At 40.4% G+C, this 288358-nt stretch overlaps 5 protein-coding genes and 1 long non-coding RNA gene across 11 annotated transcripts; 5 read left to right on the forward strand and 1 right to left on the reverse strand.

Annotated features, from left to right (window-relative positions):
• Positions 1–7273: 7273 nt before the first annotated feature.
• LOC124277585 (uncharacterized protein DDB_G0271670-like) lies at positions 7274–16540 on the forward strand (the record flags this gene model as incomplete). Its single annotated transcript, XM_046713303.1, has 2 exons — positions 7274–7763; positions 16437–16540. Coding segments are annotated over 2 exons (594 nt in total), but the record flags the coding sequence as incomplete, so codon positions are not given.
• Positions 16541–52369: 35829 nt separating this feature from the next.
• LOC124277595 (ecdysone receptor-like) lies at positions 52370–161883 on the forward strand. Of its 6 annotated transcripts, XM_046713318.1 has the most exons (9): positions 90051–90528; positions 115996–116171; positions 120250–120287; positions 136998–137270; positions 137877–138017; positions 140603–140895; positions 142232–142387; positions 155241–155463; positions 156998–161883. In XM_046713318.1, coding segments are annotated over exons 3-9 (1335 nt in total). In that variant the 5' UTR covers positions 90051–90528; positions 115996–116171; positions 120250–120286; the 3' UTR covers positions 157246–161883. The 6 variants fall into 6 exon arrangements, with proteins under 6 accessions (XP_046569272.1, XP_046569273.1, XP_046569274.1 ...); XM_046713316.1 differs by lacking the exons at positions 90051–90528; positions 120250–120287 and adding an exon at positions 52370–52472; XM_046713317.1 differs by lacking the exons at positions 90051–90528; positions 120250–120287 and adding an exon at positions 88096–88115.
• A 26326-nt stretch (positions 161884–188209) lies between these two features.
• On the reverse strand, positions 188210–243105 carry LOC124277596 (serine/threonine-protein phosphatase 6 regulatory ankyrin repeat subunit A-like). Its single transcript, XM_046713319.1, is given in 30 exon segments — positions 188210–189430; positions 189925–190068; positions 190418–190509; positions 191007–191089; positions 198049–198128; positions 201959–202104; positions 202613–202696; positions 203320–203407; positions 203725–203791; positions 204095–204235; positions 204803–204920; positions 205131–205218; positions 205776–205901; positions 206028–206103; positions 206566–206631; positions 207098–207209; positions 207430–207570; positions 207725–207793; positions 210640–210792; positions 211826–211940; positions 214210–214288; positions 219576–219662; positions 228976–229179; positions 229556–229660; positions 229662–229709; positions 230662–230705; positions 230708–230861; positions 231694–231843; positions 232518–232601; positions 242963–243105. Coding segments are annotated over 30 exon segments (3105 nt in total). The 5' UTR covers positions 243005–243105; the 3' UTR covers positions 188210–189311.
• On the forward strand, positions 218910–226207 carry LOC124277597. The gene is made up of 3 exons (XR_006898867.1): positions 218910–218921; positions 224867–224871; positions 226044–226207. It is a non-coding gene; the product is annotated as an uncharacterized LOC124277597 (long non-coding RNA).
• A 4093-nt stretch (positions 243106–247198) lies between the features above and the next one.
• LOC124277598 (serine/threonine-protein kinase OSR1-like) lies at positions 247199–268652 on the forward strand. Its single transcript, XM_046713320.1, has 18 exons — positions 247199–247299; positions 248887–248999; positions 252035–252143; positions 252358–252499; positions 253023–253078; positions 253992–254101; positions 255796–255897; positions 259079–259212; positions 259792–259840; positions 260266–260325; positions 261372–261494; positions 261747–261776; positions 262593–262742; positions 264889–264932; positions 265506–265558; positions 266428–266496; positions 267424–267485; positions 268359–268652. The coding sequence occupies exons 1-18, from the start codon at positions 247230–247232 to the stop codon at positions 268446–268448; spliced, it is 1566 nt and encodes a 521-aa protein (XP_046569276.1). The 5' UTR covers positions 247199–247229; the 3' UTR covers positions 268449–268652.
• Positions 268653–278471: 9819 nt separating this feature from the next.
• On the forward strand, positions 278472–286681 carry LOC124277600 (ganglioside GM2 activator-like). The gene is made up of 4 exons (XM_046713321.1): positions 278472–278628; positions 281362–281557; positions 283639–283846; positions 286399–286681. The coding sequence occupies exons 1-4, from the start codon at positions 278538–278540 to the stop codon at positions 286543–286545; spliced, it is 642 nt and encodes a 213-aa protein (XP_046569277.1). The 5' UTR covers positions 278472–278537; the 3' UTR covers positions 286546–286681.
• The last annotated feature ends 1677 nt before the right edge of the window (positions 286682–288358 follow it).

Raw genomic sequence — 288358 nt, forward strand, 5'->3', positions numbered from 1 at the left:
AGCCCCACCCACTCATAATCCTTAACATCACCCACCCCCCTCCAGCCACAAGCCTCACCCACTCATAATCCTTTACATCACCCACTTCCTTCTAGCCACAAGCCCCACCCACTCACAATCCTTAACATCGCCCACGCCCCTCCAGCCACAAGCCTCACCCACTCACAATCCTTAACATCAAACACTTCCTTCCCAACCCTCACTCACTCACAATCACAATCCTTAACATCACCCACTTCCTCACCCTCCAGCCACAAGCCCTCACCCCACTCACAATCCTTAACATCACCCACGCCCTCCAGCCACAAGCCTCACCCACTCACAACCCTTAACATCACCCACTTCCTTCCAGCCACAAGCCTCACCTACTCACAACCCTTAACATCACCCACTTCCTTCCAGCCACAAGCCCCACCCACTCATAATCCTTAACATCACCCATCCCTCCAGCCACAAGCCTCACCCACCTCATAATCCTTAACATCACCCACTTCCTTCCAGCCACAAGCACTCTACTCACAATCCTAACATCAAACACTTCCTTCCAGCCACAAGCCTCACCCACTCTCACAATCCATATAACATCAAACACTTCCTTCCAGCCACAAAGCTCTCACCCACTCACAATCCTCAACATCACCCACTTCCTTCCCAGCCACAAGCCTCACCCACTAACAATCTTAACCACCCACTTCCTTCCAGCCACAAGCCTCACCCACTCACAATCCATAACATCGCCCACGCCCCTCCAGCCACAAGCCTCAGCCACTCACAATCCTTCCACTTCCTGCCAGCCACAAGCCTCACCTCACAATCCTTAACATCAAACACTTCCTTCCAGCCACAAGCCTCACCTGCTCACAATCCTAACATCACCCACTTCCTTCCAGCCATAAGCCCCACCCACTCACAATCCTTAACATCACTCCACTTCCTTCCAGCCACAAGCCTCACTACTCACAATCCTCCCTCCAGCCACAAGCCTCACCCACTCACAACTCTTAACATCACCCACGCCTATCCAGCCACAAGCCTCACCCACTCACAATCCTTAACATCACCCACGCCCCCTCCAGCCACAAGCCTCTCCTCCTGCTCACAACTTAACATCACCCACGCCCTCCAGCCACATCAAACCTAACATCACCCACTTCCTACCAGCCACAAGCCTCACCTGCTCACCCTTAACATCGTCCACCCCTCCAACAAGCCCTTACCCACATCATCACCCACTTCCCTCCAGCCACAAGCCACAATCCTAAGCCTCCACCCACAAGCCTCACCTGCTCACAATCCTTACTTACAATCCTTCAACATCACCCGCCCCTCCACTTCCTTCCACCCACAAGCCTCACCACTCACAATCTTAACATCACCCACTTCCTTCCAGCCACAAGCCTCACCCACTCACAATCCTTAACATCACCCACTTCCTTCCAGCCACAAGCCTCACCCACTCATAATCCTTAACATCACCCACTTCCTTCCAGCCACAAGCCCCACCAACTCACAATCCTTAACATCACCCACGCCCCTCCAGCCACAAGCCTCAGCCACTCACAATCCTTAACATCAAACACTTCCTTCCAGCCACAAGCCTCACACACTCACAATCCTTAACATCAAACACTTCCTTCCAGCCACAAGCCTCACCCACTCATAATCCTTAACATCACCCACTTCATGCCAGCCACAAGCCTCACCTACTCACAATCTTTAACATCACCCACGCCCCTCCAGCCACAAGCCTCACCCACTCACAATCCTTAACATCACCCACGCCCTCCAGCCACAAGCCTCACCCTTAACTCACAATCCCTTAACATCACCCACTTCCTTCCAGCCACAAGCCTCACCCACACCAACATCACCCACTTCCCTGCCATCCTTCCCAACATCACCCACGCCCCTCCAGCCACAAGCCTCACCTACTCACAATCCTTAACATCACCCACTTCCTTCCAGCCACAAGCCTCACACACTCACAATCCTTAACATCAAACACTTCCTTCCAGCCACAAGCCTCACCCACTCATAATCCTTAACATCACCCACTTCATGCCAGCCACAAGCCTCACCCGCTCACAATCGTCAACATCACCCGCGCCCTTCCAGCCTCACCCATTCACAATGCCAAACATCACCAACGAACCTTACGCCACGAGCCTCACCCGCTCACCATCTTTAACGTCAGCAACGCTCTCCTTCCATCTTGCCATTACACTCACGTACTCTCATCAGGTTCCATACCTTGTCCTCACCACTCAAAGTATTTTCCCCTATGCCAGGTTTATATCGATTATATTGTTAAATGAGCGTGTTGTTAAATCTCACGTAATATCCAAGAACGATACGCGATATAATGCATAATTTTTAAGTCGTCATGCTTAAATATTTATGTCTTCCTGCGCCACTGATATCCAAATCCAATGAAGACCAAAGCAGACAAGACAAATATCGTTTACCGATAATCCACCCACTTCCATGTAAATGTCGGTATGACATTATAACAGGATGTCTCAGTGCAGAACGGAATTAGTCTTGATCTCTCACTGTCTCAATCACGTATCAGATCATGTTCTTGCAGTACAGTTGCTTGCGTGAATACAGCTTCACTTAGTTTAGTTCAAAATCATGTATCATCATTTTGAACTGTGGGAACATTCACCTGTGTGGATGTTTACTATATGACCCACGGAGACCCGGGTTAGAATTGGTGATCAGTAACCCATGCTTGTCGTAAGGGGCGACTAACGGGATCAGATGATCAGGGTCGCTGACTTGGTTGACACATGTCATCGTATCCCAGTTGCGTAGATCGATGCTCATGCTGATCACTGGATTGCCTGGTCCAGACTCGATTATTTACAGACCTCACTCACTCACTCATAAGGACGTGTGTATTTCAATTAAATCACCAGCGACATAGTTTTGCACATACTGACATATACTACTCAAACACAATTAAAGGCCATCAGATTCCTTCAATACTACTTCATTAATATGAAAGAATCTAGTACTTAGATTATTTTGAGTAGTATAATTGCTTTTCCCTGATATGGCTATTTGTCCTTTGTTGGCGATGTGGAGCTGCAGCGAAGGAATGGTTTAGACAACCTTCGAGAAAGGATTGCATTAAGCCGCTTTGCAGTTGAGAATGGTGTGTTCTGCGCAGTTTAGATCATCAGATTACCTTCCTCGTCTGCCGCTTAAGTAAAGCTGGACATGCTGAGATTTATTTCTGATGCACTCAAGGTTGTAAAGCTTCACAAAAGTCCAAATCAGTGTTCAACAAATAGATTCAAGATGGCGTATTGGTGTAGCCGGGGCTTTTTAGGCTCCTCGGGAAGCTTTTGTCTTTGGTCTCTTTGTATATGATACTGATGAAATTATATTATCCCTTTCTATACGTTTTGGGACGTAGCATTTAGTACCTAGAGAAGTCGAGATACAGTGGCATCGAAACAATCCATCTCAAATATGACATGGCGTCCCACAGCGATGAGGACCCGATGCATGTTTGTTGCAGTTATTCCTCGGGGTCAAAGTACCAATCCAATCTACATGAAGCTCAAGCGACACAGGAAAACCTCAGAGCACTGATAAATCCTCTTAAGATACCGAGTTGGGTCAAGCATGTTGTAAATCGACCGAAGACAGAACTCACAGCAGAATTTCAGCAATGGAAATAAATCTGGCAAATAAGAGAACGGAGAGAACAGAGATGAGGTGAAACTGGGTTAAATTGGGTTCGTATTGTCAAAGAGATTATAAAGAACAGAGGAGGAGAAGAAACATACAATAACCCTTGTGGGATTGGTTCAATACTACGTCACACATTACTGGGCGAACAAGGTGCAACAGACCATGGCAGAGATTGCGAGGTCGGAGGAGTTGGTGACATGTTGAGCTGGAGAACACACACCACAAAACTCCGTGATGATGATGATGATGATGATGATGATGTTGGCTACTGTGAATTTGACTCCACAATTGGCAAATAGACAGGTGGATGAAAATTACAATCTGAAAATATGTTACTAGATATGCAATGTTAGCAAAAGGAGTGAAATAGCCCGTTGTTTACTGGTGTGACAGGGAGTGAGGTTGAGGATGTAGAGTTAATGGCGGGGTAACTTATAGAGAACAGTTAAAAATGAACAGTAACACAGAGAAGACAAACAGACCAGGAACGGTAAATAGGATAGACTGGAAACAGTATATGGATGAATTAGAACTAGCCCCATGAAATCAACAGAGGACTCACTATTTTGACAGAAGACTGAAAACAGACTGAAACCTGGATACAAGCAAAGGAACACTTGTGCTTTCATGTGATCCCTTACTTTTTTCCCTCAGTATATGTGCGTTTTATGTGCAGGTTAAGTGATCCTGACCAAATACATTTGCTCAGCTCTCCTAACACATCCCTACTTGCTGAAACTAAACTTTAATGCCTCCATACGGAACAGAAACACACAAAAAAACAGATCTAATTATGTACTCATCCGTGTTTTAAACACTTATGTGAAAGATGTCTACAAAATGTAATCAATATATTCTATGTCATCAGTAGGGATACCACAAGATTAAGACTGCTTTCCGTTAGAATTTAGGAAGAAAACGTCATTTAAGTATAGCAACAGCCATATATATGCTTCCTGAAACTATATTTTCATCCTTTTGAGACAGTGACACAAAGATGCTTTGGACAGTTCGCTGCTACCCCCTTTTTTGATTGTTTTTAGAAAGATTGATGAGTGAGTATGTTTATGTTTACCCCTATAATCTGTGTGATTGCCCTTTGACCGTTTCACTGTAAAATTCACCAATGACCGTAATACCTAACAAGACATGTAGTTGCTTTGAATAACAAAGGAAATATAGCTGAAATGATTAGACGAAGTGAAAAGGGAAAGGAGATTGTCATCACATAAATTTCATGAGTTACGTAAGCAAATTATTCACTAGTATATTAAAATTTAAGAATTCAAAATTTGTCTGAATTATGTTTCAGAACTGATTATTGACTGAAAGTATCTAATCGTGTTTGGTGAGTCGGCCTGGGGAATACATTACTAAATGTTTCCGCATAATAAAATTGATGTTTTAAATCGTATGAATCTGTAATTGGAATGAACTTAAAACTGATTTCATTTCGCCGCTGGTGTTCGGCAAGGAGTAAACCTGTCGCCTGTTGTATTTATAATGATGATGAATTATATTTTTCAGAACATAATTGACTTGGTTTACTACAGCTTCCATCTCTTTAACCTTACTTACCCCTTATGGACAGACTGTTATTACGTATATTACAAACTGTGAGTGGAGGCATGTGTTTTTTGTTGGTTTGAGAAGGAGGGGGGTTAGTTTTTATTCATTCACGTTATCGTGTGTCTGGGCTGTCATCTGAGGCGCTGCAGTTTACTGTTGCTTCCTTGGACACATCCGATTTTCTATCTTGTCAGCACCATATTATACCCGTGCACAAAGTTTTCACTAAATTACACAACCCATCTCCCTCGCCTACTGTGAGTCCCTCAAATGACATGCTGGGGTGAATAAACTTCTGACATTTGCCATGCTAGTCTTTGGCTAGTTATGTAGCCATCAAGAAACCAATTACATATGATATCATTACCGAAGGATTTCAAAGAAAAACACCGACCAAAGATACATGTTGAGCTGCAGACTGAAAAGACTGTAAAACCCTACTAAGTATATAACATTATTTATGGATCAAATAGGTTTAGCACAAAACTGTTATATTCTACCTGCAATACTGGATCTGTTTTCATCAAACGCATCAAGGCAGGAGAACAGAGTTCTATCAACCAGTAAAGTTGCATTCAGCTCTGAGAATCACAAAGACCAAAGTCGTGAGCCGTAAAGTCGTAAACGTAGGTTTTCTTTAAACTATGGTATCAATATTAAAAGTCGTAGAACTTTCGGGCGGAACTCTTGACTATATTAACGATAAGTGCCTGGTTCAATTGTACCTTGGGGACGGGCACCCTACTGCCACCGTACAGGTCAAAGGCGCCACAACGTGATGTGCAGACCTAGATATGAGTCCCTTACCTGCCATGACTGGCTGTTCAAAGATACTAACAGCACATCCGCACTACATGTGATACCATTGATCTGCAGCTCTATGACAAGTGATAAATGCCTCCCGGATGCGTCAGTGCCCTGACATTAAATACATCAAACATCATTCACCATTGTGAACCAGTGGAAAATATTGATGTAACCTACACGTACTGTTTACTATTTCCTGATCCACTTCACTTACTGCTCTATGCTCTACTAAATATTCTACTTAATGTTCCACTAAATGTTCTGTTTCATGTTCTACTTCTTGTTCCACTTTACGTACCACTTCATGTTCTACTAAATATTCTACTTAATATTCCTCTAAATGTTCTGTTTCATGTTCTACTTCTTGTTCCACTTTACGCACCACTTCATGTTCTACTAAATATTCTACTTAATATTCCTCTAAATGTTCTGTTTCATGTTCTACTTCTTGTTCCACTTTACGTACCATTTCATGTTCTACTAAATATTCTACTTAATATTCCTCTAAATGTTCTATTTCATGTTCTACTTCTTGTTCTACTTTACATATTGCTACATCATGTTCGACTAAATGCTCTCCTAAATGTTCTATTTCGCGTTCAACTTCATGGTCTACTTCGTGATGTTGCTGAAGTATTGTTAAAAGCAGTATTGTTTAAACCATACTCACTCACTCACCCAACTTCATGTTCCACTTTAAGTACTATTTCATGTCCCACTACATGTTCTGCTTCATGTTCTACTTCATGTTCCACTTTACATATTACATCATTTTCAACTAAGTAAAATTTTTCGTGTTCTACTAAGTGTTCTCATATCTTCTACTAAATGTTCTACTTTATGTTCTGCTGAATGTTCTACTTCATGTACTTCTTCATCTTCTACTAAATGTTCTACTTCGTGAAATACTTCTTCATCTTCTACTAAATGTTCTACTTCGTGAAATACTTCTTCATCTTCTACTAAATGTTCTACTTCGTGAAATACTTCTTCATCTTCTGCTAAATGTTCTACTTCGTGTAATACTTCTTCATCTTCTGCTAAATGTTCTACTTCGTGTAATACTTCTTCATCTTCTACTAAATGTCCTACTTTATGTTCTGCTAAATGTTCTACTTCACGTACTTCTTCATCTTCCACTAAATGTTCCACTTCGTGTAATACTTCTTCATCTTCTACTAAATGTTCTACTTCGTGTAATACTTCTTCATCTTCTACTAAATGTCCTACTTCATGTTCTGCTAAATGTTCTACTTCATGTACTTCTTCATCTTCTGCTAAATGTTCTACTTCACGTACTTCTTCATCTTCCACTAAATGTTCCACTTCCTGTAATACTTCTTCATCTTCTACTAAATGTTCTACTTCGTGTAATACTTCTTCATCTTCTACTAAATGTTCTACTTCGTGTAATACTTCTTCATCTTCTACTAAATGTCCTACTTTATGTTCTGCTAAATGTTCTACTTCATGTACTTCTTCATCTTCTACTAAACGTCCTACTTCACGTACTTCTTCATCTTCTACTAAATGTTCTACTTCGTGTAATACTTTTTCATCTTCTACTAAATGTTCTACTTCGTGTAATACTTCTTCATCTTCTACTAAATGTCCTACTTTATGTTCTGCTAAATGTTCTACTTCACGTACTTCTTCATCTTCCACTAAATGTCCTACTTCACGTACTTCTTCATCTTCCACTAAATGTTCCACTTCGTGTAATACTTCTTCATCTTCTACTAAATGTTCTACTTCGTGTAATACTTCTTCATCTTCTACTAAATGTCCTACTTCATGTTCTGCTAAATGTTCTACTTCATGTACTTCTTCATGTTCTGCTAAATGTTCTACTTCACGTACTTCTTCATCTTCCACTAAATGTTCCACTTCCTGTAATACTTCTTCATCTTCTACTAAATGTTCTAAATGTCTTCTACTCTTCATCTTCTACTAAATGTTCTACTTCGTGTAATACTTCTTCATCTTCTACTAAATGTTCTACTTTATGTTCTGCTAAATGTTCTACTTCATGTACTTCTTCATCTTCTACTAAATGTCCTACTTCACGTACTTCTTCATCTTCCACTAAATGTTCCACTTCCTGTAATACTTTTTCATCTTCTACTAAATGTTCTACTTCGTGTAATACTTCTTCATCTTCTACTAAATGTTCTACTTCGTGTAATACTTCTTCATCTTCTACTAAATGTTCTACTTCGTGTAATACTTCTTCATCTTCTACTAAATGTCCTACTTTATGTTCTGCTAAATGTTCTACTTCATGTACTTCTTCATCTTCTACTAAATATTCTGCTTTGTGTAATACTTCTTCATCTGCTACTAAATGTCCTACTTCATCTTCTACTAAATGTTCTATTTCACGTACTTCTTCATCTTCGACTAAATGTTCTACTTCGTGTAATACTTCTTCATCTTCTACTAAATGTTCTACATCTTCATGTACTTGTACCCGGAACCATATTAAAGTGTTCCTTTTAAGACCATGTTACGATGTCGTCACGAAGCATTCAACACTACTGGCCCAAACATTAGCCATGCAGCGAAAATATTTCATAAGATCAATCCTATTTACAAAGGCTATTCGTAGACAGCTATATAGCACCTTGATAAATGAGATATAATGGCGTAATAAACCTATTCTCGAACCCTGATTTCTTCATTACTCTCATGTCCAACCACCTGCATGTTCCCAGTGTCATGGCAACCATTGCTCACCCTCCTACACTGTTACGTTCATGTCCACTCGATAACAACCCTTGCCCCATCGGTCAGTGCACTCTTTCTCCTTCAATGCCATGTGAATATTGATGACGGAGCAAGAAGATATTTGTGTCTCGCCTAACGATTTCCTGAATACGCTGATAAAACACAGACGATAATCAATCAGTGTGTCCATGTTGGAATAACACCCACGAGGACAATAGCCGCTGGTTAATGCACGTACTCATCCCATTAGTGCAGTATCTGCATTGCATTCCTGTTTTCATACGCGTACAGATATAGGGTCAAGTTGCAAATTTTGTTTGAAATGCTTAATCAGTCCGAATACGTTCATATACCATCCCTGACAGTATGGCCATTAATCCCCATCGCGTTGGTATGGCCACTCCCGTTACAATGCAGACACGTCTTCCGGGATAGGCTATAGATAATGAAACGTCTTTTCTTGGTGGATTTATATTCCCACTTCTTGCCTGCCCAACCCACACAACTGGGGGTTCCAGGGTACGTACATGCGTAACTTTAGATTTTAAAACGCTCACTCTCATGATCGTAAGTTCTCTGGGTGAGATTGCAGAGACTGCTTGTGCAGAGATCTGAGGTTTGGTAAGTACGGATGGGCTTGCTCATTTGTAGAACTGTAAAATAAGATGAATTAATCTTGATCGTTATAAAAAATATTTCATAATTAATTGAGTGAAGATTCATGCTATCATGCATTCACCTGGTAAACGTCCGGCAGGGGAACAGAGGCATCAAATCCTCATTGTGGGTGGGTGTGCAAGACTGATGGACTGACAAAGTTCCAAACATTATGTTCTGTAACAGTTGCGATGAGTATTTTTTTTTAAATGAACTGAAATATTTACACTTTGTTACTAGTATCTGTTAGAATCAGTCTAGTGTCAGTGTTGTGAAATGTGTTTAAAGAAATGGTTTTTGAAATGGACCAACTGATTTGTATTGATTCATGTTTGAAAGCAAATGGAAACTGAAACCATCTTGACACAAATGGGTTCAGAACACGAAACACAGACTGAAATATATTATTTCAAGTTTAACAGAAACATCAGGGACCGACTGTTAACAGATTACCAGCCTTGGAACACATCATCCTTTCACAACTCCATGTCCCGCAAAAACACACGCTACAGCCCAGCATATAGACTTGCACAAGTCTCTAAGGTAATACTTCATAGTTTAAAATGAAAAATTTCTAAAAAATATATACACAACAGACTGGCATTATTAGGCTTGTACTGTCCGCTTGTCTAGACTTGCCTCTTTAAAGGATGGAATTACTGCACATCGATGGACTGAGCATTCAACCCAGCCTTGGAGCGATCTGGAAAACGCTGGAAAACGCTACGCGATCATGTATTCCACATCTTGATATAATAATTGGTGGTACGAAAACGAACCGTCGCGGTAATGAATGTTCAATGTCGCAGGAGAGCGTTTGGGGTTGATTGGTTTGTTGTTTAACGCCTCACTCAGCAATATTCCATCTATATGGCGGTGATCTGTAAATAATCGAGTCTGGACGAGACTATCCAGTGATCAACAGTATGAGCATCGTTCTACGCAATCGGGGTACGATGACATGTGTCAACCAAGTCAGAGAGCCTGACCACCCGATCCCGTTAGTCGCCTCTTACGACAAATATGGGTCAATGAAAATCAATTCTAACCCGGATCTTCACGGGTCAGGAGAGCATTTTGGTTGGAGCTGTTGTAATCCTCGGTTAAATCCATTATCGCAGTATACATGTTATAGAAATCAAACATGATAACATCATAAGAGATCAGTTATTCTATACAGTGTTTCCTATTTTATTTGCCATACGTAGTTGGTATCCACCTATCACTAATAGTTACACTGTAGCCTTCTCTGAGGAGTATTATCTACACTGGTATTTCAGGGGATACCCGTCATCGTATCGACGTGTACACAGTTTAAAATTGAACACACTTTATGGACAAGAACATCTTTTATTTCGTATCGCAACTTCGCACTCACGAAATAAAAGAAGCTGTTTGGTAAGTACGGATGGGCTTGCTCATTTGTAGAACTGCAAAATAAGATGAATTAATATTGATTGTTATAAAGAATATTTCATAATTAATTGAGTGATGATTCATGCTATCATGCATTCACCTGGTAAACGTCCGGCAGGGGAACAGAGGCATCAAATCCTCATTGTGGGTGGGTGTGCAAGACATGGAATCGACGTGTACACAGTTTAAAATTGAACACACTTTATGGACAAGAACATCTTGTATTTCGTATCGCAACTTCGCACTCACGAAATAAAAGAAGCTGTTTGGTAAGTACGGATGGGCTTGCTCATTTGTAGAACTGTAAAATAAGATGAATTAATATTGATTGTTATAAAGAATATTTCATAATTAATTGAGTGATGATTCATGCTATCATGCATTCACCTGGTAAACGTCCGGCAGGGGAACAGAGGCATCAAATCCTCATTGTGGGTGGGTGTGCAAGACATGGAATCGACGTGTACACAGTTTAAAAGTGAACACACTTTATGGACACCAACATCTTGTATTTCGTATCGCAACTTCGCACTCACGAAATAAAAGAAGCTGTTATCCAAAGAGTTTGTTCAGCATTGTTCCTTCCAATTTCTAGCATGCCACTCAAAGAATTCATACCCGGTTTGTTTCTAGAACTTGAAGAATTGTTTAACTCTCCGTTCACCGAAGACGACGGAAGAGCAAAGTATTACACATTTCCCATGAAACATAGACTATAAGATGGCTATGATGTCTTAGATCTTGTTTCAAAGCATATAATTGATATCCCTTTCTTGTGGCCAGGGATAAGGTGATTCTATGGCCAACAGTGACAATAAACTTCACTTACAGACAGACTTTCAGTGAGTGAGTATGGTTTTACGCTGCTTTTAGCAATATTCCTGCAATATCACGGCGAGGGACACCAGAAGTGGGCTTCACATATTGTACCCATGTGGGGAATCGAACCCGGATCTTTGGCTTGCCGAGCGAACGCTTCAACCACTAGGCTACCCCACCGCCCCATCAGACTTTCAGAACACCCATCTTAAGAAAACGTTTCGTTCGTAAGGATCTATAAAACACATATAACTTCACTGAAGCCAAGATACTAATGCTAGGCGAAACAGGTGTACATAGTTACTATTTGTTATTAAAATGTTATTTGGCTGAAAACATTTTCCAAAACACTGCAAACCTGAAGGCGAGTACAAAACTGTGATCAAACACACCCGTAACAAACAAAACACCATGGAATGGCCATTTCTTGGCTGGTAGTTACAATAAAGATCGTAACAATATGGTACTTGTGTAGTGCACAACGCGTAGTTACGCCATGAGTCGACAACATGGATTCGTCAGCTGAAGAAGAGACGCTAGCGTTAATGTTAGTGATGTCAGAATATATGTGTGTGTGGGTGTGTGTGTGGGTGTGTGTGTGTGAGAGAGAGTTCTTGCTGAAATATTGCTAAAAGTGACGTAAAACTAAACTCACTCGCTCTTCATGATGTCAATACTGACAAAGTGGCGTTACACTGACACAGACGTAAGTGATTTCATTGGTACTGCGACTTTGACGGTGACTTGTAAGGAGGACAGGTTCCATGTATTATAGCTCGGCTGCAACATGTTGTGTGCTGCTTACAATCGTGACGATCCTGCTGCTCCGACGTTGCATTCTGGAGGATGCTACTGAAGGCTCACCGTGAGAACGCGCCTTTACCAATGTCCGCTTTGATACGTCATTATACATTCATACCCATAATTATAAAGCACTACCACATGTACTTAAGACCACCATGATAACGATTAACCAGCTATATATATTTCTTTCTGGTGTGTTCTACTTGTTTTATCTGCGTGTTGCCTTAGTTAATGATTCCTTAATGAAATACCTCTTCCATATTCTATTTCCATTTTGAGAATCGTGAAGTTTAAAGATATGAGTATTTATGAAACCAAACCACACGTCCAACTAATCTATTAGCAGCACATGTTCATACATTCATAAATTGAATCATGGTATCTTAATAAACTCCATGTACAGTTAAGTGAGAGTTACAATGTTACCAGATTGTGTTATCGTAAGATTGGCATTTTGCACAGGCATTCTGGGTAGGAAATGAGGATTGTATCAACGGGCGTGTGTCAAGCGGAAGATTAGAAGCAGAAATGTTTCTTGTCGATTGAAAAATATGATTTGGGGTTTGGTTATTATTACATCACGTAATTATGATAACCTAATTCTTCTGTCCTGGTGTTTTTTTGGTGTCAATCTTGTTCAAAAGCGGGACCCTGTTACAATGGCATTCATTCATTCATTCATTCATTCATTCATTCATTCATTCATTCATTCATTCAAAAGCAGGACCCTGTTACAATTCATTCATTCATTCAAAGGTGGGACCCTGTTACAATGGCATTCATTCATTCATTCATTCATTCAAAAGCAGGACCCTGTTACAATTCATTCATTCATTCAAAAGCGGGACCCTGTTACAATGGCATTCATTCATTCATTCATTCAAAAGCAGGACCCTGTTACAATTCATTCATTCATTCACTCAAGAGCGCGACCCTGTTACAATTCATTCATTCACTCAGTAACCCATGCTTGTCGTAAGAGGCCACTAAGGGGATCGGGTGGTCAGGCTTGCTGACTGGGTTGACCACATGTCATCGTATCCCAATTGCGTAGATCGATGCTCATGTCGTTGATCCCTGGATTGTCTGGTCCAGACTTGATTATTTACTGACCACCGCCATAGCTGGAATATTGCTGAGTGCGGCGAAAACTCAACTCACTCACTCACTCACTCACTCACTCACTCACTCATTCACTCATTCACTCATTCACTCATTCATTTATTCATTCATTCATTCATTCATTCATTCATTGGATGAGTGTCGTCTAAGGCTCCATTGAGCACGCCTCAAGCCTATGATCTTGCGTTGGAATCCCTGGTCGCCCAGGTTATGGTTCTATGTTTGCCAGCATAGCTCCCGGCATTTACCTGCACCGCTACGGATTTTCTACACACATTAATCTCACACGCCGTTATTTGGAATACTTCCCAAAAGGTAAATCCTCTTCTTTTGGGGGATCACAAGGAAGCTGGCAAAGCAAATTAATCGTCGATTATGTATTCCACTAACGATCAACATTGTTGGCAATAACTGAACCCAACGTACACATTCACCGTGGACAAGATCACTCTGCACAGCGTCCAAGTGAACAGTAAACCGTTGCAAGCGGCCTTGATTAAAAATTTGGCCAATTTCTCAGCAGTTCACGCCGTCATTTCAAGGATCACCGGTTCACGTCTAATAAAGTATTACGTACCCGTCTGTTTCAGTGATAGTTAACGACAACGGGTTATATAAGAGTTTACACAATCCACATGTTCACTGGAATATCACATGATTATATAGCTCAGTAATAAGGAAAACATTTTCAAAATGGCTGTCATTGCAGCTTGATCAACATCGCCCTGATATGGTAACGTTGTAGCCGCACATCAGCCGGCTTCAAACAAAATATATTACCCATGAAAATCTGCTGTTTATGGCAAATGTAGCAAAAACTGATGACCGAATATAAGTTTCGATAGTACCAAAATGCATGATAATTTGGCGTCAAGGTCAATATGGCTGCCGTGTCAGAAGTTGAGTCGAGACTGAGGCTGTTGGGTAGTCCAGTGGTTAAATCGCCCGCTTTTTCAGTGGTGTAGTGACAGGGATTATGCAGTTACTGGAACCTTGATTTCACAACCTAACATTTGCTTGATTGGCATTTTAGAAGATGCTATTTGATGAACTTAGAGATTTTTCTGGGTTACATCTTCTTTTTATTCTTATAAAATATTAAGAATAAAAAGAAGATGTAACCCAGAAAAATCTCTATGTTCAACCTAACATTTATTGACATTTGATGACACGCTCATATTATTTAAACTAATTCGCAGTTTACACGTTTCCGTAGAAATAATGGCTTAGAAAAAAGTACTTTCTATGAATAATTCTTTCTAACTGCTGAAACAGTTTTTTTAGTCTCAAAACTGCTTCATCGAGCTCCTACATTTCAATGACAAATATGTTCTCGTCCCGATATGGCTGAAATATTGCCGATGTGACGTTAAACATTTACTCACTCACTCACCCATTGCTCCCACCACTTCTACTACACCGACCAACAACAACAGCAGAGTGCACACGTCCACATAGTCTCTCTACCGCTAACCTTCATAACTTCAACCACTGCCGCGAAAACCACACCATGACACGACTACTACAACCACAACGGCAGAATCAATTGATATAAAATATTCAGAGTCGATTGTACGATTCCGACTATATCATCAGCTTTTGTTTATGAATCGGTATCAAGTAGTGACGATACAGTGTCTTTGCGAACAGGTTTGCGTATCCTGCCGACATTTTGTACACGTCACAAACACATGAAAAGGCAAGTCAATTTGTCACCAGAAAAAACTGTGAACATATGGTATAAGTGAAAATAGGGAAATCTACATGACAATATTGTTAGTCACAGATGGGTATGGGGCGGTGAGGTAGCCTTGTGGTTAAAGCGTTCGCTCGTCACGCAGAAGACCCGGGTTCGATTCCCCACATGGGTAACAATGTTTGAAGCCCATTTCCAGTGTCCCCGCCTTGATATTGCTGGAATATTGCTAAAGCGGCGTAAAACTAAACTCACTCACTCACTGATGGGTCCAATTAAAAATGTCTTCGGCATGCATACCATAAAACGTTTTGAAAGCGTTCTTCTAAACCATGGCACACAACACGATTAACAAGTACCGACATCACAGTAACTGCTTAAATGTCAAGAAATAAAATAATAAACTGTCTGTGCATCGATACAGTTACAGAAGTGGTGCTTTACACAACAACCTACACCAACATACATTGATACATTGTTAGTTCCTGAATCAAAAGTGTGTTTCATAATAAATGTGTCACTGTTTGTATTTCTGTAAGGGGACCCGTTTGCCGTGTGTGACTTGTGCCCCCTGGCGCTGTGAAAAGCTGTCATCTTGTTGGGCGTACTTGGATTAAGTCGCGATCACGTTTTGTCTGATTGCCCTCTGGTTCTGAATTTTTCACATTTCTTTTTTTTTCAAATGTGCTGTTTATTTTCTGACATCATAAAAAAACATTTCAACATCCTTTCAATGTGATCTTATTATCCATTCTACAGCTAGGTGTTGGAGGAAGCAGACTGGTGCGTGGGCTGGGAGTTATTGCATTAAGTGTTCAAAGATTTCCCCTCGTTCAGTAACTTTTAGATTTCTTTGTATTCGGCTTAACATATAAGTTACTTCCTCTCCTTGTTCATGATCTATGTGGTGAATACATTCGTCTGAGTTCGATCAACAAACCCACTACGACTACACCCAAAAAGGATTATTTGTGGGAATCAGATTTCAACCTAGAACGATCCAGTGAAGCTGTAGGTAGGTAAGGTTAAATGTCGCCCAAGTGGTCATCTATATCGTGGTCATCGTACATAAACTCTCCTCTAAACCATTCAAAATTTTATTTTGCATTTTCAGCCTCTCGAAGTAAGTGCAACGTCATCTCGACAAGAACCGTTGGTTGTTTACCAGGATCATTGATCCTTCAAGAAGATGACAGCTGTGAAGCGGCATGCAAGTGAGTCAGACATTTACCACTTACTTCGTATATCAGTGATGTTGCCATTTGCTCCGTATAATACGGAGGTTGATATTTCCTTCATATAACAGTGATGTTACCATTTACCTCATATAACAGTGATGTTGCCATTTACCTCATATAACAGTGATATTGCCATTTACCTCATATAACAGTGATGTTACCATTTACCTCATATAACAGTGATGTTGCCATTTACTTCATATAACAGTGATGTTGCCATTTACCTCATATAATAGTGATGTTGCCATTTACCTCATATAACCTGAATGTCATGTAACTTCATATAACAGTGATGTTACCATTTACCTCTTCATATAACAGTGATGTTACCATTTACCATTTTACCTCATATAACAATGATGTTGCCATTTACTTCATATAACAGTGATATTGCCATTTACTTCATATAACAGTGATGTTGCCATTTACTTCATATAACAGTGATGTTCCCATTTACTTTATAAAACAGTGATATTGCCATTTACTTCATATAACAGTGATGTTGCCATTTACTTCATATAACAGTGATGTTGCCATTTACTTCATATAACAGTGATGTTGCCATTACCTTATATAATAGTGATGTTGCTATTTACTTCATATAACAGTGATGTTCCCATTTACTTCATAAAACAGTGATATTGCCATTTACTTCATATAACAGTGATGTTGCCATTTACTTCATATAATAGTGATGTTGCCATTTACTGCATATAACAGTGATGTTGCCATTTACTTCATATAACAGTGATATTGCCATTTACTGCATATAACAGTGATGTTGCCATTTACTTCATATAACAGTGATGTTGCCATTTACTTCATATAACAGTGATGTTGCCATTACTTCATATAATAGTGATGTTGCTATTTACTTCATATAACAGTGATATTGCCATTTACTTCATATAACAGTGATGTTGCCATTTACCTCATATAACAGTGATGTTGCCATTTAATTCATATAACAGTGATGTTGCCATTTACCTCATTTAACAGTGATGTTGCCATTTACTTCATATAACAGTGATGTTGCCATTTAATTCATATAACATTTATGTTGCCATTTGCTTCGTATAATACGGAGGTTGATATTTCCTTCATGTATCCTTTGCTTCGTATAATACGGAAGTTGATATGTCCTTCATATAACAGTGATGTTGCCATTTACTTCATATAACAGTGATGTTGCCATTTACTTCATATAACAGTGATGTTGCCATTTGCTTCATTTAATACGGAGGTTGATATTTCCTTCATGTAACAGTGATGTTGCCATTTACGTCTTATAATAGTGATGTTGCCATTTACTTCATATAACCCAGTGATGTTGCCATTTACTTCATATAACAGTGATGTTGCCATTTAATTCATATAACAGTGATGTTCCCATTTGCTTCGTATAATACGGAGGTTGATATTTCCTTCATGTAACAGTGAAGTTAACATTTACATGGTGTCACAGTTCGTTTAACTGTGGAGGTGCTCATAAACAAATGACACCAAAAGGGAGCCAGAATACTTCACGATTACACGGGAGGGGCACGAAAAATGACACGTCTCTTTTTTTGAAATATAAAATAAAACATTGAAGATTATTAATGGTCTTGTAAATTATCTTGCTGGGAGAGGACAGGAGTGATGTATGCACTTGGAGGTAGTTGGTGGAACGGGGGTCGGATTATCACTAGTTTCCTGACTGTACTTCATTGGCAGGTTCTTGGTGCTTCAGTCGAATTCGCCGTCGCCTGTGTTGGAAAATCGTGGTTTGATTATGTTTAATTACTTTTCTTTGATGATATTTGGTTTTCACAAGTAAGTGCCTTAACAATCAACTGATATGGTTGAAACTGGAGGAACACTCAAGGTATGGGCAGAAAACCGGTACGTCACGTGTCATGGCTGTGTGCGGCGGTGCGGTAGCCTAGTGGTTAAGGCGTTGGCTCGTCACGCCGTAGACCCGGGTTCGATTCCCCACATGGGCACAACGTGTGAAGCCCATTTCTGGTGTCCCCCGCCGTGATATTGCCGGAGTATTGCTAAAAGCGACGTAAAATTAGACTCACTCACTCATGGCTGTGTGAATAGACACAATCTGTATTGATTTCATTCTCAAATACTGACTTTACTCACGTCTGTGATATATCATCTATCACACATCTCGTTGTTTCAGAACATATCTACTAGGTGTTCGTTTGTTAGATAGTGTTTGAAGTATCTCGTAAGATAAATGACCCGTAAAGTAATCTCTAGTCAGTTTCTCTTTGATGTGCGGGTTACGCTCTCGGGATGCCCCATGTTGATAAAAGTTGGGAGCGTAACTTTTTTAATTATATAAAGTATACCGATTTAGATAATACACGGTCAGGGTACATTCACCCACGCCACATGATCTCATCAGATGGCGCTATTCATCTTTTCATGACCAGAATGATAATTTTCGATTTTAGTGACGCTCCTACAATAGAGTTAGTGAGATGATTACAAGAAATCTCAGTTTATCTACATACATTAGTACCAAGTAACCAGAGGAATCATGGGTCCCTTAGTCACGCTCACAATTTATGAAAAGGGGGTTAGTGAGGGGTGATGTTGGTTTTAAGGGGAACCCATTTTGTTCTGGGAGGTAGGGGTCATTAATTTTGTGCATATATATAATTTTAAAATATGCTTTAAAAGGATGAGGGGGGGGGGGGGCTCATTCATTTTGTACATGACATGCAGGGGCATCCCTTACTTTGTAAATACACTTTAGGGGGTATAATTAGTTATATAATAGTTACATAAATGTATAAGTAATAATTGTCCGCAAGATCAGGGAGGTCGGGTACAGATATAATGGAGGCTAACAGACATTGATATCTCATTATTCACCGACCCCTGTGCGTGGTCTGGTGGGGTAACCCAGCGGTTAAAGCGTTCGCTCGTCACGCCAAAGGTAAGAAATCCTGTTTGTAACACATGGAAGTACATGGTACTCGAATTAAGTGAGTGAGTGAGTTTAGTTTCACGCCGCTTTTAGCAATATTCCAGCAATATCACGGTGGGGGCCACCGGAAATGGGCTTCACACATTGTACCCATGTGGGCAATCGAACCCGTGACGCGTGAACGCTTTAACCACTAGGCTACCCCAACGCCCCTGCACTTCAAGAAACACCATGGTTTACATTTCTATATAGCTTCTATCCAATCTGAACAATACGACCTGGGTAACCCCACCTGACTTTGATGCACATCATTCCCAGTGGAGATTGTTTGCGAACATATAATGTCTAGAAAATCGAGATCCTGGAAAATGCTTCTAACAAGATTTACAAAGTTCTTGGTGTCGACAAGATAATCGTGTGTCTGTCTCGATTTGAAAGAGAAGCTTGAAACTGTTTATACTCGACATTAGAGACGCACGACTTTCTGAAAATACTCTTTGGTCTCTATTCAGTGGCTTTCTGCGCAATATATAAACAAAGTAATTTATCATAGGACACTGCTTCTTAAATGTTTAAACACACTTCGACGACGAGATTGGAAATGTGAAAACAGAGCAGACAAGTGATTATTTTATTTTTCACTTTCTCACTCTATCTTGCACGATATGGTGACAGAGTTGTTTGTTGAAACTGGGGAATCAGTGTTTGATCAGTTTTTTCTTTAAGCTAGGGTTATTATTTAATGGAAATTTCTCCTTTGATTAACAAATATAAAACACCTCCAGATAGCGTGCTTGCAAGTGAGATAAGGCTTCACGGTAATGGATGGTGTTCCTGAGAGTAAACATTACGCAAAATCGCGATACCGATTTCCACTGTTGGGATTTCACGGGTTTTGATGTTTTAAATGTCAGAAGATACATGTGTTGAATCCAGATCAGGAGATACGAGGTTGTTCTCACCCCTTATCTGAGGACAGTTGTCAGTGCGGCAGGTGTGTGGGGGTGGGGTGGGGAGGTTGTTCTGACCCCTTATCTGAGGACAGTTGTCAGTGCGGCAGGGGTGTGAGGGTGGGGTGGGAAGGTTGTTCTGACCCCTTATCTGAGGACAGTTGTCAGTGCGGCAGGTGTGTGGGGGTGGGGGGGTTGTTCTGACCCCTTATCTGAGGACAGTTGTCAGTGCGGCAGGGGTGTGGGGGTGGGGTGGGAGGTTGTTCTGACCCCTTATCTGAGGACAGTTGTCAGTGCGGCAGGTGTGTGGGGTGGGGTGGGGAGGTTGTTCTGACCCCTTATCTGAGGACAGTTGTCAGTGCGGCAGGTGTGTGGGGGTGGGGTGGGGTGGGTTGTTCTGACCCCTTATCTGAGGACAGTTGTCAGTGCGGCAGGGGTGTGAGGGTGGGGTGGGAAGGTTGTTCTGACCCCTTATCTGAGGACAGTTGTCAGTGCGGCAGGTGTGTGGGGGTGGGGTGGGAGGGTTGTTCTGACCCCTTATCTGAGGACAGTTGTCAGTGCGGCAGGGGTGTGGGGTGGGGTGGGAGGTTGTTCTGACCCCTTATCTGAGGACAGTTGTCAGTGCGGCAGGTGTGTGGGGGTGGGGTGGGGAGGTTGTTCTGACCCCTTATCTGAGGACAGTTGTCAGTGCGGCAGGTGTGTGAGGGTGGGGTGGGGAGGTTGTTCTGACCCCTTATCTTAGGACAGTTGTCAGTGCGGCAGGGGTGTTGGGGTGGGGTGGGAGGTTGTTCTGACCCCTTATCTGAGGACAGTTGTCAGTGCGGCAGGTGTGTGGGGTGGGGTGGGGTGGGGAGGTTGTTCTGACCCCTTATCTGAGGACAGTTGTCAGTGCGGCAGGGGTGTTGGGGTGGGGTGGGAAGGTTGTTCTGACCTCTCATCTGACTACAGTTGTCAGGTGTGTGCGTGGGTTTGGACCGGATTGGGAGAGAGAGGGGCAACAGTTGACCCGTCGTCTGAGGCACCCGAGCTCGAGTTGATTCGTATTCAAGTTGGTCTTCAGCAACCTTTTCTAACGGGATCCGGTGGTCAGTCTCGCTGACTTGGTTGACACAAGTCATCGTATCGCAATTGTGTAGGTTGTGAGTGCGTGAGTATGTGTGATACGCCATGCATGGGGTACTTAACAACTGTTAGGTCCTTTCAGTCCTTTGCTTTTTTTGTCCTTTGAGCTTTCTGCTGAGGAGGGAGGAGGGTTACCATCCCGGATCTCCTCAGCACAGATCCCCAACACCGCTTACTCATCTTCTTTACTTCTTTTCTTCTGGATGACATCGAGCTCCTTGCCAAAGGAGATACATGTACCAATTTGAAAGAGCAGGTTCTCCTTGTCATGTCCTTGTCTAGTGATATTGGCTTGACTTTTGGACTCGACAAATGTAACACTCTTCATTTGAAACGTGGCAAGGTGATAAGTCAAGTTACGGGGGGGAGTTATTGGGCATCTTGTGGAAGATCAGGCCTACACCTATCTTGGAATGCATGTTCGAGACAAGCTCCAGAATGTCCAGATTCAAGACAAACCTCGGGCCGAGTATAAATCTCTCCTGAAGAAAATCAGAGCTAAATGCTCGAAACAAGGTCAAAGCCACCAATACTTTTGCTTTGCCAGTCCTTTCCTATTGATTGGACAAAACAAGACATCCAGAGTCTTGACCGCCTGACCAGAGGAATCATGTCTGATAACAGAGCCCACCACCCTCGTTCCTCTCTCAATCGTTTATATATGCATGCCAATCAATTCTGAAGGTCGGGGTTTGATTGAGGCCCTTCATGATAGACTTTTATTGTGTACTATTGCACATATTTATTTATCCGATGATCTTCTGGTGATGCATGTCAAGACTCATGATGAAAGCAAGGAATTCCACAGCGTGCCAAGGTTGTTGGGCAAAATCTGAAATTTGAGGTTGATTTTGTTGACGGTGATGTACTGCTGGACGGTACAGCGACGGGAGTGAACCAGGTTAAGTCCTTCACAAAGTCTGGCAGAGTCGATCATTTGTTGAGAAGCTTTCTGAGAAGCCACTGCATCATGTGTACATGCAGTGTGTGGAACAGAATAGCAATCAAACCGACCCCTTCGCCTGTATGAAGTCAGCTTGTCTTAAATGTGAAACTGAGGGCTTCCTTTTTGCTGCTCAGGACCAGTCACTTCCCATTCGCAATCGCCTAAATGTGATTCTTAAACATAATATCAATATCAAATTTAGACTGTGCAATGAATTTACAGAGAATGTCCAACACCTTGTTAGTGGATGACCTTCCTTGGCACAAACAGCATATCTTAAACGACACGATGTCATGGCTTGCTGCTTCTACTACCGTCTTTGCCATGCTTGTGGCTTTGAACATGTCCAGGGCGTCATGGAAAATTTCTTTGGAACAGGCCCATAAACAGCCTCAGAAGAATTCCTGCCAACAAACCTGATCTTGTCCGTTTTGATAGAGCAACGAATGTATGTATACCATTGAATTTTCTGTCCCTTTTTTACAGCAATGTGATTGGCAAGTGAGAACAACACAGGGCCCAGAACAGAACCCTGCAGAACTCCACAAGACATTGATTTAATAGCTGATTTCTTGTTGTTGATGTTGATTTGCATTGTCCTTCTAGTGAGATATTATAAGCCGGTAGTCGAGGGATAACAGTGCTACAAAGATGAGTACATCTGACCGTATTACCCGAGGGAGAAGTTTACCGTATTTATCTAAACACCATGTTAAATGTATAAAACATTTTATTTATTTTGAAGTTCGATAAGATCGCTACCGACTATAGGACATGTAAACAAATGACGTCTGCCTCTCGACTGGATTTTTGATGTCAGTGAAACATATTCTGACAAGCTTAAAACGGTTTTCGAACTCCGTGCATTGCATGCGTCATAATATGACGTCATACGATTGTTAGCGATACAGCTTCATGGCGGGGAGTTCGTTACCGTGGCAGTGGGTAATATTTTTTCCAGTTGTCATCCTTCTGGGAGAGAGTGACACAGAAACTTGTTAAAGCGTCATTGACCAATGAAATAAAACATTTTGCATGAAGGTAAGATAAGATCTGATCTACTGAAGAGGAACACCCTTTATTCCAAGTGTATGCTCAAGACGGGTGAGAAGAATATCATGGTCAACGGTATCAAATGCCGTGGAGAGGTCCAGAAGGATCAGTAGGACGACTTCTTCCTTGTCCATAGATCCCGGTATGTCATTATGCACTTTCACCAGGGCTGTTTCAGTACTATGCTTTGATTTGTTGGACTGAAACTCTTCTGATAACTGGTTCACTGTCAGATGGTGTTGGAGGTGACTGAGCACCACCTTCTCAAGAACCTTAGACGGGAATGGAAGATCACAGATTGGGCGGAAGTTCTTTAATACTTTGATATCTAAGGAAGCCTTCTTTAGACCAGGAATGGCGAGTGCCTGTTTAAAGACAGACGGCACATGTCCAGTCTCCAATGGGGAGTGGATAGCGTCCATGATAGGATTTGCCAAAGATAGGAGACATTTTTTGACAATCCATGTAGGAATAGGGTTCGAAAGATTTTCATGGAGAATGTTTATTAACAGAAATACCTTCAGCTACATCTGGGAGCCTAAGGTATGTCATTGTTTTCTCACTCAAAACTTTCTGGACTCGCTGTCTGACAACTCCAGATGCCAGCTGTAGCTTAGACACTGTTAATTTCTTTGTAATGGCAATGAGTTGTCTGGTATTGTTCTTGCTATCAGCAACAGCCTGTTTGATATGTGAGTGTGACTTTGTGTACTAGTTTTGTCACCTTGTACCTTGCGTACTGGAATATCTGTCGATGTACTTCAACTTTTGTCTTTCGTCATAGCCCTTCTGCGTTGCGACGTTCATGTTTAGCAGCAAGTACATCGTCCGTAATCCAGTCGCTGCATGCCCGCAAGACAATATTCTTTGTCTTTAAAGGTGCATATTATAGGTGTCAAGAATACTTCCAAGGCTGTTGTAACTATCAACCTGAGCATTGACTTAATCTTCAAGTTTTACAGCCATTTACAAACAAAATTATTCTGTATAATCAAAGAAGTCACTCCAACAAACCCAAGCTGTTGAGTGGAGCCATTAAGTGCTGATATCATCATCATCATCATCATCATCATCATCATCATCATCATCATCATCATCATCATCATCATCATCATCATCATCATAACACATTTGTAATGCGCTGGTATCCATGCAGTCCATGTTCAAAGCGCAGATAGAATGTAACAAATTACACAGTTATAATTGAAAAGGCTGTCCTGAACAAATGTGTTTTTAACTGGGATTTGAAAGTGACAAAGTCTGTACAGTCCCTGAGATTCTGTGGGAGTTTGTTCCAGGCCACTGGTGCTGCATAGGCAAAGGATCTGTTTCCATACTGCACTGTCCTAGTTTTAGGGACAAGAAGAAGACTTTTATCTTGTGACCGGAGCGAACGAGAAGGCTTGTACAGAGAAAGAAGACTGGATAAATATGTAGGGGCAGTTCCAGACAGACAGCGAAAGACAAGGCAGAGAAGTTTAAACTCAATTCTGAAATCCACGGGCAGCCAGTGTAGAAAGTATAGAAGAGGAGTGATATGATCATTCTTCCTGGATCTTGTCACAATGCGGGCTGCTACATTCTGGACTCTTTGTAGCTTTCGTATCTGAGACTTGGTTGCACCGGTCAACAGACAGTTGCAATAGTCAAGTCTGCTCATGACAAGGGATAGAACAAGAGTTGTTGCTGTTTCAGTTGTCAGGTATTGACGAATATTGCCAATGTTCCGGAGTGAGATGAAGCAGGTCTTAACTAGATTAGAGACATGATTGTCAATTGACAAATTTGAATCTAGGATTACACCAAGATCTCTGACTTGATCTGCGAAAGGAATATGTGAGTTGTCGAACTCGAAGGAATCAATAGCACACAGATCCCTCCGTTTCAATGGACCCAGGAGAATAGATTCGGTCTTGGTGATATTCAATTTTAGTTTATTTACTAGCATCCAGGATTTGATACTGACACAGCATTGGGACATGTCGCTCGAGGCAATATCTGTTTGGTCCTGTGTATCATCTGCATAGTGATGACGATTCATACGGTGCTCATCAATTACGCTTCCGAGCTCTGTTATGTACAATGTGAACAGGACTGGTCCTAGGACCGACCCCTGTGGAACACCATACTTGATGCTGGCCTAGTCAGAGTAACGATCCATGATGACGGTCTGAACACGACCCGACAGATACGACTGGAACCAAGTAAGAGCCGTTCTGTCAATGGAGAAATCACCCCTGAGACGATGGATGAGTTTGTCATGGTCGATGGTATCAAAGGCACTGCTTAAATCGAGAAGGGTTAATATACCAACTTTGTGTTCATCAACACCACGCCTCAGATCATCGAGGACCTTGACTAGTGCCGTCTCAGTGCTGTGATGACCACGATATGCAGACTGGAGATTGTCATACATATCGTGTTGTTGGAGATGTTCTGGCAGTCTAACACACACGGCACGTACACAGATGCTAATGCGAAATGAAAACAGGAACATTATTTCCTGTAAAACCAGACCAATATTGTATCAGCTAAATCACTGTCAATATCCGATTGAAAAGAGTTTATATCGATGCATCGTGTCTTCTTGAAAAATAATGCTTTTTCTAATTTGGCTTATAAATATCACAAATAGCACAGAACACTAATGAGTGGTCCGACAGTCCAGAATCAACAACTGCTATATTTCATCAGGATGTAAAATATGTACGAACTAGGGCCACCTGATACATTTTCAAATTAGATACATGAACAAAAAAACTAACGCCACTTCGTACTTAATATTGTAACAGTTAATAAACAAGTCATCTACACCTGTTATGGATGATACATATGCATGGAAATACGATTATTGTCCCCCAAGTTTTACATGTAGACGCTGCTTTGCCATGGCAGAAATGACAGCGATATATTTGTATTATAAGTTTATATAACGTACTATTTGTAGTAGTAGTAGTAGTAGTAGTAGTAGTAGTGGAGGAAGAGGTGAAACTAGTCGTCGAAGTCGTAGTCGTAGTGGAGTCGTAGTCGAGTAGTGACTCTTAAGATGAGATTTAAAACTTGAGAGAGGCGTAGAGGTACGACAGTCGTTGCACTACGATAGCTTTGTGAAACGGAGTGCGATTGTAGCGCTACTACAGTCGTAATTCTATGTTATAGTATGGGAGTTACGATCACCTTAGCGCTACGATCGTTTTGTTGAACGGGGCCCAGGTCCTCTATTTAAAAAGTGATCCTAGTCGTAGGATGATCGTAAATATCATACATACACTTACGACTGTTACTAACTTCGCATTTTAGAATGAGGCCGCGGGCTCCGTTCCACAAAACCGCCGCAGCACTAACTTGATCGTAGGTCCTTCACTTTTACATACGACTGTCCTTGCGCTACGACTAGTTCGCATCACGGGGGCCTCAACAACGTGCATTTACGTATTAAGTATCCTCAGTGCAGCACTAAGTTGATCGCAACTCCTATACTCCATAGACTTACGGCTGTCCTTACGCTACGGCTGTTTCGCATCGCGGCATCCTTAACAACGTGCGTTTGCGCATTAATCATCCGCAATGCAGCACTAAGTTGATCGTAACTCCTACACTTTTACGAGGACTTACGACTGCCCTTGCCCTACGACTGAATAGGGCCCTTTACGTATTAGCGTATGTTTACGCATTAATCATCCCAGTGAAGCTCTCGGTACTCTGGAGCAAGAGAAGAACTCAAGTAAAATGATACATACATTAGCGTGATTCTTTGAGAAGTTCACTTTTCATCTGAGACCTCAGTCAATTAGGCCGTAGGCTTTGAAAATATTTGTCGTGCGGAGATAATCTTACCGAGGTGCAATAGTGCAAACTGAAATTTTAAAAATCACTGTAATACCGATTCACCATTTATTTCTTAGATTAATGTTCAAAGGTAATGTCTTTGGAGAGAATGAAAACACGAGATGTTCCCAAAGTATTTTATTTTCATTCTTAAAGATCGTAAATATTAGAGTGAGTGGGAATGGTTTAACGCCGCTTTAAGCAATATTCCAGCAATATCACGACGGATATGGGCTTCACACATTGTACTCATGTGGGGAATTGAACCCGGGTGTTCAGCGTGACGAGCGGACGCTTTAACCATTAGGCTACCCCACTGTCCCCGTAAATATTAGAAATTTAATAATTAGGTAAGTGTTATGTTTATGATCAAATCCGTACCAACCTTGGCAAACAAATAAATCTTATGATAGCTTTATGATAGCAATGCATCCACATGGCAGCGTCCTATTTTGAGCTTACAATTACTGTATCCCGAAACAGCGGACCTGTAATGTCACAATATATATACACTTATGTTCGTGGCCTATCGAACTATGGGCAGAAAAAGGGTCACGGGTGCCGCGTGGTCAATGACGTCAAAACCTCTCGGCAGTACCAGGATCCGCTGGTTGTCGGTTCGAATGACCTTAGATCTGATTATAACCCTTGCTTTGCACGGCACACGACTTTCTCGTACAAGGTGTATCACTGCGTATTGACGTAAACTCTCCGAACGTAGCAATACGTGTAAGTCGAACTGCTACACTGATTGGTCAATTCCACATTTGAAATATCATTTTCTGGCAGTGTTTAGTTTTGAAGATAAACTGACAGTTCAAACTTGTGAAACGTCGATGATTTCCCAACTAACAATTTCACGTTGTCACAACTTTATGGTGTCGTTGTTACAACGTTATTCTGTGGAGTCCCATTTGCGTTGTCACAACGTTGTGGCCTGACGTCGTGATACGTCATTGTCATGTGGCCACAAAGTTAAAGTTATTTGTTGCTAACGTATTACGTTGTCTTAACGTTCTATTCAACGTTAATAGTTGAATACTTTTCCCAGTTGTGAACAGAACACATGAAACAAAGCAGAATGTTCAATGTTTATTCGTCAATTTACATGTTGTTTTTAGTCGTGTGTTTTCTGAAGCTGTAGCTGAATAGTGAAGAAAGAATCTCAAAGTGAAAAGTTTTACAGAAAACTCCATCGTGACACCAAGTTATAACAAACGTTGTGAGGAGCCCAGAGCATAACATTTCCTCAACGTAAATTTGCAACGTTGTTATTGCGTTGTGACATAACGACATAAAATGGCGTAATACTAACGTTGTGACAACGTTGTGTCATGACGTTACCAATCTACAACCTGCCCGCAATACAACGCTGCGAAAACGTTGTGTGTTAGCTGGGTTACGTGCAACTTGGGATAGTGATTTTACTACGCTTGTCTCAATTTCAACACGCCATTACTCCTGATCAAATTGTCAGCGTTCCCGTTGTAAATTCAAGCATCCTATATCGTTCTGTCGTTGGCCTGTATGGAGACTTCTGCTGCCATGCTTACAACACGGCCATTACGTAGTATTACTTGTACATGTTTACACTAAGCATAAAAGGCGGTGACCCAAACAAAACAACCCTGTCTGTGGCGTAATGTAAATGTTTCAGTTCATTTTTCATAAATGATCTGCTTTGCATTTGTGCTCGACAACAAGAACCAGGTTAATGTCTGACGGAGCTCGTCAATAGGAAGAGAATCATAAAACATAAAACATAAAACACGGGATACGCTTTAAGGGTTATTTCCTCGGGCGGTGTTCAACGAAATGTCATGTTGTACGTGCTGGTTGCAACTGATCCCTGGGATGGATATCGACGGATACATGCTCACAGTCTGTGATAACCCCAAACCCCCAAAACTCCAAACCCCCAAGCCCCAAACCAAGATTTTTCTAGATAGGTCTCTAAATCACTCCTCGCTTTTGTATCTGAACACCTTTACAGTCTTTCGGCCTTGGTGGCATTAGATACCTGTGAAGATCCGGGTTAGAATTGATCTTCAGTAACCCCTGCTTAAGAGGCGACTTAAGAGTCATCTTAACCCATGCTTAAGAGTCGTAAGAGGCGACTAACGGTGGTCAAGATTGCTGAGTTGGTTGACACATCGTATCCCAACTGCATAGATCGATGCTCATGCTGTTGATGACTGGATTGTCTGTTGCAGACTCGATTATTTACAGACCGCCGCCATATACCTGGAATATTGCTGAGTGCGGCGTAAAACTAAACTCACTCACTCATTAGAACGCTGGCTTGAGGCAAATGTATAGCAGAGTAAATGGTGTGCATGTGTTTCGGGGCACGTGTGTATCTCCAGCGTTATGCAGCAGTACATAACACACTGGTGATGACACATGGTGATCGTTGTTCAACTAATGACTCGTGCAGCTGTTTCTGCCTGCGTTGTTGTGGGAAGTCGAGGTGAGAGTTTGGCTGGGGTTTTAGTGTTTCGCCATACACTTTTGACAGCATTGATAGAATCTCCACGAACTGTTTAATCTCAATATGATGCGTACGTGTGTACACACACGCACACGCACGCACATTGACATACATACACACAGACACACACACACACATACATACATACATACATACATACATACATACATACATACATACATACATACATACATACATACATACATACATACATACATACATACATACATACATACATACACACACACACATACATACACACACACACACACACACACACACACACACACACACACACACACACACATACATACATACATACATACATACATACATACATACATACATACATACATACATACATACATACATACATACATACATACATACATACATACATACATACATACATACATACATACATGAGATCTTACTTCAGGCTAAGATGAATTGTGTCTGGTGAATGCAAGTATCTTTAGGTAAACGAATGTGACAAAATGTGACAACATTTATATATATATATATTAATAGTGGTATAGTGGAGCACTTTGCAATAATATTAAATTCTGAGCCCCGCCTTTGTTACTGGAACAGGTATATGTAACCTGCTCACGTCCTGGACAAGCGATTGCTCTGTTAAATAATAACATCACGGCATGACACTATGTCACGGCGACCATTGGGATCACACATCAAGCGGTTATGCAGTACTGAAACATAGACTAATCGATCGATATACGTATATTTATGACCTGAGACATATATTTGTGTTAAATCAACAGTTTTGTATTGCTTTTAATGCGTATGTATGAACTACGCGTTTGAATATTTGACTGTGTATTTTTGACATATCGCTGGGTTATGAGGTGATGCATTGTTACAGTGTTTTCGACAATACAGACCTACAACCAAATGTATCTCACATAACGACTTTAAACATGGGAAAACTTTACTGAGTTTCATAAATAAAATAATAAAAGTTTCAAATCATTTTTAAAGTTTTGACGTTTGTCGGTTTAAGGATCGATTGATTCAACACGAATGTGACTTACGGAGGCGGCCGTCTCAATGAAGAGAATTCAGCTATGCAGGTCATGTCAGTTTAACGCATGTGTATATTTTAACGTTGATCAGCTTCATGAAATTAACGTGCTCAGGCATGTTTCTGGCAGTTACCGGACCTGCAATCCTATCCTCGAGGCGAATCTTGGACTGGACTGACTTACTGAGTTTAGTTTTACGCCGCTTTTAGCAATATTCCAGCAATATCAGGGCGGGGGACACCAGAAATGGGCTTCATCGAGGCGAATCTTGGACTGGAACCTATTTCCAAAGGATCCTTGCACGTTAAAGGTACGCAACTCTGTGGGTTCACAGGGGGTCAGGGCGCTGAACACCTTTGGGTTACTTTGGCGCTCCGTTTGATATGAACAATTAATGTCCATATCATTCGACATGGCTCAACCTACAAGACAAAAGCTAACTTGCTGGAATGTCACCGCGGTCCTTCTAAATGCATGTTGACTAGCCCGTATGGTGGTCAGGATTTCAGTTCAGCTACAGCTTTAATTAAGTGTGTTCGGTTCTGTCAGTGTGCTTGCATATGAGAGCATTAAGTATTAAGCGGGTCTGCATTCCAGTTACTAAGACAACCTCCCTTGGTGAGATTTACAAGGAGACCTCGACCTTGACGTCTAAATGTAGAACAGAATGGTGCAGCATGGCATGGCGATAGGCCATTGTCGTCTGAGGAATTTTAGTTATGCCAACCTTCAATGATTTGTTGCAAAATGTACACAAATTCCAACCTTGAGATACAGCTATCGCGCCTGTGACTAATACCGCAAGTAAAGGGATTTGTAACATAGCAACACGGCTGTTGCATCTGCGACTGCTCCGAACACCCACAACGACCCAAACACATCAACCCTACCTCAGCATCACAATAAACAGCCCCACCCCCACACCCAACTCACCATCACCCCCGCGCCTTCCACTCTCATGAAAACGAGGATGGAGTATAGAAAATCATCTGTATCTTCCGGCGGCAGCTTCGTGATGCTACATATATCCACTCATTACAAGACGATGGCAATAGATAATGTTCAACAACGTGGAGTAAAGCGATGAGGATGTTTCGCTGTTTTCACACAATATCGTCAATGGTCGATCAAGATATATAAACAATTACATTACATTAGTTTCCATATGTACATTAGTACGTATCGATTTCTCAAGAGTCACAAAAGGAACAGAACATCGACAACCAAGGCAACATCAAACTAACATAATTCAATACGAGAGTGAGTAGACAAGGAGCTGTCATTAGGCCCCGGTTATTTGTTTAAACACACCCTAGGATCGTTATAAACGAATTCAAGCAAATCGAAACAGTATTAGATGCTGTTGCTGATCACTATGTGGACAGACAACCATATTTCCAGCACAAACAGATAACGCGCTACCACCCACGTAGTAAAAACCATAGTGGTGGGGTACAGATATTGATTTTTATGTATGATAACAATCTACAATTGATTTGGTGATTTCAGATGTGAATTTCCATAATATAACCTATTCATTGAAGTGTATATGAGTCATACCTATTTCTGTGTGGAATACAATAACATATTTGTACGGCCTTTACTACTGTACACATTAAAAGGTAGAATAAAATATCGAATTAAATCCCGAATTTAATAAATGCGAATCTTATTTTTTCTCATTTTTTAAAAACTCGATGTCTAATTACATCTGTTATTTTCAATAGTATAAAGTGTCATACTTCACGGTATCCGATCAGATACATCTATGAACAAAGAATTTTGTTAAGCAACTCCTGACATATCTCATGATTGAATGAGCCCCGATCTTAACCCTTTGGAGCATATCTGGGACATGACTGGTTGGCGTGTGCAACAAAGGGATCGTCCTGTACAAAACCTGGTCCAATTAAAAGTTGCTTTACACGTGGAATGGCGTAGACTTCCCTTCAGAGGATCAGGAGGCTGACAGGGGGTATGAGGAGGAGCGTGCTGGCTGTCATACAGTCACATGGAGGTTACATTCTGTGTTGACCTTGAATCGAGTAAGACACGCAAAATGACATTTTGAATGGTCACATTCACCAATAAATTCAACATTAAACATTCCATAAAGGTCAGAAAAAAATCATGTTTTCCCATCGTCGTCACCACTAGAAGTTTTGTGTACGCGTTGAAACCTATCATTGCAAAAATACAGGGGGTGGCTTAATTAAGAACTTTGTGTATATTTGAAAACATATTCCTCATGTTGTTTGGTGCAGTATCCTAGCGAATCTTTCATTCAAAAAAACAAGCATAACACTCACTGAACCCATGCAGCAAGTACAGCACAAATCAGATTCTTTGATTATTGCGATATCTCCACGCTGTTTTTGTAGCTCTAAACGTGTATGTACTCCAGAACTAAGTTTCTCTTTGTCCTGGGATCTGACGTTTATACAGTTTGGCCATCACTCTGTGAAGGTTCATACTCCAATGAACTCACTCCAAGCAAAAGTCAAAGTGTTTACATCAGTAGTTTTTAGACGTAGATCTATACACAGTTATATTTGAACGGTTGACGTCACGTTGACTCAGGCAAACACAATAACCAGTGTGTAGCGGAAAGAGACATGTACTTTAGCAGTGCTCATCAGTCATGTATTCTGTACTTGGTAGCTTGTTCACAAGAAACCCATGTACATTGTTATCATTAGATGAGAAAGGTTCGTCAAGAACTACCACAATACGTCAGTCACAGTGACTACGTCAACATGGCGGACACGATCAACATGAATACATCTGACAGTTTCTAAGGAAAACATCTTTTATTCTATGAAACTAAGTTTCAGGGCTATCCCTTCTTAAAGTGAATTATTTGTGACGTGACAGTGATTTATCAATTTGGCGGATTATAAACAAGATGAACTAAAGGTCGTAAAGTAAGGAAAACATAATTATTCATGAAACTAAGTTTCAGGGATCACGACGTGATTTATGAATTTGTTATAAACATGAGGCGTAAAGGCGATTCATCATCAGATCGGCCATCAAGAGGCGATTATAAGGGCAAGAATTCAACTAATTTTAGGTATCCAAATTGATCCCATTTCTGTGTTTTTACCTCGATATTTAATCATGTCATGTAAAAAATCTGTTTGTATTCTCAAAACAGTGTCGGCCCATAAGTTTTCACATGCAATACAGCAATTAATACTCCTTTGTTGTAACCCGTGTTAGGTGGTATAAACCTACACATGTTGTTTGTCATCATTCACTTTGATGGTCAGTTAATGAATTTATAACAGGTATAATTAGTGGTAACACACTTAGATTACTCCGACAAAGGTTCCCATTTGGCATTTCTTGTGTCTGGAGTAAATATTCAACATTATGAACATCGATCAAAGGATTAACCGATAACACGCTGATTGATTAATTACTTTTATCTTACACAGCGGAATTGTCAAAAGGTAGTGTTTATGTATGTAGATTTACTAATCTATACTGAATACACTCTGCCGTGTCGGTGTCTGCGTAAAACAACGTCCTTCTTTCAAAGGATTAACCGGCAATACATTGATTGATTGCCCATTATTGGCTAACTAAATTACTGTTTTTAATGAAAGGCGGACATTATGCAATTAGTTGCCAGGTGTGCTATCTTGGGTGACCAATGAGACTTTACACCAATACCTGAAAAGATTTATCACTTTTTCGTATATTAAACTGTTAAAAGACACATCATTTGGAACAGTTTTGTGGATATTGATGGATACATTCCTCAAACAAGGTAATGGCCTGATATTGTTCCTATAACTTTAATCTGTTTTAATTTTAATATTTGCATTTTGTATTTTAATCATTTGTCGTAGCATTCAACAGAATCATTGTTTTCGCCGTGAAGTGTAATGAGACAGAAAACATACACTAGGGTGTGTGTGCGAATTATGATTCACATTGGCAAACTATAAAATGTCTAGATATTACAGTTCTGTTATAAATTCACTATAAGTATCAGCAGATCGTCAGCTTTTTATTTAGTTTCAAAATGCATAAAAGTATGATAATGAACTAATTAGGATTATAAGACCAAATATAAAGACGCACATTGACTAGTATCTACATACTGGTGAGTGGACATTAACCATGTGAATGTAGCAAGAAATTTATCGCGCAGTATTGTGACTTCGACCCCCACCTCGCTTCCGTGGAAGAAATCGTTATGTTATAAGTTGTGTCATGCAAAATCCTTTTGGTTATGATTCCAATACATATTTAACTACGAGTAGAAAGTAGTTTTGATTTTCTAACTTGATGAAAACAAACTATAATCTCATTAATTCTAACAGACTTTACGATTTTCAAAATGGCGGCGCCTCTGTCGGGAACATCCGCCGGTCTGTGGATAAATGCTATTTAGGTTTGTTTTCACTGAGTTACAAAATCAAAACTACTTTCTACTGGTAGTAAAATATGTATTTTATTGATGGCCAATAGGATTTTGCATGACATAGCGTATAACATAACAATTTCTCCCTGGCAGCGAGGTGGGTGTCAATATAAATACTACTTACAATATTATTGTTAGGTAAATGCCTAGATTTCTGTAGGCTGTTACTCTCAGTCTGGTATCCTCTGCACAAACCGAGGTCTGGAGGTCTGTGAGCTTGAGGTCTCAAGAACCTCCTACCATGGCAATACTCCAGTGTTATGCTGCCCCCAAAAGTATATGACAAAATTATCCTGTAACAGCGGGACGTTACGTTTCTTCATTTGGGTAAAATATTCTCTCAGTCGATCTCTCACCGCCATAAGTCAAGAAGAGTGTGTTCTCCCGCGAGAAACTCATATGAATTCTTTTCGTTAGTATGTAAGCAACCTTGCTAAAGCAAGACCACTGACTACACAATAGTTCCTTAATCACAGATTTCGTGGTTTATATACTCACAGTTAATAGACATGTAACCGCAATTCTACATTACAGTAGATGTGTCTGCTTGGGTAAACAATATGAGCAGAAATATCAATCAACTATTGACTATTGTACCAGAAGTCACAGGAAATTATATGTCCACATGTCGCATCAATCACTCCTATTGTAAACACATAAATTTAACATGTATTTTTAGTATATCTCGTAGTCGTCTCCGTGACAACTCCTAACGCTGCAATGGTAAACACATTACAAAATTGTTATTAATACACCAACCGTCTATAGTCTGTTTGCAGTGAAAACGTACCGATGAATTTCACTTTAAACAAAAAGTATAAATCAAATAAAGTGAAATTAAGATTGCGAGTCTTCATAATTTTACCTTGCCAATTAAACATTTAAATCTCAGAATTTTATTCATGTTAGGATAAAAGTTGCTTAACAAACGAGTAACGAGTAAACCAGTAATAGCGATTTGAAACTACGATAATTTTATCCTAAGTTGAATAAAATTATGAGTTTTAAATGTTCAAATGGCAAGATACAATTATGAGGATTCGCAATCTTAATTTCACTTTATTTGATTTACATTTTTGTTGAAAGTGAAATTCATCAGTACATTTTCACTGCAAACAGACTATAGAAGTAGTCAAACAAAGATGACTCGATATTAAAACAAACAGGTGTACTCGGAACTCCCTCAGATGCCACCTGCTCAGTTTGATGGTCAACATAAAAAGGGAATTGGAACATTCTGCCAAATATTTTATGGAGGCATATGTGGTTTCTTTCAATGCCGATTACAGATGTTCAAATGTAAATGAATACGAGAGATCTTTGGGGTATCATGTCATTTTGTACCAGAACTTCAATCTTGGTGAGTAGTTCACGGTGTTTACTTCACTGTAGAGCCACGTGATGCACATCATCCAAAGCCATACAATACACATCATCCAAAGCCATATAATACATATTGGTTATTGCGTATTTTGGCTTTGCGTGTATATATACTGAACCGCAAAAGAAACGTCACACCGATAGTACCCGTGAAGATCTGGTGTAGAATAGGTCTTCAGAAACCCATGCTTTCCACAAAGGCGACTATGCTTGTAGTAAGAGGCGACTAACGGGATCGGGTGGTCAGGCTCGCTGACTTGGTTGACACATGTTATCGGTTCCCAATTGTGCAGATCGATGCTCATGCTGTTGATCACTGGATTGTCTGTTCCAGACTAGAATATTTACAGACCGCCGCCATATAGCTGGAATATTGCTGAGTGCGGCGTAAACCTAAACTCACTCACACACTCACTCACACCGATAGAGGTTTCGTTAAGCACACACTTTAATTCACTCTAATTAACAATCAAAACGAAGGATTGAGTTCAACCTTGACAATTATGGTTAACACATTTTCGGGAATCACATTTCGAGTTCACACAAACAAAATCACTAAAAATGGTACCATTAAGATATCCCAAAGTCAGTATAGTGTGTGGCCTCCATGCGCATCGTCTGTACATGGAATGAGTTAGCCGGTTGATGAAGGCCATAGGCACTTGGGTCCATACTCTTCGAAATGCCTGATCGAGTCCAGCCGCAGTTTTGTCCTTGGTTGGAGGTCATTCAATCTTCTTTGAATATCGCCCCAAAGGTGTTCTATTGGACTTAATTCCGGACTGAGTGCAGGCGATTGTGGGGTTTGGATGCCATGTTGTCTTAGGACGTCCAATGTTGCTCTGGCAGTGTGGGCACGAGCGTTGTCTTGCTGGAAGATGTGATTTCTGTGACGTCCAAAATGTGGTACAACGTGGGGTCTTATGACTCGGTCAATATAGCGAGCAGCTGTCACGCCACTTCCTCATCCTGGACCGAGATTCTGGAACACCACGGTGCCAAATTTCTGGTTCAGACCGATTGCACCCAACACAATGATGCGTGGACCATCCCATGAGTCTCTTTCAACAATACACTCATAGGAAAACAGTTCTCCACGCCTTCGCCAACACAATGTCGGTTTTCATTAGAAAATAGCACAGTTCTCCATTGTCGATAACGCCAATTTCGATGTTGCAGATGGTTGCGCACAATCTGCCGGTCTTGACGTTGTGATGTTACTGATGGTATGAGTGGCCTGATACCGCTCCTGCAGTCGGTAGATTGTCCTAACATGAACATTAAAATGACTGGCTACCCTCCGTGAAGTCTGGTCAATTTGCAATCGTCCCAAGGCTTAGTTCCTTTGATCTGTCGTAAGTCGTGGCATGGCGATTATGTCAAAACAAAATTGATTTCAGGCGAGTTTAGGACTCGCTTTCATTGGTAGTGTTCTCACGATATGCACGTGCATTTTCATTTTCACGAATGTCATAGGGAACCTTTTACCAAGTCTGTCTTTTAAGGTGCGTTTAGTCGATATTCATTTTTCGTCAGAAAATGCACTGATGTTGGTAATAACTGTCAATTTGAATTAAAAAACATGTTAACAAAACGGTACAATCATAATAGAAACACCACCTTGTAAAAACAAAATTTGCATTTGGTTTTGAAAGGCGACGTTTCGTTTGCGGTTCAGTATATATGGTGCCTAAACGCAGTCCTGGGTACAGGCCACAGATTGTGGACGTTAAGCAAGGTTGGTGGCGGGTAGAGGAGTTGGATGGGTGGCCATGTATCTTTGATCCTACTCCACACTGAAACACACTGGTAAAACACAGAGGCTGTTCGTCTCTTGTGGGTTGCAGCAGGTGTGTTAGGAAGGTTAGCCAGGTGTGCAGTTTGTTATACGAGAATAATACATACTAATGTATGAAAACACTCGAATGTTTAATGTGCGACCGATTTCGCCCATGCATTTTAGGCGCCATATATATTTGAACTTCATTATGACTTTATTATAGTACACCCTAGACAATCTCTAATTATAGTTTGGGGACGTAATGCAACGGTTTTATTTATTAATAAAGGTTATCAAATAGACACCAGAACGTACCAAAGTTTGTTCCTGCAAGGTCATTGTTTTCACCATCAGACTGGCTTATCAATTACAAAGTAGGCAATACCAGTAAGGGTTCTTCAACATGGAGTTTTACCTGTGATTATTGATCCAAATATATCTATTTATATGCCAAATGCTGTCGTTCCGTAGTTGCCCCCAAGGCGTTTCTGTACAAATAATCTTAACTGCCATGTTTGAAAGATCACTCGGAATGACGTGACTGTTTGCAGAATGTGTTACTCGTGCTGAAATACATATAAATAGTTATCTAGTCATTACAAACAAACAACAGAAGGTCTAAAACATGCTGGACAATTATATTGTAATATATACGGTATCTAACAGACATATTTCACAACAAGTGGAACGGAGGAAGTCATCTTTCACTTAAACTTTGCATATTATCCAAATGTAATTCTATAAAACGTCAGAAGCGTATGAGAACAGCACTATAAGTTGATGATCCGACGTCTTTTTACTCAAGGGGCAACCTGATGCTCATGATGTTGATCACTGGTTTGTCTGTTCCACACTCGATTATTAACAGATAGGATTATAGCTGGATTATTGCTGAGTGCGACTTTAAACAACAACAAACCAAAACCAACACCTAATCAGAGGCGATATGGGTAATGTAATAATAACGTTTACGGACACACAGTTCCTTTAACGTGATCACTGACGAGTGACTCCGTAATTCAAATCATAAACTACATTAGATACTTAGTTTATATTATGAGTTGGTGATATTGGGAAGGTCATCTGTGGACCATGCGTCAGAAGACATATACAAGTTTCAGACTTAATACTGCAATAAAATCAGTGCAAGCTGAGTTAAATAAGTTTTACCTATTCAACACATTCTCTACACTTTTCAAAAAGAGAAACGCAAAAGCCATTTTTAGAAGGATTTATTGCGTTAGTTTAAAAGCAATTATTTCATGTAATTGCAATGGTAAAAAGGTGAAAATTCACACGTCTATAGACAAAGAGTTCGCCCACACAATTGTGTCTTATTGTTGTGTTTCAGTTTACTTGAGTCCACAAGATGGCGTCAAGTCAGTACTTTGTATAGCCACCATTAGCAGCAATTACTGCTCGGCACCGTTTCGGCACAGACTGGATAAGTCGACGAAGTCCCTCTTGCGGAATTCTTCCCAACTCTTTCTGCAATGCGATGTCCAGGTGTGGAAGTGTCCGAGGCGTGTTTTGACGTTGACGTACACGTAGATCGAGTTCATCCCATAGGTGTTCTATCGGGTTTAGATCTTGTGATGGGGAAGGCCATGGCAAGACATTGATGTTAGAATTGGCAAGGTAGCGGAACGTGACGCGTGCTGTATGTGAAGTAGCGTTGTCATGCTGGAACCACTCCCTCTGTCGGTCCATAATCGGAAGCATGTGACGCTCAAGGACTTCGTTGATGTACCGATTTGTTGTCAAATTCCCCTTAACCACCACTAAATCAGATCTTTGTGTGCTGAATATCTCATCCTAAACCATGACACTCTCTCCACCGAATCTGTCGACCTGTCGATTGTAATTAGGGGCAAAACGTTCAATTCTCCGACGGTAAACACGGTGAAGAAGAAATCGTGATTCATCAATGAACCAGACTCGCCTCTCAGTTTCTAAAGTTCCTGTTCCCGACTCTACGACACCACCGCTAGCGATGGAGGTCTCTCAAAACAGGGACGACAACTGGCCTTCTTGGTCGAATCTCCACTTCATGTAGTCGATTCCTGACAGTATGGTCGGAAATTCTTCTCAAACCAGGGATGCGTTGTGCAGTCTCCACGGCTGTGGCAAGACGGTGATGCAAGTGAGCAGCCCTGATGTAGCGGTCCTGGGCTTGGGTGGTAACTCTTGGACGGCCGCTTGGTTCAACAAATATGGTGTTCTGTTGATCGTTGAAATGTCCCAAAACGGCCGAATGCGACTCCCCAACTTCAAGACGGTCCATGGCGATGTCTCGATTGGCGGCACTCAGTCGTGGCATGATGATTTCCTCTTTTCTTGGCAAAACTGACAAAATTAAACACAACGTTGCCTTTTTATAGTGAGCGATACTGCATGCTTTTTCCACTTATTTGCACGTGCATTTTGCTTTGCATGTTTTCTTGTTGACGTTTTGGCGAATATTTCTTCAAACGCTTCTAAAACAAGTTAAAACATTACCGTGTTTTACAATCACACAAAGATGACGTTTTGGAAAAAAATAGTATATTTGTATTGTTTTTCCGCAGCTACATGAGTCCAATATTTTCACAATCACCTATGTTACAGTTATATGACGGTGGTCTGTAGACAGTAATGTTACAGTTATATGACGGTGGTCTGTAGCCAGTAATGTTACAGTTATATGACGGTGGCCTGTAGACAGTAATGTTACAGTTATATGACGGTGGTCTGTAGCCAGTAATGTTACAGTTATATGACGGTGGTCTGTAGCCAGTAATGTTACAGTTATATGACGGTGGTCTGTAGCCAGTAATGTTACAGTTATATGACGGTGGTCTGTAGCCAGTAATGTTACAGTTATATGACGGTGGTCTGTAGCCAGTAATGTTACAGTTATATGACGGTGGTCTGTAGCCAGTAATGTTACAGTTATATGACGGTGGTCTGTAGCCAGTAATGTTACAGTTATATGACGGTGGCCTGTAGAACCAGTAATGTTACAGTTATATGACGGTGGTCTGTAGCCAGTAATGTTACAGTTATATGACGGTGGTCTGTAGCCAGTAATGTTACAGTTATATGACGGTGGTCTGTAGCCAGTAATGTTACAGTTATATGACGGTGGTCTGTAGCCAGTAATGTTACAGTTATATGACGGTGGTCTGTAGCCAGTAATGTTACAGTTATATGACGGTGGTCTGTAGCCAGTAATGTTACAGTTATATGACTGTGGTCTGTAGCCAGTAATGTTACAGTTATATGACGGTGGTCTGTAGCCAGTAATGTTACAGTTATATGACGGTGGCCTGTAGACAGTAATGTTACAGTTATATGACGGTGGTCTGTAGCCAGTAATGTTACAGTTATATGACGGTGGTCTGTAGCCAGTAATGTTACAGTTATATGACGGTGGTCTGTAGCCAGTAATGTTACAGTTATATGACGGTGGTCTGTAGCCAGTAATGTTACAGTTATATGACGGTGGTCTGTAGCCAGTAATGTTACAGTTATATGACGGTGGTCTGTAGCCAGTAATGTAATGTTATAGTTATATGACGGTGGTCTGTAGCCAGTAATGTTACAGTTATATGACTGTGGTCTGTAGCCAGTAATGTTACAGTTATATGACGGTGGTCTGTAGCCAGTAATGTTACAGTTATATGACGGTGGTCTGTAGCCAGTAATATTACAGTTATATGACGGTGGTCTGTAGCCAGTAATATTACAGTTATATGACGGTGGTCTGTAGCCAGTAATGTTACAGTTATATGACTGTGGTCTGTAGCCAGTAATGTTACAGTTATATGACGGTGGTCTGTAGCCAGTAATGTTATAGTTATATGACGGTGGTCTGTAGCCAGTAATGTTACAGTTATATGACGGTGGTCTGTAGCCAGTAATATTACAGTTATATGACGGTGGTCTGTAGCCAGTAATATTACAGTTATATGACGGTGGTCTGTAGCCAGTAATGTTACAGTTATATGACGGTGGTCTGTAGCCAGTAATGTTACAGTTATATGACGGTGGTCTGTAGCCAGTAATGTTATAGTTATATGACGGTGGTCTGTAGCCAGTAATATTATAGTTATATGACGGTGGTCTGTAGCCAGTAATATTACAGTTATATGACGGTGGTCTGTAGCCAGTAATGTTACAGTTATATGACGGTGGTCTGTAGCCAGTAATGTTACAGTTATATGACGGTGGTCTGTAGCCAGTAATGTTACAGTTATATGACGGTGGTCTGTAGCCAGTAATGTTATAGTTATATGACGGTGGTCTGTAGCCAGTAATGTTATAGTTATATGACGGTGGTCTGTAGCCAGTAATATTACAGTTATATGACGGTGGTCTGTAGCCAGTAATATTACAGTTATATGACGGTGGTCTGTAGCCAGTAATGTTACAGTTATATGACGGTGGTCTGTAGCCAGTAATGTTACAGTTATATGACGGTGGTCTGTAGCCAGTAATGTTATAGTTATATGACGGTGGTCTGTAGCCAGTAATGTTACAGTTATATGACGGTGGTCTGTAGCCAGTAATATTACAGTTATATGACGGTGGTCTGTAGCCAGTAATGTTACAGTTATATGACGGTGGTCTGTAGCCAGTAATGTTACAGTTATATGACGGTGGTCTGTAGCCAGTAATGTTACAGTGCTATGACGGTGGTCTGTAGCCAGTAATGTTATAGTTATATGACGGTGGTCTGTAGCCAGTAATATTATAGTTATATGACGGTGGTCTGTAGCCAGTAATATTACAGTTATATGACGGTGGTCTGCAGCCAGTAATGTTATAGTTATATGACGGTGGTCTGTAGCCAGTAATGTTACAGTTATATGACGGTGGTCTGTAGCCAGTAATGTTACAGTTATATGACGGTGGTCTGTAGCCAGTAATGTTATAGTTATATGACGGTGGTCTGTAGCCAGTAATATTATAGTTATATGACGGTGGTCTGTAGCCAGTAATGTTACAGTTATATGACGGTGGTCTGTAGCCAGTAATGTTACAATTATATGACGGTGGTCTGCAGCCAGTAATGTTACAGTTATATGACGGTGGTCTGTAGCCAGTAATATTATAGTTATATGACGGTGGTCTGTAGACAGTAATGTTACAGTTATATGACGGCGGTCTGTAGCCAGTAATGTTACAATTATATGACGGTGGTCTGCAGCCAGTAATGTTACAGTTATATGACGGCGGTCTGTAGCCAGTAATATTATAGTTATATGACGGTGGTCTGTAGCCAGTAATAAGTTATATGACAGTTATATGACTATATGTCGGTGCTGTAGCCAGTAATGTTACAGTTATATGACGGCGGTCTGTAGCCAGTAATGTTACAGTTATATGACGGTGGTCTGTAGCCAGTAATGTTACAGTTATATGACGGTGGTCTGTAGCCAGTAATGTTATAGTTATATGACGGTGGTCTGTAGCCAGTAATGTTACAGTTATATGACGGTGGTCTGTAGCCAGTAATGTTACAGTTATATGACGGTGGTCTGTAGCCAGTAATGTTACAATTATATGACGGTGGTCTGCAGCCAGTAATGTTACAGTTATATGACGGCGGTCTGTAGCCAGTAATATTACAGTTATATGACGGCGGTCTGTAGCCAGTAATATTACAGTTATATGACGGTGGTCTGTAGCCAGTAATGTTACAGTTATATGACGGTGGTCTGTAGCCAGTAATGTTACAGTTATATGACGGCGGTCTGTAGCCAGTAATGTTACAGTTATATGACGGCGGTCTGTAGCCAGTAATATTATAGTTATATGACGGTGGTCTGTAAATAATCGAGTCTGGACCAGACATTACAGAATGTCATAGAAGTGCGCCATTCAAGACATTTTGATCAAATCTTTGTCGTCTTGCAGACGTTGACATCACACACGTACACGCACACGCACACGCGCACGGGCACGCACATACACACACTTTTTTCGATGCTACAGTTGCCCTAGTAACCGAGTGAAAGCGACACCCGTACCATTGTAGAGCCAGTAAAGAGGGACAACATACTTGGAGATACAAATTCCATATTAAATCAATCGAGGCCGCCATTCCAATCAATGAGACCGCTTGATGTTATCGAGAACAATGACCCCTTCTATTGACGTCACAGATAAATGTGTAAATCGAGCCTAGTATCTCACACCGAAATGTTGCTTACACAAGGCATGGTCTTCATGTTGGAAGCTCTCCATACTGACATAAGACACGAGGGTAGCACGGCCTGCATGCTATCGGGAGACGTCCAGATGGGGTTGGTTACTTGATGGGGTTGGGTAACTTTCGTCATTTGTGGATGACTGGATATATATCCGATCTGATTCACCTTGGTTTAGCGTCACTCATGGTTCACCTTCTCGACACTGCCCCTCATAGTTCACCTTCTCGACACTGCCGCTCATGGTTTACCTTCTTGACACTCTCACTCATGGTTCACCTTCTCGACACTGCCACTCATAGTTCACCTTCTCGACACTGCTGCTCATGGTTCACCTTCTCACATTACCACTCATAATTTACGTTCTCGACACTGTTGCTCATGCTTCACCTTCTCGACACTGCCACTCGTAGTTAACCTTCTCGACACTGCCACTCATAGTTCACCTTCTCGACACTGCCACTCATAGTTCACCTTCTTGACACTGTCACTTGTAGTTCACCTTCTCGACACTGCTGCTCACGGTTCACCTTCGAGATACTGCCACTTATGGTTCACCTTGGCGACACTGCCACTCATAGTTCACCTTGTCGACACTGCCACTCATAGTTAACCTTCTCGACATTACCGCTCATGGTTCACCTTCTCGGCACTGCCACTCATAGTTCACCTTCTCGACACTGCCGCTCATAGTTCACCTTGTCGACACTGCCACTCATAGTTCACCTTGCCGACACTGCCGCTCATAGTTCACCTTGTCGACACTGCCACTCATGGTTCACCTTGTCGACACTGCCACTCATAGTTCACCTTGTCAACACTGCCACTCATAGTTCACCTTGTCAACACAGCCACTCATTGTTCACCTTCTCGACACTGCCACTCATAGTTCACCTTCTCGACACTGCCACTCATAGTTCACCTTCTCGACACTGCCACTCATGGTTCACCTTCTTGACACTGCCGGTCATGGTTCACCTTCTCGACACTGCCACTCATAGTTCACCTTCTCGACATTGCCGCTCATGGTTCACCTTCTCGACACTGCCACTCATAGTTCACCTTCTCGACACTGCCACTCATGGTTCACCTTCTCGACACTGCCACTCATGGTTCACCTTCTCGACACTGCCGATAGTTCACCTTCTCGACACTGCCACTCATAGTTCACCTTCTCGACACTGCCACTCATAGTTCACCTTGTCGACACTGCCACTCATTGTTCACCTTGTCTACACTGCCACTCATGGTTCACCTTGTCTACACTGCCACTCATTGTTCACCTTGTCAACACTGCCGGTTATGGTTCACCTTCTCGGCACTGTCACTCATGGTTCACCTTCTCGACACTGCCACTCATTGTTCACCTTCTCGACACTGCCACGCATAGTTCACCTTGTCAACACTGCTGCTCATAGTTCACCTTCTCGACACTGCCGGTCATGGTTTACCTTCTCGACACTGCGACTCATAATTCACCTTCTCGACATTACCGCTCATGGTTCACCTTCTCGACACTGCCACTCATAGTTCTCCTTCTCGACATTACCGCTCATGGTTCAGCTTCTCGACACTGCCATTCATGGTTCATCTACATATTTCGCCACCACCATTAAAGAAATCTGTGTGTACAATGAAGATGAAGATATCCGACATCGAGAATTTCCAGGATGAGTGTATGTCAGGGGATGGGAAGGAGGGGATGAGGGAGGGGTTTAAACCAGGTTTTCATTTTTCCGATTTTAAATTCGTCACTGTCAGATTGGTGTCATATCAACTATTTGTATCTCAGACAACTACTTACAGACTTGAGTTGTGTTGTTGTGCCTCAATAACGTTTGCATTTGTGTGTAAATCCAGAGTTACTAGACAAATCCAGAGTTACTAGACAAATCCAGAGTATTTTGGCGTGAGGGCACTTCAGTTTTATAAATTGCTGTTACGGTGGGTTACAACACTTCCTACCAATATGCATTGTTGTTTCAAAAAGAAATGCAATGGATACAATTCCAGCGGATGCCCATTGATTTAAAGCCAATAACGTTCCGTTTAATTCAGGAATTCCAAACTGAATGTTTCCATCACAGGCAACAGGGTACCCTTGCTCTCTAGAATGAGTTAGAATGTCATTTGAATTTGAGAAAACCATACGTGAAATGTTGGACGTATTCTTGTATGTACATGTTGGGGGTAGAGCAATCAGACAAGAAGTGGGCATCCCCATGGGCACCAATATTTTTTCTGCTCCCCTCCTTGAGGATCTGTTTCTTTATGCAGATGAATCACATTTTTTTTCTCGGGTTATACCCCTTTCACACTTGAGGCGGAATGAGCAGAAATGCCGTCGGAATGAAAATTCCTGGAGATTCCTGGCTGGAAATTCGAACTGCATTCTAAAACTTCTTACTCCATTCCGAATGCACTCAAACTATTCGTGTCAATCCTTGTAACTTTCAAAACTTTCGAGGTACATTCGAAGTGGAAAAATATCAAACAACATTTGAAGTGTATTCTAACTGCATTCTAAGTATTCTGAACGTATTCAAAGGAGAATCGAAAAGGCAAGCCACTTCAAATCCCGTAAGAATGTCCCGAATGCGCCTCGAATGCATTTCGATTGCTTGTGGAATTTAAGTGGAATATTCTTCAAATGTATCGTTATGTTTCGATTGCACTTGGAATACAGCACGAATGTACATCGAATACACCTCCAATACAGTCAGAAAATCTCTAATGCTCTTCAAATGAGCCCTGACGTCATCAGAACACCGCCGAATCGCATAAAAACGTAGCCACCTGTCTTTGAAACTTCAGATATCATTCACATCTTCAAGCTGTGCAAGTTGTCTCCAGCCTCCTGGCACCACGTTGTGCTGCTCATCTTCCTCATCCACCATACCATTGTGGAGATTAGGATAAGGATTCCTCATCATGTTGTGCAAGCAGACACAGCATTGAGTGATGTCCTTCACAGCGGAAGACCTTGGAAGCATGTGGGTGAGGAGGATTTGCCAACTCTGAGACATGATTCCAAATGCAATTTGCACTACCCGTCGGCCCCTGCTGATCCTGTAGTTGTTGATTCTCTCGTCTCTCTGGAGAGTCCTATGACCTTATACGGTTTCATCAAGAAGGCCCTTATTCCAAAGGCATCATCTCCAAGAATAAAGCATGGCATACGCTCGTCATCTTGGGGTAAGGGGAACGGATCAGGAAATCCCATGCTCCCGTCTTCAAGGCAATCCTTGAGCTCGCACTCGTTGAAGATCTGAGCATCAGACAAACTTCCGTAAGCACAAACGTCCACCCACATGAACTTGTAATTTCCGTCCACAAGGGCCATGAGGACCACAGAGAAGAAGCCCTTGTAGTTGTTGTACAATGAGCCGCTCTTGACAGGTTTCCTAACGGCCACATGTTTGCTGTCTAATTATAAACTCCTACGGCATGAGGAATATTCCACCTATTTCTGAATACCTCTTCAATGGGTGTCCATTCTTCTGGAGTGGTAGGGCAGATGATAACCCCATCCTTGTATTCCTCCACAATGACCTTACATACTTCTGAGATGATCAGGCTGATTGTGTTCCTTGCCACACGGAAACTGTACATGATGCTGGGGTACCTATCATGTGAAGCCAGGAACCGAAGGCTAGCTTCAAGCCTGGAGGTAGCGCCTTTCTCATGTATGTATCCTGCTTCTGTATTCTTGGTCCAACTTTCTGCACCAACTCATCAAACATGGCAGGTTCCATCCTATGGTAGTTGAAGAATGACTGTGTGTCCTCAACTCTGAGCTCCTCCAACAGTCTTGTAATGTCCATACAGTCCTCCTTTCCTCTGTCAGCCATGGTCTGGTCTGGAATCCCCTGGGTTTTCTCCTGGGTCTTCTTCTGTTTCTTCTCCTGGTCTCCTCCACATCTCTTTCAATCAGGGCTTTCTGGAGGACAGCAATCTGGAGCAACGCAACATGGTCCAGCTGGTCAATACTCTATGAGAGTTGGGCAGTCACTGATAGTCCAAATTCAACAGGTTATTATACCCCATCGTGGAACATTCCGGTAGCATTCTTGATGCATTTCGGACATTCGTGTTACATTCTAAGTGCATTTGAAGGACATTTGAAATATTCGGGCTGCATTCTGGTTTAATTCTATAACATTCGACCCATATTTGGGGGTGATTCCAAGAGGGTTCTGAATGCATTCTACGTAAATTCGTACAGCATTAATTATACCGGTCCCTATAGTCCGTTTGGCTCAAAAGTGGACCGGTGAATTGCGATCTAACTCGAAAACTGATAAACATAATAATACTCAATGAAACGCTGATCATAATAAAAACATCAGACCAACTCTGTGAGATTTTTGGAGAATTTATGTCCTAAAATATAAAAGTTGTTGAACAAACTATCATCAAAATATTTACACAGTTCACTATTTGGTACGAGGGAGGAGTGCAGAGAAAGGGACAGCCAGGTGTGCGAGAAAGGGTGGATACTGCACAGCTCAGGTACATGAATCAATAGCTTTGTCGACACTTGTGCACGTGCTCCGCGTACACCTGGCTGTTCCTCTCTTTGCACTCCTCCCTCGTTAGAAATAGGAACTGTGTTCAAATTTCATCGGTCCGCTTTTGAGCCAAACGGTATATATAATCTAGGGCGGGCGATGATTTACAAATATCATCAAACACTTCCGGCTACATATCGATAATGGCGACAAACGGTAATGGGCGAGCTTGGCTCTAACTTTACATCTCATAAGTTGTTGCAGCGCAAGTTGATTTGGAAACCAGGCCAGAAGCGAGAAATCATATCAAAAGGAGAGTTATCGTCTTTGCAATAAGACCACCAATTCAAGGTGAGGTGAATTTGGGTTTAACGTCGTGCTTGACAATGTTTCGCTCATATGACGACGTGCATGCGTGTGGGGACACTAGAAATTGGCTTCACACAGTATAACCATGTGGCGAATCGAACCCGGGTCTTCGTCATGACAAGCGGATGTATCAACCACTCGGCTACAACTCGCCCCGACTACAGCGGAATAGTTCTACTACGCTACCAAATAATCTTTGACATAGACTGACATTTAGTCCCTGAAATAAGATCTTATTTAAGAATGTATATCTCAAGTAAAAAAGCAAGAAAAACTAGAAAATCAAATTATTCTAGACTTCAGCCTGAATCCCTTCCTATATTTTGTTCTTTCTTTTAGGTCAGGTAGACAGACTGTCTTTGACAGTGGAACCGGATTGAACATACAATTAAAAAACTAGATGGTCGGGTCGATTGTTGGGGACGGTCGGTGAAGGAGAAGAACCAGTGTGACCTTACTCCACGTACTGTCGGCGGCGACTGTGGCCACCAGCGCAGCTTGCCATACCACCTTTCAGTCATTGACTGTATCTCGAGCGGCGAGGTTCCCTAGTGCACAACGCTTAAGGTCTAGCGTGGTTCGCGGTCAGGCTGCGTGAAGCCCAAGCAGTCATGTTGTCCCCCGCTGTTACGTAATCGTTTTGTTGGTTAAAGCAGCGGAAAACGCACTTCAAGTTCTATTTACACAGGTAGAAATTCGCACGAAACCCACTAAATGGGCTTTGAATGTTCACTCATCTGTGAACTCAAGCCAAGATTGATCTCTTGTTCATTGTGACTTGAGACCATAGACCGATACAAGTTTAATATTTCAAACAGTCACAATCACATTAGTTTTAAAAATATGTTTGCAGATTCGAAGAAAAAAAAATAATTGTTCACGATTTTGATGTAAAATACCACTCGCGCCAATCCACCCTCAGACACTCCTTGTTCAAGTTATCCCCAACGATTGCAGTGAGTGATTCTGCTCGGTGGCAGTCAAATCAGTGGAACAGAAACCAAAGTGATTCCACACGTTTGGACAAAACTTGCCAATGTATTGGGGACCGTTCATAATTTAAGGTTCAGTGTGTGCGTGTGTGTGTATGTGCGTGTGTGTGTGTGATATGTGATGATGATGATGATGTTGTTGCTGCTGCTGATGATGATGGGGTGGGGGGTGTCACCCATTTTTTCTGAGGAGGTGTGGGCCATCAATCAGTTTTGTTCACATGTACCAGGGCGGGGTGTCATTGATTTTGTTCACTTACTTTGTACATAAATTTTAGGGGGGTCATTCACATAGTACATGCTTCTCCATAACATCATCATCATCATCATCATCATCATCATCATCACATACACATACACACCTCCTCCAACAACAACCCCAATTGCGTAGATCGATGCTCATGCTGTTGATCACTGGACTGCCTGGTCCAGACTGGATTATTTACAGATGACCACCATATAGCTGGAATATTGTTGAGTGCGGCGTTAAGAACAAATATACAAGCTCTTACCTTTATTGTATGTTGTAGTTTATAAATATATCGATATAATTGATTGCAATAGATGTTAGGTATACTTCTTGAGAAGTGTATATTGTTTGCGCTACCAATCCCACACATCCACCACCGCTTCTCCCCCTGGCCCAGTCCGGTGTGCAAATACCCTACAACAACATAGCCGGTGGCATTCCTACATTGCTTGTATACTAGTAGACAAAGATCGTATCTCCCTCTCTTACTGATACCAGCGTTCCCCCAGGCCCAATCACCAGCTACAACAGCTCATTCGTGTCTGGCGACGAGTCGAGGCAAGAACAAATATTCAGCGTCGGTTCATTATTCTTTCCCCTTCAAAGAACAAAATACACGGTCAACCGCTTAAACGCCATTGGGCAATATTACGTCACGGTAGCGAAAGTTACGTCATGTGACCCGAGCACGTATTGTTGACCGACAATAGCTCACGACTGTGCGATAATAACAGTACTGGTCAGTAATGACGTCACAATCTGAGGCCGCCACAGGTACTCTGTCATACCGTAAATAGTATTGTTAAATTTACTGTTACGATCAAGAATATTATCTGCTAACATGTTCAATGTACGAGTACTGACGACCAAGCTTACCTATACTCCCGCCTCGTGGGCGAGTTTCTTTGCTTCATAATGATGCATAAACAATGATAATTAAAATTAGTTCTATAATTAAAAGTACATTCAAGAATGATATGATGAATATGTTTCTTGGATAAATTTATGTATGACATAATGGTAATGTATGGGTTTTGGCTGAGGTTTTCTTACAAATAATACCCAAGTAAGCAATGTGCTGCTTTATACATGACATTCCGAGTGACAACTATATAGCCCGTTATTAAAATGAAATTATCATATTATGCCCATCTATAAGCAGTCCAGACAATTTGTGTGTACAGTTCAATATGCTCTTCAGTTAGTTTTAAATTATAGATTGAAAAATGAATGTTTAAAATACCCAAATGGTTACCGGAAAATTACAAGAAAATCGGTTGCCAATGATGAACTGATGCACACATGGAATATGTCTATATTATCTTACTGATTTAAACTGACTGTATTATTCATGATAGAATGAATAATGTGTAACTGTAACCACTGTAAGTAACTCCTGAAGAGAAGTAGAATTGTTTAGTACAACATTTGTATAAAAAGCCCGTGTCGTTTACTGTAATATTTCACACAGTAAATACGGTACTGGCGAAGCTTAGCGGTACCATGTGACTAAGGTGAGCCAGCGGGCAGGGTGAAGGTCGAACAGCGCCATCTGCAATGGAGTCTGGAATGTTGTGATCAACAAACTGGTCAACTTTATAGCTGGATATACCTTTAAATTTCAACTTTTGCGATTCGGGTATGTATTATTCTTTTACACAATGGTCTTGAGATATATAAAACTGCAGTACATTTATACAATATGCCTTGATTTTTGATGACACTTCAAATATGGTTGACGACTGAGTGAGAATTGGTTACTCACTTCACGACGTTAGTGACCGAAATTTGTATAGGCAATATTCTCAACAGCTGCTGGATTTGTAGTTTTGACACAGACGGTGTACATGATAGTTCAGGGTCGACATTTTTTCAACAAGACAGCTAGATAGTGTTTGACGAGACGACCTACTTGGCACGATTCCGCTGATAACATGGAAACACTGTAGCATGTTTCAAACATGCAAGAAAGCTATGACCTTACCATAGCCAATTTTGAACAAAACATATCGTTTTATTTTGTAAGTGTAACACAAGAGTTGTACTGTGCACGTATATTGTAGGCTATTGATGTATTTTGCAAATAATACCTGTTTTATATCCTCTTGCCAGCATTGTTACAATCGCGTTTGTTCTTAGTGTGTTGCCACAGTGTAGGGTCTTTGACAAGTGCGACAGCACTATTGTTGTAAAGTTAGTTTACCGGTACCTTTCTTTCAAATACAATTTTTTTCTTAGGTCTCCATTTCTAGAATGTGTGTAAACTGTTGGAATCATAGGCTACAAATCCAGTCTACTATGATAGTGTACAAACCTTTAACAGTTTCATAATAGCTGATAAATAACAACAATAGAAAATAACATATCTAAATCACAATATTTTTACTTATGTATGTAGAAGCAGTTTTACTCTGAAGTGTTTTTCATTACTGTTTGTAAACCTCTGCTTCTTGCTTTTCACCTCATTACTGAAAAAAATGTGGTGGTACTGATTTCTGATCTGTCATCCATAAAACTGGTGAAAAGTTCTGCTGATGCAGTTGTCAAACATATTTTGTAAGAAGGCCCTGTGATGTCACTTCCAACTGCAGAATATCAGTTTTATCTTTCAAAATCAAATCATATACAGTATTACACATTGAATGGGAGGTTACTCAACAAACAGGGTCATGGTGTCCTTAAAGTTGTGATTTGAAACACAACAAAGACGTCAACCATGATGTTTGCTACAGTATAGATCTGTTACTTGGAGCGAAATTCAGTTTGTATAGTCCTGGTATCCTTACATATGTACACAATTGGTAGAGATTTCTTATTTTCAGTCCGTAGGTACTGTCAGTGGATTAATTGTTTTGACTACATGCTAATATGTCGACTGAACAGACTCAGTAGTTTATACAGAAATCTGTTTATTTCTGTTTATTTCTGTTTTATTATTATATTGTCTGACATGTTAATTTGCATGTGAGCCCATAAGAATAAGGAGGGTTGCATATTTGTTTTCTTATAATGTTGTATAATTGTCATCAAGGTACTCACTATTATTTAATTTTGCTCTTAGAATTTCACGCTTCCCATGACGTCAAGTCTAATTTCAGATACTGAACGGTTGTATTATGTCAGGTGTGTCATGAAGATCTACATACACACACTTACATGCACAAGTAAATTTATGACCATATTAATTTGAGATGTAATTAGCTTGATTACAGCATAAGTGTTAATTTCCTCTGCACCACTGTAAAGTACAGTTGGGTCATCTTATTACATGATGTAAGGAGACATGTACCACCCTCGTTGGACTGACTGGGACACAGGTGGCTTAGCCGAGGGGATCACAGGGATATGTCAGGGCCATCTCACAGTTACCAATTTTCTGGAAATCATTTGATTGTAAGAATATATATCACACTGTTAGTTTTGATGACTTCTTAGATCTCAGTACAGTCACATCTGATGCTAAAGATACATTATATAAAATATTAAATGTGTAATTGTGATAGAAACATACAACATGTTAATAATGAACTGATGGATCTAACAAACATTTTTTTGCTCCTCAATTACCTGTATATTTTAGTGGAAAATGCATATGACAGAATAAACTTATTGGTCCTCTGAGTTCATTATAACCATAGTTTATTGTATAATTGAATTTAAAAAGAGCCCCAATGAGATGGGATTTCCTATAACCCTGTGGAATAGCTTGCTTTATTTAGGACTAATGTATCACGGTAAGGGTTGGGCTGTAGGAGAATTATATGGTTGTGCTTCTGTCTATCCTATCCCAAAATCAAGACAACATGAAATGTGTTAACAGTGATTTGCCAATGGTAATTCAACCACTGAATAAGAGTAGCATTGTAATGAAAAAAACAAGTCAAGTTTTCTTCAAGTCAGATTCAGTATGTTCAGTAGAATATGGCATAAAAGGAAGAATGTTCTACTTGTGATGTATTTTGTTTTGTATTTGGATTCCATTTGGGAGTATGTCTGATTTTCCTTTTCAACAATGTTTATGAATAGGAAAATATATTTGGGGAATCTGTTGTGATAAAAAAACAAAGATAATATGAAGAACCTCATTTTCACAGTGTGAGAAGGATTGTTTTATCCAAAAGTAACAAGGAGGGTAGGCTTTTTAGTTTTGTTAGGAAAAGGATGGGTTTGGGGACCCCCAATATTACTTTAACAGTCTTATTGAAAAATATGGCTGTCCTTAATTCCAAGGTTACTACATAATAGCATGTCAGACAATTTATTCTTAGATACAACATGGTTGGACTTAAGTCATAATAATTCATGATAATATACGTAATATTATTTGCTGCCTAGTGTTCTCTAACCTTCACCCTTCAGAATTTCTTGTACGCTTCTAATCCCAGCCTTCAGGATTTTCCGTCAGCGTAAGTGACGAGGTTGAGTTACATTGAGGCAACATTAAGCAAGGGTTTAATGGATCAACATTTTGCATGATTATTGTTGATAGAAAAAATACAAATTGTTTAGAAAAATGTCGTAAACATACAGATGTTAACACAAAATCGAACATTTGATTGAAAATTTCGTGACTGAAATTACCTAGATTACAAGTTTGACAGTGGAATGTTTTCAGTAACCACATCTCCGATATCTCCTTTCTTATCTCGTCACGCCGAAGACCCGGATTCGAATCCCCACATGGGTACATTGTGTGAAGCCCATTTCTGGTGTCCCCCGACGTGATGTTGCTGGAATATTGCTAAAATCGGCGTAAAACCAAACTCAGTCAGTCAGTCTTTTTATCTGCCAAACAACACAGTGGTAAATTATTCATCATTTTTAGTACATTTAGCATGCAACCATTACACAGAGGAGACTCAATTTTTAAGTCATCATATCGATTGCTGAAATGATAGTATGAGATTTTCTCTGACATGTCATGCTAAACAAACTTCAGGTGCGAAAATGACATACTTATTCGAAAATCTAAATTTCAAGTGTAATAGTTGAATGGTTCCGATATGCGCACCTACAGTACAAATACCATGCAGTGAACGGTGGAAAATGCTGCATAATTAATTTCATGTAAAATATTACACATCTCGTGTACCTCTGGTATCTTGTTTTGGCTGTCAGGATCATTAGGATGCAGTATGTGTTACCTGAATTTAAACTACATGCATTTCTGCATATTTACCATGAAGTACATGGATATCATGTATAGTAGATTGATGGCTTGAAAGTCATCCGTGGAATGTGTTGAAACTTCATGTAGGATAATCTGTAAGATTTCTGCAACAGTGAATATTGCTTTCATATCAGGCAAGCTGGCATGGCAAAACTATTTTATTGTAATATATATTGTATTGTAATATGTTACGAAGGAGGTATCCGTATTGCAATACATATGGGGACATTAATCTAGGGCCGTATATAAGTGATCCTTACTTTCAGTGTTCACGAATGGTGTTTCAAAGTAACAGGACATTGGGTCCTGTAAGTTTCAGATGTCTGTCTGACCCATTGAAAATTCACAGGACCCACAGAATAAAATTAAACTCGCATTTCAGATTTAACATTTCTTATAATTGGCATTGAAATTATTAACAAACATAAGATTTATTAACAGCAAACAAGTGCCACATGTCACATATAACGACTTCAGTCAAAGTCATTGTGAAATACAGTCGCACCGGGGCCGGCGGGTTGTACAGTTCTATCAGACCGTTGGCAAATCTGCTGGATTTGTCAGAGGGTCAGACGCTATTCGTGAACACTGTTACTGTCTTTTTTTCTGGAATAAATGGTATGCATTTTGTGAATTAATTATGGCGTTAGTCGTGAATGAAAGTCTGGGAAGATGTTAACTTAAATCATTTTTGTGCCGAATATACCAGTTCTCAGAAAAATATTGCATTATGTATCATTTGAAAAACCATTTGCAGTTAAGCGGTAATTCGATAATAACAGGCAGTCTAGTATTTTGTGCTTGTAACTATTCCACTAGTTGCGAACTTGTAAGTTACATTGAGAGAATGGGCTGCGGGGTAGCCTAGTGTTTAAAGTGTTCGCCCGTCACTCCGAAGACCCGGGTTCTATTCCTTACATGGGTACAGTGTGTGAGGCCCATTTCTGGTGTCCCCCCACCGTGATATTCCTGGAATATTGCTAAAAGCGGTGTAAAACTAAACTCACTCACTACATACATTATTATTTTGTTGTAAATGTTTAATGTTGAGACTGTATCGAAACAGACAAATATCGAAACTAAAAAGATAATTCAGCGCTGCAGAAATATGTTAACTTTAGCCCAGTTGTTGGAGTTGGCAAGAAGGTAAAACATTCAATTTTAAACATTTAATGAATCTGCTCACTTTATATTTACCGATGCATTAATTGCATTTCAGCATGGGTAATGTTTATCAATGCGCATACAGAATATTATGTTTTATTAATGGTTGATGTACATGTCAAGACTCATTATACTTTTAAGTTAATAATAATGCTTAAATATGCAATCAATGACGTATATAATGCCAAGACTAAACTAAATATTTGATCATGGCAATAGCCCATTTCTGGTGTCCCCTGTCGGGATATTGCTGGAATATTGCTACAAGCGGCATAAAACCCTACTCACTCACACACTCACTCACTCACTCTCTCCCTATCAACTTATGATATTAGTTAAGCTTATTAGACTGAAGAAATTATACAAGACTCCAGGGTTGGACAAGCGGCTGAACTCTGGAACATGGTTGACCCCAATACAAGGGTCCACCCTAACCTATGGGTCATTTTCCATATGATGTATAATTAGTCTTCAGAATTACCTTGACCTTGTAGAGTTCGGGTCACAGAGTTATCGTGAGATGGTCTTTCGCCTTGGTCATCTGAGAAATGTAAGTTGACAAATTGCTTGGGGCAGTGTTTCAGCTGGTCATAGCCTCACGGTCATCTAGGTAAAAGTCATCTATGTTTAATCGTGATGAATAGGCGTGTTTTTACAAGTGTTGCAGGTCATCTCCTGGTTAATGGCATGCACTGGACTTTGATGGAAGTGGTCATAGTTTCAGATTTAATCCCAGACTGTTCGTAAAGTACATTTTGTAAGCTGGTGACCTGACTGAAGGTAGACTTTGGGTAGGTTACAAGTTCAAGGACTTATCATGTCGAAACATTTACAGTCGTAACATGGGTCTTCTTCTAACGTTTCAAAAGTAATTCCATAATGATCTTATCTCAGGGTTGTTTTTGGTCATGATAACCCATGTAACAGCCAAATATACAATGTTCACTCAGAACATCAAACATACTTTACATGTCGTGACTTTTTCAATCTACAATTACTGACTGTTGTATATTATGATATCTGCACATGAGTTACTTTATACATTTTAGACATATATCTTGAGTTACTTGTCTACCTCGTTTGTTCCCATGGTTACAGACAAGATAATCAGGTGATTTTTTATTTAGGTTCAGCTGTACCCTGTTGACTGCAGACGAAATATGTATGTCTACTGCCACTTGTCTGTTCCAAAGCTATTTGATAAAAGTCATTTTCAGCCATGTGTACAACTTGAGCTGTAGTAAGAGAAACATCTTGAACAACACAAGTTACCATTTGTCATGTCAGTATTCAATTTTAGGGCTGTTCAGGAATGAATTTTCATTGGAATGTCATATACTTAATGTGAAAATATAGTTTTGAAAGAGCGTCTTTTCCCGTCGGTGGTCATTCCCATGCTTCTTATGATTTTATGTTTTTCAATCCAATCTGTCTTGTTGTCTGTATATGAAATGGATTTCCACACGCCACGGAATGACTTCATTGCTGGAGTCTGGTCATAATGTACTACGGATCAGTCGTGATCAGTAATGGAGATTTCAGGCAATATGGATTCATCACTTACTGACTGAGCTTGAAGTAATTGTTTGAATAAACGTGGGACTTCTTTTACTCTGATTTTATATAAGGCTTTAAATTTCCTCTCACCGGCACTGTTCAGCAGTGTGATTTCTCAGAAACATTATTGGCATATTGGCAATCAGTGGAAAGGGGAATGCTCAGACTTCCATTATTGTGGAAGGTGCGATGGCTGAATGGGTTGGGCGGCTGACTCTGTGTGCTGGCGATCAGGTGCCTGACTCTGAGAACATGGGTTTCAAATCCCAGATGGCAGTCAACCGAACAAAAGTAATAAAATCTGTTCTTTACTGAGGAAGTATAATCCCAAATATGTTACATTTGACAAGTTTCTAAAGGCAGTGTATTTTCAGATATCCGGTTTGAATACTTTTTGTGTCATTGTTTCTCTGTCCCAAAGTTTTAAATCTGTCATTCAACTTTGTGTCCTAAAATCATACTTATTATACTCTATGTTTCTGACGAACATTTTATAGTTTTAAATCATCAGCTTATGGTGTTGGTCCCAAATATAAGAGTCAAGCAATGAATGACTCCGACAAATTAACGTGAGAATCAACATGTATGTACTGTAGGAATGGGATGGACATCCTGTGACGTGACCTTCCACACCTCGCCTGTCTGACCTCAGTGTGTCTCACTATCAATATGTTTATAAGGAGCCGAGGACCACGTGGTCCTAGTTACCTGTAACGGTGTGATGCAATAGCTCCAGCAACAGGCTTCATGTCCTGGGGAGGAGGTGCGTGCCACAACACTGTCACTAAGTGACATGATTTATAGCATTCATTTCTCAACAGGATGTTTGTTCACTATGTTGATGGGGAAGAAAACTAGTTTATGACATCAGCAGTTGTTTGTTTGAGTAAGGATAGGATGAAGGCAGGCCATGTTTAAGTGGCGTGATCATTTCCTTATCCCCAATTAGGATGTGTTTTGCAGCACCTTATATCAACAATGTTCACAATGCAATATCACAAACTCAATAATTAAAACTGAAATGGTTCACTTGAATAGAAACCTTTTTAAATGTAGGGTTCAGACAGGTTCATATTCTTGGACATTGACTTAAAATGATTAAAAACACTTAAATTCTGTTAAAAATCGGCACTGATATCTAGGAATGTCACCAAAGTTAAAAGGATCTGTAATGTAAAACTGCCATCGAAGCACTGAGAGACAAACAAGACCACTACCATCTATTCTGTTTAAATATTTATGTATATAGACATTTTGTTGTATTTTAGACAAATTATAACTTGTCCATGAACAACTTCCATACAGAAATCTACTTATCCCTGCGTCAAACGTATAAGTCAAGAATGCTGTTTCCTTTTTTCTGTGTAGGACTAAAGTTAACCGTAGATAACAAGTCTCGGGTCAAGTGTGAAGTACTTGATTCTACCTCTGATTCCGGCTTACTGTGTTACAAGGGCTTGTACAGGGTTTTACCAGATATATTGTGAACGTGTATTGTGTCCTATAAGCATAAATGACTGTTATAATATATATCCCAGTTGCTTTGATAGATCTTCATGATGTCAGTCACTTATCTGGACAGACTTAACTATTTAACTATCGTCATATGGATGGAATATTGCTGAGTGTGCACTTAACAACAAACAAACAATACGAATATCAATGGATGCAAGTAGTAGCAAGTTCAATCTGACACCAAGTAGTATGGATGTTGGAATGATAAATGAAAGTTCCAAAACTTAAACTGAAGCATGTTGAAGATTGACATGATCTTCCACTTCTGTAATTGCAGCAATGTGTTGACAGTTCATGTAAGATTTTCTTTGTTTCAGTTAAAACATAAAGCATAAAGCATTCCACGTACTGTTTCTATATTTGCTGTTGATACATTAGACACTTTGGGTCACCATTTTTAATGCCTTGCACTGAGTAAGCATGTTAGGTGAGTGAATATGGTTTTTACGCTGCTTTCAGCAATATTCCAGCAATATCATGCCGTGGTTACACCAGAAATGGGATTCACACATTGTACCCATATGGGGAATCGACCCCAGGTCTTCTGCGCGATGAGCAAATGCTATAACCACTAGGCTACCCCAACACCCCACCCTGCACCTAGAGTCCTATAAACAAATAAGAGGGTCAAGGTCTCCACAGACTCTCACTATGAAACACGACATAGTCTACTGACCAATTTGACTTTCCAGAGACTTTGCTCATGCCTTTCAGTGTTGAGTTGAATGGGAATACGATGGTGTTTAACATACAAACCTACCAGATTTTTAATGGTCAGACCAACTACTCGTTATGAGAACATTACTTAGGATCTCTACCCCATGACACCTTCGCTACTCTTTGGGATAAATCTAAGTTATATGCACCATAAATTATGCATAAAATTTGCAGTTGACACGTAACAATCTCTAACCCCACAGACAGCGGTAGATGTTATTAATCACACATGTTTTTACCAGGTAGATGTTATTAATCACACATGTTTTTACCCTGAAACGTAGGCTGGACGAGTTTCTACACTACCTCCATGGAGCTGTACGTCAATCTTATCACATCTGTGTACACCGTGATGCTTGGTCTCCATAATGAGAGTTGGTTCTGGTGAAACACAAGTCAGAAAACTGATAACTTGAATGTGCCCACTTGTGCTGTCTGGATTGAGTGAAGGTGTGTTTTAAAGTGGAATGTCTTGTTAGCCTTGCCAGCTTGTGGAACAAGGTCTTCTGTTGTCATTCCTTGAACTCACTTGAGTATTTACTATTTGTTTCGTGTCTTTACATTGCATGGGAATTGTCCCGGCATTGCCATGTTTCTGTATGGTTGCTGTGCAGACATCTTGAATGTTCACTACTGACTCTATCAGGTTGTATAAGATGTAACATGAGAATGGAATGTGGTAAGGTTTCACTGATCTGAAACTATCAGGTTATGTAAGATATAACGAGTATGGTATGAATTCACTGATCTGAAACTATCAGGTTGTAAGATATAACGAGTATGGTGTGAATTCACTGATCTGAAACTATCAGGTTGTATGATGTAAAATAATGTTGTTTGTATTCACTTTATGACCCACGGAGGGTATTGAAGTTGATTCATTATGTCCAACCCTGTCCGTGCAAGAAGCTGATTCCGGAACAGATCCTGACGACCATACAGTATTTCTTCGCCAGATTTAGCACATAGATGGGTCTTGTGGTGATCTCTTTCCTTCCTTTTTTTACAAAATTATTTTTCCATGATAAGTTTCCATGATAACAAGTTTGATTTATTTATTTACATCAAATATTTACCATTGCAGGGGATACTGATGTCTTGATATCATGATGTCCTCTGATTTGTAATTACCACTGAATGGTACAGTGAATATTGAAAACTTCTAATGATTTGTTCAGACATTTTCAATTTTGATCATGGAAAATATTTTCCTTGTGATAAAGTACAGAGTGTGCCATCCAAGCCATCTTTGCGAGGCGACATGTTTCTAAGTGTTTTCCAAGTAGAATGAAGACAAGCAGTAAGTGTCGGGATGACTACGTGGTTTGTCTTCCAGCTAATTAGTTTGACTTACATACAAAGATAACCACTATGGTGTAAGTGCAAATAACGAAACTATTTTCAGCCGCCCGATGGCAGATTGTGTTTGCTGGGAGATAAATCATACGACAGCTGTGGAGGGAGTGTGTCAAAACTCTCACGTCCATATATTATATATACTTTGGAACGAATTATTTAGTTACACGATATCCTCAAACATGAACAAGACAAAACACTATGCAATAATATAACACCCTAGCCTCTTCTGATCGCTGCTTCTGCAGGTAGGAGCTGTTCAACATGGAAGTTATGTAATCCTCCCTGGCAGCCATGTTTGTCGGTGGTACGTGTGATCTTAGGTGCAGTGGGAGTAAGCTGACTGGGTTCAATGTCCTCCAGTGAAAACATTCCACACACACGCATAACTTCCTCACGTCACAGCACAACACACTGGACACCAGCTGGACATCTCCTTCTGTAATTGTTATATCTTAAATATACTCATTGGAAACAAATTAAATGAATCAGGTTTCCGTTAGAGTTTTTATCCTATTGACAGTTTTAATGTCAATAGTGTTTGCAGTGTTTGGGATTGAGCAGAGTCCAGAGATCCTTGAGACCTGCGGCATTTGAATATTTGACATTCAACATTAGAGTTCTGACACAGACTGCCTGACATTCATAAATAAATTTGAACAATGGTTTAGTATATACATGCTTAAGAATTCTATGCACACAAGTTTGATGTCATTGGTTAGGGCAGAGGTTTAAGATCACCATCGCCTGCACTTGTGTGCTCAGGTTTTCAAGGTCAGTCAAGTTCGTTCATCACTGGTATTTGACCATGATGCAGGAATATGTGCATGTAGATAAATCATGCAAACATGGATTCCACTGAAATAAAAAAACAACATTTTTTAATTACCATAGAAATCTTTTGATGATTCTGTTCGCTGAATACTTTGTTGTCTCAGAATTAAAGTCTTATAGAGACAAAATGGTAAATAAGCTATATATTTTTTCTAAATGAAATTAAATAATACAGTGTATGTCTCACATTTTTCAATGATTTTTTCATTATTTATGCAGATAATATTTAGATATCAATTCCTACTGCAACCGTTAAGTTGACATTTAAAACTGCTTACTACATTTCAAGGTGAGCTAAAATACTGAGGCACTTTTTAGACTGAGGCCAAGTGAGTATAATAATGGATGCCCGAAAGTCAATTTTCTTTTATCAGGCACACTTACTGAGCTTAAATACCACACTAGGAACTAAATCATAAAATTTCTGCTCCTTTCACCCACACATTCTTGAATACCCTTTAAATTATTTACACTTCTGAATTTTTCAACAAATTGTATTATCTAGTGTGAACCTTTATTGGTCTCAACAATTTGCTGAACTTTCTGCAAGTGTGGCACATCAGTGGCTTTTCCCATCTTGAAGAGGCAGCACTCAGTCAGAGGTATAGTTCCTGATTTTCCTGGGGCCATTACTTAAATCACTTCTTGGCACCAACTTACGTCACTGTGGTGAGACAGGAATATCTCAAACAGTAACTTCAGTTTTCAGCCATTTTCTGATTTTTACATTGAGTCTGTTGAGAGTCGGTTGATGAAACACCAACTTGCATCCAGGCTTAAACTGAACTACTTATGCATTGCTTGTACGAGCAATATACGTTTAAATTCAATATTGGTTTAACAATATTTTGGATGTCAAACCGTATGCATAGTTGAAACCATGTGGGGAGTTAAACCTAGGACTTTCATGCAACAAGCTAGCACTTCAAACACTTGCCCACCCTTACACCCCTTTATTATCTCTAAGGTGTGGGATGAATGCTGAAACTATATAATGTGTTCATTTCAACGCTTAATGGTTAATGTTGAGCACTGGCGTAGTAGGGTGTGGGATTTGTACTGCCAGTTATTGCCCTGGGCCTAGATTTTCGAAGCTTTCTTAGCGCTAATTATAAGATAGTCGTAAGTGCCATACAATAACATCAACTTACGACTATCTTAGCGCTAAAAGAGCTTCGAAAAATCTAAGCCCTGAATCTTCATATTGATGCTCATAAATCAATATTCATCATTTGTATTGACAGTTTTCTCTCATAATAACATACAACACTATCAGCAAGATGGTCACCAAGGTACTTTCAGCTCATGGGAGGAAACAGGACAAAGCTTATTATTTTTAAGTTTTACCTCTAATAAAAGAATAAGGTTGTATTTAATATATTTTAATCACCTCTTGTCTCACAACCAAACATCCTGCTTTGTACATCCAACTGAAAATTGATTCTGCGATTGTATATCTACTGCATGTGTGTTATCTGACAACAAGTGTACCATTTACATAGTCTTCTGCAAACATCCGTAATTTGTCTACTGGTAAACGTGATCAATACACTTACACTCAGTCTCTTAAGATATACAATATATATGGAAACAAATTGCTCTATTTATACTGAACCCGTGAAGGTCCGGGTAAGAATTGTTCTTCAGTAATCCATGCTTGTCGTAAGAGCGACTAATGGGACCGGGTGGTCAGGTTCGCTGACTTGGTTGACACATGTCATCAGTTCCCAATTGCGCAGATCGATGCTCATGTTGTTGATCACTGGATTGTCTGGTCCAGACTCGATTATTTACAGAGCTGGAATATTGTGTAAAACTACACTCACTCAATCACTATTTATACTGATATTGATAAGAGCCTGAGTGAGATAGGAGATGCAGAACCTTCAGATTTGGCTAGGTGGAAGGGAAAACACAATGGTTCATGGTCTGAGACACTGTCATGATCAAATATCATAATTAATCTGTCATGTTTTAACTAAATGAGATCAAACACCAATGACTGTAATACATGACCTGCAACAAGCAGCATGGTATTTTTGTAATGTGGAGGATTAGAGTATCATTGTATCATTAATCTTCAGTTACCCTACTTGAAATACAAATGTTAACAGTTGGTATTCTCTGTCAATTATATTCAGTTCAATTCTGTATCAAAATTGAGCCTTTGGAAACTGTTTCAAGTATTTTTCTGCCTATTTTTACAAGTCAATGAGGAATAGAGGATACTATACGACCATTTTATCAAACGAGTTTCGTTTTCGCTCCTTTGATACCAAATCTTTCACGATTTTAATAAAAATGGTATTTCACGGAAGCAAGTTTAGTTTCTGTTTATTACTCTCCAACTGCCGACAGTGTGATGACTCTCGGCTTTCCGCCAGTCAAGCATGGTATAATGCAATTGTGACAGAGGTATTAGCGTTGTAACATCATAACTGTAAACTATTATCTGCAGTATCTTCCACGGTCGAGTAATAACCATTATTATTTGATTCTTACCTACCCTCAGTGTGATTTGGTAGTCTCAGGCTTCGGCCTAGCATGAATTTAGGAATGGGCATATTTAAAAAATCATAAATCTTTGTATAGTTAATGATACTTTTGATTATTATCCCCCACAACACGTTTTGCAGGGGGGTATTAAAATGGACTCCGTCCGTGCGTCCGTCCGTGCACATTTGTCTTTTCCGGAGCAGAACTCTAAAACCTTTCAATATTTCTTCACAAAACTTGCCACATAGATAGATCTGATGGTGTACTGGTGCCTTTTGGTAGTTTTGGAATTCTGAATAAAATATTTTTTGCGTTTCCGTGGCAACAAGTTTGACTTAGCCTGAAATTGGTGGTAGTGCTCTTTTCCGGAGCAGAACTCTAAAACCGTTCACTATTTCTTCACCAAACTTGGCACATAGATAGATCTGGTGGTGTACTGGTGCCTGTTGGTAGTTTTGGAATTCTGAATAAAATATTTTTGGCTTTTCTGTGGCAACAAGTTTTACTTAGCCTGAAATTGGTGATAGTGCTCTTTTCCGGAGCTGAACTCTAAAACCGTTCACTATTTCTTCGACAAACTTGGCACATAGATTGGTGTGGTGGTGTACTGGTTCCTTTTTGGTAGTTTTGGAATTCTGAATAAAATATTTTTGGCATTTCCATGGCAACAAGTTTGACTAAAACAGAAATTAGTGGTAGTGCACTTTTCGAGCAAAACTCTAAAACCGTTCTATGTTTCTTCACCAAACTTGGCACATACATAGATTTGGTGGTGTACTGGTGCCTTTTGGTAGTTTTGATTTCTGAATAAATTATTTTTGGTATTTCCATGGCAACAAGTTTGACATAGACTGAAATTAGTGATAGTGCTCCTTTCTGGAGCAGAACTTTAAAAACCTTTCAATACTCTCCTTCCACTTTTCTATATACACACCTAAATATTTGACATAATCATAACTCGTAGACATAATCATGAAGAGTATTTTGCCATTGCGGGGGATATTGATGACTTTGTCCTCTTGTTATTCTTGAAATCTTTCCATGCCCTTTAACTATTTTCATGGTGAATAATAGCACAGATTTACATTCTGCTGGCACTAGTGGCACGGCTGTCATAGATGGAATTACCTTCGAATGATGCAATATGGATAATATACTGCGACAATTCATACAATTTGCCTTTCAAAACCAGTACTGAATAAACCAGACACTTAACAGATGCTTCATACATCGGTGCGTTTAATCTTCAGACTGATCCTGTCAAGTAACTGAGAGCCACGCTAACCTGTTGCTGCTTCATCTCAGATAGATATCAAACAACCCAAGAAAATAACAAACTCGGGAGAATCTAATATTTTTATTAAGGACAAATGTTTCTCGACAGACTGGCTTTTTCCCACACCAGGCGCGTAGCAAGCCATTTTTTTTTTCATGTAAGCCCGATAGGTTGCAAAGCTTTATATTTAAATAGTGTTTAGGGCTTGCCCAACCTTTTTAGCAAAATCATGTATAAGCCCAGGCTTTTTATTCCCCGCCACGCGTTTAGTATTAGGATATAGTATTAGTCTCCATCCGTCCGTCCGTACGAATTAGAATATCTTAAGAACCGTTTACTAGATTCTTTTCATATTTGGTACCTAGGTTCATCACAGTGTAAGAAAGGTCCCAGTCATGTTTGGTGACCTTGACCTTCATTTCAAAGTCACAAAGGGACTTTAACGTTTTACTCTTGTCAGCGAGATATCTCAAGATTCGCTCACTAGATTTTCTTCATATTCAACACTAAGCTTTATCTAGGGGAAGATGCAGGGCCCAATCGATTTGGGTGACCTTCATGTAATTTTCAAGGTCACAGGGACACTTTGAAGATTTCAGTATGTTAACCTGCATGTTAAGCTACCTTAAGATCCGTTCACTGGATTTTCTTCATATTCAACAAATTGGCCATCTTCTTTTTACTCTTTGCAGCTTTCTGAACTGCTTGTCAGATAATTAATGTGATGGTGTCACATATTGGTTCATATTTACGTTATTATGTAAAGGGTGCACCAGGTGTTTGATCAAATCTGCAAACAATGGGAAGATCAGTTGTCTAGTGTGGTAATTAAGACCTGTGTAACATATGGAAAAGTCTGACTGACACGCAGAATCCAACAATGGGATTGCATATATACATGCAACAGACATCATACAATATACATGGTATGAGTGAGTTATTATTTAACGTCACATCGGCAATATTTCAGCCATATCGTGATCATGGTATGAAGATAGAGACATACAGACAACAGACTTATCATGGATACATGAGTGAGTTTAGTTTTACGCCACACTCAGCAATATTCCAGCTATGTGGTGGCAGTCTGTAAATAATAGGGTCTGGACCAGACAATCCAGTGATCAACAACATGAGCATCGATCAACACAATTGGGATCTGGTGACATGTGTCCACCAAGTCAGCGAGCCTGACCACCCGGTCCCATTAGTCGCTTCTCACGACAAGTATGGGTTACTGAAGAACAATTCTAACCCGGATCTTCACAGGTGCATGGATACATGAATCTAAACACACACAATATACATGGTGTTAAGTTAAGACATACAGACAGCAGATTTATCATGGATACATGAATCTAAACACACACAATATACATGGTGTTAAGTTAAGACATACAGACAGCAGATTTATCATGGATGCATGAATCTAAACACACACAATATACATGGTGTTAAGTTAAGACATACAGACAGCAGATTTATCATGGATGCATGAATCTAAACACACACAATATACATGGTGTTAAGTTAAGACATACAGACAGCAGATTTATCATGGATGCATGAATCTAAACACACACAATATACATGGTGTTAAGTTAAGACATACAGACAGCAGATTTATCATGGATGCATGAATCTAAACACACACAATATACATGGTGTTAAGTTAAGACATACAGACAGCAGATTTATCATGGATGCATGAATCTAAACACACACAATATACATGGTGTTAAGTTAAGACATACAGACAGCAGATTTATCATGGATGCATGAATCTAAACACACACAATATACATGGTGTTAAGTTAAGACATACAGACAGCAGATTTATCATGGATGCATGAATCTAAACACACACAATATACATGGTGTTAAGTTAAGACATACAGACAGCAGATTTATCATGGATGCATGAATCTAAACACACACAATACACATGGTGTTAAGTTAAGACATACAGACAGCAGATTTATCATGGATGCATGAATCTAAACACACACAATATACATGGTGTTAAGTTAAGACATACATGACAGACAGCAGATTTATCATGGATGCATGAATCTAAACACACACAATATACATGGTGTTAAGTTAAGACATACAGACAGCAGATTTATCATGGATGCATGAATCTAAACACACACAATAATATACATGGTGTTAAGTTAAGACATACAGACAGCAGATTTATCATGGATGCATGAATCTAAACACACACAATATACATGGTGTTAAGTTAAGACATACAGACAGCAGATTTATCATGGATGCATGAATCTAAACACACACAATATACATGGTGTTAAGTTAAGACATACAGACAGCAGATTTATCATGGATGCATGAATCTAAACACACACAATATACATGGTGTTAAGTTAAGACATACACAATATACATGGTGTTAGACAAGAGATTTATACAGACAAACAGATTTATCATGGATGCATGAATCTAAACACACATGAATAAACACACACAATGGTGTTAAGTTAAGACATACAGACAGCAGATTTATCATGGATGCATGAATCTAAACACACACAATATACATGGTGTTACATGGTGTTAAGTTAAGACATACAGACAGCAGATTTATCATGGATGCATGAATCTAAACACACACAATATACATGGTGTTAAGTTAAGACATACAGACAGCAGATTTATCATGGATGCATGAATCTAAACACACACAATACACATGGTGTTAAGTTAAGACATACAGACAGCAGATTTATCATGGATGCATGAATCTAAACACACACAATATACATGGTGTTAAGTTAAGACATACAGACAGCAGATTTATCATGGATGCATGAATCTAAACACACACAATATACATGGTGTTAAGTTAAGACATACAGACAGCAGATTTATCATGGATGCATGAATCTAAACACACACAATATACATGGTGTTAAGTTAAGACATACAGACAGCAGATTTATCATGGATGCATGAATCTAAACACACACAATATACATGGTGTTAAGTTAAGACATACAGACAGCAGATTTATCATGGATGCATGAATCTAAACACACACAATATATACATGGTGTTAAGTTAAGACATACAGACAGCAGATTTATCATGGATGCATGAATCTAAACACACACAATATACATGGTGTTAAGTTAAGACATACAGACAGCAGATTTATCATGGATGCATGAATCTAAACACACACAATATACATGGTGTTAAGTTAAGACATACAGACAGCAGATTTATCATGGATGCATGAATCTAAACACACACAATATACATGGTGTTAAGTTAAGACATACAGACAGCAGATTTATCAGGATGCAGATTTATCATGGATTACACATACAGCATGAATCTAAACACACACAATATACATGGTGTTAAGTTAAGACATACAGACAGCAGATTTATCATGGATGCATGAATCTAAACACACACAATATACATGGTGTTAAGTTAAGACATACAGACAGCAGATTTATCATGGATGCATGAATCTAAACACACACAATATACATGGTGTTAAGTTAAGACATACAGACAGCAGATTTATCATGGATGCATGAATCTAAACACACACAATACACATGGTGTTAAGTTAAGACATACAGACAGCAGATTTATCATGGATGCATGAATCTAAACACACACAATATACATGGTGTTAAGTTAAGACATACAGACAGCAGATTTATCATGGATGCATGAATCTAAACACACACAATACACATGGTGTTAAGTTAAGACATACAGACAGCAGATTTATCATGGATGCATGAATCTAAACACACACAATATACATGGTGTTAAGTTAAGACATACAGACAGCAGATTTATCATGGATGCATGAATCTAAACACACACAATATACATGGTGTTAAGTTAAGACATACAGACAGCAGATTTATCATGGATGCATGAATCTAAACACACACAATACACATGGTGTTAAGTTAAGACATACAGACAGCAGATTTATCATGGATGCATGAATCTAAACACACACAATATACATGGTGTTAAGTTAAGACATACAGACAGCAGATTTATCATGGATGCATGAATCTAAACACACACAATATACATGGTGTTAAGTTAAGACATACAGACAGCAGATTTATCATGGATGCATGAATCTAAACACACACAATATACATGGTGTTAAGTTAAGACATACAGACAGCAGATTTATCATGGATGCATGAATCTAAACACACACAATATACATGGTGTTAAGTTAAGACATACAGACAGCAGATTTATCATGGATGCATGAATCTACAACATACACAATATACATGGTGTTAAGTTAAGACATACAGACAGCAGATTTATCATGGATGCATGAATCTAAACACACACAATATACATGGTGTTAAGTTAAGACATACAGACAGCAGATTTATCATGGATGCATGAATCTAAACACAAGACAATATACATGGTGTTAAGTTAAGACATACAGACAGCAGATTTATCATGGATGCATGAATCTAAACACACACAATAATACATGGTGTTAAGTTAAGACATACAGACAGCAGATTTATCATGGATGCATGAATCTAAACACACACAATAATACATGGTGTTAAGTTAAGACATACAGACAGCAGATTTATCATGGATGCATGTTAAGAAGACATCAGACAGCAGATTTATCATGGATGCATGAATCTAAACACACACAATACACATGGTGTTAAGTTAAGACATACAGACAGCAGATTTATCATGGATGCATGAATCTAAACACACACAATACACATGGTGTTAAGTTAAGACATACAGACAGCAGATTTATCATGGATGCATGAATCTAAACACACACAATATACATGGTGTTAAGTTAAGACATACAGACAGCAGATTTATCATGGATGCATGAATCTAAACACACACAATATACATGGTGTTAAGTTAAGACATACAGACAGCAGATTTATCATGGATGCATGAATCTAAACACACACAATATACATGGTGTTAAGTTAAGACATACAGACAGCAGATTTATCATGGATGCATGAATCTAAACACACACAATATACATGGTGTTAAGTTAAGACATACAGACAGCAGATTTATCATGGATGCATGAATCTAAACACACACAATATACATGGTGTTAAGTTAAGACATACAGACAGCAGATTTATCATGGATGCATGAATCTAAACACACACAATATACATGGTGTTAAGTTAAGACATACAGACAGCAGATTTATCATGGATGCATGAATCTAAACACACACAATATACATGGTGTTAAGTTAAGACATACAGACACAGATTTAGATTTATCATGGATGCATGAATCTAAACACACACAATATACATGGTGTTAAGTTAAGACATACAGACATTTAAGACATACAGACAGCAGAATCTCATGGATGCATGAATCTAAACACACACAATATACATGGTGTTAAGTTAAGACATACAGACAGCAGATTTATCATGGATGCATGAATCTAAACACACACAATATACATGGTGTTAAGTTAAGACATACAGACAGCAGATTTATCATGGATGCATGAATCTAAACACACACAATACACATGGTGTTAAGTTAAGACATACAGACAGCAGATTTATCATGGATGCATGAATCTAAACACACACAATATACATGGTGTTAAGTTAAGACATACAGACAGCAGATTTATCATGGATGCATGAATCTAAACATACAGACTGTGAGATTTAGGCAACAGACTTAAAACAGATACAGACATGCTCGTATACATAGACTCATAGACAGACAAAAGTTGACAGTCTAAACACGGATAGATATGTTTGTACACAGACTCAAGACATTAGTAACAAACGAAAGGTAACTAAAACAGATACAGACATATGGATAAACAAACATACATATTTCCTTAGGCATTAGATAAGATGACCAAAATAACTCATACAGACAAGAGGCTACTACATTTATGCAGGATTTCTGCATTTCTGTTATCACTGAAGTATTCAAATTAAATGCCTTTAGGACATATCGTTACCCACACATTGCCTTATCAGTTGGCATAACAAGCTTGATTCAGAAAGGTAGCTTCAGTCAAAACATTCACATAAGCTATTGAAAATGAGGCTTTCGAAATCTCTCAGCATTGCATGTGAACTATTATACAATCATACAGGCCTGATGGGTCTGTTTATTTATGATCAATGTTTTGAGTTTCTTTGCAATTGGGATAATCACAGGCCCCGGGAAGAAGTAGCTGCTTGTTCAGTATTTGATCACCACATCATGGACGTGATCTAACTGGGATTTGTTTGGGGTTTGGGTTTTTGGGGGAGAGGACAGTGTTTAATGGTACTGCGTAGCGAACAGTTATCGCCGCGTAACAGTTATTGCCAATACATCTGTATCACACTTGCGCAGTTCTGGTCAATTACAATTCCATTATTATTATTTTTTAACTTAGTTGGGGGGGGGGGGAAATGTCCCACAACCTATATAATAGCAAGTTCAAGTTCACAAGTCATTAATTCTTTCATTCCCTATCAATCTACTGTAACAGAAACACTCAAATAGTCACACAATCAATTATTCAAGGTTTCTTTATGATATAAATATGAATTATTTCACGATTTGCATGAGAAATTCCGAATGGCGATAACTGTTACAGTTAGTTGTCACTGTCAGAACACATCTATTTATACTGCCATGATTCCTTCCGCCGCATTATATTAAAACATGGTCGGCGGCAGTGAACGGGCTGGACACATCGGTGAAAAGCTAATTAAGTATCATAATTAATTCTGTTTAATTAATTTAACGAACGGCGAAGTAACTTTGTAAATACCGCTAAAATATGGCGATAACTGTTTGGTAGTTTTGGGCACGGTTATATTATTTTTATCACTACAGGCATCAGATGAGGTGAATTTGGTACAAAATAGTCATGGAATATTCAGTTGTGCCTCAGTGTTTTCCAGATTCTTTTTCATTTTTATGGAATCCAGACTAGATGTTGGAGGCAAGTAATACATGTATAGTGTGAAGGAAGTATGTGTACAAACTTAAATTTAAAGTAAATACCGCATGATATTGAATGATTCATGTAGCTTGTATGTGACATATATGAAACAGTGAGTGAGTTTTAGTTTTACACTGCCTTTAGCAATATTCCAGCAATATCACAATGGGCTTCACACATTGTACCCATGTGGGGAATCGAATCTGGGTCTTCGGCATGACGGGCGCCGCTTTAACCACTAGGCTATCCCACTGCCCTCTATATGAAACAGACATTGTACACAGAGACAGACACACACACACACATGCAGACTTATGGTGACCAACAAGAAATTGTCAGACATTACAAGGATGCTGACTCACAAAATGCAAACATGAGGCGTTTCCATTGTTTCTTTTTTGTAACTGCACACACTCTTGGTGTATTTAGTGATAAACAATTCCTATTTAACACATCTACATTTTGTTGTTATTTTAAGATCATTTGACAATGGGTTGTTTTTTTCAGATCTGTTGATCATATTAAAATATATTTTTATTCCCTGCAACGTTTTTGCGGGGGCTATTAAAATGGACACCATCCGTCCATTCAAATTCGTCTTTTCAGAACATAATAACCGTTCAATATTTCTTCACGAAACTTATCACATAGATAGGTCTGGTGGTGAACTGACGTCTTTTGATACTTTTGGATTCCTGAATAAAATATTTTTTGCGTTTCTATGGCAACAAGTTTAACTTCAACTGAAATTGATGTTGGTGCTCTTTTCCGGCAATCTTTTTGTCACCAAACTTGGCACATGGATAGGTCTGGTGGTGAACTGGGTTTTTTTTTTATAGTTTTGGATTTCTGAATAAAATAATTTTTACATTTTCATGGCAACAAGTTTGACTTTGACTGAAATTGGTGGTAGAGCTCCTTTCCAGAACGGGCCGGCGGGGTAGCCAAGTGGTTAAAGCGTTGGCTCGTCACGCCGAAGACCCGGGTTCGATTCCCCACATGGGCACAATGTGTGAAGCCTATTTCTGGTGTCCCCCGCCGTGATATTGCTGGAATATTGCTAAAAGCGGCGTAAAACTAAACTCAGTCAGTCAGCCTTTCCAGAACAGAACTTTAAAACCTTTCAGTACTCTCCTTCCACTTTGTGGGTATCCAAGAACCTAATGATGTAAATCACAGTACCACTCTACATCAGCATTACTTAGTATTTTACAATTGTGGGGATATTGATGATTTTGTTTTCTTGATCAATTTTGGCAATGTAGAAAAATGTGCTACAGATCAAAACATGACAAAAGCTGAAAATGTTTATTTGTCCGGGAAAGATAAACTTTTTAAGGAAAAAATTTCTTTTGGCCCTGGGGGAATCAAAGTCATGAGTAAACCTCTGCTCGAGATACAACACCTTGTCTTTTTTGGTTGTCAAGCCGTTTATGTCATTAACTTCCGGGTTAGTCTTCAGTAACCCATGCTCGGTCGTAAAAGGTGACTAACAGGATCAGACTCACCGACTTGGTTGACACATGTCATTGTATCCCTGTTACGTAGAACGATGCTCATGCTGTTGATCACTGGATTGTCTGGTCCAGACTCAGTTATTTAGAGACATACAACTGGCATATTAGTGAGTGCGGTGTTAAACAACAATCAATCAATCACTAACTAGATGATGATGTCATTGGAAACAACAGTAAACTTTGGTTATAACCAACTGAAACATACCACTAATGTTTTTTAAACGTAATTGTAGTTTGTTATATGCTGCATTTTGACAAAACATATACAGCAAGTGACTGGTACTTTAAAATTATGTTCTATCTGTCATCTTCCTTATAGACATAGTTTACTGTAATTGTTTATGCACATATTTGTGTTAATATTTGATGCTTGATTCTGTTGCTTCTGTCTGCTCTTACTCGTAAACACAATTCTAAATGGGAAGTAAGTAACAGATGCATGCTAACAGACTTTTAAAAATGGGAGTCATGGTGACTCACAATATTTATTTTGGAGTCATTTTCAATATTTGGGAGTCATGAAATTTTAATATTTCTTTGTGTTAATCATTCTCAGTATGGAACTATGTATGTCACACCACCAAATTAAACTACAGCATTGTTCAATTCAAACAGCCAGGATTACTGTCTCCTCTGAGTTCTCTGGAACAATCTGACAGCTCTTCAAAATCTCAAACTATCATCGAACAATAGAATTTTTTGCTTATCAAATCATTTCTATTGAACCGAATTGTGAGGGCCACCTATAAAACTTGCGTCAAGCTTGACTTGTATGACAGTATTTTGAGAGTCATTAACAAAATTGTTGCATCAAATACGCAGGAATCAGGCGTCATGTAAAACCCTGCTTTATTCAATATTTTGCCCAATGAGCCAGTAATTTGGTTAGTTCAAAGACAGAATTGTAGTTGTATCTCTGCCTACAGCATGAAGAGTGGTGATATGGTAGCCTGTTGGTTAAAGCATTCGCTCGTCACACAAAGAGCAGGATTTGGTTCCTCACAATGTGTCCCCTGTCATGATATTGCTGGAATATTGCTGAAAGCGGCATAAAACCTTACTCACTCACTACTCACTGCAGATGCTTTAACCATTAGGCTACCCCACTGCCCCTCTCACAGCAGGAGTGAGTGAGTATAGTTTTATGCCGCACTCAGCAGTATTCCAGCTATATGGCGGTAGTCAGTAAATAATCGAGTCTGGACCAGACAATTGATGGTCCAGTCAGATATCATTGATGCATGTCATCATATCTCAGTTGCTTAGATTGATGCTCATGATGTGATGGTTGAGCTCATGGCGGCTCCCAGCAGGTAATAAGGGTGTTAGTATTTATTAATGGAAAGGAATGGTCTACAGGAGATGTGCTGTCACTGACAAGTGGCACCACCTGTGCAAGTAGCGGTGTACCTGTAACATTTCTGTAATCAGATTACAGACTCATAATAATCAGAACAGTAGCGAGAATTTCATGCATACTCTTTCATAGATGCACTTTCCGCAGCTGTGTAAGTATGTTTGTGTTGCATGGACAGACATGCTGTCTGATGAGCATGCTTGTGCATATTTTAAACAGTTAAATTTGCATATGGAAGATTAAGTTGTAATCATGCATGTTGTGAGTAGATTCGGCTGCATTACATGTGGAGACATATTTCAGCTTATTCATTGCAGGCACGCAGTAGGTTGGAATGAATATGAAAGAATAGTTTAAGTGGGTGAATATTTCATCAATATGGCAAGACAGCATATTCATACAGTGGTATACAAAGCAGTAACAAGGAATTTTAATATATACTGAAGGAAACAAATAAGGGAACACCACTTCATTGCAGTGTTAATTCATCTATCTCCAAATTTTCACCCACAGCGCAATACTAGGCTTGCACTGAGACCTGGAAAAGGATATGGGAACACTTGTACTTTTATGTGTTCCCTTATTTGTTTCCCTCAGTATATCTAATTTTAAACACCATGTGTAATCCAAAAAAAATCTGTCTTTTCAGGTAACCATGGTAGCATGTAATTTTCACAGCATTTGGAAAAAAGGATTTTATTTCCTTATGTTTTTTCCATTATTCCTTCATATATTCTTGGGATTGAAGACTGTAAATAAATCTGTCAAATTACATTATTAAACCAATGTTTTGCAGTAACACTGCTTCAAATCTCTGCTTTAATCTCATTGTGTAATACAAGTCTCGATGTGAATTTACTTAGTCAAATTGTACTATTTCATGTTTTTAAGGATATTTCTTTCACAGACTAACAGGTGCTTGTTAGTTAAGGCTTCAGATTCAGTTCTACCCTCCAGGACACATCTGTATGTAACCTGAAGACTGACAGGTGCTTGTTAGTCAAGGGTTCAGATTCAGTAACCTGAAGACTGACAGGTGCTGGTCAGTCAAGGGTTCAGATTCATTTGTACCCTCCAGGACCCATCTGTATGTAACCTGAAGACTGACAGGTGCTTGTTAGTCAAAGGTTCAGATTCAGTTCTACCCTCCAGGACACATCTGTATGTAACCTGAAGACTGACAGGTGCTTGTTAGTCAAGGGTTCAGATTCAGTAACCTGAAGACTGACAGGTGCTGGTCAGTCAAGGGTTCAGATTCATTTCTACCCTCCAGGACACATCTGTATGTAACCTGAAGACTGACAGGTGCTTGTTAGTCAAGGGTTCAGATTCATTTTTACCCTCCAGGACACATCTGTATGTAACCTGAAGACTGAAAGGTGCTTGTTAGTCAAGGGTTCAGATTCAGTTCTACCCTCCCGGACACATCTGTATGTAACCTGAAGACTGACAGGTGCTTGTTAGTCAAGGGTTCAGATTCAGTTCTACCCTCCCGGACACATCTGTATGTAACCTGAAGACTGACAGGTGCTTGTTAGTTAAGGGTTCAGATTCATTTCTACCCTCTAGGGCACATCTGTATGTAATCTGAAGACTGACAGGTGCTGGTCAGTCAAGGGTTCAGATTCATTTGTACCCTCCAGGACACATCTGTATGTAACCTGAAGGCTGACAGGTGCTGATCAGTCAACATGGTCAAGGGTTCAGATTCATTTGTACCCTCCAGGACCCATCTGTATGTAACCTGAAAACTGACAGGTGCTTGTTAGTCAAAGGTTCAGATTCATTTTTACCCTCCAAGACATATCTGTATGTAACCTGAAGACTGACATGTGCTTGTTAGTCAAAGGTTCAGATTCATTTGTACCCTCTAGGATCCATCTGTATGTAACCTGAAGACTGACAGGTGCTTGTTAGTTAAGGGTTCAGATTCATTTCTACCCTCTAGGGCACATCTGTATGTAATCTGAAGACTGAGAGGTGCTTGTTAGTCAAGGGTTCCGATTCAGTTCTACCCTCCAGGACACATCTGTATGTAACCTGAAGACTGACAGGTGCTGATCAGTCAACATGGTCAAGGGTTCAGATTCAGTTCTACCCTCCCGGACAGTGTCACCTATATGTAACCTGAAGACTGAGGAGTGCTCGTCTATAAAGGCATAATGTATGAGCCATGTTTGTGTTGCATATTCCAGCTGCTTGTTTCTGAGGAAGAGTAGATTGATATGTTGGAGGTTAGGACAGGAATTATTTTGTGTTTGTCCAGTTGTCAACGTAACATCAGGGAGTGTTACAACTGTCATTAACTGACTTGTCATCTGAAGCTCTCACCTTACAGTAACTAGTCACAGGCTGTATCAGGTAGGAAGGTGTTGAACAAATGACATATATCAGGCTTCTTAGTGTCAATAACAATGTTCTTCCTTTGTGGACACAGCATTGATTAATGCCAGGATCATAATGAACACTGTCCACAACAATATGTATGAATAATACCACAGGCATTGATCCTTTGACACTCCCAGGAAACACTGGTCATATTGGTAGTAAAATATCGGTAAAGCTCTTGAAAGGAAATGGTCATGATAAGATAATCTTTACAACTTCGGGATCTTGATATTGAACTACACTCTTCTAATATTTGTGTCTTGTCAATAGAATCGAAATTCTCTCAAGAAATGGACCACAGACACAAAGATTAATGACGAAATGTTGTGTTTCTAAATGAATAGATTTATGAACCATTGATTGGTCATATTTCTTTTGATAACTGAAAACTTGACACCAAATGAAGTCTACGTTCTGTAGATGTGTCCATCCAGGAGAGAATATTGGGAGCCATTATGATTTTCTGAACGGTTGACACTTCTGATCACAGGTTATTCTTCCTTTAGGACAAGCCAACAGTATCTTATGTTCACTGGCCAACAATATCTTATGCTCCCTGGACAACAATATCTTATGTTCACTGGCAAACAGTGGCCAACAGTATCTTATTTTCACTGACCAACAGTATCTTATTTTCACTGACCAACAGTATCTTATGTTCACTGGCCAACAGTATCTTATTTTCACTGACCAACAGTATCTTATGTTCACTGGCCAACAGTATCTTATGTTCGCTGGCCAACAATATCCTATGCTCCCTGGCCAACAGTATCTTATGTTCACTGGCCAACAGTGGCCAACAGTATCTTATTTTCACTGGCCAACAGTGGCCAACAGTATCTTATTTTCACTGGCCAACAGTATCTTATGTTCACTGGCCAACAGTGGCCAACAGTATCTTATTATCACTGGCCAACAGTATCTTATGCTCCCTGGCCAACAATATCTTATGTTCACTGGCCAACAATGGCCAACAGTATCTTATTTTCACTGGCCAACAGTGGCCAACAGTATCTTATGTTCACTGGCCAACAATATCTTATGCTCACTGGCCAACAGTGGCCAACAGTATCTTATGTTCACTGGCCAACAGTGGCCAACAGTATCTTATGTTCACTGGCCAACAATATCTTATGCTCACTGGCCAACAGTGGCCAACAGTATCTTATGCTCACTGGCCAACAATATCTTATGTTCACTGGCCAACAGTATCTTATGCTCCCTGGCCAACAATATCTTATGTTCACTGGCCAACAATGGCCAAAAGTATTTTATTTTCACTGGCCAACAGTGGCCAACAGTATCTTATGTTCACTGGCCAACAGTGGCCAACAGTATCTTATGTTCACTGGCCAACAGTATCTTATGCTCCCTGGCCAACAATATATTATGTTCACTGGCCAACAATGGCCAACAGTATCTTATTTTCACTGGCCAACAGTGGCCAACAGTATCTTATGTTCACTGGCCAACAGTGGCCAACAGTATCTTATGTTCACTGGCCAACAGTGGCCAACAATATCTTATGTTCACTGGCCAACAGTATCTTATGCTCCCTGGCCAACAATATCTTATGTTCAATGGCCAACAATGGCCAACAGTATTTTATTTTCACTGGCCAACAGTGGCCAACAGTATCTTATTTTCACTGGCCAACAGTGGCCAACAGTATCTTATGTTCACTGGCCAACAGTATCTTATGCTCCCTGGCCAACAATATATTATGTTCACTGGCCAACAATGGCCAACAGTATCTTATTTTCACTGGCCAACAGTGGCCAACAGTATCTTATGTTCACTGGCCAACAGTGGCCAACAGTATCTTATGTTCACTGGCCAACAATATCTTATGCTCACTGGCCAACAGTGGCCAACAGTATCTTATTTTCACTGGCCAACAGTATCTTATGTTCACTGGCCAACAATATCTTATGCTCACTGGCCAACAGTGGCCAACAGTATCTTATGCTCACTGGCCAACAGTGGCCAACAGTATCTTATGTTCACTGGCCAACAGTATCTTATGTTCACTGGCCAACAATATCTTATGTTCACTGGCCAAAGTATCTTATGCTTCACTGGCCAACAATATCTTATGTTCACTGGCCAAAAGTATCTTATGCTCACTGGCCAACAATATCTTATGTTCACTGGCCAACAGTATCTTATTTGGTTATTTACTGCATGTTATTTACTAAGTCTTCTCACTTACACTTCACAACAAAATCAAACCAAGGCCAAAGTATGTGTAGCATTACCACAGTTGTCCATGTTGTATGAATGAATGAGTTAGTTTAGTTTGAGTTAGCAATATTCCAGCAATATTATGGCAGGGGACACCAGAAATGGGCTTCACACATTGTACCCATGTGGGGAATTGAACCTTGGCCGTTAGCCTGATGAGTGAATGATTTTCCCAAGGGAAAATTTGGCCTATGGAAGAAATGGCCTGCTACACTGGGTCTTCGTTGCGATAACGCTTTAACCACTAGGCTACCCCACCGCCCGTTCTTTTTAGTGATAGAGATAAGTAATACTATGAGATCTCTGTAGAGGAAGAGTTTTGTCTATTGTCCCACAAGTTTCTGTTTTTAAGTCTGGCACGTCCAGCTGTCATATAATTGAAATTACTTTCATGTATTATTTCACTTTAATTATTTACGAAAGTATTTTCATGTAAAACAATCCTCAGTTTTTCAGTATTGAAAACTTAAGCATCATTATAGTCTGTTTGCAGTGAAAACATACAGATGGATTTCACTATGAAACTATGATCGTTTGTTAAACAACTTTTATCCTAACTTGAATTTAATTCTGGGACTTAAATGTTCAATTGGCAAGGTAAAATTATGAGGAATCGCAATCTTAATTTCATTCACTTTATTTGATTTACTTTTTTGTTTAAAGTAAAATTCATCGGTACGATTTCACTGCAAACAGACTATAGTAACAAAATTATTTACAGTGAAAAGATTTTGAGCACTACATCAAATTTGCAGATAGAATTGAAAGAAGATTTTGCTGGAATTTTGATTGAAACATGATAGACATGATAATTACCGTGTCAGATGTGTCACGCTCTGTATCTGACAACGTTAAATATGTCAGAATCTCATCAACAGAGACATATGTATATAAAATACAGTATAGGAAGAACATGTTTTTTATTGTGTTTGTTCAATTATTCAACAATGCAAATAAAAAAAGCCTATCTTAAGGACATAATTACATGTTGATCAGAATTGTGTTGGCACGTTTTCAACGCATTTTTATGTTATTCTTTTAGGTTTTTGTGGAAGAAAAAGTCATGGCTGTCTGCGTTAAACTAAACACAGATATTGTCCAACCATTCGAGTCTGATCATGGTGCTATTGACACTGTTCAACATTATTATGTTTGAATCTAAATTATGTGGTCACACAATATACAGCACTATCTTTCAACAAACCATGAACAATTATGACTGGATGGTTTATCAACATGCTTTAAAATTGCTAGTGTACTCCGATACAGTGGCACATGTAAAATCACTTGCCCTGATAATTTTTCCACTATACCGGCCATTTTCTTGTTGATTTTTAAATAAACAACATAATTAACATTGGAATATCAACTGGACATAGAAAAAAACACTGGACTCGGGCGGCGGGCAATGGGTTATTTCCAGCCATGATGCACAATATATAGTATATTCACTGTTTTATGCCATAACAAATTATAAAGCTTGGACATTGGTTAAGTGTACTTACATTCAAAGCTTGAGGAATGAGATACCTTTCAGTCAGTCTGGACATGTTGTGTTTTGTTTGCATGAGAACAGACGTCACAGATGTGTTGATGAATTTTTGTTTAAATCTGTAAAATAATATTGAAGAATTGTCTTAGTTGGTGGGGTTTTTTTTGTTCTTGGGGGTTTTTTTTGTTTGTTTTTTTCCTTTTTTTAATGGTGACGGTCAGTAAATAATCAAGTTTGGAACAGACAATCCAGTGAGTGACATTATGATCATCCATCATAAATACTTCAGCAGCTTACACAAAGGACTCTAATAACCGTTCAATTTGGAACACTGTCAGTGCTACTGCATTAAGTGTCTCATTTCACCCTGACTAAGGGGGTGGGTGGGGTAGCTTAGTGGTGAACGCGTCCGCTCTTCATGCTGAAGACACGGGTTCGATTCCCCACATGGGTACAATGTGAAGCCCATTTCTGGTACTATAACCCCGCTATTGCTGAAATATTGCTAAAAGCAGTGTAAAACCATACTCACTTTCTCACTTGGTCACTCACTCACTGATGGATAGAAACTGTAGAACAAGATGCTGTTATGTAGCAGTGTAAAAGGTTTGCTTTGTCTCTAATCAACAATTTCACAATCATTTTGTTACCTTGAATTCAACACATACACTGAGCAACAACTACTATTTCTGACTAAACAGAACATATGAATATTGATTTCATTGCCAGACATAGGAAATATTTGCCAAACTTTGGATAACCCTTATCAAAGATATTTTGTTCTTTGAAATCTTGTCTCTATGGTAACAATGAAAGATTTATCTTATATATTGCAGTCAGTATATCAATAATGAACTGTCAGTTCCGTGAGATGCATCCTCATCAGAAAGCGTTAGCATTGCGGTGTATGATAAACCAACTCTGTGTGTGTCTGTGTGTGCGTGCGTGCATGCATGTGCATGTATGTTTTCATGCATTGCTAAAACCGTGAAGGTCCGGGTTAGAATGTAGATCGATGCTTATGCTGTTGATCACTGGATTGTCTGGTCCAGACCGATTATTTACAGACCGCCACCATATAGCTGGAATATTGCTGAGTGTGGTGTAAAACTTAACTCACTCACTCACTCATGCAGTGCTAGAAGTTTTGACAAATCAATGAAGGTCCTTTAATGAAGCAAATTTATTGCTTTATACAGGACTGACTATATTTTCCACTTTCCTTTTCACAGTAGCACAAAACCTCCTTGACTCTAAGTGTTATATTCAAGTCCTGTCAGGAAATTCTACAGTTTAGACATTCTGTGTGCTTTTGAAGGTCACAATAAGTGGTATATTTTGCTGACAGATATTTGTAACCCAGGATGCATGTAGGTGGAGTCTTTTGTTTCGGAAGCTCGAGCAGTCGTCGGCAGCAATGGGCGTGATCTGTGTAGGGAACAGCCGTAGTGTCAAGTATAAAGCACACGGATGTCAGGATGCTCCCAGAATAGGGCATTGTCTGAATTTTCATATTTACCGTCAGTGAGTCTAAATCGACTTCATTACGTGTAATGAATGGACATTGTTGTAATCTGTATTTTGTACACTGTCACATTTACGTATATTGTCTGTGATAATTATGTTGATTGCCCATACGCTGCATGAGATAATTTTGATTCACTCAGAGTGCAGCAAGCATCAGAAGATACAAGATATGTTGTATTGAGGGTTTCTCTACACATCAGTACCAGACACTGGAACAGGCTACCTTGATAATTGTTGCAAAAAATATGGATGGACATGAACCTTTCAATGTTTTTTACAAATTTTGATTAAGACAATTCTCTCCCCTGAAGATCTGGGTTAGAATTGGTCTTCATTAACTAATGCTTTTCATAAGAGGCAACTAACAGGATCGGGTGGTCAGGCTCGCTGACGGATCGGGTGGTCAGGTTCGCTGACTTGGTTGACACGTCATCGCAGTGTATGAAATAAGCCAAAAACCCAGGACAACATCAGGGTTGGTATCTTCAAAATATTATTAGCCCAAAATGGATTTAACCAGACCAGACACCAAGATATGCCGAATTTACTCAGATGTATGAAACATCTACAAGTTTTACCAGACCATCGGGCTGGCTAGCTGTAAATTTAGACCGTCTGTCAGAAATCTAGCCCATCTCGGGAGTGGGATGGGCCTTATTTCATACACTGGTCATTGTATCCCATTTGCATAGATTGAAGCTCATGATGTTGATCACTGGATTTTCTGGTCCAGTCTAGATTATTTACAGACCACCGTCCTATTGCTGGAAAACAACAAGCAAACAAAAAAGATAATTCTATAGTATTTCACAGATTTTGAACAATTTGTCAACCCTTCCAGTAACTATCAGTCACCATGATAAACAATAACCGAGCAGTTTGTCTAGGGATTTTTTGTTATAAGTTCAGAAAAAGTGACCAGAAATCTCTTAATGTATGTCATATTCTGTGTTGTCACCATGAGTCAGTTGAAAGTCTGTAGGAGGTGGACATATGAATCATACATGGGTGTATTATCGACAACAGGAATATCTCTCAAGGACGGAACTAGATATGAATCTGATGCAAGCAATAAAGTTGAAACTTTAATTCATGATATTTTATGACCTCCATTTCACTGGAATCTAGACATAATATGATACAGTGTATGAGTATGACTGAGATATCAACATGATAAACAGTGTCTGGAAACATGGTAAACTGTCATCGATATTCTAATCAGTTGTTTAACTCTTGTTACGTTGCTTGGATATACAAAGTCGTGCTACTTTCACGGAGCAAAGGGAAGTCAATTTCAGTAAAAGACACTGTGACACTTGGATTTAACTTCATAAACCATAGCATTTAGACATCACTTTAACATGAATATAGTAAGCTATGAGTCATGAAAGTGTTACCATGGATATATGAAATAGTAAGAGGTAAGGCCAGACCAATTTTATTTCTTGTTTTACTGATCCATCGGTCATATTTTTTCAAGAATAAGAAAATTTTCCCTGCTCAAAAAATAAAATCCTAATGTTTTCATTGGCCAAAAATGTAAACTTAATTTTTTGTTACATTGTTTTTTGCCTCATATACACTTTATAAATTGCTCTAAGTAAAATACTTTAGTATTTAAACGGAATATTACTTTGACTGGTGATTTTCGTCTTTTATTTATTTCCCCTCCTCCCTTGTTTGCCCCTTTAGGTTTTCTGGGGACAAAAATCCATAAAACAAGAAATAAGATTGGTCTGGCCTTAAATAATATAAAAAAAATAATGTCCAGAGTTGATGGCACTATTTATAAAAGTACATTAAATGAAGTAGTGAATAATAAATGACAAAATTATTTGATAAAAGAAAAGAAAACTGTTGCAATGGATATACAAAATACTCAGTGGTAAAATAATGTTAAAAAGTAATGTTAGAGTTGATAGCACTATTTAAAAAAGTACATTAAATGAAGTTTAATGAAAAATAAATTGCAAAATCATTTGTTGAAACAAAAGAGAATATATGCCTTGCCTGGACATATGAAAACCAGGACACTGAAATTAGTCTCAAATTTGTTTTTGTTGTAGTTGAGAAGTGGAAACATTATGTATTTATATCCTAAGACTGTGTCAGCTAATGAAAGATTCTTTGGAAAAGGACTCATAAAGATGCGGGTTAGAATTGATCAGCCCATGCTTGTTTTAAGAGGCAACTGATGGGATGTAATTGTGTCTTGATTGATGTTCATGATGGTAATCACTGGACTGTCTGGTCCAGACTAAATTATGTACAGACTGCCTTCATACAGCTGGAATATTACTGAGTAGACTCAATCCATAGACTTACGACCCATCGTAACTCTACACTTTATCATAAGCTTGTAAATGACGTGGTGCTACAAATGCTTAGTGGATAATCTCCCTCCTATTGCTTACTTAGACCATATATTTTTTCAGTTGGTTACTAGATCAAGCCATAAATAAAAAATATGAACTTATTTTTTGTTAGTGTCAATTGTCTTATCACCTGGATTTGTTCTCTGCCGTCAACAGAGATGCCAACCCATACGATTTTATCGTATTCGTTATGAAAAAACAACACAAAATACGCAACTACGATAGCAGTAAAAATATACAAATTTTAAAAAAGAATACATTAAATTAAATTATCAAATAGCATACGTACCATACACAATAAATTTCAACCATATTTTATTCAGTATCAAGCTCTATGTGGATACTTACTACTGATTTAGGTGAGTACAATGTTAGTAACAAGTTCTTAGACTATCTATATATTTTTTATTTAATATGACAATTCTTTAGAAAAGTTCATATGATAAAATACTAATTTTTGCATCAGATTTTGGCCAAAATACTAATTGGGCTAAATTAGGATTGGCATCTCTGCATCAAACATGCGCAAGATGCAAATGGCAAAATTTTAGTCATCAGAAACATCAAGTATAGCAAGCTCAAACAGTGGCAGATCCAGGGGGAGTTTGAACCCCCCTCCTTTTGAAAATGACTAAAGACCACATTGAAGTTAATGTTTTGCAATGGCGGAGCCAAGGTGGGGTTCAGGGGGTTCAAAACACACACACACACACACACACACACACACACACACACACACACCCTGAACACCCCCCACTCCACCCCTTGAAACTTTCTGGATCCGCCTATGTTACACATAATAGATTAGAATTTTTCTTTTTGTCTTTCAAGTGAAACTGTTGCCACTCCTCAGTAGTTTGCTTTGTCCTGTTGTGGGATGTTGCCATGTATTGAACTGTAGGTGTTGCAGTTGTGCAGAGTCTGATGGCTGTGCATCGATCACATTAAATGTCAATAATATCAATATGCATGATCAAAAATACTACAAATATTTACTTTATCATTTTTATTTTTTTTGCCATGCCTAGGTTGAAGAGACACTGTATCCATTCTTTGACATTTCAAGCCCTATGTCAGGTGATATAGTATTAGGGCAACTTGGACCAGAAGTAGGGTCTATTTTCACCCCAAAACTCTATGTCAGACAACACTTAGAGTTACCTCCCTTAGCTCTTCACCATCTTGACAAGCGATCTTCTGAAGTGAAGAAATTGTGTTAGGCTTCGTTATGTCAAACCAGAGAAATATCCACATATTCAGCATGTCATCTCAAACTACAGCAGGAAAGGTACTAATATATTTAAGGTTTGCAGTCCTACAATAATCTATTTGATGGGCTTTTCTGAAATACTGACTGATGACAGATCCACATATTGTGTCTATTTTGAATCATGAATGCTGCAGTATTTATGATAGCCCATCTACATGTGTCTTTTCATTTGGCAGTGTTCATTATCCACTTATATATTCTCTGAACAGACTATGATAAGACACACATCATTACATGCGATGATGAAGAACAACAGAAGGTTTATCAGCCAAAGAAACAAATTTCTTCGTCAGTAAAATTCTCATGTTTATCATCCAACATGGAAACCCTCCTTAGTTGGAGTACAACAGGTTATGTGAGGGCTGGAGACGATTTGCTCCAAATATAGACGTCGTCTACGTCTACACTGTTGGCATACATGTCAAGCTGACTTTCCATGATGGGGTGGCTCTTCATGTGTCTACACTGAATCGATTGAATTCACCTTGGAGTATATGGTTAAACATTGTAGATGTGGACACGGAATTTTGTTTCAAAAGTCACGTGGTTGGTAGATCACAGCAGTACATACTGAGACTCATGTGTGATTTATATTGTGACAATTCTTGAAAAAAAGTGTTGTGCGAGACCAGTTTGTATAGATGCAGTTTGTGCTCATCATATCTTTCTTTTTGAGTCATTTTTAGTAGCTGTGTCAGTTGAAAGGTATGGACTAACATTATCGGAGTTAAGGAGACCAAGTGGCATTTTGTTAGATCTATCTCCTAGCTGATGAGTTTAGCTGCAGGTGATGTTCGGTGATAAAAGTGTTTAAAGCTAGCTCCAGTTAGCAAGTCCCAAAAATTTGTGAGTATTTTATCTGAATATCCTGGATTTGGAATACCTACCGGGTAATCATAACAAGGTTGAATGAATTACGATGGGTGGATATGGGAATGTCTGCTGTGATATGTATATGAATAAATAACATACTATTTGTTATGTAGATTCACTGCAGTAAGGAACCTGAGACTAAAACTGAGATTTAAATGGATATGAAATGACTTAGTAATGGAAGAATGTGGTATAGATTGTTCTTGGGGAAGTAGTTTTGCTTACTCTGTAGTTTATACACTTATGTCATTTAGAATACATCATTTCAATTTATTCTTGAGAAAATACTATAAATATCTCTGTTTATCATTTGTGTGACTGTTGAACCCTAAACATGCTAATTAAGTCTTTTATGCTCTGATGCTGTGCTTAGGCAGTGGGGTGGCCTAGTGGTTAAAGCGTTTGCTCATCACGCCGAAGACCCGGGTTCGATTCCCCACTTGAGTATAATGTGTGAAGCCCATTTCTGGTTTCCCCCGCCGTGATATTGCTGGAATATTGCTAAAAGCGACATAAAGCTAAACTCTGTCACTCACTCACGCACTGGTGATGTGCTTCATCCAGGGTCATGTTATAGATGGGGTATATAAATTAGTGTTGAAAGCTTGCAGAGGGGGTCTTCTTGTATGTGGGGTCGTACTATAAGCAGCAATAGATGGTAGATCACTAAAACAATTTGTCCTGATTGTTCTTAATTAAATGGTGAATGAATTTTGGGTTATTTTTCTGGTGCATATCTTTTTTGAGTTTCACCAGAACTTGGCCATTTTGTATTACTACATTTGGGGGAATGTCAACAAAAGTAGTTAGGATGGTAAACAAAAAACTACTTACACTTTAGAAGGGTAAGGATCAGCGTTAAAAAGTAACAAAACAATGAAATAATTATTTTACAAATGTAATATTGTAATCAATGCTTTTGTACTAAGGTATGTTAGTCAGTCAAAAACCAGTGCAAATATCTTGAGTTCAGTGATGCGTGAAGTTTTGAGTTTCACACCCTGCATAAAGCTGTTTGGGATAATTGTAAAGAGTCAGCCAGTTAGAGAGCCTGTGATCACGTGTATCTCGTACTTGTCTCCACTACCGCTTTAAGCTACAATCAGACCCTCCTTCTCTCTGTGTTGGTCTGTACATCTGTTGAGGAGAGTTCCAACCGTGAGTTTCTGTTTTAATCAATGGGACAGGCGATCTAGACACACAGATTTACTCCCTCAGTAGTGGGAGATGTCACAGTGACTTAGAAAACAACCAATCAGAAAGTCCCATCCAGCCATGCAGTTTCCAAATATGGCTGCCTTGACCTCAATTGGTGACCTTAGGAAGTACAAGTAGGCTGAGAGCCGTGGCTACAGTTGGATCTGCCCAGGAAGGCAGGCGTTTCCTGATTCACTGATCAATGGAAGGTGTTGTTGTGTGTGGGAGGGTGCGTAGTCTAGCACTGGGAATGTCTGAACTGAACGCTGGCTAAGCAAAGACGGAATATTTTTGATTGTAAGCAAGAATGATGCCATCGCGCAGTGTCACCTGCCTACCTTGATAGTACAGGGACTATTATGTGAGTATGTCATCATTGTATTTACCTGGGGATGGTGTAAGGAGTTTAAACACCTGTCAGTCCGGAGGCTTGCTTGTCAAAAATTGTCCTGGTTTTGTGGCCAAGGGTGATTTAGATGGCTGCTCTAAGGTAGTTTTTTTCTGGTTTTTGAGGTGTAGTATGTTGCATGGCAAGGGGATCGTTGCTTTGCCCCATCTCAGATGATGCTGGACCACCCAGACACCAGGGATTATAATGTTTGATCAACACAACTCTAGAATTGGTCTTGTTGTATGTTCGCTAGCTGTGTTGTTCCTGTTGATAGCTTACAGCGACCCTTACAGCACATGCTTACAGTTTAGAGTTTACAAACATGCCATGTGCCTACAGCAGCAAACAGTGTCCACACCTTCTCAAACTGTGACGGCAAGCACGTAAACTGTTCTCTGTATTATTGGGACATTGGCTGTGATCAGAAGAAAATGGAATGAAGATTTATTTTTTTAGGTTAATGAAGATTTTGATTACTCTTCCACTCCTTGTGTAGATTATTGCCCTGTTTTAAGGGTTTTATAAATCATATCATTTTAAGATGATATATAAATAGGGGAATATAACCTGTAATAGCTCTCAGTGCTACTATGTCCCTGTGGTACACCTAATGTACCATTTTGCTTTTTAATCCCTTCTCTTTTGTTTTAGTCTTCACACCCATGTTATATTGCATATCATTATATTTGTGTGCTCCTCCATATTGTTTTTTTGCTTTACATGTTAATGTTACAGATTTCATGGTATCAATTCCTGTGAATTAATTGTTTGTGGAAAATCATCTTTTTTGACATTTAATTTCTGAAAATCACCAAGCTATGATGCACTGATTTATTGTCAGTGGATGACCATTTGGATCAAAGCATCTTTTACGAGTGATCAATGATTTATCATTTGGATCAAACCAACTGTAACCAGTAATTAGTTTGATCAAACCAACTGTAATCAGTAGTGAGTGATTCATCAGTTGGATCAGATAATCTCTAAGCAGCAGTGAATGATTCATCAGTTGGATCAGATAATCTCCAACCAGCAGTGAATGATTCATCCGTTGGATCAGGTAATCTCTAACCAGCAACCCATGAAGGTCTGGGTGAGAATATTGGCCTTCAGTAAGAGGCGACTAACGGGATCGGGTGGTCAGGCTCGCTGACTTGGTTGATACATGTCATCGGTTCCCAATTGCGAAGATCGATGCTCATGTTGTTGATCACTGGATTGTCTGGTCCAGACTCGATTATTGACAGACCGCCGCCAAATAGCTGGAATATTGCTGAGTGTGGCGTAACACTAAACTCACTCACTCAGTCTACCCGGCAGTGAAAGATTCATCAGTTGGATCAGATAATCTCTAACCAGCAGTGAAAGATTCATCAGTTGGATCAGATAATCTCTAACCAGCAGTGTCTGATTCAGTTGGATCGAACCAACTATAACCATTGATCAATGATTAAGGATCAAACTATGGAAGCATTGTTGTCGTCAATGGGACACTGAGGGAGTAATTTATGATACTGAGAGTGGATTTTGATCAATACCAATGACTGTTCAATAATAGTTTTTTCTAGATGCTACCGTATATTACCGTCTATAAGCCGACCCCATGGATAAGACGACCCCCAAACTTGACCCTTAAAATCAGTGTCAAAATGGTATGTTTCCTGCAATAGTCGATGCCCCGCAATGGGGTCCTAGTCGCGGCAAACACAGACCACAGACAACTGGCAGTTACCAATAATTATAACTTTGGTCCACATTATTCAAAGAATTCACAATCATATATATTGCGTCTACTCACGGATCGAAACGAAGTGTTGTTGACAGAAAATCCATAATATATTTTGTTTCTCTAAATATCATATGTATTGTAGCAACAAACTAGCTTGCTTATTTTATCCCATTCAACAATCATGAACTGAATACCGCCTCGTTTCCCATTGACTGCTAGTTTACAGTAACATCGGTAAAAATGTGTGAATTTAAATGGCTTCCGTATTTTACCCCATTCCATGTGCGTACAACTTCTGCTTACCACATTCATGAGGGTCCGTAGAACCTTAGTGTTGATTATGTATATTTTACATAAAAACTGTAATTAAAATTACACAATGCTAGGTTATATTTCTTTGAGTTAAATAATAGTACTCTGTATTATATTTTACTGACGACTGCGTCAGAATTCGTCCCGTTATATTATTGTGCATGTTTGAACTTGTTCGCTGCTGATTGCTATTTCCGGCTCAAATACACATGGAAATCTGAATCTTAATTAATTTATAGAGCAAAAACTGTAATTAAAATTACACAATGCTAGGATATATATTTCTTTGGGTTAAATAATAGTATTCTGTATTATATTTTACTGATGACTGCGTCAGAATTCGTCCCTTTATATTATTGTGCATGTTTGAACTTGATCACCGGGAAACATGTGCACAGCTGATTGCTATTTCTGGCTCAGATACACACGGTAATCTTAATCCCTGCAAATAATACAATGCCCAGCAAAAACAACTTAGAACTTAAAAGGTACATAATCTTGTCTAGTGATGTTTAATTGCAAATTTGACATCTCTACTGACAAAGTCGTCTTCTGTTGTTTGTTCACGCGAAGTGATACGATGTTGTTTTCTTACCCCTGGAAAAAAGTTTGACGAAAGCATAACCCATGGATAAGACGACCCCCTTCTACAGACTGCTTTTTTTGGTCCTCAAAATTCGTCTTATAGACGGTAATATACGGTACATTGCAAAACATATGCATACCCTGGTAATCACCATTCATACTTAGTGATGTCATTATAATCTTCACACAGTTCTACCACAACAGTGATATTAATTATGCAATACTTGTGTCATCCAGTCACACTTGTGTGATGATGATGTTGCTGCTTAGAGTGTTAGACTGTACTCCATATTCCATTGAGTTCTGTTCATTGAAAATATGATCTTTCTTTAGGCATGAAAGTTAAATGTTATCATATCTGTTTGTTATTTTTGACGGATTGTCGGTTTGTTCATGCTTTCCATGTCTTGTCTGTTGGGATTGTTTTTATACCAGTTTAGGATCAAATCAGATAGCTAACCCTGCACATCAGTGCTAATATCACCCATGTATGTAAAACTGTCTTCAAGGCTGGAGGCCAAGCCAGAACTGTCACAGAGCTGAATAGGGAGAAAGTGACCATTGGTAGTTTGTCAGAAACAGTAATCAGCAAGTATATGTCAGGATTGTTTTATCCATCAGCTGGCCCCCTTCCACTACACTGAATACCCGACTTTAGGACGCAGTGTCAGGATTGCAGTTATTCAACATGTTCTAAGATTTTCTGGCAACAAGCATTTGCCACAGTCACATCTATTCAGTGTTCTTTTGTTTTTGGGGTAGTGGGGTAGCATAGTGGTTAAAGCGTTGGCTCGTCACGCCGAGGATCCTGGTTCGATTCCCCACATGGGTACGATGTATGAAGCCCATTTCTGGTGTCCCTGCTGGAATATTGATAAAAGCGGCATAAAACCAAGCTCAGTCAATCAGTCTTCTGATTTCAAAAGATACCATTTTAGCATTTTGTTTTAACAACCTATTCAATCTTCTTCTGGTTTTCAATAGTTACCCTTTTAGCATTATTTTTTAGCATTTTTAGAGATGTGTATGAAATCATCACATGAGATGATTATGTTTTCAATCTGAAACATGAAGAACAGGCCCTTGCCACATATGAACATGTGGATTTGTGACCTGTGTTTCTTGATACATTGACACAATGTCAAGCACCGGGATCTTACCTTGCCCTACTAGTGAGATAGTGAGTATGGTTTTACGCCGTTTTAGCAATATTCCAGCAATATCACAGTTGGGGACACCAGAAATGGGCTTCACACACTGTACCCATATTGGGAATCGAACCCAGGCCTTCAGCGTGACAAGCAAGCTCTTTAACCACTATGCTGCCCCACCATCCCGTCCTTGCCCTACTAAACTCAGGGTCAATTAGAACCCCAATTACTAATTTCAAGTGTCCTTTGCAGGAAATCTTAGGGTCCTGTAGCAAACTGAAATAGAGTACTGGCATGTTTTGTACTGTAAGATCATCTAAGATGTAATGATTACATTTATCACATGAACTTTTTGTTTCCTGTAGAGAATGTGCCACTATGGATTTTGTTGTTCATCCCTTTGGAAACACTATATATTATTTCTGCATCTGTTTCATATGTGCGCACATTTCTGAGTCGTGTATAACCCTGATGACATATATGATTACTCATGGTACCGCCTGTCGTCTTTTCATCAGTAATCAAACATGCATGTGAATATCATAAAAATATGTCTAAATTCACACTTTCTAATCTACCAAGTACCAACAAACCAACTTGAAGACCAAACCTGTATTATGTCTTTCAGTGGCATTTAGAAGTTGTACATAGATGTCCAAGATAATTTTATGGATTAATTTATTTTTTTTAAATTATGAATTTTTATTTTTTAATTTATGAAATAAAAAAGAAGTTTAATCCATAAAAATATCTTGGACAAACCTGTGTTGTTTCTGGTATGCATGTTTATACAAAAGAGTCGTGTAAAATGTCATAATCTGTTCCTTCAGTACATTTCATGCAGGGAATTTGATTATTGTCCAAATCTTATATAAGTCTGTCTCACAGAGCCGGTTATTTCCAGCAACATTGACACAACAGACTGGATTTATTGAAGCCTTGTCTCATTAGACGAAGTGCATGAATTGACTACCTACATAACACCCAGTGTTCAGATGTAGTTTTATAATTGTGTATCAACTTGTTGTGATTTCTCTACAAGCCATTATCGATGAGTTACATTCAGCTGAGGGGGCTGTCTGACAGGAATAGTAGAACACAAGTTTATTTTAAGATTAACCAAGATTGAAAGTCATCACTCACCCTGTCGTCCTTGTCTGCTGTATGTATGGCTGAGATGTGGCTTTACGTGTGTGTTATTCGTCAAAAGTAGATCAAATAAACAGTCATTAGTCTCGTCTCCATTCAGATCAATAAGCAGCTCAGGTGTACATTATGTGTTGATTTACTTGTTTACTACCATCTTCTACAGTATCATGTATATATAATGTAAATGTATATATAATCGGTGTACTGTGATATTTTATGCATGTAGGGAAATATGATATATCTATCATCAAGTGACATAAAAATATGATGTTCTTCAGTTCACAAAATGACAGATACTTCTTATTTCACTAGACACATAGAATATTCCATTTATTGTATGTTTCCAATTTTGTTTAAATAAATTTAGACATTATTAATTTGAGAAAATCTTTTTTACGAACTCTAATTTTTCCCGACTGTAAACGGAGACTGTTCACTTCTTTTTTCAGGCTCACAGATAAGACATCAAATAAAAATTGAGACAACACATATCTGTATCAATTGTCATTGTTTGATTATAATCAGTACTTATAATAGCATCCATCAAACGTTCCTTTCAGTCTTAGCTTAAACGTCAAAACTCGGTGCTGGCACACAAATACTTAAGGACCACAAAACATGGCACACACCTTGTTATTCCATCAATCATCATTTCTCCTTAGTTTTTGTTCACAGTAATTTTCACTGTTAAACTTTCTGTTTAGTTTCTGTAATCCCATTTCATTTACTGTTAAGAATTCCTGCTTTCATTCTATAATGTCATTATTCTGAATGATTGTATGACTTATGATAGGCTCGAGACAGATCAAAGTAAATTTTCTGTAAGTAGGACATCATGGTTATGGAGGAAACGTGCTGGAGTTTTGTCACTCATAAATCATTTCATAAAGGTGAGCTCCTGTACCTTGAATGCAGACACCTTGTCCAGCAGATGTAGTTCCAGGTTGATCATGTTCAGAGCAGCATTTCCACACCCTTGTTGACGCATTGACATATCAGTTGAAATCCAACCCAAACCAATGGAAGCGGCATAAAAAAATTATTTTGATATTTTTGTAAGATATTGTTTACAGATGTGGTTGCAAGTTTGTCCTTTGGAAAGAATGTTAGGATGATGGCGACACCCTTATTCTGTTTCCAGCAGGTGGCTGCAGGTGTCGTTTTGTTAAAATACTGATATTATAAGGTCTTTGTGCTCTTCATGAAAATACCCATTCCATGGATTGTAACATCAACCAGAAGGGTAACACTTCTGTTTAAATGTTCAGATAGTGTAACATGTAAAGTTTGATTTATTTCTCTGAAGAGTACAAGCGGTGGTGTAGCCAAGTGGTTAAAGTGTTTGCTTGTCACGTCGAAGACAAAGGTTTGATTCCCCACATGGGTGCAATGTGTGAAGCCCATTTCTGGTGTCATGGTATTGCTGGAATATTGCTAAAAGCTGTATAAAACTGAACTCACTCACTCACTCACTCACTCACTCTAGGAGGTGCAAGTTTTATTTGTTAAACATCAAGTTCATAGCGTGAGGTATACCTCTTTATTGTGTATTATTCAGAGAAATGTTCATCAATAAGGTGTAAAATCTTTGACCTGATCTGTTTTTTAATCTACATTAGCTTACATATTACATTGGGGGCGGCGGGGAAGCCTAGCGGTTAAAGCGGTCACTTGTAACACCGAAGACCCGGGTTTGATTTTCCACATAGGTACAATGCGTGAATCCCATTTCTGGGTCCCTTGTTGTAAGATTGCTGCAATATTGGTAAAACTACTAAAAGCAGCATAACACTAAACACACTCACTAAATATTACATCCTATCAGAGTCCTCTCAAATAGTTTCTGATCCATTCATGCAATAATTTATCCATTGCAAGACTGGTGCTCAGTGGCCTGGCAGTCAGGGTTTCCACTACTTGAAGAGGTTGAAATTCAATACGTGTAAATCGTCACCCAGCTACCATTGTGACCAAGGTTCCAGTCATGTATCACTTTGTGTAAGTGATGAGATCGAACTAACTGACTCCCAACATGTGACACGCTGAGCGACACCAGCAGAAAGCTGTTTGACAAAAAATATCAGTTGATGCAACAGGTAGAATAGCCTAAAGAGTCATGTGCCGATTTGTTTCTATGGAAATTCAGGTCTTTCATCATCGGCAGACTTTGTTCAGTTTATGGCCTTATGAAGAGAAAAACAGGATTAGCCTGGGGATACGTATCCAGTGAAGCAACACCTGGCAGATTTATGTTGTAATTCCACACCTGAATAATATGTTCTGGAGCCTTTTCCTTGACAATATTGCCTGTTTTATCAACTCTTTTTCTTTCATTGAAGTCATTGATACATGGTATTAATCCGATTTTGTTTGGCTCTTTTAGTTGGTAGAAAATGATTGTAGAGCAAATTTGCATTAAAATAAAAATACAAATGAAATTAAAATAATATTATCAGAAGTTACTTATAACCTTGCTCACTCACTCACTCACTCACTCACTCACTCACTCACTCACTCACTCACTCACACTCTCACTCACTCACTCACTCACCCACCAACCCACTCACTCACTCACTCACCCACCAACCTGACTTGAGGAGAAGTCTGCAGATCCTACTTAATCTGTAACTGCTGATATGGAACACTCCAGGTGTATTCAAGCATTGTCAACCTGTGGGACGTTTAAAAAAATAAAGTTTCTAAGCTGTAACAAAGTGTGGTTTTCTTAACCCTGTAGTGATCATGAACTGAGATCCGAGACCTGGTGTGGAAATCAACTCAGGCAGAACTAGTAAACAGTAGACTTAGTTCAGGGGGATTTATTCAGTGTTAAAAACCATGCTGTTTAAAGTATAGTGTTCTTGCTTCTTTGTCACAAAAGTCTCAAATATTGACACACGACACAACAATACTGGGTGTAAATAGTAATTTCGCCTATTAATAGCCTTTTCCCAGACAATGAGAAGCGTTAAATTTCAGTCTTGTTCTCTGCCTATATTGACATTTAATTTAAATTTTTCAAATAGCAATATTATTTTCAAATCTTCCAGCAACCCATTGTATTTGCACACATTGAGTTGCTGGAAGTAGAAGGTGAAACTTTTGTTTTTTAGTACTTGTGCTTCTTTGTGTTTAGTTTTGTAAGCTGTTATCATCATTCCAGAGATTGTATTTGTACCAGAAACCTACTTTACGTGTGAGTGAGTGAGTGAAGGTGTATGATTTTACACCGCTGTTAGCAATATTCCAGCGATATCACAGCAGGGGACACCTGAAATGGGCAACCCTATCCATTGCCCCATGCCAAACTAACTGGATGTAGATTTGTACACAGCAGTTCTCCTTACCAACTAGATCTAACCTGTGAAGGTCCGGGTTAGAATATTGATCTTCAGTAACCCATGCTTGCCGTAAGAGGGACGAACGGGATCGGGTGGTCAGGCTCGCTGACTTGGTTGACACATGTCATCTCAATCACTCACCAACTAGTTCTCTATGAGTTGTGGCAAGGCCCAAAATGTATTTTTACTATCCATTCAAAAATTAGTTTCGATAGGTTATTATTTTTTGGATTTTTCGGGCTCTTTAATTTTTTTTAGGTTTTAAGAATTGTAGCTTACCACCTTATTGTAAAGTAAGCGTCACCATGGTGATAATCTATAACAACATAGTGAAGAGTAACAAGTGTATGCTAGAGGCATGAGCAGCTTGAGGAGAAAGATTAGGGTTGGTTAGGAAACCAGAAACACACACTGTCTTCCTGTGTGACCTATTTCCTTTAGATCCTTGTGTCTCTCCTTATCAATATATCGACTGGAAAATGTTACACCCATAGATCCATTAAGATTATGAATGAGTTTTTAAAGATTTCATTTTTGGTAATAGGTCTCATGTAAATAAGTTTTTATAATATTCTTCTTAGCCAAAGTTATATCTGTTTTAGGTATTCACATACCATATGATACTACACATTGACAAACGATTAAATGGCATTATTGACTGGCCCATTGAGCTCTGTCAATATCATTGGATGTCTCCTTCAGAACCATGCCACAATCTGATTGGTTAGCAAATTGGTCAAGGGCACCCATTAAAGATCTTGTACAAAGCCCTAAAGATCTGTTATCATCAATTACTGGTCATATAATATGAAAATAAGAACAGAAATTAAGACTGACATTATGTGTTTTCGGATTTGCAGGTTCTAGTGAGTGTTTTATCAGTGGTTTCTAACAAAATCATGGTAAACAGGGTCATATAGTTTCTGGACATTTGTTCTTTGTTGGCAAGTCAAACAACTAATTTGGGGAATTATGATAACAGTCAGTGGTTGGACAACATTTTCAGTCGGATATTGATTGTGTTGAGTGTATGAGTGAGTGAGTATGGTTTTACACCTCTTTTAGCAATATTCCAGCAACACTAGAAATGGGGGACACTAGAAATGGGCTTAACACATTTTGTACCCACATGGGGAATCAAACCCGTGTCTTAGGAGTGACAAGCAAACGCTTGAACCACTAGGCTACCCCACCACCTCTTGAGTGTATGAAAATGTTATAAATGCTGCCAAGCATTCTTTACTCATTTTGCATTTTTGCAAATGAGGACAAAAGTTAAACACTGTGATTAGTGTTGAAGTTGCATCTTGTAATTTCAGCAATATATACTGTATATACCGATGGAAGAGAATAATGGAACACATGAAAGTACAAGTATTATATATTCACAGAGTTTTACCCACAGTGCAATACAAAGCATGCAAAGAAACCTGGGAAAGGGTATAGGAATACTTGTACATTTCCTTTATCGGTTTCCAGCTGTTTATGATAAATAAAACAAGGTCGGAACAGCCCATGAGCCAATGACTAGATGGAAAGATGTCTACATAATCCGATGACATTTGCCACAGCTTGCAATGTTAATGAGGCTGTTATGGTTGCCAAGTGCTTTATGCATAATATGTGTGACATAAAGATCATCTTGAGTGCGTCTCTTGGGTAAACTAGAGTGCAGTAGGTCGAATGGCAGTATGTATTTGAAACTACAGTATGTAGATATGAAATGGCCACAGTGTCGTTCAATGTCATCAAAGTCATCTGAGGGGTAGCCGTTAGCCGTGAGGAAGAGCCACCATTAGTTGCAACCTTGTCATTGTAAAGGATGAGTGAGGTTATTTTTACGCTGCTTTTAAAGTTTTAGCAATATTCCAGCAATATCACAGAAGGGGACACCAGAAATAGGCTTCACACATTGTACCCAAGTGGGGAATTGAACCCGGGTATTTGGCCTGACGAGCGAAAAGCTTTAACCACTAGGCTACCCTACTGCCCCTGTCGTCGTAATGTTCAGTGGAGTTGCATGTGTCATTAGCAGGTATATGAAGGTGTCTGGATGTTCAGATGCACCATGAGACCAAAGGCTGAGTTCATACATGAATGTTCATATTCTAAAATCCCCTTCATCTGCTTTTGACTTCTAAAGTTATCGTAAACATGATTTCACCATGTAGACAGTGTATATTCTGTCTAGGACCAGTGGACCAGTGAAGATCTGGGTTAGAATTGGTCTTCAGCAACCCATGCTTGTCGTAAGAGGTGACTACCGGGATCGGGTGGTTAGGCTCGCTGACATTTTATCACATTTGTGTAGATTGTTACTCAGTTGCGTAGAGCGATGCTCATGCTGTTGATCACTGGATTGTCTGGCCAAGACTGGAATATTTACAGACCGCAATCATATAGCTGGAATATTGCTGAGTGTGGTGTTAAACAACAAATTACCATGTGCAGCTACATCTGACTAGCCAGTCAGTATTGATCCGACTCTACCAGGAGTAATGCAGTCTGCAACTTTCGCCAGACTGTACTAAAACTTCAGTTTGGCAAGTTAGCTCAGTCTATATTAACTCTGATATCTCATTAAAACAGTGTCAAAAGAGAACGTTGGGCAAGTAAACTAGCATGTTTTGGCTCAGGAATGGCAATGTTGAATCTTCTTACTTCATATTGGGATTCTAATTGCATAGATCGATGCTCATGCTGTTGATCACTGGAACGTCTGGTCCAGATTCGATTATTTGCAGACTGCTGCCATATAGCTGGAATATTGCTGAGCGCAGCGCAAAACTAAACTCGCTCACTCATATTGGAATTCATTACTTCTTTATTTTACTGACACTAGTGTTTTTACAGTGTGGGACAATGGCAGGAGATTGATGGGCAAACTTTTGAGTTGGTCTGTGATAGATAACAATGTACGAGATCAGTTGTCCATTACCGAGGTGAAAACAACACAATGATGATCTACCCAAACCTTGCTGAAATCACTGGTTTATTCGGCCCAGACTTTAAATCTACAGGTCCTGGTGATATCACTGATTCGTTAAAAAAACAAACATCCTAAATTGTCATGAAACCAAAGACTATTCTGCAAACATTTAAAGTCACACACTTGTTTGTCCTCCCCTCTGAGAGGTGTCTGATGTCACCTGACCTGATTTGTATATGGGATATCGGCTGATTGATAACTTCCTGTGTCAGATGTGACAACCATTGCATGACTATTGTGTATACATTAGCATGGGAGTTCATTTGTTTGTGAAACTTTGCATAAATATCCATTAGAAATGTCGAAACTGGTGCCTTTTGCTGTTTTCAGATTTTCCCAATTCCAAGGGAGTAGTTAGGATATAAAATAGTTGAAATTAGAATTTTATTTGGTGGAGTTATATTTATAAACTACTGAATTATGCCATGCTACCCTTTCTGAATTCTAATTCAAAATAGGTCCGCAGTAATCTGTGCTTGTTTTGACAAGTGACAGACGCATGGGTTTGGCCGGCTTGGTGACTCAATTGCATGATCGGGTGTCATTGTTTGTACTGACATCTGAGTCACATCTTGCATATTATTCGTAAATAACCGTCAGGAATTGTTTCACATTCTTGTTCATATCTTTTAATGGATTTAAAATTTAGAATTTTGGAAATGTTATGTGTAACACTTTAATAATTCATAACCTTTGAAGATGTGGAGGCTCAGCATGTAAAGAAAGGAATGAATCATTTGATTTTGTTTTCAATATAATGTCCGTTGCACTCAATAGCTTTGGGATTAATCTCTTCTTGATAATAATTATGTACATGACATACATGTCTTCTTATGAGTTTATGCACGTATTTAAAAAGGATGGTGGTATAAATGATTTTGTCTTCTTTTTCTTTTTTTTCAGTAACCATGACTACAAAAGCTTTCATGACTGTTATATGTAACATAATTCCTTAAATGAGGATAAGATTATGACTAACCATGACGGATGTGTGTTATGCAAACTGTCTCTAGGCTTTGATTGATCTGATGGGTCGGGTCATGGTTAGGCATTTTGGCTATGAATTTGTATAATATTTGAGCTGGTGGAACATAGCTGTAGATAAGGATTGATATGAATTGCGGAAGGATGAATGTTTAACTTACGGCTGTATTAGCTAGGGTTTATGTAAGTGTTAAGATGGGGTAGGATGGTTTCAAAATGGTATTATTGAAACCTTTCAGTTGATAACCAGAGCTCCAGATAAGATTTAGCTCATGTGGGTACTGTACCCACTGTATTTTTTGGGTATTATTGAGTGGGTATTTCATTTTCCGTTACCCACTGCTTTCAAATATGTGCGTATTTCAGTCACTTTACTCACCTAAGTATTACGTCATTGAGTAAGTTTCCTCATCCACCAGATAACGTCCTTGACCTTGCAACAGACCTTGAGAGAATCTGACGTGACATCCCACAAGCCTTCCTTGCACGTTTGATAGGCTCTATGCGTCGTCGATGCACTGCTGTTCTCAATGCCGATGGTGGACATACCCGTTATTGAGCTTGTGACATGGTCGTTTGACCCCTGTCCCGCTTGTGGACTCGTGACGTCATTGTGATTGACTTTTCAATTGAAATTCTCCCGACTTGTTATGGTCTCATGATCCCTCTATTAAAGTTTATATGTACCTTTGACATTGTTATCGTACTTATCAACTGGGATAGTATTTTGACAATGCACAGTTTCTTTATGTGGCTAGTATACATCCATTTTGATCATTTTGGATTTTTTTTTCAGTTTTTTTCTCATTATCAGAGCATACCTATAAACCATTGAAAATTTTACTTGATGAAACTTGCTATACAGATCCATCTAAAGGTGACCTGGTGCGATAATCTGCAGCAAGTAAACAGCCAGCAACGTACGGAGTTAACGGAATGAGCTTCCTGCTTGGTCACTTCATTTGCATAATTGTCAGATTGTTTTTTCTCATTTATAGCACAAACCTTCATGTGATAAATCATTTTCACCTTTAACGAGAAATACAGCTACTGTTTACACATATCATAGTAGGGAGGTCAGGCACGGCGGCCATCTTGTTTTGAAAGTGAAACTAATCAAAATTCATCACATTTCAGTTTCATAAACAGAAATAAAAATAACATATATGCTTGTGAAGAATGTCTTGATAAAACATTATGTCTATTGTTGTTTTGTTTTCCTTCTTATTTCATAATGAATTGAATATTTCTTCACATATGCAACTTGTTAGGTTTACAAGGGCTTGCTCCCATTTGCCAAAATGGCACCATCTAATCGTCGTACCCTCAGGGTTCACAGTAAAAATAGGAGGTGTGCCTGGATTCACATGGCTACAATATTTACATCACATGACAGATGGAAGAGTCTATTTCATGATTTGGACTCCGTTCTGAAGCTAGAGGCGGGAAATTTGAACAACAAAATCATTCAAAGGTAAGTTTACCAAAATGTTCTGAGAAAAAATGAAAATGGCGGGAAAACGAATCGCCACCGTACATTTCCAGGCTATCTAGTTTCTAAAATCCATAACAAAAAAAACGTAAAATGCTAGGCACACATACTATTTTGCAAACGAAGTTCCATCGTTTCCCCTCTCTCACAGCAGACATGAGAGCTGACTCGCAAACAGAAGAGTTCACTATGGAAGGGGGGAGCGCAAAAAATGAAAGTGTCCCCACGGACAATGTGACAGGTTAAGCCCTACATAACTACACAAGACTTACATAAGGTATAATGTACTTTATTTCTTTGATGTGAATGAAAGGTTTTTTTAGAAAAAAGGTAAACCATTGAAGAAAATACTGATTTTATAATTACCTCTCCCCATGTATAAAAGTGTACTCTTCCAATTTTTACCGCTGTCACTAACAGTGAATGTATCAACAACCAAAACATTCAAGACATCGTATGTTCAATCTCAATCCTGATAATTCCTTCCAAACACTATTATCACTGACATGTTGTCTCTCTGTTTACACTGGGTCGTAATTAACCCCAATTTCCATCACAGCAGTGCTGTCATGACAGTCGCTGATCGAATGGGCTTGGTCCGTAGTGGGGGTGATGAGGGAGAAAGTGGAGCACTTGCTGACACGCCCTGACCTGACAGGTAAGGGCTGTGCCTCTTGTAGACAAATATACATGGAACAAGCATTTTATCTGTGCCACAACACCATTTAAAACTATTTTTTTATGTACACTGATGTTTTCATGACAACGAATGTCCTCGTATCATTATGGACTAATCCATGTTGTTTTTTTGCTACACCTCGTCACAACTTAATTGAGGACGACATTTTTGTGTGCTTTCATTGTCTGCTCCCATTAAACACACCCACCTTGAAATGAGATTATGTCAACAAGATACAGCTAACTTCCAATAAATTGCCGACCAAATTTCTATCATACACACATGGAAACTACCGAAAACTATTTCTCAGTGTCACTTCCGGTTTGCTTCGTGAGCCCTCGTACCATTATCACAATGAAATAATTATTGGTGAAATGTGTTTGCTTTGACTTGACATGAGCATGGTAACATCGTATTAAATTTCATAGTAGAAATTACGTAATTGTAACGAAATATCATAAATAACAGATTTGAACTTTCCTACTCTGTTTTTTTGCACCAATGAAAAAATGAGGGTTGGTGTATGTATTTAATTATTTGAATTTTTTTTACATGGATTGGTGTTTTTTGGCAACCAAACCTTTAGCAGTTCTTAGAACTATCTCACCGGCTTTAACCACTAAACCCTAAAAATATGTGAGATATACCATTACAAAACAACAATATTTACCAAATATTTTTTCAGATTTTAGGGGAACTTTTACCCATGTCTTTTACTATCAAGTTATTATCACATATTATCTGTAGATTATGAACATTGTTGAAAATAAATATGTATTTTGTTCTGGACTTGATGTCATCTCACTAAATAGAAAATTATACTTCATGAGAGGGGGAAAATAACCACCAAAAACAAGATTCATTGTATGAAGACTATAGTCATTACTTTTTCAAATGATGTATTAATTTTTTCTTTCAGTATCCCAATCCTGACCTTATCCTGAACCATTGTCTTTTGTTGGAGCCCTCCCCGCCATACCGGTAACAAGGGATGAGTCTACTGTGTTTTCAGTTTAGATATAACCTGATCTAATTATCTAAACTTGAAACATGGTATGCTCTTCTCTAACATCAAATAACTAGTTCTTACTGTCAAATTTATATTTCTCGCATCCTATTTATGGATGAGAGTTTATCTCTGTTTGGCAACATTAATTATTTATTATGTAATGATATATATCATTTCTTTCTATTTTAAAACATAAGCATGATAAATGCACTTGCGTTATGATCTAGACTTGTATCATGAATGAAATATGAGCATGGATTGACTTTAGATTGTTTACTAAGGTAATTATTCACTATTTTCACACTATTTTACACATGAATATTTGGATTCAAATAGTGAATAAAAACTAGGTGTTGGTGATGACTGTATGGTCCTTGTACTTTGTTTAGAGCATTAACAATGAACATTGTCATCTTCAGTGAATCATTATTGGAACACTAGTCTTCAGATGGTGATGTGTGCCGATGAAACTGAATAAAATATATCAAAACCACATTTCTGGTTTGTTGTTTCTTATTATGAGAGATAAAGCCTTATTACTTGCAGTAAATATTGTGTTGCAGTAGCTACAAATGTAGCAAATGGAAAGATCTACCTGCCTTCCAAATTTCATCAGGATATCTTCTTTATTAGAAATTTTATGTTAATTTTTGTGTATGTCATTGGACCATAACATGGTGCCACATCTATTATGAGATGAAACAAGACAAAATATCAAAATTTGGAAGATCATTTTAGATAGATAATGAAGGATTAATTGTTTTTAACTTCATTTATTGGGACAAAATAGTTGTTTTTAATCACATTAGCAATCTTGAACTGATTGTCAGTTATTTGCACACGTTATAAGACCATTCAAAGTTGGGCAATTTTGTCTATTCTTGGCCATACAAATTCCTGTTTTTCCATGTTTTGACAGTATAAAGTTAAAGAGTTTTAATACAAACAAGGAGTTGATTATGAATAGTTTGTTTGAACACATTTTTTCCAGATGAATAATACATATTAAATAGAAAAACACCTATTCAATTTTTTTCCCTGGCCCTTTTTAATCCCTTCATTGTGGCCAAACTGAACGGCGGCCATCTTGGTAAACAAAATGGCGGCTATATACACTAATAAAACATTCATATCTCAAAAAGTTTTTGACATAAATTAAAAAGGAAAAGTGCTTTTTACTCACTTATGCATGAACTAAAAGTGTGTATACACTTCTGAGTAATAAAATGCATGTACAAAATAAGCCTGACCTCCCTAATCATAGCAACAAATCCTGATCCTACAGGCAGTTATTAGTTTAACAAGCTTAGCTTTAGCTTGTTACTGTAAGCTTCTTAGCTTTAGCTAATTAAATCTTACAAACAATTTTCACACAACCTGGTTTTTTTTCCAAATGGTATGCTGCTCAAAAAGTCCTGCATGATTAGACATTCTTGTCTGCCCAAAATGTTCCATCATGACGAACAGATATTAATAATTCCCAAATGCTTGTGTTTCAGTTTGTATGTTCAGTGTCCATATCATTAGGTGAGTTAAGTTTGACGCCACTTTTAGCAATGTTCCAGCAATATCACAATGGGAAGACACTGGAAATGAGCTTCACACATTGTACCCATGTGGGGAATCAAACCCGGATGTTAAGTATGACGAGTGAACGCTTTAACCACTAGGCTACCCCACTGTCCCTGTTTCCATATAAACATGGTTCTACTTGTGTAGTTGTAACAGTCATCACTGATTATATGTTTCTTAATAACATATATATTTTTCTGAGTAAGTGAGTGAGTTTAGTTTTATGCTGTTTAGCAATATTCCAGCAATATCACAGCAGGGACATCAGAAATTGGCTCACAAATTGTACCCATGCGGGCTAGTGAACCCAGGTCTTCGGCGTGACAGGCGGACGCTATAACAGGTAGAGGTATTTGTTCAAGAATGTCCATGTCATGTGCACAAGTGGAAGCTATGTGGTTGCATGGTTACTAAGCTTAGGTGATCAAAGTTGACTGGTAAATAAAGGGCAGTGTAATGATGTACAGTATGGATGGCCAGGTCACTGATGGAAGGAAACACTAAATGGGTCAAGCGAACAGGAGGTATCTTGCCCCACTTGATGATATAGGTCATCAAGATAACTCTGGGAGTTGGGAATAGTGTCCTTCAACTTGTAATGAGGAACACTAGCCAAAAAACTGCCTGACTGTGATCATAATTTGACTGGTATTCACCTCCTTATCTGGATTTGTGGTTGTTGTGCCCCTGTAGATCTTAGAAATAAGGGGCGGTTGGGTAGCCTAATGGTTAAAGCGTTCGCTCATCACACCGAAGACCCGGGTTCGATTCCCCATATGGATACAATGTGTGAAGCCCATTTCTGGTGTCCTCCGCTGTGATAGTGCTGGAATATTGCTAAAGGCAGAGTAAAACTATACTCACTGACTCACTCTTAGAAATAAATTTGAAGATGATGATTCAATTAGACTTTAATGATGACTGAATGAGACATCTACTGATGATTCAATGAGTCACCTGATAATGGTTAGATGAGACCTTGATGATGACTGAATGAGACATCTACTGATGATTCAATGAGTCACCTGATAATGGTATAATGAGACCTTAATGATGACTGAATGAGACATCTACTGATGATTCAATGACTCACCTGATAATGGTTAAATGAGACCTTAATGATGACTGAATGAGACACCTGATAATGGTTAGATGAGACCTTAATGATGACTGAATGAGTCACCTGATAATGGTTAGATGAGACCTTAATGATGACTGAATGAGGCACCTGATAATGGTTAGATGAGACCTTAATGATGACTGAATGAGACATCTGAATTCAATGAGATTGATAATGGTTAATGAGACCTAGATGAGACCTTAATGATGACTGAATGAGGCACCTGATAATGGTTAGATGAGACCTTAATGATGACTGAATGAGACATCTACTGATGATTCAATGAGTCACCTGATAATGGTTAAATGAGACCTTAATGATGACTGAATGAGACATCTACTGATGATTCAATGAGTCACCTGATAATGGTTAAATGAGACCTTAATGATGACTGAATGAGACATCTACTGATGATTCAATGAGTCACTTGATAATGGTTAGATGAGACCTTGATGATGACTGAATGAGACACCTGATAATGGTTAGATGAGACCTTAATGATGACTGAATGAGGCACCTGATAATGGTTAGATGAGACCTTGATGATGACTGAATGAGACACCTGATAATGGTTAGATGAGACCTTAATGATGACTGAATGAGACATCTACTGATGATTCAATGAGTCACCTGATAATGGTTATATGATGATGATGATTATGCTGAAGAAGAGCCATGCATCCTCCCTCCTGACAAACAGCTGGTAATCTTGTAGCATTTATGGTAATCGTGAAGATTTTAGCCCAACCGACATAAACAGGGTAAATAATTGTTTTGACTGTCAGTGGATGTAGATAGGCTTTTTATCAATCATTCCATAATAAGTGACAATATTAATGCTTTCAGAGTCATGGCATTTTGATGGCTCGGTAATCATTTCATTTCATGTTGTCTGGAAAACATTGTGAAGTTGTTTTGTTTGACGACTTCCACATGCCAAGTACAGTAGGGCATATTAAAAACTAACAGATGATAACAGACATATGTAGAGGAATAGAGTCATGTAAATGGATAGATACAACCTGATATGTACAGCCTGACAACCAACACATTGGCAGTGTATTGTAACCATACAAACAACTAAGACAGGTAACATAGGTGTGAGTAGTGTCATCCTGACAGTCAGATCCTTCCCTGTATCAGACCCATCGTCAGATCTGTCATGTTGCCTAGTAACATGCACATGACACCTACAAGGACACAACCACCCCCACCCCATCATAGTGCGGGAATATTGCTAAAAGCAAAGTAATTCTGAGCTCATTCACTTCAGAGTAAACCTGGACTCGACTGAAAAAATGATATGACTCCATCAGTGATTCCTTGAGTATGGTTTCTAAACACCATAGGAAAGGTATGACACTTTGCAAATGACAACTTTTTTTATTATATTATGATGCAGAATTTCGGTATTGATTCTTATATACTGTAGTGAATCAAGAATCAACAGATCTGATTATCTGACTACAATACGTAGTAACAGTAAGTGCATACCTGTAACTGTGGATGAAATATATCTACGATGCTAATGGTGCAGAATTATTTGATTAACCCTTCTAAGAAACTCCCAAATATTCACTTTTATGAGAAAAAAGGAAATATTGATAATAAACCTAGAACAAAAGGTTCAGGCAGCTATCTTGTCATGCATTGTTGCACATTATACTGTTCAAGTTGAGCACAATGAATATAAATAGAAACAGGTGTTGCACAACTAGCGTGTTATTAAATCGAAAGTACCAAAACCATCAGTTTCACGACAGCTTTCAAAGTTTCAGCAAATCTGGTGTCATTCAGTACAGTAGACTGTCAAATTTGATATAAGAAAACATTTTGAGATGATTTTCGCTTCAGGATGACATAAAGTCATCTGTATGTCAGCACTGTACACATGTTGGATGCTTTCATCAAACAGAAAAAGATAGGAGATGCTTGTTTCAAGGCAATCCATTCAGTAAATTTCTACAGCCCGGGACACTCGCTCATGTCAGAGTAAATAGGTCTTGGAGGTTTTCTGCTTCTCTGAAACCACTAGCATAGGTCTGGTGCACGCAAACCACTGATAACCATTGCAAATCTAGGATTCAAACCCATGAACAAAGGATCATGGCACTCCTACAAAAACAAGTGAATTTCTCCATTTATTTCTATGAAGACAAGGAGCCAAGAGTTGCAAAGAACACCTTGGGGCAATGGGGTTGCGTAGAAGTTGAAGTGTTCACTCATCACATCGAAGTCCAGGTTCAATTCCCCACATGAGTTCAATGTGTAAAGCACATTGTTGGTGTCCATTGCTGTGATGTCGCTGGAATATTGATAAAAGTCTTAGCTGAAAGAAGGTTGGAACAATCCATGATCATGATGAAGATACTGTGACACCATTATAGTGCAGGCAGGAGTACCATGACATCAGTTTCACATTTAACCTCAATGAATTAATTATTAGCTCCATCCAGTAACTTTTATCTCACATTTGGTGAGCCATACATCTGAGACTGGTAAGATTATCTTGGTGCAGTCTGAAGAATAACTGCAGGCATGACATGATGGGTAGTATTTGACAAGGGCTGGATAACTTCCTGCTTGGTATGTCCTTGAGATTACGTGGCAATAATAATGATAATCATAATCGTGAAAATGTATTCCAGCTTGTTCAGTTATACATTTGATGAAATCAATGACAAGAATGTCAGTAGCAAGATTGCTGAATCAGGTTTCCAATAGTCCTGGAGTGACTTAGTACTGGAGACTACATGCTATAGATTAAGGCCTGAATACACAACATTCATTGGTCAATGCTGCGGTCAGCAATATTGAACGTATATCACAGCTGCCAGTAACTAATTTACTCAGAACCTTGGATAGATGTTATGAATACCAGTCCACACAGGGGAGGAGGGGTAGCCTATAGGGTAAAGCGTTCGTCGTCATGCTGAAGACCCGGGTTCGATTCCCCAGATGGATACCATGTGTGAAGTCCATTTCTGGTGCCCACTGCAGTGATATTGCTGGAATAGTGGCGAAAAACTGAACTCAATCCTCCAATCCACACCACCGGGATTTAAAGACCATCGAATCTGAGTCAGCTCATTTGAGCATAGGCTAACGCGTCACCCCTGGACTCCAGGGTGGGGTATACATCTACAAACAGCTTTGCAGACATCCCGGGGGCTATATTGTAATGACATTGTCATGGAAACAACAGGGACATTTTATTGAATCTGTATGAATTTGTGAAAGTAGGCAAAAGATGTGGAATTGTATAAAAAATTAATTATTTTTCAAAATGTACATCGAAGAGAGAAGTAACTGTCCTTGCTAAATGATTGTCACATATGTGAACCACAAACTTGTGTTGTGTACATCTCTGAGATATGATATTTTGTTCAGTCACAGACAGAAGCATTTGGTTTCATCCAGTGGATCTTGATATATTTGAGAACAATAAGTTATGTTTTTTGTATCAGATGGCAGCAGATTATATGTATTTTGTGAAACATATGGACATCTCTTCACGTCATGACAAAATGTGAACTTTCATGAATGTTGTTTAGTCCCACGACATCACCATGGAAATTATGTGGGGGTGGGGTTATGTGGCTGGGGAATATGTTGGGGTGGGGTTATGTGGCTGGGGAATATGTGGGGATGGGGTGGGGTGATGTGGCTGTGGTATATGTGGGGGTAGGGGTGATGTGGCTCTGGAATATGTGGGGGTGGGGCTATGTGGCTGGGGAATATGTGGGGGTAGGGTGATCTGGCTCTGGAATATGTGGGGGTAGGGTGATATGGCTGGGGAATATGTGGGGATGGGGTGATGTGGCTGGAGAATATGCATGAGTGAGAGTGATGTATATTATTTTTCACTACAAGCTTAGGCAAGTGTCAATTAAATTAAACAACAATGAATATCTAATAACACCAGGGGAGAATGGGATGTTTTGAAAAAAATACTGTTTCTAAGTGTTTTCATAGATTCAGGGCTTATTCGGCATCTGGTTTGTCAGTAGGTGAGCAGTTTAGTCAGGCCATTATCGCATGCGTGGTGCTGACTGTGACACGGGTGGTGCTGACTGTGACATGGGTGGTGCTAACTGTGACATGGGTAGGTGGTGCTGACTGTGACATGGGTGGTGCTGACTGTGACATGGGTAGTGCTGACTGTGACATGGGTGGTGCTGACTGTGACATGGGTAGTGCTGACTGTGACATGGGTAGTGCTGACTGTAACATGGGTGGTGCTGACTGTTGGGTGGGTAGTGCTGACTGTGACATGGGTGGTGCTGACTGTGACATGGGTGGTGCTGACTGTGACATGGGTGGTGCTGACTGTGACATGGGTGGTGCTGACTGTGACATGGGTGGTGCTGACTGTGACATGGGTGGGGTGGTGCTGACTGTGACATGGGTGGTGCTGACTGTGACATGGGTGGTGCTGACTGTGACATGGGTGGTGCTGACTGTGACATGGGTGGTGCTGACTGTGACATGGGTGGTGCTGACTGTGAACATGGGTGGTGCTGACTGTGACATGGGTAGTGCTGACTGTGACATGGGTGGTGCTGACTGTGACATGGGTGGTGCTGACTGTGACATGGGTGGTGCTGACTGTGACATGGGTGGTGCTGACTGACTGTGACATGACATGGGTGGGTGGTGCTGACTGTGACATGGGTGGTGCTGACTGTGACATAGTGGGACTGCTGACTGTGGGGTGGTGACTGTGACATGGGTGGTGCTGACTGTGACATGGGTGGTGCTGACTGACTGTGACATGGGTGGTGCTGACTGTGACATGGGTGGTGCTGACTGTGACATGGTGGTGCTGCTGACATGGGTGTGCTGACTGTGACATGGGTGGTGCTGACTGTAACATGGGTGGTGCTGACTGTGACATGGGTGGTGCTGACTGTGACATGGGTGGTGCTGACTGTGACATGGGTGGTGCTGACTGTGACATGGGTGGTGCTGACTGTGACATGGGTGGTGCTGACTGTGACATGGGTGGTGCTGACTGTGACATGGGTGGTGCTGACTGTGACTGGGTGTATGGGTAGTGCTGACTGCTGTGACTGACTGTGACATGGGTGGTGCTGACTGTGACATGGGTGTGCTGACTGCATGGGTGGTGCTGACTGCAACATGGGTGGTGCTGACTGTATACATGGTGGTGCTGACTGTGACATATGAGGTGGTGCTGACTGTCACATGGGTGGTGCTGACTGTGACATGGGCTGACTGTGACATGGGTGGTGCTGACTGTCACATGGGTGCTGACTGTGACTGTGACATGGGTGGTGCTGACTGGGTGGTGCTGACTGCATGGGTGGTGCTGACTGTAACATAGGTGGTGCTGACTGTGACATAGGTGGTGCTGACTGTGACATGGGTACTGACTGTGACATGGGTAGTGCTGACTGTAACACATGGGTGGTGCTGACTGTGACATGGGTAGGGCTGACTGACATGGGTGGTGCTGACATGACATGGGTGGTGGTGACTGACTGGGTGGTGCTGACTGTGACATGGTGGTGCTGACTGTGACATGGGTGGTGCTGACTGTGACACGGGTGGTGCTGACTGTGACACGGGTGGTGCTGACTGTAACATGGGTAGGGCTGACTGTGACATGGGTGGTGCTGACTGTGGCATGGGTAGGGCTGACTGTGACACGGGTGGTGCTGACTGTGACACGGGTGGTGCTGACTGTGACATTGGTGATGCTGACTGTGACATGGGTGGTGCTGACTGTGACATGGGTGGTGCTGACTGTGTGTGTGCTTGTGTACCTCTTGTCTTTGCCATTATTTCTGTTAGGAACTTGAGGCATTCTAACTCAACAACATAGACCAGAGGTAGACTAGCACACACACACAGATGCCATTATTTCGGTCACAGACTTGTGACATTCTTTATATGCAGTTATCGTATGTGTATGTATTTTACACTTCAATATTCTCTTGGTTCATTTTGTTAAAATGCATTTCAGTGACAATTTGTATTCAAGACATGATTATAGGTCACAGATGCCTGCACATGGAGAGCACCTGTTTGTGTATATTGAATATGTAATGGCATGCAGGTACAATCTGGATCTTCATAAATAATTGGCAGTTAAGTTTCTTCTTTGGTTACCCACATTCTGTCTGTAACAGAAGGATGACTTGTAACAAGTTAAATAATGACAGATTACAGACATTAATCCGGATATACCAGGGATAGAAAGTGTGCCTTAGGGCACAAGGTAAATATTTTAGGTGTGCCTTTCAGAAATCAGGTGTGCCCCTGTTTGTACAATAAATGACTGTAGCAAAGATGATGATCTTTTGAAATTTATTGTCAGAAAACAACAAATGTAACCAGTTTTATTTTATCACTGATATGTCTTCTGTTTAAGATGGCTTTCTTATGTTTCATTTGTTCTGCTTTCCCAGCACCTTTAATAGCTAAGAATTGTGTGAGAGGTTCACTTTTTTCAATATATCTAACATACACAATTTCCTCTTCAATAACTGAACTATCAGTACTCCCAACACTCTAAATGAAAAACAACCAGATTTCTTTACATGAACCATCATAATTCCAGTGATTTCCTGGGCGATAAAGTCAATAAATGTTTTTACTTGGTTGTCATTTGCATAAGTGTTTTGTTTGGTTATTAAGTGACTAAAGGTGTGTTATGTCTTAGGTGTGCCATAAGGGCACCGAGAACATTTTTTATCCGTGCCATTTCGATATTTACCGTGCTATGGCACGCTAACATATGGGGTATTTCAAACCCTGTATACAATGAAGATGTGTTACTATCTGAACTTGTAACAAAATTGTGTTCTTCAGTGGGGTTTTGTTGGCATGTGATTTCTGGTGTTATGTGCTCATGGCAATGACTAAGCATTGGGAAAGAAGCATTGAAACTCCCAACAGTATGTGTTTTGTGCACCCCTCTATCATGTCTATATATTGGGGGAAAAAATGTGCACTCTGTACTGAAGGAAATGTGCTAATTCACTGTGACCCTTCAATCTGAGGAGTGTTGTGTTTAATATGCAAGTTAAAATTTGATTTTCTGGGGGTGAATGTGAGTAGGAAAGTCAATCTTGGATTTAAGAGTTTTTATGAAAGGCTATTCATCGAAAAAACGTTTCTGCATGAAGACAGCAAGAGAACAAATTTTATTGATGTACAACATGAAGCTCATTCAGAGGCTTCTGTGACAGGCAGAATGATGGATGAAAAGGTGCATGTTGCTTTGGCTGCCAGATAAAAATTGCCGTGAGATTATGGATTTTGTCTCGTAACTTTACAATTTTGATTTATCATTTCAGATACAACTGTTGCAGATTTTGGATGTGTATTGACTCAGGATGTGGTGTGGAGCTGGGTAGATATCAAGCAGAAGTAGAATGACATTGACACTAGCGTCATCTGCCCTACACTATGCATGGACAACATCTAGAAGATTATCTTAACTCTACCTGTTGCAGTCCGGAAATGGGTAAAGGTAAGTCAAGGTCACAATGACCTATATTATGACGAGTAGACTAATGTTTAATTTTCGTTTTATGAAGTAAGTTTTTGGTCAAGAACATGGCTTGTATATAAATAAAATACTGTAAACTAACGTTTAAATGTTATTTTATTATGCCCAACTTTGGTTGAGAGTTTGACTTATTTCTGTCCTTGGGTTCTGGTGCCTGGTAGTTAGGCAGCAGGTTGTCAACTCCTCGATACCAAAGGGCTGAGACTTCCTGCTTCTTTTGGAGCCTTCATCCACATCTGCACCATACATTTTGTAATGGAAATTTAGTTTTTAATAACACATGGTGGCTTACGCAAACTTTTATGAAACTGTGACAATTTTTAACAACCAAGAGTTATAGACATAACTAAAGCTGTTGACAGACCTGTGAGAACATACGACAAACATGTTACTGGTGAAACAAAATTATTGTTGATTTTCTGTCCCTCTTGACTGATTTATTTCCTTAATTGGTTCCTGGAAACTATATAATGAGTGAATATTGCTCTACACAGCTGTTGGGAATGGGAGATATTGATGTGATTACAATGACAGTGTGATTTGGAGAATCAGATTAAGTTTATGTCAAGTTGCATGAATGTTAAGTGCTATAAAGTCATTTCCCTGCTTGAAATTCCCCTGAATGTACTGTGTTAATTCAGGAGGGACGATGCTAAACCTTCATAGACAAAAAGTTGCTCCATTCAAACGTCTGTGCAGATTGTTTCAAACTCAGTAGTTCTGTCGTTGATTGAGACCAGCTTTGTGGTAAAGTCAGCTAGGTTAAACTGACCTTAGAATGAATGTCACGGCATTAATGGATACATATTGTCTTGATATTTAATATATTTTATTAATGATATTTATTAGTGCATGTGCCATGAATGTAAAAATGTTTTTGTGTAATATAGAGAAGTAGGTAGCAGTGAGTGTCGCCTTCTGTCACACAAATCATGTGCACGACTACCCCATGCACGGTGTATACCCACACTGGAATTACTCTACATTAGGAGATACTCTGAACTGTCTCCCACTGGTACGATGTCCCAACCACAGCCTGCTGTGCATTGTATCCCCACACTGGAATTACTCTACATTAGCACTGTCTCCCACTGGTACGGGGATAGTGCAATGATTGTTGGAGGTTTGTCAGCACAGTACTAGTACGAGGACTGTAACGATACACCCAGACCTCGATATTGGACACTCTATTCGATCATTTTTTATTCGATTCTTCATACAAGTAAAAACATCAGCTTCATTTAACTTTCAGAGTCAGCTTTTTTAGCATGAAATCCATCGTCAACTTGGCGATGTCTGCTAACAACAATTCTCATTGGATAGTTAGCCCAGCGTTAACCAATCACATTTCGCCTTATTTCAGCACTGCTCGAGTTGGAGTCAAAATTATGTTCTGGCTGTGTGGAAATAATTTAAATAGGTATTCAAATATCGAATCAAAATAGTGATAAAGGTTATCAAAATTCGAAACTAGGGTGTCAGATTCGATTTTCAATTTACCTGTACTCAAGGGTAAACATGTGATGGTTTTACTGAGGGGTTTTCTGCAATCTTAAACTGGCACAACTGGATTAACTAAAATAACACCCACTTACTGTTTTTGGTACCCTGTTGACTTTAAGGATGAAAGCCAAGGCAAGACACTTGTATTTACCCAATTGTTAACAACTTAAATTTTAAAGATCCCAGATTCATATACGGTAGCCTAAAACCTTAATCCACTTGACCGCCTCCGTGGTGTAGTGGTTAGAGCGTCCGCCCGGAGAGCGGAAGGTCGCGGGTTCGATCCCCGACCGCGTCATACCAAAAGACGTTAAAATATGGTACTTGTTGATCCCTGCCTGGTGCTCGGCATTAATGGGTACAACAAGGACTGGTCGGCTTGGAGTTAGTATAATGTGTCTGAGTGGGGTATTCATGCTTCACTGCGGTATGGTATCTCAGTGGGCTAGCACTATAAAACCAGCTTAAGTCTGGGCTAGTACAAGCAGCCGCACTTACACATACACACGCATGCACGTTGTCATATGAGGGAAATATTCTCAAGCACAACGTTAAACCCAATTTCACCTTTAGGTTAGTAGACCTTACTTTCAAGTGTTGTTGACAGGACAGTGTAGAGGCAGTGGCTGTGGGGTGAAGGAACATGATGAACATGTTGTTATCGCCCCATTTCATGATGAAATGTCTTTGTATGGCTGGGTCAAAATGACCTATGAATATGCACTGTTATCATTAACCATGTCAGATCAGTGTACGGCAGTGCTCTGTGTAGATATTCACTGTCACCAATGACATAGAGATGCTTAGGGTAGCTGCTGTCATAATGAAGTATTTTTACTTTTGAACAACCTAGGGAGCAGTTATAATCTGTATGGCAAAGTCACATAGACATTCTGTATAACAGGGTGACAGTGACCTGAGAATATACTATAATTGTGACCCAGGAGTAAGAACTATCTATGCCTAGGTCACAGTGACTTGAGGACAACAACACTGACATAAGTAACATTATTTATGGTTAGGTCATCGTGACCTCAGAACATACTGTAACACTGCTCTAGGAAGCAAACTGTCAGTGAAGCTGGGTCGCAGTGACTGTACACTGCTGTCACACTGACAAGGAAGCAGTAAAAACTTGTATGGTTGGGTCATAGCGACCTTAAAACATACTGTGACACTGACCTAGGAAGTGAACACTCAATGTAGCTGGGTCATGGTGACCGTAGAGAATGCTGTAACACTGACCTGTAAAGCAAACCCTCTGTAGCTAGATCACAGTGACACTGACCAAGACCCAAAAAGCAGTAACTCCCTGTAAGGCTAGGTCACAGCGACCTTTGAATGTCTTGTAACACTGATCCAATAGGTAAAGGCTCTGTGCAGCTGGGTCACAGTGACCGTAGAGTATGTTGTACCACTGACCAATGAAGCAGTAACCCTCAGTATGGCTAGGTCACAGTGGCCCTTAAACATGCTGTAACACATTCAGTATGTCTACATTACAGTGATCTTTGAATGTATTAAACATGACCAATATAGTTTTGTTGCAGTGCTCAGTTTATCTAGGTCACAGTGAACATGCCACAGAATATGCTGACCCATACGACAGTGTCACACTGCACTGTGTGGCCAGGTGGCAGCAGCCCCCAGAAAAGTTTCTATCAAATTTTGGTGATTTTAACTCATGCTATGTGATTTTAATAGGAGCAAGAATTCTATTTTGTTTCAGAATTTCTTCACCTACATGTTTTTCTTTACAACCACCTGTAAATAATCAAATCGTGATCAGAAAAAAATAGTGGTTGATAGCACAAGCAAATATTTTTGTATGATGTCAAAACTGTTATCACAGCCCATTGGATCTTATATGGAAGAAACCGCCTCCGTGGTGTAGTGGTTAGAGCGTCCGCCCGGAGAGCTGAAGGTCGCGGGTTCGATCCCCGGCCGCGTCATACCAAAAGACGTTAAAATATGGTACTTGTTGGTCCCTGCCTGGCGCTCGGCATTAATGGGTACAACAAGGACTGGTCGGCTCGGAGTTAGTATAATGTGTCTGAGTGGGGTATTCATGCTTCACTGCGGCATGGTATCTCAGTGGGCTAGCACTATAAAGCCAGCTTAAGTCTGGGCTAGTACAAGCAGCCGCACATACACATACACACGCATGCACGTCGTCATATGAGCGAAATATTCTCAAGCACGACGTTAAACCCAATTTCACCTCACCTTATATGGAAGATGAGGAAAACTTTCTGCAGAAGGGCCATAGTCCCCATATTCAGTGTCTACTCCATCTTATGCAGTTACAATATACTTGTATGTACCCAGCTGCTCTTACTGAATTACAGCAACACAGGTCTTTGCTCTTACACTGGTTCTACCTCCTCGGTTGTGTAATTGATACACCCAGACTTTCATCTACCATGGCCTGAAACATGACTCCAACAGCTCCTTGTACTCTAACAGAAGTAAAACTTTCATTCTAAGCATTCTCTTTTTGACAAATATGCTTATTTATGGCTTTTTGGGTCAACAGATCCTTAGGAATAATACATGTGACCTGTTTTAAGGACAGTAAGTAGTTTATGTTTTTTTCCTACATAGGATGCTTTCCAGCTTTAAGGGCACCAGGACCAAAGGTCAAGGTGAACTTGTAGATCTGTCTCCGCCATCTTTTATCTACCTGGTAACTTCATACAAATGTCCTTACACCCAAACTGTTAGTACACTGCTCTGTATGTCAGGGGAATGAGGTTTGATAATGACATTCAACGAAGCAGTTTTGTGATGAACATAGGATAACAGTGGTAGATAATGACATTCAAAGAAGCAGTTTTGTGATGAACATAGGATAACAGTGGTAGATAATGGCATTCAAAGAAGCAGTTTTGTGATGAACATAGGATAACAGTGGTAGATAATGACATTCAAAGAAGCAGTTTTGTGATGAACATAAGATAACAGTGGTAGATAATGGCATTCAAAGAAGCAGTTTTGTGATAACAGTGGTGGTATATAATGACATTCAAAGAAGCAGAACATAAGATAACAGTGGTAGATAATGGCATTCAAAGAAGCAGTTTTGTAATGAACATTGGAGATAACAGTGGTAGATAATGACATGATGAACATATGAACATAGAGATAACAGTGGTAGATAATGGCATTCAAAGAAGCAGTTTTGTGATGAACATAGGATAACAGTGGTAGATAATGACATTCAAAGAAGCAGTTTTGTGGATGAACATGGATGATGATGACATAAAGAAGCAGTTTTGTGATGGATAACAGTGGTAGATAATGACATTCAAAGAAGCAGTTTTGTGATGAACATAGGATAACAGTGGTAGATAATGGCATTCAAAGAAGCAGTTTTGTGAACATAGGGATGAACATAAGATAACAGTGGTAGATAATGACATTCAAAGAAGCAGTTTTGTGATGAACATAGGATAACAGTGGTAGATAATGACATTCAAAGAAGCAGTTTTGTGATGAACATAGGATAACAGTGGTAGATAATGACATTCAAAGAAGCAGTTTTGTGATGAACATAGGATAACAGTGGTAACATAGATAACAGTGGTAGATGACATTCAAAGAAGCAGTTTTGTGATGAACATAGTAGATAACAGTGGTAGATAATGACATTCAAAGAAGCAGTTTTGTGATGAACATAGGATAACAGTGGTAGATAATGACATTCAAAGAAGCAGTGAACATTAACAGTGTAGATAATGACATTCAAAGAAGCAGTAGGAACATTGGAGAACAGTGGTAGATAATGGCATTCAAAGAAGCAGTTTTGTGATGAACATAGGATAACAGTGGTAGATAATGACATTCAAAGAAGCAGTTTTGTGATGAACATAGGATAACAGTGGTAGATAATGGCATTCAAAGAAGCAGTTTTGGTAGATGAACATTAAGATAACAGTGGTAGATAATGACATTCAAAGAAGCAGTTTTGTGATGAACATAGGATAACAGTGGTAGATAATGACATTCAAAGAAGCAGTTTTGTGATGAACATTGGATAACAGTGGTAGATAATGACATTCAAAGAAGCAGTTTTGTGATGAACATTGGATAACAGTGGTAGATAATGACATTCAAAGAAGCAGTTTTGTAATGAACATGAACATTGACATTCAAAGAACAGTGGTAGATGAACATATTCAAAAAGCAGTTTTGTGGTGAATATGAACATTTTATAATGAACATTGGAGAACAGTGGTAGATAATGACATTCAAAGAAGCAGTTTTGTGATGAACATAGGATAACAGCGGTATATAATGACATTCAAAGAAGCAGTTTTGTAATAAACATTGGATCAATTTGAGAAGAACAAGCTGTTACTATATTTTCTTGATTGATAAGTGAAGTATTGTGGAAAGAAGTTATATTCTTTGTTCAAAGATTGATTTTCTCAGTGCCTGGATAAGGTGAGCAACAGTGCACTTGCACTCTTATATGCACTATTCACATACATTTTGTATATATTCTGAAATGTTTCAACCACCTATCTGCTGCTTAGGCTATAGCTTGATTCACTCAGACTGCTAAGTGTGTACAGCTAGTCTAATGATTTCTCATGACTTACTCAGTATAACATTGACAATCTCTGTACATTTGTGAAAAATGCCATTAATATCTTTGATGTAGTTGATTGTCTCAATGATATTGTTGTTAGTATCTTCAGCGTAATTAATATTTTTTCAGTACTATTGATATTAATATCTTCAATAAATTGTCTCTTTATTATCGATCTTAGTATCTTCATAAATATTATCTCATTATTATTGATCTTAGTATTTTCATAAAAATTTTTTTATTATCGATCTTAGTATCTTCATAAATATTATCTCATTATTATTGATCTTAGTATTTTCATAAAAATATCTCATTATTATTGATCTCAATATCTCCAGAACAATTACCCCATTATTATCAATATTAGTATCTTAAGAATAATTATCTCTGTATTATTGATATTACTATCCTCATAATAGTTATCTCATTATTATCAATACTAGTATCTTCAGAATAATTATCTCCTTGTTATTGATACTAGTATCTTTGATTTAATTGTCTCAGTATTATTGACATTAGTATCTTTGATTTAATTGTCTCAGTATTATTGACATTAGTATCTATGATTTAATTGTCTCATATTAGACATATCTATGATTTAATTGTCTCAGTATTATTGATACTAGTATCTTTGATTTAATTGTCTCAGTATTATTGACATTAGTATATATGATTTAATTGTCTCAGTATTATTGACATTAGTATCTATGATTTAATTGTCTCAGTATTATTGACATTAGTATCTATGATTTAATTGTCTCAGTATTATTGACATTAGTATCTTTGATTTATTTGTCTCAGTGTTATTGACATTAGTATCTTTGATTTAATTGTCTCAGTATTATTGACATTAGTATCTTTGATTTAATTGTCTCAGTATTATCTACATTAATATCTTTGATTTAATTGTCTCAGTATTGTTGACATTAGTATGTATGATTTAATTGTCTCAGTATTATTGACATTAGTATCTTTGATTTAATTGTCTCAGTATTATTGACATTAGTATTCGTGATTTAATTGCATATGGACCATCTTGATGTGAATGTAATACACATAAGTAGGTTCAAGCGAATATGGCCTTGACCCCATCAGAGTAATTGACCTTGAGTTATGCTACGACCTTCACACAGTAGATCTCACACAAGTTTCCTACAGTTAGAAACAAATAGTAATTTCACTTTTAAATAAATTTGACAAATATTGAAGGCTTTAGCAATGAGCTGCAGAGATTATATATAAATTTAGTTTGTTCACATTAAGAGGATATTTTTTCCTTGCTTGTAAAGTTTACACTCCGTTGAACACAGGCTGTTTGATGACAAAGTATAAATCCATGCACGACTCCAATACACCAATACATCATTCAACTGTTAATATTCATGATGCCGATAGATTGATAGGCGCTATTGTATAACTTCGCCACTCTGTCTGTAAATAAGGATAAGTCTTCACCATATTTCAATGGTCCTGAATATTTTTTAGGTTTCTCTGTCTATTTCTAAGCATTGATGTCAGCGAGTCTTTATGAAATATTTTTGTACTCAGGTTTTAAGCAATGCTTTTGTCATAGTTGCCATTTTAGCAAGTATCCAATAAACTAAAGGTATTGAGTCTTAACAGATTTAGTGGAATATCTTAATTAATACTGTCAGATAATGTTCATTCTCATTAGGGGCGGTGGGGTAGCTTTGTGGTTAAATCATTCACTCATCAGGCTAACGACCAGGGTTTGATTCCCCACATGGGTACAACGTCTGAAGCCCATTTCTGGTGTCCCCCGCCGTGATATTGCGGGCATATTACAAAAAGCGGCGTAAAACTAAACTCATTCATCCGGATTAAGAGAAGATCCCACATGTTTGGGTATCATTGGGGTTACAACAAATTAATAATGTTTAACAAATAAATATTGTTGTTTGCCTTACTTCTGGACCATTGTGTGGAACATGCTGAGTCCTCCACAGTTGTCTTAGGTATCATGTGGGCCTGACTAGAAATACTGACCGTCAGAAATATCAACAATGGGAAGAATTATTAACAATTGACAATGTGAAGACAATGTGTCACGTAGATTATCTTACGTAAACACGTAAACTGTTGTGAGAAATAAAGCTTTAATTTACAATTCCAATTTATGTTGAGAAGGCTGTTTTTGTTTGTAATTTGTGCAAATATTTGTCAATATCCACAAGCAACATGAAATATGTTGACTTTTTCCTGGCTTTCTCTTTTTGCTCATAGTTACTTCTCTGATATTTATCTAGAATCGATCGATATGTATGATTATCAATCTCAATTATCTATCACTAGCCAGTCGTATTGTGTCAACATGTATTAACATGAATACACCTGACACATTCCAACTAAAACAATGGCTGTTCAGTCAAATACCTGAATCTGTGGTGGAGAGCGATTCAGAGTTTCCATATAGCAGATGAAGATTGTAACAATGAACTAGATAATATTAAAGATGGCTGAAACTAGGTGATAAGGGATCTCATAGTATTCTGGGTCCCGATCCTCAAAGCATGAACTCGTAGAGCTACAACATTGTAAGCCTATGGTAAACTGTAGAGTTATGACAGATCAAACGTTATGAATGCTCTGTGGATCAGGGCCCTGTTCCTCAAAGCAATCATAACCCAAAGACAATCGCAACTCCCATACTTTTATATAGACTTATGACAGTTGTAGCTCTACGATCGCTTTGAGGAGCGAGGCCCTGGACCGTGGAACCTTTCCCAGCAATATGAATAGCCATATGGGAAGCTACAACGTTGGTCAACCATTTGTCAACTTATCCTTGATAGTTCACCTTGAAGTGGCCTTAAATCTGGGATTTTCAGGGTGTTCTGGAGCTAGCTTCCCAAGGTTCAGATTTAAAGTGAGATCTTGAAGCAGAGATATAAGCTTGGGTGCACTTGGAGAATACTGTGATCTCAGATTAAGGCGGAACTGCCTTGTACAATGCTGTTCAAAATGGCAGAAATCTGATATCCTGTATTGGAAGAAAGACCTTCAGAGTCACTTACAATGCCGGATTTAACACATGAGTTGAAATTCTGCTAGAATGAGTTTGAATGTCTGTTTGATGGAGTAACAATGATAACCTTTTTTGCGTCAAGTAGACAGGGTTTGCTCTCAGTGTACACGTGTGCTGATCTGTTACAGCTTGAAACAGGGCTGGTTTATGTGGGAGCAAGTGCAGGAGAGTCTGCCAGACTGCACACGTCAGAGAGTAGACAGACATTTAGTACAGAAATATGGTTATCTTATTAACAAATATAAAAAGTACATTTTTCTCCAAAATAAATGGAACTTCTTGTTGGACTACTATAATCTATTCTCTAGGGTTTGGGAGACTAGTCAGGATGATACTGTACTGTATCAATCAGTCAGACTAGTCATTTATACAACACCTGTTTCCAGTCTGTGAAAGTCAGCTCAATGGGCCTTACAGGAGCTCTGACACAAAGTTTTCAGTTGTATTTCATTTCGAAAAAGTGAGTTTTCAAACTAGACTTAAAGTCGCTGAGTGTCTGAATGTTCCTGAGGTTGTCTGGGATTGAAGTCCACAGTACGGGCCCAGCCTTGGAAAAGCTTCTGTGAAAATAAGAACTGGTGCGTGTTTTGCAACACACATGAGATTCTGAGAACCTGAACGTAAAGATCGAGATGGAATATGATCTTTATAAGATCGCAGATGTATGGTGGTGCTGGGCCAGGTTTTACCTAGCAGATCAAAGTCGGAATCTTGAACTGAACTCTGAAACACACAGGCAACCAACCGGTGAAGTTCCTTGAGTATCGGAGTATCGACTGTCAACCCTTGCAGTACTGTTCTGTACTGTACTCTCTATTATCAGTGCTGCATTAAAGTTATTTAGTGTGCTTGTTTTTGTGAGGTTTCACGAGTGTCAGTAAGTCATGAAAGGCAAGGCTCCAAATCTAGACACGTAAGAGAGGCTGCCTGCAAACAAACATACCAGCTGACATCACAAGTGATTATCAAGCCTGCCCATTCAAGTTAAACCAGAAAATACCCCTTTATCTGTTTTTGACCCAATGTTTTGAGAAAATCTTTGCAAGGCTAATACGTGAAGTGAGTTGAATGCTGTTTTATCATTTGAATCATGTGTATGACATAAAGCTAACCAATCAGTAGACTGGTTTTAGTTCATGCGACTGTACTGCATGAGTTGAAGTGTGATTGAGTGTGATGTTTTAAACTAACAGCCTCATTTTCATATGCTTGGCTATGCATCAGCAAGCAAGTGGCACATGACATGTCGCTGACATTGAGCACTGAGGCAAACAACAACTGTGGGTTCAGTGTGTCAACACCAGGGGAGAACAATCAGGGATGATATGATGTGAAGCTTATATTTGGGTAGATTTTCTTTGTTATGCTTTATATAGGAAACTATTGTGACATACAGGTTGTATGGCTATGCGAATTGATATGGTTATTTGTCACCACAGCTGTTACTGGCATTGTGTCACTTCCTGGTCTAGCCGGCTGACATACTCATGTCATAATAACCCTCACATGTATACCAGCAGGATACATGGTATGGTTATTGAACACGGAATGTGGCATACAAATACAAGCCTGTCGCCAATGAAGAGTATACTCATGTGTGGTCAGGCCAGGGGCGTCTGGCTACTGTCTAGTCAAATGCGGGGCTTCAGTACAGGTAAAGTGCTTTGGTTCTGCACAGGTAAGGCACTTTAGTTCTGTACAGGTAAGATGCATTGTTCTGTACAGGTGAGGTACACTGTATGGGTAAGGTGCACTGGTTTTGTACAGGTAAGGCACATTGGTTCTGTACAGGTAAGACACATTGGTTCTGTACAGGCAAAGTGCATTGGTTCTGCACAGGTGAGGTACACTGTATGTGCACTGGTTTTGTACAGGGAAGGCTCATAGCTTCTGTACAGGTAAATTGCGTTTGTTCTGCACCTTACCTGGTAAGACACCAGACACTTGCAGAACAGGTGTAGGTTCAAATCTATCAACACGTGTCCCAGTTATATGATATTGTCCATTATTGTTTGTCATGCAGACATGTATCATTGATGCATGGATATGTATCTTTTGTCTAAACTGGTTGTTTCGCAGACTAAGTAAACTTAGGCTCAGTTGTATTCATTACACTACTATACTGAGTCTATCAAACCCCAATAGAAGATCGCATCAGCTAACCTTTTATATTAACCAATCAGAACACAGCTTAACAAATCGCGAAAGTAACATTCGCACAAACCGTTTGAAGTTTTACCTCGAAAACTCAAACGATTCCGAATGCTATTTTCAGCACAATCGCTTCCGAGTGATACACTTGGAGAAGGCCATTATTGACAACAATGAGTAAACAGTCGCTGAATATAGCGTTTTTGTCAATATTTCAGGTTGTCATCTTGCATAAATATAAACTGATACCAACCATGTCATTAGAAACCCCAATACTACAGGTCAAATATCTCTGTTTTATGCGGATTTTGGTTTGTTGAGTGATCAGCGTCAGCGACCAGGGAAGAGAAAATCCATGAAACCCTGATCTCCTTTTGGATTATATATATATATTTGTTTTAGCAAAATATGATAATTTTATTTCTGGTACTATATGTGAGTTTTGCTGTGATCTAACATGGAGAGAAAGGGTTACGATGTGTAACTTTGTTGATTGTGGGTCACTGTGACCCACCATGGAGGTGTTGTTCATACTATCAACCTCCAGTTGACTAGGACTGGATTTGACGGGAAGTTGATGTTCAGGCTTGTTTATCTGGTGCGATCATTTCAATAATCATTTGGTGTTTGTATTCAGACGAAACAAATGTGGAAATAAAAGGACGTGTGTCCTAACAAATCTGAAACATCTTTGTCACATGATGGAATACTGTTGTGTTAAAAAGAATGTATTCTGCATTACTTGTTTTGCTTTTACATGAATGTGACGTTAGGCCTCATTGTTTTGTGTACCTAAAAGCTCATTTTCTGTAACTCAATTACACTAGACTGGTGAGGCAGGCAACAGAACAGAGCAGTTGGTTTAATTGAATCAGGGACAAGGCGGACATGGAAGACAGTTGCTACCGAACTATCAGGTCTAATTCACAGCGCAAAATCTTGCCGCTGATTTTAATTACAATTTGAACTTCAAACTGAATGAATAATGACCTGTGTGGAGTTAAAATGAGCATTTTGAATTATTACAAGACAAAAAGTGCGTCTCTCAATGGTGGGAAGTAATGTTCATCGGGTTGGACTGATGACATGCAATTCCCAGGTTGCCATTAATTTCCCCACAACAGACTTCATTTACAGGATTGAACCCCAATGGTGTCACAGTGTTGAAATGGTGCCAGGACACGTAATTTGTTGTAAACGGTTACTTCATGCTTTGTTGATGGTATGACATCTTTGATTGGCATTCTAGAAGTTGGGTAGATGGAGGAAGAGGACTATTTTTATGGATATACAACTTCTTTATTCTGTATAGGCAACGTTTCGACATAGATTCTAATGTCGTTGTCAAGCAAGTGATGTCGAAACATCGCCTATACAGAATAAAGAAGTTGTATATCCATAAAAATAGTCCTCATCCTTTGTTGATGGTACTTGTATAGTGAATGCAAGGACAAATGATTGGGGTAAGTGTATGTAGGGAAACAAGCCATACAGTAGTCTGTCGCACAGTCCCTGAACCACATTATCTTCCCTACTGCCTAGCCCTCTCTGCAATGCTAAAGCCCTAAATGAAGCAAGTCTAGATTTCCTCTGAATCTCTGTTCTCCCTGGGACTCCTAAAATGGATTTGTTTGTTACTATCAAAATTTCATATATTCTAAATGTTAGTCTAGCCAAGTGACAGCTGAACCTTGTCACTTCAGGAACATGACCATTGGACAAGGCCCAAGCCCCAGGTCCCAAGACAAAGCCATGTTGTTAAGACAGTCACCGACAGGTTGAATGGACATGATGGAGAAAACAACAGACACATTAAAACAAACATTTAGTTGGGGCAAACAACCAATATCAGGTTTAACCACTAGGCTACCCCACTGCCCCCTCATATCAGTTTAGAGGTGCAATATTGTGTTGGCATAGACACTTCCTGTATGTTATATCAGTTTATGGGTGTGGCATATTAGTGTTGGCATAGACACTTCCTGTATGTTATATCAGTTTATGGGTGTGGCATATTAGTGTTGGCATAGACACTTCCTGTATGTTATATCAGTTTATGGGTGTGGCATATTAGTGTTGGCATAGACACTTCCTGTATGTTATATCAGTTTATGGGTGTGGCATATTAGTGTTGGCATAGACACTTCCTGTATGTTATATATCAGTTTATAGGTGTGGCATATTAGTGTTGGCATAGACACTTCCTGTATGTTATATCAGTTTATAGGTGTGGCATATTAGTGTTGGCATAGACACACTTCCTGTATGTTATATCAGTTTATGGGTGTGGCATATTAGTGTTAGCATAGACACACTTCCTGTATGTTATATCAGTTTATAGGTGTGGCATATTAGTGTTGGCATAGACACACTTCCTCTATGTTATATCAGTTTATGGGTGTGGCATATTATTGTTGGCATAGACACACTTCCTGTATGTTATATCAGTTTATAGGTATGGCATATTAGTGTTGGCATAGACACACTTCCTCTATGTTATATCAGTTTATGGGTGCGGCATGTTAGTGTTGGCATAGACACACTTCCTGTATGTTATATCAGTTTATGGGTGTGGCATATTAGTGTTGTCATAGACACACTTCCTGTATGTTATATCAGTTTATGGGTGTGGCATATTAGTGTTGGCATAGACACACTTTCTGTATGTTATATCAGTTTATGGGTGTGGCATATTATTGTTGGCATAGACACACTTCCTGTATGTTATATCAGTTTATGGGTGTGGCATATTAATGTTGGCATAGACACACTTCCTGTATGTTATATCAGTTTATGGGTGTGGCATATTAGTGTTGGCATAGACACACTTCCTGTATGTTATATCAGTTTATGGGTGCGGTATATTAATGTTGGCATAGACACACTTCCTGTATGTTATATCAGTTTATGGGTGTCGCATATTAGTGTTGGCATAGACACACTTCCTGTATGTTATATCATTTTGTAGGTGTGGCATGTTAGTGTTGGCATAGACACTTCCTGTATGTTATATCAGTTTATGGGTGTGGCATATTAGTGTTAGCATAGACACACTTCCTGTATGTTATATCATTTTGTAGGTGTGGCATGTTAGTGTTAGCATAGACACTTCCTGTATGTTATATCAGTTTATAGGTGTGGCATATTAATGTTGGCATAGATACACTTCCTGTATGTTATATCAGTTTATGGGTGTGGCATGTTAGTGTTGGCATAGACACACTTCCTCTATGTTATATCAGTTTATAGGTGTGGCATATTAGTGTTAGCATAGACACACTTCCTGTATGTTATATCATTTTGTAGGTGTGGCATATTAGTGTTGGCATAGATACACTTCCTGTATGTTATATCAGTTTATGGGTGTGGCATATTAGTGTTGGCATAGACACTTCCTGTATGTTATATCAGTTTATAGGTGTGGCATATTAGTGTTGGCATAGACACACTTCCTGTATGTTATATCAGTTTATGGGTGTGGCATATTAGTGTTGGCATAGACAGTTTACTTCCTGTATGTTATATCAGTTTATAGGTGTGGCATATTAGTGTTGGCATAGACACTTCCTCAGTTTATGTTATATCATTTATGGGTGTGGCATGTTAGTGCTGGCATAGACACTTCCTGTATGTTATATCAGTTTATAGGTGTGGCATATTAGTGTTAGCATAGATGTTAGTGTTGGCATAGACACTTCCTGTATGTTATATCAGTTTATAGGGTGTGGCATATTAGTGTTAGCATAGACACACTTCCTGTATGTTATATCAGTTTATCGGTGTGGCATATTAGTGTTAGCATAGACACACTTCCTGTATGTTATATCATTTTGTAGGTGTGGCATGTTAGTGCTGGCATAGACACTTCCTGTATGTTATATCAGTTTATAGGTGTGGCATATTAGTGTTGGCATAGACACACTTCCTGTATGTTATATCAGTTTATAGGTGTGGCATGTTAGTGTTGGCATAGACACACTTCCTGTATGTTATATCAGTTTATAGGTATGGTGTTAGGCATATTAGTTTGTTATATCAGGCATAGATACACTTCCTGTATGTTATATCAGTTTATAGGTGTGGCATATTAGTGTTGGCATAGACACACTTCCTGTATGTTATATCAGTTTATAGGTGTGGCATATTATATCAGTGTTGGCATGTTAGTGTTAGCATAGACACACTTCCTGTATGTTATATCATTTTGTAGGTGTGGCATGTTAGTGCTGGCATAGACACTTCCTGTATGTTATATCAGTTTATAGGTGTGGCATATTAATGTTGGCATAGATACACTTCCTGTATGTTATATCAGTTTATAGGTATGGCATATTAGTGTTGGCATAGACACTTCCTCTATGTTATATCAGTTTATAGGTGTGGCATATTAATGTTGGCATAGATACACTTCCTGTATGTTATATCAGTTTATAGGTATGGCATATTAGTGTTGGCATAGACACACTTCCTCTATGTTATATCAGTTTATGGGTGTGGCATGTTAGTGTTAGCATAGACACACTTCCTGTATGTTATATCAGTTTATAGGCGTGGCATATTAATGTTGGCATAGACACACTTCCTGTTTGTTATATCAGTTTATAGGTGTGGCATATTAGTGTTGGCATAGACACACTTCATCTATGTTATATCAGTTTATGGGTGTGGCATATTCATGCTGGCATTATTTAAGACACACACTTCCTGTATGTTTTCTCAGTTTATGGGTGTGGCATATTAATGTTGGCATAGACGCACTTCCTGTATCTTAGGTTGGGTAGTCTCGTGGTTAAAGCATATGCTCGTCACGCTGAAGGCCTGGGTTCAATTCCCCACGATAGTACAATGTGTGAAGCCCATTTCTTGTGTCCCCTGATGTGATATTACTAAAATATTGCTAAAAGCAGCATAAAACCATGCTCACACTCACTCACTCACTCACTCACTCACTCACTCACTCACTCACTCACTCACTCACTCACTCACTCACTCTGATGTCGTGATATTTGCTACAAGTGGTATTAAACCATACTCACTCACTCCCTCCTGTACCTTGTGTCAATGTTGGGTATACTATAGGTTATGGTTGAGGTCTCATAATTTACTTAATATTTCATGTAAAGTTTGCCTAGTGAGTAGAATGCAGATGTTACCACGTACTGTTTGTGTCTGGTGCTGTCGCAGGTCGACCTGTTTACAGTGCATCTCACTCTGCAGATAATACTATAACATTTAATTGAGCAGAAAGTTGAAGTGCACACAGGCGTGGCGACGACTGGCATGTGGTACATTTCCGTTCAGACCTTCGCATGCACATCAAATGCTGCATTGTGTGCACACCAGGCAGGTGCATGCTGGGTCATGTGACATATGCACAACAGGTCATGTGATCTACACATTCCTTTGTTTGATGTGAAATAGTTTGCTGTGTGTTTGGCTGAAGTGGAACACTGTCACATATAACTAATCCTGGGGCAGACTTTGTCACAATGGTCCAAGGGACATAATTTAGGTTTACACACTGTGCCAGGAAGGTTCAACATTCACAACATCAAAGTATCTGTATGGATTGTGGGACCTGCTTGTCGTAAGAGGCGACTAACAGGATCAGGTGGTCAGGCTTGCTGACTTGGTTGACACACATCATTGTGTCCCAATTGCGTAATTGATGCTTATCCGATGATCACTGGATTGTCTGGTCCAGACATGATTATTTTCAGATTAGTGCCATATAGCTGGAATATTGCTGAGTGCGACAAACCAACAACAACTCAAGCTTATCAAATAGGTTTGGACATTAGAAAATTTATGTAGTCAAGGAAAACTACTTGGTTTGTCTTAGTACTTAATCTTAGTACTTAATGACAACTTCCTGGCAAACTGTAAAATTGTGTCATTTTCAGCTTGTAATTGAAATTCAAACTTATTGCGTAATAATTCTCATGTTTGTATTTGGGGCGGTGGGGTAGCCTAATGGTTAAAGCGTTGGCTCGTCACATCGAAGGCCCGGGTTCAATTCCCCACATGGGCACAATGTGTTAAGCCCATTTCTGGTGTCCCCCGCCGTGGTGATGTTGCTGGAATATTGCTAAAAGCGGCGTAAAACCAAACTCAGTCAGTCAGTCAGTCATGTTTGTATTTATGTCATACAAAATCTATATTGACAATCTGTCCCAGCTTGATATCCAACAAAAATAATATCTGTTATCTGTTTCCTCACTACACTAACCACTATATCGCAGCCTCATTGTCCAACAGTTAGAACTGCCACTGAAGCTTAGTTGAAAGATAGAGTCCAACTTCATGACATCAGGAGTAATGGTTCGGGGATATATTTAGGCATCACCAGAAGACATTAATCCTTGAACTGTATTGGCGCTGGATGTATTGATGCATGTCGGAATGTGGTATAGCTCTGGATGTAAACACCACAACAATGTGGCCATACAAGGACTCCTGTTCAGCTGCCCATGGCATATTAAACATTGAACACATACATGTGGAGTGAGAACAGGAATAATCTACCCGATTAGTTTCCTACATGCTTCGACAGACATGCACAACTGACAACCGTGTTTGTGATGGTTTAACCAACATGTTGTAGCCAGGGGTTAGAGGTGGACCTGTTGACTTCAGTGATCGTGTATAGACTGGGCGTGCTTTAACATTGGAAAATAAACTTGCACCAGGCTGCTTGAGTTCAAAGTCAGAAACTCCCTCCCACAAATATTGTATCCCCATCTCACTGACTTGTATTCTGATGCAGTAGCCCTTTCTCCCTTCTGTTCTATATTCTTCTACTTTAGCCACATAACTTATATCCTTTATCCTAAAGCTGTAGATCTATATGTTCTATCTGTTATTCTCCTATTTTAGCACTATCATCTCTGCCCCTTATTCTCATGATGTAGCCCTATCTGCTCTGTCCCTCAAATTATTTTTTTAAAACCCTGGCTACCATATATTATTAATAAATGAAGAGCATGTTATCAGAAATCAAGACCCTTGTTTAAAAAAAAGTTGACTAAGACACAAACCAAAGGAAATGGGATGCGATTGGAATTCCGCACAAGGTGCTTCTACTAACTGTGACTGACCCGATTCATGCCTTGCTATTAGAGCTGGTGTAACGCCAGTTTTCCAATGTGAGGAAGAATCCCCCATGACGAAGACGTTATGTAAAGTGTGGTTCCAGTGCCAAGGATGGTTCACGTGTGGCTTGTGCGATTATCTACCAAGCTAATAAATATTCTCAGAGCTCTTTCCGCTGACGTTTCCTAGAGGTCAGGCGAGGAATTTAGACTCTAGGGTGAGACCAGGTCACCTGTACCTTATCATCAAAGAAGTGTATGACACGTTAGCTGGCTTCAGTGTTATGGTGCTTAACCCAGCTCCTGAATATGGAACCCAGTCTCAGCTCCCGAACATCCATCAAGGGGGTTGAATGTGATATATTTCAGTGTTTTTAGGTTGACTGTTTCACATTCCAGACATGTTTGTTATAGAAATATTTTCTGTGTGAAGAGGTATATCTCTCAAAGCTAAGACGATTGCTCTATTTGTCATACCTACAAAGCAAAATATAGAATCAAATAACAGATTTATAGTCATGAACAAGTTTTGGATTTTTTTAATTATCTGAGTTAACAGGGTCACATCATGTTCCTTCTCAAGTGCACATTCTATCTTTTAAACAGCCCAAGTTTTAAGACGGGGGAGAAAAAGTAACATATTTTGTCTTTACTGTAAACAGGTTTCCATAATGTATAAATCCTGTCACCCAAACTACATGTACTCTTTTATGGCCTAGCAGATCTTGTTATATCGGTTTTTAACATTATCTAGGGGAAAATTAAATAAAATTGACTTCATGTCTAAATTAATAATACAGATAAAAGGACAGCTAAAGGTATACTTAACATACAGCTTAAGGTTTTCCTAAAGGACAGCTAAAGGTATACTTAACATACAGCTTAAAGTTTTCCTAAAAGACAGCTAAAGGTATACTTAACATACAGCTTAAGGTATACTTAACATACAGCTTAAAGTTTTCCTAAAGGACAGCTAAAGGTATACTTAACATACAGCTTAAGGTTTGCCTAAAGTACAGCTAAAAGTATACTTAACATAGAGCTTAATGTTTACATAAAGTACAGCTAAAGGTTTACCTAAAGTACAACTTAAGGTTTACATAAAGTACAGCTAAAAGTATACCTAAAGTACACCTGAAAGTATACCTAACTTACAGCTTAAGGTTTACCTGAAGTACAGCTAAGAGTATACCGAAAGTACAGCTTAAGGTTTACCTAAAGTACAGCTAAAGGTTTACCTAAAGTACAGCTTAAGGTTTACCTAAAGTACTGCTTAAGGTTTACCTAAAGTACAGCTACAGGTTTACCTAAAGTACAGCTTAAGGTTTACATAAAGAACATCTAAAAGTATACCTAACGTACAGCTTAAGGTTTACATAAAGTACAGCTAAAGGTATACCTAAAGTACAGCTTAAGGTTTACCTAAAGTACAGCTAAAGGTTTACCTAAAGTACAGCTAAAGGTTTACCTAAAGTACAGCTAAAGGTTTACCTAAAGTACAGCTAAAGGTTTACCTAAAGTACAGCTAAAGGTTTACCTAAAGTACAGCTAAAGGTTTACCTAAAGTACTGCTTAAGGTTTACCTAAAGTACAGCTACAGGTTTACCTAAAGTACAGCTTAAGGTTTACATAAAGAACATCTAAAAGTATACCTAACGTACAGCTTAAGGTTTACATAAAGTACAGCTAAAGGTTTACCTAAAGTACAGCTTAAGGTTTACATAAAGTACAGCTAAAAGTATACCTAAAGTACACCTTAAAGTATACCTACAGTACACCTGAAGGTATGCCAAAAAGTACACTTAAAAGTAGACCTAAAGTACAGCTAAAGTAGACCTAAAGTACAGCTAAGAGTATCCGAGATAATACAGCTAGAAGTATACCTAAGGTGCCTGACTCTGAGAGTGTGGGTTCGATTCCTGGATGCGATTCAACCCAACAAAAGTACTAGAATTTGTACTGTACTGATAAAGTGTAATCCCAAACATAACATATGTTATGCTCTCTTTATCTGTAGATGTATTATTTTGTACTAGCCCATTAATTCTTGCAGTGATAAAGGGTGATTGGGTATCCTTGTGGTTAAAGCATTCGCTAGTCTCACCAAGGACCTGGGTTCGACACCCCACATGGATGTGGGGAGCCCATGTCCACTGCCGGGATATTGCTGGAATAATTGGCGTAGACCTATATTCACTGACTTTCTAAATGTGATGCTTTATCATGGCACTAAGTATCACAACGGATGCGTACATTGGAGGTTAATGACACAATTAAGATGGGAAATATTCTCTAGTTTAATCATGGTAACAATTGGAAAATTGTCTGATAATTACTTGTGATCAAGATAACTGTTAGATAGCAACAACAGACCAGGCAGTGTAGTGACATTTCTGTTTCAGTGCTGTCCGAGGGCGACATGCCTCCCGACACAAGTTCCCAACAGACGTCTCTGATGGAGAGAATCAGCATCAGTAGCCCTCCTGGAACATTCCAGTTTGATGTGGACGACTCCTCCCCGTCCCAGACCGACCAGTGTTTCCCTCCCGATGCCAAGAAGGCCAAGAAAGGTGTGGGCATCGCTGGCAAGAGCATCGAGGAGGAGTTGTGTCGTATCTGCGGTGACCGAGCCTCGGGATACCACTATAATGCCCTTAGCTGTGAAGGCTGTAAAGGTGAAGGTCAACTTGCTTCAGTTCAGCAGAAATATATAAACTAGAATACCTTTCATGTAAAACACCCTTTGACCAGGTGCATATTAGAGACTTTTAAACATTACTAACTAGCTGTCATCCCAATCTGTAACATTTTCATCTTTGGCCAGAAGCTCCTCTCAGTCTGGGCCCGTGAGGTAGCCTAGTGGTTAAAGTGGCCGCTCATCAAGACAAAGATTGGGTCAATGTGTGAAGTCCCAGACCATAATAGTGAGGGAATATTACTTAAAGCAGCATAAAACCATGCTCACTCACTGCTTCACTGACTCGTGTTTGTGTGTTTGAGAGGCGGTGGGGAGCCTAGTGGTTAAAGCGTTCGCTAGTCACGCCGAAGACCCGGGTTAGATTCCCCACATGGGTACAATGATGTGTGAAGCCCTCTTCTGGTGTCCCCCGCCGTGATATTGCTGAAATATTGCTCAAAGCTGCGTAAATCTAAACCCACTCACAATCACTCACTTATGTGTTTGAATGTTTGGTTGAACCTGTCTCAGACATTGCACTGGACATGATGTGTACAAATGGTCACCTTGGTGACATGTAACTGTAATCTCCCTGTTTCCCCAGGTTTCTTCCGGCGCAGCATTACTCGGGGTGCTACCTACACGTGTAAATATGGCGGGAACTGTGAGATGGACATGTGGATGCGGCGGAAATGTCAGTGTTGTCGGCTACGGAGGTGCAAGGAAGTTGGGATGAAGGAAGAATGTATGTGTAATGTCATTGCCACAAAGAAATAACAATACATTGACAAACAGTTTGTCTATTTGCCAGAACCTGTGTTTGTTAAGTTTGATAAGTGCAGTCCGATTTCATTTGTAACAGATTACATTGATCAGAGGTGTAATAGAGCTGAAAAGTCTCTTAAGGGATCGCTGAAAATCGTTGATGACAGCTGGTGTTTACACGAAGAGAATTAATGAAATCGTTAATCCAGAAGGACATTTCCATGTTATGTTACATTATATTGACTACTAGTCCAAAGTTATGAATACACAATCCCATTTAGAAAGTGGTCAAATGTAACATGTGATATATATTGGGATTACACTTTCTTCTTTAAGTACAGATTTCAGTACTGTTGTTGGGTTGTCCCATCTGGGATTCAAACCCATACCCTCAGAGTCAGGCACCAGCACACAAAGCCAGCCGCTTAACCCACTTGGTGGTGGCTGAGCGGGTTAGGAGGCTGACTTTGTTTGCGGGTGATTAGGTGCTGAGGGTGTGGGTTCGAATCCCGGATGGGACTCAACCCAACAAAAGTACTAAAGTACTAGGACATAGAAAAAAAATGGGTTTTTTTCACATTTATATCTACAATTTAGGTAGTTGATATGTGAAAGTGTGAAATTCCTGTTGAACTAAGTTCGGCCTAACTACAGTCTCACTGGCAGGGAAATAGGGAATGTTAAAAAGGGATTTTACTGAGGAGATATTAGTGCAGAATGAGCAATACGGGGTTTTTCAAAGTCCCAAGAGACTTATTTGGAGCAGGCCATGGCTTTATGCAAATTAGTGTGCGATGATATTGTATAACAAATGACACTTTTTGAATGCCCATTTTGAAATTAGACTTAGCTTCATAATAAACGATAGCAGACGTAAAAAATAACAACTTTAATACTGAAACTATTAAGGATATAGATACCATTGAGTCTCACTATCACTATAAAAAGAAACAGGTAGGAGGGGTGTTGCTGACGGTAGTTGGGGTCGGCCTTGGGGATAGAGATATTAGCTAAGATTAGATAATCTTTAGAGACATATTAAATACACATGAAAAAGCATAAAGATATTTGAGATGACCCCTTGTGTCTGTGGGCATCACGTGCATTTCATGCCAAGTGAGTTGACGGTCCGTCGTCATACCTGGCTGAGCGACCTAATTGCCATCTATAGTCTGATCTATTGTTTTCAGCAGCTGTTCGTATTTTTTCTAAGTTTTGCCCGATTTTACGAGTAAACATGCTTTTCTGGATATCCTATTACGCATCCCACTGAACGCCCAGTTAGGCTGATGTGGGTTATTTCGACATATGCTATTTGCAATTGTGAAAATTTTAGGGATACAGAGTAACAGCCTAAAAACAGTTTTTTTTCTATTTCCGACAGTACTTTAGAATCTGTACTTTACTGAGAAAGTGTAATCCCAAATATAACACATATATTGTGCACAGCTGATTGCTATTTCCGGCTTTGTGTACGAGACAAATACGCACGGTAATCTTTATTAATTTATAGAGCAAAAACTGTAACTAAAATTACACAATGCTAGGATATATTTCTTTGGGTTAAATAACGGTATTCTGTATTATATTTTACTGATGACTGCGTCAGAATTCGTCCCGTTATATTATTGTGCATGTTTGAACTTGTTCGCCGGGAAACGTGTGCACAGCTGATTGCTATTTCCGGCTTTGTGTACGAGACAAATACGCACGGTAATCTTAATCCCTGCAAATAAAACAATGCCCAGCAAAAACAACTTATAACTTAAATGGTAATTAATCTTGTCTAGTGATGTTTAATTGCAAATTTGACGTCTCTACTGACAAAGTCGTCTTGTGTTGTTTGTTCGCGCGAAGTGATACGATGTTGTTTTCTTACCCCTGGAAAAAAGTTTGTCGAAAGTGTAACTCATGGATAAGACGACCCCCTTCTACAGACTGCTTTTTTTGTTCCTCAAAATTCGGCTTATAGACGGTCATATACGGTAGTCCAAAGTTAGCTGGACATTTGATGAATTTATGTTATTATATGACAGGTAGATTTCCGCCCTTCTGATTGGCCCGCTTTGTCACATGACAGCTTTGATGCTAAGCAATGTCACTCTCGCTACGTTGCGATAGGTTGATATAACAATCCAAGCACCTCCCGTGGCTAAAAATAGATTTTTGGATATTCCAGCTGTGAACTCTGCACTGCGTGCGTTACGGTAAATAAGAAAGCGATAGGCAATGCTTCGTCCCTGTGACTGTGTTGGTTTAGAGTTATATCCCATCTGTATCTAACTGGCAGACCACAAAGATTCAAGACTGTGTCAGTACTTTTGTCATATAATAAAACAATTATTGACTTCAGTTCGGTTGATTCAATGATTTATCGACCTTGGACATGTCCAAGGTCAATAATTCGCCTCAGTGAATATCACATGTCCAAGGCCAATAAATCATTGGATCAACCTCACTAAAAGTCAATAAATGTATATTATTAAGTGTCTGACAGTTGAGACAGAATATATAGCACTTGTAATAAGTAAATGATATTACACATGCCTACCTTTCATCATCCAGGCCTTTTGTCCGAAGAGCAGTGTAAGGCTCGGGACGCCCGGTGCAAGGCCAAGTCACGAGTACCACAGATCCCCACGAAGGCCGAGAGTCCAGACGGGAACAGCTTCTCCCCAGACTCAGATACCCGATATCAGGAGTTCAAGCCAGACATCAACATTCTGCCTGGAACTGCCATTCTCATGGATAATCCTCTTACAAAGATTGGCAATGAACAGCGGCTTTTAATTGAGAAACTGTGCCGGCTTCAGGATAAGTTCGAGTTTCCAGATGAAAAGGATGTTGTCAAGGCAACGGTAAGCTGAAACAGGAGGGTTTTAGCTTACGTAGGTTTGTGTCCAATGATGATCATATAATTTGCTATGGCAGTTCTTATGGTTTAAGGGTGGTTGGATAGCCTAGTGGTTAAAGTGTTCGCTTGTCACACCGACAGCACGGGTTTGATTCCCCACATGGGCACAATGTGTGAAGCCCATTTCTGGTGTCACCCGCCGTGATACTACTGAAATATTGCTAAAAGCAGCATAAAACCATACTCAGACAGTCCATCTTGTGGTTTAAGAGTCATGGTTTAGAGTCTGTCCTTGAGATCCCATGGATATCTTGGCAAAACAGGATCTGCAGTATACCATCTTTGTTGAACTAGTGGTGTTCCGTTTAATTGAAAATATCGAAGATTGATCGCAGTGAGCAAACAACCAAGCAATCGATCACATTTTCTCATAATCGAACATAAACGATTTTGGAACTACCGTTTTAGAGTTTGAAACACTTGATGATGGAACATATCTTAGAAACTGTCAGGGCCTGAAACATGTTTAATTCTTAGAAAACTCACTTCACTAACTGAAAAGTCATGACTGAATATTTCTTGGAGACTCAAGGAAGTTTATGTTCATGATATATTAGTCATCACTTTAAAGTAGCAAGTTGTATCATTTTACATTGTATGTGATGTTTCGAAAACAATAAACAACAGAGAACCACGTTATACCTATCTGCAATAACAACCTGAATAGGAAAATCTGAAGCTAACCAATTTTTTTTGATGATTGCTTGTTGGTAATGAACCAATCATCAATTGTGAGATTTCAACCAATTCCCACAACTACGTTGAACTGAACTAAATGGTTATTACATGGCATATGATTGTTACGTCATTGTGTTCTGTGCCAGAAGACAATATTGTGTCGGTCTGTCGTGTATTATTGAGAATGTATTGTTAGTAGGGGTTACCTCGAGGTCACAGGTGTCCCTGCAGCATAAGATGGCACAATTCATTGTGCAGTGTTATCTCCCCTAGCTTTGCCAGGATTCACTGACTCTAAGTTGACAACCATTTTATAGGCTTCATAGTGTCATTAATGTATTCATGTATATTCCACCAAAGGGAAACCATGCTCTATGAATAGTCAACTTCTTTATTGCAACGAGTGCGATATTTCGATGTAGGTACTAACACTGTTATCAAGCAAGTGATGCAAGGAGTTGAAACATTACTCCAAAGTAGAAAATGTTAACAGTCCATGACTAAAGACAATTTGACTTTCACACAAAAATACTACTGACAGTAGTTATGACAGATGTAATGCCAAGTTTGGCCCATCTGACGATGCCGTGTGTGTTGTGCAGATAATCGAGCAGGGCCAGAAGGAGGCGACATCTGACAACATGATGGGAGAGATGGTACAGATGACGGTGCTCATCACACACCTCATCGTGGAGTTCGCCAAGTGTCTCCCCGGCTTCACCTCCCTGGACAAGGAGGATCAGATTGTCCTGCTGAAGGTGAGAGCAGTTCCTGGTAGTAGTGTTCCGATGATCGAAAATAGATCGAAAGAAGGATTAAAAATAGTTATCGATTGTAAAAACCAAGTTTTCGATTAATCGGAATTTTGTTGTTTTAGTATACAGTCAGGCCGCGGTAATCCGGTCCTCGTTAATCCGAATCCACCGACTTCCGAACGCTACTCACCGGGCACCAAATCATCTCCCTATATATTGTATATAATTGACACCTCGTTAGTCCGATGATTCAGTTTCCGCCTCCGAACGCTGGTCAGTCGGAACGGATTGGACTAATTAAGTTGTAAACAGCTGCGTTAATCCGAACGATTGAAGTTGACCGCGCTGCTGACTTGTCCACTCAAAGTGACACGTTGTTTGTTTAGCAAGGTAGCGACTCATCCCTTTGATCCCTTTATCATAAGTGATAGGGAAATTTCGACGAACACGCTGTTTTGGGAAAGACTTCAATCCAGAAATATATGCTCGGTACCGAATTAAAATTATAAACTATTTTTCGCAATGTTATTGAAAACAACGATTCTCGACACATGCTTCGGGCAGCGGGTCCACAGTAACATTGTCAAAGAGCAAAGTAACGATGTAAATTGAATAAACTAATAGGTTGCGATTTCTTGCTTAATATGTTCAAAATAGCATTATTTTACCCAAAACTTTCGCCTAAATCTAAAAGTTTTCGCTACAAGGAGGACGATATCCATTGCCGTGATATGATTGGCTGCCTTAGGTCAATGTCTGATTTTGACCAATCACGATATCTCTTATAGCAGACTGTAGCGAAAAAGCGTCATTAGAAACAAATTTTTATCCAATAAAATCGCTTCTTACAACTGTGAAAATACTCGGCAAGGGTTCAGTGATGTTGTTGATGTTCAGAGCTTTCGAATCGATACCCGACATCAAACGATTAAGCCCCCATGCTATTCATCTGACGCTCAAAACGGGTATTTTTTCCGTTGTTATGTCATGTTACCGAAAGCGGAAAGCCACTGATATCGGAAATAGGCAACCATACATATTATTTAAGAAATCTTTTTTATAATAATTTTCTGATGACGTAAAAATGAAAATATAAAAGAAATATAGTTGCGCCGAAAGCGATGAGGGCTCCTCCGCCCTAATACAATTTTCCGCCGCATAATACAATCTAGCCATTTGTATCTGACACGTACTTGTGAAAATATTAATGGCTACAGTTATTATGGATCATGTCACTGTGAGTAATGATAAATACTTCAGTCATTAACTGTAAATTCTTAAGGTCGAGGGTTAGATACAAAGAATTGTGTGGTATAGTTTGGATAATGATACTTGTTGCTTCGGAAACAGATGCTGACTTTAATATAACATCAACAGAATAAGCATACTGGTTTCAGGTTGCAAATTATTTATTTGTTTTAACTGAATAATATTTATAAGTTTTGAACTGAGAGTACTAAGCGTCCTGTAAGTTCAGATTAGTTTATAGAAATCTTCCATACTTGGATCTGGAGTTAAGAATATCATTTGCTGTCTCGGAAAAAAAAACCAAACAACCTGTTCAAACTGTCAAAAAAAACGACAATTTGGTAACCTTAGCTAAAAAAGATGCAAGATTCACACTGTGATTCACATGATATTAATCAAAACAAGTCTGTCTCTCAAAATAACCCAGAACAAACGTTTCCAGTGATCTAACTAATTACCCTGAAATTTGTTGATATACTTAAATTGTTACCGAGCTTGTGATGAATCTTGGAAATTCCACTCCACCAGCACAAACATCGAACCAGTCCAGTTGAATAGACGTCATTCACTGTGTTCACTTTGGTGGTTCAACTGGTGTAAATTTGACTTAAAATATTCATACAAGTTCCAGCTCAATGTTCATTGCCATAGCACTATAACCCAAATGAATTTGGTTGTGATTTCTTGAAATAAGACCAACAGAATTAAAAGCAACTATTTTTGTTTCAATAACAAGATTTTGCAATTTCATCAGCAAAATATAAGTCAGGTGCTAGAATATATTAAATCTGGTGAGAAATATTGCTTCAAAGTACCCGTCCACAAAGTATTTTATATGCCTAATAAAACGCCAAAATAAAATGTCAGGACTATTTACTGTTTCTACGGTTACAGGTCGGCAAAACCACATTTAAAAATCAGATATCCAAAATTGACTCCTAATGACACTTCTCGATTCCTCCGACGCATAACGATCTGTAACTATTCCTCAGTTTGCAATTCTCCGGTAGAACAGCCTTGTTCCCAGTCAATCTAAAATCATCCAGTACACTAAATTTATTAGCCGTCCATATCCCTACACTCTTTATCAAACCACTTAGCCACTGATCCACAGCTAGACCTGCTACCACGGCGATAGACCACACGATACAGCACCATTCTGCATCACCACCTGTGTGCTGTGTGCACCTCCACAGCAGAGTCAACTCTTTCCTGCAGTATACTAGTGAACTTATCAACATCAAGGGATGTAAGAGACTCAGCAATAATACGCATATATTCGTCACATTTGTCCTTTCTCCACACAAACTTAGGAACATCATAAACACATTTCACATTCACTTCATCATGCTCAAATGATACCTTTACACGCCTAACATTAAAAGTAGTTATGATAGGAAAATCGTCAGACTGGGGGGGTGTCAAGCGATGTCAAAGTCTGTATCACGATGGACAAGTTACATGAACACTATACATAGTCAACAAGGCTTGCGCCCGTTTTCCTTAAAACATGCATATGCCCCATGTTAGATCACCTGTGAATTAAACTGCACAAGACCGAATTGTTAGCAAAGCGTATTACTCCTTGGGCATTGCAAAGCCGGCGAGTGGGCAGTGTTGAGCGCTTTTTACTAGTGTTTCATTCCAGCTAGACCAGGGTTACCCCTTAGACCACAGTTACAACTTTTACCATGACCAGGTACGCCCATTCATTAACAATCTTTAAAAGCTGCCTCAAGACATACCCCTTACAAAGATTGAATTACAATGAAGATATAAAACCTCTACTGCAGTGTATTATAACTGTGTGTAAGCTAGCTCGTCATTGTCAATTGAAATTGACATTGTCTCCCATATCTGCACGTGGTCCCGCGCTTTGCAGTGGTAGTAGCTTTATAGGAGATATGTTGTTCTCCTGCGTGAGCGCTCATCTGATAGTGAACTACCTGAAGGAAGTCTGTATCATAAATTGTAAAATGTGTAATGTGACTAACAAATTGCCTGCTTTTAAATTTATTGCTATGACTTTTTCTGTTTTAAATGACACTGTAATGAATATATAGGTTTTTGAAATAAAACACATTTTGACTGTGTACTTACAATGTCTATTAATGCAGACTTGTTTTCGTCACTATATGGCTGGAATAATGCCGATGTGACGGAAAGCCCAACTCAACTCAACTTATAGGAGATATCATAAGGGGAAAATTAAGTAGGCAAAGTGGCTTCAAGGAATCCCATGCACATGTTGAGATGTAGATATAGATGTAGATGTCATGAACATGTGACTGAATACTTACGTATTAGTTTTCCATTACTATCCGTGCTGTCCGCGGTAAATAAGCGTGTACAACATGCCTGCGTGTGTCGGGAATCGATAACAAACAGTAGCAGTACCTGTGAAGGAGCAGCCATAATCGTCTTCTCGCTTTCCTACAGACTGTTGCATGCCTTTGCACGGGTAATCTGCCGCGTCCCTAAATGTGTGAGAAACTTTTGAAACATTCGCAATGTATCCCTGGGCCGTCGGTGATATAAAGTACTGCCATATAGCTTGAATATTGCTTAGTGCGGCGTAAAACTAAACTCACTCAGTCACTCACTCTAACGCTGACGCAAAGTGAACTTGTGATTTCACAGCAATGAAGGTACTTCCAGTAGTTTGTATTAGTTTCTATTACACTGTTACACTCGGGCTGTTGCAAATGAATAGTGAATCGAGCAGGTATATATATACTGGAAATACACGTAACAGCTCGATGAAGGTCACATATGAAGTTTTCAAATCCATGCAAACTGCACAAGACAGAATTGATTGGCAAGCTGCGCGTTACCCTTCGGAATTGCAAAGCCGGGCGAGTGATGGGTGTGGACATAATTTTACTAGCCCCTTCCTTCAGCTAGACCACAGTTACCCCTTAGACCACAGCTACAAGCATTTACTATGACCCGCACGCTCATTCATTGACAATCTTTAAAAGCTGCCTAAAGACGCACCCCCACAAAAGATTGAATTACAATGAAGATATCCACACCTCTACTGCACTGTAAATGTCTTCTTGTTAAATACATGAAAGATTATATCTGTGTAATCGACAATAACACCACGTTGGCGCATATCAACGCTGGACAGCTTTTACGTCATTGTCAATTTGAAATTGACATCGTCTCCCATATCTACCGTGGACCACGCTTTGCTGTGGTAGTCTCTTTATAGGACATATCATGATGGGAAATTAAGCCCAGGCAAAGTGTAAGCCAAGGCTTCCCATGCACATGTTGATATGTAGATATAGATGTAGATGTTATGACTGCATACTTACCTATTACTTTTCAAGTGCTATCATGCTGACACGGTGAATAAATGTGCACAACCTGCCTCGTCTGTGTAGAATCGATAACAAACAGTGCGTTTGAAGGAGCCGGCTATAATCGTCCCCGCGCGCTTTTCTTCAGACTGTCGCATGCTTTCCACGGGTAATCTGCCGTGCCGTAAATGTCGATGAAACTTATGACACATTCGGCAATGTATCCCCTGGGCCGTCGGTGATATAAAGAAGTCCCTATTTTATTAAATCTATCAAAACTATGGGTTTTGAATATAAGTATTATCTATGATGACTGGTAATGCGTTGTTGGAAGACTGTTTGCGTGATTTTTAGCTTAGTGTGCCTTGAGTTCAGGGTCAGTTTGTTTGGCACTCTTTTTCTTTCATTCGAGCCCGCGTCTCAAATAGATTTTGAAGACAAGTTTTTGCCAGAAGTAGCATCCAATATGGCGGCCATCCCATATCCACATAGCCACATTTGACGATGCCGCTGTGTAGGTAGTTGCATAGACACAAAATATACAAAGTTTGAAAGCCGTGAGCCCTTGTAGTTTCAGTGCAGCAGATTTTGGGAGAAAAGTAGTCAGGATTTTGCTTGAAAAACATCACCAAAACCTTGAATCCAAAATAGCGGCCAAGCGGTGCATTTTAAGCGACTCGACCGGTCAAGGCGAAATTGTAGACATTTTGATTGGCGCATCTGCTCAAGACATTTGGTAGTCATTGGATTAGTAGTTTTGCAGATATCTGCTGCTGAAATTGAATTTTTTAATTGATTTTGATTTATCTGCCCTTTGCTATAGGGCCTAGTAAGCTGGATTTTGATATGCACCAGTTCATGTTGATGCATCCACATGAATTTTTCTCGACAGTTTCTGTCCAGCGGTGCTCTTTGTACGAGTGTGAACAAAATACGCAAGGAATAATAAATAATAATAATAATAAAAACATTAACGATTCCAATAGGTCTCCTGCTTTGCAGCGAGGAGCCCTAATAATAATAATAATAATAAAAACACGAACGATTACAATAGGTCTCCTGCCTTTTAGCAGGGAGCCCTAATAAAATCGTTATTTTGAGTTTTTCGGGGTTTTGACCCCGAACTTGATAGTAAATCAAAAATGCTTTCTAATGGTTAAGGTCACCAAGGTCATGGGGATGAAGGTCATTTGACCCGGTCCGTCACAAGACAAAAACATGTTTTTGGCGAGCTAAGACGCCGTTATTATTGCCTCTTTAGTGTGAAAGGGATTAGTGTTTCTGTTTTGCCCAGACCCGATGTATCATATCGCGCAGGTCAGATTTAGTGACAAATATGTCCGCCGTCTGTCCGCATGTCTGTCTGTCAAAATACTGTATAGTTAGTATCTCCGGAACTATGAAGCGCACAGAGTTGAGATTTTGCACACAGCATTCCCTTGACTGTGCCTAATGATGCTGTAAAAATCAAGTCATTTGAATTTCAACTTCTGTTCCCATGGCAACCTGAAAATGAAAAAAACTTCAATCCAAGATGGCGGCCAAACGGCTAGAGATATCGCTTCTGGGACAACCAGACAAAATGATCGGCATCTCATGACCAAGTCACATACCAAATATGGAAGCGATTGGGGCAATAGTGGTGGAGTTATATGCTGTTTTATGCCGTTTTGGACACATAATGCATTTGTGCAATTTCCAATGCCATATGGCCGCCAAACGATCAAACTTTTGATATGCATATAAGAACAAGAAATGTTAAGCATCTTATGTTGATGCATACTGCCAAGTTTTACTGCCTTCTGTGCAGAACTTGAGCAGCTATGTTGTTTATAATGTAGTATCATCAGAATCTAACGAAATCCAATATGGCGTAAACAATACACATTTTGACATGCACCCAAGAACAAAAATGTTCAACACACTGAGTTACTACGCGACTGCCAGATTCTAGCTGCATAGTTGAAATGGTTATGACGCTGCGATTTTTTGAAAATACATTTAAGTACAAAGTAAACAACAGAAGCAAACATCTAGATATCCGTAACTAATCAAGATATCGCAACATAGCTTATAAGCATTAATATTTGAGGTATCTAATGTATATCTGCACATTTACAGCATTCTGCATTTCATACATTCAGAGTTATGGATTGCTAAAAATGCCTACCCCTACCAAATCTGCAAATTTCCGATAAACATCTTCAATCCAATATGGCCGCCGCATCATGTGACTTTTGACATAGGACCAAGAACAGAAAATGTTCAACAACCAAAGGCCACTTCCAGAACAAGCCGCTTAAAGCTTGTATGTGCTAAGTTTAGTTTGGCACAAAATGGCAAAGAAGCCCGTGAAAGTTTTTGAAGACAACTTTTAAAAAGTAGCGGTCCAATATGGCGCCATCATATAAACATAGGCACATTTGACGATGCTACTGTGTAGGAACATGCATAGACACAAAGTATGCAACGCTTGAAAGCCGTAGCTCTTGTAGTTTCAGTGCAGCACATTTTGGGAGGAAAGCAGTCAGCATTTTGCTTAAAAACATCAACAAAAACTTCAATCCACACATAGCGTCCAAACGGTGCATTTTAGCGACTTTGAGCCGACCAGGCTTAAATTGTAGGCATTTTGATTAGCGATCTGCTCCAGAACTTTGGCAAACATTGGAGCATTAGTTTTGGAGATATTTGCATTTGCATTTGAAATTTTGAATTAATTTTGAATTATCTGCCCTTTGCTATTGGGCCTACAGCCTAGGGATTTTAAAGCTGATATGTACCCCCCCTCGGTGGGCATCTGGGTGAATTTTTTCAAGGCATTCTGTCCAGCGGTGCTCTTTGTAGGTCTGGTACAAAATCCGGCTGGAATAATAAATAATAATAATAATAATAATAATAATAATAATAATAATAAAAACATCGAACGATATAATAGGTCTCCTGCCTTTTAGCAGGGCCCTAATAAAAACACGAACGATTACAATAGGTCTCCTGCCTAATGGCAAGGAGAGCCTCTAATAAAGTCGCTTTATTTTGAGTTTTCGGGGTTTTAACCCCGAACTTGATAGTATGTCAAAAAATGCTTTCTAATGGTCAAGGTCACCAAGGTCACGGGGGTCAAGGTCATTTGACCGGTCCGTCGCAGGACAAAACACGTTTTTGGCGACTTAAGACGCCGCTGTTATTGCCTCTAGGTAAAAGGAATTAGTGTTTCTGCTTTGCCCAGACCCGATGTATCATATGCTGGTCAGATTTAGTGACAAATATGTCTGCCGCCGCCTGTCCGCATGTCTGTCCGCCAAAATACTGTATAGTTAGTATCTCGGAACTATGAAATGTACAGAGTTGAGATTTTGCACACAGCATTCCACTGACTGTGCCTAACGATGCTGTAAAAGCCAAGTCATTTAAATTTCAACTGTTGTTGTTATGGCAACCTGAAAATGAAAAACTTTAATCCAAGATGGTGGCCAAACGGCTAGAGATATCGATCTGGGACAACCAAACAAAATGATCGGCATCTCATGACCAAGTCACATACCAAATATGATAGCGATTGGAGCAATAGTGGTGGAGTTATATGCTGCTTTTATGCCGTTTTGGACACATAATGCATTTGTGCAATTTTCAATGCCATATGGCTGCCAAACGATCACACTTTTGAAATACATGTAAGAACATTAAAATGTTAAGCATCCTATGTTGATGCATACTGCCAAGTTTGAATGCCTTCTGTGCAGAACCTGACCAGCTATGCTGTTTATAAGGTAGTATCATCAGAATCTGACGTAATCCAATATGGCCGCCTAAGCAATACACATTTTGACATGAACCCAAGAACAAAAAATGTTCAACATACCAAGTTACTTGCATTACTGCCAGATTCTAGCTGCATAGTTGAAATAGTAATGACGCTGCCATTTTTGAAAATACATTTTAGTACAAAATAAACAACAGAAATAAACATCTAGATATCCGTAACTAATCACGATATCGCAAACATAGCTTATGGGCAATAATATTTGAGGTATATATTGTACATCTGCTCATTTACAGCGTCCTGCAGTTCATACATTCAGAGTTATGGATTGCGAAAAATGCCTACCCTACAAAATCTGCACATTTCCGATAAACATCTTCAATCCAATATGGCCGCCGCGATCACGTGACTTTGACATAGGACCAAGAACAGAAAATGTTCCACAACCAAAGGCCACTTCAGAACAAAGCGTTTAAAGTGTTGTATGTGCTAAGTTTGGTTTGGCACAAAAATGGCAAAGAAGCCCGTGAAAGTTTTTGAAGACAACTTTTGCCCAGAAGTAGCGTCAAACATGGCGGCCATCAAATACACATAGCCACATTTGACGATGCTACTGTGTAGTAAGGTGCATAGACACAAAGTATGCAAAGTTTGAAAGCCGTAGCTCTTGAAGTTTCAGTGCAGCACATTTTGGGAGGAAAGTCGTCAGCATTTTGCTGAAAAACATCACCCAAAACTTCAATCCAAAATGGCGGCCAAGCGGTGCATTTTAGCGACTTTGAGCCGTCCAGGCTAAATTGTAGGCATTTTGATTGGCGCGTCTGCTCAAGAACTTTGGCACACATTGGAGCATTAGTTTTGGAGATATTTGCATTTGAAATTGAAATTTTGAATTAATTTTGAATTATCTGCCCTTTGCTATTGGGCCTACAGCCTAGAGATTTTAAAGCGCGATATCTATCCCTCGGTGGGCATCTGGGTGATTTTTGTCAAGGCATTCTGTCCAGCGGTGCTCTCTGTAGCTCTGGTACAAAATCTGGGCGGAAGAATAAATAATAATAATAATAATAATAATAATAATAAAAACATCGAACGATTACAATAGGTCTCCTGCCTAATGGCAAGGAGCCCTAATAATAATAATAATAAAACACGAACGATTACAATAGGTCTCCTGCCTAAAGGCAAAGGAGCCCTAATTAAAAATCGTTATTTTTGAGTTTTTCGGTTTTGACCCCGAACTTGATAGAATGTCGAAAATGCTTTCTAATGGTCAAGGTCACCAAGGTCACGGGGTCAAGGTCATTTGACTGGTCCATCACAAAACAAAACACGTTTTTGGCGAGCTAAGACGCCGTTGTTATTACCTGTAGGGTGAAAGGAATTAGTGTTTCTGCTTTGCCCAGACCCGATGTATCATATGCGCTGGTCAGATTTAGTGACAAGTATGTCCGCCTACTGTCCGCATGTCTGTCCGTCAAAATACTGTATAGTTAATATCTCCGGAACTATGAAATGCACAGAGTTGAGATTTTGCACACAGCATTCCCTTGACTGTGCCTAACGATGCTGTAAAAATCAAGTCATTTGAATTTAAACTGTTGTTGCTATGGCAACCTGATAAATGAAAAACTTCAATCCAAGATGGCGGCCAAACGGCTAGAGATATCGCTCTGGGACAACCAGACAAAATGATCGAATCTCATGACCAAGTCACATACCAAATATGGAAGCGATTGGGGCAATAGTGGTGGAGTTATATGCTGTTTTGTGCCGTTGTGGACACATAATGCATTTGTGCAATTTTAATGCCATATGGCCGACAAGCGATCAAACTTTTGATATGCATGTAAGAAAACGAAATGTTAAGCATCTTATGTTGATGCATACTGCCAAGTTTTACTGCCTTCTGTGCAGAACTTGAGCAACTATGCTGTTTATAATGTAGTATCATCAGAATCGGATGAAATCCAATATGGCCGCCAAGCAATACACATTTTGACATTCACCCAAGAACAAAAATGTTCAACACACTTAGTTACTACGATACGGCCAGATTCTAGCTGCATAGTTGAAATAGTTATGACGCCTTTCGATTTTTGAAAATACATTTTAGTACAAAGTAAACAACAGAAGCAAACATCTAGATATCCGTAACTAATAAAGATATCGCAACATAGCTTATGGGCATTAATATTTGAGGTATATATTGTATATCTGCACATTTACAGCGTTCTGCAGTTCATACATTCAGAGTTATGGATTAGCGAAAATGCCTACCCAACAAAATCTGCACATTTCGATAAACATCTTCAATCCAATATGGCGCCGCGATCATGTGACTTTTGACATAGGACCAAGAACAGAAAATGTTCAACAACCAAAGGCAACTTCAGAACAAAGCGTTTAAAGTGTTGTATATGTGGTAAGTTTCGTTTGGCACAAAATAGCAAAGTAGCCCGTGAAAGTTTTTTGAAGACAACTTTTGCCCAAAAGTAGCGTCAATATGGCGCCATCATATAAACATAGGCACATTTGAGCGATGCTACTGTGTAGAAACATGCATAGACACAAAGTATGCAGCGTTTGAAACCCGTGAGCCCTTTGTAGTTTTAGTGCAGCACATTTTGGGAGGTATGCAGTCAGCATTCTGCTGAAAAACATCACCAAAAACTTCAATTCAACATAGCTGACCAAAGCGGTGCATTTTAGCGACTTAGAGCCGTCCAGGCTTAAATTGTAGGCATTTTGATTAGCATCTGCTCAAGAACTTTGGCACACATTGGAGCATTAGTTACGGAGATATTTGCATTTGAAATTGAAATTTTGAATTAATTTTGAATTATCTGCCCTTTGCTATTGGGCCTACAGCCTAGAGATTTTAAAGCGCCGATATCTACACCTCGGTGGGCATCTGGGTGATTTTGTCAAGGCATTCTGTCCAGCGGTGCTCTCTGTAGCTCTGTTACAAAATCTGCGTATGGAAGAATAAATAATAATAATAATAATAATAATAATAATAAAACACGAACGATTACAATAGGTCTCCTGCCTAAAGGCAAAGGAGCCCTAAAAGGCACTGGCATGTTATGACATGTCACAAATGGAAAAAAATCGCCATAGTTTTTGAATAACATTATAAAAATAAACTTCATATTTATCAACAGTAGGATTATAATTTCCTTCATAAACATAGGCTTCATCTATGACCTCAGAGTCTCGATAGTAAGGAAAGATATCAAGGGGAAGTAACTCGGTGCATATACTGTGGTTTCAGCAGTACGAACGTTTCACTATCCGAACGTTTTTTTTAAAAAACCAAAGTGTTCGTATTAACGAGGTCTGACTGTAACACACTTGAATGAAGTAAACTAACCATTAAATTTGACGAATATTCACGAATAAACATGCGCTCAACAGCGTAAAGCTATGTGCATTGTACAATTTTAACCCCTTTTATTGTTTGATTACAATTCCAGTGTCTTACTTGCATGTGTGCATTTCATTGCATGACAGTTTTAGTCATAAAAAAAACCATTAATTAGTAAAAGCCTGGGGAAAAACACTTAAAATTGGTGATTACATTAAAAATGTATGTATTTCGATTATAAACGTTCACCACAAGTCCTCCGATATTCAATAGTGGATTTGCTTTCCGATTCCCAACACTAGTTCCTGGCAACTGGCAATAACCAGGTTTGGTATATGTGATTGCTGCATAGTCAACTGATTCAGTGCAACCGCTATACATGCTTGTGTTTCAGCCTTTGCATATTTTAGACCGAAATCTTAAACTATCTGTATTAGTACAGGACTACTTGTCTTGATGAATGGTTATCCCGTACACGGTCGGAGTAGTCGTCTCGGGGCTGAATAGGATCCCAGCATTCCGTACTTATTATGAATATATGCTGGTGTTATTATGTTAACCTGATGCAGGGGATTTTGGTTCAGGTTGTCACCTCTGCTTTGTGTGGCCCTCATTTACTGTATATACCCTGCTGCACAATATCTGGTATATTACTTACTGGATGATAAACAAATATACTCATGGAAACAAATAAGGGAACACATGAAAGTACAAGTGTCCCTTTATTCTTTTCCAGGTTTTCTTCACAAGGTATGTGTTGCACTGTGAGTGAAATTCTTGAAATAAATAAAGGAACACTTGTACTTTCATGTGGTCCCTTATTCGTTTTTATGAGTATATATTCACTCTCACTCCTATAGTCCAACCTGTGAAGTTTCAGGTTAGAATTGGTCTTCAGTAACCCATGCTTGTCGTAAAGAGGCGACAAACGGGACCAGGTGGTCAGGGTCCCTGACTTGGTTGACTACATGTCATCATATCCCAATTGCGTAGATAGATGTTCATGATGTTGATCACTGAATTTTCTGGTCCAGACTTGATTATTTACAGACCGCTGACATACTGTTGAGTGGGGTGTTAAACAACATACAACTATCTCATCTATGGTCCAATCACTTCTCAGACACAGGAATAATAATAATAATAATAATAATGTTGACTTTCCAGGCGGCATCCTGTGAGTGTATGGCAATTAGGGCAGCCCGATGCTATGATGCAGACTCCAAGGCCATAATCTTTGCCAATGGCTTGCCCTGTACCCTGGACAATATGAAGGCAACAGGGCTTGGGCGGTACGCTGAGCTGATGTACGAGTTCTGTGACAACATGGCCATGCTGAAGACTGACAATGCTGAGTATGCTCTCATCACTACCATAGCGATATTCTCAGGTACGGAGGATTAAACTCAATATTTGACATGTCTTCCAGTTTACAAGCTGGCAAATAAGCTGGCAAAAGGATGTCTGTCTGTAAGAAATAAGAAAATGTAAATATTGTCAGCTTTTGTAATGCTGAATAATTTCATGTTTTACCAGAATGAACAAATTATTTATTGCCATATCTTGTCATTTGGTTCAAAATGCTATAAACTTTGGTACATGTGTATCATGTAATGTTGCTCAAATCCTGCTCCATTTTGACTTTTGTTTGCTCTTTGAGTCAAAATGTATTTCCTATCAGTGTAAACATTTCCTCAGAAATTATGGGAAAAATGCATCTGAAACCTCACTCATCTTGCTGGTCTTCCCCCAATGATGACATCTGACTTTGAATCTGACTCATTTGGAATGTCAAGAGCACCATTTTGAAAAAAAGGCTTTTTGTTGTCATTAATTACTCCATCTGTTCTTTTCAAACTGTAATGCAATTTGCTACATGTGAAGTTAGTATTGGGCATCGATGTGTCCATTATTTTACATTTTTAGCTGGATTTGAAAGCTGGATTTGTTAAGGGTCTTCCTCACCCATTTTTGTTGAATCTGTCTGTTGGTTAGTAGTGTGTCTCAACAAGTGTTCCATTTTATGTGATAATTTAAGAGGCTTATGACATAATATTTTATTTAAATCATTTGAATTCATTGTTTGTTTTAGTCCTCAGTATTAATTCATAATATTTCAAAATGTCCATATTGGCCATCCTGACAAAAACAATTGTCTGTCTTTGTTGACATATAATTGATTTACTGCATACCTACATACTACATACTACAGGTGAGTTCCAGCGCCATTACAGTATCCTTTAACAACCTAGCATCTTTGTGGCCACCTTGATCATATCTGGGGCAGTGGGGTAGCCCAGTGGTTAAAGCGTTTGCTCATCACGCTGTAGGCCTGGGTTCGATTCCCCACATGTGTACAATGTGTGAAGATCATTTCTGGTGATATCGCAGGAATATTATTAAACCATTTTCACTCACTCACTCACTCACTCACTCTAGGTTAGAACTGGTCTTCAGCAACTTATGTTTTTATCGTAAGAGGCAACTAGCAGCATCAGTTGATCCGACTCACTTAATTTGTTGATGCTGTGATGTCATGGGCTAGTCTAATGGTTAAAGCGTTCGCTCGTCACGCTGAAGACCCAGGTTCGTTTCCCTACATGGGTGCAATGTGTGAAGCCCATTTCTGGTGTCCCCTGCCGTGATATTGCTGGAATATTGCTAAAAGCGGCATAAAATTATACCAGTCACTCACTGAGATGCCAATCACTGAATTGCACATGCTTCCCTATGTCGTAATCCTTACATCAAGAGTTCCAATCTCATGTTATGATGCTTGATCCTATTGGTTCCCGTAGGTTTCAAAATGATGCCATCAAAACATCTTCAAAATGAGGTTTGATCTTGTATTGCTAAGACATGGCCTAATCAGTTGGCTGTATTTCAGGTTATTTGTATCTTGATGTGTTTGTTGTGTCTTGCAGAGCGGCCCGGTCTGAAGGACAAGCAGAAAGTTGAAGAGATTCAATCTCACTATGTAGAAACTCTACAGTCGTATGAAAACGCCAAAAGACTTCGTGGTGGGAGTGCACTTGCCAAATTTCTGACCCGCATGTCAGATCTCCGAACAATCAGTGTGGAGCACTCCAACTTGCTGCTCGATATGGAGATGGACGGAACACAGTTCCCATCCTTGATGATGGAGACATACGTTGCCCAGACGGACCCATAGTGGTTCACGGAGGCCGTGACACTCTAAGCCAAGTCCTGTGAGTGCATCTGGCATGCTTGCTAGCAGGTCCCAGTCACCGTCATCCTGGCTTCCTGGTGAATGTTGTCATATATCGAAACATAATTGCTGTTGAGGTTTATTTACTTTGGAGGATGTTTTCTGTGAGATGGTTCATCTGACATCAGAACTGATATGGAATGGAGGAGTCACTCGGGGAACAGTCTGGTGGAAGGAAGATCCTTGTCTTGTAGATTGTCTTCATCAAGTAAAGATGTCTGCCTGTCAATGTGGTCCCTCATATGCATAATCAAGTCATGTCAGCCATGTTCATTGTTCTTGTTACTGATATTAAGATGATTTCTGTGAAAAACATGCAACAGATATTTTAGAATGAGAGTGAGCAGCTACAGACAGAAGTCTTCACTTAGTAAAGAATTTCACAGTGATGATTTGGGACAGGTCAATGTCTCTCATTGGTAGTTTCAGAAAGGAGGATTATCAAAATAGTGACTCTTGTGTACTGAACCATGCACCAACCGTGTCAGTACTTCAGCTCAGATTCATTACTTCTGTCCTAGATCAATCATGTCACCTATCTGGGAAAGGGAGTTCACAGGAGCTCATCTCAAACAGAAAGAAATCATCAGTAAGGGTTCCCCTTATCAAAGAAAACTGCTCCATACCAATGACAAACGCCTTGATCAGTCCCCTGTAAAGTGATGAGGGGATCAAACAGTGGTTGGAGGAGACCAAGGTGTTGCTGGTGTTAACTTCAGAGTCTGATGAAGGCAGTGGTGAAAAGTCCTGATCAGAAAAGATGTTGATGGGGCAATATGGGTCTGCAATTTCAAGTGAATATATACAATTTAAGAATATAACTTTATACTTTGTAAATATGTTCCTCGCGCCATACCTAGGAAGATGACAAGTATGTTTTGAGGAATGTTTGCAAGTTGAATTATCAGCCACATGACCATTTCTTCAATGGATCTGTATATTCTCTGTGAAATAGCTAGCTAGCTCCAAGTGTGTTCACTTCTCAGTGTGAACTTCAGCAGTGTTCCTTTCACATGTCAATACCGCTACATTGAAGGGCAATACTTACAATAAGGTGGAGAAGACAGAAGCGGCATGGATGACCTTGTTGTCTACATCAGAACATCGGAGGTACTTCACAGGTGTGGTGATGTGGATGTGGGCATGCTAGATGTAGCCACATGACCTTGTTATTAGACGATGTGTGGTTCACTGACAGAGACAAGGGGATGTGACAGGACGTGGGCGTCAAAGAGAATTGTGATGTGAGTTGACGGCCATCTGACAGAGAGCACCCGGCAGAGTATTGTATAGTTGTGTACAGTGAGATGTATATAGTGAAACTGAGACGACAAACAATATTGACGTCAATAAATGTGTATGTAACATGTAAGTATTTAGCCACAAGTGTTTCCGAGTGAACGTGTAAACTGACACTTCATGTGTGTCAACACACAAAGACAAGGATCGTTGGATGTCGTGAAATTTGATTTTAACTGTGACGCATCATTCAAATATTACATCCCGCTCAGCGATAAAGACATTTAGTGGGAGTAAATGTGAAATAATCTTTCATCAAAGTGGATTTAGGTGCATGGTGTGCCAGTACAGGAGGTGACGTTGAAAGATTGATTTCTTTTAATTATGCTTATATGAAGTGAAATTTTATTGTTGACATTCTGATTTTGAAAAATGAAGGTGTTGACAGATTGTGGAAGACAAATTACGTGTGTCGCACTGGATTATCATGGACAACATGGAGTCAGGTATGTCATGTGACTGTCATGTGACTGTCATGTGACTCCATGATTCAAAGACCTGAAGCTGGGCAATGGAAAGACACATGTACTAGCTTATGGGACAATGGACTTGTGTGTGGATTTGTCAATAAGCATTATGTATTCAACATCGTCCATTTGTTTCAAGATTGATGAACTTTATAAAAGGCAGCTTAGTTTCTGATGACCTTGTAAACAATTCATTTCATTTCTCCTGCCTGTCACCTGGTTTCAATTGTTTTCTTTTGTTGTTTTGTTTTGTGGAAATATATATATATATACACACACACATATATATTTATGAATGGAGATTGCATTTTAATCAGCTTTAATGCTTCATGTTACTTTTGGAAGACATTTTTATGGCAATCGCAAGGGTTGTTTAAGAGGAGAAACAATATTATCAATCAAGATGGGATTTTTCAGTTAATATAGTTATTTTTCTCTTCAAATTTTTAAGACTGACCTCTTAAACAACCCATTGCCTGTGACCAGTATGGAGCTGTTGATTTCTAGGAGGGTTTACACTGCAAACAAGTTTTAGATAGAAGCTGTACATTTATTCGAGTTTTAGTACACTGAAAATTTAGTGAAAACTTCAAATTATGATTTCTTGTTGAAAAAAGCATCATTACCATTGTAAAAATTGAGCTTCAAATTTGAGTGAGCTATACCTGGTAATACCTTGCTGTGTCAGGTTAGACCTCATCAGATCTCATCTGTCAAGTTTCTCTTCTTGGAAGATGGAGAATTGAATTGTCATTTACTGCAACTGTTGCCCCTGAAAACAAGATGACTTACACTGCCAGTTTACCAACCTGAGTTTACGTCAACATACATATCTGTACATATCCATGTCTTCTTACTCTTTCATCAGAAGAAAGTTACGCTGTGGCAGTGGCTTGTGATAGATTTATTGAAAAGGGGAAAATCTAATTGTTTTTCAGGGCAAGTATAATCAACGGTAAAAATAATTATTGATCTGTAAAAGAATTTTGCAAAGTAAAAATATTGAATTCACTCATTGTTTATCAAACTTTAATGTATTAAATAAATTGCTTGATAAATGACCAGATACAGCTGCCCTCTTTAGGATATGCTTTTCGTTATTTCTTGCAAAGAGTTTCTCTTAACACGAGTATTCAGCCATTGTTCTAACTTCAGACAAAGAATACATGTCAGTTTGGTATTTACAGATGAGAAGTATGATAGAATAAAACTTGCACCAACAGAAACCTACCTTGAGTCTCGCCATCTTGCGACTTCCATTTTGACCTTGTGTAAGAAGGTTATTCAGACTGACATACACCAGGAATCATCCATCGTTTGAGTTGTTCAAGAATATTCTGTCAGTTGAAATATTGACAAGAACCTGTCTCAGGAGGCAAGTTGAACAACTGCACTTAAACCTGAAGTGTTCTGACCTTTGAGACTTAATGGCACCGTTATTTGTCTGCTTCCTGGAAACTCTTTGTGTGAAAGTAACATTAAATGATGGTAAGGCCAGACCAATTTTATTTCTTGTTTTACAGATTTTTGTCCTCAGAAAACCTGGGGGGGTGATCACCAATCAAAGTAATATTCCTTTTAAATACTAACAGTATTTTACTTTTGGCAATTTATGAAGTGTATATGGAGCAAATTACAATCTAAAAATTCTTCCTGTAAATTTACATTTTTGGCCTATAAAAACATTAGAATTTTTAAAAAAAAATTCAGCGAGGACAGTTAATTTTCTTTTCTTTTTTCTTATTCTTGAAAAAATACAACCGGTGGATCCGTAAAACAATAAATAAAATTGGACTGGCCTAATTGATAAATAGTGAGCTGAGTGGTCGAGACTATAGTTGACTCACTGTAAAAAGGCAGCTTCCTCTCAGAGGTTTCCACAGGAGAGGAAGATGGTCAATGTTGAGGAAACGTCTTTCAGGAAAGCTTATGCTGCAGGATTGTGATCTTCATGATCTATAGGTTTGAGACTGAAACTGGCAGCTGTAACAAATATGGCCATATTCTTAAAACTATTTATACATTAATGTTTTTCATTCTTTGGGTATGCAGAACTTCTAATAGCAATGGTAACAAGAAATTGGAATCAAAAATAAAAGATGGCTTCATTCTTTTGTAAATTATAAGGGTAGCATGTCTCTTAAACCACACAGTCTGCTATTTAAGTGTCATGAATCTATCAAGAGCAAGAAACTCACTAATGCTATCCATGTTTTGGACTGGGCAAGGTAATGTTCAGGACATGTTCCCTTGCTATGAAGGCTAGAAGGGTTGGATGTTGGACTTGGATGGGGCTGTTGTAGATGACTACAAAGAAAGTGCAGTTTTTATGACCAAGCTCTCCTTGTGGTAGGGCCATAACTTGCACTTGAATAAATTGTGCCTTCAATTTGTAATGATTTCTAAGTCGGGAATTTTGGCTTTAACTCCTCAGGGGAACTGGGGCAGCAACTATATGACTGTAAAATGGCTTTTAATGTACACTATGTGATTCAGTGTTGTGTCCATGCTGTGCAACAACTGTGAGCACCCCTTTGTGTCCCCGCATCCTCTGATTGAAGTTGGGCAGATGTTGATAGAACAAAAACTTACCATTGTACAATACTCAGACATAATTCTGTATTAGGTTACTAAACATAGTGATTCAAGTGCCGCTCCAGTTCTCTGGAGAGCATCAGGTTCGTCATCATTAACTTCAGTAAGAGGACTCTGCCTCAGTGCTATTAGACAACACTCATGTTATTCTTGGAATAGTCATCAGTTATAATGCTTCATTGTGGCTGCTGATGGATATTCCGACTGAAGTATTTTTAAAGATTTTTAATATTTTGGGGGTTCTGATATTGTGAAATTGTCGTACTCAGCACTTCTGTTGTGGAAGAGTATTTTTGTTGACAGCAGTCGCTTCAGTATCATATCATTACTTGGTTAATTTGTGAAAAGAATTTAAAAGAGGAACGCACGTATGATAGAGGTACTCACAGCTGAACATATAATACTATGTATCACATTGACCTGGTACTTGGAAGTGTACTGAATGGAAGGTTCAGGATTCAGTGTTGTTCTTGTTGGGATCAGCTTACTTCTATGTCCGCACAGCTTACAACAGCCGCTTGTCATACCCACATGTGTTACTGAGACTGCATGCATCAGCATCATCAGCATCTTCACAACTTGTTATCTTATAGCAGTCTGTGCACTGAACAAGGACATCCTTTACTAAAGTAGATTCTTAACTGAGGGGTCCAGCCCTTGCATCTTCCTGGATCGTTTGAGGATTTGGAAAAATAATGAAAATACTTTTATGCGTATTACCCGAGTGATTTGGGGAAGTCAAAATAAAATTGTCTCATTTAAAAATAACTTTGAAATGTATTATCAGCCTCAGGGTTTCCCTCACCTGTTAAAGCACTGAACGGCCAAGGTCTGACCCAAAGGATGGTTGCTCTAATCTTAATTTGAGGTATGTTTTTTTTCTTGGTGTAATTACGTCATGCTGATATCCATCATGTCATCACTGTAAACATATACTTCAACTCAGCAATAAATGAAACCTATTGTGTGTTCAGTCTCACTGGTAACCATACCAACAGCAGTCCCCGCTTCAATGTATCACTGATTTTAGTTTCCAAAATGAACTTGAATCAAACTGCATAACTAATGTTCTAATGACACTGATTCTGACCTCGTGACAATGGTATATGACCTCATTTTTTATGTATGACCTGAAACTATGTTGTTGTGAAGTGTCTGGTAGTCTGCAAAAATGTTCATGACTGTTTTCATGGTTTGCAGCAATGTTGCATGTTATGTGACTGTTCGTAACTTGAAACAATGTTACATGTTACAGTGTTCATGAACTACAATGTTGTTACACATGATGCCCGCGACTGCGGCAGTTTTGTTACACATGTCTGCGTTCATTAATTGCAACAATGTTGTTACACATGAAAGTGTTCTTGGCCTTGAACAATGTTGTTACACATGAGGGGCGGTGGGGTAGCCTAGTGGTTAAAGTGTTCCCTCGTCACGCCGAAGACCCAGGTTCGATTCCCCACGTGGGTACAATGTGTGAAGCCCATTTCTATTGTCCCCCATCATGATATTGCTGGAATATTGCTTAAAGCAGCATAAAACCCAAGACACTCACTCACTGTTACACATGACAGTGTTCTTGGCCTGGAACAATGTTGTTACATGTGACAGTGCTCTTGGACTGGAACAATGTTGTTACACATGAAAGTATTCATAGCCTGTAACAATGTTGGTACACATGATTTGCAACAATGTTTTTTCATGTGACAGTGTTCATGGCCTGCAACAATGTTGTTATACAACAATGTTCATGAATTGCAAGAGTGTTAGACATCAGTCATTGCCTGATTCATGAGTTTATATATAGAAACCTGAAACAAAATTGTGTTCAATCTGGTTTTGTACATGTTATAAGTATATACAAACTGCAACAATCCTGTCTGTCCCTTGTGGCCTTCTTCAGCTCTGCAACACTGTTGAAGCCAGACTTATTCATGACTATACCTCCTACAACACTGTTGTATGTTCCCAGTGTATCTAAAGCTGCTTATGTAGACTGTTCCAGTGAAGGATTCTTTTGCAGTTTTGTACATACCATTACTAACCGCTTAACACAAATTTCATGCGCTTTCACTGTGAAATAACCTCATTTAGATATATTCAAAAACAGCTATAGCTTCCTGTGGCCAGTCACCTCGTCATATATATGTGCATATCAATTCAAACTGGAACCTCAGTATATGCAAATGGCATCCCCGACACCTGGTGTTGAAGCCTGGGCATATGAAGCTGCCTCTCTACTACCTGGCTTTGTACATACCGCGAGTATGGTGTAGATGTACAGTAGTTGCTGACGACCTGTATGTCCTCAGATGTGTCGATTGTCTTTATGCACCCAATAACACTCTGCTGTATACACTGAAATTGTGAAACTTTGTATGCAGGAAACTTTACAATTCAGTATACATCCTTCAGGATATTTACCACTGTGTATACACTATTCAGGACATGTACAACTCTGTATACATTGTTCAGGGTGTTTAGTTCTGTGTATACAGTGTGTAAAATTTGTACAATTCTGTATACATATTTTCAGGCCTGTACAAGAATGTATGCATTGTTTGGGACATGTACAACTATGAATACGTTGTTGAGAAAATGTACAACAGTGTAATCAAGTTTGAGGACATGTACAACAATGTTAACATTTTTCAGGAAATGTATATGTTCATCTCAGTGTGAATTCATAGATTTTCTTCACCATCATGGCTATTCAGCCATATCTGCTACAGTTCCTACATGGAACAGAATGCCATTGTACAAAGTCTGGTTAAGGAATGGGTGTTATGATCACCTTGAGGTTAAAATGACCTTGTATAACGGCACCCTTATTTTCTTATGATCACCTGAAGTAGAGACATGTAAATTAATGAATCAAAAAGATACTCCAATACCTATTTTCAGGCGTAATGGGAAAGATTCCTTTAGTTATTACTCCATATTAAATGACCCGAAAGCCTACCTCTGTTCATAGGGTCCATATTTTTGTCAAGAAGGAAATTTGAGTTCAAAATGTACTTGTCTAATCTGGTGCTAAGACTTACAAAACACTAAAACCCCACTCATGTTATTGTTTTGGTGGTCATTAGAAAATGGTTCTGGTGTTGAGGGCTTGTAGCGGACTATGGCCAAACCCACTCCCCTGACTGGCGAGGATGATCCATGTCTTGTGTGTAGCATTCACTGAGTGTTGTCACACACTGCTATACGACTATAGCAGTATCCTTATTGGAGAAATATGAAAGAGGTTTTGACCAATCACTTCATGTAGAATTAAGCCTGATAGCTCAGGGGCGGATACAGCTTTTTGAGAAATGGGGGTTGCACACTATTGAGAAAAGGGAGGGTGCACACTTCATTTTCACCCGAGTTTCAATGGTCATTTAATAAACTTTCAGGACAAAAGGGGGGGTGCGCACCCCTGCACCCCCCATCTGGATCCGCCTATGTAGCTGCAAATCAATAGTTCATTTGAACTGTTCGCATACATGTGAAACAATTATTAAATATGTCTTGTATCCACAATATTATCTGCAAACAGTTGTCGTTTACGTCATGCTATTGATAGTGACAAACACAAGATACATATCACACAATTTTGCTTTTCTTGAGGTCAAAGTGTTTTTCGCAAACTGTTTTGTTTTTAAACCATAGATCTTGTTCTGAACTAAATATTGCTTCTTCTGTCACCATTTTCACGTTTCTGACACATTTGTATTTTGGTTTTTCTTGTTTTTCTGTAGGAAGTTATTTGTATGGCGAAAATGTGAAAACAAATACCTTGATTTCTGAGGTCTGTAAATTTACCTAAAACTTGACTTGGATAATTAATAACCCATGTATTTGAAAATCTGTACAGTCAGACTAATTTGTTTCCTGTTAAACAGACAAGCTAACTCCATGTATTCGGCATAAAATTATCTGTATTAATTTGGTATTTTTATAATATCTTATTTTACTTTTTCTTCAAAAACAAGCAATCGTATGACTTTAAATCATCCTCGGATTAACTTGGAGAACATACAAGGGGATTGGTTGAGTCGCTACTGTCTCATGGAATTTTTTCATAAAAATATGTCAAACCACAGCATAAATTGGTCTGGTTGTTCAGGAAATAATGAGCTTGTTTTCAGTTTGCATTAGCATCTGTATATCAGCATTTAATGGCTCCAGTCAACAGCTTGGGTTTGTTGGAGTGATTTCTTTGATTATTCAGAATATTTTTGTTTGAAAATGGCTCATGTAACGTTGGTAGCTTGTATTTCAATGTTACACCATGTCGCCAAAATAATTTTATTTGATCGCCAAACATTGTTTTATTTTGTGTGAAGTATACAGCCCCAGCAGTTGTTGCCCCAGCAAGTCCAGATTCCCTATCACCCAACATTCTCCTGCATGAATACACCGAGACCGCGATATTTTCCTTCAACTATCGGTTCAAAATTTCCCAATCTGACAAGATTAAAATGTATGCAACTGAACAAATATTTTTTTATATATTGCTTTGTTTGCGCAGTAAATTCTGTTTTGGTTTTGTAAAAGAAATCATCACATGATAAAATATTTTTCTACTCTTCCGAAATGACAGCAAGCTAACTTAACCAAAGAATAACAAAATATGTCTGAAGTTTCGTGAGCAGTGATCAACATGTGTGTCAGTTTTCATATATGGTCATTATTGAAAATAAGGACATAAAAATTTAGTGTTAACGCATCATTCCTTTGATTAGACACTCAGAAGATTCTATATTTATGCATCTAAAAAGGTTATTCAAACTTCAGGATTTGATCGATGTTTAGATTTTTAAAATCAATTCCACGATCATTTATTATCAAAAAGAGCCTGTTGACATCTCAGTAACATTTTTAACCTACAAGATGGCTTGTCATTGATTGGCAGGAAATGTATTTTAAGATAAACCACTTTCATGAAACTTGCTAAAAATATAACTACAGTAAATGTTTGTGATGGAAGTGGAAGCGGCTCACTTGAAAAAAACAATACAACAGAACAAGGTCAATGACATTAAACTGGTACAGGCATACAAACACAAGTTGCCAACTGTAGGAGATTAGAGTTGTTGCCTAGTTCACGTATTTCCTTCAGTGAGGGGTCCCACCTGATCATCATTCAGTGGTAACAGGGAAACAATTGGGTACCAAGGCCTCCTTTCACAAAGCACTAAGGTGATCGTAAGTCACAAAGGTAACCTTAGTGCAATGTTAAAGAAATGGGAGTTAAGGTTTTTTCGTGAAAGGAGCCCCAGCTTGGAGTACCGGTATACAGATTTGTGGAACTGGAAAATGGCAAAAGTTGTTCATGTTTTAGTTACCTTTATTTCGGCCAGACCAATCTTTTTCTTGTCTTGCAAAAATCCTGCTTTAACAAGCCGAAGACATTGTTGTATGAATGAATAGAAATTAGGAATTGGTCAAATGTTAAATTTGAGATTACACTTCAGTTATATTTGAGATTACACTTCGGAGGGGAAGGGGGGAAGAGTTGAGAATTTGAAAAAATAAGAAATATACTTTAATCTGTAATTAACTGCAAAAGTTTAATCCCAAATATAACATATGTTACAGTTTTTATGCTTATACTGGGTTTAAGTAAGCAACTGATAATATTATCATGTTTTGATAGTACATTTGTAGTATCTGGTGTCAAGTCTCGACACCAGGTGTCATGTTCAGTTTGGGAAATTCAGCTCAAGTCAAACCCACTATTTTTTAACTTTGTCATTTTTCTATCTTTATCTTTGTTTATCAACTAAAGAAATCTCAAAGCAGCTTATTTCATTTTCCTGGTTTTGATATGATATAATTGTTGGGTATGTATCTTTGTGAATGTGGAGTTACATGATACAGATCCCATACATGAATAAGAATAATTTACCTTCATGAACTATTTGTATAATGTGAGATGTAAGAAGATAGTTATGGTATATTGATGTGATTATGCATGACAAATATGATTAGAAAAGAGAAGAGGTCTTCTCCTCAAGCCTATAAAGAGTCGACTGGCTTCAAGTTTCTGTTGATAGACTAAGCATTCATTATCCTGCTTCAGGGCTAATGTTGCATCGCACACACTCACATTTATGCCTAGTTTTGCTAAATATCAAGCCTTGTTTTCTCTCGAAACAAGGCGTTATATCCGACAATAAGTGGTATCGACTTAGTCTGTTTACATTGTTCTGTTAAGCATAATGACAGCTTGTGTAAATTTGGTTCAGTCTCTTAAATGACCAAATGTCTTGAAGTATACTATTTGCTCAATGTAGATTAAGAGTGGTCTCTCTTGGAGCCTGCTGTGATTTGATTGGTCAGCATATGCTGGTTGTGCCCTCTATAAATGGCGGAAATAAATATATTGAAATACATTACATTACAATCTGACTTTTTATCTTTTGTCGGTTTTTCAGCCACAGCACCTTACAGATAGTAAGAGCTGTTGTATGGAGCTTTTTGCCATATTCAAGCCTAATCACTGTATGGACATTAATGGACACATGTCCAGTGTTTTTGTCAATGCCGGAACACTATTCACTCTCAATCATGGCATTGAAACTCTTGAAGATGAGGACAATTTTTATGGATGTACAAATTTTAATTTTTTTTTTTTTATGGATATACAACTTCTATATTCTGTATAGGCAATGTTTCGACATAGATTCTAATGTCATTGTCAAGCAAGTGGTGACATTAGAATCTATGTCGAAATGTTGCCTATACAGAATAAAGTTGTATATCCACACCCCAAAAAATTGTATATCCATAAAACATTGTCCTCATCTCCTCAACTTCTAGAGCGCCAATCAAAGAAGAATTGAAACTCTTGTTATTGATTTCTCAATGAGTGAGTGAGTATGGTTTTACGCTGCTTTCAGCAATATTCCAGCAATATCACAGTGGGGGACACCAGAAATGGGCTTCACACAATGCACCCATGTTGGGAATTGAACCTTGGTCTTTGGTGTGACGAGCAAATGCTTTGACCATTAGGCTACCCCACCTCAAACCACTGATTTATATCATACACAACATCCCAAGCAGTTAACGTCTGTCTCATGCAAAAACAGAGGGTTCTAGGGGTATATTCTAACATGGAACTGCAACAGGTACTTAACAATCATGTAATTTTCTTAATAAAATTGATATTTTATACTTATCCTGACTCATGCTCTTTTGCTTGTCTTCTTCTTGCGAACATAGTGGAACACTTGTATTTCCCTAATTGAAGCTCCCTTCAATGTAAAATCACTAATTAGTACTCACCACGAAGTTACTTCCCTTTCCGAATGTGCGGAAAAGGAGGCGCCACCTCTTCCCACATGGTTCACTCTCTCCTGTATAACGAGCCCAACACTTGAATTTACAGGGAAATCCAAAGTGTTATGTGGGGAGGATGGAGAAGTGGAGAAGCGACCCAATGTACATGAAACATCAATACTGGGCTTAAGACTAATGTAGACTTAAGATATGTATATAATTAGCACAAAACTCCGTAGAGTTATAAGCTAGATAATACTGGTATGATATGTACAGAAGAATCTCGTGAGAATATGTCTCATCGTCTACGAGGGACTGTCAACTGCTGTGCGAGGACCATGGGACCGAAATGGTGAATACCTGAGACGTCTTCGTTGGTGATATATCTCAGATAGTGGTTAGCAAACACCATGTCGGATTTCCAAAAGCAGCCCTCCATAATGGTATTCAACGAGCAATTTCCGTGTAGAGCGAGTGTGGAAGCCAGTGCTCTGATTTCATGGGGATTAGATGCTCTTGGAGGGTCGAGTCCTGCAAGGCACGAAGTATGACAGTTCTGATCCATATCGATACGGTGGTACGAGAGACTTCGGTCTGAGTCGCTGTCGATAGAGGGATGAATAACCGCTTGAGTTGTCGTCGCCTCGTTTTGGATCGTCGTAGATAGATTTTTAGTGCTCTCACTGGGCATAATGATAGGTCAAGCGTATCATGAGGTCCGAGAATTGAGGAAAGTGCAGGGACATGGAATAATCTGTCTGGTTGACCTGGCAATTGATTCTTGGCGATAAAGTCCCATCGCAGTCCCATATGCACTATATTTTGATTGTCATCGAAACGTGTTCTCTCATAATCTAGAGCGTGAATTTCTGACATCCTGGCTGCCGTTGCTAGGGATAACAGGAACAATGTTTTCTGCGTCAGAAATTCAAATGATGTTGATTCCAGTGGTTTTATAGGCCTCACTTGTGAGGTGTTGAAGCACTATATTTAGATCCCATGCTGGAGCGCGAAATCTCTGTTTCTGGTCCTCCAATCGGAATGAACGTAGCAAGGCCAGTAACTCTGGCGTTTTCGTTAACTTGACACCCGTTCTCATAGTTATCACTGAACTTAGAGCTGCGAGATATGTTGACAATGTCGAGCCTTTTAGACGTTTAGTTTGTCTTAGGTAACAAAGGTAGTCAGCCAATTGTGGATGTGTAGCATTCCTAGCTGTAAATCCCTTTTTAACAGCGTAAGTCTCAAAACTATGCCACTTGTCGTCATACAAGTTGCGCGTAGAATTGCGTAAATCAAGCGTGACTGCTTTCGCCGCTCTGGCTGAATAACCTCTCTTGTTTAGACACACTTTAATACAGTCCATACGTGAAGTTGGAATGTTTCTGGGTTTCCGTGCGCTTGTTTGGTGTGAGGATGTACTAGTAGATTCGAGCGCTTTGGTAGTTGTAGTATTAGTTGTCCGATTTCTTGAATTAGAATGGGAAACCACGTTCTCGCTGGCCAGTAGGGCGCGACCAAAATCAGTTGGAGGCTCTGAGTATGTCTGATTTTCTGTAACACCTTTGGAATTAGCGCTGGCGGTGGAAACGCGTACGCGTTGAGGCCTTCCCAGGATATGCTTAGTGCGTCCGTTGCCCACGCTTGTGGATCCGGGACTGGTGATACGAATGTTGTTAGCTGATTGTTGAAGCGAGTGGCGAATAGGTCTTCTAGCGGAGCTCCTATTTCTTTGATAATCTGTGCAAAGATTTCTGTATGGAGCATCCATTTTGTCGGTGACGGTAGATGTGGCCAAGAGAGTGCGTCTGTTAGTACATTCTTGGCTCGAGGAATGTGACATGCTCTGACATGTATGTTGAGATCGTCGATTAGATCGAACAGTTGAAAGCATAGAGTCAATAGGTTCAATGATCTCGTTGAGCCTTGTTTGTTTACATAAAACGCCACTGTTGAGTTGTCGGTGTGAATCATTAGATGCGCATTCTGTAGAATGGTGCTCCAATGTAGTAGGGCGTTGATTACTGCTTTCATTTCTAGCATGTTTATGTGCAGCTTGCTCTCTTGCTGGTTCCATAACCCTGATGCCGTCCGGTTGGCGAGATGAGCTCCCCAACCTTGGAGTGACGCGTCTACATAGAGATGGGTTTTGAATTCCAGCTCTGTTAAATAGATGCCTTCGCAGACATTCGACCTCCTGGTCCACCATAGTAGATGAGGTCTGATGTGCTTCGGTAGACTGAATGGTTGTAGGTCGTCGAGATGAGTGTTGATGAGGACCTGTAACGGACGTAACTGTAGTCTGCCTCTGACTGTCATGTCTTGGGCTGACGTGAGGAGACCCAACAGACTCTGCCATTGTCGTAGTGGTAGCGGAGAGAGTAAAGCTTGTGGGATGGTCTGTTGGATCTTGAGCCATCGGTCCTCTGGTACGACGATACGGTTCTGTGTCATGAGAAATCGAATGCCTAGAAATTGCAGATCTTGCGTAGGTTCTAGGTCCGACTTGAGTAGATTTACTAACCATCCTAGCTGCGTTAGTAGCTTGATGATGAAGTTTAACTGTAGTTTGAGACGCTGTGGATCTTGATCTACTTGAATCCCGTCGTCGAGGTAGAACGCACTGCGTAGCCCTAGACGATGTAGGTAAGTGACGATAGGTTTCGTTACTCTTGTGAATAACCAGGGGTCGATGATAAATGGGAGTACTTTCCATTGGTAATGCAGCCCGTCTAGTGTAAACTGTAGGTATTTCCTGGATTCGGGATGTATCGGGATATGTAGATAAGCATCCTGCAGATCTATACTGGCCATGTAGTCCATGGGACGAACTAGGTGCCGTAGTTGAGGTAGAGGTATCATGCGAAACGTTGGCGGTTAGCGTAGATAATCTCTGTTGAACGTACTCATGTTGTAGATGAGTTGAAACTTTTCCTTGGAGTTTTTCTTGGGCACTAGGAAAACTGGGGAGTAGAAGCCTGGTTCGATGTTTACTTGATCCAGTACTTCTATGGCCTGCTTGGTTAGGAGAGATAAAACAGCTTCTCGTAACTTTGGTAGTTGTTGAGCCTGAAAGTCGAACTTGTGAGGGTTGACTGTAAGCGGAGGCGTGGCCTGTAGTTGGAATCGATATCCGTGTTGTAGGATGTTGGAGACATAAGGATCCTGTAGCATTCCCCAGTTCTCCCAGTGCAGTTGAAGGTGTCCACCCACTTGTGATGGTTGTACTGGAACGGCTGGGGGTGGAAGACTCCAGTCGTTCCGAACCCTTCCTTCATCGTTTATAGTTGCGGGAGCCTCTGGGTGCCCTGCCTCTTCCAGATCCTCCCCTGTAGTTGCCATATGGCCGACGAAAGGAATCTTTTCCTCCTCTTGAACCGGCCATCTTCCTGTCCCGTGCTCTCTATAAGCCAGTAAACTTTGATCTTCCTGAATATCTCTGTGATGTCTGCCTGATGACGCTAGCTAGCGTGTCCATCGACTTTATCATAAGGACTTCCCTTGAATCCTTGGTGACTTCTTTAGAGACTTTATCTATTCCTCCAGCAAAGATTGATGGCGTAGACCACGGGGCTGTGTAGAATGAAGATGTAAACTGTTCACCCCAACTGCAGGTAGCGAGGAGACCTTGACGACAAGCCAGAGTTAGCGCTGCGGATACTGATGTTAGATGATCCATTAAAAACTGCTGGTCCTTCTTCTGCATAAGGAGGGCCGAGTATATCATTCTGTCGTCTTCTGATGTAGAACCTCGAAATCTGGTGATGAGAGTTTCATTAATCGTTCTTGATCTGTTAATGCCGAAGAACATTCTTCTAGTCATGGTTTCGATCTGAGCCAGCTTGCGGTCGTCTATCTTATAGTTCTTAGTCTTGGCATCGTTGATGACTTTGAAGTTATCGTCGATTTCTTGTGCCTTGAAAATCCGGTCCATATTATGGGTTGAGAACTTTTTGGCGTTGAACTGTGGTAAGTGCGGCGCCTGGGCTTTAGTGGCTTTATGGAAGGCTGAGTCCAGATTCTGTGAGACCGCTGCTATCGGATCGATCGGAGGTAGGGTGATCGTATCTGCGTCGTCCTCCCTCATGAGATAGGTGTGGGCCAGGTTACCGTTCTTGGAAGGTGAAGATAGGTCCAGGTTGTTAACCATCCAGTAGCGTATTTCTGTGTCGGAGAAAATGATGCCTCCATCATCTTCTGTAACGGGATCGCTGATAAGAGGTTGATGCTCTTCCGATGGTGACTTAGGTGGAGTCCTGTATACTTGTACAGCTCTGCAGGGTGACGTCAACGGAGACATGTCTAGGGACTTCCGTGAAAACTTGTGAGGCGAATGATGTGGTGATCTGAGAGGAGATCGACAAGGTGAACGACGAGGAGATCAACGTGGCGAACGGCCTGACGAGCTGCGTCTGTATAGTGACCTTCGCGGAGATCTATGTGGTGAACGGTGATAGCTTCGCGAAGCTCTTGGGGAATCCCTCGATGACCTTCAGGTAAGATGATCAGCTGATCATCATACAGGCCCAGTTCTGCGGCGGGAACAATCTCAGCTGAGAAAGTCCTAGTAGACTTCATTGATTTCCCCTTGGAGGTAGACGCTGCCCTGGGGGTGCGGAGTCTGCGTTGTGTTGAAGTAGAAGCCCTCTTAGTCTTTGGCTGAGACGACGGGATGTCTGGGGATGCAGGACGCTTCTTGGAGACGGCAGACTGCGTCCCACGCCTCTCCTCCGAGGGTAACTCTAGCGGAACACCAGACAGGAGGGGGTCGTCCGACAGTAGTTGACTGGCGAGGGGATTCAGATGTATCAGCCATGGCTAGACTCTGCTTACGTGACCTATCTGCTGCGCATCTCAACACGCAAAGTAAATATTTGTCAAAAGCAGAATTAGACAATTTATTACAGTAACTGCAACGTGAAGAACATGAGCATGGTACAGTACAGCAGCAGCGGAACAACGTAACCTGCAAACAGTACATATTTTCATCAACATAAACTACTGAACAATCATGGCGTCCCGTGAATAAGCAGCAGAAATACGAATAAATATCAATACATGATTGTTGAAGGATACTAGCTAAACCTCTATAGATGACTAAAAGAGGTAACTAAATAAGAATAATCAAAGGATATAGTGTGTAGGGAGACACAGGCGCTCTCACATCCTGCTCACTGGGCGAAGAAGGAGAGAGTGAACCATGTGGGAAGAGGTGGCGCCTCCTTTCCCCGCGCATTTGGAAAGGGAAGTAACTCGTGGTGAGTACTAATTAGTGATTTTACATTGAAGGGAGCTTTAATTAGGGAAATACAAGTGTTCCACTATGTTCGCAAGAAGAAGAAGACAAGCAAAAGAGCATGAGTCAGGATAAGAAAAAATATTATAGACTTCCATTACGAAAAATGAATTCAACAATAATATACTCCTTATAAAAAAATAAGCTACAAGTATTTTCAGTGTAATATCTTTATCAATCTCGATAGTGATTTTTGCCAACATGTTACTAAAAGGTAAATATACAAAGAATACATAACCTTCAGTGACTGTCAGATTGATTTATCTGATAATATTGATAACATCACCCAACACAACCACCCTCAGAAACATGCAAAAAATGTGGCATGAATGTGCTCCAGTCTTCACACATGCGCTGTTATTGGTTAAAACCTACCAGTAAATCACCTGTAATCATTTCTCTGGCACAGCAAGTGGGTCCTAACTTCATTTTTATGGATGATAATGCCTGTCCATGGATGATAATGCTGAGAAAGAGTTGTTAATGATGTTGTTTAGATAGTCGTGTTTATGCTCTCCATGTTCACCCCCAGACTCTGGATAAACATGAGCAGGCGTTACACAGAGAATGGCAGAACATTCCACAACAGCAACTTTAAAGGCTCATTTGGACAATGCCAAGTCGTGTAGAAGCTTGCATTCGTGCTCATGGTGGTCATACGCATTACTGAACACTGCTTCACTGTCCAAACTGACTTGAACTTAAATGCTTTTCACGGATACATGCTTTTGATGATTTGCAAGTCTATATTTCATTTTGTTAATCGTGTACATGTTACAATCAATCTGTCAAACCAGTCATTTGACCTAATGACTAAATCATTTAAGTTAAAAAATAAAACACAAAAAAATGAAGTGAACACTTTATTTATCCAGTTTCAACATAGAGTTTTGCATTACTTGTTTTGACAAGTGAGACTTGCATGACACCGGCTGTTGCACAGAAGATTATCCTTAAAGCATTTGCATTTCTTGGTTCTACATCTCTTGCTACCAGCACAGTTACACTTTACGAAACCCTGGCCTCCTGATAAAGACTCGGCTCCAACAGCAGTACGAAGGGATACTGAAGTTTCAGTGTTGACTTCTGATAAAGTTAAAGTTTCTCTGGTCACTCACATTGGTGATCACACCCAGAATGTTCCCCTCATCACCATGACCGCGGTCCACTGCTGGAATGGGAATGGCCGTCTTCTGTGTGAACATCTCAGCGACTGAATCACCCATAACTAAATGTTCAGATGTGTAAAGCATTGGGAGAAAAATCCGATTCAGTATCCGGTGACGTCACGATGGCCGGACGCAACGAAACGAGCTCCCGTGGTGTGATGTAAACTTTTCAACTCTCGTGGAATTCTGTTTATGTATTGGGACCGCAAATGAACGGTATATGTGTCCCAAATAACTTTAACCAGCTAACAAATGCAATTTTGTGGATAGATGGCATATTAAACTTGAGATACATGACGGATTGAAATCTGAACATTCTCGTGTGAAATATCGCTCATATTTAATGTGATACAGTGTGTGGTGTGAACTACTTTCACATTCACCTTCTAAAACTGCCTTATAAACATCGTCCTAATTCTGTCTAAATTGATATTTGAAAAACTATCAGCTGAAAATTGTTCGTATGAAGAAAACACCTGCAGGGAAACATATACGTTCCGAAGTGTCAACACCAGATTCTGAGGACGTTAAACGGCAGTGTAATCTAAGTTTTGACAGTTCGGACACGTCAGTCATTATGGAAGATAATTTGGAAAATGGCTTCAGTGATACCAATTCATAAGAAAGGTAATATAAACGAATGTAACAACTACAGACCTGGAGCACTAACTAGCTGTTTAGCCAAAGTATTTGAAAAATGTGTTTTCAAATATGTACTTAATTATCTCAGAGACAATAACTTATTAACAAATCTTCAGTCCGGGTCTACCCTTGGAGATCCACCATCTTACCAATTGACTTACCTTTATGATTTTATTGCTAAAGAATTAGATAAAGGGAAGAAAATACGAGCAGGTTTTTTTTTTTAACAAGCGTTCGATAAAGTATGGCACAGAGGAATCATTCAGAAATTGAAAGCTTACGGTATTTGTGGTAAACTACTTTTATGGTTTAAAAGTTTCCTCGAAGACAGAAGACAGAACCCCTTTTATGAGACAACATTCAAAACAAATACCTTGCATTTGATGGATTGACTAAAATTGTTCAGGCAATCAGTCTAATTGGAACTCTAATTTTTTACTCATTTGACCAAATGACTGAAACATTTAGTCTTTTAACAAAAATGACTGAGCGTTTCAGTCATTTGGTCAAATGACTGGTTTGACAGATTGCCTGTAACATATACATATGTTTCACCTTTCTATTGCATCATTCCATGATTTGCAATTTCAGTAAATGAAAATGTAATGAGACTGAAAATTTGTGTTGCTTAACTTTTTGTGAGGAGTATATTACAGCCACAATAGACATTCGGTCATGGTTGAACTTGAGATCCATGGACTCCTGTCAGCAAATACACAAGATGTAGAAGGGATCGTTGTCTGTCCCTCGTGAATATTCCGCACTTTAAACTAAGCAACACTGGAGTCACACTTCCATGAAGGAAAATTACAATGTTAAAAGTGCATTGCTTTGTGTGACCCAAGTGAAGCCTCTTCAAAATATGACAGTTTGGCTTATTTTATGGTTAGCATAAAAGATCTGCTTGAAAGATTTATTTTAGGACCTAATGACAATAAATCATTTCGACTGTCATTTCAAACAGGTTTACTGCATATTTTTAGACGTAAAAGCTTGTTATAAAATTAAAGAAAGATGTTATCAGAGCTATATTCAGCTTTGTTATGCTTTCTATGAGATTTGGATGGATGTCATTAAACATATTGAAGGTATCATGTTTATGTAACATTGAAGGACACAAAGGGCAGTGACAGGTTCGTTCCTCAATGGCCATCACGAGTACAGGAAGTTACTTTTGTCCGTATCATACGTTAATGTTGTTTTGTAAGAATGTCCTTCAGCAAGAATTATTCATCAGTAGTGCACTCCTGTAACCAGGAACATATAATGACATCCTGTAACCAGGAACAATATACTGACATCCTGTAACCAGGAACAATATAATGACATCCTGTAACCAGGAACAATATACTGACATCCTGTAACCAGGAACAATATACTGACATCCTGTAACCAGGAACAATATACTGACATCCTGTAACCAGAAACAATATACATCCTGTAACCAGAAACAATATACTGACATCCTGTAACCAGAAACAATATACTGACATCCTGTAACCAGGAACAATATACTGACATCCTGTAACCAGGAACAACCAGGAACAATATACTGACATCCTGTAACCAGGAACAATATACTGACATCCTGTAACCAGAACATATACCATCCTGTAACCAGGAACAATATACTGACATCCTGTAACCAGGAACAATATACTGACATCCTGTAACCAGAAACATAAAATGGCATCCTGTAACCAGAAACATATAATGGCATCCTGTAACCAGGAACAATATACTGACATCCTGTAACCAGAAACAATATACTGACATCCAATAACTGACAGTAACCAGAACAATATACTGACATCCTGTAACCAGAAACAATATATACATGTAACATCCATCCTGTAACCAGAAACAATATACTGACATCCTGTAACCAGGAACATACTACATCCTGTAACCAGACATCCTGTAACCAGGAAACAATATACTGACATCCTGTAACCAGAAACAATATACTGACATCCTGTAACCAGGAACAATATACTGACATCCTGTAACCAGAAACAATATACTGACATCCTGTAACCAGAAACAATATACTGACATCCTGTAACCAGACATCCTGAACAACCAGATATACTGACATCCTGTAACCAGGAACAATATACTGACATCCTGTAACCAGGAACAATATACTGACATCCTGTAACCAGGAACAATATACTGACATCCTGTAACCAGGAACAATATACTGACATCCTGTAACCAGGAACAATATACTGACATCCTGTAACCAGGAACAATATACTGACATCCTGTAACCAGGAACAATATACTGACATCCTGTAACCAGAAACAATATACTGACATCCTGTAACCAGAAACAATATACTGACATCCTGTAACCAGGAACAATATACTGACATCCTGTAACCAGGAACAATATACTGACATCCTGTAACCAGAAACAATATACTGACATCCTGTAACCAGAAACAATATACTGACATCCTGTAACCAGAAACAATATACTGACATCCTGTAACCAGAAACAATATACTGACATCCTGTAACCAGAAACAATATACTGACATCCTGTAACCAGAAACAATATACTGACATCCTGTAACCAGAAACAATATACTGACATCCTGTAACCAGAAACAATATACTGAAACATCATCCTGTAACCAGGAACAATATACTGACATCCTGTAACCAGGAAACAATATACTGACATCCTGTAACCAGAAACAATATACTGACATCCTGTAACCAGGAACAATATACTGACATCCTGTAACCAGAAACAATATACTGACATCCTGTAACCAGGAACAATATAACATCCTGTAACCAGACATCTGACTGTAACCAGGAACAATATACTGACATCCTGTAACCAGGAACAATATACTGACATCCTGTAACCAGGAACAATATACTGACATCCTGGAACAATATACTGACATCCTGTAACCAGGAACAATATACTGACATCCTGTAACCAGGAACAATATACTGACATCCTGTAACCAGGAACAATATGCTGACATCCTGTAACCAGAAACAATATACTGACATCCTGTAACCAGGAACAATATACTGACATCCTGTAACCAGGAACAAGTAATGACATCCTAAAACTACTTGATTCTGTTCATCACCAAGGACTAAGACTTTGTCTTGGATCTTTTAGAACCTCTCCTATTGACAGTCTCTACGTCGAGGCTGATGAGCCATCTTTAAAACTTCACCGTATCAAATTGTCTTTACAATATATCACAAAATTATATTCTAATGAATCCAATCCTGCTACCAACTGCATTTTTAATCCTCTTTATGAGGATTTGTATAATATAAAACCTTCACTTGTTCCACCTCTTGGGATAAGAATCCAACAATTTATTTCTGCTGCTGGCATTGAGTTGGAGAATATATCTCCTTCCCGTCTTCTTTCTTCTACTCCTTGGCACTTAGTGAGGCCACAAGTTGACCTAACACTGACAAAGTTTAAAAAATCAGAAACTTATGAATTACAATATAAACAAGAATATAATCTATTAAAAGGTAAATATTATACATACAAGTCCTTACTTACAGATGTTGGCGATCCTCGGCCCTTTTTTTATATTGTATTGTCCTAATCTGAAGTCCTATTTTAGAGATATATGCTAGTTTTATTTCTTGATATTGTGATATTCTAGTCGGTTTTACTGTCCTTCGATGACAGGTTTTAATAATTTACCATAAATTACTATGTATAACAATTAAATGTTCTCGTCACGATATGGCTGAAATATTGCCTATGTGACGATAAATTGTAACTCACTCACTCACTCCACTTGGAAGATATACAAAGGTAGTATGGTCTTGCAGGCTGTCTCCAACAGTATACCTTTTATATGGTAGTCTGTGAATATTCGTGTCTGGATCAGACAATCCAGTGATAGACATGAGCATGGATCCTTACAATCTGCGATAAGCTGACATTCAGGCACCAAGTTCCTGGGGTTGTATATTTGTACCTAGTATCCCAAAAGGTTTCAGTTATATTATGGCATGTCAATTCCGTCCAAAAGGAAACACTGAACTGATAAAGTTTGTTAAAGTGGTACTGTTGCTGGAAAACCAAAAAGCTGAAGGCTGATATGGGATTCGAACCCACAGAGTGAGTGAGTGAGCATGGTTTTACACAGCTTTTAGCAATATTCCAGCAATATCCCAGTGAGGGACACCATAAATAGGCTTCACACATTGTATCCATGTGGGTAATCGAACCTGGGTCTTCGGCGTGACAAGCCAACACTTTTTAACCACTAGGCTAAACCACAGCACCTCGAACCCAACAGAAAATCCAGGCAGGGACGTAACACTCCAGAGCTGAATTTAGAACCATATACAAGATTCCATTGTCCCCTTAACTGTTAGACAGGGTGGATTTCAGGTGCAGTAAATAATACACAACTGTGCTCAATGCAACAACAAAAACAAATCATCTTTGTAAGTTTGATTTATTATAATTATTTTTTACATCTCAGAAATGTACAAATAAATTGTTTATACAATATGAGTATGAGAAAATATGAATCTTATTTTCACTAGATATACAATCTACATTGATATACACAAACCATATACAGGTTAGGTGAGTGATAAAAGTGTTATACACCAACAGTCTCATGTAATCCATATAACAAAACACATAATTCATCGTTTTATGCATCATCCTTTCTTCAGACATTTAAATGAATGGGTTAGGACCCGATAGAAATATTCCAGCCATTCCTTAACTAACGGCTCTTAAATACTGATAACTTTCATGAAGCTAATTGGTGCGGAATATGCAATCATTGAGGAAGTGAAAGGTTAGAAGGAACAATTTCCCACTGTGGTTTTGTTACATACATTCTAAATATATTTTCTGCATAGTAAACATCTTATTTGTAATAAAAAGAATTCCTTGATACCTCAATACACTCCGTGAGTGTCCTTCCTTCAATACTGGGATTATGCATCAGCTCTAGAACCACTTAATACACTTATGTCACTCACAACTATCTTCTTACACAACTCATTCACAACTTCCAGTTTTTCATTCACAGAAATCACCAAAACTACGAATCATCTTCAAAAGTTAGTCATAGAAAACAAAAGCTTGAATCACATGTCTCTCTAATCAAATAACTTGGAAGAAAAGGCCTGACCTAGATGACAGTTTAATAGATAGTGGTATTTATTTCATCCCCAAAGTGCGCTGTGAAATAGTACAGGAGTAATAGTTCATGAAAAAACATCATACAATGATAAAATATTGGACATAAAATGAAATAAACAGCCCTGATGCATAGGCAAGCTATGTTAAAACTACCCCGATAGTGGTGCTTGCCTCATCTCGGGGGTGTAATCACAAGGTGGAAACATATTCTACACGCCATGGTTTCATGCATGCATGCTCGAGGCAGCACCATATTTCATAGAGAAGGTTCCAAATCCTTCATAAACCCGCTGTTACTGTCCAGCAAGAAGTAGCCTAAAGAGTATTTGACCACAAATATTCAACTCATATCACAACAGCCTGTTTGATGACCCACCACGACTGGCCGGACATGTTTCCACACCAATGTCATGATGACAGATGGTCAACTTGGGCCTCGTAGACCCCCGGGCATATAATACCTTATGTACTAGACACTACTGACGAGGTGTTGGATTGTGGAGGAGTGTGAAATAGTTTCCAAATTTTGCAAGCCAGTCGGGCTACCTATGCCTGAACATTACAAGACCACAAAATACTTCACTAGCCCAAAATTTGAGTGCAGACACAGGTTTCATCATTAAGCTGCTCTGATGATGAACATTTTTATCTGGCCATAATCTTGCATGATTTTAGGGTGTATTAGCATGACCCCATGAAAATTCAGTAGCCAGTCGGGCCAGTGAAGTGCCGGTACATCAACCATTCTGATGCTAACAGCCACTAACCACCTGTGTGTACTGCTCTGTTTGCCTTACTCCACAGACGAGGTACCTGCTCCAGAGACCTCACAGTGGGGGTAGTCTCATCAGCAGGTCAGGAAGTGCTCCTTTTCTCGGAATGGCTTCCAAGGTACAACAAAGGTATTAATATTGTAACTTAGACATTGATAAACACTGGCTTCTTATCCATTCAAGCTGCCAATTAGTATTTTAAAACCCAACACTGAGAAATATACACAAGCTTTCTCTTCCATTTGACGCTCGTAAAAAATGACATAAATCACTATATTCTCTGAAGCGCTTGAGTTGTCAGCTTCATGTGCACAGTGCTATTGTTTTGGATTGAGAATTTAATTGTGCACGAACTAAAGGTGTGACGTCAAGCATATCTAACAACACCCAGTCCATGTACCCTCTCTTTAAAACCTGTGCAGTCAATGCATAAGTTGATGCAGCAGTCAAACAAGTTCTGTGTTCTCACAACCACGAAACAAAATCTGATGACATTATGGACCATGTCAAAATGACCTCCATTTAACCAGAGGTCACGTATCAGATCAGTAAAGTGGCAGACTGGTTCTTCTTTTGGATGATGCAGCCTTGGAATGTCTGCATGTTAAAGTATTGTGAGACAGTTACTGATAAGTTACAATAAAACTGATTCTGTTCTCACTTCAATGGGATTAACATCTGAAAAGGTTGTTTTGATGTGACCTATAAGCTCATGACCTTTATTTAGCAGCAATGAGAACTCAGGGATAGAAATACTTTTTTTTCTAAGTGTGCCTTAGGGCACCAGACAAATATTTTAGGTGTGCCTTTCAGAAACCAAGTATGCCCACATGTTTTTAGAATAAATGATGATGATGATCATTTGAAATTTACTGTTAAATAAAGACATGGGTTTATGAGCATTCAAATATGTAGGGTATTATTGTTTTGAGGATTAAATGACTAAATGTGAGTTATGTCTCTAAAACATTAGGCGTGTCAAAAAGGCACCGAGAATATTTTTCAGCCGTGCCATTTCAATATTTACTGTGCCATGGCACACTAATATATGGGGTATTTCGAACCCTGGAACTAGTATCTGATTTAGTTGACATTGCTGCATTGTGTGTATGTGCAAAGTTCATAAGGACGCAACTCTTTCAATCTGAAAGTGTTTATATATAAAGTTATCCACACACTTCATCACTTCACTCCCAGGTGCCATACAAAACCCTCCACATATCTATTTATATATCTATCTGTGTTACACACATAATACTTCATATATTAGGTCAGCTATATGCAACATGTATAGGAGTCCACGGCTGAACCATGTACAGACTGTCACCTTGTCAGCCATGACAGATGAGAGGTTGGTAGGGTACAGAACAACAGTTGACACTCTACACATACAACTGTAATATCAGACAATTTTGAATTGACAAAATGTTTAGGATAGGAAAGTAACCAGCTTTTGCTAAATCAATAGACAAATTTCTTTAGGTTTTGTATTGATGTCAGTACAGGAGCCTGGACTTTTGATGGGGTTTTATTGAGTCCATCTGAAGATCATGATAATTGTTGAATGCCACACTCAGCAATATCAGCTCCCTCACAGCCAGCATGAATAGCTGGGATCTCCTCTAACCCTGAATATCCTCAAGGGAGATACAGAGGTGGCAACAGACCTAAGATAAAGTCTAGAGGCACAGGGATATAATACAATCACAGTACCTACTGTCCAGGCTGTCCTATAGATCATTACATCAAGCCAGAGTTCATCCATGGTTTCACTGAACTTCTGACAGACTTGGAAGGTATATCGATAAATAGCACTAAACCAAACTGTAACAACTACTACAACTCTAACACTGGACAGTAATCCTAACCAGATAGGGATGGTATGGGGTGTTGAAGTATCACACTATGACACAAGACAGAGGCTGAATGCTACAAACACTGTGTTTTCCCAGCATTTTTACCAAAACAGACATTCTTTACCAGAACAGATCACACAGAATACTACCTACTTATTTATAATTAATCTGTCCAACAGTTGTTAAATAACTCATAAGGTTTTGGTCTTTGATTTACTAATATCAAATGGTTGTTAAGTTAACAGACATTCTATGCAAGAAGAGGGTCACACATAGGAAAAGAGAGGTTGTTTAACCATGAAGAAAAAAACAACTCTGGCCTATGGTCTAAACAAGGGAAGTATATTTCTTCAGAATAATTCAGAGACTGCAAGAACCCATTATTCAGCTCTGAGTAAAATCTGAGAGTGACATCCTTCTTGACACTACTTGGCTACTTCACACAAATAAAACATTCAAACAGTTGTGGTTTGATTTCCCCAAGGCAATCTCGTATAACCTTGCAATAAATCTCCAGAAACAGCATGTAACAAAGGATTGAAGTATTTCATCACTGGTATTGTCAACATGTGGAATGATACAGGCACTTGACCATCAACAAGGCGGGATGTGTGCGGACGGGAATCGGGGCAAGGGCAATAACAGAACAGAATGGACATTCACTGGTACCGATCAAACAACATTATCAAGTGTATCTGTGTCAGCCAACATGGGAGTCACTGACTGCTGACATAATGCTACATTTTGTCATTATCAAGTGTATCTGTGTCAGCCAACATGGGAGTCACTGACTGTTGACATAATGCTACAATGTGTCATTATCAAGTGTATCTGTGTCAGCCAACATGGGAGTCACTGACTGTTGACATAATGCTACAATGTGTCATTATCAAGTGTATCTGTGTCAGCCAACATGGGAGTCACTGACTGTTGACATAATGCTACAATGTGTCATTATCAAGTGTATCTGTGTCAGCCAACATGGGAGTCACTGACTGTTGACATAATGCTACATTGTGTCATTATCAAGTGTATCTGTGTCAGCCAACATGGGAGTCACTGACTGTTGACATAATGCTACAATGTGTCATTATCAAGTGTATCTGTGTCAGCCAACATGGGAGTCACTGACTGTTGACATAATGCTACATTTTGTCATTATCAAGTGTATCTGTGTCAGCCAACATGGGAGTCACTGACTGTTGACATAATGCTACATTGTGTCATTATCAAGTGTATCTGTGTCAGCCAACATGGGAGTCACTGACTGTTGACATAATGCTACATTGTGTCATTATCAAGTGTATCTGTGTCAGCCAACATGGGAGTCACTGACTGTTGACATAATGCTACAATGTGTCATTATCAAGTGTATCTGTGTCAGCCAACATGGGAGTCACTGACTGTTGACATAATGCTACATTTTGTCATTATCAAGTGTATCTGTGTCAGCCAACACGGGAGTCACTGACAGTTCACATAATGCTACATTGTGTCATTATCAAGTGTATCTGTGTCAGCCAACATGGGCATCACTGACTGTTGACATAATGCTGCATTGTGTCATTATCAAGTGTATCTGTGTCAGCCAACATGGGCATCACTGACAGTTCACATAATGCTACATTGTGTCATTATCAAGTGTATCTGTGTCAGCCAACATGGGCAGTCACTGACTGTTGACATAATGCTGCATTGTGTCATTATCAAGTGTATCTGTGTCAGCCAACATGGGAGTCACTGACTGTTGACATAATGCTACAATGTGTCATTATCAAGTGTATCTGTGTCAGCCAACATGGGAGTCACTGACTGTTGACATAATGCTACATTGTGTCATTATCAAGTGTATCTGTGTCAGCCAACATGGGAGTCACTGACTGTTGACATAATGCTACATTGTGTCATTATCAAGTGTATCTGTGTCAGCCAACATGGGAGTCACTGACTGTTGACATAATGCTACATTGTGTCATTATCAAGTGTATCTGTGTCAGCCAACATGGGAGTCACTGACTGTTGACATAATGCTACATTGTGTCATTATCAAGTGTATCTGTGTCAGCCAACATGGGAGTCACTGACTGTTGACATAATGCTACAATGTGTCATTATCAAGTGTATCTGTGTCAATGGGAGTCACTGACTGTTGACATAATGCTACATTGTGTCATGAACTATGTATTTGTAACAAGTTGAGCTTGGGAAACAACATAGTGAAAGACGTAACACTCACATAAAAACATAACAGTAACAATAACAGTGTTGTGCCTCGGTCGGCTTCCCACGCTGGTTCAGAGCCAATGTCAGTGGTACAACGTCCCTAGTAAGACCAACAGCCCACCAGTATGTCGCGCAGCATTACTATGACCGGTACAAGTATAGACAGTAGAATCAGGTTCTGGATATTTCATGATATATCATAACAGATCGATATAGAAAGTTCAAAACAAGCATTTGCTGTACATGAGTAAAATGGCCATTTTATATAAGTTAACAATGTAATATAAGTGCTTCAACGTGTGGTCTTGTCAAAACTCAGTGAAGCTGAAAACAACTAGTTCATTGTAGCGAGTGGGGGTTTAAGGTCATTTCATCTTTTCATTGATTAAATCAACTGAACAGGTAAATGTGGTATTGAAATCTTGTAGGTGATCTAATCACTTCAGGAAGTACCCACCTCTATTTGTAAATTTAACTTTCTAAACTATGTCATTAGTTAATGTCACATAGATTTTAATCTATGAAACTTGGTTACAAGGGGGTTAGTGTGGAGTCAAAATTAAACCCTTCGAATCTTTCAATTCAAACTTCAGTGAACCATTGACAAGATTTAGGCTTCAACTGCAGTCATTGAGGGATGGCTTTAGAGCACAAGTTACCTCCCTTGGTAAAAGCTCCTGAAATATCTGTTCTCCCTCGCCCTTCAAGGGATTAAAAGATTATTGTAAAATAAATGGCATCTTCACAAAGATTAGTGTGATATTTCAAACCATGAACCTTATACTGAGAACAATCAAACGCAATAAAACCCACTGTAAAATCTGGAATATCCATACGAGATCTATCACATAGACACACATCTGTGACAGTGGCAAGCAGCGTGACATTGGACATCTGCATGCACATCTACTACCCACAAGTCCCTTGACAATTACAACAGGATCCTGTTTCACAAAATAATCTTCACACTTAGTTGATCAGAACTCCAACAGCTCAACACTGACTGATAACAATAGGAGGACAAAAAGCATTCTGTGAAAAGAAGCCAGGTCTTGCTCATCTAAAATATTAGTTTCTGAACTTCTGAAGACACCATTGACTTAATAAACTTTGAACAAGCTTCATGCATGCAGTAATTCACTGGGTTTGTGTGGTGCACATAGAGGTTTTGATGAAGAGACTGATGTGTGTTTTGAATACACAGTTGCAACAAGAGCATGATACACTGGCAATACCACAGAATGTTAGTACCTTGAATATTTCAGCCAGGACTAAACCTTCACAAGGATTAACAATGTTCTCTCAAACATCCAGAACAATCTGAAACAAGCTTGACAATACAAACTACATTCCTGGAATTGAGGCAGTGATACACAATCAATACACAACAAGACTTTGACTCAATCGTTATAAAGGTATTTGACTGAATGTAAGGCAGTGCTAAAGCTATTTGAATATTCCAGACTCTACAGAGGAAAAGATCATATCAGGGAAAGCTGCAGTAAATCCTGTCAGAGCTACAGTTTGAAATGATCTATCATAAATCTCTCAACTCCCAGGCTTTCTGCAAACAAAGACAAAACATTGTCTAACTGTACCACTGGGCAAACCATTGACATTTTATCCGTATCAGTTTTAAAACAGATTATGCCATCATCAGAGCTACAGATAACATTTTGGGTCATTGAGTTATGTACTCACTTGTGTTCATCTCAATTGGGTATCCTAATTTTCCTTTGAGTAACCAATTAAATTGTACTCACCTCACTCAAACTCAATTGTGTATTTTGTCATTTTCCATTAATTGTAAAAATATAAGTTTAAATGTTATATATTTTGTATCTGTAATATGAGAAACGATAAGAAAGACTGAAAGTTGGCAAGTTCATGTGTTGAAATAGAACCTCTGAATATACCTCAGTTATTTTATCTATGCAAGCTAAGATTCGACATTTTTGTGTGTACGCATGCAAGATATAATTTATTGAGTATTTAAAAAAATTCAAGCATACTTGTACGCAATAGACTTGATAAGAATTGAGTTTGCACATAAATATTTGCGTAATTTACGCAGATACGCAGCTTATCTGTACCTCTGCATCATAAACCCCTGTAAATGGAGGGTGTGTTACGTTACCTGTCTTCCAAGAACCACAAAGGTTATCTATTACAGCTCGGAGCTCACTGTTGCCTTGGTTTGGGAACTGCAAGACAATCCAAAATAGTTTGCGCTGTTATAAACAGCCCTGCTAGTTCTTGAGACCAAACCATGATATGAACACTTGTGCCATGGACTGTCGTGCACAGACGTGGGCGAAGGCCAAGTTCACACCGAACACTTGAGCTCAGGCTCGGTGAATCTCACAAGTTCATAAAGTTCACACAGAACATTTAAGCCAAGGCTGGGTGTTTCACAAAAGTCCCCACACAACACTTGAGCCAATGCTCGGTGTTTCACAGAAGTTCACAGAAGTTCACACAGAACACTTGAGTCGAGGCTCAGTGATTCACACAAGTTCACACAGAACACTTAAGCTGAGGCTCGGTGATTCACACAAGTTCACACAGAACACTTAAGCTGAGGCTCGGTGATTCACACAACTTCACACAGAACACTTGAGTCGAGGCTCAGTGATTCACACAAGTTCACACAGAACACTTAAGCTGAGGCTTGGTGATTCACACAAGTTACACACAACACTTGAGCCAAGGCTCGGTGATTCACACAAGTTACACACAGAACAATTGAGCCAAGTCTAAGTACTCACACAAGTTCACATATTCGATATGGAGGGCAAATACATTTTTAGCCAGATCAGCTAACATCCTGTAAAACCTCTTTGATCAACCACTGTGATAACCAGTGACTGCTGTATCATCAGGTCATTCATAACTCAAACCAGGATGAGTTGACTGCCAAAGCAGACTTAATGCTTCATGGCCTGAGAAGCTGGTTTGATGTTTATCTGATTAGAATACCAACTTACTTTAAGTATGTATCCAAGTGAGAGCACGAGCCTTGATTTAGAGCTTTCCAGATAATTACTTCAAAAGCTTTCCTGATAATTACTTCAAAAGCTTTCCTGATAATTACTTCAAGAGTTAAGTAAATACTCAATGAATGCCTGAGAGCTGACAGTTCTAAGGGAACACTATTCTGTTCATGAGATCACAAGATGACAACTGACGATGACCTCCCCTCTAAAGCTGGAGCAACACAACTGTTCTCCTACTGGGGCTCCACTTCTCAGTAGAACTCCGAGTCTGAGCTCTGATATGAACCTGAGTAGTCCTTCCCATCCTGCACACTTCCTGCGGGGCTGCCTATGCTCACCTGGTCAGTTGCGTCCAGCGTCCTGGTCAGCCCTGAAGCATCAACAATGTCATGTGTCCATTAGCCATAATGAAAGAAGGGGGGTTAAAAGAAGGGAATAGGATTGCAAAAATGAATCCTTAAATGAATGCGTACAAACTTTGTCATGAGATAATCTACTGATAGTAATCAGACCATAAAGACAAAATAACCACCAGACAGATGACACATAGCTGTATCATACATGATAAAAATAAGTAATCCGCTAGGAAGAGTAAAACCAACATCACCACACATCGTTTACAGATCCTTTAGTGGGTATGGTTACACTTTACCCATAATTAGGCTACCCACCGCCACAAAAGATTTACAATTCAGTGTAATTATAAACAACACAATGCAGTAAATTCCCACCGAAGGCCAATTCATCGGGTCAAGCATGTCAGCCAGAAATGATCTGTAATGGTCTGTAATCACTAATGATTTACTGATGGCCTTGACATTATACATACATCAGCTCCCCGGACTTACATGACAGAAGACTTACCAAAAGCTGTTGTCTGATGATCGTATCTGATAGCGCGGCTTAACGTGTTGTTTGGTGTGCCCCCGAAGGGCATGTGGGCAAGAATTATGGAAAGACAATCAGCCACTCTGTTCGTGGGGGCACATGCTAACGCTGGCGTGTAGCCTGCAAAGGGAGACAACCCAGTTAATCTACAGCATTTTCAACAAAAAGCAACCCAAGTCTATCAAAATGAGCTATTCGATGCCAACACTCACATTACACTTGCAACAATCTTAAGTCTTAATATTCGAGAAAAAATGTGGACAAGATTAACTTTGAAAATGGAATAAGTCAGTGAGTTTGGGGCTTGTCTAACCTAATATCCTCACACCCTATCTCTATGTCAGGTGACGTCTGATAAAACGGAACACTTCTCTCCCATCAAATCCCACCATTGAACTATAGGTCAGTAGAGTATGAAACAGTCTGAATCAGTTAAAGTGTTACATCTGCCCCTAATGTTGCTACGTACCACTCTCATCCAAGGCAAGGAGACTGGCACCCTTTGATATGAGATCCTGCACCACTGGGACCAAACCTTGCTTGGCTGCCAGGTGAAGAGGTCTGTAGAGGACACAGTGAGTTTATAATAAAGTAAACAGAGTATTTGTTTTACCTAAGGCAAAATAATGCAGCTATTCCATGTGGAACAGAAAAACTAGTTGCTGACATAATAAAGAGCTATTCTCATGATCAGCCAGATTACATTGAAACTTAGATGGTCTACTAAGTCTACTATACATTACACCTGTTACTCCCTTGGTAATACATACATTGATAGTGGAGGTGCTATTTGTGGAGCTGGTCATCTCTCCATATTTTAGAACAAGAATGTATCACTGGGAACTTAATCTGAGGTTTCAGAGCCACAGAGTTGTCTTTGCCAATGCCTTCAACAGTTGGCCATGCATTAACAGTCTTATTAACAGAAGCCTTAAATAAAGTCTTACCAGTCAAACAATAACATCCATTTTTGCAAAACATTTGAACATTATATTTCAGATTCCCTTTCTATTTCACAAAAATCTCTGATACATGGTACTAACTATGATGCTACTTACGTTTTGAGTTCTGAGTTAGCCATATTTACAGTTGTGGAGTCTTCGATCTTATCCAGTAACAACAGAGCCACATCTTCTTTTGCCTGAAACATCCACAACACTGTGTCTCTGTATGTTCTCCTCAGCATATTTACAGCAATACTGAAACACTGCTCCTAATAGTATTATAGTCACATCAGCTTGATGTGATGCCGGTCTACAGGTTTACTAGTTCAGGGCTAGCCTAGTGCTTAAGTGTTTGCTCATCAGGAATAAGACCATGGTCCCATTCCCCACATGGGTACAATGTGGGAAGACCACTGTCCCTTCTTTGTGATAATGCTGGACCCAAATCCATACTCATTCATTCAGGGATCAATCCCTGAGTGGAACGTCTTACAAGGATCAGAATTTGGGCTTCTCACCACGAACAGATGATCCTGCAATGTCTCAGGGCTCAGATCTTTCAGCAAGATAATTAACATGTTTCACAGTTTCCTAGAGAATTTAGCACTCATGCAGTGTTTTGGTGTTGCTGAATGAGTGAGTTGAAACCTATCGTTTGATGAGAGAAACTTAACCAAACCTGCAGAGGTTTTCAATTCTTTGAAGAGAGTCGTCCTTGGGGTACATATTATGCATTTTCCGGCTGAAAAATGTCCTGTGACAGTTGTATCAATGTTTTTTGAATAAAAAGATTGAACAATAAATAAACTCTTTTATTTATTATACGGACCCTACCTCACGGAGTTACCTCCCTTAACGCATGCGCACCAACTGGGTAGGCTCCTAGACCCGTATCATCATTCCTTCTGCTGAATTCTTATCAGTGAACAGAATTGCGGGAGGCGGAGGCCCTACCCCAAGGGCGACTCTCTTCAAAGAATTGAAAACCTCTGCAGGTTTGGTTAATTCTTTCAGAGAGATCGATCCTTGGGGTACATATATATGCATAAACACAGACTCCCAAAGACCGGAGGCCAGGGAGGAGGGAATTCTGTCCAAGCACACACAAATATAGCGATCAGTATCATGGAAAAAAAATTGAACAGGCGCCATAACACTCACCTGTCACTTGTCCCAGTTTAGCTTCCGAGAGGCATTATGGGAGGGAACTGACAGGGAGGAATTGTGCTCAAAGACGACCTCTCTAGCATAATGAGACATTGCACGAAATGCGAATGTCAATGAATCCCCACCCACTAAGTGGCTACATGAGGAGCACCGTGGGGAATGCAAAATACCACTCACTAGCGATATAGTAACTCCGTGAGAGAATCGAAGGGGGTACAGGTTCTCTGAGTGAGCTCACAGTAGCAGACATGTCAATAATGGAATTATTGTACAGTAAGCGTCAAAACAAACCAATAAACCAAGACTCACTTTCGGTCAGGGTGGCATGACACTGTCCACTGGAGAGAACAGTGCGGCCAAAGCTTCGCGACGATTACGGGAATGCGTGTCGAGCTGATAATGCCGTATAAGCGTGCTTGGCCGGCTCCAAATAGCGGCGGAGCAGATCTCTTCAATGGGGAGTGCGATGCAAAAGCTTTTGGCGACTACTGCCCTGACCGAGTGAGCCTTCAACCCCTCAGGGGAGGCTTGCCCTTAGCCTGATAAGCGGCACAAATACGAGACTAGCCAGCGAGACAAAGTCTGCTTGCTGCGCTGGCAGACCAGCCTTCCCGCCACCGTAACAACAGAACAGCTGGGTACCCGTCACGGATCCCCTGCGTTAAGTTTGATATAGACTTTGAGCGTCTTCTACGGACATCCAGCGGGTGAGTGCTTTCGTGAGTGGTCCCGATGTGGAAGGCTGGGTAAGAGTAGGAAGTTCGATAGGAGCTGTCACATGGAAGCGTGATCGACCTTGATTCGGTGCAAGTATCTGGGAGGCTTAATACTGACCGCGATCCGTGTGAAACACAGTCAGCGCCCGGGTCGGACTGACATAGCATGTAAATCGCCGACCCTACGACCAGATGTTACCGCCACCAGAAAAACAGCTTTCCAGGTCAACAACGGAATGGAAATAGCCGATAGGTGTGAGAAAGTGGGACGGACAGCCAATCGAGAGCACGATCGACAAATCCCAAAGGTGGACTGGTTAAGCCTGAGGGCAGGTCGAATCCGTTCAGCCCAGCGGCGCTATGCGAGAGGGTGCTGCCCCAGAAGAGCACCATCGACAGGGGTGTGAAAAGTGGAAATAGCGGTGGAGTAGCCGCTGAATGGTCGAAATGCCGCCAGGCCTTCTTCCAAGCGAGCTTGCAAAACTCCAATACTGGGACTAAATCCGCCCAGAAAGGGATCTGCAATCCCTTATCTGAACACCAGCGCATAGCGGGACCACCTATCCTCGTACTGAGCGTTTGTCGAATCCCTACCGAAGCCAGAATTGTGTCTGCAACTGCTGCAGGAATTCCAGCGTGCCTCGAGGGTAGACCTGACAGAGGCCAAGCCACCCACTGAATCCGTGGATTTGGGTGGGCGCTCCGTTCTGAGTGAGAATGTCCGGTCGCAAAGGTAATAGAACAGGAGGCTGAGCCAGAAACCTGAGAATTACCGAAAACCAGCTCTGTGGCGGCCAAAGCGGTGCCAGTAGCACAAGTAGCGAGCTGGCTGGGTGGACAGCTGTGAAAGGACACGGGGAATGAGTGGTAGCGGCGGGGCAGCCAGAGCACTTTGCCCGTCCAATCCAGCAGGAAGGCGTCGGCAGCCAACGCCCCTGGGTCCGGTATCCGAGAGCAGAACACGGGTGTCTGATCCACAGATCCACCTCGAACGACCCGTACAACTGGGAGATTACTGTGAATATCTGCCTGTCGAGCATCCACTGTGCGGGGGCCAGGATCCGGGCGAGAGGCGCATCTGCTCGCATCGCCGTTCTCCAGCCCGGGAGATAAACAGGGAGTACCTGACAATGCACTGCTGAATTGGCACCAGAGGAGAAAGTCCCACGCTTCCCGGGCGCTGGGGACACCGTGCCTCCCTGCTTCAGGATGTACGACATGGCCGTCTGGTTGTCTAACTGAAGGCGGACTACCTGGCCACGGACATGCTCTCTGAAGCTCGAATACCAACCGCACAGCTCTCAGTTCCAACACGTTGATGTGAAGGTGGGCTTGACTTCGACCAGAGTCCGGAAGCCGACAAACTGCCCAGAACACCCCAGCCCGTGAGGGACGCGCGGTCTGAACTGTGAGAGCTGGAGTCGGGTTTCCAAGGGGAACCCCTGGTGAGATTCCCGACATTTGTCCACCACTGAAGGTGAGGTGTCAACCACTTTCGGGGGACTGTGAGACTGCGCTCCAGATCCTCCGTGTGAGTCCACAGCCGAGCCAAAGCTTGCTGTATGGGGCGCATCCTCAGCACCCGCCACACTACAGAGATCGTCGCCGCCATATGGCCCAGTAGACGGAGCCAAGTCCGTGCTGGTGCCTGGGGCTGGGAGAGGAATGAAGATACCATCTCCCGAACTCTGGTGACCCGGTCGGGCGACAAGGAAGCGAGATCCTTGTTCGTTTGGAATCGGCTCCAAGAAAACCAAGTCCTGGGTGGGTACCAGGTCGGTTTCTTGAGGTTGATGATCCACCCCAGTCGAGTTAGAATGTCTATCACTGTGTGAGTAGCATCTTGACTTCGCTGGCTGTGTTAGTGCTCCGAGCAACCAGTCGTCTAGGTAAGGGTAACAACGCCTTCCTTGCGGCGAGCTAGGGTAGCTGGGACTAACATGAGCTTGGTGAACACCCTTGGGGCAGTCGATATGCCGAAGGGAGCACCCTGAATTGGTAATACATCCCGTCGTAAGAGAACCGAAGGTACTGCTTGAGCGATGGATGTATGGAGTACATGCGAATCGCATCCTTTAGGTCGATTGGCGTGAGCCAATCGCCGGGCTGAACAGATGAGATCACCGGCGCCCAGTGTCTCCATCTTGAAGGATGGTACTTCGAGCATCGCGATTCAACCCCTTGAGGTTGAGAATCGGACGGAACCCGCCGTCTTTCTTCGGGACGAGGAAGTGCGTGGAATAAAATCCGCCTGTTCCTCTCCCGGTGGAATGCGCTCGATTGCGGACTTGTCCAGCAGAGCCTGAACCGTCGCGCAATATGTCCGCCCTGGCTTGACATGGCGGCGGCACGGAGTCGCGGCGTATGCGGTGAAGTCGGGGCGGACCTCGCTTCCACAGTGGGAGATGGCCTATGCTGACCGTGGCCAGCACCCAAAGCGTTGTTGGTAGCCTTCTCCCATTCCGGCAGGAATAGAGAGCTGACCTCCCACTGGGATATGGGGTAGGATCGCGTGTGTAGACCCGGTAAGCGGAGCTGACTGGGCGTGACACCGCGGCTTGGCGGCAGCCCTGATGGGTTAACGGGAGGTCAGGGCAGACCTCCAGCGCCCTTGAGCTGGGAGCTAGTCGAGGACTGCTCCTTGCCCCTACCCTTGGCAGGACCTGTTCCTCCGCCTACCCCTACCAGCGGCGAAGCCAGCCGGCGAACTTCGGGTGTAGGCTGCACCCGGCGAGGAGGAAGGTGGCACGAAGGCCGAGGGCGAGACACCTTGGGTGCTCCAACAAGGCCTTAGAGTCCTTGAAGGAGGTAGCTGCAGCGGCAGCCTCCCATTATGACCTGCTGGGCCCGGGAAGAGGGTGCGCTCCCAGGCGGAAAGGGAGGGGCCAGCAAGGTCTGCTGTGTTGCTGCCGAGTACCTAGGCGTCGACAGCCACAGCCTGCGCATCCCCATGACTGCGCACATCACCGTCGGCGCAGCAGACCGCCAAAGAGTCGCCGCGAGTGAGCCTGAACTTCCGAGCTGCTGCCGGAGCAGCACGACATGCGGCGACACGTCGCCAGCATGCCCCTCCGCCTCCAGGGCCGACCTCTGAACCGAGGAGAGGTAGGCCTCATGGACCACCACCGCACCTGCTGCATCGGCGTTCCGGTAGACCTCCCTCGTAGGTCGATGCAGCGTGCCGCCGAAGGCGCCAGCGAGGGCAAAAGGTGGAGTAAAGAGCCCTTGCCGAGCAGCGGAGCTGCTCGGAGGAAGCCGAGCCTCCCAGGGCGGCGGAAGTGAACACACATTAGTCTACAATTGGCACAACGAACAGGGAATCCTCCCAAGCTGGTAGCGCCCGCCGCGAGATCCGGTAAGTCAAGCCGTGCTTTCGGGCACCAGACAAGAGGGATCGACCCGTCCGAGACCAGCGAAGGCAGAATCTTGCGGAGCTCGTCTGCGAGGGTTGCCTAGGGGCAAAGCGCCTGCGCCTGGCAGCGGAACTCAGTCGAGTCCGCAACCAGCAGGCACCGCGGCCTGGGGTAGGCCCTCGGCAATTCTCTGCGGACCTCCCGCAAGGCGAAGCAAAAAGCGGAAGCCGCCGTCATGCTCCTCAACCTCCCAAGCTCCATTGACTCGGCGGCCCGAGCCCGAGTCGAGGCTGGGTCTCCTCCGTAAGAGGACCCTAACCCTGACCCGGTGGACTGCCTAGGCGCTAGGAACCACAGGAAGGGAAGAACAGACAGAGCGGCTCCACGTCAGCGCCAGCCCGGCGTCGTGGACCCCGGTCCCGAGGCGGCTGGAGGCAGGCCAGGCAGAACTGGTGCCTCCCGCTCTCATGGGGCGGGTGTGCGCAGGACCCGGAATACCAGGAATACTCAGCGGTCCCTGCGCTAACTCTGAGGGGGGACTGGGAGCACCTCCCTCTCGGGAGCAGCCCGAGGCGTCGGATCCAGAAGCCAGAGGCAGCGGATCTACAGGCGCCTCAAGGCTGAGGATCGAGCGAGCCCGGCGATCCCACCCGGACTCTCCGCCCCGTCCGAGTGTGGGTGAGAACTCCTGCGGGAGACCTCCAACCGACTCCCGAGCGAAGGACTTCCGCGGAGGAGGCCATATGCTGCTGAAACATAGATTCCATTACCGACATGTCAAAACCACTTTCGAAGTGGCAGGAGAGGGGAAGGGCCTCGGGATTTTTTCCCTTTTTGGCGTTCCTTTTGTTTTAGGCGGGGGACCTGCGTCAGGTCCCCTCCCGCCTCCGCATCTCCGCGATAAAACAGCGTGTCGGCCGCCCGCCTCTTCTGGGCCGGGGAAAAGGCCAGACAAATAGGGCAGGAATCAGCGTCGTGTCCCGTCTTTTCCAGACAGGCAACACAGTTTGTATGACTGTCGGCCCGGGGATACTACCCCACAGACCGAACAGGATGAAAAGGCCTGAAAACAAACACGCAAAGCATGTTAGTTAGCGGCCAGCAGCATATAAACCGTAGAAAACATTGAAAAATCGTGAAGGTTACCCGCGAGTAATAGTTGGTTTTAATGCGCAATATTACAACCACGGCACGCTAAACTTCCGCCATGGCAGAGCAACACTTGCGTAAACCCGCGGAAAGTTCGCGTATTAGAATAAATACAAAGTCACAATTATGAAACAACCAACTGTAAAGCTTTACTGTTCCTTGTTTAAGGCAAAAAAGACCAAACATACAGGTGGTGTCTCAGACATAGCGGTATTCAGCTGTGTAACGGCTCATGAATGGTTACATATAACGTCTGTTCACGGCAGTGACAGTAGAAGGAATGATGATACGGGTCTAGGAGCCTACCCAGTTGGTGCGCATGCGCTAAGGGAGGTAACTCCGTGAGGTAGGGTCCGTATAATAAATAAAAGAGTTTATTTATTGTTCAATCTTTTTATTCAAAAAACATTGATACAACTGTCACAGGACATTTTTCAGCCGGAAAATGCATAATATGTACCCCAAGGACGACTCTCTTCAAAGAATTGAAAACCTCTGCAGGTTTGGTTAAGTTTCTCTCATCAAACGATAGGTTTCAACTCACTCATTCAGCTTCAGCAACACCAAAACACTGCATGAGTGCTAAATTCTCTAGGAAACTGTGAAACATGATAATTATTCAAAAAACATTGATACAACTGTCACAGGACATTTTTCAGCCGGAAAATGCATAATATGTACCCCAAGGACGATCTCTCTGAAAAAGAATAACACATACATGACAAATATATTTCCACAGTATAGCAAGTATTGAGCAATATGTCCACCTACATTGAAACAGGCATGGTGTAGCGGTGAGTTCTTCTCAATGTCAGACACAGTGAGTTCAGCACCACTCTCCAGCAACAGTTCTGTAACAACATTCTCAACGAATAACAACAGCTCTGTAACAACATTCATAATGAAGAACAGCTCTGTAACAACATTCACAATGAAGAACAGCTCTGTAACAACATTCACAATGAAGAACAGCTCTGTAACAACATTCATAATGAAGAACAGCTCTGTAACAACATTCATAATGAAGAACAGCTCTGTAACAACATTCACAATGAAGAACAGCTCTGTAACAACATTCACAATGAAGAACAACAGGTCTGTAACAACATTCACAACTAATAACAGCTCTGTAACAACGTTCATAATGAATAACAGTAGCTCTGTAACAACATTCATAACGAATAACAGCTCTGTAACAACATTCACAATGAAGAACAGCTCTGTAACAACATTCACAATGAAGAACAGCTCTGTAACAACATTCACAATGAAGAACAGCTCTGTAACAACATTCATAATGAAGAACAGCTCTGTAACAACATTCACAATGAAGAACAGCTCTGTAACAACATTCACAATGAAGAACAGCTCTGTAACAACATTCACAATGAAGAACAGCTCTGTAACAACATTCATAATGAAGAACAGCTCTGTAACAACATTCACAATGAATAACAGCTCTGTAACAACATTCACAATGAAGAACAGCTCTGTAACAACATTCATAATGAAGAACAGCTCTGTAACAACATTCATAATGAAGAACAGCTCTGTAACAACATTCACAATGAAGAACAGCTCTGTAACAACATTCACAATGAATAACAGCTCTGTAACAACATTCATAATGAATAACAGCTCTGTAACAACATTCACAATGAAGAACAGCTCTGTAACAACATTCATAATGAAGAACAGCTCTGTAACAACATTCATAATGAAGAACAGCTCTGTAACAACATTCACAATGAAGAACAGCTCTGTAACAACATTCACAATGAAGAACAGCTCTGTAACAACATTCATAATGAAGAACAGCTCTGTAACAACATTCACAATGAAGAACAGCTCTGTAACAACATTCACAATGAATAACAGCTCTGTAACAACATTCATAATGAAGAACAGCTCTGTAACAACATTCACAATGAAGAACAGCTCTGTAACAACATTCACAATGAAGAACAGCTCTGTAACAACGTTCATAATGAAGAACAGCTCTGTAACAACATTCATAATGAAGAACAGCTCTGTAACAACATTCACAATGAAGAACAGCTCTGTAACAACATTCACAATGAATAACAACAGGTCTGTAACAACATTCACAACTAATAACAGCTCTGTAACAACGTTCATAATGAATAACAGTAGCTCTGTAACAACATTCATAACGAATAACAGCTCTGTAACAACATTCATAACGAATAACAGCTCTGTAACAACATTCACAATGAATAACAACAGCTCTGTAACAACATTCACAACGAACAACAACAGGTCTGTAACAACATTCACAATGAATAACAACAGGTCTGTAACAACATTCATAACGAATAACAACAGCTCTATAACAACATTCATAACAAATAACAACAGCTCTATAACAACATTCATAACGAATAACAGCTCTGTAACAACATTCATAACGAATAACAGCTCTGTAACAACAATCATAACGAACCACAACAGCTCTGTAACAACATTCACAATGAATAACAACAGCTCTGTAACAACATTCATAACGAATAACAGCTCTGTAACAACATTCATAACGAACCACAACAGCTCTGTAACAACATTCTCAACGAACAACAGCTCTGTAACAACATTCACAACAAATAACAGCTCTGTAACAACATTCACAACAAATAACAGGTCTGTAACAACATTCATAACGAACAACAGCTCTGTAACAACATTCACAACAAATAACAGGGCCCACTTGCACAGAACGATCTTAACGCTACAATTATTGTAAATCCTTAAGATCGCGATCTTAGGCTTCGGCTACAATCGCCATCGACTTGCACAAAGCGATTGTAGGCTAAGACCGTTATAAGTTACAATCGAAACTTACAATTGGTCCGGACCAATTGTAAGGAGCTAAGATCATTGTAGTCTGTGACAAAATGGTGTTCAAGTTTCACGCAAATAATTAGCTTTACATTTGGAGATAGCGTGCTTTTATATTGCATAAAACTGTACTGTATGATTAAGCCTCGACACTTCAACAACACGGAGAATGCACAACCCGATTTAACGTCCGGATACATTGTTATTTGCTGTAGTGAACCACAGAACTATCGAGTCGAAAAACAAAGTACTATTCCCAACCGATTCAATGTTGGAATCGTGTGAAACAACATACCTTTTGATAATCAAGGAAGGATACTAGCAAATGGTGTCGGCGTCGCGTTAACAATGGCCGTGACCTTTTCATTAACTCAAGAGCAGATAATTTTGGTTTATGGGCAAGATGGGAGTGGTTTCCCTGGCTTATGCCGTTGCCGTAGAGTCTGTCATGCCCAATGGCAGAGCTCAAGATATTTTCTTTTCGGTGATGGAGTGATTTTGTCTTAGTTAATCATTAAAGTAATCAAGTTAACGTGCAAAATCAAGATTCAATTTTAATTTCACTTTTAGAAAATATTTATCAACGCAATAGGGTCATATCATTAATATACTGTGAATGAGTATTTAACAACTGCTCTCTCGATATATTATTTGATATTAAGTATTTCCCTGTCATGGATTCTTTACAACACTTCTGTAGCCATATTACATTTTCTGGTTATATTGTGAAAACCAATACTTCTAGGGTATATTTTTGATTTTACACACAAAAAAAAAAAAGGAAAAAAAAGCTGTGCATTAAACAATGTCTCATTGACAACCAGTGGCAAATCATGCATTTAGGTGTTATATCATAAGTAAATATTGTCGATATTTGATATATTATTATAATTTTCATAATTATTAAGTCACTAAATCTAGACCCAAATTTATGAATGTATTTTTAGCAGTTCAATATTTTCATAAAACATGGGTAGGTATTTCCGTGGTTGAAATATCACATTCTCAATTCATAAATCAAGACAGTTAAAATGTAGAAAAATATATGCTATCGATCCCGCGTGTCGTTTCCTTGAAGATTTCTTGGAATGTTTGTCTTGAAAATTCTGCAAAGTGCGATTGAGGGAGGTATGTATTGTGTGCAGGGACCAGTATCACTCTCTATTTGCGCAGTATGCTATGCGCACTTGCAGACAACTGTAGACAGGAGTCGAGTTTAAGAAATTCGCACCTCCACCGTTGATGAGTCGCGATCTTAGCTAAGATCGCGATCTTAAATCCATGCGGTCTTACAATCGCGCTAAGATCGGCTTTGTGCAAGTGGATTAAGGCAATTGTATGGTGATTGTAAAGTTGATTGTAGGGGCCTAAGATTGATTGTAACTAAGATTGCTCTGTGCAAGTGGGCCCAGGTCTGTAACAACATTCATAACGAATAACAACAGCTCTATAACAACATTCATAACGAATAACAACAGCTCTGTAACAACATTCACAACGAATAACAGTGAGTGAGTGACAGAGACAGTTGGGTTATACAAACACAGAACCCCTTGTGCTTGGGGACAATAATACCGATATTCCAACATAAGAAGCAAAACCCAACACTGCTAACTGTACAGAAAGAAGTGAGATAGAGACAGCATTGTGAAACAGCCAAAAATATTCAAGTTAAACAACAACAGCAAGTGTGTAAGTCAATCAGAAGCGAGGAAACCACTGGTAGAAGTATGATACCACATGGGGGATTCACACCCCCTCAGCCTTTACAAACACCAGGGGCTAGGGATCTATCCCAACCCAGACATTTCCTCCATGTACTGACCTACTGAGGTGGCGTTTCCATTGATGGCAGCATACATGATAGCCGTCTTGCCTGCATAGTCTGCCATGTTGACGTCTGCTTTATGACTCAGGAGGATCTGGATGGACTCTCCCTGTTCTGAGTAAGCTGCCGCATGCAGAGGGGTCCTACAATGTCACAATCAGTCATCACTACAGATACGATCCTCCTCAATGACATACTCACTGTAGTCTTAAATATTTCAATCACTATGATCACAACTGATTGAAATGCTTAACCAAGTATCCAGTGATTTATCAAAACCTGCCCACAGGTTGGAATTCCCAAAGTCTGCAGAAAATACCAGTAATAATTCATAATTTTATTACAAATTTTCAGAACTTATCAGAATATATTAAACGAAAACCATTAAAACAAATCAAACTTCAAATGATACAACTTTTTTCCAATTTTCCTGCCAATGCAGTTTGTGTGGAAGCCTATAAAAATTCCTGGTATCTGAACTGTTTAAGAGTTACCAAAACTAATTAGACAGATACCAAAGATACTTTCATGCCAACTGCTGTTCCCATTGCAGACAAATCCAAGAACACAGAATGTTGAAGAACATCTAGTTTAACAATGTTAGCTGATAATTATCCCTACTAACACATGCATGCCCTCTGCCTAGCTTACCTGCCCTTGGAGTCCTGAATGTTGATCACCTCGGTGCCCAACGTCTCTATTAACAATTCCGTACAAGCGTCATTCCCATTTATCCTGCAAACAATGCCACCTTTCAAATTACACCTTAAAACAACACGTGAGTCATTTCTTTATCTACGGTTGTATTTGACTGAAACTATAAACAAATAACATTTCGAACTAAGAGGAGTCTTGTCTCAAACAAGTAGGTGAGGAGTAATTCTGCACATAAAGTGGACATACACTCATTACCAATCAATACATTCTTCATATTCCTCTTCAAGACCAGTCGACCTATGACGATAGGGGTTACAATTGGTCAGGACTTCTTGCTTGCTATAAGAGGTGACTAATGGGATCGCGTGGTCAGGCTTTCTGACTTGGATGAAGCATGTCATCGTATCCCAATTACGTAGATTGATGCTCATGCTGTTGATCACTGGATTGTCTGGTCCATACTCAATTATTTACATTTAGCTGTAATACTGATGAGTGTGGTGTGAAACTAACCCGCTCACTATTAAGTGAGCAGGAATGGGTTTCACAGTAAGTATGTGAAAAAGCACAATTCTCAATTTCATAGACTGTCCAGTCCAGACTCGACTATTAATAGGCCATTTTCATATAGATGGAAAATTGCAGAGCACAGCGTTAAAGAACAAGCAAACAAATATGACCAGTCAAGAGGCATTACTTACACAGCACAATGGAGAGGAGTGAAACTGTTTCCCGTAAAATATTTGTAGTGGTCATGCTCAAAAAACAATTCTATACAGCCGTCATGACCTGCAACACAAGGACATGACTGTATCACTGTTAACACAAGCATCACACAGACATTCAGCAAATCAGATGATTTCTCAGCTACCAATATCTTGTTTCCCGGATCAGAATATTAACAGGAAGCCACAGTTGTGGCTGAAAGGTTACTGACAGCAGTTGAGCCAACATCCACTCAATTGATCAATATGTTCTGAATGAAAAATAGGTAGGAGGTGAAAGAAAACCACTGTGAGGATGTTTTAATCAGACAGGCAGACAGATGAGAATGTTCCCTTTGAAATGAGAAGTGCCCTTGAACAGGTAACTTGACAAATTCTCACCATTATAACAACTAAAATGTAAAGGTGTGTAGCCTTTGGTATCTTCTAACTTTTCTACAGGACCCATCTGTAACAGGAAACAATGTCACATAATAAACATGCAGGATGAAACATGATTAGATCCAGCAACATAACAAACTACTAACAAAAACCATACTGAAAAGATAATCTATATTAGTTGACATTTTGATTCTATAGCCTAGTGTAAGAAATAATGGGCTATGAAGTCCACAGCGATCTGACAATGCTAACGAACATCATTGTTCATGTGCATCGTGTTATTGGATGTAATGGACAGGAAAGAAAGGTGGTGGTACTCCCTAGCTGACTGTACGCAGCTATCTGTCAACAACAACAGTGTAGTACTTACAAGAAGGAGGGAGCCCAGTAGGCCTACATGGCCACAAATGGCTGCCATGTGCACAGCCGTCCGTCCCAGGTTGTCCCTCAGAGACATGTCTGCCCCATGGTGTAGCAGTGCATCCACACACTCCTCGTGACCATTGGCAGCCTGAAGCATCAGGGAACAGACAGATTCATGTCAAGACAACCACATTACCCTTTTCCAGGTGAACAAAATCTTCCTTACAAGTAATATCTATGCTGAACAGGCACTAGCAAATTCACACAACTTACAACAGGCACCAGGACTTGATCCTCACATGACACAATACATGAGGTGCTTGTGATCTACCTCATCCCTAACAGGTGTTGAATCCTGCATCACACATTCTCACTACACTGAGGACCCATTAAGATCTATGTTAGAATTGTCTTCAGTAGCCCATGCTTGTCGTAAGAGGCGGCTAACGGGAACAGGTGGTGAGACTCGCTGACCTGGATGACACGTCATCATATCCAAATTGGGTAGATCAATGCTTGTGTTGTTGACCACCGGATTGTCTGGTCCAGACTCCCATTATTTACAGACTACAGCCATATAGCTGGAATATTGCTGTGTGTGGCATTAAACAACAATCACTCAAGTTATCACGACACTGAATCTGCAGATCATGATATTGTCTTGTAATAAATATAAATGAGTGCCCGCAAAAGATTTCAAAATGAGCACACTGACCCCTCTGTGTAATGCTGTCCTCCCATCTAGATCCCGAGCATTGACAATGGCACCATTCCTAATGAGGTAGATGGAAGCGTCAAGGTGACCATTGGCAACCGCCATCATCAGCGGCGTCCTACATGAAAACATGACAGTCTATGCAAAATGACATCTCAAAGGCCACATCAACATGACTTGGTTGTCGAAACAACCGATACCAATCTTGTAGTTTATTTCATCAGACAACAGGTATACTCTTTGTCTAAGTCAGATGTAAGTGGTAGTTTTCGAGCATGGGAATCATGTCTGTTTTATCCACTTCAAGCATATTACACTCACTACTAACCTGTCGTACATGTCTGTACAGTCGACGATGTTGCTGTCTTCTGCCGTCTCCAACAGAAGGTGAAGGCTCTTGGTATGACCATTTGTGGCTGAAACAGTAAAGACAATGACATCGGTCTGCTGATTCAAGTATCAACATTGCACTCCATGCTTCTGCAAGCAAGCTGCGAGAGTGCAGTGTTTCCAAAGATCTCAAGGCACCAATTCTAAATTTGTTTAGTTTTATCAATGCAGGGCTCTAAACACAAGAGTTGCAGATATTTGAACTCTTTACGGTCTGATCATATCAGCAGTCACTGATAGATTCATTTAGCTTCCTAGTGAAGAGGGGGTGGTGGGGTAGCCTAGTGGTTAAAGTGTTCGCTCGTCGCTGAAGACTCAGGTTCGATTCCTCACATGGGTACAGTGTGAAGCCCATTTCTGGTGTCCCCGCCTTGATTTGCTGGAATTTTGCTAAAAAAGCAGCAAAAAACTCAACTGAACTCTTAATGAAGATACAAATGTACAGCTTGCTAAATACACTGTTCCATCACTTGAGTTGCCTCCCCTTGCCCTTCCAAGAATGAAGATACAACATCCACCAACATGGAAGCACTGAACTCTGATTATTTCCCTTTACTGATGCATATCTCAGCTCCACACTCACCTGCAGCATGAAGAGGTGTGCGCCGCGTGATGTTGTCATGTACAAGAATCTTCGCTCCTTGTATCAACAACGTCTCCACGCAGTCAGTGTTACCACGAAAACAAGACAAGTCCAGCATGGTCCGGCCTGAAAAATATACACAAAGGCATTCAAATATCACAAATGTATGTAGAAGAAATGAGTGCAGGCTAGAGAAACTGACATTAACAGTAATTTCTAACTGTAAACATGCTGTGGATTAAGTATACCTACCATCCTGGTCCTTGACATCAAGATTCATCATGTAACCTAGCAACACGTGGAGAGCCTCGTTATGACCATTGTAGGACTGAAAACAGACAAATACACAAATATACCATATCATACACAGCCTCAGTGACTGAAATCTTGCATTTAACTGGATGGTGTCTTTTCAGTTTGCTGTGGATTCCATACAACTAAAGAAACCAACCCAAGGCCATACAGCCCAGTTTATGACCGATGGAAGGGAGACTGTGGTATTGTCAACATTAGCTGAGTTTACCACCCAGCAAAGCTAAACAATTCCTTAGAGAGCAATTCAGTTAACATGTTCAGTTCCATTCGTGAAGACTAATGCTTGTGATGGGATTCACTGGATTGTCTGGTCAATGTGTTGTTTAACAACAAACAAGCAAAACAAGTTCAGCATTATTTAAGGTGTCCTTATTCTTTCCAGCTATACTAATTGTGTCTGGGAACTCCTTGTTATTGATAGCCTTGACCTCCACTCTGAACTGCCAACATAATGATACATGCTGAAGTAACTCACAGAGAGATGCCCAGGAGAGTATGCTGCCCCGCTCCGTAACAAGTCCGTCGCTGCTGCATCCAGTAACTGCAGACATCACAGATAACAAATCTCACAACCTGTCTGACACAATACATAGGAGAGTTTATTGTTGAATCAACCAAACCGGTTTCTGAGCTTTATCACAAAACTTGTTAATCATGGCATGCTGTGCCCTGGATCTCTCGAGATGAAGGTTGTTTGTCATCAAGTGAGTAAGTGAGTTTAGGTATACGCCGCTTTTAGGAATATTCCAGCAATATCAGGGCGGGGACACCAGAAATGTGCTTCACACATTGAACCAATGTGGGGAATTGAACCAAAAAGAAAGCGAATGCTTTAACCACTAGGCTACCTCATCAAGAATTGACAAAGCTCAGACAGGACACGGATGAAACTTGACACTGACATTCCTCCTTCACTGTTGCAATCATATCAATATTTTGGGACAATTCACAAGCAGCACTGGGACACTGGGGACACTTGTTCTGAGAAAACTCTTTAAGGTACTTGCCATTTCTAAGGCTAACTTGTGTCCCTTGAGAGCGGCGTAGTGTACAGCATTATTGCCTTCGTCATCCTTCAGCCCTGGCCGACCATCATTCCTTAGCAGGTGCTCCACCACCCTGTAGAAAAACACACCAACACTCTAATCAACCTGACATACAACGACCACCCACTGCTCAAGAAGGTCACCTGTTAATACAGATCCACAATCGATGGGGGAATGTTTCATTGTAATATTCCATTTATGTAAGAAACCTATAACTGCAGACAAACCAGTGTTTAATGTAGTAATATTAAATCTTGATCGTAACAATACATCCAGTTGAGGTGACTGCTTACTTGGCATCCACATCGCTAGCAGCAGCGTAGTGTAGAGGAGTACACCCTTGTCTGTCCACAATGTTGACACAAGCACCTGCCGTCAGCAGGATGAGCACACACTGCTGGTGCACATTGGCTGCTGCATAGTGCAGAGGTGTCCTGAAACACAAACCATGTTTCTGTATCACAGTAATAGCACAGCAGGTTTCAGATAAATTACGTAAACACATTTTTTGTAATGTTAAAGGTTACCTTATTTAGAAATCATGACTCAATCTAATGGATGTCAAATGTAAACGACATGTGTTCCTACCTGCCTTCAGCATCCTGGCGAGTTAGATCACAGCCTTCCTGGAGGAGGTACTCAACACACTCCACCTTCCTGAAACATCAACGCCATTGTTGTCAACATCATCAACAGTGGCACTGTTAACTCATCAACACTGTCACAGTGAACTCATCAACAGTGTCATGGTGAACTCATCAACAGTGGCATTGTTAACTCATCAACACTGTCACAGTGAACTCATCAACACTGTCACAGTGAACTCATCAACAGTGGCATTGTTAACTCATCAACAGTGGCATTGTTAACTCATCAACAGTGGCATTGTTAGTGTGAACTCATCAACACTGTCACAGTGAACTCATCAACAGTGTCATTGTTAACTCATCAACAGTGGCATTGTTAACTCATCAACAGTGGCATTGTTAACTCATCAACACTGTCACAGTGAACTCATCAACACTGTCATAGTGAACTCATCAACAGTGGCATTGTTAACTCATCAACAGTGGCATTGTTAACTCATCAACACTGTCACAGTGAACTCATCAACAGTGGCATTGTTAACTCATCAACAGTGGCATTGTTAACTCATCAACACTGTCACAGTGAACTCATCAACACTGTCACAGTGAACTCATCAACACTGTCACAGTGAACTCATCAACAGTGGTATTGTTAACTCATCAACAGTGGCATTGTTAACTCATCAACAGTGGCATTGTTAACTCATCAACACTGTCACAGTGAACTCATCAACAGTGGCATTGTTAACTCATCAACAGTGGCATTGTTAACTCATCAACACTGTCACAGTGAACTCATCAACAGTGGCATTGTTAACTCATCAACAGTGGCATTGTTAACTCATCAACACTGTCACAGTGAACTCATCAACAGTGGCATTGTTAACTCATCAACAGTGGCATTGTTAACTCATCAACACTGTCATTGTGAACTCATCAACAGTGGCATTGTTAACTCATCAACACTGTCACTGTGAACTCATCAACACAGTGAACTCATCAACAGTGGCATTGTTAACTCATCAACACTGTCATTGTGAACTCATCAACAGTGGCATTGTTAACTCATCAACACTGTCACAGTGAACTCATCAACAGTGGCATTGTTAACTCATCAACACTGTCACAGTGAACTCATCAACAGTGTCATTGTTAACTCATCAACAGTGGCATTGTTAACTCATCAACACTGTCATTGTGAACTCATCAACAGTGTCATTGTGAACTCATCAACAGTGGCATTGTTAACTCATCAACACTGTCACGGTGAACTCATCAACAGTGTCATGTGTCATTATCAACTCATCAACAGTGGCATTGTTAACTCATCAACAGTCATTATCAACTCACCAACAGTGTCATTGTTAACTCATCAACACTGTCACAGTGAACTCATCAACAGTGGCATTGTTAACTCATCAACAGTGGCATTGTTAACTCATCAACAGTGTCATTGTTAACTCATCAACAGTGGCATTGTTAACTCATCAACACTGTCACGGTGAACTCATCAACAGTGGCATTGTTAACTCATCAACAGTGGCATTGTTAACTCATCAACACTGTCACAGTGAACTCATCAACAGTGGCATTGTTAACTCATCAACACTGTCACAGTGAACTCATCAACAGTGGCATTGTTAACTCATCAACACTGTCATTGAGAACTCATCAACAGTGGCATTGTTAACTCATCAACACTGTCACAGTGAACTCATCAACAGTGGCATTGTTAACTCATCAACAGTGGCATTGTTAACTCATCAACAGTGTCATTGTGAACTCATCAACACTGTCACAGTGAACTCATCAACAGTGGCATTGTTAACTCATCAACACTGTCACGGTGAACTCATCAACAGTGGCATTGTTAACTCATCAACAGTCTTTATCAACTCACCAACAGTGTCATTGTTAACTCATCAACACTGTCACAGTGAACTCATCAACAGTGTCATTGTTAACTCATCAACACTGTCATTGTTAACTCATCAACACTGTCACAGTGAACTCATCAACAGTGGCATTGTTAACTCATCAACAGTGTCATTGTTAACTCATCAACACTGTCATTGTGAACTCATCAACAGTGGCATTGTTAACTCATCAACACTGTCAACAGTGTCATTGTCAACTCATCAACAGTGTCATTGTTAACTCATCAACAGTGTCATTGTTAACTCATCAACAGTGTCATTGTGAACTCATCAACAGTGTCATTGTCAACTCATCAACAGTCATTGTCAACTCATCAACAGTGTCATTGTCAACTCATCAACAGTGTCATTGTTGTCAACTCATCAACACTGTCAACTCATCAACAGTGGCATTGTTAACTCATCAACGGTCATTATTGTCAACTCATAAACAGTGTCATTGTCAACTCATCAACACTGTCACAGTGAACTCATCAACAGTGTCATTGTTAACTCATCAACACTGTCATTGTCAACTCATCAACACTGTCACGGTGAACTCATCAACAGTGGCATTGTCAACTCATCAACAGTCATTATCAACTCATCAACAGTGTCATTGTTAACTCATCAACACTGTCACGGTCAACTCATCAACAGTGTCATTGTCAACTCATCAACAGTGGCATTATCAACTCATCAACAGTGTCATTGTCAACTCATAAATAGTGTCATTGTCAACTCATAAATAGTGTCATTGTTAACTCATGAGCAATATCCAAATCAACACTGTCTCTTACAACATCATTATCAACACCATAATTACAACTCTGTCATCAACATTGCTCAGATATCCAAAATGTTTTACAACATCATTATCAACACCATAATTACAACTCTGTCATCAACATTGCTCAGATACCAAATGTTTTATCCCTTCTGTAAGTCTACACTGAATACTAAACACATAACAGTACACAATAGGGAATCTCTGACTGACCCACTGCAGGCAGCTCCATGGAGACATGAACGTCCACCATCGTCTGGAATGTTGAGGTCAATGGATGGCATCGCGGAGCGGAGTTTCCGTACACAGTCCACGTAGCCGTTCAGTGCTGCTACATGGATCGGGAGCATTCCGCTGCAGCCGCGCCTGGAAGCAGACAAAACATCATGATGTTCTCAAGCTGAGAGGAAGGCTGTTCTCAGCAGGACATTACAACCTAGTAGTGAGTGAGGTAAGTTTAGATTTACTTCGCACTCAGCAATATTGCAGCTATATGGCAACAGTGTATATGTAATCGAGTCTGAACCAGACAATCCTGTGATCAACAGCATGAGCATCAATCTACACAACTGGGATACCATGACATGTGTGAATAAAATCAGCAAGTCTGACCACCCAATCTTGTTAGTTGCCTCTTACAACAGGCATGGGTTATTGAAGATCAATTCTAACCCGGATCTTCACAGGTCTGCCACCTAGTAACATCCATAGACAATAGCATGAGAATCCATAAATCCATTCAGCATATTCAGGTATGAAGGTGTATGAAAGTAAGCTGTGGTTATAACGACTTGAAAGGGACCACTATTTTCAACTCGTTATAACCACAGTTCATCATATATAAAGGTGAGGTGAGGTGAAATTGGGTTTAACGTCGTGCTTGAGAATATTTCGCTCATATGACGACGTGCATGCGTGTGTATGTGTATGTGCGGCTGCTTGTACTAGCCCAGACTTAAGCTGGTTTTATAGTGCTAGCCCACTGAGATACCATGCCGCAGTGAAGCATGAATACCCTACTCAGACACATTATACTGACTCCGAGCCGACCAGTCCTTGTTGTACCCATTAATGCCGAGCGCCAGGCAGGGACCAATAAGTACCATATTTTAACGTCTTTTTGGTTTGACGCGGTCGGGGATCGAACCCGTGACCTTCCGCTTTCCGGGCGGACGCTCTAACCACTACACCACGGAGGCGGTCTTCATATATAAAGCCACTGGATGGTACGAAAAGACCAGTTCATTATATCCATGACCTTGTGTTCGTTCTAAACATTTACAGTCCATGGTGACTTCCAAGGTCAACCTTCCAAATGAGGAAGCATTTTCGCTGAGCAATATATGAGAAGAAACATGGACCAGGATTCACTGAAATTCCTGCCCTGCCTTCTACTCACTTCATTACATCAGCACCGTTGTCTAGGAGAGTGTTAATGAGCAGTTCATGGCCATGTCGAGCTGCCACGTGAAGAGCCGTATTTCCACTCTTGTCACAGGCATTGATCTCAGCACCTACAGGAATATACACAATAAAGACTATACATCTACAGTTACTATACAAGATAAAGATAATACACCTACAGAAAGGATATCTCATATCTATAGGTAACAAATCAATGCTGGTGGCACCTAAATTGGCTTGAGCATGTTGAGAAACCTCATCTTAATGTTGATTAACAAAATGAACACTTGGACGAACTACAGTAGTTCCAACTGGTATTATTAAAGTAGTACTTTCAGTATGAGAAACGTCATTTGAAAAGTTTGGTGTTTCTTGGACCTGGAATGAGAATCCTATCAAATCTTTTGAAATCATATACTGCTTGCTCCCTTAAAAACAAGTATGTTTCTAGCTCCATACTCTACCCCATACTCAAAAACATTGTTACTTGTGACTGTGTATGGCTGTGAAAGAGTAACACATCCTGAGGGCTTGCCAAGATTAACACTTGTTCAGAAGGATCTCTGGGCAACCATATTCTGCTGGTATTTGCACCAATGTAGAGGACGTAACCCTGAACAAGACAAACTAATGGTGAACACCAGTCAACAGTGAAATACCCTGACCATGGTTTACAATTATGGAAATCAGAAAATTCCTGTTCTCATTATTTCATGAGAGGACTAAATTTATAAAGATAAATATTACTGAAAATGTTCAGAAAACAAGAACATCGTCAATACCTGAACATCAATGTCCATGCATAGCTATCATGCAACTATTCCTAAGTAACTCTTGCATGCATATAAACATACTGGCCTCACAAGCCAGCTACTAGCAATAGCTTCACAAGGTTCCCTAACTATATAAACATACTGGCCTCACAAGCCAGCTACTAGCAATAGCTTCACAAGGTTCTTTAACTATATAAACATACTGGCCTCACAAGCCAGATACTAGCAATAGCTTCACAAGGTTCCCTAACTATATAAACCTGCCTCTGTCGTGATAAACACAATATTTTATATGACACCTTGCATTAGATGTTCCAGACTGTAAAATAAGTACAGCACTAACAGAAAGCATGATATGCAGTAGGACTGTATACCCATGATACCATTGATAGCTGCATACAGACAACAGATGAACTGTCAGTGCAATCACAAACCACTATAGATAGAACAGGAACTTATACCTCCCCTAACAGAAGTAGCAAAGTGCCACTTTTAAGTATGGCAGAAAACTAGGACATGGAAGTAGAGGGCACACACCCTAACAACTACGTGTAATAAACATCCTTCATTCAAGACATGTACTGGTTTTGTTTATTCTTTCTTTGTTTCTTTTCTGGATGGTGGGTAGGGGAGTGTAGTATGGTTGGGAATTGCTTGAAATCTCATAATGGATGACTGGTTCATAACTAACGAGCAATCATCAAAAAAATTGGTTAGCATCATTTTTCACTTTCCTGTTCAGGTTCATATTGCAGATAAGTGCAAAGAAAAACAACATGTTGTTATCTGATGTTATATTTTTGGTGATATTTAGAAACTGCACACACTGCATTTGCAAAATTGCACATCCAAAGTAAAATTATGCAACTTGCCACTTTAAAGTGATGACTAATATATATTGAACATAAACTTCCTGGAGTCTTCAAGAAATATTCAGTCAAGTGTTTCAAAAACTAAAACAGTAGTTCCAAAATCGTTTATATTCGATTATGAGAAAATGTGATCGATTACTTGGTCGTTTGGTCATTCCAACCAATCTTCAATTATTTCAATTAATCGGAACACCACTAGAGTGTAGTAGGACAATAATGACGGGAGCTGGGTTGCTCATATGTTATTTTTGTGTTAATAACAGATAAAAAATAATAAGCCTAAGCTGTATTTCTGTGATACTAAATCTTTCAATTTGTTGTTGAGTATGATGACACCTGTGGTATGGTCAGTCCATATCATGATATGTATCGTATTACAAGATATCAGGTGACACTCAGCCCTAGAATGCAGAACACATGACCTCAGCTCATACATCTACCAGTAAAGCTGCAGGACAAGCAAGCAGTTACTTCACATATGTACTTGGTTAGAAGCTCAGTCCTTAATTCACCAGGCCATTTTATGCTTAAAATTTCATACAATAAACTTATGTCTAGAGGGTAGAGGCTGTTGTAGGGTCAAGATTGGTTTGAGACGGAAGCATCGTAATGCATTACTCTCCTCGTATCAGTTATCTCACTACAAACATAATGGGGTGTTACAAATGGCTTGACGGTTCAAGAACTCAGCAGCAGCAAGTTAAGTCAGCATTAGTGGCTGCATGATGTCTCACCATGCTCAAGGAGAGTCTGAGCTCTTGTAAATCTACCATGCAGAGCAGTCATATGCAGGGCTGTTCTACCGTCCTCACTCTGAAAACAGAACCATACTTATCACCAAACCCAATCCACAGACCCCATTGGGGCTTAATCAGGTTAACCACCAGCCCTCATCATGTATACCGATATCGTCATTGGCAGAAAGTACACAAGTTCTGCGAATTCCACACGGCACATGACAAGTACACTATAACAACGTCCAACCCAGCTCATGAGATGCCTATACTATAAACACACATTCCCACCTCCCATACACTGTCCTACCAGACACCATTACTGTATCACACATTCCCACCTCCCATACACTGTCCTACCAGACACCATTACTGTATCACACATTCCCAGCTCCCATACACTGTCCTACCAGACACTATTACTGTATCACACATTCCCACCTCCATACACTGTCCTACCAGACACCATTACTGTATCACACATTCCCAGCTCCATACACTGTCCTACCAGACACCATTACTGTATCACACATTCCCACCTCCAATACACTGTCCTACCAGACACCATTACTGTATCACACATTCCCACCTCCCATACACTGTCCTACCAGACACCATTACTGTATCACACATTCCCACCTCCCATACACTGTCCTACCACACACCATTACTGTATCACACATTCCCACCTCCCATACACTGCCCTACCAGACACCATTACTGTATCACACATTCCCAGCTCCATACACTGTCCTACCAGACACCATTACTGTATCACACATTCCCACCTCCCATACACTGTCTTACCACACACCATTACTGTATCACACATTCCCACCTCCCATACACTGTCCTACCAGACACCATTACTGTATCACACATTCCCACCTCCCATACACTGTCTTACCAGACACCATTACTGTATCACACATTCCCACCTCCCATACACTGTCCTACCAGACACTATTACTGTATCACACATTCCCACCTCCCATACACTGTCCTACCAGACACTATTACTGTATCACACATTCCCAGCTCCATACACTGTCTCTACCAGACATCATTACTGTATCACACACATTCCGAAGCTCCATACACTGTCCTACCAGACACCATTACTGTATCACACATTCCTACCTCCCATACACTGTCCTACCAGACACCATTACTGTATCACACATTCCCAGCTCCATACACTGTCCTACCAGACACCATTACTGTATCACACATTCCCACCTCCCATACACTGTCCTACCAGACACCATTACTGTATCACACATTCCCACCTCCCCATACACTGTCCTACTAGACACCATTACTGTATCACACATTCCCACCTCCCATACACTGTCTTACCAGACACCATTACTGTATCACACATTCCCACCTCCCATACACTGTCCTACCAGACACTATTACTGTATCACACATTCCTTAGTTCCTACACTGTCCATACACTGTCTCGTGCAACCAGACACTATTACTGTATCACACATTCCCACATTCTCCATACTCTTATACTGTCTTCCCAGACACTATTACTGTATCACACATTCCTAGGCTCTCTACTCAGACACCATTATTGTATCACACATTCCTAATTCTCCCCATACACTGTCTTACTTCTCAGACACCATTACTGTATCACACATTCGAAGCCTCCATACACTGTCCTACTAGACACCATTACTGTATCACACATTCCCACCTCTCCTATACACTGTCTTACCAGACACCATTACTGTATCACACATTCCCACTCCTCCCATACACTGTCCTACCAGACACCATTACTGTATCACACATTCCTACCTCCTACATACACTGTCCTACTCAGACACCATTACTGTATCACACATTCCTTACCTCCCATACACTGTCCTACCAGACACCATTACTGTATCACACATTCCCAGCTCCATACACTGTCCTACCAGACACCATTACTGTATCACACATTCCCAGCTCCCATACACTGTCCTACCAGACACCATTACTGTATCACACATTCCCTAAGCTCCATACACTGTCCCATACACCAGACACCATTACTGTATCACACATTCCCAGAGCTCCATACACTGTCCTACCAGACACCATTGACTGTATCACACATTCCGAGCACTCCATACACTGTCCTACCAGACACCATTACTGTATCACACATTCCCACCTCCCATACACTGTCCTACCAGACACCATTACTGTATCACACATTCCCACCTCCATACACTGTCCTACCAGACACCATTACTGTATCACACATTCCCACCTCCCATACACTGTCCTACCAGACACCATTACTGTATCACACATTCCCACCTCCTCCCATACACTGTCCTACCAGACACCATTACTGTATCACACATTCCCAGCTTCCATACACTGTCCTACCAGACACCATTACTGTATCACACATTCTAATTCTCCCCATACACTGTCCTACCAGACACCATATTACTGTATCACACATTCCATCGCTCCATACACTGTCCTACCAGACACCATTACTGTATCACACATTCCCACCTCTCCCATACACTGTCCTACCAGACACCATTTACTGTATCACACATTCCTAATGCTCCATACACTGTCTTACCAGACACCATTACTGTATCACACACTGAAAGCTCCCTCCCATACACTGTCCTACTAGACACCATTATTGTATCACACATTCCTAGCTCCATACACTGTCCTACTAGACACCATTACTGTATCACACATTCCCAGCTCCCCATACACTGTCCTACCAGACACCATTACACTGTATCACACATTCCCACCTCCCATACACTGTCCTACTCAGACACCATTACTGTATCACACATTCCTAATTCTCCCATACACTGTCCTACCAGACACCATTACTGTATCACACATTCCCACCTCCCATACACTGTCCTACCAGACACCATTACTGTATCACACATTCCCAGCTCGCCATACACTGTCCTACCAGACACCATTACTGTATCACACATTCCCAGCTCCCCATACACTGTCCTACTCAGACACCATTACTGTATCACACATTCCCAGCTTCCATACACTGTCCTACCACACACCATTACTGTATCACACATTCCCACCTCCCATACACTGTCCTACCAGACACCATTACTGTATCACACATTCCCATCGTCCATACACTGTCCTACCAGACACTATTACTGTATCACACATTCCCACCTCCCATACACTGTCCTACCAGACACCATTACTGTATCACACATTCCCACCTCCATACACTGTCTTACCAGACACCATTACTGTATCACACACTCCGAGCTCGCATACACTGTCCTACCAGACACCATTACTGTATCACACATTCCCAGCTCCATACACTGTCCTACCAGACACCATTACTGTATCACACACTCCCAGCTCCCATACACTGTCCTACCAGACACACCATTACTGTATCATTACATTCCCACCTCCCTCTCCATATACACTGTCCTACCAGACACCATTACTGTATCACACATTCCCACCTCCCATACACTGTCCTACCAGACACTATTACTGTATCACACATTCCCACCTCCCATACACTGTCCTACCAGACACCATTACTGTATCACACATTCCCAGCTCTCATACACTGTCCTACCAGACACCATTACTGTATCACACATTACGAGCTGCCATACAGTCCTACCAGACACCATTACTGTATCACACATTCCAAGCTCCATACACTGTCCTACCAGACACCATTACTGTATCACACATTCCCACCTCCCATACACTGTCCTACCAGACACCATTACTGTATCACACATTCCCACCTCCCATACACTGTCCTACCAGACACCATTACTATATCACACATTCCCACCTCCCATACACTGTCCTACCAGACACCATTACTGTATCACACATTCCCACCTCCCATACACTGTCTTACCAGACACAATTACTGTATCACACATTCCCACCTCCCATACACTGTCCTACCAGACACCATTACTGTATCACACATTCCCACCTCCCATACACTGTCCTACCAGACACTATTACTGTATCACACATTCCCATCTTCCATACAGTGTCCTACCAGACACTATTACTGTATCACACATTCCCACCTCCCATACACTGTCCTACCAGACACCATTACTGTATCACACATTCCCAGCTTCCATACACTGTCCTACCAGACACTATTACTGTATCACACATTCCCACCTCCCATACACTGTCCTACCAGACACCATTACTGTATCACACATTCCCAGCTCCATACACTGTCTTACCAGACACCATTACTGTATCACACATTCCCACCTCCCATACACTGTCCTACCAGACACCATTACTGTATCACACATTCCCAGCTCCATACACTGTCCTACCAGACACCATTACTGTATCACGCATTCCCAGCTCCCACACACTATCCTACCACACACCATTACTGTATCACACATTCAACATTCTTACACACTGTTATCGCAACCCGGTGACTAACAGATGGCTGGCAAAGACATTTAACAACAACATATAGCAAAACAGGACATCTCTCATCAATTGGTAACACAACTATAACATGTTGTCCAGAATCTGACTAATTTCCACCAAGAGCACTCGCAAAATCACCCATGTCTCTCCAACATGCTGCACTTACTTTTATCACATCTCCATTCACACATGTTCAATCTGATATCCCATTCCTGAACATTGTCATAACTGATTTAGTATATATAGCAGTAACACAAAAAGCCAAAACATGATCGGTGAAATGACAAATTATTTATACAATTATCTTGTTATTTAACAAACATGCATATCAAGGGTCACACAATAGTTATTAATTTTTAACAGAGTTAGTAAAAATCTGTCATAAAAAGCTTTTAAAAAAAAATCAATTCCAAATTCTACACTAAAAAACTCGGAATTTGACTACGATCACACCATGCATGTATGAACGTCCTGTTCATTATTCGACATGCACACATTCCAGGCAGTTGACCGTCTGCTTCAACTGCCAGCCAGCCAGCACCACTGGTCCTGTCTATCTATTGTCACACTTATACATGCTTTGTCACCTACTGGCGTTTATCGGGTCCTCCCCTTTCTTTTTGTCATTCTGTTTCACTTTTCGCCCCTGGTTTGTGGAAATGATCAAGTCTTATATTGCACGCACATAATGTCTGCATACATGAGGACTGCCAACCATCAAAATGAACTCTGTTAATCCTAAATAATGTTAATGCATTCACTCCATGACTTCAAATAAAAAAATTCAGTTAATATTATGTCAATTTCTCACCCTTTCAACTGATGTTAAGTATAATTATCATTTCCTTTTCCATGTTTAACCATCGGACCATAAAGCATGTGAAAGTTACCTGAGCTTTTGCGTTGCCGCCACCTGTAACGAGGATTTCCAGACATATCCCTCCATGTGTTGAGACAGCAGCATAGTGTAGAGGTGTCTGTAATTAGTAGATGTGAGCGATATTGTAAGTGTACTGACATTGATCATTTCCTGTCTAGTACGAAGAAATCACTATGTGGCTGAAATAATGCCCATGTGCCACTGAAGTTAAACTATTATGCAGAAACCATACCATGTTGTCTTAGAAAGGATGCATCTAATTCTCACCTACATATCACTTGAACAGATTGACTTTTAATCACAGGTTTAAAAGCAACCTCTTGCATGTTTGGTCAAATCAATTTGGCTTATCATACTCAGATTACTCAGAGTGACTGAATGTGGCTTTACACTGCCTTTGGCAGCATTCCAGGTGTATCAAGGCAGGGTACACCAGAAATGGGCTTACACATTGTGCCCTCATGGAGATTCAAACTTCTGCTTTAGGGGACATGTTTACTAAGCGAATCCAGGACAAAATTGTACTATTCCATGACTGTATATATACATGTCAACTGCAACTTGTTTAAACATTTGAAGAAACTGGGATTCATTACCAACACCTTGAAATAACCAAACATAACCAAATCCATATGAAAACAATAAATTAAGCACAGATGAAACATAGTTATCATAACCTGAATTATCGTAATACATTAGCATATTAAAAGCTTTTTTGAATTCTTTGTTGAATCAGACTCTGATGATGCATATTTACAAGTTGTTGTTTTTATGAAACACCGTTGTGCATTTATATACATTGGGTAACGTCCACATTCACCATAAACAATTACATTTGGTGTTTGGGGACCAACATTTAAGAACTTCTTACATGCAGATAAATGTACATTTTCAATCTTATAAAATTTCTTCATACCCCATACTTCGGCGCCATACAAAAGGATTGGTTGAATTTGGGTATAAAATATTTTGAAAAATATAGAATAGTCAACATTATCTAATTTACATAAGTGGTGTAGTACTTCTAGAAGTGCCTTTTTACCCCAAGATGATAAACTTAGCTAAACCTGTAGAGGTTTCCAATTCTTTGAAGAGAGTCATCCTTGGGGTACATATATGAATTTTCTGCGGCTGAAAATGTCATGTGATAGTTGTATCAATGTTTTAATAAAAATATTGTACAATAAATAAAAATCATTTTTATCTATTATACGGCCCCCACCACGTGGAGTTACCTCCCTGCTACGCATGCGCAGCCAACCAGGCAAGCACCCAGGCCCGTATCATCATTCCTTCTGCTGAATAAATCAGTGAACAGAATTGTGGGCAGGTGGGCAGCCCTACCCCAAGGACGACTCTCTTCAAAGAATTGGAAACCTCTACAGGTTTAGCTAATTCATTTTCATAGAGATCGTCCTTGGGGTACATATATGCATTAACTCAGGCTCCCAAAGACCGGAGGCCAGGGAGGAGGAATTCTGTCAAAGTACACATAAATAGCGATCGTTAGGAAGAATGTAACAGACGTCACAACACTCACCTGTCACTTGTCCCGAACCTTCCACGAGAGGCATGATGGGAGGGTAAGTACTTAGATCCGACCTCATAGGTTAAGCACAGCAATTCGCACACAGTACGGTCTGTCCGAAAGTAAAAAAAACCCCGCCCGTATCATGATCTATTAGAGAGCACCGTAAGGGGAAAAAACCAACTCACAACTGACCATAATCTCCGGAGAGAATCGAAAGGAGTTAGATAACACAACAGCGGATATATCAATAATACATAATTGAAAGCAGCATCAACTGTCCAGATAACCAAGACTCACTCGGTCAGGGTGGCAGGACACTGTCCACTGGAGAGAACAGAATGGCCAAAACGCGCACGATCACGTGAATGTGTATCGAGCTAATAGTGCCTGATAAAAGTGCTAGGCCTGCTCCAAATAGCGGCAGAGCATATCTCTTCAATGGGTAGTGCACTGCCCTGACCGAGTGAGCCTTCAACCCCTCAGTGGGAGGCTTGCCATTAGCCTGATAAGCAGCACAAACGACCGATACAAGTCACATGGAGAGCGTGATCGATCTTCTGATGGTAAGTATCAGGGAGGCGAATACTGACACAATCTGGATGGAACACAGTCAGCGCCAGGTCTGCCGACATAGCATGTAAGTCGCCGCCCCTATGCCCAGATGTTACCGCCACGAGAAATACAGCCTTCCATGTTAACAACTGAATGGAAATAGCCGACAGACAGGAGAACGTAGAACCGGACAGCCAATCTAGCACGATTGACAAATCCCAAGGTGGGCTGGTTCGCCTGACAGCAGGTCGAACCCAATCCACGCCAGCTAAAAAGCGCTGTCAGAAGAGGGTGCTGCCCCAGAAGAGCACCATCGACAGGGGTGTGAAAAGTGGAAATAGCGGTGGAGTAGCCACGAATGGTCGAAGCCGCCAAGCCTTCTTCCAAACGAATTTGCAAAACCTCAAATACTCGGACTAAATCCGCAGAAAAGGGATCTGCAATCCCCTTATCTGAACACCAGCGCACATAGCGGGACCACCTATCCTCATATTGAACGTTAGTCGAATCCCGCCTTGAAGCCAGAATTGTGTCTGCAACTGCTGCAGGAATTCCACGTGCTTCGAGGCTAGACCTGACAGAGGCCAAGCCACCCACTGAATCCTTGCATTGAGGCATGGCGCGCCGTTCTGAGTGAGAATGTCCGGTCGCAAGGTAATAGAACAGGAGGCTGAGCCAGAAACCTGAGAATTACCGGGGGCTGAGCCAACCAGCTCTGTGATGGCCATAGCGGTGCCAGTAGCACAAGTAGCCGAGCTGGCTGGGTGGACAGCTGGGAGAGGACCTGGGGAATGAGTGGTAGCGGCGGGAAGGCCCAGAGCACTTTGCCCGTCCAATCCAGCAGGAAGGCATCGGAAGCCAACTCCCTCTGGTCCGGTATTCGAGAGCAGAACACGGGTATCTGATTCGTCCCGCCGGACGCAAACAGATCCACCTGGAACGATCCGTACAACTGGGAGATAACTCCGAATATCTGCCGGTCGAGCATCCACTCGTGCGAGGCCAGGATCCGCCGAGAGAGAGCGTCTGCTCGCACGTTCTCCAGCCCCGGGAGATAAACAGAAAGCACCTGACAGTCGCACTGGTCGCACCAGAGGAGAAATTCCCACGTCTCCCGAAGGAGCTCTAGGGACACCGTGTCACTTTGCTTCAGGATGTACGTCATGGCCGTACGGTTGTCCAACTGAAGACGAACCACCTGGCCCTGAACATGCTCCCGGAAGCTCTCGAAAACCAAGCGCACAGCTCTCAGTTCCTAGACGTTGATGCGAAGGCAAGCGTCGGCTTCGACCAGAGTCCGGACACCAACAGACTGCCCAGAACACTCCCCCAGCCCGTGAGGGACGCATCGGTTTAAACTGTAAGAGCTGGCGTCGGGAGTTCCAAAGGGATCCCCTTGGAAAGATTCCCGACATTGGTCCACCACTGAAGGTGAGGAGACAACCACCCGGGGACTGTGAGACACTGCTCCAGATCCTCCAAGTGAGCCCACAGACTCGCCAAAGCCGTGTATAGGGCGCATCCTCAACCGCGCACTCCACACTACAGAGATAGTTGCCGCCATATGACCCAGGAGACGGAGCCAAGTCCGCGCTGGTGCCTGTGGCTGGGAGAGGAATAAAGACACCATCTCCCGTACTCTAGTGACCCGGTCGGGCGACAAGGAGTTGTGAAAAAACAAGTCCTGGGTGGGTACCAGGTCGGATTTCTTGAGGTTTATGATCCACCCCAGTCGAACTAGAATGTCTATCACCATGTGGGTAGAATCTAGGCTCGCTGGCTGAGTTAGAGCGCGCTGAGCAACCAGTCGTCGAGGTAAGGGTAACAACGCCTTCCTTGCGACCTTGCGAGAGTAGCTGGCACTAACATGAGCTTGGTGAACACCCTGGGGGCAGTGGATATGCTGAAGGGGAGCACCGTGAATTGGTAACACATCCCGTCGTAAGAGAACCGGAGGTACTGCTTGAACGATGGATGAATTGGCACATGTAGATACGCATCCTTTAGGTCGATCGACGTAAGCCAATCGCCGGGCTGAACAGAGGAGATCACCGAGCGAAGTGTCTCCATCTTGAAGGATGGAACCTCTAGCATGCGATTCAACCCCTTGAGGTTGAGAATGGGACGGAACCCACAATCCTTCTTCGGAACGAGGAAGTACGTGGAATAAAATCCCGCCTGTTCCTCGCCCGGTGGTATGCGCTCTATTGCGAACTTGTCCAGCAAAGCCTGAACTTAGTCTCGCAGTATAGCCGCCCTGACCAGACATGATGGCACCAGAGTGGGACGTATGCCGGTGAACTCTGGCAGGCCTCGCTTACACAGTGGGAGATGGCTGACACTGACGGTGGATAGCACCCAAGTGTTGCTGGTAGCCATCTCCCACTCCGGTAGGAATAGAGAGAGGCGCCCCCACTGGGATATGTGGTAAGAGGGCGTGAGTGGTCCCTTGCAAACGAACTGACTGGGACGGACCCACGGCGACAGCCTGCAAGTTTAACGGGAGGTCGGGGCAGACACCCCGCGACCGTGAAAAGGCTGACGGGAGCCAGACGAAGAGGCCTGCTCCTTGCCCTTACCTTTGGCGGGATGGCTCCTCCTCCTACCTCTACCCAGTGGCAGAAGCCAGCCGACAGACTCGGGCGTAGGCTGCGCCCTGGAGGAGGAACCTGCTACGGGAGCGCGGGAGTGAGAACCCTGTGGTTGCTCCAACAAGGCCTTAGAGTCCCTGAAGGAGGGAGCTGCTGCGGCAGCCCCCCGAATGACCTGCTGTGCCCCCGGAAACAACGTCGCTCCCAGTCGGAACGGAAGGGACAGCAAGGTCTGCTGTGTCGCTGCCCAGTAACGGGATGTAGACAGCCACAGCTTGCGCTTCCCCATGACTGCGCACATCACCGTAGACACGGCAGACCGCAAAGAATCTCACGCCAGGTGGGCCTGCACTTCGGACAATTGGCGAAGCAGAACAACATGCAGGGAAACGTCCCCAGTGCTCCCTTCCGCCTCCAGAGCCGACCTTTGAATAGAGGAAAGGTAGGCCTCATGGATCACCACCCGCACCTGCTGCATGGCAGCGGAACTAAACGCCCTTGCTTGGCAGCCAGGGCTGCACCTGAGGAAGCCGAGACTCCCCCGAGGGCGACCGAAGTGAACACGCTCTCGTCAACCACCGGCACAAAGAACAGAGAATCGTCCCCCAGCTGGTACCTCCTAACGAGTTCAGGTAAATCGAACCGGAGGCGTGTCCCAACCAGGAGGGGATCCATCACGTCCTGCACCAGGGAAGGCAAGATGCGGAGCAGTGTCTGCGAGGGTTGCCTAAGGCAAACGCCTCGCCCGGCAGGCAGAACTCAGCTGAATCCGAGTGACATGTGGGTACCGCGGCTTGGGGTACATACTCGGCAATACGCTGCCGAACCTCCCGGAGAGCCGACGAGAAACGGAAAGTGCCCTGCAGCTCCTCGACCTCCCCAATGTCCATAGACTCGGCACCCGAGACCGAGTCAGAATTTTGGTCTCCTCGTGAAAAGGATCTGAACCCCGACCCGGTGGGAGGCCGAGCCCCAGACACCGAGGGAAGGGAAGAGCCGAAGGAACTCCCGGCTCCGGCAACTGACACACTACTCGAACCCCGGTCCCGAGACACGGGAGGAAGACCGGACAGAACCGACTCCTCTGCTCTCATGGGGCGGGGTGGCGCAGGGACCGGAACCCCAGGAATCCTCAACGGACCCTGCGCCAGCACCGAAAGGGTAAGGGATCCCCCAGTGTCTCGGTCCCCTGTTCAGAGTGGGTGAGAAACTCCTAGCGGAGACCTCCAATGGACTCATGAACAACGGACTTCACGGAGTCCATATGCTGCTGAAACAATTGAGTGATTATTGACATATCAAAACCACTAGATAAGGATGATTGGGAATGCGACTTATGCGAAGACCTAGGTTTAGCATTTATCATGCTTGTCGGCTCTAGGGATATTTTGCCCACGGACAGAACACCCAGTAAACGCCTGAAAGCAAACACGCAAGCATGTAGCTAACAGCAGAACCAGCAGCATAAATATACACGTACAAAACATTGAAAATTACGTGAATGCGACCATGTGACATGAAATACTTGGTTAATAACGCAATATGACAACCATGTGGCACGCTAAACTTCCCGCCATGGAATAGCAACACGTGCGTAAACCACGGGAAAGCTAGCGTAAAGGTTTAATACAAAGTCACAGAAATGAGAAATAACAGACTGCAAAGTCAATTAAACTGTTCTTTTTCTTGTTCAAGAACGAATAAAGACCATACATACAGTTGTTGAAGTCTCAGACATTCTTCTACACAAAGTAAATCAGCTTGTAACTCAGGTCGTAAATACGTGTGAACGCTTGAGTGACAGCAGAAGGAAAGATGATACGGGCCTGGGTGCTTGCCTGGTTGGCTGCACATGCGTAGCAGGGAGGTAACTCCACGTGGTGGGGGGCGTATAATAGATAAAAATGATTTTTATTTATTGTACAATATTTTTATTAAAACATTGATACAACTGTCACATGACATTTTCAGCCGCAGAAAATTCATATATGTACCCCAAGGACGATCTCTATGAAAAAGAATCAATATACATTTATTGAATTTACAAGAAGATGAAAAAGGAATACCTAGATATCTATAGGAATCAACTGTTAAGACACATTCACCTTTATAAAACCATTTCTCGCTAAGGGTCCACCTCTTCTAAAAACAACAATTTGAGTTTTCTGTAGATTAACTGTCAACATTAGTATTCTGATCAAAGTACTTCTGTACAAATGTGAAAACCATCTCGTCAGTGTATGGGACAAGTTCATAATATCAGTGGGTAGGACTAGGTTGTAATCACAGTCACGCCTGATTGACTTGTCTGACAATTGGGATGTACGATTTGGGACGTCTAACTTTTGGGAGTAAACCATTATGTCAAATGGTTTAAAGTATATACTCCAAAGTGGAAGGAGAGTATTGAAATTCAGTTGAAATCTAACTTGTTGCCATGGAAATGCAACAAGATGACATCCTCATAGTCACAGCCTAGGTCACATTCCCATGGAAACCACAAAAAATAAAATGGATATCATCCCATTCAGGTGCCTTTGTAAATGAATCCATATGATGTAATGGGAATCTCTTCACATTAAATGATGGCAGATGCTGACTCTGGTACATGGATGCTTTCGCGGAGGGATAGTGACGGAGGGATAGTGACGGAGTCCAAGTCGTCGTTACGCATCATTTAAGTGTAGACTTCATCTTTATCCTTAGAAGGAGACTCCAAGTTCAACCCGTTGGCAATCCAAGCTGTAACCTCTGCGTCTGAGAAGACGAAGTCCGCTTGCTCATCCAGTATCTCCTGATTATTAAAGCTAGGCCTCCGCGTATCATTCATCTGCGAACCTGTATCCCTTCTCGAACCTGTATCCCTTCTCGAACCTTCATCATCCTTTCGCGAACCTCTGTCTGCAGATTCCTCCCTAAGTGAACGTCTATCTTGAGAGTCCTCTATGGCGGCTAGGTGTAGGAGATGGATCCTTGGATGTTCTCGAACGTTGAGGGTTCACAGATGTAGAATGATGAGTGGGCATCTCATGTCTTCTATCCTCCTCCAAGATGACAGAGTCGTCCGACTGTGGAGACCTTCGCAAAGGTGTACGCTCGCCAACGTAGTTCTCTGAGGAGTAGGTTCGCGCAGGTCCGTAGGTTTGCGCACGGTGTTCGGTAGATGAGAGGCTTCGCCGAGCCTTCGCTTCTTCCTCGAACCTGCGTTCCATCATGGTCATCATCTGGTTGGTGAACTGTCTCATAAATTCACCCGGGTCAAAGTTCTGCGTTGGTTGAAGCTGCTGCGGTGTAGACGAAGCGTTCGCGAACGCTGATGAGTTCTGTGCCTCGACTTCACTCCGTTGAGAAGTAAGTGGTAGTTCGTCAAACATCTGTCCTGCTGTGACCGTTGCAGGAGACGATCTAGTAGTTGTAGAAGTCGACTGAGTCGCTGATCTCGTAGGTACTTCGGGTAGAAGTAATGGGGGATCATCAAAAACGTCTACTTCATGTTGAGGTAATATCTCTTCGTTGAAGGATTTCTGATGCGTTGACTTACTAGCCCACGTAGATTTCAGTGTTCATGAATGGTGTTTCAAAGTAACAGGACATTGGGTCCTGTAAGTTTCAGATGTCTGTCTGACCCACTGAAAATTCACAGGACCCATAGAATAAAACATATTTCAGATTTAACATTTCTCATAATTGGCATTTAAATTATTAACACACATAAGATTTATAAACAGCAAACAAGTGTCACATGTCACATATAACAACTTCAGTCAAAGTCATTGTGAGATATACAGTTAGACACTGGGGCTGGCGGGTTGTAGATATCTATCGGAACGTTGGCGAATCTGCCGGTTTTGTCAGAGGGTCAGACGCTATTCGTGAACACTGTGATTTACCCTCCGATCTGGTAACAGATGCTTTCTTCTGCGATGTAGAAGAGGATGACGTCTTTTTCTTAACTTGAGTCAGAGTCAACTGTGTTGTAGCCGATCTCTTCTTAGCCCCCGTACCAGCAGACTGCCCCTGCAACCTTCTCAACATAGCACCAGTATTATGAATTTCAGCAGTAGCAAGCAACATACTGTTTGAGGGCTGATCTCCTGTTTTATCAGCCGTGACTTGAGATAACTTCCTCACCCGATCCATGGCACGTCAGTAGATATAAGACGAATATTGATTAAATTGAAGATTTGATAAATCAACACAATAAGTACAGCGCAAGCTGGAAGAACATGGTTTTATGCACGAAGGGCATTGGGGGGTGAGGATCAGCCACGGATAACCTGTGCCTGCAAACACTGCAAGATTTCATGAAATGTAAACAAAGTTACACAACGATGAAATTATGACATATATACAAATAATTTTTCCATTTTTTTTTATATACAATACAAAGTAGTTATTGCCAAATCCATATACAGCGTAATTTTGAAGAATAGGACCTAAATAAAAAGGATATAATGCCGTATATGGGACTCCAGTGCTCACCCAACCATCCACTTGGGCGAAAAGGGAGAGAGTGACAAGTAAGGCTGGTCACATGACAGTTTGCAGGAGAAAGGGCAAAAGGGAGGTAATTCGTGGGTGAGTGTATTTTTACGACTGCTTCGGGAACTTCAAGGGATTCAAGTGTTCCACTACCATTCGAAGAGGAAAGGGAGATAAGCAACAGATCATGAACCAAAAGCAAAAACACAAAATGTTTGGAACAAAATTTTCATTAAGAAAACAATACAACTGACCATTCCTTTGTTGTTGACAGCATTGACAGTTGCCCCATTGTCCAAGAGTTTGTTGACAACAATATCCTGGCCATTGAGGCAGGCCACGTGTAGGGAAATATTGCCGATGCCATTGACGGCATCAACTTCAACTCCCAGGTCCAGCAGCAGGTTGACCACACTGACCTGACCACTAGCCGAGGCAGCATGCAGCGGCGTGTACATCTGGGGGAGCAAATAATCACAAACATTCACAGGAACATTTTCATAGTGTTAAAAAAAAATCAATATTTTCCCCCCAGCTATAGCCAACAAACTATTCATGTTTTTTTCAAAACCGTGAATGAATTTTTTTATTCTGAACAAATTAATCCTGGAGCACCCACTCCTTATTATGAAAATACAATTGATGCTAGTAATGCATCTAACTTGATTTAGCAAGGCATTATGGAAAGTTTGTCAGCACCACTATCACGCTCATTCACTCCTTCCCACTTCTCTCTCTATTTTACATATATAAAACGAACGTTAACAGTTGAAACAAGACATAGATTATCCAAAGTTATGGACATGCTTTTGATCTTCGAGTGATCAGTGTTACCTTCTTATCCCGACAGTTGAGCTCAGCCCCATGATCCACCAGCAGTTTGACCACCTCGACATGTCCCATGTAAGCTGCCCAGTGGATCGCCCGACGGTCCTTTTTTGTCAAACGCATTAATGGTGGCTCCCTTCTCTAGCAGGAGCTGCACCATCTATGGAAACCAAACAATCATTACAGCATTTGCTCAGAATAATACGATCCAAAAGACATCATTTTGTATTTACCAATAATGGTGCCTCAGTTTATGTACGGAACATACCACTTTGATACTGATCTAAAGGATCAAAATATAGTTGCAGGCAACGATGTAGTCTCCTTGGCTTTACTTTCTATCTATTGTATCTGAGGGCTAGATATCATCGTCCAAACGGAGCCAGAACATGTGTTTTGACAGGCAAGCGGATCTTCCAAATACAGCCGGGGTCACGGGGGTCATGTACCTTTTTAAGAAGTTCCGGAGAAGAAATAGTTCCCTCTTTAAAAGGCTGTATCTCAGTTGTTCTTGGGTCTACGTTCAAAACAATTAGTGTTCTGGAATCACCAGGACATCATCTACCATACTGGCACTTTTTGTGCAGAATTTGCACATTTTGGGAGCAAACTATTCAGAAAAGTGCTGAAAAACATGGCCAAAAACTGAAAACAAAAATAACTGCAAAATGGTACGTTTTAGCGACCTGACCCGTCCAGGCAAAATTGTTGGGAATTCGATTGTGCATCTGTACAAGAAATTTGGAAGTGTTGGAACAATTAGTTCTTGAGATATTTGCTGTCAAACGTTGAAATTTTGGAATTAATTTTGAATTATCTCCCCTTTGTTATTGGGCCAAGAGCCTAGAGATTTTTAAAGGGGAATATCTACACCTCGGTGCGCATCTGTGTGATTTTTTGTAAGCGATTCGGAGCATTGGTTTAGGAGTTATGTTTGGTACAAAAATCGGCAGAATAATAAATAATAACAATAATAATAATCCGAACGATTACAATAGGTCTCCTGCCTAGAGGACGTTGGCTTATCTATGAGACTGGCTTATCTACGATCATATGCAGTATTTGTCAGGCCCTGTAGAAGTACTTCATTTCTGTTTAATCACTATACATACCTCCTTATGCCCATTGAATGCTGCATGATGGAGACTTGTGCGTCAGCTCGGTCCGACACGTTGACGTTGGTGAGGAGTGGGATGATATACTCGGCACACTTCACAGCATTGTTGGCCCCAGCCACATGTAGCGGGGTCTGCCAGTTCTTGTCGCGGGCATTCACATCAGCCTGGTGCTTCAGCAACGTCTCCACAGTTTCCTTCCAATACATCATCAACTTAACATCACAGTCAAAACAGTTCTCTATGTTTTGTATAAATGTCTTAGCTGAACGTTACTTCAATGTCTATGCAGAGAATGTACACATAGATCTTTCTCTTGGAATATGTTAATCTTCAGGTAGTTCTTGATCCCTTTCGTACACGTTTACTGTATATCCAATTTACAATGGGTAACCTCAGAAAAAATGGTGTGATTACTTTTTCTGTTAGGATAACCAAAGTAAACACTATTTTCAATAGTAAATGAGTTCCCTTAACCATAAACCAGCCAAAGACCTGGGTTTTACGCGACGCCCAAAGTACAAATACATGCAGGAATTGACGCAGAAAAACAATTCACTCCATCATGAGAGATGCACAATATTATTCATTGTACCGACGACACATCTATGATTTTTCTAAGCACTTGGTTTTTTCTTTCAGAGCAGTAATGTGCATTATATCACCCATCAGTCAATAGTATTAATGATTCAATCCAGGCTCAAAAGAGAAATGATCAGACCGTACAGTTCTCTGTACCGTTACTTCACAGGACCCTCACATTGCCTGCAAGGACCCCTAAAACTGATAATTGGATGTCTCTGGGACCACCATGTTTGTGAGTCAAGGTAAAACCCTTGTGAGAGACTGAACTCATAGGGAGCAATCCATCCCATAAACACCCACTGACACAATCAGTTGAGTCCGAGAGTCACACAATTCCCTTCCCAGCCAGCTCTGATAAAGAGTATGGAGCCTGTTATGACCAGAATCCTAATAATTCCAAATACTGAGTACATGAGATTAGAACATTTTCTGTCTGTTACTGACCTCGCTGCGAGAGCAACAAGCTCGATGTAGAGGCGTCAGCCACTTGTTGTCCTTGGTGTTGACTCGGGCACCACTCAGGATGAGGATGTCCGCAATCTCAGCTTCCCCACAGTAGGAGGCAGCATGGAGGGGACTTCTTTTCTCAATGTCCTGTATTGACAGGAAAACATGTACACCACATACCATGTGTCATAGTAAGAATCTACCCTTGCTTATATATGCTTACATTTGCTTCTGCATCAATACTGTCATATAACTGCATCCTATCAACTGAAAATGACAGTTTTCATTACCAGGACCCGAAAGAATAGTAATGCATGTGAATGTACATGGCACTATAACCAAATACAACAGCTGAAGTACTGACACTAATGAGAGCAAGTGATATTGGTTTAACACTACTTCAAACAGATTTCATCAGTCATCTTTAAGGGAGATTGTGTTGACGCTGCTTAGAACAGTATTCCAGGGCCATTGTGTTAGTTGATGTGGGAAGTAAGCTGACAAACCAATAAACATAAGAGGGGCAAACAAGGATTTAAATGCAAGATTGCAAGCTTCTGGCAAGAGAGGTAACTCTGCACAGCCAATTCTGTTGGCTCAGACAACTTGGCGACCTGCGACTCAATCAAGGTGCAAAGTCAAAAGCTTCAGTGACCCCTTAAAACGTGTAAAAGGTTTCATGCAAGACAATGTTCACATACCAAGGGAAATATGAAAATCAAAGAAAATATAATGCTTAATCAAGTTAATGATCAGTTCAGGTAAGACAGAACAGAATGCTGGCTAATGGCTATCCATAACTTAAGTTCGCATCCACATACCTGATAGTTGACATCTTCCTTTTTGTATAACAGGGCTCGAACTTCATCAGGATCCCCATGGAAAATAGCCTGCACTAGAGGAGACTGCAACAAGAGGCTCACGATTATCTACTACACTAACTATATCAACATATCATTGATTTCGATGCATTACCATCCGAAGACTAACATCTAATTATTAAAATAGAGCATAACAATGTAATTTAACATGCCACACATTCTAAACTTGCATGGGCTATATTGGGTATATTTGTTTCAGGATCTGTGTGACAGACAAACCATGCTAACAAAGGGCCATTCAAAACTTTTAAATATTTTTAGAAACACTTCACTTGGTCACCACCATTTTTATCAATCTGACGTTTACAGTATTTCTCAATACACTTACTGCTACCACTATGACCACACTACAACAGACTAATTTTTTATGTGCATTTCAAGCATCCTGAATAAAGGCTTCATACAGATTTTCAACCATTAAATTTAAGTCCTTTTTTAGCTTCGAGGCCCAGTCAACAATTTTAATTAACTATAGAAACACAATAACACATAAGTAGTGAATACACAAATGTGGGACAGACCATTAGAGTGGAATAACTGTAAGCTACATCGCTGCACTGGGAAAGTTTTAGTTTGCAAAGGAGACTAATCAACACCCACTGTCACTGCAAAGGTATTTTTATTACATACTGTTTCCTGTAAAATGATGATTTGACAAATTTTGCTAAATATTGTGACTTTTAAGAGCAAATCTCTGCCTTGTTAAGGCTAAAATGAATTTTGGGACTTTTTACGATAAAATGTCCAAATTTCAGGCTTTTTCAATCCTGTGCAAACAATCAAATACAAGCCAAAACACATCTTTGAAATATTCCAACTTTTGATCTTGGTAAATGAGTACAGTAACACTATTTTGCACATTTGCAAGAAGTCAATCTTCATCAGTAGGCATTCAAAATATTTGACTGAAACTTGTTCACACCACTGGCACTTAGTTGAAAATCTGACATAAATACCTCTGTTACCACTATCAGATAATAGTCCTGACACGGAAAACTGTGCTTGTTACATACAACCACAACAATGTCTAGCAACCTTGCTATCAACATGTAATTTTTAAAGTAAAATTGATATTTTTATACTTATCCTGACTCATGATCTTTTGCTTATCTCCCTTTCCTTTTCGCATGGTAGTGGAACACTTAAATCCCTTGAAGTTCCCAAAGCGGACGTAAACATACACTCACCCACGAGTTACCTCCCTTTTGCCCTTTTCCCGCGCAAACAGTCATGTGACCAGCCTTACTTGCCACTCTCTCCTGAATTTCTGTCCAGGCACTTGGATCTGCTTTGAAATCCAAAGTGTCTTCAGCGGGGAGGTTGGGAGGGCTTCTCGTCATGAGTCAGGATAAGTATAAATATATCAAATTTACTTAAAAAAAATAAATATTTTTCTTATCCTGACTCATGATCTTTTGCTTATAGAATCCGACGGATTGGTGGTGGGTGAAGCCACTTTGTGGATTCATCAGCTGTCCTTAGATACGTCCTGTATCCCCCACATGGGAACTGCGAAACGGCATTTCCTTGATCCTTTTCTTCCAACTTCCGTTATAACTCAGGGGGACCACTTCCTTGTCTTACTTCAGTCTCAGACAAGTTGAATCATGTTGATTCATGTGGCTACAGATAAACTAGTATCTTCTTATTACTAGATATCTCATAACAACCCACAGATTATGATAAGATCTTTATCATAAAAGAGTTGCGACCCGCTCCACAACAATGGTGTACGGTCTTGACATCATTTACAGACGTATTTATCTGAAAAAGTATTGTTTTATTGTTTATTGACCTGTTTACACAAGCCTAGCAATGATGTGGTGCATATATGAAACGAAACGCAAGATTACTGATACTCCATTAAATTCCATTCAGTACTCTAAATGTACTCTTAAGTTTTTCCAGTACTCCTATATCGAAAAAATAAGGAGTATGTACGCCTGATGTTGAAAATTTATCTGGAGCCCTGCTTCACGTACAGGTAAGATCTTTACCAGTACAGGATCTTTAATCACTCATGCTAGCCTGTCCTAGACTGTGCGCATGGACTTTCAAACTAATACTTTTTCCTTAGTAAAAGTTATCAACAAGTCAACGTGATAAAGGGTGAGATTTTCCAACTCAGCGCCTTTGAGGAACCGTTAGTTGCTGTGCTACAACTAGAGGCCTAAATTGGTGAATGCCTGAGACGTCTTCAGTGGCTATGTCTCAGCGGTAGTGGTTGGCAAACACCGTGTCCGACTACCAAAAGCAGCCCTCCATAATTGCTGGTATAGAGCAATTTCCGTGCAGAGCTAGTGTTGACGCCAGTGCTCTGACTTCATGTGGGTTGGAAGCTCTAGGAGGTTCTAGTCCTGCTGCTTTATAGGCTCTCAATATGACGGCTCTCATCCAGAACGATATCGTCGTTCTTGAGACTTCTGCTGATGTCTCTGTTGATAATGGGATGAACAGGCACTCGAATTTTTGTCTCCTTGTCTCAGTCTTTTGAAGATATATCTTCAGGGCTCTGACCGGACACAAAGATAGGTCTTCTATATCCTCTGGGCCGAGGATTGTAGATAGCGCTGGTACGTGGAACTGTCTATCTGGCTGACCAGGTAGTTGGTTCTTGGCAATGAAGTCCCATCTAAGTCCTAGATGAACTGCAGCATGTTGCCCTGTGTCGAAATCTGGTTCGACCAAAGTCCAGCGCAAGTATCTCTGATATTCGAGCTGCCGTGGCTAGCGCAAGCAGGAACAGAGTCTTCTGTGTCAGCAGCTCGAGTGTAGTCTGGTCTAGAGGTTCGTAGGCATCACTCGTAAGATGACGTAGAATTACATTCAGATCCCAGGCTGGAGCTCTGAACTTGATGCCTGTTTTCATGGTAATCACTGTACTACTGGCGGTGAGGTATGTAGATAATGTCGAACCTTTCAGATGTCTGGTCTGTCTAAGATGACACAGATATTCCACCACTTGAGGATGAGTAGCTTTCATCGCAGTGAAGCCTTTCCGCCTTGCATAAGTCTCAGACTTCAGCCATTTGTCATCATACAGGTTAGAAGTAGATCTGCGTAGCGCTAGCGTTACTGCCTTGGCTGCCCTGGCAGAGTATCCTCTTTTCTTCAAACATGTTTTGATACGGTCCACACGTGTAGCTGGAACAGTGTCGGGTTCCCGTGGACTTGGTGTGCGGATATACGAGTAGGTTCGGCCAATCTGGTAACTTGATTGCTGGACTTCCTAGATCTTCTATTAGGTCTAGGAACCATACTCTCGCTGGCCAGTATGGCGCAACCAAAGTCAGTTGTAGCACCTGTGTCTGTTTGATCTTCAACAGTTCTTCTGGAAGTAATATCAGGGGTGGAAACGCGTAAGCGTTTAGTCCTTCCCAAGATATGCTCAGTGCATCTGTTGCCCAGGCTTGAGGATCTGGAACTGGTGAGACAAACGTCTGTAGTTGCTTGTTGAACCTCGTGGCAAACAGGTCTATGCAAGGGGATCCTTTTTCCCTTATGATGAGCCGGAACGCTTCTGGATGGAGCATCCATTCCGTAGGTGACGGGTGCAGTGGTCGGGAGAGAGCATCTGCAAGTACGTTCTTGGCTCCAGGTACGTGACAAGCCTTTATCCAGATGTCTGCTTCCTCCGTGATGTGGAACAACTGGAATGTGAGCTGTAGCAGGCTTGGAGACCTTGTGGATCCTTGCCGATTTATGGAGAATGCCACTGTAGAGTTGTCCGTGTGGACCATCAGCATTCTGTTGTTCAGCGAGCTCGACCACAGTTGTGAGGCGTTGATCACGGCTTTCATCTCCAGCAGATTGATGTGAAGATGCTGGTCTATTTTGGACCACCTTCCTGATGCAACTTGATTGTTGAGATGCGCACCCCAGCCCTGCATCGAAGCGTCTGGGTAGAGATGTGTGTCGAAGGCCGGCTCTTGTCAATAGGTCCCTCCACAAACGTTCGACCTGTGCGTGCACCACAGTAGATACCTCTTGAGGTTGTCTGGCAGCAAGATAGGGTCGACGCTGTCTAGATGTTTTATCAGCAGCGGTCTTAGTTGTAACCTTCCTGTGTGAGTCAAGTCCTGCGCCGAGGTTATTAGACCGAGTAGAACTTGCCATGATCGTAGTGTTAACGGAGAGATGACTGCTGGTGGAATCATGGCTTGTATCTTGACCCAACGATCTTCTGGGACGACAATACGATTCTCTGTTGTGATAAACCTTATCCCCAGAAATAGCAGATCTTGTTTTGGTTCCAACTCTGACTTCATAAGGTTCAACAGCCATCCTAGTTGAGTGAGCAACTTGATCGTGAAGTTCAGCTGTAGTCTGAGTTGACTGGCATCTTGGTAAACCTGAATGCCGTCGTCCAAGTAGAAGGCATTGCGTAGACCTCGATGATGTAGATATGCGACTATAGGCTTGGTTACTCGTGTGAATAGCCACGGAGACGAAGATATTCCAAACGGTAGGACGTTCCATTGGAAGTGCTGCCCTCTGAATAGGAATCGTAGATACTTGCTTGATTCCGGATGTATGGGGATGTGTAGGTACGCATCATGCAGGTCTATGCTGGCCATGTAATCTGCTGGACGGACGAGTAGTCTGAGTTGAGGTAGGTGGATCATTCTGAACCTCTCTGGTTTCAGTAGATAGTCTTTGTTGAATTTGCGCATGTTGTAAATCAGTCTGAACTTCTCCTTGGAGTTCTTCTTGGGTACTAGAAAAATTTAGGGAATAGAAGCCTGGAGTGAGATGCTGCTGATCTATTATCTCTACCGCCTCCTTCATAAGTAGTGAGTCGATGGCTTCTTGTAGTTTGTCTGCCTGTTCCTCTGCATAGCAGTGATAAATCTACAAATTCAACTGCCTGAGTCCCTAACAAAAATTAATGCCACAAATATTATTCAAACTGGTTTATTGTTACTATAGGTTGCACAGGTGAGTCTGACCGGTCTGGGATATTATGGTAGTACCTAAATCATAACAAATGGAGACTCTTCCATTTTAACTTGTAGTTCATACCCTATCACATCAGACACAGATGTTAACAGATCACTGGCAGTGGTTGGAGAATCATAGTTGATTTTACCTTCCTTGAGAATTTCAATGTCTTCTTTTTCAAATTCATATAAAAAGTCAACAAAACGTTTAAACTTTGTCGGTGGGATGTGTTCACAAGCTAACCAAAGAACAGATTTCATCAAGGCGACAGCTGCTTTGTCTTGTTTCTCATACATACGTGCAGTTGCAACCTGGAAATCATCACAAAGTTCTGGAGCCTGAACGGACAGTTTATTATCATTATGATGAGATGTCTGGTCAAAGTTATATTTTAAAAATTTCTGCATTTAGCATCTTGTGTCATACCATTTTCAGTATCTATCTGGGCGGCATGTCGACTGCTATATTATAAAAATAACAGCAGGGCTCTACATGACCTTTAACAAGCAAATGTTTTCTTTTACTAGAAAAATAAAAAAGTTACTAGCCAGACCCATGTAATTTCACTGTAATATTTTGTGAATAAAGTTCTACAATTCCAACCAAAGTTTTGTTTTATTTCTTCACTCTGTTCAGTGATTCAAAAACAAATTACATCAAAAGAAATATGCCAACTGGAAGCCACTTTAACAAGTATGAACACAAATAGTAACTGTCTTACTTCAACTATTAACATTGAACGAATTATATCATAAATGTCATCATAATTATAAATGAAATGATTCATTTATATGATTACTTTTCCTGGACTTGAGATTCAGAATGACATTCTATTTCAGCAGAACTTTAACCCTCTCAAATGTCACTTTCACTTTCAAATTACAGTTGTTCAGCTACTGACTAAAGCTTCCTGCTTTTCTCTAACTGGTACTGAGAACTCAGATTTTGTCTTCACACAATTGGATTCAGGGTCAAAATGTTCACTGACCAATCAGTTTGTCTTGAAAAACCTCATTTGCATATCGCTTACCTCCCTTAGCGTGTTTGTGTCTATTTATAGAGTGTAAAAACTAGGTTAGTAGTTTTGCACATGCTCGAGCAATGAATCTTGGGATCTCATTTGCATACCGCTTATCTCCCTTGGTGTGACCTAGATGTCTATTTTTGGAAACACGGAAATGAACTTAATATCATGACGAATGAAAGCTGCGATCATTTTAAAAATAATGTGTATTTATTAGCTCACATCAATTATTTGAGAATGGAAGTTAATCTACGAAGATTTCGCCATGTATACTTTGATATTGCCTCTCCACAAAAATAAACATTAGTGTTTCATCAAAAGCTTGCGTCCAGGAGGACGCACATGTAAAAAAAATATGAGTCCTGTCAGAATTTATTGCGTCAGAGACGTGGGACGCGGGGGTAGATTTATCCCTGCATAGTCGAAGACCATCGGGCTGAGGGGAAGCGGAGGTGTGGCCTTGAGTTGTACTCTGTATCCTTCTCGTAGTACTTGGGAGACGTAGTAGTCCTCTAGTATTCCCCAATTCTTCCAGTACCTTTGTAGACGTCCACCCACTGTCGACAGTTTTACAGGAATGGCTGGGGGGTGGAAGACTCCAGTCGTTCCGAACCTTGATATCAACGTCTAGTTCCTCTGGATCCATTGGGAGTGCGGCCTCTCCCTGAGTTTCCTCTGTAATTTTCGGATGGGCGACGAAAAGATCCTTTGCCGCCTCTGAGTTGGGGTACTTCTTCTCCTTTGCCTTCTGTAGGCCAGAATATTTGGACTTGCTGTTATACTTTTGCGAAGTATGACGGATGATGTTGGCCAGAGTATCTATGGATTTTATGATCATAACATCTCTAGAGTCGTGCATAGCTTATTTAGCGAGATCCTCTATTTGTCCTCCAAAGACAGTAGGCGCCTCCCATGGAGCTCTCAGTAGTGGTTGGGTGAATCTATCACTCAATGAACAGGATGCAAGTAGCCCTTGTCTGCGTAGTAAAGTGAGACCTGCATATATAGATGCCAGATGGTCCGATAAAAAAAGTATTGGTCCTTCTGTGTTATGGGGGCCGAATATATCATTCTATCCTCTTCCGAACTTGAGTTCTGGAATTTATTGATCAATGCTTCATTGATAGATCTGGACCAGGCCAACTCGAAGAAGGATCTCCTTGTAGCAGTATCAAGTTGAGATAACTTTTTACCTTCCACTTTATACATCTTGTTTCGGGAGTCGTTGACTAACTTTATGTTATCATCCCATTCAGGCGCCTTTGTAAATGGATAGGTTAGAGGGTACCTTGGATAGACGGAGTCAACTGCGTTGTAGCCGATCTCTTCTTGGCCCCCTTACCAGCAGACTGCCCCTGTAACGCACTAAACATAGCACCAGTATTATGAATTTCAGCAGTAGCAAACAACATACGGTTCGAAGGCTGATCTCCTGTTTTATCAGACGTGACTTGAGATGACTTCCTCACCCGATCCATGGCATGTCAATAGATATAAGACAAATATTGATTAAATTGAAGATTTGATAAATCAACACAATAAGTACAGCGCAAGCTGGAAGAACATGGTTTTATGCACGAAGGGCACTGGGGGTGAGGATCAGCCACGGATAACCTGTGCCTGAAAACACTGCAAGATTTCATGAAATGTAAACAAAGTTACATAACGATGAAATAAAGACACAAATAAAATAATTTTTACAAAATTTGTACATATAATACATAGTAGTTATTGCCAAATCCATATATAGCGTAATTTTGAAGAATAGAACCTAAATAAAAAGGATATAATGCCGTATAAGGGACTCCAGTGACAGAGAGAGTGACAAGTAAGGCTGGTCACATGACTGTTTGTGAGGGAAAAGGGCAAAAGGAAGGTAACTCGTGGGTGAGTGTATGTTTACGTCCGCTTCGGGAACTTCAAGGGATTCAAGTGTTCCACTACCATGCGAAAAGGAAAGGGAGATAAGCAAAAGATCACTGAGTCAGGATAAGAGAAGATAACAGTTTACAAGATACAGGAAATCATTTCAACATGTTCAAATGAGGAAGTTGTTTGTATGTTCTACAGCTTTACAAACTACATGTATCCATGGTGTGTCTGGCAATGGTCCAATGATTGATCTGAACATTTGGTTGGAAAGCGGAAAAATACAAACTTCACACGATTCAGTTTTCTTTGAACATGCCATTGGAATATGATGTTTAACAAGTGATATTTGCTAATTTTCTATCATATTTAGCTATTTCCATTCACAAATTGCTCATATAAATGCCAAAAAATCATGTACGTTTCTTCATAAGTTAGAATGTACTCATATTCATTCTCAACACAAGCACAGATCCCACTAGGCACAAGTACACTAGTCCTGAGATTAGTGAAAAGTGACAGGAAAACTTTATCATGTTATGGACCTTTGTAGTGATGATTCTACTAGTTTTATACTAACAACTAAATTTCAAGAGCACTAGGTGAGTAATACTGAACTAAACACTGTGTCCTGACACAATATGCTCAATCTATCAACAGCTTGGACATAAGACTACTATAAATCCATAATAAATAAAAAGTGTGTTTGTTTTCATCACAAAGTAAGTACTATGTCATGACTGAAATGTAGAAACGGATTACATCAATGACGACCAACAACTTGCTTACCAGACTTAATGACTCAGTCATAGTACAAACTAACTTCTGACAATACAGAGGAACAAGGGAGGTTGCACAACACTCATGTACATCTTAGTCAGTCATTACAGCCCTACTGGCTACCAAACAGTTAGCGCCATATTTTAGCGGTATTTACAAAATTACTCCACAGTTCGTTAACTTAATGAAACAGAATTAATTACGATACCTAATTAGCTATTCACCAATGTGTTCAGCCTGTTCACTGCCACCGATCATGTTTTTATATAATGCAGCAAGAGGGAATCACGGCAGTATAAATAGATGTTTTCTCACATTAACTATAACAGTTATCGCCATTTAGAATTTCTCATGCCATTCGAGAAATAATATATATATTTATATCATACTGTAACCTCGAAAAATTGATTATGTCACTATTTGAGTGTTTCTATTACAGTAGATTGATATGGAATGAAACAACTAATGACCTGTGAACTTGTACTTGCTATTACATAGGTGGTGGGACATCCCCCGACCAAGTTAAATTTGCTTATAAGGTCCATAACTTTATCTTTAATTTTTCTTTTATGTCACTAACCGTGAAGAATTTTCTTTTGCTGTCCTTTATTGTTGTCAAATACCGTGGGGAAAAATACCGGAATTGTATCATGGTTAACCTTCAAAAGACCTAACTTTTCAAGGCTGTTACTAATAATTATTTATTTATACTTTGCAACTGAAACATTCTCTGTACTCATTAGTACATTGTATATCAGGCACTTCCAGTTCTCATCAGCTACTCATCATTAGTTCCCTCAAAGTATTTAATAAACTATGTATGCTTTATCTGCCATACATTTCACAAACATATCATACATTTGATAAACATTACTTTCATCTTAGTTGCATAGATGAACAAAATGGTTGTCAATAACTGGGTCTGGATCTGACAAACCAGTGGTTGACATTAGACCAACACCCTAACTGTTTGGGTAAGATGACACGCAACCCACTAAAGAAAACTCAGCATAACCACCTCATCAACTGACTGACTGAAATTGGTTTTATGCCGCTTTTAGCAATATTCCAGCAACATCATGACAGGGGACACCAGAAATGGGCTTCACACATTGTACCCATGTGGGGATTCAAACCCGGGTCTTCGACGTGACGAGCCAACGCTTTAACCACTAGGCTACTCCACCGCCCCGTCTCATCAACTATGGTGAGCAATGTGCTCTCCATGTAGTTGTAATATTTGGTGACAACAGAAAATATCGTTATATAGTTTCAAACTACCTGATATGAACCTCGTCACGAAAACAGATAATTCTTTACTTGATGGGTGTGGCTGCCATTATGACATTCATCTAATATATTGACATGAATGTTTGCTATAAAACAAATCAGATCGTTCACATATACCATATCAATATGACTATCACGTAAATTCACGATCCATCACATTCGGATGAACACATTAATAGTAGTATATTGTACACACACACAAGAGGGTACGAAACTGTCAAAAAAGTCAAAAGAGTCAAAAGTGTCAAATGACAGTTGCAATAAACACAGTTTCGATAATTTTGCATTGTTACAAATATGAGTGTTAATCATCTACACAAATAACATTTACATCGGAAGTGCCACGAGTCACCATCACGGTTAGAGCAATAAAGTCGACCTACAAGTTGAAGCAGACAGCTTAGTCACGGCGATGTGCGTATCGAACTGCATCATGGCCTTAAAAGTTTTAATCCTAGCACATATTGTGTTGCATACAAACCTCCTCCTCCAGTTGCTGGACAACTAGACTGCCCAGTTTCATGACAGCTCAAAAAGTGTCAATTAATCCCAATAAAGCATGAAGAACCTCTACAGGAGTTGCATTTTACAGGAAGCAGTACACCACTTTGCCGCCATGACAGAACTTCTCCAACATTTTGATTGGTTAGTTTTGACATGTGACCACATTCTACTTCCGCCACTACAAGTCGTGTGAAGGCATGTTTGAGATGGTATTTAAATGCCTTAACAGTAAATCCACCGGGGCCAAAGTTAGATTGGCTTACAGTTTGTTTTCCTTTTGTACAACAATAGGAATGTTTATGTTTCTGTTTGAATCTAATTCTAAACACGACGAAAATGTATTTACAACTCTAATTCCCCTCCAAAGGTGTACTAAAATCATTTTATGTGCGTCCCTGAATAGTCTGCTTGGTTTACGGACAAGAAATTTAATATTTTAGGGCTGAATACCTTTTTTCCTGAAAATGGAATGCTAATAGTGCTTCGTGTAACAAAGTAGATCCAATACATTATCAAGCACTGTTTCGGGGGAATAAATGCAAGCGGAAAAGACAGTAGCTATCTCCCTGTGATCTTTGCCACATTGCTGCAAAAGTAAATCGTGTTACCCGAAAAACAAATACAGCATGTTGGAAGATACATGGTAGCTTCGTGTCAGCTCTGGTAAAAAAGCAGTGCAAGCATCTCGCATCAGCGTTAAGCGAGTTGGTAAACTTTGCTGATATGCTCAGTCGGAAGCATTACATTGTTTATCTGTGTGCCTGTTTATTTGCGATCTTAAATACATTTGCCTCTCAAAATTGTTAAAACAAACATGCTATATTTATGGACGCCAAAGACCAAAACACAACTAATTAGAAACTGGCATCGTTTTATTGGAATGTTTTATTTGACACACCGAATACAATGAACCCATGTAATTTGGATGTCGTCATTTCGAACTGAATAGTTAATCCTATGTGTGTCAAGTTCATTTTCAGCCATGCATGATCATTTCTTTGCATAATTATTTTTATTTGCACTGTGAGGCTTTTTTCTAAGAATAACTATCTTGTAATGTTCATACAGTATCGTTTCACGTTTTACATTTAAACATTTAAGCACACACTTAACACCTACCACACAATAATCGCACCTCACGGACCCGTGAAGGTCCGGGTTAGAATGTTGATCTTTAGTAACCCATGCTTGTCGTAAGAGGCGACTAACGGGATCGGGTGGTCAGGCCCGCTGACACATGTCATCGGTTCCCAATTGCGCAGATCGATGTTCATGCTGTTGATCACTGGATTGTCTGGTCCAGACTCGATTATTTACTGACCGCCGCCATGTAGCTGGAATATTGCTGATTGCGGCGTAAAACAACTCATTCACTCACTCGCACCTCACCGAAACCCAATCCAACGCACGCGCTTGTCTTTTTATAAATTCTGAATACTATATGTATTAATTTTCTGCTTTTGGAAGCTTAAAGATAATCGGGGATACTTATAGTGGAAAGGGATTACAGCACAGTTACTAATAAATATAGTGATATTTTCAGCAAAATATAAACGACTAGCAATGTTAAAGTGCAATCCCCAAATGTATCCTTCCTTTTAAACAATGCTGCTTTCGCCGTTCGTACACTCTTTGTTTCTACACAAATAACTCCCGGCATTCAGTTCTTGCCTAACGCTTTGAAACAAAACAAATGTTGCAGATGTTTTGTTAACATCACGTTATTCTGTTAATGATGTTGAGCCGAAAGCTACATTTTTAACAGTCTTTAATACAATATTGGCGCAGTGTCAAATGAATACATAAGTTTTCTCTTAATGGAGGATTTACAGGGGAAATCAGCTTAGGATTAGGTAACCTGATTGATTGCAGAATGCTTTCGACATAAATATATTTTAATTCCTTGAATAAATGCCTGTCTTTTTAAAGTATCTGTACTTAAAATACCCATTTAGAAGAACAGACTGGCTTGACATTTCAATGTCATCGTAAAGCGTAGCACCACTGACAACACAGGATTCCCGACGTCATCACAACAAGGAGTACAGTGTACAGTATATGACGTTTTGATGTCATCACAGCGAGATGGTTGACAGGATATGACATTGTGGCGTTAGAATTGATCTTCAGTAACCCATGCTTGTCGTAAGAGGCGACTAAGGGCATCGGTTGGTCAGGCTCGCTGACTTGGTTGACACATGTCATCGTATCCCAATTGCGTAGATCGATGTTCATGCTGTTGATCACTGGACATATAGCTGGAATACTGCTGAGTGCGGCGTAAATCTAAACTGACTCACGACGTCAGAACAGCATAGCGCATGGTTTACAGCACACACGGAGTTAACTACTCAGGGTGTAATGTAATGAGAAGAACATAGCAACTCGGATCACATTGACGGACCTATCAGCGATGAATCAGTGGAAGTCCCAACAAATACATTCAAGCAAGTCAATTTGGTGGCTTTGGATCAAAAAAGTCACTCGTGATCGGCGTATTTACAAGCCCGATTTCTTTTCTTGTTTTCAAGTAGGTGAGGTGAGGTGAAATTGGGTTTTACGTCGTGCTTGGGAATATTTCGCTCATATGACGACGTGCATGCATGTGTATGTGTATGTGCGGCTGTTTGTACTAGCCCAAACTTAAGCTGGTTTTATAGTGCTAGCCCACAGAGATACCATGCCGCAGTGAAGCATGAATACCCCACTCAGACACATTATACTGACTCCGAGCCGACCAGTCCTTGTTGTACCCATTAATGCCGAGCGCCAGTCAGGGACCAACAAGTACCATATTTGAACGTCTTTTGGTATGACGCGGTCGGGGATCGAACCCGCGACCTTCCGCTCTCCGGGCGGACGCTCTAAGCACTACACCACGGAGGCGGTCTTATTTCAAGTAAAAGTCATTGACTGAATGTAGTTTTTCGCCGATTTGAGCGATATTCCAGCAATGTTACAGAGGAGGTATCAAGAAATGGACTTCACACATTGTACACACGTGGGGAATCGAGCCCAGGTTTTCGGGGAGACGATCGATCGCTTTAACCATTAGGCTACCACACCGCCCCCCCATGTAGACATGTAAGGTATCGAGTAAATGAATCGACGAAAAATATTATCAGCAGTGGTTTATATTCTTGACATGTTTTCACAATGTAAAATACATAAATATACACAAAGAACTTAATTAAGCACACCCTGTAGTGTTGCAATGATAGGTTTTTCTCATCCCCATGATCCTTTGACTCTTAAAACGACAAGATGATTGGAATCCATGTTCATTTTATGATGATAATTGCTAATTTAAAAACCCACCGATTTCCATACAAAACCATGTCTGTACAAGTATGGCCCTGGAATGGTCAATGTTGAATTTATTGGTGAATGTGAACATTCAAAATGTCATTTTGCGTGTCTTACACGATTCAAGGTCAATACCGAGTGTAACCTCCATGTGACTGTATGACAGCACGCACTCTCCTCCTCATACCCCCTGTCAGCCTCCTGATCCTCTTAAGGGGCAGTCTACGCCATTCCTCGTGTAAAGCAGCTTCCAAATGGGCCAGGTTCTGTACAGGAGGATCCCTTTGTTGCACACGACGACCAATCATGTCCCAGATATGCTCCAGAGGGTTAAGATCGGGGTTAATTCAATCGTGAGATACGTCAGGGAGTTCTTTGTGTATACATACAATAAAGGCAGCAAAAATATTCTTCTGATACAAAAATATTCCTTAAAATACTCGTACGTAAATAGTACACCTGGAACAATATTTATTAATTTAGCCGTAATAAAATCTCTGTGTGTGTGGAGTGTGATGGGAGAATATACGTATACGACTTGTATGATAAAGGACAAGGTATTTCGAAGGCCATCCTAGGCCACACGTCCAGAAAATTATTCAGGGGTTGGAACCCCACCCCCACCCCAACTCTGAAAATTCCTGGATCCGCCTATGATAACGTTAATTAATTTACTGTTCATAAACACATGCTCATGATATACTCGGAGTCATAAAGTCGACTATTGTATCATAACAAAAGTATCTTGAGTCACCGACGAGCTCAATTCACTTTTGCGTGCGTGTGTGTAAGCACTAAATTAGTAATGAACCTGCCAAATGTATAGTAATTTCTTATCGGATTCAAAGATATCCAAATGTTTGATTACCTCCCTTTGAAACATGTGCTCACCTTGCTTTCGGCCTTGACCAAGGTAAAGGTCGATATACAGCGCCAAAATGGCCGAAGGGGCTGCAGCAGTAGCCTGGTCGATTTCTAAAGACGATTATGAGCTCTTGGACGTAATAGGTAAAGTTTTGATTTACTGCGTGCCATATCAAATTGAAAACACACTCTTACGTTCAATGGTTTGGTTTAGGATAACACCAATAGCGCAAACTGACAGCAGGATTATGTGACATGCTTATGATGTCACTCCGGTTGTTTTTGATTGCCTGTCATTCAAACTGAGCGCATGTCATGTAATATGCAGACATCTCATCCTGCCAAGTCTTTAACAATGTGGAGATGCTTGAACAATGTGCCTGTCACTTATGAAGTTGATTTTATTATGTGGTTCCTTTGCGAACGAACGTTTCGCACATGTTTTTGATTCAAATTGTGTTGGTTATTGTAGCACTTCCTGTCGCGGTGTACACACCGACCTCGCCAGCTAAACCCATAGCATGAAGTCAAGGTTACACACGTCTTTTATACAACAGGTCGACAGGCAGGCACATGTGGCAATACTGTGGGAATTGTCTGAGTTTCTGGTCTTCCATTCTAAATATGTTTATAGTGACCTTGACGATACTAGTGAATACATACGTAAATAATTCCCATGAAAATGTATGCCTTGTGCAACTTAAATATATTATTCTGAAAGATATGGATAGATGGCACATAGGAATATGGCGATGATAAGAGACTACACTCGCATACATTAACCACCTGGTACATAAGAACTCATGGTACAATTTGTTGATAACATCTTTGAGCCAGAGGGATGGAAGTTCTAACCAACAGTTTTGATAATGTATTTCTTTACAGCTGACAGTTTACTGGTGAACTGCAAGTATAACATATACAAGATCTCTGCTTCTCAGTTATTGTAACTTGGACATGTATATGAGTCTCTTGATTATATGCATGCAGCACAGTTGGGGCAGCGCATGAACAGATGTGAGGGATTTATCTTGGATTGCAAACTATGTGCCTTTGGCTGGCAAAATGGGAAATATATCATGATGTTGGCAAAATTGGGATATTTTTTATGTTCTTACTTTCAGAAATTCTGAGGGGTTAGGAAATTTTAAAATGTTGAATTCAAATTGCAATTTGTACTGTGATTTGGTGCAGACTTGGGTCCGAATGTCAGCCTCTGACATGGCCTAGATAAATCCCTAGATGTAAACCATTGGTATATAAACAAACAGACTACCCAAATAAAACATTATGATAATGTAATACCCAACACACATGAAGAAAAGTATATCTAGTCAGTATGAATGATAACATCTGACTCAGTAATCTATGGCTCACTATGCCTTCCAGCAGTTCAATGTGTTTAATGGACTGAACATTTTGCAAGAATTTCTCGTATGTTAACAGCCTTATATCACATCGTGAAGTAGGTCATATATTTCAACTGTGGTACTTAACGTTTCCTGCTTTTGACCACAAAATGTATCCTGGATACCAATATCTCAGAACACCCAGGTAAATCCCTCATCAGACATGGACCCGGGAAATCTGTTGAAGTTTCAGTGTAATGATGTTAGCCTCATTCTTGGGTTAGCCTCATCCTTGGATTCATCAGGGCATGAAACACATGCTCACTGGCTACCTGTACCATGTGGATGTGATGATCTTTGACAGGTTGTTTGACTCTTCCAGGTGCTGGAGCCACAGCTGTCGTTCAGGCTGCGATGTGTAAACCTAGACAAGAGAAGGTGGCAATTAAGAGAATCAACCTCGAGAAATGCAACACAACAGTAGAGGAACTCCTGGTAATGTTTTATTCTGGAGTGTGCTTGTCATTCTGAAGAATCAGGGTTGATTTTCCACATGGTAATATGTGTGAAGCCCATTTCTGGTGTCTCAAGGCATGATATTGCTGGAATAATGCCTTAAATGCTGTACAAAAAATTCACTCACTGGCATCCAGGGTTGATACACATTCAAGCTGTGTATTGGCAAAATAATTTGTCTCTCAATTTCAAACTGAAACATCACTTGTAAATAAATATCTGTGAAGATTTTTGGTAAAAACAATACAAATATTAAGAAAACTATTTCCTATTTATTTTACTTAATATACTGGAAACCAGGACAGGTGTTGCTATACACATTGTTTGAAATATATTGCAGGAGATTGTGCAGTCATTAAAAAACTGTTGCTGTGAGGTGTTTTTGATGACAAGAACAGCACATTTCAAAAGTTCCATTTATGTATATGTAACTACACATCTGCCACACAGTTCACAACAGCCTGGATACATATACTGTAGACAACATTTGCACGTAACATGAAATACATATTCATAAGCATTAGTGGTGGTCAGATTAATTGAAGATTGGTCACAATGACTAAATGACCAAGCAATCGATCATGTTTTCTCATAATCGAACACAAACAATTTTGGCACACTTGTTTGCATTAACAACATTTTTCACAAGGTTGGTTTTGTCTGTTACATGTCATACATACTACAAGCTCGTTCCATGTCATGATTGAATTTATCTTAAAGATTCCAGGAAATTTATGTTCCTAACAATTAGTCATCCTTTAAAGATGTGAAATTTGTAAATGCATTTTGTGCAATTTGCACAAAAAAACCCCGAACAAACTCCATGTTTTTCTATATGTTTTGTGCATTAACAAACATAACCAGGAGAATTTGATAAATCGCGTTAACCAATTTTTTTTTATGATTGATCGTTGTAATGAACAATCATCAATTGTGAGATTTTAACCAATTCCCAGCACTAATAAGCATGAAAGGAACCTTGATATGTTGAAGATCATCATAGAACATAAATACTGTTAGTTTCTGATAGGTTTTGATGTGTGATAGCCATTAAGGCAATTTGAAGATAAAATCTTGCCACAGGGATAGAAATGTTATTTTTTGCGAAGGTTGCAATGTTGCATAGAGTACCAGGCAGATAATTTAGGTGTGCCTTTGTGAAAATAATTGTGCACATACTTATGGATGATCTAATTAAGCTTAAAACATGACAACAATTATAAGTACTTAGAGCAACCAAATGTTCATTACATTGATTACTTTCTAGTTTACTACTAATACTAGTTTGAAAACCCCTTGATCCAGTAACAAAGTGATGTGGTTTAATGCATGACCAAATTTTCTACAAGTTTTGCAGACTATATAGTTTTATATCAGTCACAATCGTGCCAGGTATCATAGTCAGGGATTTACGGGGCACGAATTCTTGCATCCTATACGCATAAATATTGACAACAGACGCAGTAAAATTTATTAGCCTGTCCACAGGGACGCAGTCCAAATACTTTTTTGTAAATATTCCAACCAAGTAACAATAAGTTATCACTAAATCTGCTACTAGCTGGGTTATGGTATCATTTGCAATTTAATTACTGTAACAGTGTGATGATCATCATACACAATATAATAACAGTAAGGCCTAAAAAAAATGCTTGTGGTTCCGATTTCCCAACCGACCCTAAATATTCCCGCCAAGCCTAACAATTTTACTCACCACATAATAAATTAAATTTATTTTCTGACATATGAGTAATGTAAAAACATTTTGCAAAAAAAACCTACCTACCTATCCTAGTTCTGAAATATAGGAAATCGGAACCACAACATTTTATTTTTGGCCTAACTGAATTGCAACAATATTACAACATAGTATGAATAATAATATCTAAGTGTCTGGGACCCCCATTTTGTAGTCCAGGCCCCCTGAAAGTTAATAGTAAGAGTCCCAGGGAACCTCATATACAGGACTCGAGGTAAATAACTGCATAGTTCTTGGGTGGTGGGGATAATTTACGCTAGGCCGGGCAGACTTCAGTTTCAAATTTGCTTGATCATGTTGAGTGTTTTTAGTGACAACATCAGTTGAATTATTCTTATATTTTACAGCAACTGGCTGAAAAAGCTTAATGTTGTTCTCTTCTTTGATATTGACAAAAGTTTGACAAATATTATTAGCTATACCACAGCCCCCCACTAATTGACTAGATAAAAGTAGATTCGGCTAATTACCCTGGAATATTTTCTTTATTCGTAATTTATTATCTTCTGTTTACCCAGAAACTGTTTTCCAAAATGAGATTTCCTGTCATGCGCACAGCCATTCAAAATGGCTGTGCCCATGTAAAGTTGTGTGAGTGACACCAATAAATATTTGATATGGTGCAAAGATAGGCTCTGAAACATTTCAGTTGGTCAAATCTATTGCATGTTCCGTTAAATGAATTATGGTGAGTATTATTTGTATAATTTTAGGTGTGCCACCGGGGTTCTGTAAAAATATTTCAACCATGCCATTTCGATATTTACTGCAAAAATGATTGCATGTTTATGAATTTGGTTACAATCATAACAAGCATTGTCACTTCTTGAAATGAAAGATTCAGGTGTTGACTGATGTGAGAGTAAGTATTGCTTTTTGCCACCTCAGCAGTTTTGCAGCGATTTACATGAGTGACTGATATGAGGTTCTGATGATATGATCTGATGGGTGGAACAAGTGATCTGACTGATTATGTTTCAATGTGCTCATACTATTAGTCTCTTCTGTGTCAGGTTACAGGCTGCAGTTGAATAGCTGCTCTTTTATTGATGGTCTTTGGCAGCATTCATTCATAACCTGAAAACATACGAACAGGGATGTTTTTATATTAAAGTTTTCTGAAGCATCTATAAAATCCATACTTCTGTATGTGGAGTGTTAAGTTAATATATGGGCTGCTTGCCTTCACAATTTCTGAAAAACTGGTTGTTTGTAGTGTCTTTAGGCATGAATGTGCTTTGTTGGTTGTTTGCAGAAGGAGATTCGGGCTATGAGTCAGTGCAAGCATGAGAACGTGGTAGGCTACTACACGTCCTTCGTTGTCAAGGAGGAGCTGTGGGTGGTCATGAAGCTCTGCAGTGGAGGTCGGTTTATCTTTTTGAATATTTCTAATGTATAATTCCAATTAAAGTTTTATGCCCACTGACACTTTGAAATTTGGTTGATTTGCTTGAAGATTTAATATTTAAGGGATAATGCCTCACTCGCACAGTCCTCTGCCCAGCTGTCCCACTGTAAGCCATAGTCTCCTATCACTGCCTACCTAGCCTGTACATGAGTATCTTTTTACCACTGTAGGCTCTATGCTGGATGTGATCAAGGCCCGTATGAGGACCGGACAGTTCAAGAATGGCGTCCTTGATGAGGGAGTCATAGCTACTGTTCTAAAAGAGGTTCTGAAAGGCTTGGAGTATTTCCACAACAATGGGCAGATACACAGGTACCATACTGACCTAGTTACAGCATTGTCATAGACGTTATCTTCTGTGATGGCTCACATCTTTACATCTATGTGAAATTGATGAAGAAATATACTATGCAATATATAAACTACAAAGTAATTTCCTCTTAAACTTGTTATTTCCTGTTATTTGCAAGATTGGATGGATAGTCATGTTTAAGGCATAATTTGTGGACTTGAAACAATAGTAAATTTCAAAATCAGAATTCAAAATGGCCGTGCCTGTGTAAAGTTGTGAGAATGATGCCAATAAATAGTTGATATGGTACAAAGATGGGTTCTGAAACATTTCTAATGAATTTAATTTAATTTAATTTGAAATCAGAAAGTTTTGTGATAACTGTTACATTACTGATTCAACATAATTTGTTTTCCATGGAGCATGAGTCCTTGTATTGATGTGCGAAGTTCATTGTGACAGTTAACATTAGGATGAGTGCCATATGACCATTTTTATACTTGTATTCACTCACTCACTCTCCATATCGGGTTGTGCTTGCAGAGACATCAAGGCTGGGAACATCCTACTGGGAAGTGATGGAGCCGTGTACATCGCAGGTTGGTGTCAAGTCACATTGTACTGGCCGGTAGTGGTGGTGGTGGTGGTGTTCATTTGGATACTGCATAGTGGTTCCCAAATATAACATGTGGGATCAGTGGCTGGGGAGTATTTCCACAAAGAGTAAATGGATTTTGCTCATCTTCACTCATCTTTTAGTAGTAAATTCTTAAAATACCATTGTATACAGGAGGGTTATAGACATTTAGAAGAAAGGTCTGTTGACATCTAGTGTAAGTTTGATGGTTGTTTTCCTTGTTGCTGCTGGTTGATATTATACATTTATTGACTTCTAGTGAGATTGATCCAATGATTTATCGACCTTGGACATGTGATATTCACCGAGGGGAAGTTCAGACGAACTGAAGTGAATTGTTTTATTATATGACAAAAGTACTGAATACCTGTTCTTCTGTGATGTAGGAAAGACTCAATATAAGCTAGAATAGGCTTACAGCTTTCAGAGACTTTTCAGAATCCGTGGGCAAACCTTTTTCACGAAGATAGGCTTTCAAGGTCTTAGTGGCACCTGCCGTTGCCCTTCTGGTGTTGCATGCATCTTTTTCCCTTCAGTAGACGATTTATTTCCTCTTCTGACACAGTCATGAATCTTCCTGGTGACGTGTCGTGTCGTCTGCCATTTTGATACAGATGGGACGTAACTCTAAACAGTCACAGGGACGAAGCCATGCCCAGTTCACGGCTGGAATATCCAAAATCTATTTTTAGCCATGGGTGGTGCTTTGATTGTTATATCAACCTCTCTCGATGTGCCACGTTTGACATCACTTAGCGACAAAGCTGTCATGTGACCAAGTGGGCCAATCAGAAGGGCGGAAATCTACCCGTCATATAATAAGTCCTGTTGTCTACCTGTCATCAGATGGTGACTACTGTGTTTTGTGTGTGCAGATTTTGGCGTGAGTGCGTGGCTCGCTACAGGGAAGGACATGACCCGGGATGCTGTGCGGCACACATTTGTCGGGACGCCATGTTGGATGGCACCTGAAGTTATGGAGCAGGTGAGCTCTCACATTATAGAATGTTGTTTTTCTCCTTAAGTTCAGCTTTGTTTTGTTGGTTGGTTAACGTCACACTTCCAGCTATATCATTTTGTGGCAACGGCCTGTTAAAAAAATCAAGTCTGGACCAGACAATCCAGTGATCAACATCATAAGCATCAATCTCCGCAATTGGGATACGATGACATGCGTCGACCAAGTCAGCAAGTCTGACCATCCAATCCAGTTAGTTGCCTCTTATGACATGCATGGGCTGCTGAAGAACAATATTTTTCCTGGATCTTCACGAATTTCATGTTTTAATGGTACAAAGTACTGTAAATCAAGAAATTTTTGCGAGCATATTTTTGGCGAAAATTGCGAATGACTTATCATGACACAATTTGCTGGTCAAACACAATAAAGAATCCTTATTGTCCCCCACCAAAACGGGGGGACTATCTATTCAGCAGCGTCTGTACATACATATGTATGTCCCTCTCGATTCTTGTGAACGCTATATCTAATGAACTGTTGTCCCCAATGTCTTCAAATTTGGTGACAGCCTACATTTGGGGATTACTCAGACACCAGTTGATTTGGGTGACCTTGACCTTATCTTCAAGGTCACCACGACACTTTGACAACTTTTCAAACATATTTAAATGCAATGTCTCATAAAACATTGCACCCAATGTTTTCAATTATGTTGACAGCCTTCATTGGGTGATTATGCAGACACCATTTCAGGCATCTTGTATGTGACCAAAAAATAAAAAGTAGTAAATATAGATATTCCATTCTTTAGCGGCGGGGGACATTGCCATATCAGTGGCAAACACTTGTCTCTGTATTTTTCACCAGTTCATATAAACAACAACAGATCATTGCTTGATAATGGTGTTAGTACCTAAGCCGAAACGTCACACCCATTGCAATACAGAAGTTGACTATCCATAGAACTTAGTCTTCCCCCAAGTTGAAGGAAAACTCATTACTAGCATTACTAGTACTGGCATGTCAAACAAGGGATACCTGAACACAAGTTACTCAATCAGTACGTCTGATACTCCAGACAGTCTTTAGAGACCGCTTGATAGGCAGACACCATTCAACGAGCATGGATAGGTTTCATCACACGCATCCGGAGATCAACAGCTTTGTTGATGTCATTCAAGTTTAAAGCTTATACATCTTATGCAGCGTGTGTTGTTTTTAGGCAACCTTTAATATGTGATTGGATTTACTTTAGGTAAAACTTTCAGTTGCAATTTATTTTTGAGAATTAGGCAAGTTGCAGAAATATCATGACGCAAAAATGTCTGTTGGTCGCCACTCACAAAAATATTGTGAATAAAAAAAACGTGATTTACAGTATATTGCATACTGTTAACCACAGGTTGCCATACTGGTGTTCCAGGCTGATGTGACACAGCCTGAATAGAGCTGAAACACTCTCTCACTCTGGATTGACTGATGTGACACAGCCTGAGTAGAGCTGAAACACTCTCTCACTCTGGATTGACTGATGTGACACAGCCTGAGTAGAGCTGAAACACTCTCTCACTCTGGATTGACTGATGTGACACAGCCTGAGTAGAGCTGAAACACTCTCTCGCTCTGGATTGACTGATGTGACACAGCCTGAGTAGAGCTGAAACACTCTCTCACTCTGGATTGACTGATCGTACTGATTGAGGATGTGTATTTCACAGGTTACAGGATACGACTTCAAGGCAGATATTTGGAGTTTTGGTGTTACAGCAATAGAACTGGCAACAGGAACAGCTCCCTACCACAAATACCCACCAATGAAGGTAAATATCAACACAGGATTGTCAAGAATTATACAGGCTATCATGATATGTTGTCCTCTGCATGATCAATGTGCCATTGACGCATATTAGTAAAAAATAACACACTATTCCTTGACCTGGTGGGTCCGGTTGGCGCACCATAAAAGTAAAATGACTCGTAACAATCATAGTAAGCCTGCATAACCTGCCAGTATTTTCAACATGTTTTCACATTTTCTAGCGATCAATCTGCATTTGTAATCCTGACAGCACTATGCACGCTTTCCAACATCCATTGCAGTGCCTAAATCAATGCATGAAGCTTATAATACGTAGCTTATTCAAGTCATGCTGTGTGTCATAAGAGTTACTTTTTAGCAGTCAGTTTCTATATTGAAGAGCTGTAACTGTATTTGGAGGCAGTTATTTGAATCAAAATGTTGTCGGCAAAATCGCCTGTTGCTGTGGACGCTGACAGTCTCAATACTTTCGCTTTTCCAAACAAAAAGATCAAAAAGTGACAGAAGTTTAGGGAACAGTTGTGGGTCAAATGATGGCAATTGTAATTCAGAAATTGCAATGGAAACATCGAATGTTAATGACAGGGTCAGCGCAGTAGATGTTGAAACTGACAGCAAGACATCCCAGTCACATTCTGTCCAAACAAAATGGCAAGTTTTATATCCCTGTGTTTTGGTCCATGAAGGTCAAGATAAGTCTACTAATAAAAAATTAAAACAGACCGCCACTGAGATATAAAGTTACAACATAATAATTTTAATAATAATGTCATTAAATTAACAGTGTTTGAATTAACAGTTATATAATACAACTGAACAGCTGTAATTTGAATGATAAACTCATTGAATAAACTGTCTGCCTTGTTTTTTCTGATGACCTACCTACAGTGGCAAATGTCCCACTAGTTTCATTACCAATGGGCCCAGGGCCCACTTCATATGAAAAGTAAAATATACACTGCTAGTGATAAGTTTATGACATCAAGTACTGTCTCGATACAAAACTCATACAGGGGTGGAGTTGTTTTGCTTTACCTTGAGCGTGGTGATGAGTCTGATGTGTGTTCATGTGAGTAGTCTTTCCCGTATACTACATATGGGCTTTGCATATCACATACTGATTTTTAGGGCTGACTTTGCGCACTCCAGCTTCCTAGTCAACTGTAAGATTTCCAAATAACTTAAATAGACTTACATTTTCCAGGCAGGTTCTCAAACCCGAAATAGGTAAAAATGTGCTTCGATAATAAAACAAATGAATCGTATGATTCAAAGCTTGCCAGTGATGCTCCAATTGTAGGACAAAAGCCCCTTGGGATAAAACCCCAAAATCAGGACCTTTGGACAAAACCCCCAAATATGTTTTAACTACTGAGTGATTGACTTAAGTGACATGTTTTGATTGAATCAGTAATAGAGATTATCAGTGACAGGGATTAACAGGCTTCATTAATTAACTTAGTATTTAGTTTGTAAACATTATTAAGGGTGAAGCTTCATCATTGATGAGGATTAACTGACTTAATATTAGAGAGTATTAAAAGTTTAATTAATCAACTTAGTATTTAGATATGTACACATTATTAAGTATTTCAACTCACTGTCATATGACAACTGGTATAAATATATGCTCCATAAAGTAAGCAGGTAGTAGCATTCCAGCAGGGAGAATAATAAGGGTGGTGTCATAAGCTACGAAGGTTTTATACATAGTATACCAAGAAGAGCACTGTAAAGTGATACATTCCCTGGGAATGTACCCAGTTGATGCCAGTGCTCATTGGTGCTCATGATGTATGTGATGTCGGCTAAATAAAATATTTGAATAATAAACAATCTTCATTATTCATTTGGAGCTTTTAGGGGGGTTTGTCCTACATGGTGGTTTTTTTTGTCCTAAGAAGTTTTTGTCCTAAGGGGTTTTTGTCCTAGGGGCTTTTGGCAACAGGGTTTTTTTTTTCGCACACCAATTAGTGGTGGTCTGATTAGTTGAAATAATCAAAGATTGGTCACAATGACTAAACGACCACGCAATCGATCACGTTTTCTCATAATCGAACACAAACAATTTTGGAACACTTGTTTGCATTAACAACATTTTTCACAAGGTTGGTTTTGTCTGTTACATTTCATACGTACTACAAGCTCGTTCCTTGTCATGATTGAATTTATCTTACAGATTCCAGAAATTTATGTTCCTAAGTAACATACTAGTCATCCTTTAAACATGTGATATTTGTAAATGCATTTTGTGCAATTTGAAAAGAAAAACCCCTGAAAGAACTACCTATTTTTCAATATTTTTTGTGCATTAACAAACATAACCAGGAGAATTTGATAAATGACGCTAACCAATTATTTTGGATGATTGATCGGTTGTAATGAACCAATCATCAATTGTGAGATTATAAGCAATTCCCAACACTAACCCCGATGCTCCAGTGCTTCAGTGAACTGTGACGTTACTATTAACTAGTCTAAAACACACATCCTTACCTCCTTGTGATGAATATAGATACGGAATACATCTAGATTAACTTACCCTAACAAGTGCAGTACCATGACTTGAGATGAGATGGCAGCAGTGACCAGGGAAGTGTTGAAGTGTTGAACATCAGCTCTGGCCACATGCTAGAGAAACAATAGAAATGCAATCATTGGCCAAGCTGTGGCTTGACCAAGTAGCTGAAGACAAGGGGAGCCCCATGCTAACTTATATAACTACTTTACCTAGGGATTAATAGAAAGTGCTTGGGTTAGTTTCAAGAGATGTTCCAATACTTAACTAAATTATATAATACATGCTTAAAATACACAATACTTCTACATCCACATGTTTAATATACATTTCATTTCTAGTATTACTTGTACCCTGGACCAGTTCTGTCAGTCACCTCCGTAGCAACTCCTTCAATCCATTTTTCAAATGACATGACACTCAAAACAGCTGTCATTTGAATTACCACTGCTTACATATAGCAAGTTGTTCCTGGTTATTTATCAACAATCTTCGTAAAGATATATAATGGTTAATCTACAGGTGATCTAGGATGCAAAATCGACATTCGCTTCATCATTCATTCAGCTGTCTCCATAAGATGCTGGTTATGTTGAGCAGATTGTATTATTGCTGGCCGTCTTTCTACTGACCCCATCCCTGACCCCTCCCTCCCTGCCCCCAGGTGTTGATGCTGACCCTCCAGAATGACCCCCCTAGTCTGGACACCGGGCCGGAAGACAAGGAGCAGTACAAGGCCTACAGCAAGGTGTTCCGTAAGATGATCAGCGACTGCATGAAACGAGAGCCGGAGAAAAGGTTGGTAGTCAGTTGTGAAAGAATTGTGAAAGTGCTTCAACAAAATACCTATCTTTATCATTGCTCTGATTCAAAGCTCATTGTTGGACTTTAAAGAATATTTTGTTGTTGTTATGATTTTCACCAAAATGTAGTGAAAGCTAAATTGTGTGAAATATGTGTAATAACAGTGAGTGAGTGAGTGAGTTTAGTTTTACGCCACACTCAGCAATGTTCCAGCTATATGACAGCGGTCTCTAAATAATCGAGTCTGGACCAGACAATCCAGTGATCAACAGCATGAGCATCGATATGCGCATTTGGGAACTGATGACATGTGTCAACCAAGTCAGCGAGCCTGACCACCCGATCCCGTTGGTCGCCTCTTACAACAAGCATGGATTACTGAAGATCAATATTCTAACCCGGACCTTCACGGGTCTGTAATAACAGCGATCTATGTAATAATATGTGAGGGCTCAGCAATAAGCATTGTGGCCAAATAGCTTCATGCTAAATAGAAAAACTTCAAGTATCTTGAAAGTAGTTTGTCCTTTTGTCGTCACAGTCAAATATTTAATTGTTTACATTATTTTTCAGGCCAACAGCAAAGCAGTTGTTAAAACATGATTTCTTCAAGAAGGCGAAGGTACGTTTTGTGTTAATACGTCAGTTAACAATACACAGATACACTTCATATCATCAGATCTGTTTCAGGGCACTTGCAAAGTTGTTTGAGTGTGCCCCAGGGAACCTGCAAAGTTAAGTCAGTGTGCCCCAGGGCACTTTCAAATTTGTTTGAGTGTGTCCCAGGGCACTTGCAAAGTTGCAGTATAACATATATCCAGGTTTAACATGAGTGAACTTAAATTGGATGATACATTGTATATCTGGTTACCATGAGCAATATTTTGACAATGTAGTAAGTTGGTAGTTTTTTCACCATTGTATCTTTTGACTTGATGGTTAAAGGTCAGTCTTTCATTCCACAATCTTCAGGGTTTTTTTACATGACAGGTTTCCATGCAATAGAAGCTGAACGGTTAAGATGTACATTAACTGGTTCTGTTTCAGGACAAGAGTTACATCACCAAGGTCCTGCTGTCTGATGGGACAAATGTGAAACCCCAGAAGGTAGGTGCATCTCAGGGGAGGAGGGTTGATACAATGTAAGTAAATAAATAATAGCATGAACATGATAAAATTCAAATGATGAAAACAGAGTTAGTAACTGTATTTTGCTGATCCTGGCTAGGAATTTAGTAAAAGGTCCGGCCGGTGAGGTAGCCTAGTGGTTAAAGCGCTCACTTGTCACACCGAAGACCCGGGTTCGATTCCCCACATGGGTACAATGTGTGAAGCCCATGGTTTCTCCTGCCATGATATTGTTGGACTATTGGTAAAGCGGCGCGTAAAACTAAAAGTCACTGGTAAAAGGTCATTTCAGTCAAGATATCTGGCTGTTTATACTAACCAATGCTGTAACATTGTGTTAAAGAAATACTGTTATGTTTGGTATTCATTGGATCGGTGGAACCTTTTGTAAGAAAGTGGCTTTTAAACTCTGTGAGTTACATCCAAACTGCTGTGAATCTGGTGACCAACATGGCAGTAGTGTTATCTAGGGGTGAAACATTATACCGCGGTATTAGTAGAACCGTGGTATTTCGCCTTCGGTTCGGTATACCGTAATGCAATCCCAAAAAATCTGTATTTTCGGTTTTCGTACTGTCATTTCCATCGAGTCATAAAATGATAGTTTTGTTTATTCAAAATAACGAAGACTATGGCTATTTGTTTCCATGTTATGAAACAATGTAAGTTTTGGCTCTTGTCAATTTTCTGCATTATGATCATATCTCATATAACGAACCGATACGAACGAACCGAAACGGACCAAACCAAGGGCCTTGTACTGCAATACATACCATACCGTGGTAAGAGCATACCGTTTCACTCCTAGTGTTATCCATTATTTGCCGTCCTACTAATTACTTAAGATTACTCGATGACAATACCTAATACATCCTCAAGGTAATGTTAACACAGTTGTACTGCTGTTACAAGACTGCCCTCAGTAGTCCTTGTCTCCACAGGCTAGCAGTGTGTTGTGATACTGCTGTGGTACATGGCTGACAACAGTCACTCAATGTAATTAATCTCTGTGTGTTTTGCAACAGGTGAAGAGAGTGCCGGGTTCGAGTGGTCGGCTTCACCGGACACAGGACGGTCAGTGGGAGTGGTCTGATGAGGAGATGGACCAGGAGTCAGAGGAGGGTCTAGCAGCTATCTTGTGTGAAAGGGTGCGTGCAACTCGCTCATGGAGGCATCATGATAAGGAGGAGATGGATTTACTGATCACTGACAGCTGTGGCCACCTGTAGCCAACCCAGTCTTGTTCCAGAGACATTACATTGTTGTTTACTCATAGTTAATTCTGGAAACAATGTCTAAATACCACTGAATATATAAAATCAACATTGCTAATAAAATCCAATTATTTGAGGAGATGATGTTGAATGTTGATGTTGATGTTGCCCTCTGTTTTGTTTCAGTCTCCCAGAATACGAAATGCTCCAGTTGAGGTAAGCTCTATCATCCATGTTGCCTGTTTTAGTTCCATGGAGGAAATGTTCTGAAGGTGTAAAGAGTTATTACTGAATGCTTCCTATGTTTATTCTGGGGTGAAGTTTATTCCTGACTTCAACATACTTGTAAATACCAGTGTGGTTTCTCTTGAAGAATTGGTGCACAGCTGTTCTGAGTGTATTTTATTGAGAATTTGGTTTTTGCAATGTATTTCTTGGCTGATTTGGAATCATAGGTCATGGCTTGTGCTTTCAGTCACATGTGTTCCTTGTCTAGACCAGCTGATACACATGTAGCCTGCCATAACAATTTGAAAGGGAATCCAACATGGGGACTATTTACCCCAAGGACATGCCACTGATGACAAACAAAACTTGTTCCATGCTCTGAATGACCCGTTAAGATCCGGGTTAGAATTCAGCAAACCATGCTTTAGGCGAATAACGGAATCGGGTGACTTGGTTGACACATGTCATCGTATCCCTATTGTGTAGATCGATGCTCATGCTGTTGATCACTGGATTGTCTGGTCAAGACTCGATTATTTACAGACCGCCGCCATATAGCTGAAATATTGCTGAGTTCGGGGTAAAACTAAACTCTTAGAAATCCATGATGTAAGATTGTGATATTAAACCCCCTTGGCCCAGAGTAACACTGTTTTATCTGCTGTTTTTGTCATATATACTTACCCTACTTTGTCATCTTACCTCAGGTATCTGTTGTCTGTGATTGTAGCGAGGCCTTCATGATGTGGCTCAAATATAGCTGGCAATCATTTTCTCGCTCACCTTTGTCAATGTCTTCCCTAGCTTGATGCAGCCAACAATGTTGGAGGTGCCCCAGCTGGCCCAACCCCCAACACCCTGGCCCCCGGGGGCCCCGTGCCTGAGGCTGCCACATCCCCCACCCCTGAGACGTCCAACCCATCTGTAGGTCAGCTAGAGGTCCAGGAACAGAAGGTGGGTGGTAGCAGCACACTGATAACTGGCATTGGTTGTCGTTAGTGGATGATGATGTAATGCACTCTGTAGATAGGGACAGTGGGATTTTGTAATGCACTCTGTAGATAGGGACGGTGGGAGTTTGTAATGCACTCTGTAGATAGGGACGGTGGGAGTTTGTAATGCACTCTGTAGATAGGGACAGTGGGAGTTTGTAATGCACTCTGTAGATAGGGACGGCGGGATTTTGTAATGCACTCTGTAGATAGGGACGGTGGGAGTTTGTAATGCACTCTGTAGATAGGGGGACGGTGGGAGTTTGTAATGCACTCTGTAGATAGGGACGGTGGGAGTTTGTAATGCACTCTGTAGATAGACAGTGGGAGTTTGTAATGCACTCTGTAGATAGGGACGGTGGGAGTTTGTAATGCACTCTGTAGATAGGGACGGGTGGGAGTTTGTAATGCACTGCACTAGGGACGGTGTAGATAGGGACTCTGTGGGAGTTTGTAATGCACTCTGTAGATAGGGACGGTGGGAGTTTGTAATGCACTCTGTAGATAGGGACGGTGGGAGTTTGTAATGCACTCTGTAGATAGGGACGGTGGGAGTTTGTAATGCACTCTGTAGATAGGGACGGTGGGAGTTTGTAATGCACTCTGTAGATAGGGACGGTGGGAGTTTGTAATGCACTCTGTAGATAGGGACGGTGGGAGTTTGTAATGCACTCTGTAGATAGGGACGGTGGGAGTTTGTAATGCACTCTGTAGATAGGGACGGTGGGAGTTTGTAATGCACTCTGTAGATAGGACACGGTGGGAGTTTGTAATGCACTCTGTAGATAGGGACGGTGGGAGTTTGTAATGCACTCTGTAGATAAGGACGGTGGGAGTTTGTAATGCACTCTGTAGATAGGGAAAGTGGGATTTTGTAATGCACTCTGTAGATAGGGACGGTGGGAGTTTGTAATGCACTCTGTAGATAGGGACGGTGGGAGTTTGTAATGCACTCTGTAGATAAGGACGGTGGGGAGTTTGTAATGCACTCTGTAGATAGGTAATGCACGTAGATAGGGAGTTTTGTAATGCACTCTGTAGATAGGGACGGTGGGAGTTTTTGTAATGCACTCTGTAGATAGGGACGGTGGGAGTTTGTAATGCACTCTGTAGATAGGGACGGTGGGAGTTTGTAATGCACTCTGTAGATAGGGACGGTGGGATTTTGTAATGCACTCTGTAGATAGGGACGGTGGGATTTTGTAATGCACTCTGTAGATAGGGACAGTGGGAGTTTGTAATGCACTCTGTAGATAGGGATAGGACGGTGGGAGTTTGTAATGCACTCTGGGATTTTTGTAATGCACTCTGTAGATAGGGACGACACTCTGTAGATGGACGGTGGGAGTTTGTAATGCACTCTGTAGATAAGGAGTTTGTAATGTGGGGGAGTTTGTAATGCACTCTGTAGATAGGGACGGTGGGAGTTTGTAATGCACTCTGTAGATAGGGGACGGTGGAGTTTGTAATGCACCTGGGGGAGTTTGTAATGCACTCTGTAGATAGGGACGGTGGGAGTTTGTAATGCACTCTGTAGATAGGGACGGTGGGAGTTTGTAATGCACTCTGTAGATAGGGACGGTGGGATTTTGTAATGCACTCTGTAGATAGGGACGGTGGGATTTTGTAATGCACTCTGTAGATAGGGACGGTGGGATTTTGTAATGCACTCTGTAGATAGGGACGGTGGGAGGGTAGATAGGGACAGTGGGAGTTTGTAATGCACTCTGTAGATAGGAACGGTGGGAGTTTGTAATGCACTCTGTAGATAGGGACGGTGGGAGTTTGTAATGCACTCTGTAGATAGGGACAGTGGGATTTTGTAATGCACTCTGTAGATAGGGACGGTGGGAGTTTGTAATGCACTCTGTAGATAAGGACGGTGGGAGTTTGTAATGCACTCTGTAGATAGGGACAGTGGGATTTTGTAATGCACTCTGTAGATAGGGACGGTGGGATTTTGTAATGCACTCTTGTTAACGTTTACCTGTTAATGATGTGATGAGATGCAAAAGTGTCATTGGACAACAATGGAGTTTGATTTTTTTTAAATTTTGGTAGTTACCATGGCAATATATGGCATACATCTGAAGTGTTATTTCTTCCAGCCAGCAGTTATCTCCCAGTCTATCAACCTTGTCCTGCGACTAAGGTATGGCATCATATTATCATCTCATTACACGCTTGTCTCTAGCTGCCATTAGCTGTGGTAGTATTGCTGTACAGCCATGTCCACTACTTCCCTTTATATACCCGTGAAGATCCTGATTGGAATTGGTCTTCACCACTCAATGCTTGTTTGTAAGAGGTAACTAACGGTATCGGATGGTCAGGCTCGCTGACTTGTTGACTCATGTTATCATATCCCAGTTGCCTAGATCGATGCTTATCAAGTTATGATGTTGATCGCTGTATTGTCTGGTCCAGATTTGATATTTACTGACTGTCACTTTATAGCTGGAATATTGCTGTGTACAGCATTAAACAAACTTCCCTCTTATTTTGTGCATGTTGGAAGCTTCTCAAGATGATCATTATGGGCTAGGGCAGTGGTTGTTTGCTTCCTGTGGCTTTCAACAAAGTGCAAAATATCCAGGTTCTGACACGCAGGGATCAAATCAGCATTAGCTACCACACCTGACACCCGCTATGTTCTCGACTAAAGACTGAACTATTATGACAGTAGTTGTGTTGACTGATCAATGTTTTGTTCCTTCTCCAACAGGAATGACAAGAAAGAGCTGAATGATATCAAGTTCGACTTCACCCCAGGGCAAGGTAGGTTGATTGCTATTATGAAGTCACAAGGTACTTTGGGACACACAAGATACAATGTAGATATGCTACAAGATACAATGTAGATATGGCTGCTGCTGAAAGAAGTGAAGGACTACTCAGTCCTTTCATATCACCGGAGTGAACTGGTTGTGGCATAACATACATTACATTAATATGACAGAATCTCTTTGTTCCATGATGTCTTTTGAGTTGTATAGGGGCGGTGGTTAGAGCGTTCGCTCATCACGCTGAAGGTCTGGGTTCGATTCCCCTCATGGGTACAATTTGTGAAGCCCATTTCTGGTGTCCCTCTGCCGTGATATTGGTGGAATATTGCTAAAAAACAGCGTAAAACCATACTCAGTCAGTTTATAGAACACTATCCAGGGGGCAATAGGGCCTGTGTAAGTCTTAGCGAAGCGCTACTTCTGGTACTAAGCTGGTTCCCGGCTCCCTTTTTGCTCGCCAACTTGTGATATGTGAGACGGGGCCCAGCTTGCTTCTGGTACCAGATTTCCGGTGACAAGCGTATATTCAAGAACCAGTTCTGGTTCCTAATTGCACGATGGCCAAATATGACTTTACTAGACCAGACAAAGTGTACAACCAGGCTTGGCTGGCTCAGCTGTTGACAGTCACTACTGTGATGGGCGATGTCAGGTTCAGCAATCAGGTGATTGTGTTTCATTGTACCTGACGATGTGAGTCATAACGTCTGTCACAAGGTTGTCAGGTAGTAAGTTGTATATCTTTCTTATACAAATCAATACCCTTTGAAGATCATTCAGCAAACCAGTGTGTTTTAGAAGCCACCTGAACAGGTTGAGTTGACTGATTGTACATGCTCACTTGTAGATGTCTGTTTGCAGATACATCGGATAGTGTTTCCAGAGAACTCGTTGAAGCAGGACTTGTGAATGGCAAGGATATGATCGTGGGTGAGTGTCCACAGCATGGAGAGCACTACTGTTTACTTCCATTTGTCCCAGTGGGTCCACCAGAAGAGGTCTCAGCCATGCTTGTTGAGACAGCGGACTTCAGGAGGGATTGAATACACAATGCTATTTAGAAAGTTGTCAAATGTAACAAATGTTGTATTTGGAATTACACTTTCTTGTAAAGTGTGGGGCGGCAGGGTAGCCTGGTGGTTAAAACGTTGGCTCGTCATGCCGAACACCCGGGTTCGATTCCCCACATGGGTACAATGTGTGAAGCCCATATCTGGTGTCCCCCGCCGTGATATTGCTAGAATATTGCTAAAAGCGGCGTAAAACTAAACTCAGTCAGTCAGTCAGTCTTTGTAAAGTACAGATTCTAGTACTTTTGTTGGGTTGAGTAACATCCAGGATTCGAACCCACACCCTCAGACTTTGAGAGTGTATGTCGGAGTGGGTTAGGTCGCTGTGTGCTGGCGTGGTGCCTGACTTTGAGAGTGTATGTTTGAGTGGGTTAGGTCGCTGTGTGCATTTCAGATGGGACTCAACCTAATAAAAGTAGAAGAATCTGTACTTTACTGAGAAAGTGTAACCCCAGATGTAACAAGTTATACTGTTTACTGATCGCAATAGGTCTACTGGACTACAGTGGAGATTAGGAGGATTATATTGTTTGTTTCAGTCCGCTCAGAGGTCGCCATTTTGAAAAGAGTGTCTATTTATGGGATATGTGTATTCATGTCTGACATTTGTTGGAGGAACCCATTCTGTGAATCAGTGTATGTTGAGAAAGACAAACATATCAGAAGTGATTTTTCTTGGCCTCCACCAGAACTGTCATGGCTGTTTTTCAGCTCATTATCTCATGCCATGATTGCATCTAGCTATGGTCTGTCATTATGACTGAGTGTTGACTGTTCGCTGTTTCAGTGGCAGCAAATCTTCAGAAGATCTTGGACAACAAGGATCAGAGGAACTTGACGTTTGCATTGGTGAGTAAAGTTTCAGCTGATCACTGGGCCTCTCTAATCTCACGAGGCATTGATGGTAATGTTTACCTACATGGGATGGTCACTCTACCATAACATAACGGCTGTTCATGCCCTGCTGGCTGATATAGGGACTTAATGCTCAAGTCTCTGGATAAAATTGAGCAGGGCTCGATTTAAGCATTTAGAACTTGCACTGGTGCAACCTGAAACTGCTAAATGCAACCTCTTATGTATATCAACTTGCACCCAGTGGATGTTGATATTTTGTGTTCAAAGAAAACAGACTTCAGCTAGAAACAGAATGATGAGGTACTGACTTGGAACAGTGACTCTGATTATTGTGGGAACAGTCCCTATAGGACTTGCTGTTCGTGAAAGTTAAGGAAGTAAGATAACTACAGATTTATTTTGTTATAATGCCGTTCGAAAGCGTCTTTACCAAAACTCAAGCATTATATAAGATTTTATATTAAGCAGCAGGTGCAACCTGTTTTGTTTGGTGCAACAAGGTGATTGCCTCAGGTTGCACTGGGTGTAAGTAAGTTTCATTTCCTTAAATCAACCCCTGTTGAGAATGGTTGACACCATATGTGACTTTTAAAAGGGATGATCTCAGTACTGTAGCTTTGACTTAACAGGGCTTTTGGTATCTCAGCACTGTTGGCTTAGACTAACTTTGTGTAATCTCAGAACTGGTCACTTCAACTAAATAGGGCATTTGATGGTGACGTCGGTCTAAGGTGAGGATTACGTGATGAGTGATTGTGTGGTCACCTGATTGTGTGCCATCTTAACACACAAGAAATGGTCATGTGTTTACTGCTCTTTCTCAGGCTTTTGAAACTACTTCAAACTCAAATTTCTCCCTTGTAGAACTCTGGTTGTGGTCAAAACGAGGCTCCGTGTGACAAGGCTTTAATCGGCTTTGCCCAGCTTACCATCAACGATGCAGCAGCCAGTTAACCTTGGCAAGAACCAGGAGAGACAGTAGCCAACTGTGATATAGAGGTTACAGCAGGGTCGCGACGTGTTGTTCCCGGTACTCATCGGTTCACCACTGGAATCACCTCTCAGACATCGTCTGGAGACAGGGGGGTTGAATGATTGTCTTTCCAACCAATTAAACATGTCTACGCTGCATCAATAAATAAAAGCTTTGCAAGATTTTGAATAACTTCTGTCGATACAAGATAGTTATTATCGCGCTATGATATTTGTTATGAATAATTTGAATGTTTCAATTCGGCTTTTATTATTCTAAGATCTTAACAATGTAACAAAGTAATTATGGGTAGGTTGTTTTGTTTTTTTCCTCGATGAGGCCAAACTAATTATCTTGTATACTTGATTAATATACCCTAAACATGTACTTTAATGAAAATAATTACAATCCATGGTTTGGATGAAAAAATGGATGTTTATAAAGCATAATTTTGTTTTTGTGTTTTGTGACTTTTTTTCAAATGTGATCATATCAGCATTTTATTCAAGAAAATCTGTAAAACAAGAGATATGTTTGACCTTTAGTAAAACATGTTTTATGTAGGAAACATTGAAACTTGCATGACTTGAGTTGAGGTAATGTCGTGACAAGCACAGACAATACAGTTGACTAGATATAATTGTATCACAGAGAATATAGTTGACTAGATATAATTGTATCACAGACAATATAGTTGACTAGATATAATTGTATCATCAGATAGTATTGAAATGCTCAACTTCTAACTGGATTCTAGACATATGGTTTGTGACAGTGGTGTTAGTGAAATCTTTTAAATTCATGATATTGGAACCTGCTGAGTGCTAAAGGTACATCAAGCATGTATCCTAGCAACATCATGAAAGTATTACAGCTGTGTTCAACCCTATTAATGCATGATTTGTAAAATGTCATGTAAAGGTGTGTCATTGACCTCTGATGACACAATTAACATATTCCAAGCATACTCTAACAAGAAATTCCTATTTTGGGGCAGATTTGCAGAGTTCTTTGTATTGAATATATTTTGAGATTCTGCAGTCAACTCTACAAATTTAATGGTTTTAAAGTTCTCCGTAAAATGTGTTGTAATTGTTAAGCAAGTTTGTCCATGTAACAAAACCTTGCAACTTCATATCATCCTGTATTACTATATAATGCTGTTATAGGCCCAAATCTGTTTGAGAGAGATGAGCACATTGCAGATAAGTGAAAAATCAGGGTGAAACGGTATGTTCTTACCACGGTATGGACGGTACGTGTTGTGGTACAAGGTCTTCAGTTCGGTCTGTTTCAGCTCGGTATATGAGATATGATCTTAATGCAGAAAATTGACGACAAGAGCCAAACCTTACATTGTTTAATATCATGGAAAAGAATAACCATAATCTGTTATTTTGAATGAACTAGATAGACATGGCAGTATAAATACCGAATTTTTGCATTGCATTACAGTATACCGAACCTAAGGCAAAATACTGTAGTTCTATTAATTCTGCGGAATAACGGTTCACCCCTAGTAAAATACTTCCTTCATTTACATTTTCTACTGTTAGGATTTCCAATTATCTGTCATGTCGTTTTGATTACACAGTAAAACTAACAATGCAATGTGTCTGTTATGTCAGGAGAATGTATTTTTTACAGTGGGATCTTGCTGTTTCTGACCTGAGTAAAGAAAACAGGCAACCATGAAATTTACTGTTCGTTTTAATATGTGTTCTTTAATTTCCTGAATGGACATTCTGTAATGTGCCTTCAGAGTGGTTGATAGGGTTGGATGCAGCACTCAATGTGTGTGTAGTGTGATGTGATCGTAACTGACAACATGACCCTGCTTGGTGTGGGATTTAACCTTGGGTAGTTGAGTAGAATTTCTTCACAGAGATTTAGAAATAAACTTGTCTGCCTACATAGAAAAATTAGTTTGTCACTGGCATTGAGTCTTCTTTACAAGATCTTGTTATATCCTTGAAGATCAGTTTATATATACTTGAAGATCAGTTTATATATACTTGAAGGTCAGTTTATATATACTTGAAGATCAGTTTATTTTATAGGATGTTGTTTGAAGGAAGGATTGAAACAACTAGGTAACCATTGGTGTAATGTTATAGTGAGGTAGTAGGTTAACATCTACAAATGAATTCCTTGCTTTAAGACAGGTTTGGGGAAATTCTCCTTCAACGCGCACAGTGGAGCTTTACTACTCATCTAGTGCACTAGGTGTGAATAGATTCGAAAGATGAAAGATCTATTTTGTTTTCTAAGTTTTAACTGATTTAAGGATTTGTCATTTGAGAAGTCATGAATGTTGAAACAATGTAGCGACTTGAATATACCAGGAGGATAAATCAATCTCAGGACAATCTGTGCTTAAGATTTCTTATCTGAAAGCATGGGGATTGAGTCTGTCAGTGTATGCAGAAAAGTGTTGAAATTCTTTATTGTTTAAGTCTCCCTGTTCACAAGTGCACAAGTTGTTTCAGATGAGTGCCGTGCACCTACCAGAACCAAGAGAATACTGTGGTCCGAGGATTTGTGTACAGTAATGATTGCAGTGTTACGTACAATTTGTCCATCACTTCTACTGGATGTTTTTCACTCTTTCTGATTATGTCGTTTAAATAGCACATGCATATGAATAGAAAAGCTTGAGGTGAGCTTGTTTGAACACTGAAAGATATAGTTTTATTGAGAATCTGTCAGTTTTGAACAAATTCTGTATATTGTTTTCTTTCCACGGATATGATTTACAACATTACACGTCAGGATTTTGTGTCCTGATTTTAGGACATAGCAAGGGCAGATAACTGTATAGTTCGAGACAAGTGACATTTTATGATTTTACTGTATCTGTATTACATACGTCAATGAAAAAAGTGATGTATCTATTTTAGGAATCTTAACGCACAACAGGTTGGGGATAAAAATGGATAAGATACTTTCATTTTTTGCGATTGATTCTTTTGGTGAATCAACATGATATTCCTTGTACCACATGACAGGTAACAGTGGACTTTGAAGTAGCCTGCTATTGTCAATATTCTCCTTAACTATGTTACTGTTAATGACAAGTGGACATATAGGTTGTAGTCTTGAAGGTCAGAATAGACATTAGTCCATGTCCAAATCAGAAATACTGGCGCCGGACAGTAAAAAGCATTTGTAATGTTAAAGAGCTAATTTACCGACACATTTTACAGATATGTTCTGTCAATGCTCTGTATAGTTCTAGAACATTCTTGGACAGGAAATCAGAATAACTGGAATTGTGTGACCAGACATTTGGCTTTACAGGATCTTTAGTGTTTCTACCAGTGGATGTATAGCTCAATTTCTAACCTGACAAAACAAGTCTGACAATGACCTCTGGCCTTGAAGACATGAACGATCTATTGTAATCATAAGTTTGTATATGCCGCTTACGGCCGTGTTGCCGCCGCCACTGCCGCAGCTCTTCGAAACATGGCCTTGAGGTGACATCCGCTGTGTTTGTCAAACTTTTTGTTGCTGTATTTTGTTCCTTTTGATATTTCACTATATATTTGTTATTGTTTTACATGATATGTGACCACACTTACTTTGTTCATGAGATTAATGCATCGGTTTAAGGTGATATCTTACCACTATGAGACTTGTCTCAGTAATCTTTTCGTTTGTTCAGCAGAATAATTTTTCAATTCCTTTGACTACACAAAATAATAGGAAAAAGTGGAAAATCTGATTAAAACCGACATATTTAGATCTCGTACAGCCTTCTGAAGATAGGTTGAAGTTATCAAAAATGAACTTGTAGGATGTAACCATCACTTCAGCCTAGAGGTTAATATTGCAGGAGCAAGGTTCATATTTACTGTAGAGTGGTAGTTGGATGAAAGTCCAACAGTAAATGTTTTATTACCTGGTTTACCATTAGTTGAAAATACATCAAGAAATAGCATTGGTGCTGAATGTTATAAATGAAAAGAACCTATTTGTTGTATTTTGATTCTTTTGAGCTCCAGACTTACTGATATGTTTTATAAACCCAACAAGGGGTGTTTCAGTGAGGTAAAGTTCACATAGTCTCTCATGAATGCTAAGAATTGTTACGTTTAGAATTTTGTAAATTTAGGGGTCTAAAGATGTATCTTCTTCTCCACTCGTTGATGACAATGACATACACTTGACAATGAGAAATGGGTAAGCGTGTCAGTTGTAACATGGACAGGTATTTCACGCAGGTGTCCATCTTGATGTCAGAGATATTTCGTGGGCTGTTTGTTGCACACCAGGTAACTTTTAAAATATCTCTCACTATGTATATCATAGGATGTCAGTACATATCAAAACATATCTTGTGCCAAATCTGACCATTTCAATAACTGTAATGCCCTCTCTTTTTTATTATCCCAAGATTTTGAAAAAAGGCCTAATCTATTGATGTTAGCGATAAGTACAGGTGACTTTAATGGGTAGTTGTAGCCTAGCTATGAATGTCACTTACCAGCACTGTAGTAATATGTAGTGATAACTTACATGTCTTTGTGGTATCATATCATTCTTGAGAACTAATTACTTGCCATGTTGCGTAGTCATCCTGGATGGGAATAACTAGAAACAAGCAAAACATGTAACAGGCGTCTGTTCTGCTAACAATACTTGTGTACGTACAACCAGGAAATAGTCATTTTCATGCCAAGTAACATTTTGTCTTGCTGATTAACTCACTAAAACTTGAATAGACTTGAAAAAATGGTACTTTACATTTTTAGGTCGTACTGAGAGAGGAAGTGTAAAAAATAATGTTCCCGTCAGATGGTTCCGAATCACGGGTTCCAGATAATTAAGTCATGTGTATGTGGAGATGTTCCTTTAAATAGGTGTAAGTGGCCCCAACGGGATGCAAGATCCAGACTGACGGGCTTCTGTGTACTGGAGAATATGTTCCTGTCTACTAATCTCCATATGGACTATGCATGAACACATAGCACCACTATTCAATTTGCCAATGGTATTTTACAATGATCATAAAGGAAACTAGTTATGTTTGTATCATATTTGTTTCAGCCAAGCAAGGAGGGGCTTTCTTCTAGGAAGTATTTCAGGTCCACTATTGCAAACTGTTTATGCAGCATTATGATTGGGAAGCACACACACTTGATGGCTTGTTATTTGATACAGGAGAGGTCTCCGGTACATGGATCTAATGGGCACAGAGGGTGGTGGGGTAGCCCAGTGGTTAAAGTGTTCACTCGTCACGCAAAGACCCGGGTTTGATTCTCCGCATGGGTACAATGTTTGAAACCCATTTCTTGTGTCCTCTGCCATGATATTGCTGAAATATTGCTAATAGTGGTGTAAAAGTAAACTCACACATTCACTCTATGGGCCCAATAGACATGAAAAGAACACTAGGCCCATTCTTTATGCTCATAGGTTTTATCCCATGATTAATTCCTTGGGACAGAGAGTCGCAGAATCTTTTAAACTTTTTCTGCAAAATTTGACTTTTTAAATTTGAACTTCCACTGTGACTTAGTTAAATGTTACAGAGGGTGAAATGTCTTTGTTTTTGTTTCAACACCTTCCACCTTGAGACGTCCTTTTCTCAATGCTGGGCTGTCAAAAGCTTTGTTGAACCAAAGAGACGAGTTTGATGCTGGGCTGTAGATTATTGTGATCCAGGTAAGCGATGGTAGCCCTTGATATGTTGTCAGCTCACTAGTTACACGGCAAGGACAGAGGTGCTCCTCTAGAACTCTACACATACATGTATATTGTTGGTTACCTTGACAACAGCACTGTAATAAATGCAGTGGCATTACAGAATCGGTGTTTTGTTTTTCATTATGAAGCCGAGGGGATGAGGAACAACACATCTTGTGTGAGCTAGTGTTCAACTCCCTGAAATGATCTTATTGTGTTCATCTTATTGAGGGGACGTTGGTGTAGCTAAGTGGTTGAAGCTTTCACACGAAGACCCGGGTTAAATTCCCCACATGGGTACAATGTGTGAAGCCCATTTCTGGTGTCCACCCCGTGATATTGGTGGAATATTGCGTTACGAGTGAAGGTGTGATAAAGGGGTATATGACACTAATTCACTCGCACAATGAAAATGGATCACACAACAATCTGACTAATTGAGGAAGATTTATTTATACTGTCCTAACAGAAGGCTGATACAGGTTACCAATTTACAAATGTGGAAAGTGAAGAGGGAATTGTCTTAGCTATATTATGGGCAAAGCAATATGGCATAGTCACCTCATTTTTAAATCCTTCCAAAACTGTACACCATGATTTCCTAGTTTCCATATTTGACACAGTCCCGACGTGGGTGCAAGTTTGTGAATTCACATCATGGGTACAACCACAACTGGTAAAAATCCCGTCCTCAAGAAACATCCCAGCTATAAAAAAAATAGATCAGAATCACCGAGCTTCTCCCTATAAGCTGGCTGGCCACATTCAATTAACTGACCAAAGCTGAATTCATCAAACCCCAAGCTGTACCACTAGTAACATAACAATTTCTCGCTCAAACGAAGGCCCCTCACCCCAAGCTAAAACTAATTACACCAAGTATACTCATCACTATCTAAAACTGTACATTATATTTGCAAAATATGTAAGCTGCGTAATATCCAACTCACTCACTCACTCATCTTATTGAGTCCTTGTCTATATATATCCTCACAGCAGGAGGCTCTCCTAGAGAATTGTCCACACAGCACACATTACAATTTTGGAATGATGTAAAATCAGAGAGCAAATGTTTCAGAGCGTCCTCCGGAGAGAGGGCGGAAGGTTTCGATGCCCGGCTTCATCATACCAAAAGACATTAAAATATGGTACTTGCTAGTCCTTGCCTGGCGCTCGGCATTAATGGGTACGACAAGGATTGGTCGGTCCTGGGTCAGTATAATGTGTCTGAGTGGGGTATTCATGCTTAACTGAGGCATGTTATCTCAGTGAGCTGGTATTATAAAACCAGCTTAATTCTGGTCTAGTACAAGCAGCCACACATACACACGCATGCACGTGGTCATATGAGCGAAATATTCTTAGGTCACATGCAACCAAAAAATCAAACATAATTAAAACACAATTATCACTTCTTCATGACATATAATATGCTTTGCTGATTATGACAAAACAAATAAACAAAATTATAAGCGTATAATCGCAAATCAAAAGCGCAATATTGTGTACTTTGGTTTACCTCCCTCGAAACGAAGCAGCCGGGATACCGAACCCAGTCAGAGCGGGTGGGTGTGCACTCAAGTTTAACGGCTGGTTCATTTGCAGATGCCGTCTTCACGGTTCATTGTGTGTGTATATTTTGAGATGTTGGGTTTTGTAAATACATGCTCATTTTTTGTGTATAACATTTTGCAATCAACAGACATCATAACATGTCATGTGTTTAAGTATCACACCTGCCTGTCTGTGTAATTACATAATGTGACAGAGACCGAACTCGGGCCATAAATCAATGCGTTTTGTTTATGGTGTATAGCCTGATTGGTGTTAAGTTCAAATTGCATGTGGTCAGTGATCGCAGTTGTGTATTGAATATTGTCATTAGCAGACAGGCAGGCAGACACACAGGTGTCAATAAAACAAGACATTGAGTTTTGTCTGTGACAGCGACATATCTATATCACAGTTAGAAATTGTGTCAACGCTAAATAATGACATTGCTTTTAAGTATCGAACTGAGAAAGTGACTCGGTAAGAAGAACGTGTGGTGAAATAGACAAATGAAATTATATAAACAGTTTATTTACTGTCCTAACATATAAAAAAGCTCGCGCCTGTGAGATATCAACAAAACATTATGAAAATAGCTCACACCAAAGCCTTCACCGAGTATTCACCAGACAGCCCGCTTCCTAGTTGCGCGAACCTATTTCACTGCGCACGTGCTATGAGCGCAGCCCAGCTGTTGAAACCCGTATTCCCCAGAAAAGTCTGGGGAAAATTAGTGAAACGTTTGAACTCCGATTTCGCGCGTTTTTTTTCATCGCGTTATTTTTCAACTTTATAAGTTGAATTTGCATTTTTTGACGCTTTGTTTCGGTAAGACCATACCGAAAGGTATTAGAATCTGCAAAGTTGTGTTTTACGTTGCATGTGACCTTTAAGTACGACGTTAAACCCAATTTCATCTCACACCGCAAATGTTTCATATATGTGAGAGAAATGGAATCTTCAACTTTGTATCTAGGCGTAGTGAGTTTGAGTACTGCTTCACCGAGGGTCTGGTGTCCCCCGCCAGGCCGTGATATTGCTGGAATATTGCTAAAAGCAGCGTAAAATCAGTTCAATAACCCATAGCACCACAGAATGGGATGAGCGGAAGTGATGCGGCCGGGACTGCTGAACACTAGCGGTGGAGTGGCCGCATCGCTGACGGCGAGAGATATTTTACGTCCGTTTCTTAGAGGGTTCATGCAAAATTTCATGGGTATTTTGTTTGTAAACGTTTCAGATTTTTCATCTGTCTTAGAAGATACAAAATAAACCGCACCTCGCGTTTGTTACAAATGTACTGATTTGGGATCATTGATGAAAGGTTGTTCAGACTTACACGTGAATGAGGTCTGTTCTCTGCACGTGGTCTCCCTGGCACGCTGTAAACGAATTCGTATTATACCGCCACGGTAATGTTTCACTATAAGGTAACGCGATGGGTTTTGTTATTCATTGTATTTCTTGCATTTAGGTGGTTCTTAAGACTGATAAAACACCTCTCATTTTGGTTGAAAGTGTTGTTCCATATAGCTAGTGTAGACAGTTGTCAGTCCAAACCCGTATGGGTGTTCTGGCCTATGCATAACAAGTGAACACTACAGTCCGTCAATGTCACATCTGGCACCAATTATTACGCTTAATTCGCTCGAGTATGTGTGTGTATGATGAAAATAAGTTATATGATATTTGTATCCTTGGGGCGGTGGGGTAGCCTAGTGGTCAATGCGTTCACTCTTTACGCTGAAGACCCGGGTTTGATTCCCCACATGGGTACAATGCGTGAAGCCCATTTCTGGTGTCCCCCGCAGTGATATTGCTTAAGGCGGCGTAAAACTAAAGTCACTCACTATTTGTATCCTTTGTCATAACTACAAAAATTATTTTTAGAGTTTTACCTCCAAAGTTAAAGGGTGTAACAGCAAATTATTGAATGTCTGTCAACTGTGATGTTGCTAAAAGCGGCCTAAAACCATACTCACTTGCTCATTGTTATCAGGTGCATATTGAGCACCACTGATCATATGGACAGAACTGAAGTTATTATCTATAACAAAGAGACACCTCACTTGGATGATTGACTACTGTCTATACCTTTTGTCCATATAAGGACGGGTATATTATGTTGTCGGTAAAATTTGATTTTTTCGGATAGTGTATTTTCTTTTTCAAAAGCATCTGATCTTTATACAATTGCTTGTCGAACGTAGCTTAATCCTAAGATAGCGAACTTTATGAAATGTTCAGTGGGAAGTATGTATTTGTCATTTATGTGTGGTAAAAAACAATATTTATGGATAAACAATCACAATAAAGCTTTGCCCAGAAGAACCCATATTATGGCAACCTGGACAGAATCATATCAATATATACCAAGACGATTCAACCTTCACATTAATACAGAACTGCTGCAAACAACGTAAAACTGAAACACGGGAATCCTTGAGCCCGGGCGGCTGCACGAAAGAACGGGAGTTCACGGCCTTACTTAAGATGTCTTAATCCAGGGCTAAGCTTATAGTCGCTTGTCATGATCCACCAGTCTCCTGTTATAATTTTTCCCGGGGCGTAGCTACCATTATTAAAAAAAGCCCGGGCTTACACATAATTGTTGCTAAAAAGGTTGGGCGAGCCCTCAATACTATCTAAATATATAGCTTTCCAACATATCGGGCTTACACGAAAAATTGGCTTGCTACGCGCCTGTCTTCTAATCCATATTCCGGGCCGCTGTATAAGACGTAGTGGTGGAAGTGAGGTATGCTGTATCAGGAGCAGGAGCCGCGCCAGAGATAAGATATAGTTGACGCACCCCACTGTTCCACGCAATGTCAGCAATGGCGGGTCTCCTGTGTCTAATGCTATGGTTCGGGGTGTGTGCTGCGGCTGATCTCACAAAGCTGGAATGGTCTGACTGCGGTATGTGTACTTCCTAATTGTCATGACAAAATGTCCTGTGTTAATGAATTAGCAGATGTTTGTTCCCAGCGAAATTAACCTTGAAACTGAGCAACGTGGCTTATCTGGTTGTGTTTTCTTGAGATCTTGAAGGACACCACTAGCAGGAGTGACGTTTGGTTCTAACATGTTTAGCTAGAAACTAGTTTCAGAGCATTCGGACATATACTCTCCCAAAAAAGAAACGCATCTGGGAATTTCAACTGTATTTTTATGTTTATTTTGAAACATCTTGTAGGCTTTATGAGTCAATGAAATATAGCGAAATTGCACACTGGGAATGCAGACTTAACCGTCTTTGGCACCAACTCGAGGAAAGTCAGTTTGAGTGTCACATGGAGACGTGTGGTGGCGCTGAAATCAATACCTCGTGTGACCACCGTGGGCATCCAGAACTGCACGGCATCGCCTCGGCATCGAACGAATAAGACTCAGAATCTCGCGTTGCCCAATCGCAGCCCACTCTGCCTGTAGTGCCTGTGCGAGTTGCTGAAGTGTCTGGGGCTGAGGGTTACGGCGTCGCACCCGTCTGTCCAGGGCATCCCACAGATGTTCGATCGGGTTTAAGTCCGGTGATCTTGAGGGCCAGGGGAGCACATTGATGTTGTGGTTCTGGAGGAAGTCTCTAGTGTGACGTGCTGTGTGGGGCCTGGCATTGTCCTGTTGAAACAACTCCCTCTGGCGATCAATGATTGGAAGGAGGTGTGGGCGTAGGATTTCGTCACAGTACCGTTGAGCTGTCAGGTTTCCCTGTATCATCACCAAATCACTTCTCCTACGGCAGGTGATCTCTCCCCACATCATAACACTTACCCGGCCGACTCTGTCCACCTGGGGAACGCAAGCGTCGACGAAACGTTCACGTCGACGTCTGTACACCCGCATTCTTCCATCGCGTCGTTCCAATAGAAATCGTGATTCATCACTGAACCAGATTCTACGCCAATTCGGTAGGTTCCAGGCCTGAACGTTGGTGCACCATTGAACTCGATGTCGACGATGTTGTTGTAGAAGCACAGGGCCAAAATAAGGTCTTCTGGCACGTAAACCAGCCTCTCTCAACCTATTCCTGACGGTCTGTGCAGAAAGCCTCCTCAATCCGGGTATTTGTCGAGCGGTACTGGTCGCCGTAGCTGTTCGATGACGCAGGTGATGTACCCGGATGTAGCGATCCTGCGCCGCAGTGGTCGCTCGAGGTTCGCCCACTACGAGGGGGCATCTGCTACCGCATTCTGCCGGCGATATCTCTCCCAGAGCCGTGAAATGGTGCTTTGGTGAACATTCATGCGTCGGGCAACTGCACGTTGAGACTGGCCAGCCTCAAACAAACCAATGGCGATATGACGGTTGGCTTCACTTAGACGTGGCATTGTGCGTTCGTCAACAATATTCCAAATACAGTGAATAATCGACAGACAGCGATCAACCTTTTATACACATCATTGAGACTATCTGATCCCAAACTTTCACGTGCATTGCATGTAAATTGTGTATTCTGTGACACTACACGCCGAAATTGAAAATCATGCTGTTAAATACGGGTATTTTACGGATGGTGCGTTTTGTTGTGATGTTTCAAAACATAAACACCATAGGACTCATAAACAGAACAAAACATTTTGTAAAATGAATCACGTTTTAATTCATTGCTACATGAAATTGCTATTTTCATGATGCGTTTCTTTTTTGGGAGAGTATATTATCACATTCCAACAGAACGAAATGTTTGTTGCTAAAATTATTTTTCATTGCTTACCTTGGTCTTTTTTTTCCTTCTATTTTTCTTACTTTTTTTCATGATTCTCCAAAAACATTCTTTACATGTTTAGTATACAAATTATACAATTACCTTTAATACCTATTTTTACATAAGGTGACTGTACGGCCAGTCTTCACCATAGTAACTGTGTTGTTACTAATGTGTACTGATATGGCTGTAAGTCTTCCATACAGTAACTATATCCCAGTATTCTCAAGTATGACATGCATTAAACACAAAGATTTGGCAATCCATCTTACTTTATCATCAACATGAATGTTTAACATATTCTGCATATTTGGGCCATGTTTGAACCACATCTCTGGAGTGTGATGGCTTGTATGTGGGAAATAAATAAATAAATAAATAAATAAATAAATAACGTAAAAACAAATGGTGTAAACCTTGGTCTAATGGAAGTCCTATGTAGTCACTGGTGCTCGTGACAGAGTTGACTGAATGTGCAGCATGGACAGACACAAGGAGGTAACGCTAATGAAAATGTTATGAGGTTTTGTAGGCTTTTGGGGAAACCAGGAAGGAACAAAGACACAAAATGTATTTACATTTTTCCATCTACACTGTATTTGCATCCGTTTGATTAAAAATGGCACACACCTACTTTGGATCCCAAACAGCTTCATTAGCTCATGTAAACAATGAAGAGTAAGTGAGTGAAGGTTTTATATCACACTTATGCTAAGACCACGATATGGCTGGATATTGGCATCTCTTGGGAAAAATCGATTTCTTTACACACAAATTATCAAGTTAATTAATCTAATTATGCGCTGATTTTTATCAACTTTTGATATTTTATATTGTCATCGCATGTCGATGAATTACAAAACGAAAGTAGGGCTCATTGACATGCTCAACCTAATAGTCCTGTCTACAACAGAGCTGGTACGTGTGACCCTAATATTGAACTTCAGGATCCGCTTCTGGCCTCACCATCCACAAAATCGACATCACCCCAATGCCCATCGTTGCCCCCGGTGACATGCGCCTCACCATCAACGCGTCGACGACGAGGAAGCAGTTGAACCAGATGAAGTTGTCGGTGCACATGAAGAGGGATACTTTCCTTCTCAACATCCCAATACCCTGTCTGTTTCATGTCGGATCATGGTGAGAAATCCAAACAATACCAGGTGTACACACACGCCTCAACATGCTTCTAACACACACACACACACACACACACACACACACACACACACCGTAAAGATCCGGGTTGCAATTGGTCGTCTGCAACCCATGCTTGTCGTAAGAGACGACTAACGGGATCGGGTGGTCAGAATCTCTGCCTTGGTCGACACATGTCATCGTATGTCAATTGTTCAGATTGATGTATCATGCTGCTGATCACTGAATTGTCTGGTCCATCACTGAATTGTCGATTATTTTCAGACCGCCGCGATATAGCTGGAATATTGCTGAGTGCGGCGTAAAACTAAACTCACTCACTCACTTGCTAAATACGTAATTAGTAATACCTCGGTTCTGTAGCTCACTCGTGTATTCGGTCAACAGTGAAAAGTACCACCCAGTAATACATCAAAAATTTCAGTCAGGAGAGCTTAAAACTGAAAATTGCAGCCTTACTAGCCACATAAAGAAACTGTGCATTGTCAAAATATTATCCCAGTTGATAAGTACGATAACAATGTCAAAGGTACATATAAACTTGAGACCATAACAAGTCGGGAGAATTTCAATTGAAAAGTCAATCACAATGACGTCACGAGTCCACAAGCGGGACAGGGGTCAAACGACCATGTCACAAGCTCAATAAATGGTATGTCCACCATCGGCATTGAGAACAGCAGTGCATCGACGACGCATAGAGCCTATCAAACGTGCAAGGAAGGCTTGTGGGATGTCACGCCAGGTCCTCTCAAGTTCTGTTGCAAGGTCAAGGACGTTATCTGGCGGATGAGGAAGACGGCGTAGACGTCTATCCATCTCGTCCCAAACATGCTTTATCGGGGAGAGATCCGGTGAATTTGCAGGCCAAGGCAGTAAGTCAACGTTGTGGTGTTGCAAGAAATCCATAGCAACCCTTGCCGTATGAGGGCGGGCATTGTCCTGTTGGAATGTTAACCCAGGGCCATGACGTTGCAGAAAAGGAATTGCCACAGGTCGAAAAATCTGACCCCTGTAGCCCACACCAGTTAAGTTGCCCTGAACAATCACCAAAGGAGTTCTTTGGCGTGCTGTTATTACACCCCAAATCATCACGGAACCACCACCAAAGCGATTCCTCTCCAAGACACAAGCCTGTGCATAACGTTCTCCCACGCGTCTATAGGCGTTGACGTCCATCACTATGGGAAATGTTAAACCTGGACTCATCTGTAAAAACAACATTTCTCCACCAAAACAAGGGTCTGCGGACATGATTTCGGCACCACATTCGGTGAGCTTGTCGATGAAGTTGTGTCAGGATAGGCCGTATGGCGGGACGTCGTGGTCTGATCCCGTGATGACGTAAACGTTGTCGAACTGTGTTGGGGTGGATACGGCGAAGTCCTTGGATGGTTCGGGCAGTCATCACTGCAGTCTGAAACCTGTGGCGAAGATGGGTCACCCTTATCCATCTGTCCTGTCTTGGCGTTGTTACACGTGGACGTCCAGAACGTGGCCGATCGATGACGTCATTTGTGTTCTGGTAGCGTCTCACCAGTGAAGAAATGGTGTTCCGGTGGCAGTGGAAATGTGCAGTCACTTGTCGTTGAGACATTCCCCCACGGACCATCCCAATGGCCTCATGACGTTGTGCAGACGTGAGCCTTGGCATGCTATGCGTTTTAATAGCCGTTTAATTTTTTGAACGATCGCAAGGGCAGTGGTTGAGCTTTCCAAAGTGACAGTATTGTGTGGCATTCATTTGCTGTTTCTCTTTCCCGGAATGCACGTGCAACGACGTATTGCACGTCTTAAGGACGAACCCACTGACGTCACGGAAGGTGACACGTGCATGTATGCTGGATACATGTCACTAATCTCTGAGTTTAAATCCTTATGTGTCTACACAGGTTTGATAAATTTAGATTTTAAATGTTTGTTTGCACAGTTTCTTTATGTGCCTAGTATATTTACTCCAAACGCTAATCCAGTGACTTTTTCTAAAAAGGAAAAAAAAGTTGAAAAGAAATGACGAAATTCCATTATAAACCATACCCTTCAATGTTCCTTCCTCCAACCAGCACCTACGACGACACATGCACGCTCCTGGCGACGATGCAGAAGGAGAACTGGGCCGGCATCATGGGCGACGTCGGGCGTCAGATCCAACAGATGTTGGCCTCGGTGGGGATCACGACGTATTGTCCTGCTGTAGTGCAAAACATCGTCCTCCAGGACTACGTGCTGAAGATGCCGGCCGTTCCCTCAGTGTTGTCGTGGTTTGCCGAGGTGAGTGTCACCTCCGTGTTGTCACATCCGTGGTGAGTGTCACCTCTTTGTTGTCTTGGTTTGCCGAGGTGAGCTGAGTGTCCCCTCCGTGTTGTCGTGGTTTGCCGAGGTGAGCTGAGTGTCCCCTCCGTGTTGTCGTGGTTTGCCGAGGTGAGCTGAGTGTCACCTCCGTGTTGTCTTGGTTTGCCGAGGTGAGCTGAGTGTCACCTCCGTGTTGTCATGGTTTGCCGAGGTGAGCTGAGTGTCACCTCCGTGTTGTCTTGGTTTGCCGAGGTGAGCTAAGTGTCCCCTCCGTGTTGTCGTGGTTTGCCGATGTGAGCTGAGTGTCCCATCCGTGTATCACACTTTATCTTACCTTCATGTAAAATACTTTAATTTCATTGGTCAATGACGGTTTAACAAGTTTCTGTGTCACCCTCCCACGAGGGTGACAACTGGAAAAAATATTACCTCCCAGGAGGGTGACAACTGGAAAAAATATTACCCGCTGCCACGGCAACCGCCAAGCTCTCCGCCGAGAAGCTGAAGCGCTAACAATCGTATGACGTCATAATATGACGCATGCCGTGCCCGGAGTTCGAAAACCGTTCGATCAGGTGTTTTTGTGTTTACTTTGTACAGATTTATTTTACCGACTTTAACTGCTTTATTTAAGCTATTTTATACATTGAGTGGTTTGCACACTCAACTTAAACATAATTAACCATTTCTATAGCAGTTTTATGTTTGTCAGAATATGTTTCACTGATGTTAAAAATCCAGTCGAGAGGCAGACGCCATTTTCTTTGCATGTCATATAATCGTAGCGATCTTTAACATAAAATAATATGATATTTTGTACATTTAACATGGCGGTAAGATAAATACGTTGTATGCTTCTCCCTCGGGTAATTCGGTTTGATGTACGCTTGTTTGTAGCAGTGTCACCTGAGCCGGTAGGCATACAACTTATAGTAACTTCCACAACATCCAGTTCTCCTGATTGCATTCAGATCGCTTTGAGCTTAATGAATTCTTGCGGCGTCAGGCACTTCTTTGTACAAATTCTGTGAAATGCGTGTGCTTCCGGTAGTGAAAGACATCCTTTTCGTGAACACCTGGTGTCATCGCTGATTTCCAGTGATCCATTCATAGAAGTTTGTAGCTATTATTTCAGTCTGCATCAAATGGAGTTTGTTTGTAAGGATAGTCTAGACTGGTACTGTTTCACACTGAAGGTCTATGTTCTTATATTCATCAACAAACACGGAAAGGTATTTTAGAAAACGCTTTCTGTTTGCAACATGAGGAAGGCGATTTCCTCAGTAATGCATCATCCTTGTTTTAGACTGACTGTTAGAATGAGTTAAGTCAATGCGAATCCGTCTTTCGTGGTATAGATGAGCCTACCTTATTCAACCTCAGAGTGGGTTTAGCCTGCAATAACCATCAGGCCATACACATTGTTATTATACATATAGTGTCGTACTAAGTAATGCTAGCTTGGACTCGGTGATAGGGAGAGCGGTCAAACCAAGATTTCATGCATCGGTATAAATAAAAAGTATATCAAACAAGTGTTTAAGTGGGCTATAGTTACATACAATGTTTTTAATGAACATGGGTAGATATCTCTGGTTGATGGGGCGTGAATTGCCAACTGGAACTAAAACCTTTAAACTCGGAACTTCTTCAGCCACATATTGAACTGATGCTGTGGCTTGATGTTGGAAAATATACATCTGTTTGCTATTGGTACGTCTGTCGTCTATTATTGGTGATAGCTCGATGGCCCGATGATCCCCTTCATTCAAGTTCGGTTCGTAAAAAAAGCATGGCTGGGTCACAAAAAGCACTATTCTTCTTGGGACCAGATAATTCAGTCACGTTGATTCCCTTTCACCTTTTCTTCTTCTGGAGGATATGTGGATCGGGTGGTCAGGGTACCTGGTTGATTGTGTGCTATCGTATAGCTCAGTATATCAATCACTGGTTTGTTCGTTGTCGACTACCTACAGTCTGTCGTCATAATACAGTGTTATTGTTGTGTTAAACAACAAACAAACGAACGACAACAAGACTGATCCTACCTTGCTTGTTTGGCGCAATCATACCACGCCTTGTTTTGGAGAGGGAGTATTTGGACTCTGCCATTTGCATAGCTGACATTGTCTCCGTGGAATTAGTTCATCCTATAGTTTCTAATACATCTTGAAATTTGCAAGCAAGACAAGTGTTAGCAGACATAAAGTTTGAATCGAATGTCTGGGGCTGTTACTTCCCTTGTGGTCCATGGTTCCACTTACCCGTGAAGGTCCGGGTTAGAATATTGATCTTCAGCAACCCATGCTTGTTGTAAGAGGCGACTAACGGGATCGGATGGTCAGGCTCGCTGACTTGGTTGACACTTGTCGTCGGTTCCCAATTGTGCAGATCGATGCTCATGCTGTTGATCACTGGATCGTCTGGTCCAGACTATTATTTACAGACCGCCGCCATATAGCTGGAATATTGTTGAGTGCGGGGTAAAACTAAACTCACTCACTCATGGTTTCACCTTCTCTCCTGTACAGGGCAACTACGAGGCGACTGCCACAGCCGTGGACACAGCGACTGGGGAACAGATGTTGTGTCTCAACCTCAAGTTGACGGTGAAGGAGAAGAAGGAGCCGTGCACGGGGTGGCTGTGCGGACGTCGGCGCCGTCACAGTCAGCACTAGATGTACGATGTCTACAACGTCAACATCGCCATCGCAAGACCAGCACATTCGTCAACATCCGTCACTTTCCGTTGTCTCTAAAGGATGGTACGAGTTGTCACACGTTACTAAATTTGATAACGTATTTATCACATCAGCTATTTCTTTTGTATTAATTAGTGTATTCACTGCGTGCCATAAAACCGTTGGTTTTAAATGAAAGATCGGCATATAGAAACAGTGAGTGAGTGAGTTTAGTGTTACGCCGCACTCAGCAATATTCCAGCTATATGGCGGGCATATATACTGGACAAAATAAGTTAGGGATATTGGTATTTTTATGATTTGACTCTCTGGAACCGCCAGTGTAGTCAGAACTCTGGTGATTAGTAGGCGTTTTTTGAAAAATATCATTTCATCTCGGTTTCACCCAAATATTTCCCTGATTTCTTGACGTTCTAAGAGAACACTACAAAGAACATGAGAAATGTGTTCACTTCTTTGAAATTACTGATCTCTCCATCATGACACCAAGTCCCATGTCAGCAAAACGTCTGTGATATTTTGTCTGTAACATTTCTGCAGATGTAAAATTATTTCCTATTATTTCTGGGTGTGTGAACAAGGCTTCGCTGCAGTGTGTGAATCCACAGACGCCCATGTACGTCTCCTGAGGTTACACGTTATCCTCTCTGGATTCGTACAGGTTTACATCAACGTAGCATCGGCGAACTCACAAGGTATTATATAGAGGTATATAGAGATATAAGGTATATAGAGAGTATTTCCGTTAAATCACGGTGTCGGTGGAAAGGCAACTTCAGTGACTTCAAACCCCACATTCAGTAGGCGGATCCATTGAAACTCTCGTGAAAACGGGTGAAAATGAAGTGTGACGCGCATGCACGCACGCACGCACACACATACACACACCCCTACCTCCTTCTCAAGAGAGGGCTCCCCATTTATCTAAAAGCTGTATCCGCCCTTGCATTCTATTGTTGCACACTGTCACAACACAGTGATTCTCTACTGATGGCACAGTATAATTCCTCTTCGGACGTCAATGGACCCTAGCCTTCCCTAATGCCGTCCCATCTTGTCCTGGGGGATGAAAGCCTGGACTCTAGTGAGTGAGTGAGTGAGTTTAGTTTTAGTTTTAGCAATATTCCAGCAATATCGGCAGGGGAACCAGAATGGGCTTCACACATTGTAGTCATGTGGGGAATCGAACCCGGGTCTTCGGCGTGGCAAGCAAACGCTTTAACCACTAAGCTACCCCACCGTCCTGCTAAGTCAAGGAAAGAAGGGTTGGACAAACGTGACTCCTTACTGTCCAGGTCACATTTATGTACTGGCGCTCAGTCATACAATCATTAACGCAACACCACTTTGAACCGTTTTTTCACCATTGTTGGAACTACATGTAATACGATATATATTACGCAAATAAGAGGATTTGTCTGTCTATCTGTTTTCTTAACACACACACTTGCCGACTAGATTTTAAAACTCTAAGAGCAGAAGAAAAATATGTTCCTATAATCACATGAAAGTTTCTCATCAATACGCTGATCTAATTCTGAGTTATCCACTGAATATATTCTTCATCTAATTTACTTACCTGTAATTTCTCTTTCAGTCATATTTTTGTAAAAGAAAAAAGGGAAGAGATGAAATAAACACATCATACCTATAGAAATCAGTCAATTCACTGAAGCATTAGCGCAGCAAACCCCGGGAACCAGGCTGCAGTTGCTGCGGTACGTCATAAATCTGGGCATTGTTCAGTGAAGCGTCAGTAAAATCCCTTTGTTTCATGGCCACGATACAG

This window comes from Haliotis rubra, unplaced genomic scaffold (genome assembly GCF_003918875.1).
Source record: "Haliotis rubra isolate DU_JTF1 unplaced genomic scaffold, ASM391887v1 Scf224, whole genome shotgun sequence".
NCBI classification, from domain to species: Eukaryota; Metazoa; Mollusca; class Gastropoda; order Lepetellida; family Haliotidae; genus Haliotis; species Haliotis rubra.

What these genes read in the sequence shown, in the direction of transcription:
- LOC124277595 (XM_046713313.1), top strand. Translation starts at nt 126,860, where the DNA reads ATGTATACCAGCAGGATACATGGTATGGTTATTGAACACGGAATGTGG. An exon ending in TAGCTGTGAAGGCTGTAAAG is followed by an intron (nt 137,271 to 137,876) that starts GTGAAGGTCAAC and finishes CTGTTTCCCCAG; the next exon opens with GTTTCTTCCGGCGCAGCATT. An exon ending in AGTTGGGATGAAGGAAGAAT is followed by an intron (nt 138,018 to 140,602) that starts GTATGTGTAATG and finishes TTCATCATCCAG; the next exon opens with GCCTTTTGTCCGAAGAGCAG.
- LOC124277598 (XM_046713320.1), top strand. Translation starts at nt 247,230, where the DNA reads ATGGCCGAAGGGGCTGCAGCAGTAGCCTGGTCGATTTCTAAAGACGAT. An exon ending in TGAGCTCTTGGACGTAATAG is followed by an intron (nt 247,300 to 248,886) that starts GTAAAGTTTTGA and finishes TGACTCTTCCAG; the next exon opens with GTGCTGGAGCCACAGCTGTC. An exon ending in CATGAAGCTCTGCAGTGGAG is followed by an intron (nt 252,144 to 252,357) that starts GTCGGTTTATCT and finishes TTACCACTGTAG; the next exon opens with GCTCTATGCTGGATGTGATC.
- LOC124277600 (XM_046713321.1), top strand. Translation starts at nt 278,538, where the DNA reads ATGTCAGCAATGGCGGGTCTCCTGTGTCTAATGCTATGGTTCGGGGTG. An exon ending in CTGTTTCATGTCGGATCATG is followed by an intron (nt 281,558 to 283,638) that starts GTGAGAAATCCA and finishes TCCTCCAACCAG; the next exon opens with CACCTACGACGACACATGCA. An exon ending in TGTTGTCGTGGTTTGCCGAG is followed by an intron (nt 283,847 to 286,398) that starts GTGAGTGTCACC and finishes TCTCCTGTACAG; the next exon opens with GGCAACTACGAGGCGACTGC.